At 41.1% G+C, this 267289-nt stretch overlaps 3 protein-coding genes across 17 annotated transcripts; 2 read left to right on the top strand and 1 right to left on the bottom strand.

Annotated features, from left to right (window-relative positions):
* The first annotated feature begins 41097 nt into the window (after positions 1 to 41097).
* mctp1a (multiple C2 domains, transmembrane 1a) lies at positions 41098 to 107369 on the top strand. 4 transcript variants are annotated; one of them, XM_026187636.1, is made up of 20 exons: positions 41098 to 41332; positions 41862 to 41941; positions 43117 to 43228; positions 44551 to 44589; positions 48898 to 49062; positions 49367 to 49497; positions 50230 to 50416; positions 56115 to 56208; positions 60882 to 60984; positions 61435 to 61537; positions 62115 to 62216; positions 62668 to 62742; positions 64995 to 65114; positions 72790 to 72906; positions 82859 to 82915; positions 88267 to 88365; positions 95702 to 95811; positions 96428 to 96537; positions 96727 to 96824; positions 104366 to 107369. In XM_026187636.1, exons 1-20 carry the CDS (start codon positions 41165 to 41167, stop codon positions 104435 to 104437), a joined length of 2142 nt encoding a protein of 713 aa, XP_026043421.1. In that variant the 5' UTR covers positions 41098 to 41164; the 3' UTR covers positions 104438 to 107369. The 4 variants fall into 4 exon arrangements, with proteins under 4 accessions (XP_026043421.1, XP_026043422.1, XP_026043426.1 ...); XM_026187637.1 differs by lacking the exon at positions 44551 to 44589; XM_026187641.1 differs by lacking the exon at positions 62115 to 62216.
* A 488-nt stretch (positions 107370 to 107857) lies between these two features.
* slf1 (SMC5/6 complex localization factor 1) lies at positions 107858 to 145010 on the bottom strand. 5 transcript variants are annotated; one of them, XM_026188797.1, is made up of 19 exons: positions 144482 to 144846; positions 143960 to 144117; positions 142317 to 142395; positions 141912 to 142137; positions 141658 to 141811; positions 141306 to 141449; positions 141152 to 141217; positions 140534 to 140680; positions 139769 to 139938; positions 139514 to 139648; positions 138060 to 138207; positions 137731 to 137899; positions 137297 to 137442; positions 136711 to 136820; positions 133467 to 133546; positions 123609 to 123701; positions 122031 to 122213; positions 121246 to 121321; positions 108617 to 108744 (listed from the first exon to the last, which is right to left on the bottom strand). In XM_026188797.1, the coding sequence occupies exons 2-19, from the start codon at positions 144068 to 144070 to the stop codon at positions 108684 to 108686; spliced, it is 2298 nt and encodes a 765-aa protein (XP_026044582.1). In that variant the 5' UTR covers positions 144071 to 144117; positions 144482 to 144846; the 3' UTR covers positions 108617 to 108683. The 5 variants fall into 5 exon arrangements, with proteins under 5 accessions (XP_026044578.1, XP_026044577.1, XP_026044579.1 ...); XM_026188793.1 differs by lacking the exons at positions 121246 to 121321; positions 144482 to 144846 and adding an exon at positions 144947 to 145010 and having other exon boundaries at positions 107858 to 108744; XM_026188792.1 differs by lacking the exon at positions 121246 to 121321 and having other exon boundaries at positions 107858 to 108744; positions 144482 to 144831.
* Positions 138319 to 264299, top strand: kiaa0825 (KIAA0825 ortholog). Of its 8 annotated transcripts, none has more exons than XM_026188789.1 (24): positions 138319 to 138565; positions 149817 to 149931; positions 151098 to 151234; positions 158617 to 158785; positions 159134 to 159328; positions 159441 to 159626; positions 159772 to 160096; positions 168756 to 168923; positions 171110 to 171183; positions 171358 to 171615; positions 175670 to 175947; positions 179089 to 179239; positions 181085 to 181275; positions 182424 to 182630; positions 182837 to 182947; positions 184664 to 184803; positions 187382 to 187561; positions 190213 to 190443; positions 190518 to 190822; positions 190970 to 191076; positions 193246 to 193390; positions 195479 to 195634; positions 197511 to 197605; positions 264074 to 264299. In XM_026188789.1, the coding sequence occupies exons 3-24, from the start codon at positions 151104 to 151106 to the stop codon at positions 264261 to 264263; spliced, it is 3993 nt and encodes a 1330-aa protein (XP_026044574.1). In that variant the 5' UTR covers positions 138319 to 138565; positions 149817 to 149931; positions 151098 to 151103; the 3' UTR covers positions 264264 to 264299. The 8 variants fall into 8 exon arrangements, with proteins under 8 accessions (XP_026044574.1, XP_026044573.1, XP_026044576.1 ...); XM_026188791.1 differs by lacking the exons at positions 138319 to 138565; positions 149817 to 149931 and adding an exon at positions 145038 to 145211 and having other exon boundaries at positions 159134 to 159172; positions 159293 to 159328; XM_026188790.1 differs by lacking the exons at positions 138319 to 138565; positions 149817 to 149931 and adding an exon at positions 145038 to 145211 and having other exon boundaries at positions 175670 to 175747; positions 175811 to 175947.
* Positions 264300 to 267289: the final 2990 nt, after the last annotated feature.

The following is a 267289-nucleotide window of genomic DNA, read 5'->3' as shown; positions in this document are numbered from 1 at the left end:
TATCTGCAGAAACTAGAAATCACCCAAAGGGAACAGAATGTTTCAGAGTGAAACATGAACAAAGAGTTCAGCAAGACATAAAATCTATTATTTGCCATGAAATTCCTTCATGGACTACCTCAATTAAATTTAGGATTCTTTTTGGAAATCTGTGAAAAATTTTTTTCCATTATTTCCATTTGTATTGTGAACTGGTACAGACAGTCCCTAAAGTCACAGACAGATTCAAAATTGCAGACAGCTCATCTGCTCGCACCATTTAACTTTTTTTAAAAGTTGTTTTTAAAGGTTCACTATGTAACGTTCAACAAAATGTTTGTTAGCGATGACACCGGAGGCCTTTATGTGAATTTTAGCATGTTGCCTCACGCTGCTGCCTGTGAAACATCAGGCAACTGCATAAAAACACATGGAAACAATGAGGGACAGTATTGCTGAGATAGTTTTGATAATATAGAGAAAGAAAATGCAAGATTACCTTTTGAGTTTGGGAGGAGACTTTGTTTTTCAAAGTCATTCTGTAGTTTGTATCATGTAATGCCAAGCCAACTTCACTGCTCTTTGTTCTGCCTTCTTTTGCTTCTAATGTCAGGGTTTATTTAATGTATCGGATTGTGTGTGTAATACTGCATGAGAGGAATATGCGACAGTGACTGAATGATGCAAGTATAGCTTAGATTTTTAGGAAGAGATGAAGAAAGGAATTGTAATTATAAGCTATTTTATATTACATGATAGAATCAATTGAGCTAAGTACAGTGTTAGGTTCTGTGTCCACAGGCAGTGTATGAAACCAAATTCATTTTCAGGTCTTCTTGAATACTGATCACATTTATTGACAGCCAGGAGCAGTTTCTTCTCAGCCATTGTTGACAATGCTGAGGATGGGCATCCCACCACTTCTTGATTTTGATTGTTGGACTGGTGCCCCCCATGACCCAAACCCAGATAAGTGGTAGAAGATTGATGGATGAAAGCTTTTCCTTAATGGAGTCTTTGCACCAAGGATTCTGAGCACGTCAGAGCTAAGCTTTACATGAATTGTACAAAACAAATGAAAACACATTGCCTGTTCAAACACATGATTTTAGCATTAAAACGGGCATCTCTAATCAAAATATGCTAAATTTGTAAGTTCAGAAAACATATCTATTTTATGGCAGTTTTATTTTAATGGTGAGAGAGACAGACTATCAACCAAACAAAAAAAAAGATATTACATATTTGTTATGAATTGATTTATGTGTCGTTGAGTGAAATAAGTATTTGATCCCCTACAGCTTTTTCCAGCACAGCAATGACGCTAAAAATACCAAAGAGGCAATAAAGGAATACTTAAAGAAGAAGCACGTCATGGAGTGGCCTAAACAGTCTCCAGACCTCAATCCTGTAGAAAGTCTGTGGAAGAAGCTGAAGCTTTGAGTTGCCAAGTGGCAACCAAGAAACCTAAACCATTTACTGAGTTTCTGTAAAGAGGAGTGGGCCAAAAGAGTACAAACCTGGCGATCAACCACAAGAAACATCTCACTGCTCTGCTTGCCAACACAGATTTCTCCAACAAGTACTAAGTCATGTTTTGCTTGGGGATCAAATACTATTCATAACATGTGTTTTTTTTATTCTGGATTTTTGAGATGATATTCTGTCTCTCTCCATTAAAATGAACTTACCATAAAAATTAGAGACTGTTCATTTATTTGCAAACTTACAAATTCAGCAGAGGATCAAATAATTATTTCCCCCACTGTACATAAGCTGAATTAATCAGACTATTTGAAAAATGCATTATAATGTTGACTAAATTAAACAATTTTGCCAAGAGCAAAGAGCTTTCATTATATTACACTGTATTTTTAATTGTAACTCTAACACTAATGTTTTAGTGCCTAAACATGTGACACAGTATTGTGTATTTATTGTGTGTATATAATCAGTAACACAATTTCAAATGATGTGATTTCATTAGAGTAGGAAATAAAGCGATTTAACCACTTATCCCTTGGGCGGGAATATATCGTGCCCGGCCAGGCTCCCAGTGTGATAACCTCCTTTGTTGGCAGCCTCAGGGGCTACTCAACTTAGCTTGCTAGACTATGCCCTTTGTAAGGTTACTGCCCTTCCTGTGTCGTGACTTAAATCTCTCTCTCTCTTTCTCCCAACCTGATTTTCATATGCTGGATTTCCCCCTTGGATTTAATTTTGTTTTGAAACCTTTGCCTTATGTCCTTGTACTGTTACCTTCATTTGCATTTTTTTTTTCTGCTTCTACCCTCAAGCAGCCTGTTTTATTATTTCTACTTTGTTTCTCTTTCTATCATCTTGCTCTGTGTTGGTACTGAAGATATTTTTGACTAATTAAATCTGTTTTTTAGCATCACTAATAATATCTGTCTCCTGGGCTTATGTCATCACATCTATTGCAAGCTAATTACTCCTCCTGGATGTAATGAACCCTAACCCAAGTTTATGATCTCATCATAAGTTCACTGTCGTGTTTTGCTACTTTCCTCTGTAGCAACATTTTTGATTCACCCATCAGTTGTTTGTTCTGTATATACATAAAAAAATGCTCATCATAGTTTCTTAATGTGATGTAATGACAGCTCAAAAAGTTATCAAGGCGCCGTTAAGGAAACCAGCTAGTGGGAGGGATATACCGTGCCATAAATCTATATTAGTTGTGATTATTTTAATTTTTTTAATTTGGAAACAGACCACCTTATATCCATCAATCCCAGGAAAAGGTACAGCTGTATGACTGACTGCATAGATTTACACTAGCACTGTGGAAATCAGTGTCAGGTGAGAAAAGTTGTTTTTTGTGTGCCATAGTTGAAATCTGTACAATTAAAAACAAATAAGTGTCATAGATAATAACTTTTGAAGGGACTTTGATGAAGATGTACACATGCAGCATGACAGCATGGTCTCAGCGGTCAGCACTCTGTTACCTCACAGAGAGGAGGTTCTGGTTCAAGCACTTCTGTTTGTAGTTTGTAGTTCTCACCATGCTTCCACATGCATGCCAAGTTGATGCTGCCTATGTGGTCCCAGGACACACTTGCACAAGAGGTTGTTGCTGTCAAAGATTTTCACTTTCTGATTTCACAGAGCCTGCTTTGATTCTAAAAGGTTAGCAAACACAGGGACAAATCTTGTATCTGAGAAATGATAGTACAAAATAAAGTAGACTGGAAAGGCAGAAAGAACTGATTAAAAGTGAGAACAATGAAAAGCAAAAGCTGGGAAAACAATTGTGTGTGTTATACTAAGCATCTGAGATATCGTAATCGTACACAGCGTGGCGGTGGTTAGTGTTGCTGCCTCACAGCAAGAAAGTGCTGGGTTTGAATCCAGTCTTTCTGTGTGGAGTTTGCGTGTTCTCCATGCGTCTGTGTGGGTTCTCTTCGGGGACTCTGATTTCCTCCCACAGTCTAGGAATGTACATGGGGTTAGGGTAATTGGTGATACTAAATTAACCATAGGTGTAAATGTGAGAGCGAATGGTTACTTGTCTCTCTGTGTTAGCCCTGTGGGCAGATTGGCGATCTATCCAGGGTGTACCTGCCTCTCACTCTATGACAGCTGGGATAGGCTCCAGCCCCTCCCGTGATCCTCAATTGGAAAAGCGGAAGAAAATGAATGCATGGATCTTATCTTATCTGGAGCTTCTGCTGGGACAGAGATGAGCTGATTCCTGCAGTTGCCTAGAGAGTCTACTTGTGGCTACTGCTTTAAGCTTGTTAAATTGATTATTGATCTGAACTCTAGAGAAAATGTCACAAGCTTTCTACGAGGCATAGCTTATAAAAATAATTGTCTCTTGTGAGCTTGTCTGACTATCTGTATGTTTTCCACTTCCCTTCCTGTCCATCTGCCTGCCTGCTAGTAGAAGCCACCGTGCCACTACTTGTTGAAAAACCTTCCTATTTTTTGCATTTAAGACACTACAGCAGACTCAAAGACTGTTTGAACAGCTTTTGTCATTTGTATATATTTGTCTTATCTTTTTAAATTCATGTTATGATACACGTGTGTGTGTGTGTGTGTGTGTGTGTGTGTGTGTGTGTGTGGACGCCTTCAGTGATTTGTGGTGAGTAATGAGCAGACAGATGGTTAACACTGCAGGGTTTGTTGATGCCAACATTGGAGATTAAAGCAAGGATAGATGGACAGCATGGGTGTGTTTGTTTATGCCATATACGTGCATGATTGTGTGGAGAAGACAAAAAGCCTCACATGTCGTATCAGGGCTCGTGTGTAAAATTGTTTATCAGCTAAAGAGCAGCAGGAAGAGCATAGCCTCAATTGTCACATACTCTCTAAATTGACATATATAAGCACAACTTTAAGTGCAGACTTACTCATATTGTTCTGTATGTGCAGCTATTTTTGTAAGGTCTGGGTTATGTCATTCCTAAACTTGCCAGATTTCCTTTGGCTTCAAGAAAATGTGCCTCATTATGGTGTGCAGCGAGGCATCATAAACTACTTTGTTGTAGCTTTTTTCTTAAGCGACCTCCATGAATTTTTTATCTGTTTCTTCGTCATGCTAATGCCTATGAGGGCGAGGTGTGTGTCTGTTTGTGTGTGCGTGTGTGTGTGCTGTGTTAGAATGAAATCAGCAACTAAAGTCATAAGAGCTGCTGACTGACACACTGCTGAACAAGGCTAATACAACAGCACTCATGAAAGGGACAGCTGTCTCGTCCTGGGGTCTGACTCTGTTGTAACATAAGAACGTGCAGTCTCTCTCTCTCTCTCTTTCTCTCTGTCTCTCACACACACACAATGCACAAGCACGTATGCACACAAACATGCACAAACTGGCCCGCCTTGTCAGAGTTTTGTTGTGACTCTGCAGAGCTGTCTGTGGCAGGAAGCACAGCGGCACCTCCCTGCTGCTGTGCCCCCTGTCTGGCGTGGCATTCACCCTGTATGTCTACAGAGAGATCAAAAAATGTATGCACTCTCTATTGTGCATGTCTCACAGCATTTCCTTCCTTTCATGTGCTATTGGGTGCTACAGTTTTATATTGCCATCTCTCCTTTACGGGATCATTTTAGTCTATTCTACAGTTAATGTCTGTCACAACTTTCCTCCTTTGTTGTGACCCTGAGTGCTGCTGGCAAATGTTTTCTGTGTAATATTTTCTATGTCTACAATCCAGCTCTCCTCTTTCACTGGTTCTGGTTCACCTTTCATCTGAATTGACGCACTTTTTCCACCCTCTTACAATTACATATTTCTTTGTTGCTGTTGTTGTTGTTTGTTTTTTTTAACTTTTTGACTGAAGTGAACCTTTCTGCAGTTTCTCCCATGAGCAGTCTCTATTTTTTGCTGTGGATTTATAGCTCACACTGAGAAGCATATGTGATATGAATAGCTAGCAGGCGGAAAATCATTGTGGATAGTACTGGAACAAAAAGACGGGGAAACTCGGCAAAGAGATTGGACTTCAGTATAGTATTTATAGCTTAAATATTGCAGCACATATATCCTGCATTCAACTGGATAGTGTTATCTGTAAGGCATTCTGGCATGGTTGCATCATAAAATGTACTGTGCTCACAATAGAACTGAATTGTATAAATAAAGTTCCTTCATCTTGTGTGAATATCTGTGTTGCTGAACTAAGCACAAATAAATAGTTTAATTAATGCAACTTTTCTAAAGGCCATTTTAATTGTTTCTGTTAACCTTGATTGGCTATCTGAGTGAAAGAAAAAAAAAACTAAATTACCTCAGCACCATGTCCTAAGGATAAGTCCCCAATCAGCAGAAAAGTTGCAGTTTTACAGAATTGGTGGTAATTGGTTTTTAGTCCTTTTGTTGCTTTTCAGAAAATAAATGCTTATTCAAATTTGCCATGACTTTCTTTTGATAGTCATATGACACTTTTCACACTTTTAAGAGACAGTTATGTGTCGTTAGAGAAATTGTTTGCGTCAGTCTAGTAACTGTTTCTAAATTGAACAGATTATGGGAAAGTCTGACGACTATTATAATATTTAACATTACTAAAAATCCATAATTCATAACTGAAAATTTAAATTCCTAAATTAAAAAGACAAAATGCACTGGTCGGCCATTTTATTAGGTACACATTGCTAGTAGCAGGATTAATCCTCTTTTGTGTTTTGCCTTCAGAGCTGCCTAAACTCTGCTTTTGGTCCATGTTGACATGTTGCCATCACACAGTTGCTGCAGATTTATTGGCTGCACATTCATTGGATTGAGATCTAGTGAGTGTGGGGAACTTGCAGTCAGGTTCATTAAACCAGTTTTATTTTTTTCTGCTTTGTGACATGGTGCGTTATCCTGCTGGAAGCGGCCATCAGAAGACAAGTACACCGTAGTCATACAGCGATGTACATGGTCAGCAGTAATACACAGATAGGCTGTGGCCAAGAGCATATCCCTCACATCATTACAGTCACCAGCAACCTGAACTGTTGATACAAGGATGTAGGATGGATCCATGCTTTCATGTTGTTTATGCCAAATTCTAACAGACCATCTGAATGTCAGCAGAAATCGAGACTCAGCAGATCAGGCAATGTTTTTTTTCCCATCTTCTGTTGTCCAGTTTTGGTCAGCCTCTTTGAAGCCTCAGTTTCCTGTTCTTAGCTGAGAGGAGTGACACCCGGTGTGGTCTTCTGCCTCTTTAGCCCATTTGCTTCAAGAGTGGATGTGTTGTGTGTTCAGAGATGTTGTTCTGCATAGTACGAACCAGACTCCTCTGACCTCTGGCATCAAAAGAACATTTTTGCCCAGAGAACTGCCACTCATTGGATAATTTCTCTTTTTTGGACCATTCTCTGTAAAGCCCACAGATGGCTGTGTGGGAAAATCCCAGTAGATCAGCAGTTTATGAAACAGTCATACCAGCCCATCTGGCGCTAACAACCATCCCATGTTCAAAGTCATTTAAATCACCTTTCTTCCTCATTCCTGGTAACAGGAATGAGGAAGAAAAGTGAACTTCATCAAGTGATCTTGACCATGTCTACATGACCAAATGCTTTGACTTGGCGCAACCTCACAGTGACTTGGTCCTTTCTTAATGCTTCATTTGACATTTTTACAGTAATGGAATAACTGTATTTCCTACCACTGGTGTTAATTATCATGAACAAATAAGCTGGGATTTCTATTGTTCTCCCCATACTGGTGATATATGTGAATGCAGTATTCTAGTTGTGTTTCTAGTAAAGCCCTGTTAATGCTGGGCTACACACTGATGAGAAAGAGTATTATTTAATAAACGAATGTAGTGGGTATTTAAGTGCTTTAATATTATACTGTATTGATACTGCAACAATACCAATAATATGAATGGGAGGGAGAATAAAATGAAATTCTAGGAAGAAAATCTGAAAAGTGTGTACATGTGGGCAGCTGTCTGCGGCGGGGCTTCTGGTTTTACCTTGAGCAAAACCCAATGAACGCCAATTAACCCAATTTGCCTTGGCTCACAGCTCCAAATTAGAGAGATTCTGTAAAGTAATTAATGTGAAATCCATAAATGCTGTCATCTCTACAGCTTAGATTCTCTGTCTGTCAGTGTCTCCATGTGGTAATTCAGAATAACACTACTGTGTAATCCTTACTAAAGTCCAGCTAAGGGGATTGGTGACTATAAAACGGGCTCTCTCACTGACTAAACATCTGTGGACAAGGAGACAGCAGCTGGTACCGTCTTCCTGGATGTGCCCCACGTTAACTTAATTTAGTATCGTTCCATCTCAGCAGTTTAGGCACTCTGCAGTGAGTATCTCTGCACGGTCTTGTGTCTGAGTGACAGCAATAGAGAAAGGCAGACAGAGCAGTATGATAAATTGTGAAGCTGAGTGAGGTATGCGAGAGCCTCACAGCTGGTTGCCCTTTGCTATTCGTGTGTTCATGAGCACGATACGCAGGGAGCCAGTGTTTGTGTGCGCGCCTCTCTCACAGAGGAGCGTAAGCCAGCAGCAGCAGCAGCAGCAGCAGTAGTACAGCGGAGCGTGTTCAGTGTCTGGATGTTAGCGCTGCCTCTCTCAGCTGTGGGACGAAGCCTTACTGTAGGTATTCACACACACACACACAGAGATGCATAAATACATGTGTACATATTGCTGTTTTGACACTCTCCATGCTGATTTTCTTGTGGGATACTTTTCCATATACTGATGCCTCTTGCTTCCCATGCATGCTCTTGTATTGTGCCAAGGTAAATAGTGGTTGTAAAGCACCATTCTTTAATTCCAGGAGTAATTCACATCCTGAGGATTTGACTGTGGTAATCATTGGATGTGGAAATGTGTTGTTCACCAACCAAATGTTTCTATCACTTCAGCACGTTTGTCCATTTGCATTCAGAACCCATTTTCATACAGAATTTCCATAAACCCGAGTAGCTGCTTTGTTTACGCGACAATGTGTGCTCAGCGTTACCAAAAGACAGCAGTGACCATCTTTGAACTATATGCTTTCGTGCATGTTTGTGCGCTTTATTTGTGGTAGGAAGTGGCACGGCGGAGGTGCAATGGGTGTGTCGTGTCCAGTTTCCAGTAGTGTGGAACCTGAGCTGGTGCTGCCGGTGTGACATGACACACGGTGTTGTTAGTCACTCACTGGAGAGAGAAGAGGAGATAACAGTTTTTTTTAAAAAAGGGATATCCTCCTGCTGGAGCTCTCTTCTTAACGTCAAAACACAGAAAGGTTCAAATGTTTCGGTATTTCCTTCCACCCCCTGCAGCTTTGCAGCTTTAGACTTGTTTCCTTAATTTTTATGGGCTTGGTAACGAACGTGCTCTGAATGAGAGAAAAACACAATTGATGGATGATGAGATGTGAGAGGGGGAAGTGAGGGGATCGAGGCAAGGCAACGGAGAACAAATGGGAAGAAAGGAGACTAGAGGAAAGCGAGAAATACAGAAGGTGAAAATAGTGGGGATAGCCTGAGGAGGGGGAAGAAAAATGCTCTAATGGGGAGTATCTTTGTGACTCTCTCTGCTGATGTCCCTCTTATCAGACCAATGCTGGATATGTTGCAGAGATTCTACAAGCAATCTTTGATTGTGAGCTTAGGTTTTTTATGAATTTACAAGACCAAGATCAGTTCATGACAAGGAAACATTTGATGTAAAAGAAAAAAGCCTCCAGGGGATTTTCACATTTCTGCATCACACCTCAAGCTGTCTGTTGTTCATATTCAGAAAAAAGAGAATAATTTCCTTCTAAGAGATGACTGCAGGTTCTGTTGCTTCACACATCCAGTAGTGCAGCTCATGCATAATGCATACTATGGAGTTCCAGTGGAAGTTTTAGGTGCTAAATGCAGAATTCATAAGACAGTTTTAGGTTTTGTTTTATAAACTTAATTTACTGCATTACTGCATGAACAATGCTGTCAATTTATATGAATCGAAGGGAGAATAAAATGGAAGCTGCAGGAAAAAAACAGAACCCCGGTTTGCCGTGGATCACAGCTGGATGGGCAGCATTAAATGGATGTAAAGCAAATAGTATAAAATCCAAAAATGCTATCATCTCCACATTTGCTTTCTACCTCGCTGTCTTAGTACTTTCCAGCACTGTTTCTATGTGGTAACTCTAAGTAACACTACCATGTAATCTTATCAAAAACCCAGCTGATGGTGCTGATCATGTTTTAGATGCTAAATTGAATTTTCACAATACAGTTTAATGTGGAATCCTGTTCATTTTTTAATATTATCATTTTATTTACTGCATTCATTGCATTTCTGTGTAATGATTACAGTATAGGCACATGTGATCCAGTTGAACATGCTCTTATAATTTTGTACATTTATTAATTCATGACACACTGATTAGATTCGATTTATAAGACATAGTTCTGGTTTCATTTCGATGGATTGCATGTTTTGTACCAGCGGCATCCTTAGAGTGTGAAGGATGCTCTGAAATCCATTAAAGGAAAAACTAGTACTGTGTCGACACCCTGTGTTTTTAACCAACCAGTCAAGCTGCTGCTGCAGGACCACATTCATCAGCAGCTTGTGCTATGTTCACTCCCACATCGAGTTTCATAATTTAAAAGAACTTCCAAACAATGACTGATTACCTGTCAATGCTCCCAGCAGAGTTCAGCAACCATGAACACTCGCAGCATATCCCTGGTGTAAACATCCCCCCCGGGGAGACTTTGAGAGGAGAAATCCTTCCTTTTCTTTAGCTACTACTGTTATTGTCGGGCAGTATATTTTTTGGGAATAAGTCAGTGCAAAAATAAATAGCCACACTGCTTCAGTGGTTAGCATACCTTTAAAGTCAAACACCCTGAACATAGCAAATTGCTAGTAAATTAAGCTTTGTAGCGAATTGTTTCTTTGTTGAAATAATTTGTGTGGAATGAAGTGTGTTGAAGAATAGCTAAAATTATTTCTCCGTGTATGCAAATAATAGCTGTGGGTGTGCTGCTCAGTTGATATTGCCTTTTGGAGCTTTTTGACACCTAGATATTTAAACAATTTTCACAGAAAGGAAAGGAAAAAAAACTCATTGCTTTTGTCATATGCTCACTCACTGCAGCAAAATTCATTGTCTAAACTGTTTCCCAGGCTTGTGTATCTCTATGAATCAGATAAATCCACCGCCTCCCCGTCTTCCCCTCTGCTGCTCTGCATCACAGTTTCTGTTGCTTTTCCGTCTCTTTTCATCACTTGGCATATTGCTTTATACACAGTCCATCACCTGCTCATTGCGGTGATGCCGTCTACACCTCGTCTCACATGTCAGTCTGAGGCTTTTGCAGCAAAGGTAATAAGGAGTATGTGACGTTTTTATTCTGCTTGCTGGTTTTCTTCCTAGTGTGGAGGTGGTACCACAGTCTTTAATCAGCGCTATCATCGTGGTGTGCAGGGATGACACTAGCTGGCAGAGAGACAAACTGATCTATTTTGGAAATTAAAGGTTCATTGGACTGGATGCTGTCTATAATTGTCACAAACATATTCCTCTAGTTCTGCTCTTCTTTGTATTTTAGGTTCATAACCCTATACAGACATTTTCTATGGAGACTCTGGTACATAAAAAGTGATGCAGATCCATCTGGTCAGTGTTCCTAAAATTTTACACAGCAGGTGGTGCTGGATGACATGCAGGAGGTGTAGCTTTAAACGCTAAATACTGTAGCTCTTATTGTTCAGATCATTTTTAAAAACAAACAGATGAGCTATATAAATGTTGCTCAGACCAGAACAATCTAGCATCACGATTCAGATGGAGAGATGGGAGTTTGTGCTGCCAGCAGTTCTGATGAGAGGCCATGCTTTATCAAACACTGTCACTTTATCATAGGGCTGCTCGATTATGGCAAAAATGATAATCACGATTATTTTCACTGAAATTGAGATCACGATTATTTGACGATATTTATTTAACCCTTTAAGACCTACTATAGAACCAAGTCCACCAGAGCTTTTTTTTTTTTTTTTACATGCTGTAGTGCCATTTGTGGGAGCATTTCAAGTTGCTATACATCAATACAACTGTTATAGCCCATATTTTAATAATATGTATGCATTAAGTCCATAGTAATTACATAAATTGCAAAAAAGTGCAATAAACTACAAAAAAAATTGAAAATCGCTTTTGTTTTGTTTACATATATTTCTACTTGGAGAAATTTAAGAGGCTTATCCCTCAAAACTTTAAATACAATAAAGTTGCAAAAAATAGTTTCCCACCACAGGAAATTTATTTTGAGTGTCTTCATAGTTTTATTTTGGAGATACAGCAATTTTTATATACTGCAGGAAAAACAAAAAACAATCCTATGATGCAGATTTGCAAAGAAAACAGCATGTGCATCATTTTACTGTGGGAAGTGTTACGAACAGCTGATAGGAACGGCAAAGCGTGTTTCTGGAATATTATGTTTTTGTTCCTGCAAGCGCTTTTTATGCAATTTTTGCAAAGCTATATGTGGAACGAAACCGTGACCGAGGACAAGCTGATGGCATCAGATGTAAGTACAACTCCTCCGGTTTCATATGCAAAACAAATTATTGCGCTAGCTTACACGGTTCAGGTTCTACAGGGATTTAAAAATAGTTACGCAAAACGGAGCGTGCAGCTCTGACCGGCTTTAAAGGGTTAACAATGACTTTAAAAAAATAATATAAAATAGTGTGCAACACCACTGAAGTTTTTTTTTTTTTAAACTCTCTTTTCAACCAACTCTCCAAATAACTTCTGCTTAGCTTTCCGAGCTTCCCTCGGGTCCTCTTAATCAGCGGTCTCCAACCTTTTTTGCGCCACGGACCGGTTTATGCCCGACAATATTTTCACGGACCGGCCTTTAAGGTGTCGCGGATAAATTAGGGAGGGGCTAATAATCGGCTCCGTCATTTTTAATGATCGTTGAAAGCCCAGATCGTAATCGTGATTAAAATTCGATTAATTGAGCAGCCCTACTTTATCATGTTGATGTCATTAAATGGATCCATGACAAATGGCTCATCCCGTCCCCTCCAAGGCCAATAGGGGTAATGGCAGATAGAAAGCTAAAGAGGAATAATCTAAATGAGTAGAGAAAAAGGTGGACAGAAGAAAGCGATTGGACCAGGACAAAAAAAAAAAAAAGCTAATCCCACAGCTGTCTCACTGGATAGATTTTACTTGTTCACTGAAGGAACTACAAAACACAGGAGTGCATTAAAGATTACAAGTGCATTTTTTCTGCACTCATTTGAATTCTTTTCTGAAAAATGTAACAATCCTTCCAAGATGATGATGTCAGAGAGGGTTGCTGATACTAGCAGGCTTTAGTAGTAGCAAGTTGCAAGTTAAAGAAAAAGACAGTGTAGGACCTGCATGTGCTGGTAATGTGCTTTTTAGGCTCATGAATACACAGTGAAGTCCAAAATAGCAGTGCCATTAAGGAGCATGAATACTTTTTTTTATTATTATTCATTAGTCGTTGTTACAAGATGTGCTGGTAATGATATACAACAAGCTGAATCTCAGGGTGTCCACAACAACAAGCACATCAGTGATTTAATGTAAAACAAAATTGAAGACCTGTTTGCATTTAATTAACAATACAAAAAGATTTTTGGATATTTTCCTCATTTATTCAAATACTCTATAAGCACTGAGTGATTTTCATAAAACCACAAAACCCTAGAATGCATTTCATTGGCGTCTCTTCAGTCAAATAAATGCCCATTAGTCTACACTTGAAACACTCGATCTGTGCTTTGTTTAGCTTGTTTAGTCGTTATGTCCCTTATAACCACGATACACAAGATAAGATTCGAGATATAACGGAATTAGAGTTCTCTGAACTTCACACAGAATGTATAATGTAAACAAGAGATAAATACTTTTTATGCTGACATGTATAAAAAGTATAAGAAGATCTAAGAAGTACATTTTTTTCTTTTTAGATTAGAGATGGCACGATACCACTTTTTAATGTCCGATACAGATTCCGATATCATAAATTTGGATATCTGCCGATACCGATATGAATCCGATATAGCGTATTTTGTAATCAATAAAACAGTTTTTTTTTTATAAATATCTTGCTGCATTTTGTATAAGTTCATACTCAAGTTTTAAAAAACAAGAGACTGAAGCTATTCTGTTATAGAGATGGCACGATACCACTTTTTTATGTCCGATACCGATACCGATATCATAAATTTGGATATCTGCCGATACCGATATGAATCCGATATAGTGTTTTTTAATCAACAAAACTGTTTTTTAAAATATCTTGCTGCATTTTGCAAGTCTGCAAGTTCATACTCAAGTTTAAAACAACAACTACACTAAAGCTATTCTGTTATACCTGTATACAAAAAAAATATTTCATAGTTCAGCAATACTGATCAATCTAATAAACTTAGACCTACACCATCCTCCCTATTCTGATATTTTAAAGAGTACTTAGCGTAAATATTAAGCAACCTAACTAATAGGGTTCCAACTCCCAGCAACAACAAAAAGAAATAAATAAAAAATAAGGAACCACCCCTCACGCGCCACCTCATGATGCTTAATCGACGTAATCAACCTTAATTTGATGCAGTGTGAAAAAAAATGCACAGAAATCAATTATTTTTCAAGAAATATTAAATAGATTCAACATCTTTCTTCAACAAAATTGCAAATCTATGTCATAAAAATAAACTTAAAACAGAACAGTTATCAGTCATGTGTTTCTACAATTAATGGTAACTGAGTTACATCAAAAAATATTTCCCCTTTAGCATTTGGCATTCTCCCAACAATATACTATAATCCCATAATCTAACCCCACCTAATAAAACAAAACAGAAATTTTCTCTGGTAAAAACAAATTGTTTGTCCACATTTATTCATCCTCACCTTCATCCGTCACACATTCACTCACAATGCAGTCACACCATGTATTTGCTGATAGTGGAGCCTCCCGCACGATCAGATACTCCACCCTCAGCAAAATGAGCTCCGTCATTTTTTATTTTCCATAGGAAAATATTTCTTTATACTTTTGGACTGGATTGACTCGCATAAAATCCTTTTTACAGGGACTTACGACCTGAATTGTCCCCAGGTAGCTCTCCTCAGCCAATTGTAATCTGGAAAGCCGCCTTATATTTGCTCTTCCCGAGAACTTTCAGCGCCGTACTGCACAGATGGTACCTTCCCAAAGTAAAAAGTACTATAGCTTACTAGGGTATATTAGACTTAATAGTCACTATATACAGTAATTGACTTCTATTCATTTTACATCAAATTAAAACTTTGGGTGTCAGATAATTATTTATTAAAAGCTCGACATTTTAAATGAGAATAAGAAAGAAAAGTATGTCTTTGTGCCCCCTTTTCCCTGTTCATGCCCTATCGGCCCCCCTGGCTAAACTTTGCTAGATCCGCCCCTGCACAGTTACCAGCCGTCAGCTACGTAGAAAAAGATCCTCGAGTAGAAAGTAATATTAAATAAATTCTAACAACAGCTTATCAAGCTTAAACGTGCTGCTGTTGTTCAGCCGCTGGTTTCCTCTTTCTGGTGCAAAGTGGGCCAAAAACAAACAAGAGACACGGACTCGCGACAGAAAAGCCGATCAGCTGATCATTTAAGCAGTTTCATGATTGAAGTAGCAGCCGGAGAGCGAGAGGCAGTCGCTTGTTAAGCTTAACGTGGGAATGCTTTACAAACATTCAGAGATGGACTTACACACTTGCTTTACTTCTCTCGGGGATAACTTTGTCGGAGATGAAATGCCAGGTTGCTAGCAAAACTCCACATGCTATCCAGACCACCACAGGTCCTGCATGCCACAGCTGCTCTATCACGTGATGCATACTGCTCCGACTGCTAACGTTCTGAGGTGAGTTACTGCGTGTTGCAAGTTTTGTGAGGTGCTTTCGTGATATTTAATGGATCGGATTACATTTTTTATTTTTCTCCGATATCCGATCCAGTAATTTAGGTCAGTATCGGACCGATACCGATACGTAATATCGGATCGGTCCATCTCTATTCTGTTACACCTGTGTGCAAAAAACACACTCCACCCAAAACATTTTATAGTTCAGCAACACTGATCAATAAATTTAAACCAACATCATCCTCCCTATTCTGGTATTTTAAAGAGTACTTACCTACCTAACTACTAGGGTTGCCAACTCCCAGCAAAAATATTAGGGAACCACCCCCCCTCCCTTAATCGATGTAATCAACTTTAATTTAATGCAAGTGTAAAACAAATGCACAATAATCAATTATTTTTCTACAATAGTTAAATAGATTCAACATCTTTCTTCAACAGAATTGCAGACTGCACAGATGGTACCTTCCCAAAGGAAAAAGGACTATAGCTTACTAGGGTGTATATTAGTGTATATTACTTTATACTATAATGGATAGTCAGGTGACCACTTTTGTTGTAAGATTCAGATAATTATTTATTCAAAGTTTTTAAATGACATAATAAAGAAAAATATTTCTTGGTGCCCCCCTTTTCCTGTTAATGCCCTACCCTGGCAAAACTTTGCTAGAGCCGCCCCTGCACAGTTACCAGCCGTCAGCTACGTAGAAAAGGATCCTGGTGTTATTTGTTTCTCAGAAACAGTTCGTAACTTCCCTTCAACTCATTCATGTCACCTAAAAGGTAAACCTGTTTCTCCATCACCTGTTCAGCTCTGATAATTCAGTAACGACATCTCCTGGTTTCATCTTCATGTTTCCCTCTCACATATCCAAACGGATATCATGACCAGCAGCTTTTACAGCCTTGGCTCCAGCAAACATCAACTGATACTAGAAAGTAATATTAAATAAATTTTAACAACAGCTTTTCACCCTTAAACGCGCTGCTGTTATTTATCCGCTGGTCTCCTGTTTCTAGCGCAAAGTGGGCAATAAACAAAGAAGAAAGACGAGACTTGTGGCAGAAAAGCCGATCAGCTGATCATTGATCAGTTTCATGTTTGAAGTAATAACAGGAGAGGGAGGGGGAGTGAATGAAAGAAGTAGATGCAACTGAGCAGCAAAGACGGAATAATTCCAGCTTTGTGTCTATTTTTTAATTCCAGCTGAAGTACGGGACAAATCGCTTCCTTTTCACCTCAATATGGAACTCTGATGGTCAGTCCAGCTGTGGCTCAACATATCAGTTGTTAAGCTTAACGTGGAAATACTATGCAAACATTCAAGGATGAACTTACACACTTGCTTTACTTCTCTAGGATAGTTTTCGCCGAGATGAAATGCTGCGGTTAGGAAGCATGTAGCGAGGCTCCAAATGCTCCAACAGACTGCTGACAGGTCTGGGAGACAACAGCCGCTCTATCACGTGACACATACTGCTCCGATGCGCCGAGCTGGGTTACGCCAAGTAGGGTGTTTTGTCAGGTCATTTTGTGATACTTCGGATCGGACTACATTTTTTATTTCTCTCCGATATCCGATCCAGTAATTTAGGTCAGTATCGGACCGATACGTAATATCGGATCGGTCCAGCTCTATTTTAGTATGAAAAAAGCGTGTCTAGTCATATTAAGGTTGAAAAATGTTGGTTTATGAGGAGACAACAATACAAAAAAATCTATAAGGCAGAAATTTAACTGGTTTACTGTGAACATTTTAATCAGAGCATCGATTTTAGGATTTTGCTGCTAAATTAAATGTTAAATATTGCTAATACATGCTGGGATGTTTATCGAATGATGAAGAAAAGCAATTGTCGGATATTTGGTACAGGGACCAATAGTGTATAGTATGATGTACAGTGTGTAGTTTGTGTGGTTTGTCAAAAAAGCACATCAGCGCTGTTTTTGGCTTGTTTATTTTTGCTGTAAAGTCGCTGAGCCAGCAAACGTAGCTCTGGATCAACGTGTTCTTGACGGTTGTGCTCCGCTCTGCTCTGTTCAGAGCTTTGCTTTGCCTTGTTTTGGAAGTCGTGTCAGCACAATCTCAGACTGGCACTGACTCGTCTCTGGTGGGTTGACAGGTTGGGTTGGCAGCAGGGCGACCAGCTTGTCTGTCTGCAATGTCAGCAGCACTTGACACTCGTGGCTCAGTTTGTCAATGCACCAAATTTACTGGTGATAAACACATGGGGGAAACCTGCTAATGTTCCGCATGCCGCCAATATTTGTGTGTTTTAGTTCCGTAACATGATATTTTGAAGCTTCAACATTATTCTGGAGGGAAAAGTGACCAGCTTGGTGTATCTGGTTGTCTCTATCTTCCTGTGTTTAACTTTTATGTAGTCTTTAGAGCTTTTCAGGTGTCTTCTATTTATCTTTAAATTTAAATTAAATCTTTGTTTTTGCATTTCAGGATACCACTATCCTTCACGCTCTTGAAGTCGCTCTACCTTTACTCAATCTGTGACTCCCTTTTACTCGATTCACGTCCTCAGCCCTCGTCTCCCTGTCAGACCTTTGTTCTTCATTATTTATGGAGAGTGGCTGTGTTGTGGAACTGTCAGTTGCAGCTGATAAGAAATCTGCTCCGCTTGCATTAATTTTGACTGAACAGTCACCAAATTTGTGTCTGTCTCCGTCAGTCTTCCGGTGAATGTAATTTGTCACACCATTTGCCTTGTGTTAGAAGTCATAGCAAGGATAGGTTAATACAGTTGCATCAGAATGTGGTGTTAACACATTTAACACTTTTTATCCACACCAATGAGAGTTTCCCTTGAGGTACAAGAAGATGTCTCCACAGTAACACTCTGGGATGTGTTAGCTACTGCTGCTGGTGATCTGGGGGTGATTGACTTTGTTTAGATCCTGTTGCCTGTGATGCCATAACTATGATCAGCAAACAGATCAACATTTAATAAACGTCAAGGCAGGGAGCATTGAAAATATCCATAATACGCAGCGGACTCTTATTTTTTAAGTTTCTCTTTAACCCTATGATCAAATAATACTGTAATATTCTCAGCTAGGCTTTCAAATGTTTGAAATGATAGGAATAGATTTTGGACCACATTTGTTAAACACAGACCTGTGCTGTATAAATGCACATCAATGCACACTCACGATCTGCAGTTTAATCTTGCTCGGCAAAGGATTGGAAAGAGACTGATTCCTTTATACTTCCTGATTCAATGTTGACCACCTATTCTACCATTACCCAAAGTAGGCCAAGCCATGCAGCTCAGCCCTGACATCTGGTACAACTGGGAGGGAGGATCATGACACAGCTGGCAGGAATAATGGAAACTGGGTTATTGTTCTGAGTATGGAAATGAGAGCTGTAGAGTTGCATACAGAGGACACTGAGGATGACATTAACAGTGATTATGGCAAGAAGCATATAATGACTCATAAGGGTACTTCTCCTTGATGGTGATTTTGTCAACAGGCTCTAACGGGAAAGAAGAGATGTTATCACTTTTTGATGTAAGATATTTATTGATAATTAACAAGGCTTTGAGCAGAGCCACTACTTTCCACTACTCCTGTTTTCTCCAGTTACTCAGTGCTGTAGCACTATCACTGAAGTTTAGGGCCACTGCGAGCATCAGCATAACTTTGTGCTGAACATTGGGGGGGGATCTAGACAGAGATCAGATTTATTTAGATCTTTGTCTAAATAAATGTGGGTAAGTTCCCGGATGATTGAACATGCAACTGTTTTGCTGGTAATAATTGAAATGGGTAAAGAAAATCAACAGCCTATTTATGCAAGATGATTCATAATTCTATGGGGTGGGGGGGGGGGTTGTCATAACCCCCCTGGAAAGTACGCCCCTGACTGTGAGTGTAATTTAAATTTATGTAGACAAGCCGATTGGATCAGTTGTTAAAGACAAGGAACAAGAATGGAATGGGATTTGCTCGAGTATTTCTTGCATTGTCAAACATCTATGATATTTTTGTTTAAGTCTTTTAAAATATTATTTGCATGTAGCTAATTTATTAACCTTATAATTTCATCCAAAAGAAAGAAAGACTGAGTGAAACAAGTAATATTTACTGTTCCAATTTTGGCAGGTACTAAAATTATGAATAATTAACCCTGTGTAGATTGAGAGACAGCAGGAAGTTTTAAGTAAGAGGCTAATTAAATTTCACACCCTTTTTTTTCAATCCACTTGCTCTAATTAACCAGACACTGTAAAGAAATGTTACGTCAAGGTGTCATGAAAGTCCCTTTAACTTGCTTTATTTCCAATGGCCAGCAGAGGGAGATTCCTCTTGATGCAAAACGAGGTCCAGTTGCTAAGAGGATGCTATCTCTTACTTGACCTATGACCTCAGTATATATTTTGTTAAAGAGTTTATGCTGTCAGTCACAAGCTTCAATACAGCTGCTTGATAAATATGTAAATATTTAACAATTATTTAAAATCAGTATTAGAGCAGTCTGTGCCTTAGTGTGTGGCTACTTTGTGATTGACAGGAAAGTCAAAGTGCCAGACTTGAGGCTTTTGTCACCTTGAACTCTCAGTAGAGCCCAAACAATTATTATTATTATTTTTTAAAGAGATCATCTTCTGAGAATTTGATGAGCAGCTATACTATGTCTGTTGTTGTTTAATTTAGATTTTTCACTACTGGACACTTTTTAATAAGACCCATATGCAGGCATATTGTTCTTCATGATCACTGAAGACATTGTATTTCTCTTTAGTTTTGTGTTGTTTACTTAAAAAATATATTTTCATTAGAACGTGCTAAGTCCTCCAAGGCAACTGCTTTCTTTTTCTCATCATCCATTATACTCTGAACAATAGCTTGGAGCTTACTTTTGCTAATATGTGTTTCTTGTAATGGCATCCATTGAATTTTAAAAGATTAATGCTGGGTTGCTGACAATTCCAGAAGGGCCATTACTTAATGAACGCCTCTTGGGTGTTCATTCATCTAGTTCCTTCATATCATAGCGTATAAAGAGTTATTGATTTCAGTCGTGGATCGAAGCATATCGATGACCGTAAGAGAATAATTCTCTGAAGTCAATCATCTGAACAACTGCTGAACTTAACAAGTGAAGAGTTTACTGCCTAGAGAATTTAACAATGGCTGTTTTGATTAAACTGAGCCAATCATTAATTACCAAAGCCTATCAGAGTGAATCTATTTCAAACAAGTGAGGTTAAGGTGTCACTGCTTGCAATGTAGCATTTATGTCATGAGGAGTAAGTGTTTAAACAAGCTTTACTTCAAAAACAGCTGCTGGCTTGTAGCTAACTGTAAGATCTGTATAGCGTTAGCTTTAGCCACTTTGCCTTTGTTAGCTTCTACGTTCAGCTGGGTGAGGCTGATTTAGGAATCTGATTGGGTTTGTTGTTACAAATAATCCTCCATGGTTTGCTTTGTGTCTTCACTCATAGTGAGGAGCAACAATGCTAGCAGGATGTTAGCATGTGGCTGTAATTGTCCCTGTGACTATTTGCCTGCTATGCACATGCTATGTGCATGCATGAAATGGACCAGCTCTAACTGTACAAATGGGGGGCCGACTGGTTGGTCACTATTCTGGTCCCCTGCCAGTCAGTCAGTGGATTTCTAGTGTTCATCTATTAATTTGACTGATGCATTTAACTAATACTGACACAGATCAAGCAAACCCATTCTCATTCACCTTTTTATTATGCTCTTAATCATTTGATTGCCTATTTATGTGACTATGGCTCTTCTGCACTGGGTTTTACATGCATAGCTGATAGACAGAATTATCTTTATCCCGGCTATTAAACCATTTTTGAGCCGCATGATAATACAATGGGAGGGGCAGGGGTTCATTTGGGCATATTAAAATCAAGTTCAATTGTAAACAAGTTTGGCATTGCTTCCATATGATATAATGAAGTTTTTTATTAATGCAAAGCGAATATTTTACACACCTGTAAATGTTTAAGCTATCATCAGGATCATCTGCATTATCTCTGTTCAATTAAGAGATTCATTATCCTAGTCAGAGGATAGAGAGTGAAGAAGCTTGCTCTTTGTGCAGTGGAGTTTTGAGCTCTTATTAAGAAAAGAAGCAGCAGAGACCTCATTATCTAGTTGAGTGGCTACTGGGTGTCTACCCACTTCACTGCACTGGCCCTGTGTTCTGTCACATTACATATTACCTGGCTGCACATACTCAGGAGAAGAGCGCCTCGGTAATGCCCCCGAGATAGTGGCATTTAATGGAATATCTTACTGGGCTGAGATAGTTTAATGAAGTACATTTTTCAAGGTTTTGTGACTACCATGGTGTGATGAGCAAGAGAAATATGTGTATATGTAATTTATCTACAATATTTTAATTAAAGTAATAATTAGTTTATTATATTTGAGGTGAAATGTGTTCTCGTGTAACTGATACTGAAATGCAATGTTAGACAGAAAGAATGCAGGATGAAAGAGAGCAGTGGAGAAAATTGTTTATTTTTATTTATTCAGTCACGAATTCTGTGAGCTGCTGACATTTGCAATCTTGACTAAAGCTGACTGAATGGAAATATGCCATATTTTTGCATACCTCCTGTGTACATTCAATAAGTAATGTAAAGCCTTTTATGATGCACAAATTTGTAATCACATTTTAAGGTGTCACAAGGATTGTTTCAACATCCCCTGAGTTTCTTTAACATGTTTCTGGCTGTGAATTATTTTTTTCATTAATGTTTCTTTATGCAAATTGTACCTTTTGCTTTGGGTCAAAATACACAAGACAAGGGCTGAAATAGTTGAAAGTGATTGTGATGCTTTCACGGTGTATATTGCAAATCATTTCAAATCACATTTGTGTCAGATCTTTCTTGCAGAAAAACAACTTGGCTTTGAAGATATGTACATACAGCTGGAAGCAACCTGTCTTCTTCTACACAATTTCCCTCCCCCATATCGACTATAATTAGATCAAGTACATAAAAGACAGATTTCTAGCAATTCATCAGCCTGCACTGGCAAACCAAGAGCCTTCCTGTCCTTATGTGTACATATTTACAAGTGTACACGTATGTGTTCACAGATTTATGGGGTAGAAAGTGCAAACCACTGTATTCAGTGTGTACAAATTATATATGTGATGGCATCAAAGCTAATTGTCCCTGGGGGAGTTGCTATATTATGTTTTTTGGTGCTGTAATACTTTTTGGGGAAAAGGCATGGCAGATGCAGAGCACAGACCTGAGAAGCAGTTTAAGAGTTTTATTATTGTCTCTGAGATGAATGTGATGTAAAAGAATGGATGTGTCACATCAAGGATGGATGAAAGCAGGTTGTTACTGAGGCAGACTGGTGGCCGTGCAGGTGGGAAGATTCGCAGGTAATGGCAGAGAATGAAGGTGATGGAGAATGAGCTGGCAGGAGAGTGAAGTAGGTGAATGAGATGAGATGGAAGACAGGTTGATATTAAAAGGGGGATGCTGGCTGGTACAAGGGGGATCTGGGCATAGTGAATGCACTGGCTAAAAGGTAGGGTGCAAACAGGGAAGGAAACAAGGAAACTAAAGTGGTCTGAGAGTGTCTGGTTGAGAGTGGATTGTTCGCTTTGGAAAACAAATTGCAAATTGTTCTCAAACATTAAACTAAGGTAGCTTTTTTTCACATGCCTGCATAAGGCTCAGATTCAAGCTCTTAGGGAAACAAATAGTAGACAAGAGTTACAGGCTTCAGTAATATTAGGCATGTTTTTAGAACAATATTTCCAAGTTAGTTACAAGTGTGTGCACAGAAATGTACATATTTCCAATCAAAGAACATGTTACCTTAACTGTATCAGTCTTTCCATGTGGCTTAGCACCATCATTTTGTGGTTAGCAAGAGTTTTTATTCACTCTGGCAACAAATACAGTTAAATCCCACTTATAAAACACTGGACGTCTAGGTGTCATATTGTATCGTTGAGTATGACAGCGGTCTACTCACCACCACCACTGAGATTCTGTGGCTGGAATTCTTCTGTGGTCTTGTCCAGTTAATTGTGTGTATAATTAAGTAATTCTTATTCTTGTTAACTCCTATGGCTCCTGAAACCTGACATTTGGGAATCTTTACTTCGTTTTTGTACGTCACATAAATGCAGGAAACAGGAAAAAGAGTGAATGTTAGAGTGATTATTGTCTGTGCTTTGCTTTGCCTGCCCCAAGAGACCCAGAACACAACCTGCTTCACCAAAATACATGTTTGAGTCTATTTGCATATTTGCTCAATAAATAGGTGACGAGGTTAACAGATGAGGTCCGGCAGGAGTTTCTGTAGGCTGTGATGTCCACAGACAACAATCTGTGGTGAGAGTAGGGAGCAGGTGGAACAGAGTCTGCAGAGGTGGAGGTATGCTGTCAAGGAAAAAACAGAATAAAACTCAGTAGAAGCAAAACACCATACATGCTTGTGAATGAGTGAGATAGGTGGAAAGGTGAAGATGCAAAAAAGTAGAGGTAGTGAAGGTGGATAATTTAAAAAACCTGGGGTCAACCTAACAACAGACAGAGCACTATAAAAGTAAAGAAGAGACTGCAGGCAGGGAGGAGAGGATGGAGGCGAGTGTCAGAGGTGATTTGTGACAGAAGGATAGCAGGAGGAATGAAAGGGAAGCTTGACAAGCCTTTAGCGAGACGGTGGCTTTGACAGAAAGAAAGAAAGAAAGACAGAAAGATGGGAGGCAGAGCTGGAGGTGGTAGAGTTGAAGATGTTAAGAGTTTTGTTGGGAGTGACCAGGAGGGACAAGATTAGAAATGAATACATCAAAGGGACAGCTCAGGTTGAACAGTTTGGGGACTTAGTTAGAGAAGCAAGGCTGAAATGATTTGGACATGTGCAGAGGAGGAATAGTGGATATACAGGACAAATGGAGTGAGATGATCCGATGTTGTGACTCCTAAAGGAAAAATCAGAAAAAGAAGTACTTCTGTAGCACAGTAACCATTCTGACTTCTCCTTGCTTACATTTTAAATAAGCCTCTATACTTAAGGACACAAATAAAATGAACTTTTTGCTCTTTTTACTATCTTTTGTGAGGTGCATAATGAGAAAAACATAAAAATAAATAAATGCCCCGCAACAGCTTAAGTTAAGTTTAAAGATGGATGGTTGGATGATCATTGCTCTGTTGTCAAAAAGAAGTGAGTGTGCAGACAGGACTTGGTGAAATAAAAATGGAAATATTTCAATGGACAGAAAGAAGTGGCATCTCTGCTAAGAGAAGATAAGCAAAACTTTTACCATAAATCTCTCTCTTTTTTCTGTTGCAGGCCTGCTTAAAACAGAAATGAAAAAAAAAATAGAGCTGATTGTTAGCTCATAAAAACAAAACAAAATCACCTGACAGGTTTTCTTTAAGTGCACTGTTACAAAATAATGGGCCCAATTTTAGACATGTCCATGTTTCCTAAAACTCCCTCTATTTAAAACAAAAACACCAACAACAACCTACCTGACAGAATCAACCCATCACCACAACAACCTTAAACACACAAATCTTGCCACCACATAATTTCACCTCCTCAATACACCAAAAGTCCCATTAAACCCACTCAATTTGCACACAAAAATCACCCCCTTATGCTCTATAACATACTTCAATTCAGCATAAACCCCCTTACAACAACATATCACTAAACTATAAATTTCCTACCCCAATCTGCACTTCTCGTCTCTGCTATGCTTCCTCTTCCTGAAAGTCACAGTCACACACACTCCAGCTAATTTGCATACTGAGTCATCTCTCAAGAAGCTGTAACAACAGAAACATATGTTTAAACATTCCCAACTCATTAAATCATTTTATTTCTTCCAACAGTGATCACTAGTGTTGATCACTCAGTACGAGAGCACTCCTAAGTCACTCTTTTTTAAAACTACTTTAATCCCTTTTTCGTTTTCATAACTCCCTTTGTCATATGGCTTCTTCTATTCCTCAATTACAAACTCAAATGTATTTTATTAAACATTCACACCATTGTATCATTCATACAAAATAGCAAGCTGTTCTTCATTGCCTATGTTTGTGTTCTTAGCCAGGTTTAATCAGTGTCTATGCATTAAACTCCATGAGCTTGTCTTGTCTTTATAAGTTTAATGCATTTCCTGTTTGTGTGTGTGAATTTGCATATGGTGCTTTTACAGTGTGTCAGACTCCTTCATAATTTTGCCTTTAAACAGTCAATTTTCTCCTCCCCAACTTTACTAACCCAAATTCTGATTTCCTACCTTAAATAGCAGCATTCCTTGTCCTCAGCCAGAAGGTAGGGCTCCACTTGCCACTTTCCACCTCCACCCTAGCCCAGCGGTCTTACCCGTCAGGTCCGAGAGTAATCGTGACTGTGCCTGCCTTAGGTTGTCCCAGGGTTTCGAGGTGGGATCTTACCCGTCATGGGCTATCCAGCCTTCCATACTCGCCTGATACGGGGCCCAAGTGGGCAGGGGAGGGAACACACTGGCTCTGGGAATTAAAGGAATGTAAGCTGCTTCCTTCATTGCATCTTATGTTAAACTATCTTACTTCTGACTCCTTCCTAGAATAATTTCTCATATGGCACTTTGTGTATGTGTGTTTTCTATTCATTAATGTAATTGTCAGTTATTTTCTCTCCCGGTCAGGGAACCACATTATTTTCTCTCTTCATTTTATTTTCTTTTGTTTGTTTGTGACGTTCTACTTTAGTTCTACTAAGCCTTGATGTAAAAACAATACTCCCTTATTTCACGCACACACTCTGCCTTTTGCCTACACACACACTTCTCTCTCAGACTTCCTCTGTTCACACATCACCTTATATGGGCATGCAAACTTCCTGTCACCCACACCATTTCCTGTTACACACACACCGCACGCAGCTGCTCAGAGCAGCTCAAACTGCTTTGCTGTTTCTCCAGGCTAATCAAACTTATTTTGTATTTACAATCTACAAACCCTCTGTAATTCTACTAACTTTTGACCTAAAATGTAGCATCATTCACACAATGATTTCATAATCCTCTCACACACACCTTTTAAATAAACTAAACTCTTATAACATCACTCATGCCTCTCTCAAATTAAAAACACTTTCAAAGTTTAAAACGTCCTACTTTACATCACCCAAGAAATACCTCTCACACCTTTATTCATCATGTCAAAGCTTCTAGTCACCGCATTCACACTTAAACTGTGACTAGAGTTAAGGAATATAACTCAACACACTTTCCTAAGAGTATTTTAGACATGCTTGTCATAATCAAAAAGAGCAAGTAAAAAACAAACAAACAAAAAATTGAAACCTCCATTAATTCTCACCGCACACACAAGAAATTGAAAAAATAAAACCCACCAGCAACTAATGCTGGAGAAAAGTTACTACTGAAAGTGATGTGTTAGTCTTAAGTATATACAGTGCACTCAATATATTTATATATCTACATCCAAACTCAGTCAATTACTATACATCCACTACGGCAACTCAAAACTTTATTTATAGTCCTCTAATAAACATAAATGGCATTTGAAACACACACTCAACAATGTTTGCAGCAGTATTTGTAAAACCAACTGTGGCTTAAACAGTTCACTGCTTACTCATTTGCATTTTCACTCACACACACCGTCTAAAAATAGCTCCAGCATTGCCTCAGACTCCTTTCACACAGAGATCTCTTATTACAAAGACGTCTTATATTTACAACTACTGTCAGATCTGTCAGCTTTAGCGCCTAACCAATTTAGACAAATTTAAAATAACCGCCCACCAATTAACCAGTATCAAGACTTTAACTGTTTCTGGCCTCATTTCTAAAATCCCTAACTCAATTTAAAAGCGTCAACCAACCCAAACTTTGCCTGAAGCTCTATTTTTGGCATTTCACAGCCAAGGCTTACCTCGAAGTGTTAAGTTAAAGTTACACGCCCGAAGACCAACTTCTCCTGTCCAAAAAAGCGCAGATACCGTTGCAAACGGTAAGGAGACTCTAACTCCTAGCTTAATTCCGGGATGCCCTGTACCCCACAGCTAAACCACACTGAACTAACCCTCTTCGCCGAGAGGTCAATGTCGCGCGTCCACGACAAGGAGGGAGCGTAACCTCCGGGCTCTGCGCTTCCTAGCAGACTCGAACTGCCGTTCTAGAATAATTTATAATACTTTGAAACAACAATCAACACCCGAAACAAGTGTATAACTGAAGTAGGTGCAACCTAGTGGTCAAATGGAGACTCCAACTCACAAAATGACCGCTCAGGTCCACTCTTATGACCAAATTTGGACTCTAACCAACACAATAACCAATTCCCTACCAAACTACTTGAGACTCTAACTCAATTTCTTTGGGACTTCAACCCAATATTTAAACTTTTTCCTGGCAGACTCAAACTGCTTTAGCAGACTTTACTGCTTTCATTTCTTCTTAGCAGAACTCTAACTGTTTCAACTCATGAAATTTTCATCAAAATCAAAACAGACATCCACCAGTAACTTCAGTGAGTAGACTTAAATTTTATCATGTCCAATTTGGCACACTTTGGAAATAATTCAACAGGTAGTGCCTTACCTTTTGGATAAGCCGGCTTATGCCCACTCACTTAGACCACTGGAATTCATGTCTGCCCGTCAGACCACCCAAGACCCCGGATTTCTCCGTCCAAACCTCCAACTCTCCCTCCTCAATAACCGGACAAAGCCCCCAAATGTTAAGATTCAATATTGAGGAAGGGTACAAGAGGTGATCGAAGAATAACCACACCGATCCGGCCGGGTGAAGTCAAACGATGATTTTAATGAATACACGCGTGGGAAGACACTCTGTACGCAGACAGCCAGTAGTCTTCAACTTAATCAAAGCATGAACAGATATTTTATAGCATCAGGGTTTGTTTACTGACGCCCCTTCATACGTCACAGACACATTTTATACATAGATCAGATCAACATCATCATGACTTTTCACCTAGAAAATCATCTATTTTCATGGCTAGCCCTTCCTGTCTACCTTTCAGTTCTTGTCTTGTTCCTCTTTCTTGCCGAGACACCAAGAAACGGTTCCTCTTTTACCAAGACAATTTTGCAGTTACAGCCAAACATAACTAACCTCTTCCTCTAAATAAATCTAATTTAAAGTGTGTGTGTGTGTGTGTGTGTGTGTGTTGACCTCACATGCTCTTTGTGTCACCTCTTCACCTACTGTCTGTGTCTCGTCCTCAAATGCTCTTTCTCAATTCACCTGTTGCACTTCTGACCTTTTACCAGACCAGAAGCTCACTGAGACTATGTGTATGTGTTCTACTAAATAAATGTTTTAACCAAGAACCTCTACTAAAACCTTAATACAAAATGATCTGATATATAAGTGTTTTGTAAGCATGTATTGCAATTCCATCTGTGGCTCCAAGTCACTTGCACAATAGATTGTCCGAACATCGCGCCGAACAAAGCTTCCGACCCCCAATTAATTGACCGAGCTCCAACTCTTTAATAAGCACAGATATGCATTGTGTATAAAATAGTCATAGCTGCTTAAGGCCTTCTTAAAGCTATCTGTTACATTGTTAAAGCCTCGTCTTAGCCTGCGGCTCAAAATAACTTCCTGCTTCTTTCTGCATACAACTTCCTGTCAGCCTGCAACTCAGTCTTTCTGAAAGAGACACTGTTTAAACCTTGGAATGCAATATCCATGCTGCAGATTATATTATTAATGCAATGACAATTATTTAACAATAGCAGTAAAATAATTTCCCTCCTCGACAAGACATACAGGCACACACAGACACAAACATCCATTCCCACCCTCATGCTCTCATATGCACTTACTCCACACTCAACCAACGTGGAGACAGACATAAAGAGACGCTGTACACACGATCACACTCCCCAAGCGTACTCTACGAACCAGGTCTAGGTACCCTTGCCCCTGAAGGGGGGAACTGCACCCAGACCCAGGTGGTGTTACCCTTTTCCCTGCGGTGGGGAGAGGCAGACCGCCCCGACTCCGCAGCAGCAGGGAGGCCCCACACTCCAGACGGCAGTCGGACGGCCAACTCCTCCTAGCCCCCCCGCTCCAGCAGGCCGCAGAGAACGGGGGTGAGGGTTAGGGTTATTGTTATTTCCCTACAAGTCGTACACACTCTCTATTAGGGCTGCCACAAACAATTATTTTGATAGTCGACTAGTCACCGATTATTTTTGAAATTAGTCGACTAATCAGATCATGCATCCATTGGACGTAAAACGTACAGCTTATTGCACCAGCAATAAAAAAAAGAAAAAGAAAGACAAGATGACAGTTTGTTAAATTTTAATGAAATCTGCAGGTTGTTTCAGTGAAGTTTAATAAACTCAGCCGTCTGCTCCTTGCTATCTAAAATATAACAGGACACCGGAGTATATTCTCGAGCATCTCACACTTCTGATAATCAGTTGTCTGCTTGACGTTTATTCAGCTGTGTAAAAACTATAACTTTAATCTCAGCCAAACCGATTTACTCAGGAACAAATAAAATACTAAAAAAGCCCAACAATAACATTTTTAACTTATCTAAGTGACTTATATTACATGTTTAACCTGAGTAGTGAAAGACCGCGGTGGGTTTGAAAACGATTTGCTGGGAGTCTGATGTTCTCACCGGCTCTAGTGAGCCTTGTACCCCGGCTAACTATCGAGCTAGTGGGTAACAGACGTCTCACGTTAGAGCGCTTTTGAAAATATGTGATGTCTTGATAAACTGAGCAGATATTTGAGGTTTACACAGCTACATTCAGCCTGAAAACACGTTAAACTTTTTTTTGTGACCCAAAAAGAATAATAAGAGTAATATTAAAACTAACTAGCTGCCGCCATTGTTGACTACTGCGCTGGGCCACGCTATGAATTCTGGGACACAGCTTCTTCTTCTTCTTCGGGGTTTAACGGCAGCTGGCATCCTTTTACATGCAGTGCTGCCATCTTCTGTTTCAGTCTGTTATTACACTCTTAAATACTACTACTTATTCCTGCATCTTTTTGGGATCTTACAAAGCTTCAAACGATGCGTCGACTATTAAATTAGTCGTCGACGATTTTAATAGTCGACGTAATCGTGATTAGTCGACTAATTGTGGCAGCCCTACTCTCTATTGTCGTTGTCATGCCATGCTCATTCACCTCGACTGTATCGGTCCGAAGCTCATACTGTTACGCTATCTTGCACTTAATATGCAGCCGTATGTTATGAAACCTAATTTTGGGTACATTTTGAAGTTATTATTTACATCTATGTGTTTCCTTCTAGAAAAATACTTGTCTCTTGTTTAGAAGTATTACTTTCAACACCAGCTCTCTGTTTGTAGAAATGTTTAACATAATCCAGGATTTCTTCCTGCTGATTGATTTATAGATGAGTTTAGCTTAGCTCAGAGGGTTAATAATTTACTATTTCATGCAACTACAGTGTAACTGAATATGCAAATGTTGTTTGTCCTTGTGTTTTTCTACATTTGGGAGGAGAGGAGCACAGGTGCTGCAAATATTTAATGCATCCTGTATTATTGCAAACTTGACTATTAAGTACACTTCTACTGCAGGAACAGACAAACAGCTGAGCACAAGCAGGCCTAAACACTATTACAGGGTGATTAACAGTGTTGTGGCTCTCTCTTTGTAGATAGCTGCAGATGAATTCATCTTGAGGCAGTATGCACTGTGATTGTGGCTTAGGTATTAGTGCGAAGGTTTACAGTGATTAGTTCTCAGTTTGCAAAGTACAGTGACTGTGACAGAGCTTGACACCACTGCCGACATGCTGTGTTTTGCTTTATTTTAAGTGTCCTTAATTACTTTCTCACCTCCCATGCTATTCTCCTACAAGCCGTGCACGCTCTTCTCTTTGTCTTTCTCTGCTAGTTCAGCTCAGCTGTATGAGTCGGATGCTCATGCTGCTATCTAACCTGTCACTTTGGGCTTTAGTATTAGTGAAGCTTAATATTGGGTAAATTTCAGGCCATGGAAGTAAGCTTAAAGCTTACATCAGAAGAGGCGCAGAGCGTGTGATTGTGTGCAGTTGCAATGAAGCAGGTTCTCAACCAATATTTCACTATCTCGAGATGAAGTACCTTATGTGGAGTCTCACCCAGTACAGCCTCTTTACCAGATTGCATTCTGCCTAATGGGAATCCCCAGAGCTGCAACCATCAGTCAGTCCTGACATTACACATAGACCAGGATACACACACAGTCATATTTGCAGCCACACACAGCTTCTACAACCTAAACGTGAACCCGTTCTGGGCGTGCAGCTCGAGCATGACTGAGGGCTTTATGGGAAGTTTTACTGCATTTTTCTCTCCTCCTGTCTCAGATCTCATGACACACATCAGTGAGCCTCCTCCAGTGTGGTTCTTAATAACAGAGGTTTTGACAGGTAACCTATTGGCTAACTCCGAATAAATCTTCTCACACTGTATTAGTGAGGTTAATAAAGCTGGGCCTTTCAAGGTTAGAACTTTGTACGGTCTCGTTTTCTGAGATTAATCACACTGAATTCCTAAATGCTACAAATTAGATGTTAGATTGACTTATTTCCAAAGGTAGTTTTTATATATATATTTATTATAGTGTCAAAATTATTGCATTAATATGTATTGTAGTCACATACACTGTGATTTTGGCTTATGTTTACCTAATTTTGTTGTATTTGATAATTAAAAAATACTATTAGTCTCATTGACTGAATAACAGAGCAGGTGTTTTATTATGACATAATGCATTATTGATGGACTTCTAATGCTGTCAGCAGGTGTTTTGTCATTTATATTCATTCTGCTTTACTCACTGAAAATGTTAGCGCAAAGGGCCAGGATCTACAAACCTGACATCAGATTGTTGGTAAATTTTTGCTCAGTGTATTTGCATACCTTTATTTTGGGAAAATAGTTGGCAGGTTTATTGTTGTATGTTTTTGGATTTTGTACTACACTAGTGTATAATCTGTAATATAACACATAGTTTGTATTGCCAGTGCATGGACTTTGGACTCCTTGTGGGTATTTGTGCCAAGCGTAGCATGAAGGAGAGGGGGGTTTCCTGATGTTGGGAGGAGTTCTTGCTTTTAAGCAGTTTGAGCTTCAGCCGTATGAGCTTAAAACAGAAATTGGCCTCTTTTTTTGGCAGCTTGTCCATCGATGTCAAGACAACGACCAAAACTTTTCTTTATGTGATCTCTCATTTATGCCTCCATTTCTTTCACGTGGGCTGATGCGAGCCACTTTACTCTGGTTTCACTCAGTGCTCTCTATGCCGTCTTCAGCTTGTTCATAATGCTGCCATAAGGCTCCTCACAGGCACCCAAAAAACAAGATCATATTACACCTATTTCAGCTTCTCGCCATTGCTTGGTTGTGAGGTTTAGAATTGATTTATATTTGTCTGTAAAGACCTTCATAGTTTGGCTCCTTATATCACTGACCTTTTGCACTCCTACACCATTTTTAGGTGCCTCAGCTCAGCTCATTAGATTTTTCTGGCTGTCCCACACTTTAGATTCACACTTAGAGGAAATCATGTGTTCTCCATGCGTGCCCCCAAACTATGGAACAGCATTCCCACACACTCTAAGGTGCTCCCTCCTTTCTCTTTTATTCACATTCATTGGCTTTTGAGTCTCTCTGATGTGTTCAGTGTGTTTCTGTGTTTTTGTCTGCCACATTTGTATTTGTTTAGCACCTATCAGCAAATCCAGCCCTCTCGGAACTTTCCTTTCTTTAAAAATCGATTCCCTTGTTTACTTTTGTATCAATTCGGCCTGCTGTGCAGCCGACTCAACTTTTGTGAAGTTAAAAGGAAATAAAAACAAGATTATACTGCTGAACTCGTTAAAGGCCCATTTATTTCCACCTCCACCCTTCAGCCACCCCTCACAGCGAAATTAAAACTCTTCTTATTGAGTGTTATACGTATTTTTAGAGCGTACTATTACACTCTCCTATGCTGACATGTGATTAACTGCTCATATATTATCATTTAATAATTCAGACCCGTTTGTCTGCCCTGTACTGACACATAAAGCTATTGATCATGAATGTATAATGAGCATCTAGTAATTGATGATGAAAATGAGGAAGAAGAATAACGAATTATTCTGCACAGCAGCGTAAATCAATGTGACAGACACCATTGTTGTCTTATTACACCTTATTACACCTTATTACACCTTTCACCCTGGAGTCAGAAACAAGCACCTTTCATTAAGTCATTAGAGAGCCTTCATTAAGATAGTGTCATGTGGAGCGGACTATACCAGTACTGGAATTGCGTGGTCTGTGCCTTTTGTGGATTGTTTAGGAAGTAAGAAAGAAAGATATGGACATGTCACCTGGTTTATATTGAACTATCAAGGGCAGGTCAAGCGATATATCAGTTTTATATCAGATATATCAGTGTTATAGTAGGCATGACATCACCATCTTTGGTTTCCAACATTAGTTTAAAACTGTTCCATTTTTTGCCCCTGGGTGAATAATAAACTAGAGGCGTGTTTGTCCTTAAATGTGTGGCTGTGTCTAACAGAAACACACATCAGCATGGAAATGAGGTAGTCACAAAAAAGCAAGAAGGGAATATTGTAGTGGGGTTTGAATGACTGCTTCACTGTGAGTGCATGAATGCCACAATCACAAACTTCATTTCCTTTGATGAGTTTTCTCCTAAGACATTAGTGATTGTTAAGGGGTTTGATTGGAGCATTGTTTGGGATACTTGCATCCACTTGAATTGATTTTAAAATGGAAGCATTAGACTTTGATGAACCTTGTCTATATTTTCACTCTGTCCCTGTAATGACTGTGTGGCAGCCTCATTTAACTGGAGCTGGAACTCATAGTTTTTGAAAGTGTCTCAAATTCACAACGAGTACTGCAAAGTCAAATGCAAATGATGAGAAACAAGCTTTTTTCACAAGGTCGGCAGTGTTCCCGTTCATCATTTTGGAAAATTATACGTACAAGTTATTGTCTATAATATTTTCTCATAATACCAGAAACAATGAGCTGAAAAAACAGTGAGATGCTGTACGCTTCATGATTTTTGTCACATTGAGACTGCAGATCCTGTTTGCATTGTCCCAGGAGGAAAAGCTGGGCTTTTCCACATGATGACATGAGAGGCTGCGTGAGGGATGGGAATAGGATTTTTGATAATGTGAGTGTATGTCAAAGCTGTGCATTAATACCAAAAGCAAGAAATCAACTTGAAACTATTTTGGGGAGTTTTAGTGAAGACATTTATTCAAGAGAGACAGAAGGGAGTGAAATAGAGAAGAAAAACACAGGAATGTTGCGGGAATGTTGTGCGATCTATGAAGGGGTAATAGACAGAGAGGAAACCGAAGAGGTCATAATGAGAGTGGTTGTCAACATTATACCAAATGTGGAAAATAGCTGCATCAACTGAGCTGCTGTTTTTCGATCACTCTGTCTCCTCAAACCTGTGTGCTGCATCGTCTCCACTGTGTCAAAATAGTAATCCTTCAGATTTCTTTGAATTATTTGGGAAATCAACAAAGTTGCAGGGATGAAAATCTGGTTAATGGCGCAGGTGGTGGTGAGTGAAGATTTAGTTGATGTGGCTCTCTGTGGTGTTTCTGGCACGCATCACATTTCAGGCCATTTGAGCTCATTGACCTCTCTCAGAACCTTCAGTTTACTTTACAATAGAGCCATACGCTGACAAATTCAACAGCTTTAATGGTGGAAAAAGAAAGGCCCTAAACTCCAACAAGCGTGGCGCTCCTCACCTGCAGTCGGGCTTTGAGCTGTGGGCTCTTCAACTGAAAACTGCTCAGACTGATACTTTGAACAGTGAGAAGCCACTCTTGATTTAATGTGCACTGTGAACATTCACGAGTACACAGTGGTGGAGTACACTTTAGTTTGTTTCAAGTACAGTCATAGATTTGCCCTCTAAACTTACTCTGCAGTTAATACAGCACTCCAGATAGTGAAATAAAGCATTAAAGGCCCATTTAGTAAAGGCCGACATTATTCTCTTAAGGTACGCTCTTGAACTTTAATTGAAGAGTGTGAGTAATACTAATAATGTTTTCTTGTTTTGGAGTGTTTGTTAATCCTTTTTCAAATGACCGTTTAAAGTGAAATTGAAGATTTTGTTGGAGTGGGTGTTTTTATTTATTTGTTTATTTATTTATTGGATAGTGGATAGCGTGCTCTTACTGCAGGCCCAGGTGTCCCACATGGCAGTTTGCCTTACTGGCAAAGTGACACAGAGAGCAGCGCTTTTATGGCCAGTGCTCATTAGTTGTTCTGAACAGATAAATGTCTGGTGGATTATGTTCTCAGCTGTCTTTCAAGAAGACAGAGAGCTGAGAGTGTATCATGGGCTTTTAGATGTGTTGATGTTCCACTCCCGGGGCAAATTTACCTGGTCTGTACTCCTCTGAGTCCTCTCTTAAATACATTTATTTCTACTCTCGGATACTGTTACACAGTTTTTGTGGTTGGTTTTAAAAGCATCATACAAAATTAATAGATTAACACTGCGAATGTGAAGCACGCATTAGCTGTTTGTGTTCTTGGTAATTTCTTGTCTCTCAGTCAGATCTCTTTGCTCACTTACCCACTGGTCTGTGGAGCCAAAGATTTGCTTTAGGAAGGAGGATTAGGAGGAAAACCAAATCTTTAATATCTCATTTCGGGGAAATCATGGATTTTCGATTACACCGGCGGCGCTCGAGAAAAGCCCTTGTTCCAAATACAGAGTTTAGTGCTTCCGACCTGTTCACTGAAATGAACTGAGACGCACAAACATAGCAACAGTGCTGACACAAGCATCATGTTAGTAGGTGAAGCTTCATGTGAGTCAGCCAATTTTATCATTACTGAATCTGGTCCCATAAGCCTCCTTTGCTGACTCTTCCACCCATTCAATTCAATGAATTAAACATCCAAACCAGTTCAGTTAAAATACGTTACATACATATAAGATGATTTCTTTTTATTTCATTGTTCAATCTTCACAGGTGTAGGCTATCTTAGGAGTATAACTATTAAAGCAAAAAGGCAAAACACACACTTCAGTAGCTGTTTTTTTTCTTTCTTTCTTTTTTAATGTCAAGCCAGTATCAACATTGCTCAGATAGCAAGATTTTCCTCGTTCCACTTGCCTAGTCAACCTGATTGTTTCCTGTCCAGGGAAGAGCTTTAAAAATCCCCTTGTGTAAAGCTGAAAGAGCAAATGTGACTCAGAAAGCTGGGTTTTGGATTTCCAGATGGTGTATTTAAAGACTTTAGAGTTTAAATTTGCTTGTGATCTTCTCAGTACCTCATATGTTTTGCTCAATATTTATTAGCATAAGTGCAACTTAATGGCAGAAAGACAGAGATTCGTAATCACTTTCCCATGGTAGCACTTCAGTACCCAGAGCACCCATTTTTGTGACCTTTGCATGTTTTTCCTTATACCCAGTGTCCCTCCTGTTCTGTAGCTTTCTGCTCATAAGGTGAACAAATGTCCTGGCAAACCAGTGTCCCAGTGTGCGGATGCAGACTGTGTGGAGTGAGGAGGTGGACCCAAGTGCAGATACTCGAAAACTAAACTCAAACTTAACAGAAGGCGAGCCATTTATTAAGGCTGGTAAAACATTACAAAACAAAAGTCAAAGGCGACACTAAACAATAACCTAAACTGGGAAGAACTAAGTCTAAACATAAACTCTGGAACGTGAACATAGAAATCTGGCATGGAAAACCGGAAACGTGAAGATTTGGCATGGATTCATAGATCTGGAAACATGGCATGACATAGCAGGATAGCAGACGATTGGACGAGGAATGAATGAAAACACACAGACTAAAGGCACACAGGAGGTGACCGGGGAAGTGGAAACACATGGGAAAACAGCTGATTAGAATGAGCATAATGACACTACAGGGTTAGTGAAAGTAAACACAGTGAACATGGGACACCAGACCTCTTCAAAATTAAATGGGAAATATAACGGGACGCAGACATGACAAGAGCTTGATAACATGGGACACGCATACTTGAAACACGCAGACTCAACATGACAAACCGACAAGCGAGACTTAAACACAGGGGGAGATGACACAAATGGATCTAAGAAACACTGAACTAAATGGCAATCAAGGCAAAATAGAATGAAATATAACCTAATAAACTTGAACATAAACCATAAACATCAAAATATATAAAAACTCAAAACGCTGGGTCAGCTGACCCAGGATCGTGACAACCAATCCATGACACCTCTTACAAAAACCTATAGCTTATTGATCTATCTACCCAACAGCCCACATTTGAGACATAAAACTCCTAATTTTTATGGGCTTTTCCCAAGTGTGCAGTCTTTTGAAAAATCAGATATGAATGTCATACATAATAGTCGGTTTCCAAGAAAGCATCTCTCTGCTCGCTCCTCTGTGCTGTACCCACTCTCACTCATATTCGGCCACCCACAGCAAAAGCCTTTTCTATTTCATACTTTTCAGCCTGCATGTGTTTATGGCCTCATAAAGCTGGCACTGTGGGATGCAGAAGGTCTGAATCAATGATGTGTGTCTAAGGAATATTGACCTGCTGGGATATAGAACGAGAGCGAGATAGAGAAAGAAAGTTGGAGCACTTTTAGAAAATAATGCCTTTAGCTGCACACTGTGGTTTGGGACAATTTCAGATAGTTCATAAATTATCAGCTCATATCAGTGATATAAGATGTTGCAGCGTTTTCTAGATTTTTTTCTTTTTGTTTCTCTGACGTGACTTGCTGTATATGGTTACCTCTCTTCTTCTTCTTATCCTGTCATTCGTGTCCTCCTGCCGCAGCTTCCTTGCAGTAACATGTCAAGAGCAACGGTGTGTAAAAAGCTACATGTGTGTGTCTCTAGTGGCTCTGCAAGTGAGCTTGAGGGTGTGTGAGTCATTTTAAATGTGAAGAAATAGACACCTTTTCCAGTGTCTTTGCAAAGACACTGGCCTGATGAAAGCAAAGCCTCCTAGCACTGAAAAAACACACCATTTAATATGTTGCATATGTTAAACTATTGAGTATATTATAAAATTATACTGACGATAATCATCAACATAATTACTCATGCTTCATTTTTATTATAGTGACAAAATAACCCAGTCGACAAGTCGTGTCATTACTGTTCTTTACTGCCTCTCATAAGCATCAGCAATGTCGTTATGTAGGAGTCAGATATTCGCTGGTATTGTCATGCTAATGATAGGGAAAGACTCTATCTTGAACTGATGAGACGTGCAAACACTGAGCAGAGAAGCTTTTATCCACTAGTTCCCGTGCTGTCAGTCAGCAGTTCAAGCTCTTTAAGAGAAAACAGAGCAAATTGTTGGATATAAAAGACATGCTCTGTGGCTGCTATTGATCTCTGTTGCTTGTCAATATTTAGCATATGTTAATGTACAACATATAGTCAACATTTTTCCTTTGACTTTGGAAAGTATCGTTAACGTGCAGTGCATCTGCACATCTCTGTTTGTAGATAAATCAGAATTGCTCGATATTACCATTCCCTCCCTTGGTGTTTTGGTCACAGTGGATGATAGCACAACAGTGATTCAAGTCACGTACTGTATAAACAGTCACATCAGGGTACTGTTTCATTGGAAGATATTACACATCATAATTATAGTTACCCAAGTCAAACAGATTTTGTTTAGATATAGTGCAATATCACTAAATTTGCCTCTAGGGTTTTTTCTTTTTAACAATCTGTATAGAGTACATTACCCTTTACTCTCAGAACATCATGTTAGATAAGCACAGACTCCCCAGCAGACTCATTAACAGAGGGGAAATAAGAAAACCTTGGGTAGATATAGAAAATGCTTGAAAACAGATATGCAGTAAATGAAGACAAAAAAAAATGACGAGGAACTTTTAAATGACAACAGATGATAACTTTGCAACAATAAAATTGTTTTCGTCTTCAAAAACTGCTGGCATTGGGACACATTCAAAATGCACTGTAACTTTGTACATTTGTGGTAAGTTAGGCAGCTGACAAACTAAAGCCACAAGTTAAGAGTCTTGGAGTTATTTTAAACCTTCTTTTTTCAAATCCCACATAATTTAGATTTCATTACCAAGATGTGCTTCTTTTCACTGTCTCCAAAGTGCAATCCTTAATGACTCTCCATGATTCAGAAAAACTTGTTCATACATTTAGTTACAGTAAACCGGATTATTTCTGTTCTCTTGGCTGGATTTTCTAAGAAAAGAAAAACATTAGCAGGCTGTAGCTAATTTAGAGGTTCCAAGGTTCACTAACACAAGTAACCAAGAGGAAGTCACTATAGTTTCTGCACTGGCCTCCAGTATTGTACAGAATCCACTTTAAAAGGCTCTTGTATATAAAGCCTTACACTGTCTTGGACCATCGAACATTTCTGACAATCTGTCATGTTATGTTCCAGTTCACTCCCTGAGATCCTTCACTGCCAAACTGTTAGGCAGAGAGACAAAATAGTTGAGGATGCAGTTTGGTTTTCATTCCCCAAACTTTGAAACAGCCTCGATTCAGGAAGCACATTTTACCAACAGTTTTAGGAAACTCCTAATGACACACTTCCTTGCTCTTGCATTTAAACTTTGTTTTGACTTAACAGGAATAGAGTCAGCATTGGTGCTTTTCATTGTACCACTGTACTACTCATTGTCAGGTACAGCCACATTAAGAGTGGCTTTACAGAGTAGTTTTTCTTCCTTAAATACTTATTTGAACAGGATTGTGTGTGTGGGTGTGTGTGTGTGTGTATATATAAATATTTTTTTTAATTTGTTTTTTTTCCCAGTGTTGTTGTGTATGTGAAGCCCTTAAACTATAATTGACTAATTGACTGAAGGGGAAGGGTTTACTGTCCTGAACAATATAGATGCTTGTTGAGGAATCGTAGAATCAGTGCTTAAGTAGCTCACATACATGTGGATACATACGAGAAGTTTAACAGCCAGTCATGTATAAATGTGCACATAACCTCTCAGAGTGCAGCTTGTGTTTTAAGTAATGGGATACAGCTGTAAAATAACATTTTATTGATTTGATCTAAAATTATTTCTGTATGGGTTAAAATTAGATTTATTTGCTTCCATGTAATATAAGACAACATAAGATAAGATAAGATAACCTTTATTCCCACACGTGGGAAATTTGTTAGGTTGGTTCGTTGATCCCATTAAAGTTAATTGTTTTTGTATTCATTGTAAGCATCGGTGCCTGTTTGCAGTTTGTGCTCCACAGAATAACACCAATACGAACCAATGCCGTCACCTAGTGGTCATATAAAGCCAGCGTTCATATTTGTATCACATGACCGTAACTTTGAGTCACGTGGCCGATTCTCTCCGAGCCTGCTTCACAGTAGCATATCAAGCTTTTCATATGTTTGTATTTAAAATTGATCTGAGGGGGTTTGGCATAAATAATACAAAATAAAAATAGTCTAAAATAATAAATCAAATTAAAAAATACAGTTTTCATGTTAAGAAATTGTGCAGAGGCAGTATTTATTTATTTTTATTTTGACAAAATCCTGTAAGTCCTGATTACTCTATTATCAGTGGGCAGAAGCAAATATTTTTTCACAAAAGAGTTGCTGCTCTTCAGTAAATTCCACAAAGTGAAGAAGGTAATGCCAGTTTGACCATTAAAATAATGGGAAAATGAAAAATTCCTTTGTCCAATCAATATTTAAATCGACAGCCTATGTCAGAATTGTATTTTAATCACATATGACTGTGTGTTTTTATGTGTTTGCTTTTCTTTTTCTTAGGGACCAGTGATCCATACGTGAAGTTTAAGATTGCAGGGAAGGAAGTGTTTAGAAGCAAGACCATCCATAAGAACCTCAACCCAGTGTGGGATGAGAGAGTTAGCCTTCTGGTGGAAACCCTGAGGGACCCACTGTATGTAAAGGTACAGAAGATAAGTCCATCCATCCATTCGCTTCCGCTTATCCTTTTCAGGGTCGCGGGGGGCGCTGGAGCCTATCCCAGCTGTCATAGGGCGAAAGGCAGGGTACACCCTGGACAGGTCGCCAGTCTGTCGCAGGGCCAACACACAGGGACAGACAACCATTCACACTCACATTCACACCTAGTGGCAATTTGGATTTTCCAATTAACCTATCCCCACAAACTGCATGTCTTTGGACGGTGGGAGGAAGCCGGAGTACCCGGAGAGAACCCACGCAAACACGGGGAGAACATGCAAACTCCACACAGAAAGACCCCGGCCTGATGGTGGAATTGAACTCAGGACCTTCTTGCTGTGCGGCAACAGTGCTAACCACCGTGCCACCGTGCTGCCTATATGTCACCTAGCTCTAAAATGTCTTTCTTTAAGTTAATGTTAAATATTTCTGTAGACGTTATAAAGGGTAAAAGGTCTTCATTTGTACCATTGCTGTACTTAAAGTAGCTGCTTTATATTTGTCCCTTTGTAGGTCTTTGACTATGACTTTGGACTTCAGGATGATTTTATGGGCTCAGCATACCTCTATCTGGAGTCACTGGAACATCAGAGGTCTCTTTCTCTTATTTGACTTATAATATTTTATTACCTGCCTTTTTTTTAACGCACTTTTACACCCTTAGTCTTTTTGATTCCCTATTAAGTAAGCAGTCTGATTGACTCTGTATCTATGGATTGCCTTCAAAGCCTGTACTAGCAAGTAGATATAGTCTTTGACTTCCCTCTAGTGGCAATCTTTGGTACTTCAGCTCATATTTTCATGAAGCTAAACGTTTGCCTGTGAAACCATAGACAGACATACACTGCAACAAATATCCCTGTTATTTAAAGTAATGTACAGACATATTTATTTTTACAGTTTGTTACTGTAAAATTAAATATAATATAGAACATAGAATATAGAACATGACCTTTATAATACAATGAGCTGATAGACTGGTATCATATGGTCATTTTCGTGTTTCCATTATAATCTATATTAAGAGTTTAATACAGTAAAATTTATCGAGTAACTGGCTTTATAAGTACTGTACATCTAAATCTAAGCTTACAAAAACAAAAGGAATAATGTAAGTTTGTAAAGTAGCTCAGATCCATCAATATTTTTGATAATCTAAGTGTACTGTGTTTTTACAGCCGTTTGTTACAGTATAAAGTATAGTATCTCAAGTGGAATTGATTATTTTGCATTATATAGTGTGAACATCTCAGGGAAAAGGCACATGAATATGACTTTGGTTACCTTGGCTTGTTTTATTTCTAGTCACATAGGGGCTGGGTGAATCTAAACTGGCAACAGCACACATTTACTCTTGCTATATGCAGGTGTTATTTCTGATAATAATGATGAGTCCAGTCTAATCGGTTGCCCTAGTAGGCAATCAGTGTGATGGGAAGTCAGCTTACACAATATACTGTTTTTACAGAGGAGAATATGACCTCATGTAAGAGGTCATAGAGCAAGTATAACTCAGCGCTTTTACACCTATGACAAGTTAAGACACCTGCCGTAAAAACTGTATAAAGACCTTGAAAGCGAATTAGTAAAAGGTTAAATTAGCTCGATAACTTGTTTATGTTGGCTGTGTTGATGTTAACATAAAATTCACTAATAACGTCACAGAGTGAATTTTTTTAATCAGATTTCCACAATGCATTTTACTGCTTGTACACTATATATGTACAGGAAACAACATGTGAATATGGCTTATTGTTTATCTCCAAAGGGCACTGGACGTGACACTGGACCTGAAGGACCCACAGTACCCTGAACATAACCTGGGCAGCCTGGAACTATCCGTTACTCTGACACCAAAGGAGGGAGACGTGAGGGATGCTGTAAGAAATCTGGAAATCTATAATAACTCTGATTTTTCATTCATCTCTGTCTTTTCATGCATACACCACAAATCCTCCTTTTTCGGGGGAATCACTCTTTTATTTTAAAATAAAGAGTATCGCATCCCTACAGTAGATCAACATGGATGAATCATATTCCTAATCCTTCACTTTAGCATCACTTTTCTGAAAGACACTAGAAAGGTCAATAGTTTTAGGACATAAATGAAGTTCAAGTTGTGCTAAAGAACAATGTGCTGGTTTCGTTCAGCCTCACTTAGTAGAAACTCAACTCAGCAAATACATATGCATAAACTAAAGTGTAATGAATATGTTGTGTGGAAAAGTTGCATGTTCAAAGAGCACTGGATCTTCTTTCCTAATTATGTTAGCTCGTGCCTCTGCGGACGTGCAATGGATTTCGGAGTTGCATTTATTTATGTTCAATTATTTGTTTGGTTAATTGGACCCCTGCATGCTCGATTCAGACCAAGGCAGAGTCATGGGGGAAATATTTTATTCCTTTTGATCTGATGTCTTAATTCTGCAGCTTATTTGCTACTGTAGTTCAGAGAGTCCACAATTGACAGAACAAATAAACTCTATTTAGGTTAAGCACCAGTTTGGATTTCTCCCACTGTGAAAAATTGAGTACAAGGTTATAGTAATAAATTCTCTCTGTTGCCATCTACTGGTACGAACCTGTAAGATGGAATATATAACTTTAATTCGCTTTTTGAGATCCCCGAGCAACCGATGACAACTCAGCATCAACAATGGGACTTTACTCAGTTATATTAAAGTTGATGAGCGTTTGTTTAACACGATGGGATTTATTTCTTCATTTTTTTCTCAAAAACAGAGAGGGCCAAAATCTGTGACATAGTGCGAGGCAGTGAAGAAGACTCGATGCATTTTAAGGAGATTTTTATATCTTGCCACCACAAAATCTATTTGTGTCCAGCAAAGTGAAATACTTAATTAGAATAATTCAAATATGTAAGCAGGTAAGAGCTTTAGGTGCTGCCTTTGCTTGGGTCTACGATGGAAAAGGGCAGGAAGAACAAGTGTATAGAAAATAATTATTAAAATGTGTGAAATTTATCAACAGGCACCAGTGTATATTATACAAATAAATAATTTCTGACTCCATAGAGTGCTTATACTGTACACTCACTTAACTTGCATGATTGTGGCTGCCCTACTCTCCCTGTCCCCCTCACACCCCTATCACTGACCTCCATGCCCTTTAACCTCTGGCCGTTCAGCCTTTAAAGGGAGATACTGGGGGGTTTTCTGTAACCGCTTTGTCTCATTTACAGACCATGCTTTTGAGAAGGAACTGGAAACGATCTAGTAAGGTAAACTAAAACAGCATGTAACTCATGAAACCTCTAACTGTACTGTAACCCCACTACCGACCGCACTGCACCTCACCTGTCCTTCTTCACTGGTGTTCTGGTACATGGATGGAGTCTCCGTGGCCCTTCCCCCCTCCCTTCCTCCGTTTCCTCCTTCCACAAATGTGGTATTGGCAGTTTTTTTTTTCTTTAATATTTCTCCAGTTCTCATTGTCACCAGCTTATTTTCCACAAGCTGCAATATACTTTGCATCTGCTGAGGTTATGTCAGCTCATTTTTGGAATGCAAGTGAGCTTAAAGGTGAACTATTCTTCGCACATGTGAAGGCAAGTCATACAGTCAGGTCCGTAAATATTTGGACAGAGACGACTTTATTCTGACTGTGATTGTGTACATTACCACAATGAATTTTGAACGAAACAACTCAGATGCAGTTGAAGTGCAGACTTTTAGCTTTAATTCAGCGTGTTGAACAAAAACATTGAATAAAAATGTGAGCAACGAAATCGTTTTAACACAATTCCATCAGTTCAAGGCCTCAAAAGTAATTGGACAAATTTAATAACTGAAAATAAAATGTTCATTTCTAATACTTTGCTGACAATGACAGCCTGAATGCTTGAACTCGTGGACATTACCAGATGCTGGGTTTCCTCCTTTTTAATGCTCTGCCAGTCCTTTGCTGCAGCAGCTTTCAGTTGCTGTTGTTTGTGGGCCTTTCTGTCCAAAGTTTAGTCTTTAACAAGTGAAATGCTCAACTGGGATAAGATCAGACGACAGACTTGGCCTGTAATAAACTTCTGGGTTGCTATGGTTGTGTGTTTCAGTATTATGAAATGCCGCTCAATCAATTTGACTGCATTTAGCTGGTTTTGAGCAGACAGTACGTATATGAACACCTCAGAATTCATTTGGCTGCTTCTGTCCTGTGACACATCATCAATAAACACTAGTGTCCCAGTGCCACTGGCAGCCAAGCACGCCCAAGCCACCACACTATCTCCGCCATGTTTTACAGATCATGTGGTATCTTTTGGATCATGAGCTGTTCCACACCTTCTTCATACTTTTTTCTTGCAATCATTCTGGTAGAGGTTGATCTTGGTTTAATCTGTCCAGACAATGTTTTTCCAGAACTGTTATATATATTCTTTTTTAGATGGTTCTTTTGGGGGGTTTTTTTTGGTTTTTTTGCAAGCCACTCATAAGCCACAGTCTTATGAGTGGCTTGCAAATTGCAGTGAACCCTCTGTACTTACTTTCATGGAGTCTTCTCTTCATGGTAGACTTGGATATCGATACGCCTTCCTCCTGGAGAGTATTGTTCACTTGGTAGGCTTTTGTGAAGGGGCTTCTCTTCTCCATGAAAATAACTCTGCGATCATCCACCACAGTTGTCTTCCATAGATGTCCAGGTCTTTTTGCGTTCCTGAGTTGACCAGTGCTTTCTTTTTTTTCTCAGGATGTGCCAAACTGTAGATTTTGCTACTCCTAATATTGTAGCAGTTTATCAGATGGTTTTTTTTTTCTTCTGTTTTCTCAGCTTAAGGGTGGCTTGTTTCAACTACATGGAGAGCTCCTTTGACCTCATGCTGTCTGTTCACAGCAAAATCTTCCAAATGCAAGCTGCACACCTCAAATCAACTCTAGGGCTTTTATCTGCTTGAATGATAATGACATAATAAAGAATTATCCACCATCTGCCCATGAAATAGCCTTTGAGTCACTTTAAAAAGAGGTTGGCAGGAGGAGCTGAAACTCCTAAACCCTTCATCCGATCTGACTGTGGACACCCTCAGATTAAAGCTTAGAGTCTGCACATTATGTCCATGTCCATTATAGAACTATAATTGAAATATGTTTCTGTGAACAGCTCTCCAACTATGTATGGACCTAACTATATGTGATATAAATATTAAGGGTGGAGGAAATACCTTACAGTCAGTAGCATTTTTTTTCAAGAGCACTTGCTGTACTAGTTGTAAAGATCAGCAATAATTGTTAGAACTTTTATTAAAAACTTGCTAACTTTGGTGCCATTTTTGTGAAATCAGTCAGTAATAATGCAGCTTCAGAATTTTCTTTTTTGTGATTCCACTGATTTTTACACTTTGAAGCAGTTCGAATCATTCATCAGTGAGATCTCTGTGCTTCTTCCACCCTTGATTTGCAGTGCATTGCAGCTATTATGTGGGAAAATAAGGCAGATTTCTATTCTGGGGTTTTTAAGAAGTCCTCTACAGCAAATACGCTGTGAGATATGAAGTATTGTTGACTTTTGACTTTTTTACTGACTACAGGACACTCCTAGACCCCTTTTCCATCCAGTGAAAAAACATTTTGACGTCATTATGAGTTCCCATCTTGCCGCACATAAGGGGCTGTTAACTTTTGATTTCATTTTTTGTGATTCTTGTTGGCTGTGAGGTTGAACAGAAAGCATGCTGTTTGATGTTCCGCTTCTTCTTACTGGCTCGTGCATGATGCACATACCTTGTCTGTTCTTTCAATTCAGCAATTTTAGTGACAGGAACAATTTTGAGCTCAAAATTGAGTTTATTCACACTTTTATTTTGTTTGTTTGTTTTTTTTACTCACATTTCACTTTTAGTGTTATTGAGATAGAAACTTTATGATATCCACCAAGAGACATTTGAAGTATGTTTGGTTGGAGATGGGCAGGCGTCCTGCTGTATCGTGCCTCCCCAAACCAAGCCTTTGAAGCCTTCAAACTGTGCCACCCTGCCTGTGACTCGGGAATTCACTGAAACACTAACTATTTGCTTTTGCTACCCCACCAAAAAAGCACTGCTTGCCTCTGTGTTGCATACAGTACATAGTTATTTTTACACCACCGCTTCTTCCTTAAAGAAGCATATATGACTATTGAACCCACTGTAGAAGATGCAAACTTTAAAATAATAATTAGGAGGCAGAGGCATGTTAATACAGGTCTCTCTAACTTTACCACAGGGCAAAATGCTGATTTTGGGAATATTTTTTATATGTTTTCTGCTTCGAGAGGGCTGGCAAAAGTTTAACCCTGTGCAACACAGTATTAGTTCTTAAACTGTATTAAAAGACTTTCAGCCTGTGAACATCTTTGTGTATGCGCTCCATCCTGCTGTGTTCTGGCAGTGAGATATGGATTCCTAATCCAAATAGCCCATGGTTTTCTATAACAACAAATATGTGGGAACAAAAAAGAAGGATGCAAGGGAAAAGGGATTGTGCTCTAATACAGTAGGACATAACAGCGACCTCTCATCATTAGCATATAGCGTGTTGGTAGCAGTGAACGGGAGCCATGGAGGATGTGGGAGTTGCTGTATGGGAGGTTGGATTTAATGCAGGGAGCTATTCCCAATGTTTAATGTCTGGAGAATGGAAATTAAGAAGCTCCATCTCTAGATCAAAGGCCTGCGCTTGCGAGGCAGGGTTTGTTCAGAGTTTAATGAAATTCACCCTCAAAACAAAAGCTATGCTAATATGTTCTTCCTAACAAGGAAGGAGGCGAGAGCAAGGCAGAGGGAGAAAGTGGAAGTGTATTTGTTTGACAAATAAATAACCCTGCTCTTTGTTTTAGTGAAGGATACTGACACGATTCAAAGAGAGGTTAAATAGGCCTGTAAGTGCTAAGAAAAGTGTTGAGGGTAAAAAAAGACTTAAAATATGGAGAATAATCAATCTGAATTACAGTAGTTTACAGTAGCCAGATGGAATAATAATGTACTGTACAGAGGAAAACTATAAGTAACTGCGAGGTTCCCCAAGTTTTGGAGTAAAAACTGACAAGTCTGTTCCCTTTTATTCCTTTTTCTAACATAATGTTTAGAATATGTACAATAAAAATGAATATTCACGCTGCTGTACCCTGTTTAAGAATAAAAGGAGGTTATGATACATATTGTGCATTTTTGCACAAATATGGATGAAATGTTGATACTCACAGTAATAACGCTTTTTAGCATTGCCAAGAAATTGTTCACAGTAAGTGGATAATGCAGTGCTGTAATTTATAGCGAGGCCCTGGCATGTCAGGTGAACTCATACATAGCAAATTACCTTGAATTACCACATTTTATGTTCAAGTATTATCTTGTTTCTTGTGCCTGCTCTTTATGTGTCGCCTCAATGCATTTGATATCGGTTATTTTCCAGTGAATGAAGTGCAAAGTGTATGCAAGCCTTGATAAATTGATGAATGCTGCAATTTCTTCTATTTTGTGGGTTTGTTTCTATGTGCATGCAAATGTATAAATGTGTACGTGTGTGTTTGTGTGTGTGTGTGTGTGTGATTGCTGCAGTATCAGAGTATGCGTCTGTCGGATGTACACCGAAAAGCCCAGTTATGGCGAGGTATAGTCAGCATCAGTCTCATAGAGGGCCATGGCCTGCAGCCAATGGATGCCAATGGTCTCAGTGACCCTTACGTCAAATTCAGGATGGGTCACCAAAAGTACAAGAGTAAGGTAAGCCACACGAATGAGATGATGTTAAGATTATAGAATTTTGATAAAACTTTATAATTTTCGAGTCACCAAATATCAGTATCAGTCTTTAAAATCAGCTCTAGTTGTGTGTTATCTTTCTGCAGGCATATTTACATTTTTTATGCTCTTTATTTTACTTGTTATTTCTTTATACTATTTATTTGACTCTCTTTATTTTGATAGCGGTTCCAGCTCATATATTATCTAACAAATTATAGCTCACATTAACAAATGGACACATGGGCAGAGTGAATGTCCTTGTTTGATTTTTTTTTTTTTTCAGACAATTTCAAAAACGCTGAACCCTCAGTGGAGAGAACAGTTTGATTTCCACTTGTACGATGAGCAGGGAGGCTTTGTGGACATTACAGTCTGGGACAAAGATGCTGGCAAGAAGGACGACTTCATGGGACGGTACGATGGTCTTTACCGGAGCGTCTGGATATTTTGTTTTGTTTGCTTTTTGTTTTTTTTAATTGTATGGTTGATTAAGGCTTACTGCTTATTCAGGCTGATAAAAGGTGCATTTTAGTAAGGGTTAGTTTTAGTACAAAGTTGTCTTATTTGCCTAATTCTCAGCATTGATTATTGCAGAGCATCTCAATCCTGTGCATATTGAAACACTGCCCTACAGTCTTTCATAGTGAGAATGATTTCTTTCATTTGTCTTTCATCAGAGTGGATGTACTTGAGCAAACCTTTGCTTTGAACTGTTTGGCCCAAGTAAAGCAATTACTGTTGGCCTGCCTCTGTTTTAGCTGTAGATATATTAAAGGCATGCTAAGAAATCAATTCAATCAAGAGAAGATGCTTTCAAGTGTCTTCTAAAAGGTATTAATGGTGTCAGCTTTGGCTGAATTTCCGTCTGTTGCTTTTATCTTACACAAGATGTTTGCTTATTAAGTGATGCTTAACTTCAGTTAGTGAGGTGATAAAAAATGAACAAAAGAAACCTGAGATTCTCTATATTCTTCTTTTATTTCACGGGCGCTCTGCAGTAATTTAGACACATTTCTTTCTGTAAACAAAAACCCCTACCATGACTTTGTCTCTTTTAGTATATAAGGCCTGCAGTATGTTTCATTGTCAGTTTCATCACAAAGTCTACAACTTTCTCATTTTGTGTCTGTTTATTCTTTTCTCTAGGTGTACCATTGACCTGTCGCTTCTTAGTAAAGAGCACACACACAAATTGGACCTGCCACTGGAAGAAGGTGAAGGTGTTCTGGTGCTGCTGGTTACACTTACTGCTTCTGCTGCTGTTTCCATCTCAGACCTGTCAGTCAACATGTTGGATGACCCGCACGAGCGGCACCAGATCAAGCAGAGATATGTGAGTTAGCATTTGAGCTTACGTTAAGCTGTGATTGCATTAATAATTTTGTGAGGAAAGTACACAATATGTTAGCGCTTAGGAAAAGAAATTACATCAGAGCTACTCTATATCCATATACTTATAGGTATTTGTATATAGACATATACCTGACAGTGTGGCAAAATGGCCAATCACATTTTGTGAAGAGTAATTTCTCTCATCAAGATGTCTTTTTTCACAAGCCAGTGTGCTTAGATTTGATTTATAATTAGATGATGTGAAAGGCAACAGAGTAGGAGATACAGAAACGGATACGGGGGTTGAGAGGTCAAGAAAGCAGTGCAAGCGGGTTCAGTCGTTTGACTGAAAATGTCCGAGCTCATAAGCCAGTTATCGTTAAGCTAGAGGGAGACAGACAGTGAGGGAGAAAGTGAAGGGCAACGAGCAAGCGGGAGAGAGCCCTAAGGCCCCATCTGCTTCAGAGGCCCTCCACTCAACACAATGGTTTTGTGTCTTTGTCTTAGTCTAGTTAACCCTTCACACCCTGTCATCTTTACATCTTGATGCAAAAAATACACACACACACACGCGCACACACTTAAATGGATTTGATTCAGTGACAGCTTCCACACAGGGGACATTTCTCTGTCCATCAACAGAATTATGTGTCATGCTATCTCTCAGTGCTGCAGCCAAATTTGTTTCACTGTAAAATTTCATTTTACCATATGTAGGATATTTGTTTGCCTAATTGGTTAATTTGAGTTTCACCCTGATTTATTTATTTATTTTTATGACCTATTGGATTTAATTGTCTGGGCGAGTTGTTGGAACGTATGTTGACTTAAACAGATCTGCTTGTGTACATGTGGGTGTATCATACGTGTCTGTGTGTTTTCACCCGGGCTGTCGGTACTTGTGAGATTAGACAATTTGTTTGGATTTCTACATCTGAACTGGTACCCAGTAGCACATCCTAGCTGGTGTGTGTATGCCTCTTTCAATGTGTGCCTAAGCTGCAGTTGCCGAACATCGGTGCCACGACCTACATAACCGTGGCGGTGCCTTATTGGCTAGCCACGGGAGGTCGACCGCTCTGCTACGCGTTGCAGAAACCACACAACATCAGAGGGGGGAGCTCGAGGACTGAGACACAAACACGCTGTGCCTCTCCTGACAGTCACAAAATGAGGGCTAGGAGAATGGGTGCGTGTATGTGTGTTTGCCTGAATGTGTGTAATAGGGGGCGAGGGGTAAAGGGTGAGGGTTGCGCCGAAAAGGGAAGGCGTGTAAAATGAAAAGAAAAAGCTATTTCACCTCTCTCACAACTCATGCAGACCCCGTTTTTCTGCTCGGTTGAAGGCGACACATTTTACTTTCCTCACCTACCTCTTTTCCTGCTTCCTTCTCTCTCCTACTCCTCTCTCTCTCCATTTCTCTCCTGCTCTCCCAGCAACCTCAGTTCTTTGTCTGTTGCCGCTATGGCTCCTGTTAGATGAAGGGATGGCGAGATAGAGGGTGAAGGAAGGTGGTGGGGGGTTGCAGATGGAGGGGCATGGTGAGGTCGGTTTGGAGACTTGAATGGTCTTTACCTATTAACATATTCCTTTTCCTCAGACTGGCAGTCTTTCAGTTGGAGAATTTAATAAAGATGTACCTTATCAAAGAGCACTGCTAAGACCAAGTACCACCAGTAATACATAACAGTGCTGCTCAAAGCCTACTAATCTGCCCAGTGTGTGCATGTGTGGATGTGTGCAGGCGTAGGTGTATGTGTAGGCACATTTTTACCGACTGGTATTATCTGCTTGAAAAATCAGCTGTCCAGCACAAGCCTGCACAAAGCATGCACTACTGCTAGCCATAAACAAGCTCACATGTATGGACATGTGCAAAAAAAAAAGCGTCTACCTGTGTGTAACTAATAAAATGGCAGGGAATCGCAGCTTTGAAAAGCAGATACCTTCATAAGAAAACTCAAAATCGTCCGCTTGTCGCACCCTTCGGCAGCGTAGACACTCTGCTCGTGATGAAAAGGCGCACAAAAGATAACTTTAAGGTTAGGTGTAGCAGTGGATTGCAAACACACCTACATGTAAATCTAGAGTTTTTAAGAAGATATTACTGTCTTCGTTTTAGAGAATCATTGTGTTCCAAACTGGAAATGTCCTTGTCACTTTGTTCCACACAAACGCTACGAGCGCACCTCAAATGGCTGCAATTTGTTTGGTTTTTTCCCCAATTCAATCTGTGGCCATTGATGAAATACGATAACAGACATCTGAGTGCGGGGACATTTTGATAGCACTGAGCTCATTAATATCTTCTGAATTGTAATAGATTTTTGTGTCTGTGTTTTTGCCAGGTCACTGTGTGCCTGCGTGCGCTTGCTTCTGCATGTGTGCGAGTAAATGAATACACAAGATTTTCTGTGCCAACTAATTTGAATGCATCTGACAATGGAGATATGCAACATGGTGCAATGCACTCACTCATAGGCAACTACCTTAGACGTTCTATTGCTCACTGTAACCTTTCCTTCATCCCTAATTACTGTTTCCCAGAAGTAGAAAGGGATGAAGGCAGAGAGGGAAAATGAGAGAAAGAGATTTATGCATTATGATGGCAAAGTAGCACACACACTAATGGCTCTTAATGGGCTTGAGTTGGCCACAAGATGGGTGGATGAGAGGAGGAGGACATGGTGACCTCCACTAAAGTGGTGGTACTTCACCATACACCCCCATGTGCTGTGTTGCACGCATGCATACACACGCACACGCATACACACACACGCACACCCCTCGACCCACTTTGGAGCACTGCTCTAAGGTGAAGCAAAAGGACACAACCTGGCCATGAAGTGAAATAAGGGGCTGCGCTAAGTTGTGAGATGAGCAAAGAGCAACTTTGGCAGAGACTCTTAAAATAAAGGAGGTTTTGGGGATGCAGACAGTTTACAGCAGCCTTCAGTTTGTGCAGGTTGTCACAGAAGCACACTTAGAGCTGCTAGAGGTGATGCCAGTTTGAAAAACTCTTGCTATAACCACGCCTCAGGTTGCGTGCAGGCTCGATTTGTTTTAAATAAGAGATGGCAGCCGATTAAAATCCTATGCAGGGAATCTTTGATTGTTCCATATCAATGAACATCACATAATTTTTACTGTGTCTGTTAACCAACTGACCTATAACTCTATAAATGCTTTAGTATAGTCAGGCAATAGCCTTCCCCTTTTTCAGATGCTTATCATCATCAGCCACACAAAATTCAGACAAATAAAGTGCATAATATATCATTCAGTTAGGCTCACATCTAAACCCGTTAGTGTTTAGATTATGTGAGAGCCAAATGTTTACCATTAAGCCCTGAGGATGTGAAGTTAGTGGACAGCTACTGGGGTGCTTGACTCCAAAACCTACAGCTGCCTTGCATGAAATCAGAGCGAATCAGAACCATGTATATATGTTTGCGTGTGAGTGTGAAATGTTATGCGGTGGTGATGAAAGGTGACATGCTGAAAAGATGACAGTGAGTCATAAGTCTATGCCGGCGCTGATTCACTTTGTGTGTTTATGTGTCTGCGGAGTGCGACAGAGACGGGAAGAAGACATCATAGTGACAGGATGTCAGTCAAAGACAGGGCGGGGGTTTGTCTTATGAAAGCCAACTCTGTGTCCTTTAATTTTCTTCTCCACCCTCCTTTTTCATTTCCTCCTTATCCCCATAATTCCACCTGCGAGCTGATGAGGGTGTGGATGGAGCCATAAGTGGGGCGCTAGGGGTAGGGGGGGGTCGGTCTTGGCCTCTTTTCTGTCTTTCCTTCTACCTGTCTATCCAAGCCATCTATTCCTGTCTGTCTTTCTGATGAGGATTTGAATCCTTGTGGAGGTCGGGTGTGTTCTTTCTACCAATCATGGATTGAGGCTGAACTCTAAAGGTCCCCTCAGGGAGTCCGTATGGTGGGAGGAGGGGCTGAATTACATAGGAACGTTTCGGGGGGGTCTCAGCATCAATACATTAAAGAAGTCATTTAGTCTTGTACCATTTTTGCATATCTGTGTATTGAGAGGAAAGCACACACGTATTTACAACATTTGCTTTTGATTGAAATCTGACTTTAACACAATTTTTAATCTGACCAATAACAAAGTCAAAACTGGATACATTACAGAGATTAATGTCCAGACCCCCGTGCCATTTCTTAATACTCCTCGCTATAGGCACACTTTGATCATTGCCAAAAAAGTATTGATCTTCGATCCCCAGCCCAACAGCTGGATCATTCCGATCGCGGCGTGTTTACTGTTTGAACTCTAGCACACAAACTGTTCAGCTATTAGTTTGCCCTTGCCTCTTCCTCTGCCGCCCCCCACATGCCCTCTTGCCGACTCTTTTCTCCCCTCTTTCTCCCCCGCCTTCTTTGCTGCTCACCAATAATCACAACAAGCAGCTGTATCTTCAGAGAAATCGTGCCTTAAAAATCGAGAGTTGTCCCCTCTCTCGCGCTCTCTTTCTGTATGTCTCTCTTTTGCGCACTCTGTTTCTCCCCCCTCTCTTTCTTTCGCACACTCTCCCCTCTCATCTCCTTTAGAGAGCGTTTGGACAATGATATCGCTGGAAACAGGCAGAGTCTGACAGAGTTGGTAATAATGAATTAAGTCTGTAGCCTGGCCCTGACTCTGAAATTTAAATTATAATTACTCCTTTGGGGATGGAAGGGGTTATTGCCAGAGAGAGAGAAATAAATTGAAGTGAAGTGCATTTCCACTCTGCTTTTAAGACACGCCGACATGCTACTCAATTTGGCCCGAGTGTAGGTTTTCTATGCATGTGTTTATACCTGAGAATCTGGGTGTGAACAAAAGCACAACTTTGCGGTTGCATGTGTGCGCGACTGGTCACGCCTCGTGGTCGCGCCGATGATCTCCACAGGTCTTCGTGAGATTTACAGACTCATTTTTACACAGTCATCCTCGTCCTGGTTATTGAAACGTTGTGCATACAGTGCATCCCTTCTCACTGTAGACTTCATGTGCTCTGTTTGCCTGCAAGTCATTCGTCACCTATTATGTTTCCTCAGCACATTATGTTTTATCATATTTTTCCCTATCTCTCTGTGTGAAGCAAACACAAAAGAGGCACATTAATATCAGTTAGATCTCAGTGTTGTTGTTGTTTCTTTTCACATTATCCATATAGAATAACTTCTTGCTCTGTAAAAAGCTAGTTTTCTTTAAAACAGAGTATAAATGTCTTTGCATTTGAGATAGCAAAAACTGTTGTGCAGTAACAATTGTAACAAACTTCCACAAATTTCCCTTTCAATGCTAAAGTCTGTACAACTTTGATGTTATTCTACTTAATAAGATGCTTCTGAAATCAAAGACTCCTATTATTTTTGTTTGCTGTTGTCATTTCAGCACTGCTCCTCTACTTTACCGAAAAATTCGGTAAAATCATAACATTTAAAGGTAAAAAATTAGGAAACACTTGAAATAGACATGCACAACTATTTCATTAAATTTAAATCCAGCCATTTCTCCACTAGACCCGACTCGATAAATGCCAGCTCTACATTTTCAAATAAAGGCTGGTAAAGGACATAATCTACCCTTTCCTCTCTTTATGAAATGTCAGGCTATTGACATGCCTTTCACTTCGGTGCTAATTTGCCATCCTCTTTGACCTTTCACCCCTGTTTCTGGGATGTTTCAGAGCCTCTGGAGGTCATTCCACAACCTGAAAGATGTCGGCGTGGTCCAAGTTAAGGTTATCAGGGCTGAGGGCTTAATGGCAGCAGATGTCACAGGTAAGACACTGACCTGTAGTCCAAACAACAGTGCTGTGCCCTCTGTAGTCCTCATTTGCTGTACATTTCCATAAATTAGTTTCTATATATAGATTTATTTTTAACTTAGATTCATGCTCATATATTTATACACTTAAAAAGTTTTGCTGATGTTTTGCAATTTCTGTTTCTGCTATCACTTTGAGCACTGCTAGAACATCTGATTGGTGACACTATCAAGACAAATATATATCTTTTGCTCTAAATAACTTTTGCATAATGTTCGCATCTAGACAGCAGTTTCCTCCACCAGCAATCTGCCATAAATCTCACCAAAGATAAAGTCAGGGCGTAATTTTTGTTTAAGGGATGATCTTTTACGAGACTCCTCAGAGAGAGTTAAAGTCGACTTTGTGCAGGACGCTAAATTTGTCTCTGCATTTTTAGAAAAGATGCAGGCTGCTCATTTGAATAATAGAGAAAAAGTACACATTTGAACCAACAAATCACTCTCATCCCTCCTCCCGCGCTCTCTCTGCTTGCTCTCTCTGAATCCTCCATTCTCCATTAATTCTTACTTTTAATTAGGTCTACAGTGGACAGGCCTAGTTTTTCACTCTGTATTATCTAGTAAAGGGAGAAAATATGTGTGTGTGTGTGTGTGTGTGTGTGTGTGTGTGTGTGTGTGTGTGATGGCGAGAGAGAGAAAGAGAGTCTGGAGTTTTATTCTATTTGAAACATCCATAGTCCCATTAGCAAACACAGAGCGGAGCTGGTTGATTTTGGGTTATTGCAGGGAGCGGCTGGAGCAGTCAGAGTGCAAGCCAAATGGTTCCCTGGTTCATGTATTTCACTTGGAGCATAAATTTGCTCTGCGACCATATTGGGGAGTTCATCGTTTGTTTGTCTAAGCTTCATGAATTCCTCTCGGAATATAAACGGAGGAAAACTGCGGATTGTTTATTAGCCGTTTGTCTTTCAATTTGTCTTTGCCGGTTTGATACAGTTATTGAAAACATGTTTTTTTTTTTTAGAAGTATCTCTATAGCCTGCGGAGGTTTGAAATTATTGCAACAGACTAACTTCACAGTAAAATATGACATGCCTTGGGAACTAGCGGTAATATTTTACTTAGCATGTGCTCAGGTTGGACTGGTATCTAACATTTGCAATAGTTTGGACGTTATAACATGGGATACATATTAATTAGATTAGCAAAGTAAAAAAAAGTTTAAAAGCAATTTAAATAAAAAAAAATTTGGTTTCACTGGAGAAATGTTTTTACACTCAACATTACAACTTTTTTTTTGTCATAGCCAGAGAGACTTAAAATTAAGACAGTTGAATGTAAAAATGCCTTTAAATTTGTATTGCTCTCGAACTTAAAAGCAAATCTTTTAATTTTGCTCCAGAAGCAGCCTAACCCCACAGTCAGTGGACTGATACTGATAACAGACAAGGCAAAGGGGTTGTTTTTAAATGGCTTGTGCCTGTTTTGAGTCTGATGCTGTGTGTGTGTGTGTGTGTGTGTGTGTGTGTGTGTGTGTGTGTGTGTGTGTGTGTGTGTGTGTGTGTGTGTGTGTGCTTGTGTGCGTGTCACTGGCAGAAACAATAGCTCTGTAAGAGCCACATAAGAGCCCTCACCACATGAACACCCCATTTTAACAACGCAGACCAAGAGAGGGTCAGGAGCAAGGTGAGAGAGAAACAGAAGGACAGACAAACAGACAGAGACAGGAGAGAGAGAGAGAGAGAGAGGAGGTCAGCGAGCGAGAAAGAGTTCACCATCTCTCTCCCATTCAGCCAGCCCGTCTCCTCTTCTCTCTTTTTTTTTTCTTTCTACTCCTCCCCTCTCTCTTTCGCTCTCTCTCTCTCTCTTTCTCTGGCCATCTCTCTCTCTCTAATTGGAGTGTTTTTGTGGAGTAGCTCCACTCTAGCCCAAGTAGGATAACTGAAAATAGTCTCTAAAACCAACAATCCCTTTTGTCTGCCAGCTCTTGTCCCTCTGAGTGGATGCTATACTCTTAGAACATTTCAATAGTGAGACACACACACACACACACACACACACGCATGCGCGTACCTACCGCAGCAGCATCACCAGAGACACAGAATGTGTACCCTGCCAGTGAAGTCTACATTTAACAACTTGAATGGTTGGTAAATATTGCAGCTCATATCGAGTGACCTGTTAAAATTAACATGGTAATGCACTGGTTTACATTTTAAAGCATGAATTATAATTAACTGTGATAATTCAGGGGCACGAGAGCGCCGTGCGTTGCCTCTACAACCTTAAACTCCTCACTGACTCCAAGCTTTCTCTGAGGCAATTACAGTATGCTTCCTCATTTTCTATACTGTATCCATTTGCCACTTATCTTAGAGCACTCTGAAATTAATTTGAGCCCACTTCTTGCTGCAAACCCTTCGCCACTGTCACAGAGATGGGACCCCGGTGGTGGTGGTAGTGGTGGTGGTGGTGGGGGAGCTTTACTCAGACATTACCTGGATGATCACTGAGTGGAGCTCAAACCCGAGCGTGTAATTGGTTAAGACAGCTGCCTCTGGTGCTGGTGGCCAGTAAGGTGAAAGTTCACCATCGGTAACAACTGGCTCTCTGCAGCAACACAGCCTGCCGTGTCATTAAAAAAAAGAATATTAGAGAGAAAATGGGGGGGAAGGGACGGACTTCTGCAGAAATAATTTCCATCTCCTAATTTGGGTGATTGCGTCTAGATTTAATCAGATTTGGTCTGTGGCAATGACATTATAATTGTGAATGATATGGACACTCTGGGATTATTAAGAAAGATTTTCTGCGAAAAAAGAAGTTTTTCACTGGTTTAATCATTTCAACCGTATTTAATTGTGGTTTAAAGAACAATTGCATTTAAAGAGAGACGGCGAGGTGTAAACAGAGAGGCACTGAGAAGCAGGTGCCCGAGCCTTTTTTCTTTTGTCTATTTTAACGTATCTTGTTTTCTGTAGAAGTCGTAGCTGTCAATATCCACTTGAAACACTCTACATCAATGGAGCGCCACAAACAGATATGAAAGGCAACGCCTCTGCCTCAGCATTGATCACAGTGACATTTACTTTGCACACCCACTAAATGTCCTGCCCTTGTCACAACATTTGGAGAAAATCACACTAATCGATGGCGCTCACACACACACACACACACACACACACACACACACACACACACACACACACACACACACACACACACACACACACACACACACACACACACACACACACACACACACAGATACACACACTCATTTCCTATGGCCTACAAACACAGGCGGGCACACACTTTTCAGGGGCTTTGAACTCAATCTCTTTTTTATCGAGTTTTATTATGCAACAATGCTGCTTTTCAGTGTTCAGTATTCCCAATACTTTCCCTGGAAATTTGCCAGGGAGATTTTTTTTTTCTCGTCTTTTTACTTAATGACCCAGCCTTTTCAAGTGATAGGTTTGAAAAAAACATTCGCAGCGGCTCCCGACAGTTTTTAATAAAACATAATGATCAAAGTCAAAATTAAGAGTTTTGTTGTTTTTTTAGTTCACTGAAGGTAGGTGGGCTGGCAAACATAGGGAGCCGGTCTCGCTGTTTTCTGTGTACAAAGAATTTGAAGTGAGAGATGTTAGTAAACAAATCGGGAATATATAGGACATTACTGGTTTTGATTATGATAGCACAGTGTGCTATTCTCAGGAGGAGGAAGCAGCTCCTTCTCTGTCTCTCTCACTTTCTCTCTACGCAGTTACATAACTGTAGTAAAGTTTTCTTGGAATTAATTAGCATTTATGAATATTCTTTATACTAAACCATATAACAATGATAAGTCTGTTTAAGTTTTAGTTTAGCAGCACTCCTTCATTTGTGATCCTTAATTTTCAGCGTGATTCAGTTCTTATAATAAATCCAAATTTGGATGTATGTTTTTACTTTTAATTACCATAAAATATTACTTGAAAACTAGTCCTCGAACTTAATCAATTTCGGTTTTTAATCATTTAAAAAAATCTTTTTAAAAGTGCTTTTATTCATCTCTCCATGTAAAAAATGCAGAAATGTTTTCTCTGTTGTTCATTCATCATATAGTTTTGACATTATGTGCTTGCGTTTACTCGTGCCATCGTGCCGCTGCTCCCCTCACTGCTGTCTTCGGAGGAGCTGCGTTTCTCACGCTCCGTGACTGGCTGCCTTTATGTTCAGCTCACAAATTCTCGGGCCTTCAGAGCACCTCGACCTCTGTGTTCTCCGCACCACCCATTTTCAAAGTCTTCTCTGGCTTTTCTCTCTCACCCTTTCCTCGCCACTGCCCAAGGCGCAGTCGTCCTGAAGCTTATCTTCTAGTTGTCCATGGAGTCGGGATGCTGATAGAAATGGCTTACAGCTTTTACACTGATATACTGTTGTATAATATTGGGGCTAAAAATGAAAGAATCATTTCATTACAGCTCTGATAAGTACAGGGTATTGGAACTGTCATGTGACATAAGGGAAGGATGCTACAGTATATGTCTTAACAGTATGAGGTATTTGAGATAAACAAAGCTGTTGGAATTACTTAAGATTCTCAATTTAATTTTATCTTTTCACTAAGAAGGATGTTCTTTCCTTCTTTTTGTTCTCGTTTTATTACATTTTATTTTTATTTCTTTTTGCTTGCCAGGTAAGAGCGACCCATTCTGTGTAGTGGAGCTGAGTAACGATCGGCTGCAGACGCACACCGTCTACAAAAACCTGAACCCAGAGTGGAACAAGGTCTTCACTTTGTGAGTGACTTTAAGAGTGCCCGTATGTCTGCACGTTCATGCATGCAGGCAAAAAAGTGACACGTATCCTTGAGTAAACAGTTTCATTAAAAAAGAAAGAAGTATATAGAAATTATTCAATTTTTCTTGTGACTTTCATCAGCTCATTTGCTACTTTAAAAATATGTCCTGGACCATTTTGAGCAGTGAAAAGATCTGATCGTCTCACTTCTATGTTTAGATTTATATTTTCATGAATTTTACCAGGAAATCTATTTATAGTTATTATTTTATTTAAGTCTGTTTATATTTTTTTGACAAGTAATGAGGAAATGTGAAGCATTTGCAATATCTTGTGTTTTATTATACAGTTTTTAGCCTGTTTTCTCTGTATTTAGTATTTTCAAAAGCCTATTTGTGATGCTCCTTCAGTATGTGTACCACTGGTGTTTGTCTTTGTGTATTGTCCAGTAATGTGAAGGACATCCACTCAGTACTTGAGGTCACCGTTTACGATGAGGACAGAGACAGAAGTGCAGACTTCCTGGGAAAAGTGGCTATTCCTTTACTAAATGTGAGTCAAAGGCTTGTTTCTGTGTTTCTTTATTTTTCCGCCTCCCTTGGGAAACAAAAACTAAAAATGAAAATGAGATATAAAGAGCAGAGGTTATTTTTTGCAGCTTTTACTTATGACACTGTTATTATTTCGCGAAAGAGAAAGAGATGACAGAAGTGAGAAAAAATGGAAGAGAGGCTGAGACGAAAGAAGAGATTGATAGATGTGAAGAACGGAAGTTAGGGGATGAGAGACGATATGAAAATGACACTGATGGAGACGCTGAACAGTGTCATTTGAAAAATAAATGTATATATAGACATAAGCATCTGTCTTATATTCATAAAAATAAAGCCTGTGAAGGAACTGTGTGTATAATATACCCGTGCTCTGCTGTACAGTACGATTCCCCAGGATAGTTAATTTCTGTTTGACAGAGCTGAGCTGCAGTGGGTAATGAACAGGTACTTGTCAGAGTTGCCACAGTTGTTTTGGGTTCCCTGTCAGCGCCAGCAGCTGGGGTTCAAAGGTGGCCCGGGGAGCCGATTCAGCCGGGTATTGCCAGACAGACGCCTGTCATGTCCCTCTCCCACAGATCCAAAATGGAGAACGCAAAGCCTACGCCTTGAAAAGCAAGGAGCTGACAGGGCCAACAAAAGGGGTCATCTTTCTCGAAATAGACGTGATTTTTAATGCTGTAAGTCTTTCTTTTGCTTTTTTGAGCCTCCTCCCCGATTTTCTTTTTCTATTTTGCCCCCCACCCCCTATTATCCTCTCTTGTTCTCACCAGCATCATCCCCCTCTTCTACGCTGCTGTTGTCTTTATTCTCTTTGCCACCCCCCTTCCCTCGCTTCCCGTCTCATCCCTCGTCCCTTGTCCCTCATCCTCGTTTTGGCTTTAATTATCGAAGACTCCCTCTCAGCAGCTTTTGTTCGCCCATTCACCATCGCTGTGTGTGTCCCTTTAGCGGCCATCTTGCAGCTTTCTCTCGCACTCTCTCTAGCCTCTGACATGGGGCACGCTCTATGCTTGTGCTGCCATGTTGTGCCAGTACACAGTCTGTTTAAAAAAAGATCTGAAACAATCAAGATATACTAATCTCTCTCTCACCATTTGCGGTTCACGCCGCCGCTTGTGTTTATTCCAGGTGAAAGCTGGTCTCAGGACGCTGATTCCTATTGAGCAAAAGTATATCGAGGAGGAGCCTCGAGTGTCCAAGCAGGTACATCATGAGCCAAACTGTGTCTTCTACCACTCCGCCTTATTTTTATCTGTGTCCACCGCCGCACCCCCTATTCTGCTTAACTGTCTGAAGCAAAACCAACAGCCCTGGTGAGTGGCATCTTGTAAAGCACAACAACTGTGTGGGCAAGATACAACAGGATGATTGAAGGAAAAACAGCATTTTGTTTCTCTTTTTTTCTCCTCCCTTTCCTCCTCTCCCTCTTCTCTCATCTCTACCCCCTCGCATCCACTCTGAGTGGTGAATAGAAATGTCAAGCTGTCAGCTCTGGGGTGCATAAGTAGATTGGCCATCCTTATAGTTGGCCCTCTTTGCCACTGCTGCTTTGCACTTCATTGTCACGCTGCTCAGTGTGGCGGCACCACAAAGAGATGAATAGTAGGGGCTGGCCCGCATCAGACGTGTCATATGAGTGACCGTTTGGGCTCAGCAGTCAGTGTTGCACCACGCACAGCCGAGCACAGCCCTGCCTAACATAGCACAACACAGACACCAGCTCCCACACCACCCTTTTGTCAGCCCTCCATCTATTCCCTTCTTTTCCTCACTGTTTCTGCCTTTGCTTTTTCTGATGATTCCCATCTTGGCCCACTCTGAGCTTTTTTATCTCCATTTCACCCCTGACACACAGAGATGACCTATGTCAGCGTCTCGCAATGATGATGTCACTCGCTGCTTTGGAGGGATTGCCCCATGAGGACTCTTTTGTGTGATAGCAGCTCCCCTGCTGTTGCTTGCTGCTCAATGAGTAGACACGAACTAAAAATAACATAAAATACACACACACACACACACACACACACACACACACACACACACACACACACACACACACACACACACACACACACACACACACACACACACACTGCCTGACATCAAAGGCGAGATTTAATTCTAATTATGGTTTTTAACATAACCAATGACTTATCCACTTTCATAAGTGATCGAAAAAAATAACTACAGACTGGGATTGACATAATAAAAAATGAATAATCTCTGTTGGTGTTATAGCAAAGAAAAGTATAACATGTACATGAAGTAAACATGCTGAAGAATGTGCAAGTGGATGATTTGAACTCTGAATGTGATCCTCTGATGTGGACACAAAGTAATCATAACCATAGTTTGGCAACAAATATTGACACAGAGTGGAAACGAGTTCAAATCAGCTAGCATCAATAAATTGAAGCCACCAAACACATGAAAATCCTTATTCTAGTGCTGTAGACACATATTATATAGGCACTTTACACACACATTAAAACACACACAATTTCCCAAGGAGTAAAAGAATGCCCTGGAATATTTTTAAGTGCAAACTGAAGCGACAGTTTTTTTCCTGTGGGAGCACTTTCCCCTGTTGGTGACCTGATTGGGTGGTTGGCGTTCTTGCTGTTATGCTATTCCCTGAATGGCTGGCAACCCAGGGGGAGACCGCAGTTAGCCAGTTCTATCTCATCTCTGGCCAAATGCCTGGAGAAACGCCCAGGGAGGAGAATCCAGGGACTGCTTTGGATTTTCTTTCTATTTTATTATTGTGCTAAACTTTATCACTAGGATAACAGAGTTAAACAAACACTGTGAGTTAGCAGTGGTGGCCGATCCATGCCAAAACGTATATCGCTGTTTAAGTAGAGACATCACATCGGCATCCTCAGGGTGCTCTTAAGTACTGTGATGTAATAGTGAATCCAAAGTGAGGTCAAAGATGCAACTGTCGAGCTGTATTACGACGGCTTCATTTAATTTTTACAAAGACAGTACAATGAGACACTTTAGGGCTAGAAGATTGCTTATTAAGACTTAATAAGAATATGTTGTGAATCAGCTATGGTGCTGATTAACATAACTTGAAAAAACTTTGGTGTTTTTTGCTAAATGGTGGTAATTTCTCACCTTAACTAAATGTGAACGAGAGAGAAAAGTGACCCCCTATAACAGTAGGTCACCTCAAGTGTCTTATCAGCGGGACTCTGACAGCTGTGCTTAGATGGATCGTTTTGCTCCCGTTTTATTTCCAACACATCTACCTGTCACACCGAGCCTCGTTCCCCCATCTGGTTGTTTACATACCGGATATACCATTTTCACAGTGAAGCAATAAATCACGCACAGCATGTTTACAACCCCATGATCCGTTCCTCGGTTTAGCACATTTTTGACCTTTAAACCCTCGCTTGCATAAACTTTTTTACTTTTTGTTGTTTCCCTTTTTGTTTTTCGCCCAGTTGCTTTTGCGCAACTTCACCCGAGTTAGACGCTGCATCATGGTCCTGATCAACGCGGGCTGCTACATAAACAGCTGCTTCGAATGGGACTCTCCGCAGAGGAGCATCTGTGCCTTTGTGGTATGTGCATGTCCCATCAAATACACAGTAAATGTGGCATACCACACATAAAGCTGCACATTTACAACCTGACAGGTAGATTTGTGTGTGTGCGCGTGCGTGTGTGTAATATATGTTTATTTCTTACGTGCAGTTGCTTGATTGCTGGATCGTGCTGTGTTGTTTCAGATGTAATGTAGGGAGAAATTTGTACCTAAATGTAATTGCTCCTTTCTTTTGGCACTGGAAAAATCACATAACCTGTGCCTATTGATCATTCTAAATGTATAACCATATATTTAACTGGTTGCACTTTGTGCGCGCGATAGAGACGTGCACACACCGCTCACCGAGAATGCAGGACCGTGTCTGTTAACAAAGCAAGTATCCTTCACTCATAATTTAACAGTCTAACGCAAGAGACTATTGATGTCTCAAGCACAGTCAAGCGCATCCCAGGCAGACTGTTACTCTCACTCTTAGATGTCACGCTGTGATACACTGGATTAAGTTTTTTTCTGTTCTTGTATTAATTGCACACATACACACACATGTCGTATACTTTATTTGGCACTATTGGCCTTGAGTCTCACTTACTAGGAGTAAGTGGAGGGTTGGTGTTGCAGCTTAAACACTATTTTATTAGACCCATCAGATGTCCAAATACTGAGAAAATGCAGCTACAATCTACTGAAGGGTGACAAGCTGTTCTTGCAGACAGTAGAAATTGCAGGCTCCTTCTCTCGTCGCCCACTGGCCTCGTCTTCATCCTCTCTCTCTCCCCCCCTGTCATCTGTGTCTGGTATTAAAAGGTGAAGTGTAATTGGACAGCAGAGCTATCAGTAAAACGACATTCTCCTGCAGGGCAGCGAGCGGCTGCATGGAGGTTTCTACCCCAAATATGACAGAGCAGACATTTAATCCTGTCTGGTTTAGTGTCCTGACTTAAGTAGCTACAGGACAGGTGGACCCAACTTGCCCCAGCCCTTTACCATTGGATCACAGAGCATCTTCAGCAGCAGACATTAGACATTAGCAGCATTTGGCTGGATGACATCAGTTTAATCTCTCCAGAGGGTACGTGTGCGCGCGTGTGTGTGTGTGTTTGCACAGCGGGTCACAGTGTCATCACAAGACACGGGTCAGAAGAGACACGGTATTGATCAGTTAACATTTTCCTCTTTGTGTGAGTGAGCACATTTGTGTGCAAGAGCTGGCTTGTGCATGTATTTTCTCTCATGTAAGACTGAGCTAGGCAGGAGTCCTTGGGTCTTATCTTTTTATAAATAAATGAATGTGTCAGACAAATAAAATGTCAAGGAATTCACCCAAAACAAGGTCACTTTAGAAATACCAATCTACATGGGGAGAGGAGAAAATATAGCCTTGGACAGCACAGCCTCTGTGTCAGCACATCCAAACAGATGTATGTGCCTTGTATAGATCCTCCCAAGTTTATTTTTTTTAACACAGTGTGTAGTATATCCATTTCTAACAGTTCCTACTATTCAAATTCTGATTGGATTCAGGAGACGAGGAACGATCTATCTGGGCCAAGGACACAGTGTTTTATAGTTTAGAGAAATTCAGAAATTTAGGTGTCATTGTAGTCCACCCACCTATCCCCGGCTCTTTTGGGAGTCTGTTAACGTAGGAGTGAGCACTTAGCTAAAAGCATCAGAGTATTTAGGGCCTCTCCTCTACACAGGTATTCCCTCCCTCCCCTCCATTTCTTCATCCCTGTCTCATTTCTCCCTTACTTTGAGGGGCCTCTTAATCACTTCACTCATCTCTTTAAGTGGGTTTTTATGGGGGGCCATCTGGCCAAGGTGGTGCGTTCATGAAGGTGTACTGCTGTGTGTGATTATGGGCATGTGTGTCTGCATACATGTGCACGTGTGTTTCTGTCTGGCTGTTTTTTTTTTTTTTAATCCAGATGTTAGACTTAACTTTCCAAACATGGCCATAGCTAGAGAGGTGAGAAACTTACCAACGTGCGCACTCCTTAACTGCTAAGTGAGCCCGGGGGGGAGCAAATTTAAGCGTGCTCGTATATATTTTGTGAACGCAAGAGTACATCATTGCAGTTGTCAGACTGTGTCACTGCTCGACACTTCTTCCACAAAAACGATCAAAATTTTCTTCATGGTCTCTTACTCTCCTTCTGCCCAATTCTGAAATACCAGCCGCATGTACACATCATCCATTAGTGCCAGCTGTGTTTAGTGTGTGCATGTGTATCGTGTGTCTAGTGTGTATGTGTGAGAAATAGAGATATTGCATAGTGTCACATGCAGCTTTTCACTCTTTTCTCTCTCACACCCACACTGTTGTCACCCACCCATCCCGACAGTGAATCAGCCACCGTGGCAGCTTTGCCTGAGGCGTTGGCACAATGGACGGGACTGGAGTTACCTCCTGTCCTGCATGATGGGTGGTGTCTGTGTATTTGTGTGTGCGTGTGTGTGTGTCTGTGGGTGGTGTCTCCATTCCCCGTCTCAGGGTTAAGCGTCTGCTTCCTCTCTCCACACCTGCAAGCTGAGTGTCTCTCCGTTCTATCCTTCCATGCATCCCTGTTCTTCTTTATCTCTCCCTCCCCTCGGCTTTTCCCTCCCGGAGAGTTGAGGCCATTGTCGGGCTGAGCGGTGTAGGGTTCTGTTCTCCTGCTGCTGCCAGCTCTCCCCACGGCCCCTGCAAGACAAGGCTGTTATTGCCCCAGGGACCGCAGGCCTCAGCAGCTCTTCCTCCAAACAAATTTGCTGTAACTTTATCTGCAATTGGGCCCTGAATTGGGAGCAAATAGAGGCAGCTTTGTGAAGCTCAGGGAAGGGCGAGGGCAGCGAGCTGGGGGTTGTTGGGGAGGCAGGGGAAATGATACCGGGCTCTTTTATGTCAGGCAAAGTAGGACTCTTATCAGGAAGAGAGCCCAGACAAGGGAGCTACTTCTAGAGGAAACTGGAGCACCTATCACCTGCTTTGCATTTAGATAAAAATTCACCCTGCTGAAATAAAAAAGGGGGGGAAGCAAAGGCAGGTACAGAAGCAACTATTGGAGTGTATATGTGTGTGTGTTTGCACATGTCTGGCTGGTGGTTTGATACACAGTGCGAAGACACTATAGTAGTCAGCAGTACACACCACTCCAGGTCTCTTTAAATTGCTCCTTTGACTCCCCTTCAAAGAACCTGTCTAACTTTTAAAAGTTTTAAAGTTAGGGAGTTCGTCTTTGCCCACAGCAAGGGACAGCTTTGAAAGATATGCTTTCACATTTCACTGTTCTCCTCATTTCCAAAATGAATGATAGTTGAAATGTAGTGGCACGACTAACAGAGAATACCAAGTCAGAGTTTAATCACCAGAGATGGAGACTCAACAGAAAATGTGAGGCCTTTTGATACGAAGTCGCGATACAGCACCCTTATTTCTAATTGGTACCCGTGGGAAGTTGTAGCATTGTGATCACAAATAGCACAGGCTTTATTGTATTGTTGTAACTGTGATGTTGCAAAATGACTGCCTTTGACACAACAGTTTTAGTGATTTTGAGCTTCCTTTTTTATTTCGATTGAACAGCATTAATTGTGCTGTGGATCAATGTTCTGCATGAGAACAGCAGGGGGCAGTCTAGCACCACCGAATGTTGTTGTGGGTCTGGTCAGAAACAGGACACAGTCTCCCTCCCTCTTGTTCCCTCGAACTTAACAGGACTTCTAGTTGCTATCTGGCAACACTTAGTGCCAGCATGGAAATTGATGTAAGAGAGATAAAGGGGAACTCTGAAATCCAAACTTCAGTTTCACTCCACTGAGACAGAGCAGGGGGAAGTTAGCCTGGTGTGTGGTTAATGTAAGCCAAAGCACTGAATATTACCCTCCCACAGTGCTGCGGCAAAGAGCCGCAAGGACGCGGGTTGTGTTTTGAAACAAATAAAGCAACTCTCAATGTGCCGCACTAAGTGCTTGAATAAATCATTTTGACTATCTCTTTTGTTAACATTTTTAATATAGCTTATCGTGCTTGAATATTTTAATATTAATAGAAAGCTTTAAACATTACAGCTGGAATGAAATCTTAACTACACAGATGTGTCAAAATAATTTAAGTTCTGTTTAGTGTTTTATTTTCATTTTAGCCAAAATGTTACAAATAATACTGGTGTGATTTTTGCTTTGTTAGTTTTGTAATTGTCTTTTTTAATTACGCATCTCATTTCAGTATCAGCTCATACTCAGACGTGAAGTTAGCCCATTTCAAATTTAGCCTTTAACTATATCTAAGCTGGTTTAGCAGATTTGACAGTGGAAGTCCTGATTTCACTTTGTTTTGTGACAGGTGAATAGTTTTGTTCCTGGAAATTTATCGCATTTCACTGAAGATCACTGAAGCACAAATAATGATTAGAAGAAGAGACGGACTTTTGTTTTGACTAAACGGATTTGTCGTCTAAAAGTAAATTCTTAATTTTGAATTGTTTTCAAGTTGTCACTGCCGACAGTAGTTTTGGTGGCACAATCAAATATCCATCACATAAGAAAAAAAAAAGATGTAATTATCAAAAGGTTTGATGATTACAGAAAATATTTGTTACAGGAGAAGTAAAAACAGGGTCCAAGTCACTTTTTATAACAAATAGCTGTAATGTATTTATTTACATACTCGCTAAACTAAATCAGAGAGCGTTCATAATATGAATAATACAGAAAAACATAAGCAAAGAAAGACTGTGTTCATATATTATAAAAAAAAAATTACATTACCATGAATGCAGCATTAATAAACAAAGCAAGAACGGGATGAGCATTCCTCGTGTGTAGTGTTCAGATATTCACTGTGAACCATCACCGGCCGCTACATAATGTATCTGTGGCCACAAAGGGTCATTTACAAATTATTCCCGTAGACCACATCTGGAGCTTCATCTAGCTTTTCCCCCCTTTCGATCCAACATGTTTTCGTCCTTTTTTTCCCTTTTTTTTTTTCTTTTCCCTCCTCTGCTATTTTCTGGTCACTGACATCCACAGCAGGCTTCTTCCCACTCCCTATTCTCCAGGCGAAAAGCAGCGAGCGACGGGGGGTGACTGTGATCGCCCGGTGGAAAGGTCCAGGCACTGTAGGGCCCCATTGCTGCCTGGCCGGTGGGCACATAGACGGTGCAGGGCCGGCCGCTGCTGAGCCGGGGTGTCCGGTTTCTCTAGCTGCCAGTCAAAACTTCACCCTCAGCCACCTTAACCACCTGGAAGAGGAATAAAGGCAGATGACAGGTTAAATAGCCTCTGACAAATAGAGAAAAGAGCAGGAATTTATTTATTTTTTTGAAAAAGAAGATTTCAATGTTTAAGAACAAACATTCGGACAGTAAAGTACAAGTTAATTTTCTGCTCTGTGATGAAAATGTGAGTGAAAAGACTACCACACAGCAAAGATTTTTAAAATGCATTGTTCTGTATTCCTACTGTAAGTGGTATTTATAGTAGAGTATAGAACAGAGCGTGTGAAGACGTTTATAAGTATGCAGTTATTAATAGCTTCTACTAGAATAGTTTCAAAGAAATGTGCTCCTCTGTTTGCTCAATTGAAGTCAACTTTCTGCACCTCTGTTGCACATTTTTGTAGTTAGAAATTGTCAGAGTGTTTATCTCCGTTGCAGATCATACAGATTTCTAAATTACAGTAATTTGGAGCAGATGGATAATTTTAGAATAGTTATATTTTGTAGGGAAAACGTGCGCAATGGTGTTATTGTGTTTGTCTGTACGCAAGTTTCTGCTGTCGAGCTTTTTCACGATCCTAACAGCGTTTTCTGATGAGTGAAGGGAAATTGTTGTGTTGCTTATTAGTATACAAATATGAATTATTAAAGAGTTTCTTTCCAGTTCTCCTACACAGCTGTATCAGAGAGAGACTCTGCGTATGTAACAAAGTAAGTTGAGCCTGAGAGAGACGGAGAAAGACTGCGATCCTTTGGGGAGATTTGCCTGTTTCACCAAGGCCATTCAGGTTTTATTTGAAGAAGAAATTTTGCTGTGAGCATTATGCAAATGTACTGGACATTTCTAATGTTTAATTTATGTCTTATATTTTTTTTCTTCCTTTTTTTTGCTTTGTGGATTCAGCGTCTGTTAGTTAATTTTACATGGAGTTATAATTCCGCTCTAAAGTTTGGATACGAGCCTTTCGAACTTTTCCATGAAGTTGGAAAAGTTGAGGATAAAAATTTAATTTGTAAACATGGTTTTATTGAGAGGGGCATGTGTTTTGTCCGTTGTGACGTAGCAGTCGAGTGTGTCTGTGTTTTTTAATGTTTGACTGGCTTTACTACAATAACAACAGCCTGGAATGCACTATGGTGCTGAGATCTTGAACCTCTCACTCACATTAACCCTGTATTACACACATACAAAGGCAGATATTAAGCAGTGTCGTTGTTGATAATTGAGCCTGCGCTCACTCTTGCCGGTGTTTGCACAACCAAACAGGATAAATCAGAATTGGTAGACAGACATTATATGAGCTTTATACAGTAATAATCTCAATTTCATCACTTTTAAAAGTTTGTCATCAACACTGATTGTTAAATAAGGTTGTCTTTCCATACACAGACTAATTAATTTCAAATCTTCTGTGCCCATATTTGAAATAATGGATTACTCGTACTTGAATTCACTGAATATGTTTCACAGCGAAAGATTAAGCATTAGGCATGGTTTGCATTTTCGGCATTTGTTATAATTGCTGCAGTTTTTTTTATTATCAGTCGCGACAAATCTCTGTGTACTTGAACATGATATTATTCGATAAGATAAATATGCTTTCGCTCTATTTATTTCTGACAGATTTTGTTTCCTGAAAAACGCCCCGTCTCAACCTTTCATTTACAATCGACAATGCTTTCTCACAATCTACACAATGCTGCCAGAAAACATCAGCCTTCCATGATTAGCAATTTTACTTTCCCACACGTATCTTCCCAACCACCGCAGTAATCTGTTGTCAGAGGCTAAAGAGTCCTGCCAAAACCAGAATACAAGGTTTTAGGAAAGGTTAATTTTCAGATGGTACTTTTCTTGTTTGGTGATGAGAGGGGAGGTATAGAGGTTATGGTTTTGGCAGATGGGTGCAGAGGAGGTTAGAGATGGGGCGAACGACTCTTTTGGGCCAAGAGAGAGGGTATTGGGTCTTGGAGTGACAGGGTTAGGGACTCGGGTTGTGGGGTGTGCGGGGGTCATCTTCTGGAGTTTGGGGTTGAGTATAGAAGGGTCAGCTTTGACGTGCTGCGGCTGAAACGGTACATGACCTCAGACTCTGAGATGATTGGCATGGACGATAGAGGCTCTGACGGCTCATACTTATCCTCCTCACCATCCTCCTCCTCCTCAGCTTTGAGACCCAGAAAAATGAATCCTTAAGGGGTCATGGCGGCTTCACCCTCAGCTCACTGACACCAGGCCTACTTCTTTGTTAAAGCAAAGACTCATTTAATAGTTTTTACTGCATGGAGTTTATGATTCTGCATATGAATGTGTGTTGTTTTTTGAGTCACACATATGGCACATGTGGCCAGCTTAGATTCTCAGGAGTTTGTCTCATGAACGCCCGTATGGCGTCTTGAATATATACATTTTTAGCCCGCGTTGATCTCTCGGATTTCTTTTTGCTTTTCTTTCACAAGCAGTTTTCACGTTGTGTCTTTCAACAGCTTTTTGTCGTTGTCGTTTGGAACTTTGAGCTCTACATGATTCCTCTGGCGTTGCTTCTGCCCTTGGCCTGGACCTACATGCTCATTGCGTCGGGGAAGGACACCAGGCAAGATGTGGTGAGTAACCCCATCGCTTCTTGATATCCCTCCGCCTTTCTTTCCTTTCACTGTAAAAGCCCATTTCCACATACAATGCAGGTTAAATTCAACCACAGCTGTTTTGTTGGGACATTGATTTACTGCATTAATCATGCGATGATACATTTCCAGACATATTAAAAGCATTAGATATTTGGGACGTAACATTTTGACTGCTGATGAGCATTGATGTACAGATAAGTGAGAAACAGAGGGTTGCAGTTTCCTGTAGAAATGTAGAATATACTCTCAGATTGAACTGCACGCCACAAACTTTGAACAGATTTTGAATTTCACATGTGAAAACTCTCTGCCGATTTTTTTTTTCTTTTTCTTAATAAAAATCTCCGTCTGCCACATGAGGTGCTGCATTCTCAGTGCAATCTCACATTTCTCACTTTGCCTTCTTTGAGGCAAAGAAAAGGGAGAAATAATAGGCTGTCACCTTGAGCAATGTTACGCCACTTACCTGGTAGTATATTTATTTAATTCATTTATTTTTTATCTCTTATACCAATTAAGTGATGTCAAAGCAATGTCATGGAGAAACAGACATGTTTTAATCATGGCCAGGCACATTTGGAGAGTAGAGAGTGAAAACGAGAGAGCGAGCTGGACTATGGCATGAGCGTGAACAATGAAGTGATTAATTTTAATAAGTGCCTTTTTCTCACTTGGAAATAACCAGTTAACAGACTTCCGATTTCCTTGCAGTCTTTTGCCTTCTATATGTGTATATTTATCTCTTCATAGGGATTCTATGGGTTAGATTGGATTGGATTTGGAAGAGGTATTAAATTCAGTCATCATAATGAACCAAATCTAATAGCTGTGTGTCATTGCAATATTACAGAATTAAATGTGAACTCTACATAGCATATAGCGCAGATTTATTGTTTCGTCTCAAGAGCTAATCTTCTCTATTCATAAGCTTCCATTTCCATATTTGTTCATTTAAAAACATGGCATTGAAATTAGCAAAATGATCCTTGTGTTTCTTGACAATAAACTGGCAGTTATACTCCAGTTTTTGGTTCATGTTTAAAAATCACATTTTCACTGCATGCGCTCAAGTGAAGAATTAAAGGTTTACTATTGTAGGTAAGTTCACAGACAACATAAATCATTTGCGAAGAACATAGACTTTAATTTTAGAGACACTTTTCTCACCTGTAGATGGCGACATTGCTTGCAAAAAAAAAAAAAAAGAATAGCCACACATGCCTTAAGACAAAACCTGGCATGATTATGTGTCTCTCTACCTGCTGCTTGTATTTATCCAGACCTAATGATATTTTTTTTCTGTGTACTTCCTAAGTAAAATGAGGCAACAATGGTTGCATATCCCCGTAATGTGGCACTCAATTCACATTCCAATAAGTGCATGTAACTCCCACTTCATGTGGAATTGCTTTTCTCTCTTGAAAGGGACTATTGTGTCTCAAGTACCTCAGGACTTGGTTGAAACCTTAAGACATGTTCATACTGTTGATTCTCATATGGCAAGCGCCTTTAAGTATGACAACAATGGTCTGCCCAGTTCTACTTAAAGGTCTTACGAGCAAAGACAAAAACTGTCAGATGTTAAAACTCGGTGTTTTAACATCTGGTGCTGTCTTACTATTTTATTATTATTGTTATTATATCCTATCCAAAAATCTCCTTTTGGAGATTTACCTGGTCAAGAAACCTGTCCAGCAGATACAATTTAGAATCTATCTGCTTCATTTTCAAAGTAGCATTTCCACACTTGATCGTGATCTTCTGTATTTACAGCATAAATGCAAACCACATAATTTGACTGACTTCAGCTGGGCTTGTTGGGATGAAAGCAGGGCGCCTTAAAATATTTCCCACCAACTAAGAACCATTTTCATTTGAGTTTAATGTCTTGAGGCTTGTCATGTAACTACTCTACTGGATTTATATGCCAAGGGTTAGACCAGACCAGGGAGTGGTTTTGCCTCTGAAGCTTGCTTTAATATCGCTGTCTTCAGAGTGTCGTTCAGACTGTCGTTCAGACTGGAGAGTGTTTGGTTGAATTCAAAGGATCATCAGGATCATCAAGAACGGGGTGTTTTAAGACACGAGAGCACCGCCTTTAACTTTGGTATCTGACCTTCTTCAGTTAAATGTCTTTACTGTCTAATATGAGCAGCATTTGGCAATAGCTTTAACTGAGTGTGTAGTGTAACTCTTACAGTTTGACAGTCTTGATATGTGTGGGTAGGAGTGTCGATGATGGCGCTGGCTTAAGGAGTTTTTGAGGAGGCTGGTGGTGAGATAGTTAGAGGCGCACTATAAGATCGTGGGATAGCACTAAAGTAAATGTGCTCTAGGTTTGTATGCAGGTGCATCCGTAATGCATGGATACTAAATATTGTTTGTGTATGTCTGATGTCAATTAGTATATTCCCTTTATTCCTAGGTTATAACAAATAAATATGAAGGACTGCAGTGTACACTCATATACATTTACACAATTCATTCCAGGTGTGTGTTTGCATGGTACGAACACGAGTGTAGAACGTTAATCTGTGTGTGCAGATACAGATAAAAGTCGTCTGTGTGTGTTTGAATCTGCTGTGCGAGTGAGTCTTTGCAGTGATGCATCTGATGAAAGTTGAAATTGTCAAAGATTGGCTCTATTAATGCCTCTTTCTTGCTGCTGTGGCAGCTGTGCACAGGTGACACAAAGAAAATTCTCTGGCGATCACTGCCCCGCTTTTGTCTCTGTTGCTGTCTCACTGCCTTCGGGTTAGTGCACGCGCAGGACCGTCTCTCCTTTCTTCATTATCAGCTCTGTGCCTCGTCCACTCCTGATATTAATATCTCGTCTCAAATAAGACTAAAAGCAAAAGTAAGGTACGATAGAAGCGTTTGTTATTTTGCTGAAATGCTGTACACGTAGACAAACGCACACATACACTCGAATACACACATTTAGACACAACTATCCCTCGAGTCCTGTCCCTGTTTGTTTTCAGACAGTTTTCCCCCGGTGCAGGGGGTGGGGGTGAGGAGGAGGGTGAGGGGGTCTCGTGGATTCCTCTTCCGAATCTTTATCAAGCTGAAGTCATGGACGACTCACTGTTTCCCTCTTGCACTTGGCAGAGACACTGAAAAGAATAGAAAAGAAAACAGGGGGAAAGGCTTTCTAATTACTTTAAACAACACACCAAATTAAAGCATTGTGCTGAGCTGAGCAAGGGTCAGCATCCGGAGCGCTGCGGTTTTCCAGCAGTCTGGGGTGAGGGTAATGCCAAAGGAATCTCTGCTGAACTCACTCTGAAGGTTGAGAGAGAGAAACAGAGATGGTGAGAGAGAATGAGAGAAAACAGGAAAAAAAAAAGCCCACACTTGAGTACAGACTTCCTAATGAACTGGCCTTGCTTCATCTGACGGGTTCAGCGTGCTTACCCTTCGACGCTTTTACACCACAACCACAACCCGTATCCCTGTCTATAGCGAATAAACAAACACAGTGTTCTTTACATGCTGTATTTCACCACTCAGGGTCACTGACTGTTGTGCGGTTACATGCTGCTTTGCAAACAGATCCCGGATCAGCTGCTTCTTAGCCTAGCCCCAACCTTGACCGGTACCTGCTAAGCAGTCAGAGCGTCCTTAAGAACAGCGATTAAAGGAGGCACAGCACCAGTAAGGTCCCCGACCTCCTTTCTTATCATGTAGCACTCTGACCCGTGAATGCTGACTCTCCAGCACCGTTGGCTGACCTGTATGTCATGGTGTAACGTGCTCCCTTGCTCTCTGAGCAAACAAGAGGACCCTTTTATGTTTTTGAATATTTGCTGAATATATGAGGATGATGCTCCTTTTATTTGTGCATTCAAATGTATTATTAAGAAAGACTCTTGCTATTTTTCTGCTTCTCCGTTTGCATCGCAATGAGATGACCTCTCCATCTCATGCTTGTTTGGATACCTGGGACAATTTGGAGGTTATATCTGTCCTCACACTGGGCTTTGGTCAAGCAGAGGACCGGCTGCTCTGCTGGATGAGAGAGATGGCTGCTAGATACATGTGCACGCATGTCATAGCAGCGAGTTGTATTCTTGCGTGTGCCTGCTTGCATGAATAGATGATGGGCACCGAGATTAACAAGCAGGAACACATCCCAAAAGAAATCTTTCCTTGCCGTTCTCTTGGCCCAGAAAAGCCCTTACCAGATGTTTTGAAGGTGTTAATTTCAGTGCTGGCTGTCGGAGAGGATACATATGGAACACGGTGATGTCTCTTTCTACCACAGGATGACGGGCAATTAGGCTTCGTCACACTGGAGCACCATCCTCTTTATCCCATGCTTCAGACCATTACATTGATTCACCCAATGGATCCACCAAACCATTACGGAAGAGAAGACCTTAATGGCCTGAAGATACTTCACACTTACATATACGCCTCCTGTGGCACGATAGCTGACTATGATAAGTCCGCTCTCGCCACATGGTGATTTGAATCATTCTCACAGAGCTTAGTTATTGAGGTCACAAGGATCTACTAATACTAGTTTAATATTTACTTTTCTCTGCTGTGTGTGACAGCAGCGTATTGTTCGTTAGTGTAAATAAAATCTGGTTTATTTCCAGTCAGAATTGTCACATGTTATTTGAACACTGTATCATTTTTAGAGCGAGTCTTCATTGCGATTTCTATCTGTTCTATTTTCTCCTTGATTTTGCATCTCAAAACAACTTTGCTCGCAACACTGTGCCTTGACATCTGCCCTCATTAAGAGCCACGCGCAACGCAGGTGGAGTAGAAGTAAATATTAGGAAAAGCTGGAAGGAAAAGAGAATGCGCTGCCTATTATACCTCAACTCCTCCAGGAAGTCACACCATTTTTTGCTCATAAAACTGTAACTCTGGAAAGACAAGGGGAATGAGAAAAGGAGATGGAGTGGGAGCAGGAGACAGAAAAAGACAGGGAGGCATTCAGAGAGATGGAGGCAGAGGAAAGCAGCGGTGGATGGCAGGCACTCCTCAGTGTGGAGTCAGACATGGCAGTTGGTGACAGGTGACAAAATCAAAAGGTCATGTCACTTTTAACTGGGAGCGCCTGTGCCCCGCTGATTTCCCCCGTGCCGCCCCAGCATCGCCGTGCTCATCTCTGCTGCTCTCGCTGCCTCTCTGTCTCTGCTAAACTGGCAGATAGGATGGCAGGCTGGCAGGCAGAAAGACAGGCAGCGGGCATAGTTTGAAGCGGGACGGGAGCATCGGGAGCAACAGGGATGCCACTGCAAAATCCTCCCATCCTTTTCATCATATTGCCACCCCCCTCTCCCATCCCACTCCATTTGTCTAACTCCCTTCATCACACTGAACCTTTGTAACTGTCTGTGCTCTTTGCTAACAACACCAGCAGTTCAGGGTGTCTGTCTCAGTGCCTGTTGGTGTTGTTGTTGTTATTTTGTCTTCATAGCATACCCGCCCATAGCTCTTTGTTAGTGTTTTTGGTTTAAACCTTGAGCTTAAGTCTACAGATGTATGTGTTTCTGCCATACAAGACATGTAGTATGTTACTTGCTCTAGAACTCGTTAGCACAATTGAATATGAAGAACAATGAGAAAAGCTAGACTTTTTAGATCTGAGAAAGACAAATAATGCTGGAGGAGCTGCTTAATCTCTGGCTGAACACTTGGTGATTTGTCAGTAGCTAAATAGGAAAGGAAGAAGTAGCTGGTGAGTTCGAAATGTCACAAAACAAGCCCAAAAACTCAATATCTTCTAGCGTTCACGAAATTTGGTGTTGCTTTCATGAATATGGAGCTGCCCTTCTCACCCCCACCACCAGCTCCGGTAGCACCCCAGCCTCACCCCTATCCAGCCCCCTGCTGGGTGAGCCCTGGCTTGGGCAGTGCAGATGGAAGGGCCCCCCTCTGAGGGCCACGGCTCTGACAGCTTGTGAAGGGCCCGCGTGGGTCAGCCAGGCTCAGCCTTATCAGCCGCGAAGCTCTTCCCCCAGTCTGCAGAAACTGTGGTGTAGGCAATATGTGCACACATACACATGCACTCATGGACAGTGCATACCAAGCAGGGCCTTGAGATCCCCCAGCCAGCCACTCAGCCAAACCTCAGCAGCTGGAGAGGTTAAAACCCCCTCACGTATCAAAGAGGAAAAGCAGCAGGAGGAAGGAGGGAGGGATAGAGGAATGGGAGAAAAAAAGACGGAAAAAGTATATCTTCATGTTCGCTGGCGATGTCTGCCTCGCCGTCAATTCCCCACGCGGCTGTCATTGGGAAGGTGAGGAGAGGAAATAGTGGAACTCCGTACGGCCAGCAGAGAGAAGGCCGAGTTGAGAGGCAGTTTTCAGGGGAAAGGTGAAAATGATGTAGCTGCTAGTTTAGTAGTAGAATTTTACTTTTCCCCTATGGAGTGTTTGTGTGCGCTTGTTTCATTGATTCAGACAGGTTCTGTCAATTTTTTTTTCCTGCAAAACCAGGAGGATGGTGGATCATTGACTTGTGAAGTAGTATTTGAAATACTTTGTGCGCAGTGCCTCAGTCGATATAAATATTTAGCTGATTAGTCTTGTATACATTTACCATGTTTCTGTCTTTCCAGTGACCTTAGGTAAATCCTTGATTTGGCCCTTTTCTTTTATGTGAACATACTCATGATTGTCTTATCTTCTCCTATGATTTAACTTATGATCATATTTACTATCAAATTCAGCGTAATGCCACAGAGCTGTGTATCCAGCAAGCAGAAGATCACAGTAATAATCCGTCTGACCCTGAGAATATGCTCTCTGTCCTTGAAAACACACTAGGGGTGCTGTTGCACCGCTGATGTTGTGCAAGAAGCTTCTCATAACTGTTCTTGAAAAACTTTTAGATATTTACCTGCACAGCTAATAGAAATAGTCCCCTCCAGCAAGAAATATCAGATCTTAATGCTCCTAATAACTCTTTCTTGTTTTTGTTTTTTTTTAAGTGCAGGCACCTAAACTGTGCATTTCGCAGGCAACCATATATGCACCAAGAATCGAAAGTTTGGTCTTGTGATGCTAAAGTTCCATGTTTTTAGCAATCATGTATCAATTACCAGTTATGTTAAAGTGATGGCACCACAGTTTTCTAGCCACTAAAATAAGGACATAATACACCACTTTTGTGATATGGATTGACTCAAAAATGACTTATCCCCATAATTGAAACCTCCACATAAACAGCAGTAGTGTACTTGTTTTCGGATTAAGTAGACGATGCACTGTTGGTTTTAACTCACAGCTGTTTTAATTTGCAGCTGGTATTTTTGCCTTGATGCAAAATACAGTAAAAGAGGCAAAAAATAATTCAGATAAAGCGCGTCGAGCATGCAGAGCATGTGTTGGAAAGGGAATGCACCAGCAAATTAATTCTTGCAAATTAGCTCTTCGCGTTTAGGCAAAGACCAAACAGATGCATTCACACATCCAAAGCCATTCGAACTCTCAATGTCATTGCGCTCGCTTGCATTCTTTGCGTGTATTTCATATTATCGCATCTATGTATGTATTTATGGGGCACAATGTAATCTGTAAGAGTAGCCTGCATCATCCCTGTATCATTTGAATGGGTCTGAATATGTTAATCCCCACCTCTGTAGATACTGAATTGACTGGAGCAGCTCTGCAGGCAATGTGAGCCCTGCGCGATCCTGTCGACAGCAAGGCTTTGATGCTGCCGTGCTGTAATGATAGTAATTCAAACAACATGATAATGGGGGGGATAAGCAGACAAATGATATCATACACCAAACAGGTCTTAGAAAGAGGAAAGAATGAGACAAATAGAGGGAGAGGTAGAGCGATGCAGAGAACGAAAGAGGGATGTTTGGAATTCATTGGCTGCACTGAGGTAATTTATATCCTCCCGTACTGAGACAGTAGCTTCAGTGCACGCATTTAGCCGTGGCAATCTTCAGGGCAGATGACATGTTCCGTGTCTTTTTATTTATTAATTTTACACTGTGTCTCATTGCAGGAAACATGACTTCTCTCTGTAACCAGCGGCAATAGAAGGGAGAGAGCAGAGCGGAGAGCAGAGGGAGACAAACGACTCTATCATTCTCTCTGTCTCTCTAGGTCATGCTTCTCCACCTAGCTCATGCTCATTTCTTTGTTTAAAGTTTGGAGCATGTGCCAGGCATGCCCTGCTAATGCCTCTGTGTGGAAGATTCCATTATATTTCTATTTTGGCATGGATGAAAGGATTTGGAGGGAACCATGATGTCTTTATAAACAGTTATAGTTCATTTGTTTAGAGATGCCAGAAGGCTTTCATTTTTACAGTATCTCATCTACATCTTTTCCCTTGACTGAGCACGAGAATTCCCTCTTCGGTATTTGTATAGTGTAGCGCTGGATGTGCTCAGTGTCAATAAAGAGACCGTCAAATGTGAACAGTCGAGCTTATTTGTCTAGACATGGCAGAGTTTCATTGAGCTGGGAATGGCCAGTTGTTACACAGTCAGACAGTTAAAATGAGGAGTTTCACACATACATGCACAGCACTTTGCCCTAGCGATTCACTTATATTGATAGAACAGGGACGCGCACGCACGCACACGCAGTACCCTCTCGACTCCGCTGTTCTGACTGAACTCGTCTTTGTTTGTGTGGGAAGCTGCATTTACATAAGAGGCTTATGTCAGCCGCCACATAGTTTCCCCCCGTATTCCAATGAAAAACAAAAAGGACAAAAGCTATTGTCTTGTTAAGTAATGATTTTTGGATTCCTCCAAACTAGTTTGCACTGTTCTGGATTTGCTGGGGGGGGGGGGGGTGCGGTAATGTCGGGGATGGGTGAAGGTTTTCGAGGGGGTAGGGGCTGGTAACGCTATCAAACAATGAGAGCAGATCAAATCCGAGGTTGACAGCTGTAGGGCTTATGATACGGCTGTTTGTTTATGTAAATCGTGGGCAACTATATGATTTGTCATATGATAAGCTGTGATGTGTCATTGATAGAGGGTGGATAAGATGCAGCTGTAATGGTTTTCACTTTGGTGGTATCAAGACACAGCCAAGTGTGAACCAAGGTGTTCAGGGATGAACTTCTATGGATACACGTGTGATTATTGCCTTGCTTTCACACATAGAGGTCTCTATGTGATTCCAGTGTGTCTTAAATAATTGTTTAAAATGTGCGCTACTTATTTTGTCCAGTACCCTTTATGTTTGCTGTCGTGAATTTAGACCGAGCGTGAGCAAGCGTCGTAAATCATGCCATTTTTCTTTGTGTTCTACAGTATGTCTTGTGGTTTCTCGGGGCTTCAGAGTCAGGTCGGCTCCAGTTTTCTCGGTTGTGGATCACTGAAGCAAATAGTTGCTGTTCTTTGTGACTCGGTCTCTGCACTTCAGGCTTTTCTTCTTTCTTCTCTTACGAAGCGTCTGCGAGGAAGAAGAAAAAAAAGCATAGAGAACTGAATGTATATAAACCAGTGGTAGAGGTGAGAGACTCATGCAGAGGTTAAGGAGGTCAGAAGAAGAGGAGTTCTGCTGTCTTCTCCCTTTGAACAGTATAAGTCTTACATGCTTTTGTGCAATGCCGTTTGACTGCTTGAATAGACTTTAATCCTCAGCCCGTGGAAATTCAAAGCCAGAGCATTTGCTTGCATTTCCAGAAGTGTCAACATATTTGAACAACAGAATGTTTCTAAAATTAAATTCTAATTGAGAACCATTCTGAAGCTTATGACATATTAGCACTCACAAATCCAATAGTTGTGCTTTCTGCATGTCTTCCATACTCATTAACAAACTCTTGCCAGACATAAGCAGAACCAATCAGCTTTAATATGCCTCTTTGGATGCTCTGATGATGTTAACCCTCTGTTATCTAATGTTTATCTGCACTATAGCTGTTGCATAAACATTTTATTTCTCCTTCTCGTTTTTCTCTTTGCTCTGTTGCAACTGTCAGGAAGCAGTGGAGGACCTGCTGGAGGATGAGGATGAGGATTTTGACAAAGATGACAAGGTAATTATGTCTCGTGTCAGAGATGCATTCACACACACACACACACACACACACACACACTCGCACACACACTGCCTCAGGAGGGGTTGACACTGCTTCAGAGACCGGAAACACAAACAGACTAACAAAATGACTCCATCTTCCCCTCCCATCTCTTTCCCCCTGTTCAGATATTCTCACTGCCTGAGGCACAAACACATGTTCACAGATTGTACAACCTTTTTAACCTTTTCAAAAGTTTTCTCTTTAGGTGTGTACATAACATATTCCTCACCTTTTCTGCTCGGGGTTTCGCTTTGTTTTTGATCTTTTCGACGCGCTTTGGTGCATTATCCCTAAATTTCCCTTCGTACAACAGTGCGCTAACTTTACAGACACTGTGCTTCAGTCTTTCTTCCTGTGAACATACACCCATATAAAGTGCTTAGTTAGCTATTTAGGTCCATTCACTGCTCCTTTATGTCGCAGTAAAACAGCATCTGGGCTTGTCCAGACACTATCAGGTAACAACAGGTGGCTGCTTTACTGCCTCCGCTCGTTTGCACTGTAGGAACAGCTACTGAAACAAATGCCACTGGACGGGATACAGAACCTTGTCAGTGCTCCACCTGGGAATGGTAATTGAAATAGCACAGCGCTTAATCTACCCACTGTGTTGTCTGCTTTTCTTGTGTGTCAGGTTTGAAATGAAAGTAATTTTCTCCTTCAGACTCTGGTGTGTTGAGGTTTCAAGCAGTGTGAAACAAGAGTGGCATTTTAGCATAGTTTGCACTTGGTTTTATTTAGTGTGAAAATGAAAATGATTTGACTTGATGCTTGATACTTTTCTGCCTCACACCAGATTGTGATGTGATAATATGGATGGTCTGGTTTGGTAATGTTTTTAAAAAAAAAACATTTCCAAGAAAGCTGATGTTGGACTTGTAGGCTACATTTACTTATCTAACGCCAACTTTACAACAGACAACAAAAAGGAATGGTTAAAGAAAAAAAACTTTAAAAAAAGAAGCAACATTTATTGTGTCATTGGTCAAACAGTCATCCCACTAGAAAGTCAGCAATCAATCAGCCAGGCAGCCAGTTGAGGGATGAACACACAGCAATATGTGAGCATTACATCCTCTCCCACAGTGCAGAGGCAGAAGGAAAGTTTCTTGGCTGTGAAGTTCCAAGGCTGAAATGTACAGGGGGGCACTGACTGAAGATATGCACCAGGCAACCTTGAACCTTTTTTTCCCCCCACTCCTTCCCTGTGTCTGTCCTCCTTATTGCATTTCTAACCTCCTCTCTGTGGGGTGGGGGAATAAAAAATACAAGCATTTGAAAAGCTGCAGATTATATAAAATACATTTTGGACTTTCATATTGAAATGAGGTGCGGAAGCAGTTTGTGCGGCCTCCGTCAGATTTGGTGGCGAACTGATTATTCCAAATAAGAAGGCCTTGCTCTGTGTTCACACAGGGCTGGGATGCTGGATAGCACAGCTGCCACAAAGGCTACAATTTACCAACTCTGGCTTCATACATTTTGATCTATTGCTCCCCTCAACTGTTAGCATTTCATTTGAGCTGTAGGGAAGTTGAAAGGGGGCATTTTTCTTTTTTCTTCGCCTACATCTCTCTCCCCTCCCACTCTCCTTCTTCCCCTTTCCACAATCATCCCCTTCCCTGACTTTTTCCCCCCCCTTTTGCTGTGACACACACTCTCTTCCCTTTGCTCTCCCTCCAACCTGGTTAAGTGCAGAACAAATGGACTTTCAGGGCTTAGCAAATTTGTCTTTCACATTGGATATGAGGTCTTTTACATTGGATATGAGCTGCAGCTTCAGATTGTATGAGTAAGTATGAAGGACGGGTCAAAGGAGGCCTCTTTAATGGCACAGGCCTATAGGGGAGAGTGGGAAGAAGAGAAAGAGAGCAACAGAGAGAGAGAGAGAGAGCAAAGGGAGAGGAAAAAAAGATTAATAAATGTGCCAAGGCCTCATTTTAATTGAACTTGAAGCATATGTTGCAAGTATGTACAATCCGTCCCAGATGTTTACTTGGGCCATGTGCACAGCTCTTCCCAGTGCACCACAAGGCAGCTATTAGCTGGATAACCTTTGCTCCAGAGGGTAAATGGGGTATTACATGGCCAAAAACTAGAGCACCTGTTTTTCATTGCATAGAGGACCCCTTGCAGGCTTTTTGCCTTGGATTACCACATGTGTTTTGACTTAACAGATTGTTGGGCAGACGTGAAAAGTGTCTTTCTTGTGAGCAAGCACTGATATTAGTCACTTAATCTCAATGAAAGTCCAGCATCTAGACTAATTGATGGGGACGGCTGAGTTGTTAAAGCCAAATAGGCAAGCACACGAAGGGTGAAAGAATGTTAGACATAAACTAATTCTTTTTGTCTTCTCCCTTCCGTCACATTGTGTGTGTGTGTGTGTGTGTGTGTGTGTGTGTGTGTGTGTGTGTGTGTGTGTGTGTGTGTGTGTGTGTGTGTGTGTGTGTGTGCACTCACCTTGATATGGAATTTTTTTCTTTTTATCCCGAAGTGCATTACTCATGTAACACATAAACGTAAGAGACACATTTATTGAAATTGCGTATCTAGATTTAACAGTTACGGTTATTATTATTTATACTACATATAAGGATGAGTGTTTGAGGGATAAAAAGGTCTACATTTTTTCATCGATTTGAGAGTCCTGTAGTCTAATTTATGATCGAAAAACCTTTAACTCAGCTTGTGCTGTTGATTATAAAATCACGTCTTTGATTTTCTTTTATGAAATGCCAAAAGGAATCTCTTAAATGATATGGACAGGTATCTGTGGCCTTTTACACAAAGCAAATCCATGGTTTTCTTTTAAACCTGTCTTACACTTTTAAAACTGCATCCTGCAGTATCTTTGTAGACCCCTTTCACCATCTTGAAATACAGCTTGAGCAGTGTGAGATAGCAAAAACACGCTGCACATTCCTGTATTTACAAGCATGTGGCTGCAGGGGCTTAAGTGTATAATGTAGCTTGTGATGTCTCCACTCACCTGTGGGCTCGCTGTCCAGAGCTGGCATGAGCCAGTAGCCTTTAGGCTCTGCACGGGTGCGAGTGTTTGTGTGCGTTAATGTGTTTGTGTGAACGTCTCACGTGGATGTGTGTGTGCAGCTCAGCTGCCTCCCAGAGGGGGGCTTACTGGAAAAATGGAAAGAGAGAGTGAATGGGAGAGAGACAGACTGAAGGAGTGAGGAGATTACCCTCACACGGTTGACTGGTCACTGAAGCGCTTGTGCTCCGCTCAGCTAGGCTCCACTAGCCTCAGGAGGACCTGACACAGATAAGATACACACTGCAATCATGTCCTGCTCACGGGCTTACTGCTCGGTGCACTCCCTCTCTCTTTCTCCCTCTATGCCTATCTATCAATATCTCGCTCACATACACACACACGTACACAGACATACCACATGTACCAAATCATCTTTTTGGTTTCTCGATTATTCCGACTCGTTTTTCTCCTCGTAGTAAATATAGAGCAGACGTTATTACTTAGTTTGAACATTGACCTGAAAAAATGTGAATGTTTTGTCGTCGTTTTTTTTTTTAATAGACCCAGTTCTTCAAGGCATCAGATTTGGGGGTCAAACAGTAACCCACCGGCTATTCTATAATTTAGTTTTTTTTTTTTTTAACCTATTGAGGCAGAGGCTTAATATAGTTCTAGTATTTAGGATATCCTCATGTAATGTGTGTACATCCAACCTGACACATCAGTAGTAGATTTTAAAGGTGCTATTGATGAGTTATATAGAATTCCCTGTTTCTTCATACCGCCACAGAGTTTCTCCTTATCCTACTCATCTGTAGTGCTGAGACAGCCATTTCACCCTCTGCTGCTGTCCCTGCAGGCATGACTCATGCAACATACAGAACATGTATGGGCGCACACAATCCTGCCCGTGTGTGTGTGTGTATGTGTTCATCGCTTCTTCTCCTGCAAGCGTATAACTGCTGATGGATGGCTAGTATCAGCACACATATCCAGTGCAGGCCTCACAGCCACTTTCAGCTGTTGATGTTAACACCCAGAATCTCTGTTTCTTTTCAAATGTGGCTGACTGTCGTCTTTCTCTCCACAACTTTTCTCCGTTTTTTTTTCTCCACTCAATACTATTAAGCGAGCGCTCCATGAAAAGTTAAATAGGGCACATGCAGCGCTGTTTCCACGACTTGTCTCCAGATAGCACATAGAGCTTCTGTAGCACCTCCCTAAGCCACCGCACTCCTCTCTTAGCCCCAGTCACGGCACTGTGCCGATCACTCAGATAACGGCATGGCATAATGTAATTGGACTAAAGAGCGCACTGGGAATTATATCAATGCTCTGGAAGAGGGGGAAAAAGTGTGACTGAAATGTTGTTCTGGGGAGGCTATTGAGCTTGAGATGCAGGTATCGGGGGGGTTCAGCTGCTGAGGAGAATGGGTGAAAGAGACAGAGCAGGAGAGAAGGGAAGAGAATAAAGTTTGAATGTCTGTCTTTTCTTCTTGCCGCCTGTGAAGGATGAAAAGCGTCACGCTGTAAAAGATGCTTTTGACTTTTCCGCTTCATTTTTCTTCCCATCTCACTGTCTTTTTTTTTTTCTCCCCCGTTGTTCAGCAGAGACGCTGGTAGGAACTGCATTTTAATCATGTTTTGCTAATAGAGGCAGGAATGAAAACAAAAAGGAGGGTGAAAGAGGCAGAGAGGAGTATTGTCTGTCTATGCAAAACACACTGCATTGTTTGTTTGTTTTCCCTCTTTGTCACACACATACATCAGGTGGATCATCTCTCACTATCTCTATTCCCCCCAGATGCATATCTCTTGCTTTGTCTTTCGCTTTCTATCATCACTCCTTCATTCTCAGTCTTTCTAGCCTGGTTCAAATGAAAATTGGTAATTTTTTGCACCATGGGTCTTTTTTTTTTTTTGTTGGTTTGTTTTTTTTTCTTTGCTTTCGGCACTATTCTTATGCGCTACAGTGCAGTGACCACGGTCTTTGTAGAGATTGCGGACACGGGCGCTCATCCTGATAGATATGCAATAGTCCAGTGGACTCAGGGAGATGCATATTTAGTTTGAATTTTACTACCCAATGCTGTTGTTTCAAAGTTTAAATAAAGATGAGCACTGAAAAAAAGAATATTTTCTGCATTGCAAGGCTGAAGCTGTTTTGATTGCAGTGCTTTTGCTGTTTTCTTTCCTGCACAGGGTGATATAAATGTATAAGACCACAGCTGCAAAACATCCACATTTTCTAAACCTTTTGACTTTAATTTCTGTGGGTTGTAAAGAGAACATCTCACTGTAATCTATCCACAAGGACCCTAAACCAGGCCCCTGGGAGGACAGCCGTGATAAAAACCATATCCTCGAGGATATGTTGGCTTCCTGGCACTTTGAATGGATACGAGCAATGGTGGTAAGTTGATCTGTGTGTGGTTCTGGCACCGACTCCCGATGGTGTTTGTTGCTGTCTCCCAGTTCCCTTTTTTAGCTCATCGTCTGTCCAGCGGCCTCTGTGTGCCGTCCTGTCAGGGTTTGTGTACAGTACCTGTCCCCCATGTCCGCGTCTCGATTAACACCCACACACACACTGCACGTTTGACCCTCAAATCCAAACCCACTGCAAGGGTTCTGCCTGTGCCTGCTTTTTAAGGTAATGGGGGAAGCTACTGAGCTCCAGCATGGAAAGCGGCCCCTGTCTTTGTCTTTGACTTCCCTGTGGCATTGTAGACTTGTTAAACATTGAGGTGAAATGTGTAGACTGAGGTGTGACAGTGTGTTTTGCTGGTGGGGCTTTTGGTTCTGGGGCAATAAAAGGTGACATGGGAGTCACTCGAGTGCTTTTGTGCTTATTTATTTTTGATACAGTTTGCACAGAAACAGGGAGCACAAGGGAATAAAATGTTCTTCTAGGTTGGTGTAGTGTTTTTTTGGGGGTTTTTTTTGGCATGCCAAAAAGTAAGCTTTTAGATTCAAGCTTCTTTGAAAGTACTAATTAGGACTCACTTACACATAAGGACTACTTTCACACCTTATGACCCCCTAAGTCACTGATAATAGACAGCTAACAAACTCATTTTCGAGTGAGTTTCAGTTCCCTGAGTGTGTGTGCATGGGTGTGCGGTGGCTGGTGCGGTGATTTAAATGTTTTTCTCAGCGCTTTTGCTTTAAAGTTGCTACAGGAACTGCAAAATTGTCACATATTGCTGAAGAAAATCCCAATGCTCATTATGCCTAATGCAACAATGACTATTCCCCCCAACTGTTATTGTTCTGAATCGCATACACACAAGTGGCTGAACCAACTGAACTTTTTGATTGATGAACTATGCATCAAAGGATTACAACGAGCAGCTCCTTGCACTGTAGGTGAGGAGTTCTTGCGTGTTCTTATCCACCCAAAGTAACTCTTATCGAGACTCTCGCCGAATAGGATGTTGGAGATGGCACACACTCAGCCCTCTCGGTCTCTCATTGGACAGAATGTGGAGCACAACACTTGACAGCAGTGTCGTCTGAATTTGAAAGTCAGACATGTAAGAAGGCAGCCGCCACCTTTTCTTTTAACAAGAGTCATAAATCTGTAATGAGCACAGAGAGGATGCATATTTTATTTACTTTTTTGAAGATGTGATCCCTTCACTTCATAGCAATGCACTCTCGTTCTGTTGTTTTTTTTTTTCCCCTTTCCAAAACAAAGTTTAAGACAGTAGATTTTACAGCTTTTTCTATCTCCTGTGTGTCTGAACATGAATGTATAATTAAAAACATGCCAAGGTTAGCAGGTTTTACAGATTGAGGTGCAATTTCACCCCAGCAAGATTAAAATATGATGTCATTAATGAGAGTAGTTAAAAATGTGACACGCGTGTCTTTGAGTTTTGTATGTTTCCCTGATTTTAAAAATATGAAAGCTGATATGTACTCTCATCTTTTAGGCATTTGACAGTACAGTGGGATGCTGTGTGTTTTAAGCCAACCCGGATAGAGAGACTTAGACAAACAGACGCACTTAGACAGACTGACAGACTGACGGACGAGGGGAGATGGGCTGGAGCAGCTAAACCAGGCCAACAGAGGACAAGACTAATGTCGTCCCATTCATCACACTCCGCCAGGCTGCTTCCTGGGAAGGACAGGGGAAGGAGAGTGCGGGAGCAGGGGGAGCAGAGGTGAGGTAGGATGGCGGTTCAGGGCGTGGCATGCAGCGGGAGGCCAGGAGAAGGTGATCAAGTGATCAAGAGCAGAAGTTGAGAGGTAGTAGTCATTTATGTTTTTGTGTGCACACCTGACCTTGAGCCTTGATAGAGTGGCTGGTGTGGTGGAGGTGATGAGAGGCCCCACGGGGATATGGGTAAAGATGATCAGTGGCAAACAACCTCCTGCCAACCAGACGCATTAGAGACACGCACACAAACTCACACTCATAACGCCAGAAACCTTTCTCTTTAGGACAGGAAGCAGAGGTCAAACTGAAAATATATTAGCGCCGCCTCCTTTAAAAACTCGCTACTCTCGTTCCCCCCTAACGCTCTCTTTTATATACAGTATGTGTAAACTTATCCCCGCAATGGGACTTGGCTGGGTGAAGAGACTAATTAGCGCTAGAGAGCATTGTGCGTGCGCGGGCCACCTTCAGCTGACAGACTTAACTGGAGCTTGTCTTTGACTGTGTTGAAGCAACCCTCGGCACACACAGGTTCTCTCAAACGAGCAATGCAGCACATCATGTGAACGCAGGAAAATACATATACAGTCTTTCTGCTCCGGCCTATAGGAGCAGGATTCAGGATGCCCCTTCTCATCTTTACTGGACGTGCTGTGCATCTCAACAGCACAGTAACACAAATATTTCTGTATTATGTTTAGAGAAAGAGAGGTCAAGATGGAAAAAAATGTATCCCCCCTCACCCATTTGCCCATGGATTAGCTGTTATATGGGATAAATTATTTATTAAAATGGTACCCACCGATTTAAAAAAAAAAAAAAAAAATCGAACATCTGCCCCTTTCATGTGGCGCTGGCGAGGTGCCAGGTTGCAGGGTGGTATCTGAGGCCATTCACAGGGTCTTTGTCTTGTCCTGTTGTCATTTCCTAACAGAAAAGAGATGGTATTCTAGGCCACTGGGTCCTTTTTTTTCTTCTTTTTTTATTCCCCAGGGGGCCTTTCTTAACTCCCAATTGGTAAAATCTGTGACTCATCTTGTCCCCAGTGGAGTTGGTATTACTTGGAATAGACCTCGGTAACACAATAGCTTTAGAGCAGCTGAACTATTTAAATGGCCAACATAAGAAAAATGGGTTCCATGCTTCATTTGATATTTTTATTACTCTTAAAATGCTAATGAACACATGAAAATGGGAAAAATAAACCACAAAAAATGCTTAGCTCACAAACAGATTTAATCTTAAAAACTAGAAACAAGGGGAAGGTGTTGATTAACAGAAATTCAGCAGTGAAAATTGGAGTTTTTATTTATATAAAATACAATTTTGGAAGCTTTTCTTTTCTATGTTCTCTATGTTTTCCTGCTTTTTCATTTTCGGGTAAGCTGTCTCTATAGTGCTCTGTTTCGACTTGTGGTTCATGTACAGTGCTCGACACATCGCCACTAGAGAGAACAGTATGCCATGGGTGAATGCAAATGAACCAATAAAGGCCTGCTCTCCTTCCAGTGACATGCACTTTCATCAATCATTTTCTTTATTTCCACTAATTAAAAAGAAAATGCACGCCCAAATAACATCTTTATCAACACAAAATCATTGTTTTCTTTTTTGTTCAGTAGCGACACACCTAATTTAAATATACAGTAGATGCTAATCATATGCACTATTTATTATCGTGTCATTGCTAGTTCTTTCGCAGGCTTTGGAAATTGAATTCGTGTCACCCTCTAGCATTCCTCAAGTTGTTCAACTTTTCAGTGGGTTTTTTTTTGTTGTTTTTTTTTTCCTGGGGTGGAAATGGGAGGGATGTCATCTCTCTCTGCAGTTACAAAATCAACAAGAACGCTTTCAGATGCCCTCTGGGAGCCACATATTAGCATCCTGTCACATTTTATATGACATTTCAATTTTTACTGTGCTGCCAGAGTGAGAGGGGCAAAAAAAAGGAAAAACAAAGAAAAACAGGTGCAATTTTAGCACAGCGGCAATGAGCTGCAGCCGCTTGTGGTTCAGACTCATTTTGCAGTTTGATGGGATATATGCCGCTACATTATAACGGTTAGGTTTATCATTTTTATGGCGTAAATCAGCAGGGAGAACAGTGTGATCAGAGGTTAAAATAGTCTCCAATGGCTCTCTCTTTTCCACCAAGTAGATATAGGACAGATATTTGAGTCCAACCTAATAGGCGAAGTCCTCAGTGACCTCTCTCTTGTTTAGCTCTAGGCCTTGGGTCAGTGAAGAACAAACTGTCTTTGTAAAGTTTACAACTGCTCACTTTGCACTTTTGCATATAGATGTACTTTGGTGTGATGGTGGTGTCTTTCTGAGAGAGAAATGGAACAGTCGAGTGCGCCCGGGCTTTGTGCATCTTCCCTTTGTTAAATATTTAAGTTAGTTTTCAAGGAGTTTACCACATTTGTTTACCACAATTTACCAGCAAGTGCAATGTGGTTAGCCTGACTTGGCTGTTTCTTTGACTGTGTGTGTGTGTGAGAGTGTCCCTGGGCTCTCTCTGGTATCACTGAGGGGTTATTTTTCCTTAACACATATAAACAACTCGCATCACTTTTAACGAGCCTTTATTGCTGTTCGGCTGCTGGGCAATAAAGGCTGAGATTTCATACCGCACTTCACACATCCAAACAATGATGCAAACCTTGGACATAGGGATGCATTTATTTTCTTTAAATGGCATCCATGCCATTAAAACATGCAACTCTCACCCAACAAAGGACACTAACTCACTAAATATTTCAGCTACCGACTTGATGACAGTTAATTGATGTCAAGTAATTCCTTCTGCACAAGGAAGCATCTCATTCACCAACTGTCTTTATGGAGCTTCTAATGCACAGTAGTAGAATATTCTGCTGACTTTTCTGTCTGTCTGTCTGTCTGTCTATCGATTGTGTATAGATGAAGCTGGAGTGTTTAAAACTAATGATGCTAAACACATTAGGCAAGTTCATGATGTTGCCTGGCTGATTCAAGCCAAGCGGCATCATCCATCACGACCGGGTTGCTGTAGGTGTTGGGATTTGTAGCATGCTTTGAGCATTAAAATGGCTTGCATCTGTGGCCAAGCTAAATCAGAGAGAGGCCTAGCCAGAGTCGATTTTACTAGCCTTGCCTTCACTTCTCCAAACAAACCCACTTAGTCTCCCTGACAGAAACAGGAAGACACAGATGGAAATACAGGTCCTAAGACTCCTGTAAAGCACTCGCTCCTCCTGAGTGAGACAAGAAGCTGGGCAAGAGTGGAAAAACCATGTTCTAATTACTTACCACATGTGAGCTAATTGAAACACACGGTTCTTGCAAACTACATGTGCTCAAAGCATGAAAAACAAGTCTTTTATTTAAAAAACTTGTAATGGATCTGCTCTTGAGAAGCGCAGATTTTATTTTGATATGAGTACTTTCTCTATTAGTCATGACACTGTAGTGCGAACATGCTCAGTAGAAAAAGAAACTGCCTTTTGAAATCAAGGACCCCTATCATCTAATCTCTGTTGGGATATTGTTTGTAGAGTCACGCAGCAAGACCAGGTGTGCAGATCAACCTTATCTAATAGCTGTAGGGTGTGTGTGTTTGTGTGCATATTAGGTTCCATTATAAGAACAGGTTGCCTGACTCCATATGTGCGCAGTGTGCAGGGAAGCTGGGAAAACAAGGTTCTCCGTGGCCCTCGGTGTTATTGCTACCTCCCACCTCCCCAAGCCGTGTTTGAAGACAGGAAATAGGAGTCAGACCGCAGTCCGAAGGGCATGTGGCAATGGTTTATACTCAAATGACCTCTGACTTATCCTCTCCACCCCCGCCCGGTCTCTCACACCACTCCTGTGGCCCTCAAACACTCTCCCCTGAGCCCAGGACCGAAAATAAAACGTCCTGACCCGGCCCAGCCTGGCTCGGCTCGGCCTCACCAAGCCCAGCACAATAGACCCTGCGTTCTGAGATTTGTTTGACTCAGCAATGAAAAACAGATGGACTTTGAGGAAAGGCCTTAGAAGAGGAGGACAGCGGGAGGAGGAAAGAAAGGGAGTCTTGTAAAATATTTGCGAAGAAAAATAACCCAGAGACGCTGTCTAATTATATCTATTTGTCTTGTGTGGTTTTGCTGGGGAGGCCATGTGGTCTCCCTGACTGCTCCATGGTTCATTTTTCACATTATCTGATCCTGGACGGAGAGCAAAAAGACGAGGGTGGGTTTGGGGGGCAGTTTGGGTCTCAGTGGGAGGGTTGTGGTGAGGTGGCTGGCCTCAAGATGGAAATGTGGTAAAGGCCTTTGAGGTCCTGAAGGTTTCAGGTCTTTGACTGCTTCACTGTCTTCTTTGGCGATGGTAGTTATAATTACTTAGAGCTTTACTTCTCTAATCTAGCAACGTCCATCAATCTTCATCAGTAACATAGTCTTTCCTACACACAGAGAGAAATACTAGGCATGTGTGGTTATATCATCATCTTTTGGTTTTGGGGAAACTTTTCTTGATTAAGATTTGAGGGGTTTTTTTTGTTTTACTGTGTAAAATATTTACTTTCTTCAGCTTATTCCATTCAAACCATTTCTTATCTCACTGTTTTTGGCATCTGTAATTTATTTTCTTCTATTACAGGTGTTTACACCATTGATGTGGTAGAGAACTTTCACATGATCATCCTGTAATTACAGCCTTCTCCTCCTTCACCAATTTGTTTAAAAATCACCTCCTCCTGCCACATTATTAACAGGTCACCCACGATAGTGCACATAATACTCGTACGACTTTCTCCTGGATAGTTCTTTTCTACCCTTTTGTCTTCTGAGCATGTCCACCATTCACATATTGCAACAACCAGTCTGCGTGTCGATGTCCTCACTCAGCCAATGGCGTTTAATTGCTCTCTGTCACCTCATTTTGTCCAGATCCGTCGTGCCCCTGCCTGTCAGTCAGCAGCTCGTTGACTGTTGCATGACTTTTTAAATTCTTCACTTTGTTTCGGTAAGAAGGGCAGGGGTTGTCGGCTTCAGATTGCCTGCCTATTTTGTGACTCCCCCTGACCCCTCCCACTCTGAAGTCTTGGTGGTGAGTGACAGTGTTAATAAGGATGATAATGATGTCACGGCTGGTGACATCATCACACTGTGCCAGCCAGGAGGACAAAAGAGAGCTCTGCCTGGTCTTCCAAGCTGTGTTGGCAGCAGCAGCAGAGAGAGAGAGCGAGCCCAAAGATTGATCTATCCATTCGGCTTTCAGTTTAATTCTGCTTCTCTCTCTGCCTATTCACATATTCAAATTTTGCCTGTGTGAGGATTCGTAAGGAGGAAAACATTTTGATTTGTTCTGCCAACTTTATATCTCTATTACTGCCTGGAATGAAAGCACTCTGTCACTTTATGCAGGATATCCGGTGATTTGGCTCCCCACTCCAAATCTTTGACGCTATTTAAAATGTATTGTTTTCACAAAGACGCCTGTGCCCAGCCTCTCTCTTCTCTCTCTCCTCCTGTCTCTTCTCTGTTTCCCTCCACGTCTTCCTCCCTCATCCTCTCTTTCTCTCTGTCTCTCGCCTACATCTCTATCTGTCCTCTTGCAGGACTCAGAAAGAAAGGGCTTCATGAACAAGCTTTATGCCATTCAGGACGTGTGCATCAGTGTGCAGAATGCGCTAGATGAAGTGGCCTCCTATGGCGAGAGGATAAAGAAGTGAGTCGTAAGCCTGCTCCTCGGCACCCGGCCCGCTCTGCTCTGCTCCGCACGTCCCTGTGTTGTTGTTTTGGTTGTGTTTTCTTTTTTTTCTGCCACTCTGGCCGGTTCCCTTTGCCAGCATAACTGAGTATAACTTAGTGCCGCTCTCAAGAATTAATGCCAGTGTGACACCCAACCCTGGGGAACAAATAGAAAGACTGCTTGTCTTTATGTCCACCATATCTTACTTGACCTTGCATTACCTTTTGTCATGCAGATATTAGATTAAATACACTGCATGCACTTACACAAAAGCATTTATTTATTCATTTTTTACATCCCTGTATGTACTGACAGCCTTTTTTTTTTAACATACGGTTCATACGCAGAAAGTTTTGTTTCATTAAAAGTTATAGTTGAAGATACAAGTGAAAGAACCGTTTCTAAAAAAGTGCTTTTCTACATCTAAGTGCTTTCTAACATTCACACTAATGAATTCAAAAAGGTGTAAAAATTTCTCCCTGCAACCTGTTAAACTTTGCTGACTCATTCCTACATTATTTCTCAGCATGTTTTTATTATATCTGGAGTAAGCATTGCTGCTTATATTACTCTCCATCTCCTCTCTTTGCAGCACATTTAACTGGACTGTGCCTTTCTTAAGTTGGTTAGCTATCGTGGCTCTCGGAGTGGCCACCATCATCCTCTATTTCATCCCTCTCCGATATATTTTGCTGGCCTGGGGTGAGCTAATGTTGTATTTTTTATTACATCATATAGTATATAAGAACATTCAGATACTCTAGCTAAATAAATCTGTGTGCCATGATATTTTTTGTGTGAGCACACAGAGACAGTACAACAAATATAAAGATGTCTCTGTCTTTCCTTCTTTCAATTCTTACCCGTCTGCCCCCACTTTTCTCTCTGCAGGAGTGAATAAATTTACAAAGAAGCTACGAGATCCCTACACCATTGATAACAACGAGCTGCTAGACTTTCTGTCCAGAGTGCCCTCAGATGTACAAGTGGTGGGTGAAATTTTATATGTTTCATTTTTTATATCTTTTTTGAGATGACTATCATCATCTGTCAGTTCCGGGCTTGGACAAGGGCTAGGGCTTCTTTTATTATCTCCTCTGTCTCCTCTGTTTTCTTTCCCCCTCTTCCTCGTGATCTCTGACTCCTCACTGTTGTGCTTTCATGTAGGCTGAACTGACTATTCATTGTTTTAGCCATACAGACATCTAATCTAATTGTTTCAAAGCTGTTTCTGTGTTTTCCTATTAAAAGCTTCCAAGTCTAATTCAATTTCCACATACATGGCTGGAGCTGTGTAGTAAGATAACAAGGTTAAGTGAGTTTAGTGGCCAGCATATAACTAGGTTGATTGACTCCATACACGTACACTCACACACAATTACAGTTAGATGCTGTCTCACAGCTTTGCTAGTAATTGAAACAGAGTGTAAACCAAGACTTAACCAGCCCCATGCGGTTTTGCTTCTACATTAACCGTGAGATCAGATTAACTTTGTGGCTGATGACTACAGATGCTTTCTCAGGTAAAATATAGGTGTGTGTGCGTGTGTGTGTGTGTCTATGCTAACAGTAACATGCTGTGCTGCCCAGGACCTAGTGCAGTTTAAACTGCAATTAAGCGGCAGCTTGTGAAAGTTGTTGTGTTATCCAGCACCAATGGTTTCCATTGTGGCTGTTAGGCCCCGCTGAGCTGAGTTCAGTACGCACACACAAACGCACACAGATGGAGGCTGAGACTGAACGACCTGGGGCCTCTGATATGACCAATTCCCTGCCATATCATTGCTGACACACTTCCTCTTTGATCGCTTGTTGCCCGCAACTTCTTTCATCTTTACGGGGTCATAATCCTTGCTCCCCTACGCACCCCTGCCAGCCCCCTGTACCCCACTCCCCCTCTCTGCCCCCGTGCAGTTTTACAGTTTTGTAGTTTACAGGGGCCTGCTGCAGCAGCAGGCACAGGGCAAGTAGCCATCGAGTTAAATGAGCCCAAGCTGTCCCCTCTGGTGAAGTGCAGCCACCTTACACACCTGGAGCCTGGAGGAGTTGAAGGGTGAAGGGGCCCTTGCCTGGCAGGTATGAGGCCTTTACAAGGCCCCTAATGAGGGCCTGCTGGCTAGGGAAAGAGGGGGTAGACACAGTGCTCTGGTCTGGTGCCCATGCTGCTGGAGTTGTGCCTACTGTATAAGTAATACTGTAAGTGCTACTGTAATGGTTATTGCTGCAGCTGTTGGAATGGTAATTGTTGCCAGGTTTCACTGAGAGTTTGGAGGCGCTGAGAGCAACGAGGGTGAATGAAGGGGTGAGAAGGGTAAAATTAGAGAAAAGATGAAGGCAAAAATAGAAAAGCATGAGGGGCGATGAGGGCAGAAAGCAAGAGTAAAACTTTGTTTTACGTGCCCGTTAAGCCAGTGCCAATGTTTATTTCTGCAAATAGGAACAGGTCAGTGAAATTCAGCTAGTCAAACCCGTGATGGTCACGGAAAAATTAGTTTTCTGAGAAGGCACCCTGCTCTGCGGTCATTGGCTAAAAACAGACCGGAACGTTCTGCTCTGCAGTGCGTCCGGTCGCTGCCTCCGGTGGTGGGTTCACCTCATTGCCTGCCCCCGTCTCGCTGGGTCAAAGACGTCTGTGGGGATTGAGCCCTTGAGGCTTTCAAATGATGCACAGAGGTGCTGGGGTCTAAATGGAGTGTCCCCTCACGGGCACGTGTCTATGGCACCCAGTAGTACTGGTGCAGGGGCCCACTATGCTTGACATCCTGGATGACTAATGAATACTATTTCTGGGCCTCAGTGTGACCTCACACACATATATAATCACACACACACACACACACACACACACACACACACACACTCTCACACACAGTTTTCCCAGCCGTTGTGCATGTTAGGTGGGTTGGGGTATTTCAGTGTACTGTTCCGCATCATTTGAAGGTGCTTCAGTGCCAGAACTGATGAGGTTCTAATGACTTTCTATACAAAGGGCAGCCACACTGGTCCACAGTTCATACACTGCATATACTGAGGCTATACAATAGAGCAAGGCAGAAGCTGTGGGACATAGCCTTAGTCTTCCCTAATTTTTAATTTTTCTTTATATTGTGCGTAGCACGGAAATGACTTTGCAGTAACATTTGTTTGTCAGCATTCGTACAGTGAATGGAAGGCACTTTACCAAAGGAAGCCTCTCAAAATACTGATACTAGGCCCCTAACAGCTTTGCCAGACACCCTGTAAAAGCTAAATCACCAGCGGAGCCTGGGAGCTGCAGTTTCTTTTTACCACTTCAACAGTTTACTTAAATCATTATCTCTCTCTGTGAGCACCCATGTTAAAGGCTGGCATGATGTTTAGCACACGTGTGTTTAAAGGAGCAACCGTCTCTCTTTGGATTACAGTTTCTTGTGTCTGGTTTGGATCTTTCGCTGGTGATAACGGATGATACCGGGGAATCCTTCATACCCTCTTAAACGAGGCCATGCTCAGGACCTTAATAGCGCCAAGTATTCCCTACCTGGTGTTTGGGAGGTGTCAGCGCACTAGTATGTTTTACGACACCATTAGCCATGCGAGCCAGGGAGTGCGTAAATGGGGGGCAAGGCAATTAGCATGCCAAGTGGCCCTTTATGATCGGTGTAAAGGAGCTGGATCAAATCCCCAATACAAAAATAAGCATGAATTCCAATTTAGCGGCTAATGAACAGCGGGCAGTCGGGTTAATATTTTTAGACAACATTTATGTTGGGGATGAAACCTCATCGGACGTGCAGGGGACAAAGGCAGGATAGTTAAAGGCTGAAACGGTGCCAAATGCCATCACTCACATCTACTAGAGGTCTCTCTCTCCTTCGCTGTGCCCTTCCCACTTTTGCAAGAGGTTTAAACATTTCATTGCAAGAGGGCAATTAGTCACTATTCAGTCTGTGTCTTGTCACAACAGCTAACAGGCAAAAGTTTTCCTTACTTTTTTTCCCCTCACTTACTGATTTACGTCACCTTGGAATGCCTTTTCTCCAACACAACAATAGACACGATTGCTGAATCTTCCAATCTGCAGATGTCTGAACTGTACACAGCAGTGCTTCCCTGGAAACATTTAATAACCCTTATGCTCGTTTAGGTGTCGCACGAGATGAAACCCGGCGAGTTTCGTGCTTTGCGCGAAAAAGGACTGAAAGGGAGAATGACATAGTGTCGTTAAAATATAGCTCGCTCAGGTTTTTTTGAATCAATTTATTTACTCGCCTATTTGCGTTTTTTCCCTCCCCACCTTTTTTTTTTGTTTTTTTTGCTCACTATCAGCCACCTTGGTTTCGCCTTGTCTGTCTGCCCACACTGGCAACATCAAAACACTGTCAAAGGTTCAGTGTGAAAGGGGGTGAGAGAACATGAGAGGCAGTGAGGGAAGAGCAGGTCCTGGGATGCTTTGTGGGTAACACGGTTAAACGAAGCACTATGCATGGTACACGCTCCCCTTCAGCGGAGCACACTTCAAAGCCTGTTTTGCACTTGTACTGTCAACATTTGGGAAAGGAGAGGAGCGAGGGTGGAGCAGCCTTTGAGCAGTGCTGGGTCTTTACCCGCCGCTTCTCTTGTCGATGTTCCCTTTAAGTTCCCCGCTCGTGTACCAAATTGCTTGTGTGCTTGCTGCATTACCTCACTTTTTACTTTCCCCCCAATTTTGGTTCATTTTATTTTACTAACGTCCCACTTTCTCCTCGCCTCCTCTGCGTTTTCTTTTTCTTCTTCCTTTTTGTTTTTTGTTTTTTTGTTGTTTTTTTTACTTTAACTAGCTCTTGCCTCCACTGGTTTTGGCGCCTGTGTGGGTGCTTTTGCGTGTGTGCTATTAGGTGAGGTGAGTGGGGAGCCAAGGGTGTAACATCAGGCGGGCCTGTCACCTGCGAGCTGGAATTGAACCTGTGATGCATGAGCCCCCATTTCTCCCGGCTGGCAGCTCTTCACAGTGAAAACTCTTGTTTTGATTGAAATGTTGTTGTTGGCACTATTTCTTTTTGTTGATCCCCTTCGCAACTCTTCATGAGAAACAAAACCTTACTTTCTACTGACAACCAAACTTTTCTTTGTTTGCATTCACTCACAAACAGGAATTGTTTGGACAGGAATGTCAACGCACGGAATTAAATTGCCGTGTATCTTCTTTGCTCCTGTAGGCGTTTGGCCATTCAGTGATCACGCACAATACCTGTCCTACTTTTTGGATTCATACTGACTTGTTTAAAACTAACAGCGAAAGATGCGAATGAGCTACATATGGAGAAACACTTTATTAAAGTTGGATCTTTTTAATTTGCTTTTAGTTATTCGATGATGAGTACAATAGATGTCCGCGCTGACGTGCTGTTATTCCTTTGCTCACGAGTGAATTCAATCATTCAGCAATTCACCCACTTGTTCTTCTACAGACGCACCACTGTCATTGATTGCAGTCAATGTGGGCACTCAGCCAGCACTGTCATGGTCCCCTAACAGAACTACCACTGCATAAACACACACACACACACACACACACACACACACACACACACACACAGACACACACAGGGCCATACAAACCATCTCTGTCCCCTGGGTTTTTGTTCTGTTGTCTGCTTTAGTTGGCATGGCTATAAAAGGATCCCCACCCACATATCTGTCATCACCCGAGCATCCACAGATATCCCTCTGTCTCACTGTCTCACCCAGTCTCTTCTTTCCTCTCATTGTTTTCTCTCCTTCTCCCTTTGTTGATTTGTTCCTTTTTTGTTGTCTATTTCTGTCCCTTCTTTATCTTGCTCCTCATCATTCTCCTTTCCTCTACCTGGATTGCCTTTCGGCGTGCAGTCTTACTTCTTTCCTGACTGTGTCCAACAAACAGACTGTATTTGTACAGCTGTATGTTACCTTGTATAAATACAAGTATGTTGTTAGCTTGCCTTGTGGACAGTGTGGAGTATCCAGATCGGAATCAGAGCAGTCTGGCTGCTTAGTGAGGCGTAGAGAGCAACACATGCTGGCCTAACCACTCTGTAAGCACCTTAACGGGACATTGGTGACCAGCACTGTGAGACAGAGGAAGCAAAATAACCCACAGTAGATGTGTGTGTGTGTGTGTGTGTGTGTGTGTGTTTTTTTGTTTGTTTTTTTATATGATTTGATAATGTTAAAAAAAAGTGCCTAGGTTTTCTTTATGTGGGCATCTGTGCATTCTTTGTCTTTGCTGGTGTTCATTTGTATATGAGTATCTGCATTTTGAAGCACATACACACATGTGGACATGTGTTTGGGCTTTGCAGGCACAGGACTGGAAGGCTTCATTGAAGCGACAGTGGGAACCAGTAAAAGATGGATGATAAAGGCTTGTTCCCAGTCGGTGCTGAAAGATGCTGCTGTTCCTGTCCACAGTAGACAGAACTACCATGAGACAGAACAGAGAAACCATATTGATGTCGGTTTGTTGTCTTCCTGGAGAATCAGAGAGAGTGTCAGTCAGTCAGCCAGGCAGAGTAGCCTATAGTACATCAACTTAGGAGGGAATCCTCAGACGATTCTGGCTCTTTGGTGCAGTCACTGTTAAGTCTATTTTTTTTTTCTATTAGTATTCAGTGGCTAGTGCTTGTCGCTTCCTTGAGTTTGTCTAGACTAGCAACTGCATTTGTGCGCGCATGCACGGATGTGCACATTTGAAAGCGAGTGTGACAGCCTCTGTTTGTTGATACTCAGCCACTGTGATGCCGTTTGCATCTGACTGTCCATCACTTCCACGTAAGAGCAGTTTCTAGGATCGGCTCACCATCTTTGGAAAGGATTCTGTCAAGAGTGAATCAATTCTTGTTGCTGAGACATACTGTGACACTCCCTGAGTGATGACGCTAAGCATCTTATGAAGTGATGAAGTGAGGCAATACGCAACTAAAATGTCTGTTTAAAGTGGTTTAGCGATGCAGTGCAGATACAAAAATAATGTCCTGGTAATTTATAGGATTAAGGAGTAGTTTAACATTTTAGAAAAGCTTTGTTTTTCCCTTTCTTGCTGTGAAAAAAAGTGACGAGACTGATACCATTCTCATATGTGTCCATTAACTGGCACGGACATATGATTTGCACAGCTCAGTTTGGTATAAAACAATAGGAACAGCTTAGAGCTTGCCAAAGGTAACAAGATGTGCCTGCCAGCACCTCCAAAGCACACAATGAAGACATTATATCTCGTTGACTTCATTTGTACAAAAAAACAAATTTTAAAACGGTGACAACAAGACTCCAGGAGGTCGCTGCTCCTGATCAAGAAATGATCCACAGCAAAACCAGCTGTAAAATCTCATCTGTTCACTACGTGGATTTTATTAGCTTTGGGCAGAACCGGACTAGCTGTTTCTCTCTTTCTCTCAGCTGAGCTAACCAGATGCTGGCTACAGCTCCTTATTTAGCTGACATATGTGACAGCCGTATCGCTCTTCTCGTGTAACTCTCAGCAAGAAAGCAAATAAATTTATATCCCAAAATATAAAACAGCTTCTTCCAGCTGTGGCCTAATAGGGTCATGATGTATACAGATGTGCAACAGATTGGGGCTTTACTTAAAGTAAAATCGTCCTTTTGCCTTCTTAGTCATGTTATTAGACGATGTCGCTGTTCTGCACTTAACAGCTGACGTGGGATAAGCGTAGGAAAGCCCATCCAGAAGCAGGAGCCTCATCAGGTAGATGTCATCCATACTGTCCACTCATTCCTGAGAAGGAGGAAAGCTCTCCATGTCAGATGTCTGGCTGTGACTGATACAGCTTTGATTATAGAGTGAAACATGGAGAAGAGATTGTATTTTGTCCCACGAAAATCTCCAGTGTGCTCATTTATCTCTCAGCCAAGAAAAGGATACAGCAAAGAGTCAAAATTTGGTCAGAGAATTTAGTTTGCTGATATTTTTAATTGGCTCCTTTTGATCAAAATGTAACTTTATCCCTAAATTAGTAGCAGGTCATATAATCCTTCTGATATAAAAGCAGTATGTATCAAGCTACATAGGATGAGGAGTGTATTAATATTGCTAACAGTTATTCAAACCTTGGTTCTGAACGGGTTATGGTGCATTTTTTCCTTCATTCTGTCTCGTTCCCATCTTCCTGCCCTTTCACTCCTCGCCATCTTGCTATACCAAAATGACTCTGTTGTCTCTCCAAGCTTTCCCATGAGCCCTTGCCCTGTTCTTTGTTTGTTTGTGTGATCCCTTCCCCTAGGCCACTGTAGCACATCTGTGAAAGTACGTGTGTATTTGTGTGCATCTGCGAGCGAGCACGCAGTCGGAGCTTTGAACAGCGCACACGTATCGTGTCAGTGTGTGCGCGTGTGAGCGTCCGCATCTGTGTGTGCGCGCGCTGTAATCAGTGTGTAATCTCTTCCCTGAGGCCACTGTTCCACACAGCTGGACTAGAGCCTCTGGAGGGTTTCTGTGCTATTCAAGCATCCTTTGCTCTTTCCACCTGACCGGGTGGTGTGTGTGCGTGCGTGTTTCTATGTGTTTTAACAGGTGCAGTACCGAGAGCTGAAATTGGATCCCAATCCCAGTCCAAATAAAAGGAAGAAAAACAACCCCGGGTAGATGACTGCGTCCGCCCACCAACTCCTCTCTTCTCCACTTTTCCTCACTCGGTCTATTACTGGACACCGAGGAACAAGAGGACGACTCCTCTGGAGCAGCTCGGCTCAGCTATCCTTTAACATTTTTGTTTTTATTTCCTGTTTAATTCTCTTCAACTCGTTTTTCCTATTTAATTACTCATGGTGTACAGTTGTTTCCCAAAATGTCCTTTTTTGTATGAAACAAAATGAGTGCGAGAAACCTCTTAAATTATTACCGTAACCATAATGCTTTAGATTTTTTTTTAAAGGCAAGTGGAAAGGATGGATGAAATGACCTTTACATCAGCCGTGTGAGCCACTCTCCTTGCTGCTTCTCTCCATCACTCTGACAGCTTCCCACAAGTGTCACACAATAAGTAAAATTAGTTTAACATTTATTCTCGCTGTTCCAAAAAAAGAAAATGACACTTGGTGTGTTTATCAAGGGAGAAGCCTTATACCGCATTCAATTTTCTTTCTTTCTTTCTTTAAGCTCCCGTTTAAGTTATTGAATGATTTTGTTAATATGTTTATATTTTGTAATTGTTTTTCTACTGAAGTGTGTTTTGTTTTCTCTCCTTTCCCTCTTGGATGTGGCAGTGTTACTTTCACTGGCAGTAATTTGGACTGTCTCCACTTAACTCAGCCAGCCAAGTTGATTAGCAATTACGGTGGTAGCCTCCAGATATCTCCTTTTACACAAACACAAACCTGGATCAACAGGCTGAAGGCTTGTTTGTGCTTTAATACAATGGCCAGATTAACTTCCTTTTTTTTTAGGTCTGAGTCTGTAGTAAACAATTAGTGTTACACCTGAAAACTTTATCAGTAGCTGTTGCCTTGTTTGACTCATTTGAACCATGTCAAAATCCTCTGTCATTCAATGAGTCGCCTCCTCTCTCTGTCAGGCGGCACGGCAGACTGGGCCCGCCGTCGTGGTGTTAATATAGATGTCACCCAGTTTATGCAGAGTGTCGTCAGGCAGCCGGGCCTTGAGGCAGCCGCAGCTCTAATCTTGTTTGAAAGGCTGGTCTCCTTCCCTCTCATCTCCCCCATGTGTTTTCCTCGGTGGCCACACGCGAGCGCGTTCACGGCCACACGCACACATGCTTCTGCGCTTAAGCATCTTGTGTTTCGGAGGCACAAACATCCTCCTCTCGCGTAAACGCGCAGTTCCTCTCAGAGATCTCGAACACGCACGCCTTACTGTACCTACACGCTGACAGATGAAAAACATTGTATTGGAACAGGAACATTCTCCCCGCTCTCAGGCACACGCGCACCAACAACTGACACACAAACGCAAACATGCTTTCTGTGATGCTGTGCCCCAGGCTGGCCGCCCTCTCCATCTGCCCCACCTCCTGTGCCCAAAGCTCAACTTTGATCAGTCTTTCCAGAGACAGAGGCTTGTATATGTGAACTGTGTATGTAAGAGTGTTTGCGTATACGCATTTATGCAATCAAAGACGAGTTGCTTTTCTTAGTGTCGGTGTGCGTTACAGTTGTATCTCCCCTCCAGCTGTAGACTGATGCCTAGATCCAGTCGCTGTGTGTGTGTGTATGTGTGCGTTGCAGCAGAAGTGCCAGCTGTTACTTGGTGTAGAGTTTGCTTAGATGCTAGATGAGCAGCAAGTCATTGTGTGACAAGGCTCCAAGGGGACTTAGGCCTGAGATGTCAGGGAAGGAGGAGTGTATGTGTGTATGTGTGTGTTTTATGCTATTTCAGATCCTTCTTCCCGTCATGCTTCCCTCCATTTGCTCTCTCTGCGGTTCCCTCATTCGTCAGTGAGCGGGGTTGCGACCCTGTCTTAAGGGATGGTCTCCTGGGCTTCTCGCTGAGCATCTCTTGAAAGATCACAGCACAGGCTACATTTGAGGAGGTCTGCTCTCATCCTATTGATCCCTGCCTCCATCTCTCAGCCTCTACTTCTTTAGCTTTGCTTGCCCCCCCACCCCCTGTGTCTGTCTGTGTCTCTGCCTTTATACTCTAAACTCTCTTCCCACCGCAACTAGCTCTCTTCTGCCATTTTGTCACCCTCTCACTTTGTCTGTCTACTCTCTCCGCTCCCTCCTTCCTTGCCCATCCATCTCCATGCTTAAATATCAACAGGCTCAGATCTGTCACTCCAAAGGACCACTGCTTTTCTTTTTCTTTTTTTTGTTAAGGGAATCCACTTGAAAGACAATAACAGACTATCCCCTAAGAGCGACGTTGCTAACTGATTACAGCCTCCTCAGCAAACCCACTCTGTGACTCGTGAGGGATGGCTTTGTATAATGCCTAAAGGGATTGTTAGAATACCTGATGTGTATGCGTCTACTACTATATGTAGTCATTTTCCAGCAAATTGTGGTGACTATTGTGCGGCATTGCATCCAAAAACTGTCTCTCACTCCTTTTCTCGTCATTATATTTCATTTGGGCTCTGTTTTAAAGCAAACCAAAGTGTTTTTATTTTGTATGATGTCAAGAAGATGAGTTCTAGAAAAGGAATGTATCAGACTGACAGTTTTAAAGAGAAAAAAAAAAGCACTTTTATTTGCACCAAGTTGAAATGAGACTATTTATTTTTTAAACCGTACTGTACATAGCTAATTACTTGTTAATTTATGGTTGTATTTTATACAGTATGCCTGTCAATGATCTGGTGATGATGCTGTAAAGTAGGTGTGTGCCTGCCTCATTTTCTAAGGTCTGTCTTTTTCCGCCTGCAATGTTGCCTGCCTGTGACATCATCTTTATGTGCCCAGTTCTGACCAATAAGAGTTTCAGACAGCAACGCTGTAGAAGCCAAGACAGGGTTGGGTCAAATGAAAATGTGGTATATATTTCTGATATGAGTAATGGAATGCATCTGATGTATTTTACTCATTTAAAAAAACTAATGAAATTAAAATATTTTTTATCATCTTGTTTTTCCTGATTTATTGCAACCCCTTTTTCTGTACTGACGAGCTTTGTTTCGAAGGTGCTTGTAGAAAGAAATGAATGAAATGTGGACTGTTGCTCTCAGTTTTAGCTTGAAGTCTCCTCCTTTGCACCGCTCACTCACCAACACATGGGCCCCTCTGCTCGGTTCAGCTTTGCGAAGCTCCTCATTCTTCACTGGTGCCTGCATGGCTGAAACCCAGAGCGTACATCACTGAGACCATTTGAGAGCACAACTGCTGGATAACAGTTTTTTGTGTAGCCAACATATAAACACCTCCATCTCCAGAGCACCTTTCAGCTGACTTGCTCTTTACAAAGAAAAAAAGACATATCTATATATTGTTAAGACATCTGATATATTGCTGCCAGAATTGTTATATGAAGTAATGAAATAATCAAAGAATATATTTTACTTTTATTTATAAACATGCAAAAAAAAAAAGAAAAAAGAAAACATGAGGTAGCAACACTCGACACTGAAATAAAACATTAGTGGTGTCATACAAAAACATCTTGAAATATTAAAAATAAATAACATTTAAATTCAAGAAATATTTGCAAAACACAGAACTTGTAAAACTCCAGAAAATATACAATATAAACAGACCAAGCCAATGAACATTAGGTATTAGTAGGTATAAAATTGTAGCACTTAAGAAATGAACAGCTTTGAACTTGCATGCTTGCTTTAGAGGCAGATATCCACAGGAAGACTTATTTTTTGCCCTGTGGACCTATTTTAAGGCCCTGGCAAATTTTAGGACCATGTAATAAAAAGTTACCTTTTTGTTCACTTTCACTCACAGGTTATGCATTTAAGTCAGCTTCAGTGAGGTGTAAAGTGATCCTTTAACCTTACAGATCACCTACTAGTGCTTCTCCTCGCGACCTAAGATCCTCTAATACCCTCATCAGGAACTGTGTGTTCTCTCCTTTGCACTCTATTACACCCTGAGACACCTGTCCCTGGTACTTCCCTTGGCTGAGCTCCCACAATGTCTCTACATCTTCTACCAGCCTCACTGCCCGCTGGTCTGCCCAGCCCTGAGTCACTTTTTGGAAGGAGTGCCTCTCCAGTGCCCTGACCAGCCGGTAGCCTAGGCTGTGGTGCTTGTCGCTGGTTGGTGTGTGGTGAGGAATGCCCGTTTCCCTGAGGTAGGAGAAAATGAGTAGGGACAGCAGAGATGATCCAGCCTCCAAGAGGGGAAGGTTAACTTCAGTTGCTTTATTTCTCAAAAACTTTGTGTCTCCAAGCTGTGCACTATGGAGGAGCTCTTCCCTCTGACTTGGCTCAGAGACTAGATCCAGTGGGACCCGACCGTGGCCATTCGTCTGGCGTAGAAGGACAGATCCTAAGATGGGACAGAGATGTACAGGATCAGATCACACAAACTTTTTTATTTTTAAAACACAAATTAAAACTATTTGTTCTGATACGACAAAACATTACTCCATAGTCTTCAAAGCGACAATGACAACAGTTAGGGAGGCACTACTGTCATAAGTCTCCATATGTGAAAGTGCTTTTGTAAAAATTAAGGCAGAACATTAGAAACACAGGTTAACATGTACTTGAAGCTACGGTGCAGTAGAAAAAAAATCCGATTTTAAATATTTTTAAGTGGCAGTTTGGTCTGAGACTTTGGTGTTAATGAGTGTAATGTAAACAGAAGCATCAGTGACAACAGTAGCACAGATAAAACTGACATGCAGTCAAAGCTACCTTCGACTGCAGCGTCATTATCAAATAAGGCAGAAGAGACAACACGGGTCAACGGCAGGACGCCGCAACCGATCTAAATTGTGCATTCCTGTGTGTGCGCACTAACAGTACACAGATACAGTGACGGAGAGTCCCCAACCCCAAACAAAAAACAGTGTGTGAAGCAGAGAGTTTAAATGAACAGCTGTTGTCCCAGTGGCACTCACTGCCAGCTGAGGCTTTTAGCTCACTTCAGCAGTAACATCAGCTGACACCTTGTCTCAACTCTCTGACTGGCGGGTCACTTTGTGTTTGTGTAAGGGTTAGTGACCTGATGAAGGGTCTGCTTTTCCTTCCTTTTATGTGCTCCTGTGAGTGAGCTCATCAGAGAACAGGGTGCTACTGGGGGGGATGACTAACTAGTGACTGTGACATCAGCAAATTGATCTGTTAAGCTTGTGATACAAAAAATAAAAAAAGTGGCTTGTAACAATAACGCCACTCAAGTTACGCATTAATCCATAACATCTGTTATTGTGCTGCAAACACTCCATATAGACTCGTAGCTTCCGGGAATTTCTATACATTCAAAAACACCTCCAATAACCCTGACATGGCCCTTTCAGACATGCTTCACTACATTCAAACTGAAGATGACAGTCTCTGCTTGAATGTAACACTTTTTCCGTCTCCTTTTAGAAAGCCAGCAAAGTTATAATGGTGACATTCACCCCCCTCCCTCCACCTTCCTCTACGCTCTACTCTTCTGCTTCTCTGTTCAGGCTGAAAGCCATTTTCCAGTGTCAGACAAGCCCCTGTGCATTTAGCCTACGTGGAGCGGGTCGAGTCAAGTGTGAGCCCTTTGTTTGCTTTCACACAGACCCATTTCTGTGGCAAACTGCTTTTGATGGCACTTGACTGTTCAACCTCGGCAATGCTGGTGCCACTTGTGAGCAAGTTTACGGCTCTGTGGAGGCTCGGAATGACACACAGACAGCTGAAAGACTGCTCGATACCACTGCTGGCAGTTGTTTCTGTTTGACAGACACTGTGGGGCTGCAGGAAGCATGATGTTTTAAAGGAGGGACGATCATGTGCGTGTGTTGCATTGTGACATAAACCGCACTTACTAAGCCTCCCAGATTCCATTTTTATAAAAAGCCATCCTTTTTTCTCTCTCCTCTAAGCGACACTTAAAAAAAAGTTTAAAAATGAAACATTATGAAATTTGAAATTGCTCTTCATCCCTCTGTCTGCTACACTGTTTGTAGCAGTTATGAGATAATCGATGAGAGCTCACGTAGCCGTTAGTGGGGAAGGTCAACGCTCATCTACCTTTTAGTGCTTCAAGTCTGAGTGGCAAAAACTCAATCTGCATAAATTGTGGCATTAATCTACATAAACTTTTACATAAGCGAGCAAATTTCGAATGCTGGGGTCAGGCGTCGGGGGCAGCAGTCAAGGACGTAAGAGCGCAGATTTGATCAAAGTGGCCACAGGAGAAAGGTGGAGGGTGGGGGGAGGCGAGCGGGGAGAAGAAGCAGAGCGGTGTATGTGAAACAGAGTGAGATTGTTCACAGCAGGTCATAATCACCAGGTTTCTATAACAAGCTGTCTTCGCCATTACACTCATCCACTGTAATGTGTGAAATCAACCCTGGCCTGACACATTGTAGAAAGTTTCAGGTCGACGTTCAAGTGTTAGCTGAAGAAGGGGTGGGGATCTTTTGTCTTTTCTGTATTTTCTATATTATCTCTTAAAAAATAAAATAAAATAAAATGAAAAATAAGGGATGGCTTTCTAAGTAGTGCTTTTTTCCTTTTTCACAATATACCCTGTTGTGTGTTCCTTTGAGAAACTCAGTGCTTAATAGAGCTCCACAAGTGGGCTGTAAGTTTGTGCCATGAACCCAAGCACTTTGTAGAGTGTTTTCAACTTAAAGTGGAAATAAGTAAAGAGGAAATACAAGGTTCAATTCAATCACTCCTACTTAATTCTTCTCTTTTCATCGACTATGAAAGCAGCAGTCCTCTTTAGCTGCAATGCAATGACCTTTAAGCTGCTATTGAGCAAAGAAAACATAAAAACGAACAAGAGAGGGCAAAAATCATATTAGAAATAGTGCAAGAAATGCACACTGGATGAAAAAGGACATGTGGGGACAATAACCATACAAAGCATCACTTGCATTATAAGACAATACATTTGTAATTTACAATCAGACAAAAGAAATCTTGCACTAGAATGAAAACAAAAAACAAAAAAAATAAAGTGATAACGTGTGTGCTTTCCCCCCCAGTATTCTCCACCATCATCACATTAAACCCCACTGACAGACAGGTTTCAACCAAAGTGATGACACTGGTGATGGGGAGGAAGGGGCCACCCTAGCACGGGCTTGGGCTCGGCTTGCCAGAAAGCCCGCGAGGCTGACTGTTTGAAGGCTGCATGTTTGTTTGTAGAACACACAACTGACTGTGTGACAGTGTCTGCAGTTTGTCACATTTGCATGATAACCTGTCTTATTTCCATTAAGCGTCAGCTCCTGTCTTTCACCTTTTCATATTTGTTTTTACTCGTTCCATCGACTGAACAGAAGAATCAGTCGCTCCTTATTATCCATCATAGGACATAAGACACCCTCTAATGTTCCACCACACAACTCTACTGCACTCGATACAGATGTCAATGGTCATATCCAATGCTAAATTACATATTTCAACATAACAGAAGACACGGAAATAGCATCACGTGCTGCTTATAATGTAATACATGTATACAACACAGTGTTATGAGACTACCGCCTGAGGAATGGTTTTGGTGCAGGGACTGTGACTGAAGTGAATCCAGGTATTGGCGCTGGGTGTCAGATATGCTGCAGTGGAGATAAATACTGCACCTGGGGGATTACATGAGAGCATAGGGTAATTACACCAACCTCTGTGTGTGTGTGTTTGTGCGTGTGTGTTTGATGCAAAAATACCCCACTATAACCTAAGCTCTGAAGCTACTAGCGGAGGGAGGAAATTCACATGCTGAGTGAATGCACCAGCCAGATGCAGTCTGGCTGTTTCACACCACACAGGCATTTACATACAGAGCGCAAAGCCCTTTGGCCTTTAGAGGGCAGGCGAAGACAAGAAATATAAAAGCAAGAGTGGAGGAAGGGAAAATCGGCGCTAAAAGAGGGAGGGAGGGAGGATAGGAGGGAAGGAAAGAAAGATGCCGTGCTCCCTCCCCCTATGTCTCTCCCTCTCTCTGTCTCTGGTCTGAGGCTGGGGCTCAGGCAGACAAGCTGGGAAGCAGGCAGCTCCACAGCATGGTAAACATCCTCTCGCCCTCTCTCTCTCTCTCCCGCCCCCCACCCCCCTCTTGCTGCCTGAAAAAGAGAGGCAGGGTGAGTGTGTGAACTGCAGCCAGGGGCACGGCATCACTTATCCACAGGGAGCTGCTAGCTAGCAACTAGAAACCACAGCGAAAACAACAAGGCCAACCAAGTGACGCACCAAAGCAGCCAGCGGAGAGGCATCAGATGTGGAACAACCAGACAGACGAGTATGCTAAAATCCCCGTCTGTAACAGCAGTGTCTGAACACTCAGTGATATTTCGTTTACCGATATTAATGGAGGAGTAACTGCACTGGTTTGGATATATTATTGTTACCTTGTTAATTCACATTAAAATATTGCTGGCATTGTAAACAGTTGCTATGCTTTGTGTAATCCAACACCACTACAGTCACTTCTAGTTATAATGGGCATCAAATATGCTTCGACTTACTGGATGCTGGCCTTTAGCACCTTAACTCTTTCCCACCTACTAGGTATCTTTTCTGAACTGAGCAGTTTCTGTCACATTTCAAGGCTGCTTCCAGAATAATAATAATAATAACAACAACGACTGGGTGTACATCAGAGGTTATTAAGGATGAACTTTGCCTATGCCGCTTACTGCCCTTGCTATTCTTCAAAAAACCTGGAACCTGTTCAAATGGTCATCAAACCACATTTTTATTGCGATATACTCATAAAACTCATCATCATCATCATTATGGGTGCTGGGGAGACTGTCAGACTGGAGCTCTAAATGAATCCTTAACTGGTCCTGAATCTATCTATTAATCTAATTAATTGTGTCTTATTTCCCAGTCAGTAAATCCTCCAAAAAGTTCAATTTGATGACATCACTTAGACGAATCAACTCTTCATTTCTGTTTTTGTTTTCTGGGACAGGCTGGAATAGGACACCAGCAAAGACGAATCGCTTTCACTTCCACCTCATATACAGTCCTAAAACAAGGACTTTTCAGTTTTTTTATTGTGTGGGAAAAGTTTGAGTTGAGAAACTTCAAATCACTTTACATCCCAATTGTTTAAAGACTTTATTGACTTCCACTACATACAATATTTTCTCTTCTCCAAAAACAGCTTCAGAGGTGAGCTGGAGGTGTCCTTAAGTACTTTAATTACAACACTCCATTCACGCTGCTGTATTCAGCTCGTCATTGAAAGAACGGTTTAAGAAAACACACTAAACTGCTGTTGAATGCATGAGCTTTCACTACGACCCATTCCTCCCAAGTTCAAACCAGTGGCGTGTCTAGAAAATTTTTGTTGGGGGGGCCAGGTAGGGGCACAGATTTGGAGAAGGGTGGCAGATTTAATTGGCAGATAATGTTTAAAAAAAAAAATTCTACCAACCCTTAACCATAATTCAATAATCCTATAAACCTAATAACCAAATGCACTTTTAACTCTTATTAGAATGAGATTTTAACCACTACGGTGCAAAGTTTTTAGATACTGCGTTGATAAAGTACAAGAGATACAATCAGTGCTTTGTCAGTGCTTACTCAGCATTCAAGGACAGCAATATTTGCATAGTATTTTTACATATAGTGCACATATGTTTTGGGCAAAAACATTTTTGAAAATTAAAATACGAACATTTGTAACAAACAATTGACAAATTAGCCAATGCCAATGCAAAACTTTATCTGCCTGTTAAAAAAAGAAGATAATCTTCTCACAAACTGGTGTTTGATTTTGAAACAGGAAAAAAGTGGGGAAACAAATGAAAAGACTAACATTTGAATAAAACCTGAAAGCAAGTAAATACTTTCTATGCTGCCTTATCGTAAACTTTGGTAATATTGATAAAGAACAACACTGGCTGATGATGAAATACAGTCAGCTGGCATGGTGACACTGCCAGTATTAACCTGCAGGGCTGGACTGGGACAAAAAAATTGGGCATTTTTACTACAGACCGGCCCACCAGGTATTAAAGCCATAAAGCCTTTGAATGAAAACAAATGCTGTTGTGACAGTGATGTACAGTCTTGTTGGTATATGTATGATTTCTATACATTTTACGTCAGATAAAAACTTTGGTTGTAAGATTTAGATAATTATTTAATAAAAACTAGGTATTTTAAATGAGAATAAGAAAGAAAAGTATTTCTTTGTGCCCACCTTTCCCTGTTAATGCCCTACCTGGCCCCCTGGCAAAACTTTGCTAGACCCGCCCCTGCACAGTTACCAGCTGTCAGCTACATAAAAAAGGATCCTGGTGTTATTTATCTCTCAGAAACAGTTCATAACTTCAACTCATTCATGTCACCTAAAAGGTAAACCTGTTTCTCCATCACCTGTTCAGCTCTGATGATTCAGTAAGGACATCTCCTGGTTTCATCTTCATGTTTCCCTCTCACCACATATCTAAACAGACATCATGACCAGCAGCTTTACAGCTGTGGCTCCAGCAAACATCAGCTGATACTAGAAATTAATATTAAATACATTCTAACAACAGCTGATCAAGCTTAAACGTGCTGCTGTTGTTTAGCGCAATATCCGCTGGTTTCCTCTTTCTGGCGCAAAGTGGGCGATAAACAAACAAGAGAGAAAAGCCGATCAGCTGATCATTGATCAGTTTCATGATTGAAGTAGCAACAGGAGAGGGAGGGGAGAGAATGAGAGAAGAAGAGCCAGCTGTGCAGCGTAAGGACAGAATAAATCCAGCTTTGTGTCTTTTTTCCATTCTAGCTAAAGTCCGGGACAAACTGCGTCTCTTCTCAGCTCAATATGAAACGCGTAATATTTTCTCTGAATGAGGGACCATTCCATTTTTTAAGGAGCCGTTGGCAACTCTACTAACCTTATGAATAAAATAAAGTTCACTATCAGTAACATCATAGCACCCACCCAGCTGTATAAAAACTCCATCAAACTGGCTAGAACGCAGTATGAGTTATTGCAACTGACAGTAAAAAGTCAGCAACATGAAAATAAACTCCACCTAAACTTGGTTTATATCTGACCCAGAGAGACTGCAGGTCATAACTTCTTACCTGAAGTTCAGTTCACCTGACACTCGGACTGGCGGCTGCTTCGGGTCTCTCCTCCTGCCTCCCCTTCCCTCATCCACCTGTTGCCTCTGCGGAAGCCCCGTCATAGCCACCACCAAACAACGGAGTTATTTCTACACATCGACCTGCATCTGGCCAATCCACCACCTCTCATTGTTCATGCCATTACAAAAAAAATAAAAAATAAGTCACTGGGGATATGCCCGGTATGCCCGATGGCCAGTCCAGCTATGTTAACCTGCAACCAAATCTGCAGCTCCATACAGCAATGTTACGACTTAGATTATATCTTATAACTCATAACTCTTATGTTAGCTGCCCGCAGTAGCATACTGTCTGAAATATTCGACGGCTGCAATAATTCTTTAAGTGTTATTTTTTTCCTTGGTATTCTAATTTCACCGAAGTTTACTAAACTCAACAAACTTGATATTACTTACCGGGACATTTATTCTGTCCTCATTTTCTTTCACCGAAAAATTGTTTCCTGCAGTGCCGTCTTTCGCGCTTGGCTCTCCTACCTTTGCTAACGTGATGCGCATAGCGCAGAAGCGATGCTGCATTCACTTACACTCGGATATCTGAGCGTCACCGTGAAAACATAATCGGACATTTGATATTTGATTGAATTTTATTGTTTTGCCTTTGGGGTGGCACCTGGGGTGGCCAGTCTGGTTTGGGGGGTGGCCTGTGCCCCCCCAGGCCACCCCGCTGGACACGCCATTGGTTCAAACATCAGCCATTGTTGCCTTCTTGTTAATGAATTTCAAATATGTTAAAAAAAAAAAAAAAGTCTCTTGCATGTACTTTTTATTACCATAATTTTTAATATACCATTGAATTCCTCGCAGAGAAGTCACTCAACGTTTTAATTTAAGCTTCAGAAGAAAAAAAACGTTCTAACATTTTCATTCTTGTCGACCATGTGATGATTTAAGTTCACAGTTGGAACACAGGGACAGACAGCAATCTTCATGGCCAATAATAAATAAATAAAGATCTCCTAGTCCTGTGACCATGCCGTTTTCTTTACCCCCCCTTTTCAGTCAACCTGGAAACAAAAGAAATGAACTAAACCTTGAATCTCAGCCTTGTTTGCGGTTGAGAAAAGCACGCTTTCAACACCTACAAATTCATCGTCCATCCCTTCATGTAGTCCTTTTAAATAAACCCTGAACCTTGTAGGTGAAAGAGGACAGCAAAGTAAATAAAAAAACAGAAAGTTTAATATTCCTTGACCTCTGCCCTCTCTTTTTACAGAAGGTAGCTCTCAGTGGCCTTCATGCCCACTGAATACTACAGCTGTTTAAAAGGGAAACAGAAAGGGCAAAACGTGCCTTTGTATATTATAAGTGGTGCTGGGCATAAATAACAAGCAAGAAGCACTTGCTAGCAAATCTCAAAATCACCACATTCATTTTTGGAACATCTTTGGCCCTCATCTACATAAAAACATACAGATTTTCTCTGAAAAGGGGTCACACCTTTATCTTGGAGAACAGCGAAGAGTAATCAGGAACACCACTGGAAAGAGGCCCCAGATTTAATCCACGGCAACTGCCCCCCCCCCTAAAAAACAAACAAAAAAACCCCCACCCCAAAAACCCCACAGAAATACAGGTATGTGGTGAGTCTGCGTATATTTCAGGGGTAATAAGAGACAGGCAGGAAGAGAGAAAGAAGACTAGTCAGAATTCCCAGCGAGGAAAGTCCTTGAACTACAGCCTGGAGAAACCTGCAGCTGAAACATCCAACACTCCGGAGTGAAGCCGAGGGCTCCAAACACAGCTTCACCTCTAATAGTACAAGAGCTCAGCTCCTCACCGTTGCCAGTTCAGGACCCACGGGGAAATAAGTGCTGAGCAGAATGAACTTTATTTATTTCTTTACCATGCTGACAGTGAAAAGGCCCAAGTGTGTCTAAACAACTACCTGTGTGTAGTGTGTGTGCGCGCAGATCTATGACAGAGAAAGACAGAGACGAACCACGTTGACTACAGCTGTCCAAGGGGACCGTGTGTTTCTTGTGCCACTGAGCAAATGACATCTTTCTGCTCCACAACCACTAGTTTGCGTTAATATCTGCCGGGATCACAGAATCTGGCGTGCGTGTTTGTGTGTGCGTGCATCCAAGACATGCACAAATGCACAAAAACTGAAAGAGGAATTGAAGAAGTAGTCATGCAGCAACTTCTCTGGGGTCTCTGAACCCAACTTAAGGCAAATAATTGAAGTAGAAACATCTTAAAACACTTAAACCTGAACAGTTATTTCCAACTTTTATATTCTTTCCTCTTCGAGCATCTTTAATCTCTTCGTGAGAATCCCTTCGTGTTTACAAGTTGAGGTGGACTAGCCGCGCTTACTAACGTGGTGGGGAGTATTTAGAGGACGGCATCAGTGATTACGGTCACGGGGCTGTGTGGTGACAGCTTAAAAGCTCTTTTCTTTATTTTTCTCCACCCTCTTTGCTGACTGACACGCCTCCTCGATGCGCGTGCCAGGTCTGAACTGCACAACTAAAGGCTCCGGGTCATTTTCCATTCCAATCAGGAGTACCGGCTGCCATGGCCACCCTGCAAAACGTATAACATTTCTACCAGCTGAGAAAGGAAGGGACACGAGGAGCAACAGCGAACATACACTCATTAAAGCATTTGAGACTCATGAAAACGATTTTGCGTATGTAGACACATACGCGAAAATATATAGCCAAGGACACTTCAATACTGTGTTAAAAACAAGCCAAACACACGCAAGCAGGGTCATGTGGGGCGGCCTTGGGCAACGGGAGGAGGAGGGGGAGAAAGCAGTGTCAGCCTTGCCCTCAGCCATGGCATCCTTTCATTGCCAGCTCCATAAGCCTGGAGGGACTGAGGTAGAGTGGGTAGGGGTGGGATCTAGCCCTTCCTCCCCCATACAATTCATCCTTTAAAACACACACACACACACACACACACACACACACACACACACACACACACACACACACACACACACACAGGCCTCCAAGCAGACAGGCTTACAAAGGGGTGAGATCACTCCCAAGTAAAGGCTTTGTTGGTGTGCCAGTGTCAGTATTGCCCTCTCTGGCCTACCAAAACCTTGGCAGCTAGGTTCAGCTTGTCTGCTGGAAACAACTAGGACAACAGGGTGAATGGCTCGATAAAAAAAAAAAAAAAAAAAGTTTCGGGAAATGCAGCATGCGCTCAGAAGAATAAAACCCACAGGAATATAATAAATAGAGATGCATCTGGCCCACTAGCCTGTTTCCCTATCATGGGACGGTGAAACAAGTGTACCTGGCCAAAATTTTAAAAGCAGTCTGATGTATGGGTGTTAGAAATGCAGCCACAAGCACAAAAGTCCTGCTTGAGTTTAGAGTGAAAAATTGGAATGAAGAACAATATAAAGATGGTTATGGTAACTAAGCAGGATGCAGGCCCCAAAGCCAAAACTTTCCACGTTTATCAGCCTGGACGTAAGAATCTAAAAAAGAAGAGCAAGAGAAAAAAAAAGAAAAAGAAAAAGAAAAAAAGCCTAGGCCTACTGATGGTGTCCATGGCAACAAGATGGAGATCATGGAAAAGAGACCCTGAAAGACAGTACAGCCTGAAGTCAAGAGGACCACCTCCTCACCAACTCCCCGCTGTAGCCTTTAGACAACCCGCCATCAAGGTGTGAGGAAATAGCAAACAGTCGGGAGGGACTGAGTGAGGAAAGAAGTATAATGTAGGAGCCTCCAGGTGTTTCAAATTGAGAGAATTTTCATTCTTGTTGTTCTGTTTGGTCCCTGCAAAAAGACCTGGCCTAGACAGTGAAGCCAGACGTCTGCTACACACACACACGCACGCACAGACACACACACGCACGCACGCAGACACCCGCTTCCAATTTTATAGATACAGATAGCTGCTTCGTCTGACCTCTTTTAATTTGCTCTCTCTGCTGTTACTGAGGAAGGAAGGGAAAAAAGAAAAAGAAAAAAAAGAACGGGGGGAGCGCTCTCTTGTTTCCTCTCCGGGACTAAACAATCCCAGTCTAATTTATTTTTTGAGGACAGAATATGTACATGTGTTAATGGGAAAGTCGAATCAAATTAACTATAATTAGTCAAACTGAGAAGTGAGTTGAAGCAGAGGTATGTTACATGGGGGACTGGTTCAATGCTGGCAAATATCACTCCTCCCCCCAAAAAACACACACACAGTAACACACACACAGACATTTTCCCAAGTCACCTGCTGCCATACCACCAGCAATGCCACCCTCTCCTGAACTCCGACACGCGTCATACTCACCTCAACCCTACTGAGCTCCGACTGCATGTGGCACGCAAACACGCAGACACACAAACTACTTTTGTTGTGACACATTTCCGCAAAAACCCGCATGTGAATTTTCCAAGCGGCGCACCCTGACTCCTCTAATCTTGTCAAAAAGACGTTAACAGACATCTTACGAGGCGGTGCTGTAATCTCTTTGGACAGACACTGCAGCGCCGGATTGCATGTGAATTATGAAGGTTAGCAGTGGGGGCAGAGAGAGGGAGATGGTATATATGATCTAGAATTCATACAGTGAAGAAGCAGACAACTGCTACAGCTTCTGGGTCGCAATGTCAATCCTGTTTCTGTACCAAACAAGATTCGCCATTTGCAGCATATTAGAAAACATCAAAATTCGTGCCGCGTTTTTATCGAATGGCTTAAACTATGACCAGTGTAAACATATGTAGGGTGGTCCAAATTAATAGCACCTTTTGGTTTGTCCCTCCATGATGGGTAAATATCTTTTGTTGTCTTTAAACACCCACTTCCTAGTCTGCGGCAGATACTTTCTGCCATAAAATGCCCAAATGGGCCGGCCCATCATGAGGTCAGTTTTCCCCCCCAAAACTTTTCAAACTGGAGAATAAATAGCATCACATGTGATGGACAAACTCAAATCGATGTGGAACATTGGTGGAGTGCCGCTTTAAAAGCGTTCTCATCAACAAGGTCCTTATTCTTCCAGCAGGGTAATTAAGATAAAACTGTGGCCTTGTAAATAAGGTCAAACACGACATTCAATTGCTTGATACGCTTGACTACATTTGTTTGCTTTGTTGGACTCAAAGTTTATCTTGGCTACAGCAGCAGCGACACTGTGTATAAATTATACAAGTTTATTCACATGAAATGCTAGAGTAAAAAAGTACTAAGGCTAATCCTGTGACGTTAACAATAAAAAAACAATAATCCACTAATACTAATAAAAATAACACCAATAATGTGGTCTTGTGCTGATTAGCAGTCTGTTTCAAAGCATTGGCCATACCTAACATATATTCACCTGTTTACATAAATAAGTTCATCATTGCTTAAATATATTTATACATTATTTAATATGTGAGCTGCTAAAAGGCCAAATGCATTTCCATTTATTGCTTTATCCATCCATCTACAGTGGTCCTATATACTTTGGCCTTTACGCTGCTGCTGTCAGTGTAATATTTATAGAATAATTATGAACTTCAATTAAACAAGTTCAGAACTTATACATATGCACAAGAATATTGTCATTTTTTAATTAAAAGAATGTGTGAAACTTTCTTGTTATGTTTTACTCTATAGACACAGGAAATCACTCAAACATGTTAGAATTCAATCACCTACCCACCATTTCAATATTTGTGATGTAACTGCAATATTTTAGATAAAATAATCTCAAATTTCAACACAAAATGTTGTCAATTTAAAAAAAATACAATAAACATTCTGCTACAGTAGATGCTTACATATCAGACTTGGAAAGCAGACTTTTCTGTTCCTGCAGAGTGTCGTCTGCAGCCTTTTGTCCAAATCTGCAAATCTCTATATAGGGAAGGATGTTATATTTACAAAGCTCTGCAATATCAACTGTCAAGAGTCAAGAAATATATGATAATGACTTAGTTGTTGTAGAACACGTTGCACAGCTAAGTCTTCTTAAGATTGAAGACTTGGATGAGTGATGAAATGTTTCTCCCACTGATCTTTCTCTGGTCATTTCTATATGTTGACACACTTGTAAGAATCATAGTTTGAAGTCAAGTTATGAGGCTCTTTGTCAGTTTCCGACCAATGGATCACTAAGTGGACTTTGAAGACGTGGATGTAGGGCGAATTGTAATGGATTGTTAACATGATCCCATTCTACAGCCATACGGGATTTTATCAGAATTCACGCAAAAGCTTTCGAGCTATTGTGGCTACATAGAGAAAGACATAGACACGCCAACTCTATGCAAAGCATGAGCTCTTCGGGGGGGGGGTAAGTATTGTTTGTTCAACCCTGCATCAAATGGTAGTCATTTGAGTTGGTTTAACTTCGTCTTTTCAATTTGTTGTTTGTGCCACAGAGTTTGAGAACCATTCACCAAACTATCAATGTGTGACCAACCTTACTTCGAGAACATTTGAGTATTGTTTAATTATTATAAAGCCAACATTTGTTATATTGCATAAGTTCCCGCCAACAGAATGTTAACAGCTTATACGCTGAAGCAGTCAGTCTGTGCATCTACTGCAAGAGTTTACTTGCCTGCATGTTCCAGCAGCATTTTGGCAATGTCCATGTGTCCATTTAGCAGGGCATCGTGCAGTGGACTCACTCCATCCACCTGATTATTAAGCACAGGGGAAGGGTGGTGGTGCAGCAAAGCTTCCACACACTCGGTGCTGCCGTGGTTGCATGCCTCGTGCAGAGGTGTCCAGCCTGCATGGTCTATGTGATCAACAAACCGGAAACAGAGGCACAAACAATGCTGACTCAAAATGAAAGTCAAATGAAATGGGGAAGCAATGTCAATCACAGTTTAGAATATCCACCTGTTGTTCACCTCACCAAACAACCTGTGAAACACTCTCTGGGCTCTGGGCTCAAATGAATCTATACTCCATAATTCCAAAATTTTAATTTCTTTTCTTTGTTTGTTTGTGTATGTTTATTTGTTTTGCATGTGGTAAAATACTTTTATATTGCTATTATGCATGCCAAGATCAAGTTTAAGGCATGCACCATTATGATTTCAACTTTCATTCACCTGTTGCTTATACACACAAGTTTCTGTTTTGGTCTAGTAATGCTTCTGTTGTCTAGTTATTGGTTGCAAGACGTATTGTCACTCGACGTGTCAATCAATCAGCACATGCTAGGACAATACTATCTAATAACTTTTGTACAATGGGCCAAACTAATAGGAAGTGAAATGGCTCTGGTAGATCAGCTCTGCACATACACATCATCTACACATAATGGCAGGATACATGCAATATGCCTGAAACACAAATGACAAGTGTAAATATAAAGCAATGCAATGGAAGCAGAGCATTCAAACATCATAAATGCTCACAACGCATAGGCTATGATAATACACAGCTACAAATCAAGAGTAAAAAAAAGAATGTTTTAAAGAAACATTAAAATCGTTGCAGCATCTTTTCATGTTTTAATCCAGGATTAAAACACAGAAAGACAGACACATTCTAAAGACTGATAATAAAAAAGTAAAAATAAAAAAATGACAGACAGATAATCTGCTGTAGTTGAGAAAAGAAAATCCTCTGAAAACCAAACATGCTCTGACTCAATTAGCATCAGGCCTTTTTTGGAGAAATCCGTAATGTGGCAGCAGTTATTTTACCATTTTGCCCCGTAGTTCTACTTGATCGCATTTTAGACTTAAGAATCCCCCATAACCCCCACCAAGATGCAAGTCAATTTAGTCTACTATTAAGGGGTGATTACAAAATCAGAGAAACCTTTGAAAACGGCACATTTCCATAAAAGGAGGGCAAGTCATTATATTTGACCTAAAGGGACTAAAGAAAGTCACTCTGAAATATCAAAAGGGATTCAATTCACTTAGCAAAGTGGCCATAAATCTATAAATCTGACACTCCAAACCCATCCTGCTCTTACTAGACACACCCTTTACATTTTAGCTAAAGGTTAAAGGCAATGATGATGACGCGCACACACTCCTATTTCTTCTCTCCCCCTTTTTTTTTTCCTCCAGTGTTAATCGCTCTCCAAAACCCCAGAGCAAACAGTGGGAGTGAAGTGAGACGACAGTGAGATAGAGGTTATGGAAAAAAGGGAAAGCGAGAGAAGTCTTACCTTTAACATTGATGTCTATGCCAGGAAGCACCAAGATCTGAAGCACCGTTTCCACTTGGTTCCTCTTGCAAGCTCTGTGGAGGAGGGTCTCTCCTTCGACCAGGACGAACACAACGGACAAACACACCCAAAAGAAAGAAGAGGCGGAAGAGAGAAATCAAAAATCAGGGAGTGCCTGATGTCCTTCCCATTGTCCCCGTCCATATGGTGAATACGCCAATTAAATACCACAGAAATGTCACCAAACAAACACACGAAAAAAAAAATCCCTGACCTAAAAAGAGTACGACCCACCAATGAGGTTGCGATTAAAGAGGAGTGATGAGAAAAAAGGGGGGAGATCTTTCAAGGGAGAGAAAAAAAAAAAAAAAAAAAAAAAAAAAAAAACACGGAAGGGAAAAAAAAAAAAATTAAAAATGGAGAGTTGGGCTAATTCGCCTCGCTCTTTCCCTCTTTTATAGAGGGAGATTTTCCACTTACACCCCGTGCCCAACAAAGTTAATATCAGAGCAGTTGGTGAGTAAATGAATGTAGTGGTGAAAAAGTAGTCCCGCTTCCTGTTCACTCATCCCTATATTGTTACTTAAGAGGAAGTTATGGTAGACAGCCCTCGCACAAAGCCTCGAAAACGATTCTTCACAGATCCTAGGTTCAAAAGCTCTGCTGGGCATTGCCAGTGTCACCACGTGATATTTAATCAGCAAACTACTAGCGGGGGAGGAAGAAAAAAAAAAAAAAAAAAACCCCTCTCAAAAGACTCCATTTACATTTTTGTACACAATTTTATTCCACCCATTTCTTTTTTCCTCATTTATACTGCATTCCTCACTTTTTCAAATACAATATTAAATCAGGAATAAATTAGTGGGCCAGAGCCCCCTCTTTTCATGTATGGCTGAACTTCAGAGAGAAGTTAAAGGCCAAGCATGAGTGGCTCTGTGCTTGCCAGTATAACACAGAACTGCAAAGGCTGTAATAAATGCTTTACTAGCTCTCCCCAGGACGCCATCCCTGTACAGGGGCTCCACTCCAACGCACACAGAGCAAAGAGTGGGGCAAAAAGAAAAAAATAATAAAATAGGTGGAGATGGGGGAGAGGGAGGGAGAAGAAGCGGTGAAGGGGACAGCAAAACGCATGCAGGCAAAATATTGAGAATGCTGGTTCGTATTCATTCTGAAGAATTCCTTTGCTCCAGTAAATGTCTTTGAGGCTGCAAAGATGTATTAAATGCCATCCACAATAGTTGAAAGGTTGAAAAATGGAATGGAGGAGATAAAAAAAAAAGAAAGAAAAAAGACGTAGGGATTCCAGTTCAGTTCAAATCCAGCTCAGACCACCATGGTTGGCACAGACAAATATTGCACATTTTCTTCATAAAGGTCCACAAGTATTTGGACAATCACTCATCCTTTGTACCAGCACAGATAATTTTGAGTCAATTGGCCATGATGTGACTCAAATGCAGACTTCCAGCTTTAATTCAAGAGCTTTAACATATTTTATTTGCATTAAGTATTTTGGAATCAAATTAATTTCTTTCTTTCTTTCTTTCTTTCTTTCTTTCTTTTAAAAAAAAAAAAAAAACACACATTGGTACAAAATAACATTTTTAATATGTTATCTTTAATACTTGAATTCAGTGAATACCTGAAGTCTACAATCCATGGACATCACCAAATACTGCATTCCATTCCTTGAGATGCTCTACCAGGTATTTTCCTGCAGCCACCTTCACTTGGTGCTCATTTGTGGGTCTCACTGCCTTCAGTTATATCCGCAGTAATTGAAAAGGATGCTCTATTGGGTTGAGATCCGCTGATAGACCTGGCCATTGAAGAATATCTCATTCCTTTGGTTTTAGAAACTCTTGGGTTACTGTTCCAATATGCTTTGGGTCATTATTCATATGCACTGTGAAGCACTATTCAAACAGTTTTGCAGCATCTGGCTTAATCGGAGCAAAGTGCGACCTTGATGACTTCATGATTCATCCTGCTACATCGATCAGCTGTCATGTCAACAATAAACAGTAGTGACCATGTTCTACTGGCAGCCACACAAGCCCGTGCCATAACACTGGGTCCACCATGTTTGACAGATGTGCTATGCGTCAAATCATGAGATGTTTTTCTTTTTCTCTATACTTTTTTTCTCATCATCATTCTAATACAAGTTCTTCTTGATTTCATCTTTCCTAAGTAATTTTCCAGAGCAGTGCAGCGAGCCCTTTAGATCTTTTCTGGTATAGCCTAATTTGGCCTTCATGTTCTTGAGTATAACCATTGTTTTGGACCTTGGTGTAAACCCTCTGTATTTCCATTCATGAAGGGTTCTCTTGATTGTAGACTAACTATTTTTTGCCTTTCTCGCTAGGTGAAAATGTCCTCCTTTACTTGCATCAACATCTCTTTGGACTTCGTGTTAAGCGTTCCAGTGGGTAGCTGCCTAATGCTAGCTCAACACTTGGAATCAACTCCAGGTATGTTATCTTCTTAATTTGTAGTGAAATAACAAGGGAACAGGCATCACCTGGCCATGAAACAGCTTCCATAAGAGTAGCTGTAATTATTAAACAGTTAATGCATTACTTTTATTAAATTCCTTGAATTACTGCTGGAAATCTGCACCTTCACTCGCATATTTGTTTGAAATAAAACCCACACTGGTGGGGTACAGAGGAAAATTACAAAAATTGTGTGGCTATCCAAACACTTATGGACCTAACTGTAGATTATTTGAGAAGTAGTGAAGGAAATAGAGGATGGAGTGATCACATGGCAGTAACTCAATGCATTTAGGCATGTAGACATGGTTAAGATGAACTGCAGAAGTTCAAACCAAGTATCAGAAGGGGGAAGAAAGTTGATTTAAGTGAATATGAAGACAGTTTGGTTTGATCCGGTGACAGATGGGCTGGGATTTTCCCCCAAGAAAATGTCCTGTGAGCAGCAGTTGATGTCAGTGTTGTTGAGTGTTGATGTCAGAGGTCAGGAGTGCCAGGTGTCATGCCTGTCAACTAAGAACAGGAAACTGAGGATGGAATTCACACAGGCTCACCGAAATTGGACTATAGAAGAGTGAAAAAACTTTGCCCGCTGTAATGACTCTCAGTTTTTGGTCCAACTTTTAGACAGAATTTGTCATGAACAACATGAAAGCACAGATCCATTCTGATGGCTGCTTCCAGTAAGATAACACACAGTATCATACCGTTCAAATCATCTCAAAGTGGTTTCCTGAATATAACAAAGATCTCAACATAATAGAGCACCTTTAGGATTTGGTGGGACAAGAGATTAACCTCATAGATGTGCAGCTGGCAAATATGCAGTAACTGTGTGATGTTGTCATCTCAATGTGGACAAAAAAAAAGAAAAAGAAAGAAAGAAAAAAAAACACACAAAAAAACCCAACAACCTATGAGCAATGTTTCCAACACCTTCTTGAATTTATGCAACCCAGAACTATTAAGGTGTACCTAATAAGCTGCTTAATTTGTTTTTATGTTTGTTTTTTCTAAAGATGCGCCATAAAGTTTAATACAATAATTATGTGTCAGTGGTCATTTACAGTGCATAGTTGGGCATTAAAGACAGTGACATAATTGTTCGAAATTTTCTCTATTTGTTTCTGGCACGATGGAAGAGGCTTTTGGTAATGAGCAAAAGTACCCAGGTCACTAATTAATGTCGACGATGGAGATGAAATCAGAAATGCATAGAAAGCCATTCTGCCTTATATGTCAGACGTCATTAGCGCATTTCAAAGCTTCAAATCTTCAGCGCCACTTCAGCTCACGCCATGCTAACATCGACCAGGAATTTCCAAAAGGGACTGAACTTCGCAAGCACGAGTTGGCCACTTTGAAAAGTCAGGCAGAAAAGCAGATACAGTTTTTCCAAAAATTTACGAAGCGGTCAGAGACCATAACGCTCGCATCCTATCAGCTGGCTTGGAACATTGCACGGGCTAAAAAGCCATACAATGAAGGGGAGTTCGTTAAAAAATGCCTCAGTGATGTTGTTGAAATCTTGTCTCCTGAAAACGACAAATTAAAACGCATGGTATCAGACGTCCAACTGTCCCGCCACACTGTTGAACACAGAATATCGGACATTAACACGGCTATTGAATCACAGTTGCACTCTGACCTTCAAGCATGTGAGTATTTTAGTGTCGCATTGGATGAGAGTTGTGATATACAAGACAAGCCTCAGTTGGCAATATTTGCACGGTCTGTTTCAAACGATTGTGTGATCAAAGAAGAACTCCTGGATATTGTGCCATTAAAAGACAGAACCCGTGGCATAGATGTGAAAGAAACCATGATGGCTGCATTTGAAAAAGCAAATCTGCCCATAACGAAATTAACTGCAATAGCCACGGATGGAGCACCAGCCATGATGGGATCTGTGAACGGGCTTGTGGGGCTGTGCAAAGCTGACCAAACTATTCCTGACTTTTGGAATTTCCACTGCATCATCCACATGGAGCAACTCGTGTCTAAATCATTGAATTTAGATAACGTCATGAAGCCTGTGATGGAAATTGGCAACTATATCCGCACACATGCGCTTAACCACAGGCAATTCAAGAATCTCATCGCTGAGCTGGACCAAGGGCTTCCAGGTGACCTGCCGCTGCACTGCACTGTGAGGTGGCTGTCAAAAGGCCAGGTACTCTCTCGCTTCTTTGAGCTTTTGGATGCCGTGAAACTGTTTATGGAAAAGAAGGACAAGGACTATCCCGAGCTCTCGGACCTCAAGTGGATTATGGATCTGGCCTTTTTGGTCGACATGCTGTGTCACTTGGACAGACTGAACCTGACCCTGCAGGGTAAGTTAAAAATGCTCCCTGACCTAGTGCAAAGTGTGTTTGCGTTTGTCAACAAACTGAAGCTGTTCAAGACACATATTCAAAAGGGAGATTTAACGCATTTTCCCACTCTGCTAAAAGCCAGCGGGCAAGTCGCCAGTGCTGCCCTGAGTAAGCAAAGAGCCAGATATGCAACGCTGATTGAAAACTTGCACGAAAGCTTCGTGACCCGGTTCCATGATCTACAATTGAAAAGGCCACAGATTACGTTCCTCGTCGACCCATTTAATGCAGAGACCGGCTGTTTGAAAGTCCCGCTAGTCACAGATGAAGCTGCGGCTGAGTTGGAGATGATCGATCTTTGAGAGGAGGACCAATTGAAACCTGCTTTAAGGGAAGGGACCATTGAGTTCTGGAAAAGTGTGCCAATGGAAAAATACCCCAATGTCAAACGGGCTGCGCTTAAGATACTGTCAATGTTTGGGTCAACATACGTCTGCGAGTCTGTGTTTTCTACCCTAAAACATGTGAAATCAAAGCATCGATCTGTTCTGACTGACACACATGTGAAAGAATTGCTTCGAGTGACAACAACGGAATACAAGCCAGATTTAAAGAGGATTGTTCAAGGCAAGGAATGCCAGAAGTCCCACTAAACAACATGCATTATAAAAGTAAATGTGCTATTGTAGATTATTATATTTTTGTTTGTGGACTTGGTTGAACTGAGAGTTTGTGTGTGTGAGACAGTGCACACAATGTTCATTGTTGAAAATGACTGGCCTGTGGTTTTAGTACTGTAGGAGTCCATTTCTGTCATTATCATGTTGGTGTGTGACATTTACAATAAATCTGGCTGAGCAGAGATGTGTGTGTGTGTGTGTGTGTGTGTGTGTGTGTGTGTGTGTAAAGAGAGAGAGAAACAAAAATAATAAGAGTGGCTCTTTGCGGATAACAAGTAAATAAAGTTCTTGTGCTGACCCCTGGCATAGATGAAAACAAACAAATAAATAAATAAATAAATACATTTTTGGAGGAGGCAGAAGTCTGGCAGAGCACCCAAGGTGAGGAAACACAGTAACTGGTGAGATTCATGGGTTCTGGACCTGAAGCAGTCATTAACTACAAGGGATTTACAACCAAGTACTTGCAACCCGCCTTCCCCCACATTACTTTTGATTCTGTGAAAATATCAGGACTATTTAGTAAAATGTCTCAGAATTGCTCAGAATTTTTAATTCAACTACAAATCCACTGAAATGAAATGAAAGATCTACGCTATTTCCACCTCTTACCTGCTTCATACACCTCTGTGGAGGTGTTCAGAGAGAATTACACAGTCTGCTTTTGGACTTGAATGCAGCTCAAAAATCATTGCAATCATGAGATAAATCAGTTCATTAAGAACGGCATCAGAAAACAGAGCAGGTAATAAACTATTCAGACAAGTCAGATTAGAGTGTGCTATGATTTGCTGCAATAATTTGCAATAATCTTTATTTTGCACTGCATATTAAACCTCAGTTATTTGATGGCATGACATCATAAAGAAGGTAGTCTGGTTGTTACAGTTTCAGCATCAGTAACGAGACCAATCAGTCAAGCAAACCAATATTTCCAAGCTAAAAATCAAAAACACCCAAACTACAGGACCTAATGAGTAAGCTATACTTTGTGGCACGTCAGTGTTCTACATGGGCTGCTCTGCTATTACCGAGCACTAAAACGCAGTGATTAAACACCCATTCCACTACACCCCATGTGTACACATCCTAGCAAATGCCAGGGCCAATCCACGCACTGTTAAATCACTTTAATGGTTCCAATTTGGACACAACGCCTCTATTATAGGGGTAATTGCATGCTCAGCATTTACAAGCACGGAAAGGATAAATCCGCCTGTCCTTTTCTATAAATCCCCTGTTTCACACTTTAATAGAAAAGTTAAATGTATGTGTTGCTCTTTATATCCCTCAGTCTGCTTGCTACACTCCTGTAAAGCACTGCTTGGCCTGCTGATCCCTGGACCAAAAAGCCGCTCAAAGCCTGTAACAATGCTATTTGTAAGGAATGTGTTTGAAGTGTATTCTGTGCCAGTTACTGGATATATTTAAAACTATTTGAAGACATCTACTATTGCTACCTCTGAAAGCAACGGCAGGAAAATAATTCCCCAAGTGAACATTACTGCTTCTTAAACTGTGCCTCAGATGCATTTACTGGCAATAAACATTTCAAAATTCCAATGGTGAATGATAACTCCATTAAAATCAGTCAAAAACAACACTGGTCAGCAACATCTATGTCACCCTCTCTGCCAACAGGAAACATTCAGACAGAAATACAGTGTCTCCAATAAGAGCAAGCAAAGATCTATATACTTGCATATTATGCAACATAATATTCCTAAAATAAAACTCTATAGGTGGTAGGAATGATCCCTGTAAATGGCTGTAAGCAGTGATGAACTTTCATCAAACTGCTGCTGAATAAACGTTAAGTAGCAACTCTTAAGCCAACACACAGGTCATTAAAGCACTGATAACATTACCGTATGACCGCTCAATAAACTGCACTTGTGTGTGATAAAATCGAAAGCTACAAAATGAGTAATAAAAACTTGTGTAACTCTTTAAGCCGATAAATGTCTTTGTGTTTGAATGAATGTTTTTATGTTTCCATGTTAAAATGCCCACCATAAACATGTTTACAATGTGGAGCAAAAAACAGTTCAGGTATAACGCAAATCAGAGTTTATACAATATTAACCAACTCGAAAGTCAATATTTGGCATTACCAACTTTATTCTTTTGAGCCGAGCTGTAAGTAGACTTCAGAAATAGTTCTCCTTGGTTCCTGAAGCACATCAAGATCAGCTTATGTAGTTATAATAATACTGAGGTCCGAGCTCTGACCGATTCTGTTTCATCGTGTACTTTTCTATCCAGGCTTTAACTAGATTGGTAGATTGATTCAACTCATGTCCTCAGTCAGGTCTTTCCTGAATTTGTTTCTATTTCTTAAAGACAAGACTTTCAGACAGTGTTTATCTGCTGTACATGGTTCTTAGGCCTGTCAGTTCTAAATAGTCCACTTGTCCAGTTCTTCCATTTTATTAAGGATGCACACAGGATGGCTGGGTTTTTGGCTAAAAACTCTTCGGGAATCACTTTGTTAGTGCAAACATACAATTTGATGCCTTTCAGATTGTGTTCCATTTGGTTGTTGTTGTTTGTTGGGTTTTTAAATAAATGGGATCAAATTCTGTGATTTTACCATGACCTGCTAGTATCAAAGTACCTAAAGACACCATTTAAAACAGATTCTTTGCACAGTTCTTTGTTATGTGTATACACAATAACTGGTTAGTCTACTGAATTAGGTATCCCTTGATGCCTGAATGATTCATAGGCCAGTGTTAAGTGGCTTAACAAACAAAAAAACCCCAAAAACAATTCAACTGAAAATGATCATTTACAAAGACCAGAATGAAATAGAGTGAAAAAGCAGGGAGTGTCCAGAGAAAAACTTTGAAAGACCTTCAGAAAGTCTGGAGAACTATTGCTCAAGAGCAATTTAAAAAGCTACAATAAAGTCTGGATCTCCTTGGAAGCCAAATATAATAAAATGAAGGGTGGTGCATGATGTTTGCACAGTAAGTAACTTGGCAACCGCTATAGTTGTCTAATACCTCCCCATGCTATGGGGTATATGTTTTTTTTTTAACCAATGGCAATCTTCGTCCCTTTTCAATACTTATTTCTGGTGGGTAAAGCTGTGTAGCATTGCTTTACAAGTTAAAGAATACCGAACGCAGCTTTTGAACTACGCTCTGTAAATGTTGACCTTAATGGTTTGTTTCAGAAATGATGTGCCGCTAAACGCCAACAGATTTTAAACAATGAAAACTCAGCAGTTCTTGTTTGACAGTCTACATACAGTACATTAGGGCTGATTAAAATGGAAATCTCTACTGAGCTTCCACAAGCAAAAGCGGGACTACAAAAGAGAAGTTCATCCCAAATCCCTCAACCCCTCTCAGCTACTGTGACAAAGATACAGAGGTTCCAGAAGGCGAGACAGATGCTCCAAAGCAAAGATGTGCAGAATATAAGAAAGCAAGTTTACATATGTGGGTGAAAAGCCTGTAACGGAAAGAGAGGAAGGAAGGGAGGGAGGGAGAGAATGGGATGAGTCGAGAAGGGATGAGAGGGCGAGAGGGAAGTATGCTGTGCCGATGGTTCATCAAAAATTAATGCCAACCACATCGGTATAGAGATCACGTAGTGGAAAAACAACACATGCCAACAGCCTTGAGTCTCCTGCCTCAGCCTTCACCCCCCCTAACCCCACACCCACTCCCTTTCCTTTACCCTCCACCCCTCCTTTGCACCAGCACAGGGCCTTTCTGATCAGGTGGAGGGGGGAGATATGAGCTTTGACACCTTCGAGAGTTCACACAGAGTGCCATGCCTCTAATTGCAGGAAGTTCCACCAGTGCAGCCGCTGTATATTTAAAAGTGCTACCCTAATTGCTGCATTTAATGTCTCCAAAATGGAGATCTGAGCCACACTGTGCGTACTAATATCTGTTATTGTTTTGTGTGTTTGCCCCCCATTATTTCTGTCCCTGCGATTTATCCATTTATCTGTTAGGGTTTTGGTTTTTTTGTTCAGTTTTTTAAGGTGAAAAAGACATGACGAAAAAGCAAAACAAAACAAAAAGCGCAGTCTAGAATTTCAACGCAGATATAACAAGTAGAGAAGGCACAGCACTGAGGCGTTATTATGGTCCAAAGTCTGCCACAAACATACATGGCAGGCCCGCTTATGCAGTCAAGCTGCTCATAAAGCTGACTAGAAGGAAGTGTGGTTCGATGCAAATCAATCACTTTTGCCATGCATTATGTGCTCTTCATTAAACCGAAAGTGATGACAGCGCTATCATGTTCCTGATGACCTACTGTAGTGCATCAGTCCATTAAAAGTCCACTCCTTGCAAATGTGAAGCTATGCTCTTGAACAATGGGTGCATGCTGTACCTACTGCGTTGACTCTGTTCAAACCTCTGGGGATGTTCTCTTTCTCCGAGCAGGTTTCATTCTCCAAAGAGTTTTGAGGTCTGTATGGAGACAAAGAATGTGGCCCAGAAGGGTTAATGAGAAAATACACACATGCTCTATTTATAAATTTCTTCAAATTTAAAAAAAAAAAAGTGATTACCCATGATTCATGTAAACAAGAGCAATTGACCATTTGAGCATGACTGCAGGGAGACCCAGTGGTGGAGAAAGTGGAACCAGCATCACTGTACTGTGAAAATTGCCATTAGCAAATGAATCCCTCATGGCACGATATCATCTTATATGAAATCTGACAATATCTGTCAAACCCCTACTGTGTTGGCCACACACACACTTCACACAACTAATCCTCTATTCCTGTCTCCAAAACACTTTTCCTCCCACTTAACGCCTCAAACGCAGAGACGAAGAATTCAATGTGAGCAAGCACATTAGGAGGAATAACTAGTAAAAGAAAGTGAAGCCTCTTCAAAGTAGTGGCGTGCTAATAGCTGTGGGCTGTCACTAGTCCTGTGTGTAGGTATGGAAGATCTGCCTGCGTGAAGCCTGACAGGTGTCTTGTGTGTATATGTATGTGCACATGCGCATGCGTTGCATTGAAGTGGAGTGCCATCCGTATTACAGGGAAGAGGCTTGTTCCCTGGTAATTGGGTTGTTCAGAAGCCAGGAAGGAGCTCCCAGCAGTGAGGAGGAAACACACGTCCTGTCACGTTGCTTGTTATTAGCAAGGACAAGGCTGAGAAGAGATGAGACAAGCTCTGTGTGCATGTGTGAGAGAGTGCGCGCGAGAAAGTGACTCCATAACAGTGTCTATGTTGAGGGTGGCTCACATTTAACCACTTCACCCAAGTGTCCCCTGCCCATACAGGCAGTGGAAGTTGACAGTACTTGGCTTGTATACACCCCGGTCTCTTCTTTCCTCATGGTCTACTTTAGGAGGCCAGTCTGCTGACAGCAGCCCAGCTATCAATCAAGAGCCTGCAGCAGCGTGTGCCCTTGGAGGCTATCACTAAAGAAACGTATGAGCAGTCATTGAAATAATGCAGAAATGCTGGTCAAGTGCTGAAAGAAAGCAATTTATGGGATTTTTCTTACTAATCATAGCAAAAGAAATCCTTCCCCCCTACTTTTTATCTGTCTTCACTATAAAAATCTTATTGAATCTAGCTGATCCTTTTATAGGCTTTTCTTAAAACCCTAGCTGATATTTGGAAGTTGGGACTCGTAGAGAGGTCTGGTCAGAGAAAGAAAGAAAACACTATAGTCAAGTGGGCTGAAACGATTACAGCAACGGAAAGAGTATGACTAAGCCAGCACAAAGAAAACCACAGTTTAATTACAGCTTCCCTTCTGCTAACAGCACTCCATGCCATGCAACCAGCCACCTGGCAAATCAAATGGCCCTCTAAGCAGTCGGTCAATCAGCCACCCTGTCAGCTTGGTGTAACTTGGACACATGCCCTGTTGCTGGCCTGTCTGTTGATGCGGAAGAAACACGCTCACAATATCTCAAATAGAACTACAACATCTTTGAGTCAATCAAAAACAGCCTAATGCATTCTGAAAGTGAGAGGTGACTGATAGCAGGGAGGAGAGCTGGCAACTCACCCGGTCGACCACGAACCAACCAGTCCTTCCTGTCTTACGACTGAGCACTCACAACAAACATAGCTGATTTTTTATATCATCTATAATGTGTTTTTCCTCTTGTTTTGTTTTTTACTTCTTAGCAGTTTTTCATCATGTAGGCTATTGTATAGAATATGCAGTGTGTCATATGCATAAACGCTTTAACATAAAATGTGTTAATTGATTAAGATTGTCAAGATCACTGCAGCTATGTACAATATCATGAATTTAACCATGAAAACCAGAAAACAAGCTTCCCGTCTTGGTTTCTGTTCTCAGCTCATCACAGGCTTTGTCATTTTGATTTCATTCTTTCTTTTAGGGTCAAATGATTTTACATGCCCTTTGGCATTTCTTTATCTCATCCACACAGATTCCTTTCCTTGTTTCATTTATTTCTTCACATGCCTATGTCAAAATAAAGTAAACCACTTGCAAATACAGGGAAAGCAGAAAGTAGAAACAGAGTAGGGATGGAGGGGAAGAGAAGATCTGGTCTGTGCATGAACCAGTAGCCTTCACATGAACCTGCTCCCTGGTGACTCCTGCCCTTTTCCAGGCCAACTACCTGCTGGTGAAACAGCAGATGTCTGATATGGGGTATGGATAAAGTGGGTGCGTTTGCAGTTAGAGAGGGATTTAATATGCAGGAGTAGACCAAGAGAGATGGGGGGGCTTGAGAGCTGGTGGTCGTATGGGAAGACACAAAGGCCTGATGGGATACCCAAGTCTATCTGCGGCTCCCTCTCCATATCAGTGTGTGTGTGTGTTTAACTTCCCCGTGCACCCCTCCTGTCAGCCAGCACACACTGATAGGATCAGACCTGGGCACGACCCATCACATGCCAACTCCGTCTGACCTCTATTTGTCTGTCTCCAGCTTTCCCTTAGTCCATTCATGCATCTCTGCTCCTCACCTCCACACACTTCTCCTTTCACCAGGTGTTCCTTTGTTCCTTTTCGCTCACATTTCTCAAAGGATCTGTTCATTTTCACTTGTTTGGCCTAATGCTATGCTGTCTACCGTGAACTATGTGAGAAGAATCCAGACAATGGAGGCACAGAAAACTGCTGGTCGACTACATCAGCTATTTTAGACACAGACAAGCCAACAAACATGGTACAATAACCAACTTTACAGGGTGACAGCTTTTCATGTGTATTTTTTGCTAAAAGATTACTAGCAACATGCTTTCTGCTATATCTTTAGTAGATATGCAGCCTCTAAACAAGGTTAGACAACTAGACATTGATATGATTGATAGTCACAATTTTCTGAAGTCAAAAAAATGAAAAAGGTAACTAAACACACTGCCACTGGGAATCTCTAAGCTCATCTTCAAAAATTAATACATTTCAAGAAGTTTGGAAAATGTAAATCTAATACAAGACATTGAAGTGCTATAGCTTATGCAAAGTTAAACATTTGAACATCATCCTGGAATTTTAAACCAGACATTTGTGCAGCCTCCACCTCTGTGTGTAAGCCCCTCCATGTTTTGCTCCAGGCTCTTGTGAGAATGCACAATGTGGACTTAACGGTAGCACAGACAGACAGCTGCGTGTAACTGACCTGCAGTCGGTCCCCTGACTAGTGCAGCTGTGTGAGCTGGGCTCAGTCCTGAGGCGAGTACCACTGGGACTCAGAGCCAAACTTCCCAGAGCAGGCAGGTAGAAAAGCACCTGTCAGAAGTCACACAGATATACACAAGGTCAGACAGTGCCTTTACACTGCAAGTTGATATGTGCGTCCTTGGGGAATTGAGGAAGCACAAAGCCACCAATGGAGAGTGAGAAAGCCAGATGTTCTAGTGCAATATAATATTCTGGTTAGACGACATCAGAAATCATTTCATGGCACATAAGGGCAAATGTAATCTATAATGTAATCTATACCAGTTTATTAAAACTGTCATTAACTAATGCAGACCAACTGTGTGTTTTGCTTCTAACACTAACTTAAAGTGGGGGAAAAGAGAGAGAAAAGCATTTTTTTTTTTCGTGTACAATTATATCAGACGCTCAAGAAACCACTGTGAATTCCAGAGTTTCCGGTAAAAATGGAAGATGATCACAAATGTACCAGAAGTAGAAATGACAAAATCTGCCAAACGGAACAAGGAATAAAGGACAGGGAAACATGGGAACAAGAAACGCACCATTTTCTTGAGTGACAGAGGTTCATCTCCCATAGTGCATCCATTTCTGCAGCAGAGATTCCTGAATATGGCATCAGCCACCATCAACTTAAGCCTGGTAGAGCGAACCCTGATAACCAGTTCTACCAAAATATTCGGAGATAAATCTATGGGGAAAAACCACAGAGGAAAATCAGAAGATAAGAGAGCATCTTTTTAGAAGAGATTTTTGTTTTAGAATAAAGAAAACCTCGTGTCAAACCGTACGAATAAACAAAAGAGACAATTCTGCTAAATAAAGTTTTTAAACTGCTTAAACTACTTCTACCACTTTTTAAGTAAAAGAAAATGAAATTCAGAAACCAAACTTTGAACTTAGGACAGAATTTACATAACAGAAGTTTTGTTTTTCTGAATATGCTTCCTGTTCTCAAATTTCAGTTTTTATCACTTACCCTGGCTAATGACAGCAAGATATTCTGACAAGTCTTTCAGGCCTTTATCCACTAGTGTCTGGTTTAATTTGAAATGCTGCTGACACCAAAACTCCACCAACACAGACAGGAAATCCAGTAGGGTGTCTGCCAAGTGCAACTTCTGCTTCTCATCCCTCTCGGCGTACTCCTTTAGAAAAGATAAACAACATTTTGAACCTAGCGAGCTCCATGAGCAATAGTAACTTTAGTCATGAGGTCAGACTACAATCTGCTGTCAATTATGGATCAAAATAAAACATTCTGAATGACTGAGCACATTATCCAATAAGAATATCAAAGTAAATTACAGTCATGGCAGCCTGTATCAAAAGCTGCATTAGTTGTTTTACAGCACTGGACAAGAGGGTGGAGCGCTCCCACACAGTCCAGAAGGTTCTATAGAGCAAAGATCCTGATGCTGATGCTGGAGGGGCTCCCTGGAGCTGCACAAACTCTCTAAGGAAGAATAAGAAATTATTAAAATAGAGACTTTCAGCTTTTATTCATGGGGGTACAACCAAAGTACTTAATTATCTGAATAAGAACTACAATAAATTTTATACATAGCCCCCTGGTATTAAAAGTAACTGGACGACTGAGTGGCAAGCAGTTTCAAGGTCACATGGCACCTGTTGCCCGTTCCCTCGTTATTCAATGACCTAACCCTTCTGTCACCTAACCCCAGCAGGTGATAGAAGTCTACATTAAGCAGGAAAAAAAATCTTAGAGGGAGCAAAAACATTACGTGTAGTACATTTTTAAAAACAAGCTCAGAAGCACCAAAGGTCCTAAAAGACCACAGAAGACAGCTAAGGTAGATGATTGCATAATCCTTTCCTTGGTTAAGAAAAACAGTAAAGACCTGGCAGAACATGTCATGGGAGGAAACAACATTTGGTGAAGTTCATGGGTTCAAGACTTCAGGTGGTCGTTGTTTACATAGGATTTTCATCCAAGTATTAAAAAAACCCAATAATTAATAAAAACAACATCAATTTGAAATTAAGCTAGTTTGTTCAATTTCTTTTCAGCCTCTGGAGGAAAAAAATTAACAACTAAAAAAACAAAAGGAAACTATGAATATAAAAAAAAAAAAAAAAAAAGGAAAAAGGCTGTAATTCCTAAACAGCTAATAGAATTCAATTGCTGAACACCTTGAATTAAATCTGAAAGTCTGGACTTCAATCACATGTAGATTCATTTGTGGCAGCATGAAGCAAAATTATGTGTAATTTTCCAAATACTTAAAAACCTTACTGTATCAACTCCAGCTAAACTACAGTGATTGTTAAGAATTTCTACACGTATGTCCTTGCAATACAGATTATGAGCTTTGTGGACTAACAGAATAGAAGAAATCAACTCTAAAGCTGTTTTCACACATGCACTGCAACCCTGAACTTTACTAGACATTACCCATAGGAGCTGCGTGTGAGAACACAAATGTCCTAATCATTTGTATCAGACATTAAACAGACTTTACCCTGCCAGCTATCTAGCACAAAGTCTTTATAGTGTTCGACAGAGTCCTTGTAAGAGTAAGGCAGCTCTGCCTCCTGCATGATGTGTGAGTGCCCAACCAATCATTTAAATTCTAATTATATTGAGATATAATAATGAGAACACGGTCGAAGTGGACATGTCAGAAAGGGCAACTTCAAGCAATGATTCTCCCGACATGTGTGATGATTTAAACTGATTGATTTAAAATAAATAAATAAAAAATGGTTCTTTCTCCAACTGAGTTTATTTAAACTGTTACCCGGCAGTGACTGAGTGGAGCTCCCCTTGGAAGATCTTCAGGATGAGAGTCAGGATGTAACAGTGGAAGTGTAACAATGTTGGAAGGCCAGGTCCAGGAAGTGCGTGACAGGTCTCTTCACTAGACATAGAATATCTGGAAGATAAAATATTTGTAAAATTACCACAACTGCTACCTACTAGAGTGTTTGTTCACTACACATCACATGGTTACTCTTCATTTTTGCAGTATAAAATTATTAGCAGGAATAATTACCTGATGGCTGTCTCTAGAAAAGACCACAAGCCCTTCTTACACCGAGGACACTGCAGCACTTGAGTAAAATACTGTTTCACTGACTTGGGAGCCATCCAGGGAGGGTTGGTAATAAGCAGTTTATCAAGGACCTGCTGGAAATTTCTCATGAAGACAGATGTGGCGTTACCCTGTGACATAATCAGCACACAGCAACTGAGTTCCAGTTGGTTTGAATGCGGGGATGTACATACAGACTTAAAATTCAGTGAAGCTACAATTTATTTATTTTCTTAAATAATGGATGTGACGATGCCAAGAATGTAATTAGAGCCAAACAATAATTTAAGTTTTTGTTTTGTTCTTTTTAAATAAGTAAATAAGTAAAAGTTAAGTAAAGTAATTAGTAAAACTTATTTCCAGCTGGTCCAGGATGATGCAGAGTAAATACAGTATGTTTGTTTGTTTGCTATCACTGTGCACGCTCTTGTTCTGATTTTGAACTGTTGGTCACATAAAGTTAAATATTTGATGGAAATGTGAGGATGTGATGAGATCTGATATTTCACTGACAAAATTACTTATCAAAAAAAAGGTACAATAACTAAATTAATTATGTTACATCTCTAAATTACAGTTTAATCAAAAGACAGTAAAACCAATAAAAAGACCTCTCAAAGCCAGCTATCCACACTCAAAAATGTAGAGCAAGTTCTACTTTTGTGCAGCCCCTGAGGATATTACACTAGCAGTAGGTGGGAGTTTCTGCAGTATGGTAATGCCTACCTGCTGAGCGTATTCTAAGAGGGAGATCAGGTGCGGCGCCGGTGGCAGGAGGCCTGGGTACACACCACTTCTGATTGAGTCCAAGGCTTCAGTGAAGAGGCCACACTCTATCATGCAGCCAACATTGCTGAAGTCCATTTTTGTTGCCTGGAGAAATACAAGAACAATGATAAAATTCAAGAGGTATATGGAAAGCAGAAGGAAACACAGCACTCAGAGAGATGGATGGCAGAAAGAGTTGAGGGCAGAAGGGTAATGGAAATAGGAAGTGAATGGGCTTTAAAAGTTCTTGGGGGTCATTTCTGACTGTCTGTTATGGGTAAATGGCATATGGAAAAACATGAGCACTTCTATTAGCAATATCCACTTGGGTAAGGTATGGACAGGACAGTGGAGAGTATTGTTAATAGGCCTGCCAATCAAAACTCTCAGATCAGCTGACAGTGGTGGTTAAATTGTGACCTGGGTATGATGCGCCCTTGCTCTAGATGTCACTTTCCATTGAAATGCATGACATAAAGGAAATTAAATGACCTGAGCCTCTTGATGAAACACATAGTTATTGTAGAGATGTACAGTAGTGATCAAGGGTGGGGGTTGATATGTCTGCACATCTACCTGAGCCAGGGGACGATAGGGGTCATGGTAGCCCAAATATTCAAGGAAGCACAGTCTTGGCTGGCCCTAGAAGCAACAAAAAGAAAGAAAAGAAAATGATGTCAAGAAAACACAAAACCACTCATAAAAAAAATAAAAAAACCCAAATACACACCACTTGTTTGATATATGTCTTAAGCTCCGCCTCCAGAGTAGAGAAATTCTCCTTCACATCTGCTGGATGAGCCTCTTGCTCTTCTGTTATGTTGAAATTCATATCCACATGATTGCTTTGGCCCCCAAACAATAGGCTTTCAGTCTACAAGATAATTTTTTTAACATGAACTGTTTAATAGTAGTATGTGCACATATAAATGAAGACCATATAAAATATTTAAATCACCACCCCCCCCAAAAGAAAATTAAAAAAAAAAAAAAATTTTAATAATAATAATCAGTTTTAAATATGTTGCTTAAATTATTATTATTTTTTATATGTTTTTAAAACATGCATTCTTATGACTTACCCCAAAGAGGTGCTGGACTATGTGGCTCACAGGGTAACAAGGAGCACTGTGGGATTTTGAGGATTCTGTAACAGGTTTCGCCATGACATGAGTGATAGAGGCATAAGAGGGGGGAGGGCAGTGATATACCTCAGCCCTGCCTGCTTTTAGGAGTCTGTGAATGAATTAAAAAAAAAAACAACCCAAAAATGTATTAATTAACCAGACACTCGTTTTATTTGAACATGGGTTAAAAGAGAACAAGGGTTTGTAACCGTTTGAACATTGCTCTGCGTGTGGACCCTTGGACCATAAGGAGCACCCTCCAGCCCTGAAAGGCCCCTTTCAGTCTCCCACTGGCCACTTTCTCTCTCCACTGTTTGACAGGGTAGAAGGCAGCGGAGGAACCTGTGGAAATGGCCACCTCATAGATTTCCTCTGCGAGCCAGGAGCCATTCTTAACACTGTCCAGCACGTAGTCGGGAGTTACAACCCACTTTCCTAGCAAGAGACGAGCAGCAAGAGGGAAGAAATTCAATAAAATGTGTTATGTTACCTCTAGGACTTAAAAAACTTAAGAAACAATGAAGCATTTTATGGCTACGTTAAATGTATGTAGGCTAAAATAGCAACGAAAACAAAGATCCACTGACATGAAATTCACAGCCATCATGACTCACCTGCAGCACAAGCTGCCAAAAACTTCTCGCTGGACAACACCTGAGGGATTATGAGATGGGTGCAAGCGTGCTGATATACCTATAAGAAGGCAGTTTAAGGTGGTTATATGTAATCATCACAAGACAGTTTTGTAAGTGGAGCTTGTCAATAACGCAACAGTTGCAGTTTGAAATCAACAACAGATGTTCAGTGCAACTAACAGTGTTCCACTTTTAGGTGGATCCCCAGTTCATTTATTCACATTTATCATGTAAGTTAATAGATGAGGATGCTAGGCTGTACCATCTGATTTAGCTGCAAATCAGGGCAAAGTAATCAGCTCCCCTTTGACATTTATAGTTTTTGTCTGAAATTTCCCTAGTGCTTCTTTGACAGCATTTCTACACTAGCTTTGCTCAAAATTTGTAAAATCATGTGAAAACCGAGAGCTACCTTCCAACTTACACACAGTATAAAAACTTCAGCAAGAGTTTGAGCTTCATGACAAAAACAGAAAGAAAACAGTTTAGACTTGAGAAAAAGAATTGTTGATGCACAAAGTAGGAGATGGATACAAAGTTATCACAGTGTTTCCATGTTTCTAAAGACCCCAGAACAACTTCCAAGAGACTAGTGAATGACTTAGCCAAGTTGTAAATTGTATACTCAAAGAAGGCAATCATTAGACACCTGCACAAGAATGGACTGCGAGGTTGCAGATTAAGGAAAAACTCCACTTTTGCAGAAAGACTGCACATGCTGAAAGCACATCTTTTGGTCAGATGAGACAAAACCAGGGCTCTTTGGCCAGAGAGACCCTGCTTATCCTTGGAGAAAGAAGGGTGAGACATACAACCCAAAGAACACTATCCCCAAAGTGAAACACGGTGGTGGGAGTATTATGCTGTGTGCTTCAGTGCGTCCTGAAGTGGGAATCTCATCTCCATGAAAGGAATCATGAAAAAAAGGATATGAAGATTTTGAAAGAAAACCTTAAGCAGTCAGCAGCAGAACTGGGTCTGGTTTGCTGCTTCGTCTTTCAACACAACGACGACGCAAACCAAAGGTCAAAGTTAGCGCTATTGACTGACCTGCACAAAGGTCTAATAATTTTAACCCTGATAGTTTTGGGGTTTTGTGCAATAATTTTGGTTCTGTGTGTGAAATAAGATCCAAAATAAAACTAGGACGCTTGGAAAAGCTGTATTAAAAAAGATCCTTGCTGTTTAACAACACTTGAATTGAAATTCTACATATACACTAATAGTTTTGTTCTCATTTGTGTAGAGGGATAATCAAAGCAATATATAAATATAAAAATACAATTGAAAACTTTACTTGGACTGTCAAGATAAAGACACAGAACACAGACTTCCACAGAACTAATTAATGATTGACAGCAAGCACAGCAAGTAATTCATTCAGTCAGCTACTTTAGGAACAAGTGCATTTCCTTTTTGATTGGTGTCTAAACACTGTCATCATTACTTTAGTTTATGATTAGTCTCTAACTATTATGTTTTCTTACATCGCATAGACTGAATAAAGACTAAAAGCATCAGGAAGAAAAATGAAATCATTCACAAGCTGCAACCCTTCAGCTTGGGCACAAGTGCACGTGGCATTTCCCTAAAATCTACTGAGGGATCTCAATCTTACTCACTGAGCCACCAATGTATTTCCCACCCAGCTGCTGAATTCCCTGGATCAGAACTCTCTTCTCCTCGCGTATTTTGATCCCAGAAATCTGGAAGACGTGTGTGCAGGTCTCCATCTTCGCGAAGAAATTGAAGAAGAGCCAAAATGAAGTACTTCGTTAAACTGTAGGAGACAATAAGTTAAGATAGATCGCATCATTCATTGGCCAATCTAATGTTGCAGTTCTTGTTTGACTAGATGACTTAGATCGTTTTCACGATAAGCTTTCACTCTTGGTACATCAGGAAGAACAATGTACTGTTCAAACTGCACATCAAGGATATTAGCGTTTACAAAATTCATCAAACAAAGTCAATACTTACACAGATCGTGACAAAATTTTATTTAGTTGATAATTAACTAAGGCTTGCTGGCATATCATTTGCTTTGCAGCGTCAGAGTAGACTAACTAACAAGAAAAAAATATTGGTTCTTTTCTATTCAATAAGCAATGTCAACTGTTTTAATGGCACAGCTGATCAAGTACCTCGGTCATACCACCAGTGGTAACTTCCAATTACACCCGGGCGCGCCAAACTCTTGTCACTGACAAAAACATCCAACAACGTGAATAAACTTCGACCAGTGTGTGGCTACTTTATCCGAAGCTACATTAACCGTCCCAAACAAAAATCCATGGCGCATTCGCGCTTTAGTGTGGATAAATGTTCAAAATAACGGCCAAACGATAAGTTTAATGAGAAAAATTACACGCGAGTACACCACCCAAATTGCAAGTTTGAGCAGCTTTATGGAATCCAATTGTTTTGGAAAGACAGGGGGGGATCTCTCATATCTTAACATTTTTAACATGCATTCTCAATAACAAACGGCTATATACTTGATTTAAAAAAGACGTCAGAATATATTAAATATATGTTTTAAATAAAATATCATCTTTGATATGTAAAAATTATGCTATTAATTCCCGAAGGCGAAAGCGTTTGCCTACCATTTGATTCCTCAGTTGGAATTTTCCACCGAGCGGAAGTTTTCATAGAGCTACTTCCGGGTTGTTGTCACGGACGCTTTCAGTCCCCGGAAATCACCAAAAAATAACTAGATGTTGTGCAGCAGTGGTTGAGTAACGGGGATATTTTATCGATAGATAACCAATAAAAGTGACATGCGACTTCTGCCATATCGGCTGCCCGGGAAACGGTGTACATAAAATGCTCAGTGCAACATTTGGTGACAGCGGTGGATATCCTGTCATAGTAATGCAATATTATATTTTTATTGGCTGTTGAATTGTCTCGGTTTTTGTTATTAGCTACAAATAGTTGTCGCAGACAGATATCAGCATGAAGTGACTACAAATGATGTCGGTCACATTTTCCCCGCCGGTAATGGATTAACACCGGATGGATTAAGTAAGAGCTTTCGTAAGGTACGCATAACATGCAACGCTGAGTAAGTCGAGTGGCTTCATTCGGGTTTCTTTTGTTTTATACGACACACGAGACGGCTTTTTAAAGATACAGATGAACTGTCAAAATAAGCAAACGCAGTACCACTTCCTTGCATGCTGTGAGCTTAGAGGTCTGTGTGTGGCTGTATGGCAGGAACTACGACAAGCAGGTAAAAGTCAAGAGTCTCAGCAGGGCCTGTCTGTATTCTTTGTGGTTTTCTTTCATTATCAAAACAACAATATGGCTAAGTCTTTGCTTTGTAATCATAAAATTATCATTAATAGCGAGGGGAAGAATCATTAATTGATAAATGTCTTGGCACAGTTTGGTTTTAGTGTGTTAACTGGTTACAGGTGCTTATTTTGCTTTTAGATGAGGTTTTATAGATATGATAGGCGGTGTTTCTCCTTTTCTTTTGTTGTATGGATGAAATTATTAGGATGTAAAAAAAAAGAAAAAAAGTCTGATCTGGAAGGTCAGAATGTGTCAGTGCTTGGCCAAACACCCCCCATAAAGAGCAAGTGACAGTAACCAGCTCAACTCTTTTATCTGTTGAATCCCGGAAATGAGTCTTGTAACATTTATAAACCCAAACTGAACAATCGGAAAACTGTGTGAAATGTCAATAAAAAACAGAATGGAAAGATTTGTAAATCACATAAACCCACATTTTTGTTTTATGAAAGAGCATAGAAAACATATCAAATGTGAAACTGAGAAATGTATCATTTAAAGAAGAACGAAAAGGTCAGTTTGAATTTGATGACATCAACACATTTCAGACAAATTTGGTACATGGTCATGTTCATGTGTAGCATCCCCTCTTCTTTTAACAACAGTCCATAAATGTTTGGGAAATGATGAGAGATGCTGGACTTTTGGGAGCGGAATGTTGTCCCATTCTTATCTGACAGAGAATTCTGGCTCAACAGTCTTCTTTCTTGTATTTTTTTTATTTCATTATATGCCAAATGTTTTCAGTTGCTGAAAGGCCTGGTCCGCAGGCAGTTCGGCACCCAGATTCTTCTATTATGAAGTCATGTTGTTGATGTCATATCTGCAGTATGTGGTTTTCTTGGGGTTAGGGTTTGGGACATATGTTGGTCTAAAATGTGTATTTACCTTTCAGAATTAATGGTGCCTTTCTAGATGTGTAAGCTGCCAATTCTATAGGTACTAATGCACCTCATAACAGCAGACATACCTTTGCAGTTAACATTGTTCTTTTTTGGGCATTAAAAAAAGTATTGGGTTGTGGAGTAGTGAAGATAAACAGGAAAGTAGAGAGAGAGAGAGGGTTAGGACACGGTGCACAGGTTGGACTCAAACTTGGACCTGTGCCCAGCACTCCAGTGAGTTGGCATGTGGTCACCTGCTCACCCACTGAGCTAAAGTGGCATCCGAGGAACAGTTCTCTAAAACTTCACAATTTGTACACAGAGTTCTTTGCAGATTGGTGAATTTCTGCTCATCTTCTGAGAGACACTGCTTCTCTCCGATGTTCATTTTATACCCATTCATGTTACTGAACTGTCACCAGTTAACCAAGCTGGTTGCAAATTTTCTTTTTTCCTTTTAATATCATTTACTTTGGTAGCCTTTTGTTGCCCCCATCCCAACTTTTTTTTTTTTAAAGAGATTTTTGCCATCTAATTCAAAATTAACTTGTAAATTGTACATTAGACCAGTTTAAACACGTGTTATTTCCTGTTTTCTACTGGGAATAAAATATGCTTTATATGATTTATAATGCACTGAATAGTGTTTTTGTTGGGATCCAGAACAGCAGTTATTATCATTATTGTTATTATTATTATTATCAGAGGTCAAATGTGACATGATATTGAATGCAAACTATAATGTGATATTCAGTATCATTTCCTAAATGCTGCCAATACCCACAAAGAGAGCAGAATTTTAAGCATGATTATAGAGATAAAAGACATTGAAAGTTTGACCTTATTTGATGTTGAAGAAGAGGTCAGAGGTCCAAAGTAACTTGATATTTAGAATCCCCGTATATCATTCCCTAATTTTTTTTTTTTTATATTATGTTGTCAATTCAATCAATGGCACTAAGAAACCATTTTAAATAGCTCTGTATAGCAATATAATGTTTACCTTCAGATCAGTCTATTGACCTTGAAGGAGAGGTCAGCAGTCAAATATAACGTGATATTTTAAATCTTTATGTTGTAATTTCTATAGATTTACGATACACACAACACTTGTAAGGATTATAATTTATATAAAGCCTTATATAAGTTATAAGGCTTTTTGTCAATTTTCAACCAGTGAATCATTAAGTTGACCTTGAGGACCTTGGTGAATGTAAGCCAAATTTTAATAGATTGTTAACATGACTCAACTCTACAACACTACAAAGTTTAATCAGGATTCATACAAAACTTTTCAAACTGCCGTGTTTACAGACAGAATGACCTGGGCTTGCAAATGCTACCAAAAAAAAAAAAACCTCTTTAGGGGAGGTAATAGTAATCATCATCATCATCATCATCATCATCATCATCATCATCATTTTTTTCAGTTCATTTTCTCCATCTGAAGATTGTCATTACATGCCTTTTTTTCTTAAGTCTGACAGCCACTTTTCTGAGTCGCTTCCAGACCTTTTAAAGGAGGAAGCTGGCCCAGTGGGTTTCATCTTTTATTACACTTCTCTCAGCTTCTGAGGTGGGACCCAGTTTATTAGGGATTTACAGATGTGCGACCCTGGGTATGTTTAAGGGAGTAAACCATGATGATCCAGCTTCTATCAGTTAGAACCAGGTTTTATTGGAGCCCAAGTTGACAAACTGACATTGGAAAACGTAATCAACAATAATTCTGATAAATGATCATTTATCTATGAGTTAAAAGTGGTGTAAAAGCAAAAGCAATTTCTAGTACTAACCTCTCAAAGGAAATGATTTTCCATGTTTGTTTGTTTTTTTACTGCAACATATATCAACCAGTTTTAATCATTTGCATTCATCCAGTTTAAATCATATTAATTTATTTACTTTTGTCTCATTTTTATCCTCTGTACAGTAATCATTTTCCAACATTCAGTCTTTTTGTGCATGTGCACTAAATGCATCTTTAGGATCGGAGTATTTAAGTTTGCTGAACTCATGGCATTTGCAATAAGCTAAGATATATGATCTGCTCCAGTGTCACAATATTGTCTTTTTTTTTTTTTTAAAGGGTTGTAATTGACTCATTGCTCAGGGTACTTTAATACTGCTGAATGATGGTAACTACTCAACAAAACAACAACAAAAACAAGTAATATTTGGTTGTCAAGGAGATTGGGAAGTCATGTATTATTCATTCCCTCTGTGTAGGCTAATCACATAGGCATTTTTTAGGTTGAGGAAAAAGTTGTTGCGTTCTGAAATCTGGATGGTTTAACACAGCATATTTTAGGAAGATATTATATCCACATATTTCCCAAAGCAAAGACAAAAGTGACCGATACATTTTTACAAGAGTTGTGCCTCTTACAAAGCCAGTGATAAAGTAGCCAGTCAAGATCATGAGTCAAAATCCAAGTAATGTAGAGGGCCACTTGGTTGCACTGTAACAGTGAAGCAGTGGCCTCCTCTGGGTATTAATGAGATAGTTCTCAGCACCATTGTGATCTTAGATTATGCACCTGTTTAATTTATTATGTTTCCTTTAAAGCAGACTGTTAGGTACCCTCTTTAAAATAATGTTGACTTTAACTTGACATGCTCTAAGTGGTTTTAAAGCGTCAGCCTGGGGATACGCTGCTAAATATTTCAGGACAAACTCATTACTGTAAATGGGCCTGTGTGTTAGCCTAGCTGGGTTAGACAAGCAGCAACAAGAGAGATTGGACAGTGATGTGTGTGTGAGAGAGAGAGAGAGAGAGAGAGAGGGAGAGTGCGTTTCCTATCCTGGTCTAATAGCTGTGGATTTGATGTCTCGAGCAGGCAGCATTTCATTGCTTGGCCCTGTTGTCCCTGTTGCAATGCTGTGAAACACACAGGGGCTCCTCCAACATCTGCTTTCTAAAGAGCTAATGACAAGACAATGGAGACTGGATGATTTAAAGTATAGTACTAATGAGGCCCTGTGTGATGCCTGGTGAATCCTAACACACACACACACCTACATGTACACACTCACGCTTAAGATAACAGATGATATTATGGCAGAACAGGAGGTAGACACCCAGCAGACATAAAGTGAGGACATTCAGACCCTCTGTCCATCTGTCTGTCTATCCTTTTAGCACCTGAAAGGAAGCACGGTAGTGTAGAAAGCGCAAACACACAAAGAAACTATTCAAATTCACTCACATACACACACTATCTTGCTCAGTCTATATAATTACAATGTTGAGTTCCTAATCCGTGGATTGAAAATCCTTTTCTCTTTTAGCAGTGACTGGGCATAGACCCCCCTCTCAGTCAGTGGCGCAGAGGGAGCGTGATGATGAGGGGAAGCAGTAAGAGAGAAGAAGAGAGGGAGAAATAATAAAGGACAAGCTTAACTGGTGAGGCTGTCAGCAGAGGAAAATAATATTTGTCCAGCTGGACAGGCCTCCCTTTGTGCAGGCTAAATGAATGTTGAGCTTCCTGTCTACTCTGTCAGGGAGAGTGGCATAGACTGTACGCAGCAGCAAAGACGCAGAGCGGAGTGCAGGGAGCTGTTTGGAGTTTGACAGGGATTATTAAAATCAGAGCAGATGACGAGGACGGGGCGAGAGGCGGAGTGTGAGAAAGCCAAATTGACACAGACACTCTCCATTACCTTCCACTTGACTCGTGCTGATGACAATGTTGATATGAGACCCAGCAGTGCGGCACTACCGTGGGATTGGCTGTTAGCATGAGCATTAAGCACCACAGGGTGGAGGTGGGGGGGGGGAGGGTGGCACCGCAGTTCTAGGAGAGACCATAGGAGATGAGTTGTTTATTTAAAGCCTTGACTGAAGAGCATCTCACCTCATTGTTTATTTATTTGTTCTTTTTTTCCTCTGCTAACTTACTGTAGTGTCAGTAGGTGGAAATGGTTAGAGGCTCAGGCAATGCATTTTGATCAGGAGCCCTCCAACTGCAAATGATTTTTCTGAGAAAAAAGGGAGGGGGGGCTGTTTCTTGTTGATAACAGACTTCCCCTTGTTTCAGGTGTTTCAGGTGAAATTGATTTGAGCCTCTTAATAAGACTTCTGTTTGAGGAAATTTCAAATTAGATCACATGAAAGTCTGCGCTGGGTGTACAGAATGTGTGCGCCGCTTCTCGAACATCTGCATTGATACAACACTCTAGATCATGCGGTTGATTGATGTCAATCTACACTGCTGATTCAATCCTGACACCAGTGAAGCCTTGTGCCTTATTTTGTTTTATAACCTGGTGCAGATCTTTTTCTTTTTTTACATAACCTGTCCTATGGGACAGTTTATCAAGCAGAATCATAGTCTGAATGTTTTGTCGACTCCCTATAGGCCCTTTTGTTAGTCTTTTAAAATTTTATTTATTTATCTATTTATTAAAATTATTCTCCGAGTGAGTATGATGCCGGGTAAAGGCCAGGTTGCTGAAAGACCGGAGAAGAAGGCAGAGGAATAGAAAGAGAAAAGGGACAGAAAGAAAGTGGGGTGTGTACACTGGTAAACATATGATGTGGTGATAAAGAACGCTTTCCCTATCTCACAGAGCACTATGGAGTGGCCAGAGGACTTTGCTGAAGATCATGCCTTTGTGGAGCTGCTGGTTCCAGGTGTTTCCAGTGATCTGGACTTTGAACAGCTTATGAAAGACACAGAGGAGAAGCTCAATCTCAATGCCAACAGGTGAGTCAGAGTCGCAGAGGGCTCGACTTGATATAGTTTCCTGATCTTTATCGCCGCAAACATATGTTGTGAATTTCACATCACCCAGACACTTTACACCCCTTTTTGTCACCCCAGATAATAATAACAGTGACATTTTAAGTTGGTTTATTTGTGATGGATTATTTTCTGTGAAGCGTTCCTTTTCTTTCTGTGGATGGCAGGTGAAGTGCAGGAAACCCAGTGCTATATAGTGGTCAGATTAGTATTACAATAAAAAAGCACCGCAGTAAAGTATTTTTTGTGAAGTTTTGATTGATAACAGTACTTCAGATATTGGATGTTTTTCACATATATTCATGTGAAAAACAACGTTTTCACAAGGCTCTATATAGTTCTGTGACAAAATGCTAAAACAGTATGAATTAAGTAAGTAGCGGCAGGTGCCTCTAGTTAAGGGTGTTCGATAATTTTATAAAAGCTGAGGTCTTGTAAGGTGTGTATTAAAACAATGCCAAAGTCTTCCCAGAACTTAGTGTCCCCGCAAATTGCCGTGTTCAGATGATGCAATGCTCAGAAGAAGCTATATCTCAGACTCTACAGTCCTCAGTTAGCATGTTTAATGTTAAAGTCCATGATACTACAATTTAAAAAAAAAAAAAAAAAAAAAAGACCTAACAAGCATGGCTCGTTTGGAAAGATCACCAAGAGAAAGACTCTTCTCTCTAAAGAGAACATGCTAGCACACCTTAGGTTGCAAAGTTGCATCTGAACAAACTGCTAGACTTCTGGAGCAATGGCCTTTGATATAACACAGTGCCACGTTTGGAAAAAAACACCAACAGAGCATGTCAGTACAAACACAACATACCAACTGGTTTGTTTTGTAGTCATGTCTGGGCACCTTGCAGTCATTGAGTCATCAGTGAATTTCCCTGTATACCAAAATATTATTGAGTCACATTTGAGGCCATCTGTCTGACAGCTAAGGCTTGGCCCAAATTGGGTCATGCAGCAGGACAATGGTCACAAGCACACCAGCAAGTCTACTACAGAATGGCTGAAAAACAGAAGAATCAACGTGTTGCAATGGCCCAAGCCCAGACCTCAACCTGACTCGAACACTGTTATGAACAAAAGCAACGCTGTAAAGGAATGCAGGCCTAATGACTGAAAATGACACAAAAGGATTACTTGACGTTAACGCTGCTCAAGTTGGTTTTATAAGCTACTGAACTATAAGGTGTACTTACTTTTCATAGGATTATATGCAGAAGTTGATCTCTCAAATCTCTAATGTTCAGTTATTAATGACTGCCTTATACTTAAGGTGGGATTGTTTTTTTCTGATTGCATGCATGTTGGCTGCACAGATAAGAAAGCAGTAGTGGAGACTCAAACTGGTTATGGGCACAACTCAACATCACATGGTTTATAACAGTGTTTCCTGTGATGGCGTTTTTTTCTTCATCTTATTACACTCTAACCTGTCTGTTTCATATTTTTACTAGACATTTTACACCGTTTAATACTTGAAGGGGGGGATGGTAAAAGGATTCAGTGGCTGCGTGCTAATGCAGAAATCTCTGCCTCTAAAATACCTCCCATTAAAAGATCACAGTTGTGTGCGTGTTTGTGTCTGTGCTTGTCTGTGTGTATGTTTTAGCTGGTTGCAACAAAATCAGATTTTGTGGTTATATACACAGATGTATAACGCAGCATCTGTTGCAAGATTGGTAAACAGTGGCAGCCGTGTGGAGGAGTTAAATGACAGATTATCAGTGTGGCTGCGTGTTCTCGAATCTTAAATACAGTAATTAAATCCACACTCTGATTACAACTGTGAAACTAAAGTAAATAATTCACACAACAGAACAGGAAAAAAACGAGAGCTGATAATGATTGTCTTATTACTTTGTAGTCGGGAATTAAATCTGACCAAGATGCACCACTGTATTGTAACTTGCTTTCTGATTCAGTTTTAATTAGATACTCTAATAACACATGTAAATGTGGTTTGTGACTACTGGATGCGATGTCTTTGTCAAATTAAATGATATAGTTTCTAACATTTTAATTCTGTCTCTGTTCATTATTGAGGGGATCATTCTATTAAGGGACACCTTTCAAAGTTTATATCTTCTCCAAAAATTCAGGTTTGTTTTATAAATTCTTCTTAATTATACAGTAAGAGCAGTCTGGTCATCATATATGGCAGAAATGCATTCCCAGGTTGTTTTTTTCTTTTATGCACTGAGGAGTGAAATATAGGTATCAGTCATTTATTACAGATCCGTATAGTTAGGGAGTACAAGTAGATTGTTAAAAAGTGAGACACGGGGAAGAGAAAAATAAGAGAAATCTATATTTCAGGTCTTTTATCGTTTGTAGTGTTGTGAGGCTGAGGGCAGATGATGAAGGACAGGCTAAATGTAGCAAGTGAACAAAGCCTCACTCTGGCACCATTAGTGTCTGGGACTCATCCCTTCTTCACTCTCTCTCGCTGCCTCCCTCCCCTTTTCTCTTTTTCTTTCCTTCCTCCTTCTAAATGGGAACATAATAATTGAAGATTCCACATCTTGAAACGAAAACCCTTGGGTAGGTAATTCAAGGCTTATTACAGAAGGCCGGGCCATTTTTCTGCTTTCTAAGCATTAAAGGGTTATTTTGTGTTCCTGCAGATGGGAGAGGGATAACCATTATGAGAACAAAGCGTCCAGATAATGGAGAATGGGGCTAAAAATAAGGCAATCCTCCTCTCGCCGTGGGGGACCACTGGTCAGTATCTCTGCAAGACTGCAGCCAACTTCCTCCGAGACTACTCGTTTTCTGTCGGGACGCATCCAGGCAAATAAAATCTCGCAAGGCCTCTCGTTTGCCTTTAACCTGGGTGGGCTGCAGACGTATACACACCTACACATACATCCAAAGCTCACTCACCTGCTGCCTAATTGATTTATCAGTGTCTGAGACAAATTGCGGAAGTGGAGGAAAGGAAAGGAAAATTGGGAGGCAGAGGAAACAGAGCTGCCTTCACCCTTGAAGGACTTCAGCCCATGTATGGGTCAGAATGACTGGCTTGTTCCCAGTTCTCAGATGTCAGAGATTTGCCTAAGAGCTGCTGTTTAATTGAAGGAGAGTAAGATAGGCTGACAACAGAGCTGGCTCCCCCAAATTGAAATGCTGTAATCCATTAGTTTTCATCAGATGGGACAGTGAAGGGGTGGGTGTGTGTTGCCGGATGGAGCAGGCCACCAGGAAAAGACCTCTAATGAAGTGTCAGCACAAGCACTGAGACTCCAGACAGGCCTCTAGTTTCACACGGGCAAGGCAAATGACTCTCACTAATCGCTTGCCAATCTTGATCAGGGTAGAGTATCAATACTTTTACATTTAATTCTTGGTGTGTGTGTGATTTTCAATGCGTGTGCATACCAAAGAAACTGAAAACGTGCCACAGTAGAATATCGTGCAACGTTCCTTTTCAGTGAACAAAAATACTAGTCCTCAATGTATGTCGTTGATTTTGTGTTAAGCTCTGTGTGACACGTGTGTTAAGTTAGTATATCACCTATATCAGTTCTCCGGTATCATGGGTAGGCTGTGTGTCTTGGGGGATGACGGCTGAAAACACTAAGTGGGCAACAGACTGGGCCAAGACGGGATTCGTTTTCAGCCTGTTCATTCAAGCTCATTCACTCCTTTTCCCCTTACAGAATAGGCTCCTTTGATGGGGGAGATATTTAGTTCTCAGGCGGCTGGTTTGGCACTGACTGGAGCTGGGGCTTATTTGAAAGGGATCTTCCTGCCCCCGTTGTCTCCATCCCCCACCTCCTGTAGGCAAATGGAGGGGAGCGGAGCACGACAGACAGACGGCCCCACAGCAGCCCACCCACACTAAATTAATTCTGACAAGAAACTTAAGATAACGTCAAAGCGCTGACTAATCGCGGGATTGGGTTTCTGTAAGTCACGGAGCTGTGAAATGTGCCATCATATCTAATAAAAGACCTCCAGTTGCTCCCTTTCTCTCTCAGCGGTGGTGAAGGTTGGCGGGTGTTGATCTCCCTGAACTAGACTGAAAAACAATTAAATTTCACTTCAGCAGTAACGGTGTGTGTGTGTGTGTGTGTGTGTGTGTGTGTGTGTGTGTGTGTGTGTGTGTGTGTGTGTGTGTGTGTGTGTGTGTGTGTGTGTGTGTGTGTGTGTGTGTGTCTGTCAGTTAGGGTAAGATGATTGACATATTTGTCAAGAGGCCTAAAGAATTCTTTCCTCCTAGTTTCCTCTGCCTCCTTTCTCATTCTCAGGGTCTTTTGTTGAGTTCTGCTCTGGCGTTTTTGCCATTAAGGGTTCGTCCATTGTTGTCTTTACACAGATGGTTGAGTGGTTTTATTTTCTGTGACTTCTCTGTTTTCTACCCATTTCTGCCTTCCTCTTCTCTCATACTCTTTCTGTCTCTTTCCTCACCGTCCAAGCTGCCGGCAGTGGAAGTCATCAGGTTTGGAGCTAATCCTGCCAAGTTGATTAGGCTGCAGGTAGCATTCACACCAGCGGCCAAAAGGTCATCACATTGTAGAAAGCTGGATGGACTTCTTGACACAGACCATCCACATTGACTTTATGACTTAGAGCACAAGGCCTTAAGGAGGGGTAATTGAAAGGCGAAAGTAAAGAAAAAAAATTAGGAAAGTAAGAGTGTTGAGGGGAGAGAAAAGAAAAAGTAGAAATGGAGAGAGAAAAAGGCTATGGAGTCAAGCCTTGAAAATGTACCCGGAGAGCAGGTGTATTTGCTGTAGCTATTAGAGCATGCTTTTCTTGGGTGAAGGCAAGAGTGAGGTGATGAAGAGTGGAACTGGGGAAAACTTGAAGCCTTAGAGCAATTCCCCCCCTGTCTCAGTCTATGGCCTTATATTGGTCAAACATGTCTGTCAATCGCACTGATATATACTGCATGTGTATAGCAAGAACGAGTCCAAGGCTATCTAAGTAGAAAGTTCAGTCTACTTACATTTTTGTGTTACATGAACTGGAGAGTTGGTGAGCAGTGAGCCACAGATGGACAGCCATTTGAAACCTTCTGTCTATGTTGAAGTCCTGATGGGGAGCCCTGAATGAACATCCATGTTTATGACTTACCATAAACACACATACAATGCTCTCTGAAGCCATTTAATCTACAGCAACTGTTCCGAGAGTTATTTAAAACAGAGAAAAGTAAAGGGTTGTTCTTTGGAGTCCACTGTATCCAGAACTGCTGCTTATCAGGAACTCACTGCTATATTTTCCCTTGAGAAAGAAAAGCCAGAGGTCTCGCACAAACAAACCAGCATTTCAGCACTCCATTGTGTTGTTTAAAGTGATGTATACTAATTTTACACACAGCGCCATGGGCAGTTCGGAGTTTTGCTTGGACCTTGCTGAAGCTGTGTTTTACAACCAGTGAGCTTTGGGCAAATGTAGTGAAGAATTGCAGCACTCACAATCTGTCACAAGGCAATGTTTTTCCTATGGAGTAAGCGTACCTAGAAAGGCAGAAATAGAAAATCACACATACAGACACATGGTAAGGTGAAAGACTTGCTACACATATGTAGAACTGACAGTTCTACATATGTGTAGCAAGTATTTTCTGGTATCAAATCTCTATAAACATACAAAAACGGCACTTTATAATCAGGGTTTCTGTCAGTGGGCACATTGGTGTCAAGAGAATAAAGTGAGATGCATCATCTGGCCTGCCTAAAGACGAAAAGAATGCGAGAGGAAGGTAGTTAACGAGAGCGAGAACAGTATCATCAGGCAGCTTTCAATCTACAGGATGGCAGTTTGTAACAGTCTATAACATTTTATCCCCTTGCGTTTTTCCCCTCTGAAACGAAAATGTGTCAGATTGAACGGTTATTTAATGTGTTGCCATTGTAAGACATCTGGATGTGTTCGTGGCCCAGGAGCGGGCAGGAGGCACTTTATAGTCCCCGATAGGGGATGAGCTGAGCTGTCTGATGGGGAAATTGCACTTTGGCTTTGTGTCATGTATACTAACACACATACAAGCATATGTGCACATGTCTGAGAGACAGAAGTATAGGTGTGCAAAAAATATATTTATTTTTTTACTTGTTTCACTATTTGAATATTTATCTTTTATGGCACGGGAAGTACTAGATCACATTGTCATGCATTTCAAATTTACCTCTCAAAAGTCCCAAAGTAATTACATTGACACCAAGATATGCCATTATTTAATCATCAACCCTGTGATTCATACTTTTTTTTCTTTATATGAATTTCTTACTTGATTTTTTTTTTTCGTCAGCTAGTGGACTTCCAGATGATTTGTTCAAGCTCTACTATCACTATATGCACTACTACATACATTCACAAAGCCTTGAGCACAAGCTCAACTATGAATACACAATCAAAAATGAACACAATAGTGGCATTCACAACAGCATACATGCTTAATTATGCAGGTATGTAGTTGTACGCACACACATGCACACACATGCATGCACCGTCTTACATACCCAGATATATATGCATTGATTTGCATGGAAATGACTAAACATGTCGAGCCCAAAGATGTCATTTCTAATCCGTCACATTAAAGAGGAAACTGAATAGCTGATGCCGTCTGTTAAAATCAAAAGAGCGATGTGTGTGTGTGTGTTTGTCTGTGTGTGTGTGTGTGTGTGTGTGTGTGTGTGTGTGTGTGTGTGTGTGTGTGTGTGTGTGTGTGTGTGTTTGTGTATGTGTGTGTGTGTCAAGGGAACAAGTAAGACATGAGATTGCAAGAACTGTGTGCCTCAGATGCCTGCCAATGTCTGTAATGCCACTTCACACCAGATGCTTAGCACACACTTGCACACTGATATATCGATGTCTGTGTTCATTACTGTTGATGCTTCTGTATGTGTCTTCTCACAGCAGAGACACTGAATAGGAGTGAGGGAGAGCCAAATGTGACGTGCTGTGTAGGTCCGTGTGTATTTTTATCACCGAGTCTTTTTGTTTGTATCACTGCTGCGTTGACATATTTTATGCATTGTTCCTGTGTGCTTATGGTGTAGCACCAGCTTTTGAGTATGGTTCAATGATTGTTTTTGTTTAAATGTCTCAAAAGTCACCTGTGAAATTGAAGGCTCCTTCCCAGATGATCTTGACTGTAACATTTTGTCCAGTCACAAATTTGAGACAAAATTGAATTTATGAGGTTGCGTTTTTAAAAATCTATTTCATTTCTTTCTGTTTTGCTGGTTAAAATCTACTTTCCATCCAATGTCTTAAATTTACTAAGGTTAAGGTTACTTTGGTATGTGTTTTATTCTTGTACTTGGAACCTCTGTATGGTTTTATAGTCCTTAGCTCTCTGATTTCTGTAATATATCTTTTTTTGTGCTCAGCATTGAACAGCAGCTGAAGGAACTCCAGGCTAAAATAGGAGACTCCCGCACAGCAGAGCGTCCACTGAGTCCCACAGAGTGGCTGCAGTGGTTCTCCCTCAAAACACAACAGAGTGTGAGGCCTGTTACCCAAGGACATCAAGAGCTTATGGACTTCTTCAGAGCTCTGGTAATGCATCAAAATCCTAATGACTCGTTATTATCGTCATCATCGTCTCTAGCTATTCTTTGTAAACATTTCACCAACAATCTGTAACACATAATTTCTCTCTAAAATGAGAAAGCTGGATGTCTGATAACTTATCGTGATCATAATCATTTCATCGTTTGTGATCTCAAATCCCACTTAACTCCGGTGTTTTTCTGTTATGAAATATCCAGCTATCTGGTAAGCAGCAGCTTTGTTTATGAATAAGCGGTTAAGATTAGAAGACGCTCATACTGCACTGCCCTGTCTTCAGGTATTTTTCCTCTTTCTCTTGTGAAATTAAAATCTTAAATGACCTTCTCCTTTCAGCAACAGTACCTGAGATCTGAAGAAGAGTCGAAAGAAGAGGTGACGCTTCAGCTACTGCTGAATCTGTCGTCCCAGTGCGGTATTTGCTTCCCCTGTAACCACTCTTCTTCATCCCCACTTACGTCTCTTCATTCTCAACTGACTGCCTCCTCCATCCAGCTGGTACATACAGTCAGAGAAGACGCTTCATTAGAGGTAATGCACCATTTATTATCCATTTCGCTGTTTCCGTACAGACTAATTTAATGTCTTATGGGCTGACTTGTACTTACTGTTTTTTTCTTTTAATCTTTAATCTTTACTAAAGATCCAGGAGGTGTGGGACGATGTGCGACTCCGACTCAGACGCTACCTGATGGACCAACTGTTTCCCCGTAGTCCAGAGCTTCCTGGACCTCGACAAACAACCGCTCTGTCCATCCTTGAACGGGTTCAGTGTCTGCAGCAGATGTTCTTTCTTTATCCCGAGTCAGAGGTGCTGCAATTTTACCAGGTACACTAAAATAAGAAACGATTTCCATTTTTCAGTTCATATAAATTCCAGATGAGTAGAGGGAATAGAGGGTGTTCACTTCACATGCATGTCAAAGGCACTGCTAATCTCACACAGACATAATATTTTGTTTTTGTGTATCCAGGGCCTAACACGGCAATACGTGCTGGGTATTGTGCACTCCACCCTGTCCACCAGTCAAATTGGTGAGACTGGTTTTGACAGGCTGGCTATGGGTTTCTGCAGCATGGTGCCGATACTGACTCAAGCCCTCAAAGAGGAGCTCCACGTCCTTTCAGGACTAGCAGAACCACACACGATCCTTGGTTTTATTAATGAAGCCTACCTCAATACAGTGGCCACAGAGTTTGCCTCCCTGATGGAGAGAGAATGTGAGACAGCTCACAGAGACAACACTGCCCCGAGCGTCAAGACAAAAAAGTATTCAGTCAAATCCCGGGCAACTGTAGGTAAGCATAATTTTTTTTCTAAATGTTTTTACATTCATTTATTCTTTGTCCTCTTTCTGTCGGTAGCAGAGTACATTTAGTTTATTTAGCCTCGTTGCTGTTTCTTTCGCATCTGCCTTCTTTCCACCTGCTTCTCATTGTAACCCAGCAGAGGTGATTCTCTCTCTTGCTCCTCTCCGTCTTTGCTCTCCAGTGGTAGTGATCTGAGCTAGAACCAAGGCCTCTGTAAGTGGCTGTCAATAACTGCTGTTCCCATTATAAATGCTTTCTTTTTGCTGCACTGTTTTCTGTGTTTGCGTTCGTTGCTGCCTGCCAACAGGATAAAGAGGTTTACTTTCAGGACAAATATACTTTTAAACACTATTTACTCATACTGCATTTATGACAGCAATAAGCCCTGATCTCGGAATAGTTAAGGCTTGGTCAAGGTGTGTTTAACCACTTTAATCTTTTGAACCTAAGAGAATATATGCAGTGTAACATTTGCAAAGCGCTTGATGACAGTTAAGATAAGAGCAGAGTTTAACATTCTCTCGATCTTTTTACACATGCCATGGTATTTTAGAGAGAAAATAAACCTCAAGAAGTATCTTTTAATATTTGCCACTAATATAAAATGTGTCACTTTGTTGGACGAAGAAGTAGTATTATACACAAAGACCAGAAAAGGGCAAACCTTCGCTCCCTGTGTCACCCTCTGATACTTTTCCCCTCCTTCAGCGTTCTCGTTGTTTTCCTCATCTTGGCCTATTTACAGCTCGCTGATGGCAAACATTCACAATAAAAACAAGTGTGCGAGCCATTGTTTACTTTTCACAAAAAATGGTGCACATGTCAGCTTCCCTGTGGAACAGGGGGAGAAGTACTTTTGCATCTGCGATTCTTCGACAAACACACCACCAGCTTTGCTCCCCCCCATCTCTCTCTTTCCATCTCCCTCTTTGGTTTTTACTTTCCCTCTCCTTAAACGTGAGATGAGAGGAGGGAGCCAGGATAATTGGCCATGCGTCAGTTGGGCTGTTTGATCACGTAACGCTGTGGAGGCTACACACCTACGTGCCGCTCAACAAACCGTCAAATGTAGCACCGGAGGCAGAACATGGCTCCAAAGGGAGCGAGGGACCCGTGCTGTGTAATGATGGTAAAATGGAGCAGTTTTGCCTGTGCTGGCTTTACTTATGCGTTTGTGTGTGTGTTCAACTATCAGCTGCAAGAGAGCTTTGAGGGCTACAACTGGGATTACATTTTCCTGTTGTTCATTTTTTAAGTCGTCCCCCCACTACAAAAAAAAAAAAAAAAAAAGCTCAGGAAACCACATATCCTCTATCCAAATGCCCATGGCTTAAACATTAACACATAATCTGCTTTCACACTTTACTGTCTATACTGTATGCTACACCCATAATTGTCAAGACAATTATGACAGCAGTAAAAAAAAAAAAGGCATTCTATTTTCATAGGCATCCAATGACTCCTTAGATCTTTCCCTCTTCCCCTGCTGTGTTATTGTTTATTTCTGAAGAAGAGGCAGGCGGTAGGTATATTTTGATAAGAGCCATGCCTGGGAGAATCTGCGGACTCCCAGGGGAGTAGCGCTGTCTGTAGCATCAGCCACTGTCAAACCACTGAACCATTTAACAACGTTCACAGCGAGATCTGCCTCCTCTTTTAACCCCACCGACTCAAAGGCAGACTTTGACATTGTACCTAGACAGATTTAAAGGGTCTGAGCACCTCCACCTCACTGCTTTTCCTTTACTTCGTCTCTTCCATGTCCATTTTCTCACCCTTTTTCTTCTCCCATTTTCCTCCTAGTTTTCCAGGTGTAATGGGGTGAACAGTGGGACTGGGGCAAGTGCGAGACAGGTTGGTTGGTCAGGAACAATACGGGCTTTAGACCTTACTAACACACCTCACTGAGTCGGTAGGGAAGTGGGTGGGCCAAGTTTAGGTGTGGTGTGCGTGTGTGTGCGCGCGCGCGTGTGTGTGTGTGTGTGTAATTTTGCCAAAACAAGGCAAGTAATATTTTTTACATTTGGGAACCATTATCTACAGTTTTGATACTTTAAAAGCATTTTTCTGGGCCCTTAATGATATGATTTCCGAAAGTATAAGTTGGATTGCAAATACAGACATTTACAGTTATACAGTTGCCACACTGTATTAGCTAAAAATTGCAACTGAAAAACTGGCAGTGTTACCAAAAGTGTTTTTGTGCAATATATTTACACCTGTTGATTTTCGTTTTAAGGTGTATGCGTGACTTTGTAAGTCAACATGTGTTCGTACAAACTCTGTTTTCAGTGACCTTTCTGGGTTGTTTCTGATGTGTGTGTGTGAGCATACTAATTTCAGGCCTACTTTAAAAAAACATTATCAAGAGTCATTTAATACCTCCTTTTTAAAAATGCATCATTAAATTTCCATATATGGCATCAGTAATTTACATATGTATGCATAGGAGATTCGTGTTTTTGTAGGACATCAAAAGCATTCATTCTAACTTCGCTGCACGTGCACTCACAATTTTCTTCCCTAACAATCGACCACAGGGGTGAAGTCGAGGTTGTGAATTTCTGTTCAAACACTCTGCAACCCCATTCCGATAACACTGATTTAAATTCCACTTCCACTAATTTCCCCATATGACTACGTTGGCAGCTCCCTATAGATAAAAAAGGATTGAGTTAGAACATGTATAGCAAGCACATTCACCATCACTGCAACTCCCCCCTCGTCACCCTTTCTGGCTCTTTGAACTCTTTCTTAGAGAAAGCACAGCAGCCTATTCAGCAGGGAGAGAGGTTCTGTAGTGACTCGAGATAGCTAGGCTGAGGCTAAGACTGGCATTGGAGGTGCTTGTGGGGATTGAGGCTACTTGGGAATGGCGTTTGTTAATATTTAATAAAAGCAGCTCCTCACTAGATCATATCTCTGCCTGAGTTTATATACACTGTCAGCCTGGGACGTGCACACGCATGCCTCCATGTAATTATGGGCTAGGTAGAGGGGTTTGTGTGTGTCACTGAGTACACGTATGCACATGTCTTTGTGTGATGCTTGGAGTTTATGGATGCTGTTGTTTTTTTCTTCTTTTTTTTGTCGCTTTGTGTGTTTTTGTTTTTTTTATTTAATGCTCTCTTCCTTGCACATGATGAGAAGCCCTTGGTTAAGAAAGTTACCAAACAGTGCAAGTGGTTGTTTACTAATCTTAATGAGAAGATCAGGGTCTTTACTCTGCGGTTGTGTTTATGTGTGTGTCTGTCATCTTCTTCATCTTCTCTAAATCATGGCTCCAGTGAAATGGCAGAAAAGAATATGTTTCATGGCCCTTGAGAATGTGTCATATGCGTGCCATTTATTTATTTTTTTCCCCATTTCCTCAGAGTGGCCACAATGGCTTTTGTGTATCACTCTTGAACAGCTCAAGGATATGAACATTTTCCTGGCACCTTCTATTGAGGAAGCACAGACAAAAATGGCTGGCTTATTGAGAGCAGCCAGCGCTTCGTGATGAAGAGTCAGTGTGATTCGCTGAGGGCTTGAAAACAATGATGCGAACAAGGGCACTAAACAAGTGGGATTTAATGAAATGCTCCCATCAGGACAATACATTCTTTCGTGTTCTTCATCCAGCCCTCTCGGTTCAAGTATGCAGAGGGAGCCAGAGAAATCTTAACCTCTATCTCACTGTCACTGCAGTGCTCATCACAAAGAGAGCCAGAAACAAAATAAGACGCAGGAAAAGGACACAAAAATACATTCAAATCGAAAGAAAAAGTTTGCGTCTTTGTAACCACAAAAAACACCACCTCCATCGTCACAACTACACATTCTTCCTTGCAGAGCAACTTAATTGAGATATCAAACATTGCTACTTTCTCTTTATGTGAAGTGCTCGGTGGCCCCTGCTGTGCCCTGGTTGGACAGCACCCATGGAAAGGGCCACAAGAGATCACAGTGTGTGTGTGTGTGTGTGTGTTCATGCTCGTGCTTGTGTCAGAGTATATATTGGTAAATCACGGCAGGAGGCCTCCCATAATAAGGCTGTCTGGGTGAGCAGTGGGCCGCAACTGACGAAGAGGACCCCAGCTGTCACAGGGCCTAGCAGCCGGTCCACAGTGACTTCATACTCTCCTTCTACCCAAATACACACTGAAAGGTGCACAGACGTACCCCAAGGCACCCATATGACCCTGCTTGACACCCTGAGAGATGAGCACACTAGGAGGCACGGGTACACAGAAAACACAAGCAGGAAGAGAAAGTATAGCATGGCAATAGCTCCATGTTAACAGTGAAGTGGAGCACTAACAGACTCATGCAGCTATACACCTATGACCACTGCAGGAAAAACTAACAAGGGAGTGTGCCAAGTCAGGTGTAGTCAGTGCTTTACTTGTACTGTTTGTTCTGCATTTAGAAGTACAATATGTGTTAACTGTGTGTTCAGGAACTGTAAACTGGGAAATGTTAACGGGTTACCACAAAGGTCAATACAGGTATATAAAGGATTTTGTTGCTACAAAGAACAGTGCTACAAAAACAAATCAAGAGTCATCATTAGACTCATGATTTTCATGGAACAAAAGAAAATGTTTGCATTTTGCTTAATTCATTGCCTTTGAATGCATTGAATGTGGAGTGAAATGTTGATCTGTTCTGATAACAGCGGTTAAAATACCTGTCCTTCAAAATTAGAGTTAGAGGATTCACGTAAACAAGGCTCTAGAATTATATCCCTGTTTTTATTTAGGTGACTTTCAGGATATTAATAAAAACAAATAAAAAAAGCCTCATTGAACAAGAGGACATCTGTCTAATTTAGTATTATTCATTTTATGAACTATGTAAAGCACTTTGATTTTCCAATATGTAAGATGTACTAAAATTGCCTTGTCTTCTAAAATTACTTTTTCCTTATCTGGTGAGATTTAATGAAACCACATGTTTACATCACCTGTAGAGGGTATTGTAGGACACAGGCATCTGCACAAACATGGAAAAGTTGCCTTCACATATTGCAATGACATGATAAGAGCCTATAGTCCAGCGTGGCATCGCATAGGCAGACCACCCTCAGACGGTCGGATTTACTACAGAGAGACAGAGCAAAAGAAAGAAGAGGAATAGAGGGACAGGAGGATGAAAAAGGAAGGGAATGCTGTGCTGGAGAGAAATTAAATCAGTGGCTAAATTATTGCATGATTGCCCATTCCCCAAAGACTTGGGCATCATTTGGTAGAAAGTGTCTAATAATTGGTTTTCGGCCATGTCAGACACATGCAATTCCCCCTGCTAATGGCTCTGTTAGGAAGAACTGGGCCTCCTGGGTTAGAGAAGGACAGAAAATAGCCAGGCGGCAAAAAAGCCACCTACACCCTCATCCTTTTTTTTTTCTTCTTTTCCCTCAGATAAACGAGGGAATGAGAGAGAAAGAGAAAGATGCAGAGAAGGCGCGAGATGACAAGAAGGAGAGAATGTGTATGTGAGCAAAGAGGAAATGAAGTGGCAATAAGTGCAGCCAAAGGGGAAATGCTCTTCACCGTGAGTTTAATACATCAGACTGGGGATTTGGCAGCCCGCCACACAGCAATTGTTTACCTTTTTGCTCACTGGCTGCATCTGTTCTGTTTTGTAAACGGCACTAAACTATTCGCCCGTAAACACCGGAATCAATAACAACTGCTAAGGGAATTCCCTTATCCCGCCCCTCCCTCTCTTTCCCTCCCTCTCTTCCCCATGTTTTCATCCCTAACCACCACCCCTTTTCCTTCCCCTAGATCTCCTCCTCTCTCCCTTCTCTCTCTGTTCTCTGCCAGTCATGAGCAGTGTTTGTGTGCACACGTGTGTGCGTATGTGAGAGAGAGGACTGTGGAGATGGTGGAACCCACAGAGAAAAGTAGAAGAATGATGGCTTGCCAAAAATACCTGCTCTGTTTTTTTTTTCCTCCCACTTTTGTGTTACATTGTTGTCATTATTAAAAGATACAAACTAAAAACTGGCCACTGTAGACCTGCGGTGTTTGATTTTTCCTGGACATTTTTTCAACAATGGCACTGTTTTCGCATGAAACATAAAGATGAATAACGCGCTACTTGCCTTGAGGGCTTTTTGATAAGATGCCAACTGCTTTAATGGTTATCACAGAATATGGCTTAACATTTGTCTTTTTGTTTATAGGAGCATCCTCACTCATAAGCTCCGTCCATAATGTTATATGGAAGGAGCTGTTATACTGTATAAACATATCATTTTTGCCCTGCTTTCACCACTGGCTCCTCCTTTATTGATTCTCACTACATTGACCTTTGGTTGAACTCTTCTGGCTGCTAGTGCCCTTCCTCATTCTGCTCTATAAGACATGCCATGTACTATGCTATATGACACACCTGGGTGCTTTTAAGCACACCCTCTCCATCAAGTGGCTATGGGAGCCTTCATTTGGCCTCACTGTTGTGACAAAGGTATAATGAGGTTTAGATGGCTATGTACTAGACTGCTATGGCTATAGGGCTATTTGGCTAGGGAGACGACTATAAATACCTATATAAGCTGCGCTGCAGACCCCAATGAAAGGCTGAGGCACAGCATTGCTGAACATCAAGGTCATGCGTGCGACTATTTAGGGTGTGACTTAGTGAGCAAGTGGAGCTGTCAAAGGGTCACAGGTTGAGGGAATGAACAGAATGAATGGTAAAGAGGAGAAAGAAGCTCTGGAAAAGGTGATACTTAGACTGAGGTGGGGGTTAATGGTTGCTGTATGCCACAGAGAAGGTTAAAATGGGGCAACAGGGTGGGGATATAGTGGCAGCTTTTTAGTAGAGATGCACCGACTGGGAATTGAATTGGCCAAATTAACCAGTGTTACTGTTACTCTTAATTATACTATCGATTCTATTTATTTTGTTTTTGAGGTTGTTGATCCCTGTGCAAGCAAAACAGAGAACTCAGTATAGATATAGATAAATAGTATAGATAGTATATAGCTATTTCATGCCGAGCATAAATTCATACATGGATCGTAGATTTATGTACCACAAAATAAACCCTTTAAAAATGGATACAGTTTTGAGAGTATTCAGACAGACAGACACACGGATAATGCACAGATATAGATATTCAATAATTAAGAAGACACGCTAATGGCAATGTGACTATCAGCCACAGCCGATGTTTGGCTGATAACTTAATGCATCCCTACTTTTTAGATAATCCGGTGCAGTAACTGTGTGGTTATATCAACAACATTTCCTGGCTTGTCCGGTTGATTGTTTACTCTTGAGTTGTTGACAGCTTTAGCTCTTGATTTGCTGGTGACTTCAGAAATAGACAAGATTGGTGGTGCGTGCGTGAATGTGCAAGCTGGAGAACGAGACAGGCACATGGGTGTCAGCCAGGTCACGCGTGTACACATGCAGCATGATGTAGTCTCTCTAGCACAGACTCCCACTGGACCCCATTACAGAGGAGCTGCTAAGCTGCAGACCCATGCAGCTTAATTACACACACATGCACGCGCTCACACATATACATGAACGTAAGCAAACACACCAAATTACACATCTGTTCACTTGTGATTTCACACAGCCGCGCGCACACACACACACGCACGCACATAAATATATGTATAGACGTAGACTTGGAAAAACAAAAAAATTTGAGGTCAGAATTTTTATTCCATGAAGGCCATAGAAATCCGGTTGGTGTGTGACAATTGTCTTGCACGACTGACATGTGCAAATGTGCATTCGAGCACCTCCTGCAAATCAAGTTATTCATAATGGCCTGCGTTACATGCTCGTAAACAAGTGTGCGCACACCCAACAGATACGAAAACACACAAAAACTCATCGACTCTCATTTATTAACACTCATATAAACATACACAAGTGCCCACACACAGCACACTGAGTCAAACCTCATGCATGATTAAACCAGGCATCCTTGGGGACAATGTGTTTTCATATTGTCAGATTTTGTTTAACAATATGGCAAAATTTCATTAGGATTCAGAGGCAATAATGTTACAATTATTGGAAAAGGACCCCCCTCTTCTTCCCGTCTCAACGCTCAATCATCTCCGAGCTTTCAGAGTCAAGGCTAATACCGAGCTCTTCCATTCCCAAATGCCTTTGCAGTGGAGGAGCTCATTTAAGCGGACACACAAAAGTATTTGTGCATGTGTCTGGGAGTATGGCAACGCATCTCCTAGCCGCCCATTCTCCAGCTTAATGCGGAACATCCCCTGGGTGATGGCTTTGGCAGCCTCCAAAATGGGAAATCCATATTTGCCAAGGGGGTCATCGGCGGGTTATGGGGAGAAAAGTTTTGTGCTGAGAGAGAGGGATGTGCATGTGTGACTTCTCTGGGAGCAAAGTTTTGCATATTTTTTTCGCTGTCTCTTTGTTTGTGCCGTGTTTTGGGAAAACATGAATGGGTCGATATTTATAAGAGGTGTTGTGCGAGGCAAGACTTGTGGAGGGTGGTGTTTTCCGATGAGTGCATGTAGGCGGGGAGGTTGGGTTGAAAACCCATTTTCATGAAAATGTTTATTCCTTTACTGAACTATAAACTGTAGTGCATCTCTTTGCTAGTCATGCATTCCTAAGCATGCACACTGTTTATTTGATCTCTTCTCTTTTCCCCCCTTGACAGCACCACTGGAGCTTCCCACGAAAAGTCGGAGCTTTAGTTTGACCTCCCACCAGTTGAGGGCATTAACCCAGCTGGCTTGCACCCTGCTGGGATTTGAGAGCGATGTGAAGGAGCTGGTCACTAACACGATCTTCATTGACTGTACAGGAGACACTCCTCCTATAAAAGGTAATCAGTTACTCAAAAATGCACACATGTATCTATCTATAAATGACAGACAAAAGTAAAAAAAAAAAAGAACTCTTGACCTGAACTATGAGGAGATTTGGTGGCTCTTTCATGCCAAGGGCAACATTTTGCTAGAACGATTTATGTCTACATGTCTCCACAGTATGGAGGGTCACAGCAAATCAAAACAATGATCACAGTTGGCCTCTCCCAAGATAACAGTGCTCCAATTCATAGGGCATGAGGTTTCAGTCAGGGGCTTACTAAGTATTAAAGCATGATGTAAAAATGACTGAACACCTACAGTATGGGGGATTTTGATCGGACTTTTTAGACAGTGTCTCCTTCACCATCATCAAACCTAATATCATGCAATATAAAGTGCTTTGATACAACAGAACTGATATATAAATGCCAATCCATTTCCATTTTCAATAAACTCTTCATATACTTTGACTAAGACGCTTGGTAAGTTTTTGTTGATTTGTTGTTTTTTATCTTTGAAAATTATTATTGGTCTTGTGTGTTCTTGTTAAAACAAATATCAGCCAATCACTAGACAGCAGTGCATATAAGGAATGTGACCTCCTGAAATTCATAATGAGCTCCAGAATGGTGGAAAAAAGGCGATTTAAGTGACTTGGAATGGTTGTTGGAGCCAGGCAGGATGGTCCAAGTACTTCAGAAACTGCCGTTTATACTATCTAAACAGCCTACCTGAGTATTGTTGCTGACCATGTCCATCCATTTATCTTCTGACCGCTACTTCCAGAAGAATAATGCACCAAGTGATGTTTTGACAAAGCTCAATTAATCTCAAACATTTTTCTTGAATACAATAATGAGTTGACTATGGTCAAATGGCCTCCACAGTCACCTGTGGGATATCGTGGAATAGGAGATTTGTATCATGAATTTTCAGCCAAGAAGCCTGCAACAGCCATGTGATGCTGTCAGTCAATGTGGACCGAAGGAGGAGGAATGTTTCCAGCACACTGTGAAATCTGTGCAACGTAGAATTAAGCCACAATTAAGGCAAAAAAAAAAAGGGCTAGGCATCTGGTACTAGCAAGGTGTACCTAATTAAGTGTAAGTGTCTGGTGAGTGTACAAGATTATGTATCTAAAAATAAAATCCTCTCTTTAAATCAGTGGTCAAACAAGGACAACATAATTCCTTTTAATACCTTTAAATTCATAGAATTCACAGAAAATTGAAATAAATGCACACACACACACACACACACACACACACACACACACACACACACACACACACACACACACTGTTACTTACTTGTTCTTTCCAAAAGTCTCGAGTTGTGTCTGAAGAAATGTGTTATTTTAGTTGGGAATTATCTGGGGTGTTATATAAGCCTTTAGTATCCCTTTCCTCTCTCCCCTTTGAACTGCTGCTGCGGAAATGTTAAATGAAAGCTTTTGGTGCATGGAGTAATTTCCATAAAGGTTACATTTACAAAAACAAGACTTGCAGAAAGGCTCAATTTACAGGGAGGTAAACAGCCTTTAAAGGGCAGTTATCCAAATCATTAATTCCAGGCAATCAAACAGCTTAATTACCAGAAATTCATCAGATGGGCTTAAAGGTCAAAGAGTGATGCGCTTGCTGCTTCCTTCTTCTTCCATTGCATGCGGTCTTGTTCAGCTAAATTGCCTCGCCTGGGGTCTTACTCTTCGCCTTCTGATTAGGAAACTGTGGCCTTGATGTTCAGGCTTTTTAATTGCAACCCTAACCCAACATCCTGTACGCTTGTCTTCATGTCAGCCCCTCCTACACTCCCCCTTCTTCCCACACAGGCTCCCTTCATGGAATTACCCCATTTAAGGCTCATACTATCTGGGTTCAAATCAAATTTAAACCCCAAATTTAGACTTTTAAAGCAAATGCCAGTGGCAATTTTTTTCTACTCCATTTGAGGCATGTGCATTTATACTTCTCATGTTGGCCAATAGGGAAATAACAGTATACTTAATATAGACGTAGTCATTCTAAATAATCCATAGACTTGAAAGATATTACAGATTATCGCGATTCATTTTCAAACCAGGATTTTTCTGAAGTTTCATTGTCATTGTTGATAACTTGTAAGTTTGACTGAGCTGTTTCCTAGTCACACTGTAAAATAAATCTCTTTAAATTGATCAAAAACGTTATCGTGCTTTTAGGCATCTTGAAAAAAAGCAAAAAGGATTCAGACAACACAACTGAGAGCAAGAAATCCACCACAGAAACAACAAAGGTACAACTTTTACATGTTTCTTTATCATTACAACTATTTCATATCATGCGGGCATATTAACTTTTTTTTAGGATTGCAAACAAGCAGTGTTTTATAGCAGTGAAATGAACAGGTAAAGTATTCCCTTCACCATTCAGACATTAATTGGCTGTTGGCTCATTTCCTGTTTGCCAGGCAAAGGTTCTGGAGTTCAACTGGAGGTCAGCATTCAAGGGACTAGTCCCTCACATGGAGCATTGCGTAAAGGTGGTGCTGGATAATGTCTGTGCTAAGAATCTACAACAAGAAGACGAACTGCATTCTTCTGGACATCTCTCTGTCTCCCTGAGCCTGATTACTAGACCCACCTTCACCACTGCCAGCAACACACATCTCAGAGAAGACACATTCTCCTCCTACTCAGAGGCAGAGACTCCCAGAATGATAGCCAAGGTACTCTTGCACATAGTGTCGAGTAAACCGATGTTTAATTGTAATTTGATTTAAGTACATTTGCTTCAGGGCAGTCCTTAAGTAGCTCTAGTTATTAGTATGTAGTTATCCAATGATTCTTGTCACACAAGCCGTGCTGGAGGAATGTTTGGTTTTACTGTAGATCAAATTAGCCCACTAATACAGTGCAGGGCCTTAATCAAGCAAAAGTAGAATTTCTCCTGTGGTTACTCCTGTTGTCTTTAAGAATAATTTAAAAAAGAAAATAAAGGTGCAGACAGGCTGGAATTTAACTTCTGAATTCTCCTATTGTTAAATACCCCCATTGCTCTCATTATAGAGATAGATTCCTCTTATTAACCTTTCCTTATATCAAGTCCTTTCTATCATTCAGTACCAAATAGCACTAATTCAGAACCTTATTCTCTCTCCTTTAGTCAATTATTTTGTGTACTAAATGTGTAAAACTCAGCTGTTGTCAAACGTGCAAAAAAGGAAGACATACATGAGTCTAATGCGTAGGTTTATTCTATGAGCAATATCTGTACAAGGCCCTCATTGTCGTGCAGTCTTGTGTGCTAGTTCCTTTTGCCATACACAGTGGACTCACTGTCCTCTTCACCCAGAACAATGCAAGTCTCCAAACAATACCTAGACCCAGGGAGAATAATGTTTTTTGTTACCCTAGCAGAAAGGTCTCTGTGCAAAAGAGGGCCCGAATGATTTGGGCATGACACCTTGAAAAGTTTCCTCGAAAAAAGTCATCAGTATTACCAGAGTTCTCTAAAGACAAAAAATAAACAAACAAAAAAAAACATTTAACCACTATGTAGGTTAGATGGGATGTAGAGAAAGGTGTTGAAAGTGGAAAGTGGAGGGTATATGGTGCACTAATGATCTAGGGATGTATTATGAAGGCAAAGAGGCTTGGTTAGTGAACAGAATAAAGCAGGATAAGCAGAAGGGGTGAGAGAGGGCCTGAGAAATGGCAGGGAGAGGTGAAGCAGAAACCAGAGATTGACTTTTCTCCAAAGGTAAGGCTGGTGTCTAATGTGAGACAAGGTTTAGAATTTAACTCTCTACAAAAGGATCTCCAGTGTGGCCAGCCACATACACACTGTCACTATGCTGTTTTTTTCCTCTTTTTTTTCCACTTTCGCTTTTCTTCATTTTCTCTGCATTTTTAAATTTTTCCGAACAACTTTTCAGGGAGTTCTACCTGAAACTTTCCCCAACTCACATTCATCTTCCTCTCAACTACCCACCACTCTCCCCTACACTGAGCACTATTCAGACTCTTATCATTACTGCCTCACCTTTCTTCCCTCCTCCCACTCTCTCCTCCCCTAACCCTTTTACACTGACAGTATTTGTGGCTCTCACTGCTAACGAGTGTCAGAATTTGTCTGTACTCAGGACCTGTACAGCGTAGTTATGTGTAGGTCAACGTTTCAAAGATGAGTCTTTCAGCCCAAAGGTTATACATGCATGCATTTGAATTCAATAACACTGAGCTAAAAAGATATTCAAGACAAATACATATATGTGTGTATGTGTGTGTGTGTGTGTGTGTGGGAGGGGTGGTATATGTGTTTATACACACATACTCTATGTGTTTGCTCGAATATGCTTGAACATGCTCTAGTGTCTGAGAAGAGCAAATTTACTTTTTACAAGACAAAACCTTGAAAATTGCCGGTAGAAAGATATTATGATAGATCAATATTTCTCACATTTATATTCATTTGTTCATACCTCAGTCCTCACTTTTTTATCTGAACCCACTTTCCTCTGTCTATATTACCATAAATATGCAGGTTGCAATGATACTGTTCATCCATCACAGTACTTGATGATGTACTTTTATTATTGGCAGATAGATGAATTACAAACAGTCTGCTTTCAACAGCTGTAACTCACCCTCCTGTCAGAACCTGGGATTGAACTCTCCTTGTTTTACTAGACCCTTCTAACCTTCATGCCAGCTTTCTATTATAGCAGCAGAAGTGCCTTTTCTGTATTCAGACTTTAGCGAAGCCCTCACCTGCGTGTTCATTTCTTCACTTGTCTGTCTACTCCACATTCTGCACACACATAAACAGGGCTTGCTAGCACTTTATAAAATCTCTTTCACCTTGCTGCAATAGTCCTGGTGGGATCACACGCTTTGATCTTAGCTAGTTAAGGTTTCAGACTGACTTCAACTGGCTTCAGTGTGTGAGTGTTTATATGTGTGCGAATACTGTATTTGTATGCTTCTTCAGGATCTTTCCATTATGCTCCTTTTTTCTCCCATCAAAGATAAGCTCCTAATGACAACATTCAGTCCTGTATTGACTTAATTGTCCAAGCGGTCATTGTTTGCCGGCCCCACAGAAAGCTTTTATCGAGAAAATTGTTTGAAGAGATTGTTAGATTGTCAGCTGCAGACACACTGTTAGCTGTAACAGAAATAGAAATGCTGAACTTCTCAGTCCTCTCCGACAGCTAGTCAAGTAATCCCGTGACTGTAGAAGCAGGTGATTCACACTATGACTGACTGATTGATTAAACTGCAACTGAGTGTTATTTTCTTTCTTCAGTGTGACCTAGATAAATAGATCCAGCAGATATGGGCCTTGTGCTATGTTTTAAGGCTTCTACTGATCCACCTGGCTCATAACTTAAGCATATGCATATTTTAGGTCTATACATTTGGATTCACAAATACAGCTGTGTAAGAAGTTTTCACAGTAATGTAAAAAAATTGACATTTGATTAATTTATCAACAGCATAAAAGCAGAAGTTTTGCTGGTTTGATTCGTACAATGCCAAGAAGGAAAGATATCGACAATGACCTTAGAGAAGCAGTTCTTTCTGCCCATCAATCTGGGAAGGGTTATAAGGTCATTTCCAGACAATTTGAAGCCAATCATTCTGCAGTGAGAAAAACTATTCACAAGTGGAAAACATTCAAGACAGTTGCCAGGATCTTTCCAGGTGTGGAACTCCCAGCAAATTCACCCCAAGGTCAGACTGTGCAATGCTCAGAGAAACTGCAAAAAAATCCCAAGAGCTACATCTCATGTTAAATGTTAAAGTTCAAGAAAGTACACTAAGAAGAAAACTGAGTTTTTCTTGTTTGGAAGCGCTACCGGGAGAAAGAATCTTTTCTCTGAAAAGAAGTGGCGCCACATCTTAAGTCAAATGCAAAGTTGCATTTGAACAAACCTCAGCACTCCTGGAACAATGATAGACAAGACCAAGATGATTGACCATAATGCACAGTACCACATTTAGTATAAACTATGTACAGAATATGAGCACAAACTTCTTGTACCATGTGTCATACATAATGGTGGAGGTGTAATACCTTGGGCTTGTTTTGCAGCCACAGGACCTGGACACAATGTAATCATTGGTATACATAGGACTTCATGGTCAACTCAAAATTTTCTAGAGTCAAATGTGAGGCCATCTGTCCAACCAATAAAGCTTGGCCGAATTTGGGTCATGCATCAGGACAATGATCCTAAGCCCAGCCGCAAATCTCCAACAGAAAAAGAAACTATCAGTGCGTTGCAATGGCCCCAATGAAAGATCAGAACTCAACCTGATTGAAATGCTGTGGTGCGTCTTTATTGGGCCAAGCTTCTTTCCTGTCTGACTTCCACCACCTCCAGTGTGTTGTAAAATTTGTATTAGATTGTGACTACGGTGATTAACAATGTTATAAAATATGACTGATGTTTTTTTGTTTGACCTAATGCTGTGAATTTTTAACAGCAAAGTTGATGCCGAGTGCATGTCCTCAGATATTTGTATTCATCGTTTGCACTTGTCACTGTTTTCAGTAGTAGGCAAACACAAGATAAATGCCTGTGTAATACTCAGCTCAGTCTTGAATCCTTGTCATTCTGATCACTTCTCACAAATGTTCCATTATTTACATTTAATGAGGTCTCTTTTTACAGTTTTTTTTTTGTTTGTTTTTTTGTTTCCTCTTACTGACAGATTTTCCCTCTGTTACTGAAATCATCTTGCCTCATGTTTGCGATCTCTCTCCCCCCTCAGTTTTGCGGAGCAGTCATGTCTGAAATGGATGCCTTACTACCACTGGCAGCAGCCTGCAACGAGAGCTCTCTTCTGCAGGTGCGATCAAGCTTTATAGAGTCATGTGGCAGAGCAGCATTTGCCATGTTGGGTCGTTTGCAGGAGAGGGCCCTGGAGGTACCATCCTCTGCTCCCCTGAAGAACTTGCATGCTCTACTGGCCACTTGCATTTATGTGCACCAGCGACTAGAGCACTACAGTGCCAGGCTGAAGGATTCCAGTACTGCTGCAGCTAAAATGTAAGTAGTGTGTTTCCAGATGTTTATGGACATTTACAGTTATTTTGTTTAAACTTCACGCAGCTGAATTATTTATTTGCCTTGCTCCCATGCTTTGTCTTTTTCCCAACTTTTTTAGACTGCCACGGCCAGTGACATTATGTCTCCTGGTTTCCATTTAATTCCTGTTCTCATGAATGCTATATCTGTGGAATGCTTTGAGGGCTTTTATTTTAATTTGGCACAGACAATTACTTGGGCTAAAGGAAGAGCTGATAAGAGTTTGTTGGTCAAAGGTCGCTTGCAACTTCAAATCTGTACCATTTTTATGATTTCTAGACCTTTAGGAAATTTGACAATATCTGGCACAAACACTCACTTGGACTCAAGGCTGAACTCATTAGAATATGTTGGTCAAAGGTCAAGAGTCAAGGTCACTGTAAACTCACAAAACATGCTAATTATGACTTTCACATGAAATTTCACACATTGGTCTAACAGGATAAACTGATGAAATGATGGCCTTTTGCATTTAAAAGGTCAAATGTCAGCTTAACTGTGGCACCGTAATGTTCCACAAAAAGACTTTACTAGTCATTATTCAACTGCATAACTCAGGAACACATGGGGAGAATGTGATTATATTTTACTTCTGATTTGATCCTAAACTTGTCACAGTTATCTTTGGTGATTCCTTAGTGGATTGCTTAAAAACTAAACAAACGGAAACTTCACTTATAGACACAGGCAATGCTTTACTGTGGCAAAGTAATTCTAAAACGACTCTCAAAATATCCAGTGTTGATTCTAGAAACCTATGGGCCCTAGGCCCACCCAACCAAGTGTTCATCACCATTATATCAAAGGAAGTATATTTATACACTAACACATTAATAATGTCATTTTCATAGCTTTCATGTTACAAAATTAGCATTACTCAAATTCAACTTTTGAATGTTGTTCTTGGACGTACACATTACATTTGATAGCCTTGACTGTCTACTCAAGTTTTTACATAATGAAAATATGTCTTTTTCATTTTCAGAAAACCATTAAACCTACATAACAGATTTGGAAACTACAACAAAATGCACACACCACACTGCACATACATTCAATTATATTGGTGTAATTATTGTGCTATAGACTGATCTACCGAGGGAAATAAATATCACCTGCATGACCCATCTTAAGTATTCGGGCTGAGGTGCTTGTGTGAGATTTAATGGTACATGGCCCTGTCCATTGGCCTCTCAATGCGGTGAAGTCGTCCTGTACCATTAGCAGGAAAAACAGCCCCAAATAGTAATGTTTCCACGTCTCTCCTTAACTGTGGGGATGGTGTTCTTTGGGTCATGCTCAGCATTTCTTTTCTTCCAAACATGGCAGGTTGAGTTGATGCAAAAGAGCTTCAATTTGGTTTTTCTCCCAAGCCTTCTCTAAATCAGTTTATAACTTTTATGTAATGCATTTTTTTCTGGATTTTTGGTTGATATTCTTGTCTTTCTCCATTAAAATGAAACTAGCGTAACAATTACACACTGTTCATTCCTTTGTAATCGAGCAAAGTTACAAATTCAGCAGGGGATTAAATAATAATTTCCCTCAGTGTATAGCACAATAATTACACTAATATAATGTAGTAATTTAGAGTACACTTGGCTCTAAATTTCATAACTTATCATCCATAGCTCAGGTGGAGACAGCGTTTAACAAAGAAAAGTGGCAGAGACCATGTTTATTTCAATAACAATGTCTAAAGCAAAGCTGAATGGTGATAAAGTATCTATTCTGTAACTGCTAGATTCTAATATCTGGTTGCTATGCTAATAAGACAATCCTGACCCCTGGCCATGCGCAATCTGCCCCGCTCTGCTAGCTAAATAAACCAATATTAAAACAAAGTAAACAAAGAAATAATCTGCATTTAGCTCTTTAGCATTGTATTTGATGACTATCTGCTCCACTTACCACTGCCTTGTTTTTTCTTTTCTTTCTCCTTTTTCTTCTTTCTGTTTTCCACTCTTAGAAGTATAAAATCATATCATTGATCGTAATAGCTCTTCTTCATTTTCCTTGTGATTACATTTGTTCAAGCAGAATCGTGCATGCCACTTGCAACAGGAGTGGAGTTAGGTGGGGCTCCCTTTAGAGAGGTCAGGTTTCTCCTATACTGCCATTCCCAACTTTGCACATTGCTATCGTTGTAGTTAACTGTCTGTCAGCCCTGAGGGGCCCCCCACCGGTCTGGGGCCTGCCTTACCTAGCAGTTGCCTGTCTTGCCTAGTTGCAAGCAGCATCTCTTAAAGTATCAGCAGTAACCATTAGCAGCTGACAGGCAGCTTTGCAGATCTATATTACAAGGATTTGCACCAGAAACATAAATCACATAGCACTACTTGCTCCAGCTACCTTATGTAAAATACATTTTCATTTTTTTTTTACCCTAATTTGAAATAAAAGATAAATATTTAGTATGTTAATCAACTGAAGCAGTGGATGAAGAAGATTTCTTCCAAATTTAGAAACTAGGAAATTTAAAATGATTCTTGAAAGTCAAAGAAATTCTAGATGAACAGGGGGTTACCAGAGATAACGACAGAGGGTAACAACACCCACAGTATCTGCACCTGCTAAGTTTTTCCATCCATTTTCTTCAACATTTTCATGCCCCTTATCACCCCCTTAAACTGCTCTCCACAGATCTCCTTTAAAAACATCCTTGGTGCTGTTTGTGCTCCTGTTTTCCCACCCTTGGCCCTTTACCCCTGCACTCCACCTGCACTTGCATGGTACCCCATTTGGTCATAAACCGCCTTCCTCTCTTTACACCATTAACTCCCCCCTGGTTTTAAGTCCCCTCTCTGGAAAGTATAAAGGCAGGTGGATTTAAAGGGTATGAAATGTCACACTGAACTTTTATAATAAATCATCTATTCTTTCATCTAATCATTTCACCCGTGCCATTGATAGCTCCCAGTACATAAAAGACAGCTCTTAATTATCCATATGCATTACAGGATTCTGCACTGTTGAACTTGTTTACCCTAGTAAACCTGTTTTGTTTTTTGTTTTTTTGTTTTTTTCATTTAATATGCTGTGTGTATTATATTATGTGTTTTCTAACATTACCTTTAAAGATGTTTCTTCATCTGTGCCTAGAACCCTGACCCCACTACCTGTGCAGAAATACAAAGATACAGTCGAGGCCATGAGAGAGCAGTTGACCAGCTACTGTATCCAGGCTTGTTATACATGCATTCTTCAGGATGCAGAGAGCCACCACTGGGCTGACCCTAAACCTTTCTATGAGGTAAAATCGCTATATGATTAAAAACAAACAACTAAACAAAACAAATGTGTTGTGACACACTTCTGTGAGTTTTATTTAAGTGTAAAACAGCTCTAGTGTTGTTGTGTGTTGATTTGATTTCTTTTATTGCAAAAATTTCAATGCCAGTGTCTTAGGAGGCTTGTTGGATAGATTTTGAGAAACTCTAGGAATTACACCCTAGAGCTTTCTTGTTTCTTCTTTTCATTCCCACAATACACCTTTACCTCCCACTCTCCCACTTCTAACTCAGTCTTCTACTCTGAGCTCCCTGAGAACATCTGTGGCTTCCATGCTGCCCTGGGGGCTCCAGGGATTCAGTTGTCTGAAGTCTGCAGTCTACACTGGGACTGTCTGGAAACAGCAGAGGGCCCCTGGAACTCCCCTACCTTTATGCCCTTAAACAAATCTAAACCTCCCCTCTCTCTTTTTGCTTTTGACTTTTTTTCCCTTTGTTCCTCCCTCCCTCCCTGGGTCACTGGTGTCAGACAGGCCTGCTGTGTGCAGGTGTGTGCTTTTGTTCAGCCATCACTTTGTGCATCCGTACCAGTAAATATATGTGTAGGTGTACAGCAGCATCTCAGGATGTAAGTGTCATTTGGTATGTCTATGTATGTACCTATATTTTTGATGTTTTATATTTTTGATTTGGATCCAGCTCCTGTCTGTGTAACCTTGAGTGAGTCTATAGGCAGAAGATGGCAACTCCGTTCAGGACATAAAGCTTGGACTTATTTCCTGTTTGTGACCAATACATACAGGGGAAAAGAAGGAAGAAGAAGGGAAGTAAACAAGAGATTGGGTGAAGTGGGAGAAAATGGATTGAAGAGTTTGGTAGTGTTAATGTGTATGCGTTGTGCAAAATGACCTTATAATAGGATAAATTTGAAGATTTAGGACGTGTATAGCAAAGTTAAAATGGTTAATGAAAACTAAACCAAAAATTTAGAAAAAAATTAAAACTAATTGGAATTATTTAATAAACCTCGAAAACCAATTAAAATAAGATAAAAATGTATAGAAGCTTCAAGTATTTGTAAGTTTGGTTAAAAAAAAACAAAACATTTTTATTACATCTATTAAGACTCTGGATGTCTACAACACCGTGAGCCAGCTGCTTTCAAAAAGTTATCTGTTTTTATTGAAGTTTTTTTTCTTTCACAAATCTTGCCTTTGATATCTGTCTGGCCTCTATACAATAAAAAAGATAAAAAAAATAATTAAAAACACTAAAGCGAAAAATTGAAAATAATTAAAACTAAACTGAAACTAAACTGATTTTTTTAAGTCAAAATGAGACAAAAAGCAAAACTAGTTAGAAATGACATACAACTATAGTAACTCTGGTGTACAGGTGAAGGAAAGAATGCATCCTCCTATATATTTTACAAGAGAGCTGCAAGATGCCAGGATAGTAATTCTTTTTAATCTGTCCTGTTTTTCCCCCTCTTCTCACTTTCTTGTGAAACATTCTTGATTTTTGCTCTTCCTTCTTTCACTCTTTTTATGTGTGAGAGTGGATGTGGAAGTGTGTGCTGGTTGTGATGTGTTTGCCAGTCCAGGACTTTAAAGCAGTCTAAAATCCCAGTGGGAAAAGAAACCCAGGTGCAGAGTGCAGGTGGCATGGCCACTGAGACATCCTGGTGTTGACAGACCTGCCTGCGTCTCTGCCTCTCTCTTTCTTCTCCTTCAGGGTTTCTCTCTCACTCTCTCTTTTTTCCCTTTTTTAACTCCTCTCTCTGTTTTTACTTCACTGTCAGTTTCCATATGATAACATGTCTTCATCTACAATCCCCCCTCCCTCAAATCTATCACTTTCTTCCACAGGGCGAGAGGTGTTCCTTCTCAGTGCAGATGTGGTTCTACTTCCTGTGCGGGCTTCGCAGCGACCTGTGGGCGGTCCTTCCAGCGGAGCTGGCCAGGGATGTCCTTGGCCAGGTTCTAACAGACACTTTACAACTGCTAGTGCGAAGATATGCCAGAGCGCGGGCTTCATATAAGAGGCACCTGCAAATCAGGTATTTTATCATGCATATTACTGATAATATATACATATAAATATAACAATGGACTCTAAAACAGTAATACACCAAGCAAAGACCTACACTCCATTTTGTTTTGTTTTTTAACATTTAAATAAATATGTCGCAATCGTTTTCATTTGTCTAATTGTGGATGGACTAACTGCTGAGAAATGCTGTGATGGAAGTTAGTCAAAGTTGATAAACAACTGACTTTTAATAAGTTGAGCACGTCAAAAAAATTGCAAGACGCTTATACAGTCGGAATTTTGTGCATGTCTATCCTTTAATGCAAATGTAAAAGGCAGAATCTGAGTTTGAGGAGTGGAGGCACCATCCACACATTCTAGCCCCATGCAGCACACACAGACTTTTTCCATCACGGGAACTTTTATCCAAAGGCTAGGAGCTATCGGAGGAACTCAGTTTGCTTCCACTCCAGAGTCTCTGCTCTGGGAGTCTGAAACTTTGACAGTAAGGCTTTTCTTTGGCCATCATTTCAAGAAACCTTTAGTATTTGTTTGTTCAATACATCAGTTGGAGTTACAGGATAAACCATGCTTCAAAAATGCCACATAAAGTGAACTCTGTATTAACAAAGATTGAGTGCAATATACATGAGATGTCAACGGGAAACCTGGTTTATGATTCTGGGAGATTTGTGTGTTTCTGGAAGGACAGTTATAAAGTGTGAGCATAGGCTAAACAGATGCCTTTCCAAAGCTTTTCCAGGTCTCCCTCTTGCTATAGTGTTCACATGGGTACTCCTATGCTCCATCATCTCTATTTTATCAGTCCTTTCCCTTTTGTTGTGAGAATTTAGATCAAAGGGAAGCAAAAAAGAGGTGATGATAGATGATGAGCAGCATTCCATAACCATTTAAGAAAGCAGATTTACTGGCATATAAGTAAAAGCAGTGGGTTGATGTAACATAGCACTAAGTTTTAGGGTGATCGCAAATCTTGCGAAATCCAAAGCCGGGACGCTTCAGATCTCAACGGTAAAATCAGAAGAAGTTCCTATTATCTAGCTGGCTGTGAAATGAGACTCGCAGTAGATAATCTTTAGGTGTTCTCAGCTTTTCAATCACATCCATTTTGTTTTTCTCTTTAAATTCACTCTTTCTGTTTCCCTCGTCCTGGAGATGTGACATTACAGCAATGTTGCTGTATGTGGAGCACCTTATGTGGAGTCTGTGTGAAGGTCCTGAGGCCTTGGTGTGCTACAACCCTTCTTCAGTGATTACCATAATAGCAGGTGGTTCAGACTGGCCATACCAAATCCACAACCTGTGTGACCAGCTCCTGACAGTCCTCGTCATTGTCACAGCACCTCTATCTTTGCTACATAGGTTGGTACAGTATGGTCATTTTTGTTATTTAATTTAAAATTTGGTAAGATGATAAAAAGATACTGCAATGTTTTCATACTTTCCATCTTACACTGTTTGAACAGAGTGAGTCAGATGGCTGTCACCACTGATTCTGGAAACATTTGTGTGGTGTGGTGTTTATTTTATTTTTTTTGTAAATGTAAACATGCTGCCATATGCAACAGGACATTTATGATAGATGCTGCGAAGGAGACCTCACCAGACCCACCGACCATTCCTGTCATACGCTGGCTAAATGCTATTAACCCCGAGGTCTTCACAGAGCAAGCTATAAGGTATACAAAATAGACCCATCTAACCATCTATCACCCATCATACAGCAGGCACACGGACAATATACATGTTCACTCTCAAATGCACATACACACTCTGGTATGCCAAGCAATCACAATCCCTTCCATCCTCCTCGTGTGTAGAGAAACATATGTGATTGTGTTTGGAGTTACAGCTGCATACTGTATGTGTGGATATATAACGTGCCACTCAAGTGTCAAGCTGCAGTTGTTGTGGTAATATAACACAGATGCAAGGTAAGAAAGAAAAACCAAATGAATGAACTACCGTTGACGCTGACAGTGAGTTTGTTGATGCTCATGGTTGCTAAGAGCTTTACACATGATGCATTGATAGCATACACACCTGAATGTGCACAATTATATACATGTGTGTACATTTGTGTCCAGTTACTGTTGTGACCTCCACTGTGCAGTCAATCATGCTTTCCCCTCACCCTTGTCTCCACCTTACTCCCCTCTCATCTGCTTCACAGCCAGAGGTGATGTCATTGTGCGCTGACGGAGCACAAATCAAACTAACCCCTGCTCCCCTGCTCCTAAGTATCAGAGAACTGAAATTAGTTTATTTTTATGACCTCTTTATTTCTTTGCTCCCACCTCCTGCCTTCATTCGAAGGCGCCAGCAGCCTGCCAGTGGCTCGTGGCCAGAACCACAGGTCCTCAACCTTTCTGGCCAAATCTCTCCCCAGTCCATTAAAATAAAGCCCATTGTTATGGTTATTCAATAAAGCAATGATAAAATCACAAAAGATCTCAATAAATCATCCAGCTGTACAGGCTAAAAAATATTTTCTGTATGTGCACATTTATACCCTGCGCTATTTATCTTGCCTGTGTGTGTGTGTGTGTGTGTGTGTGTGTGTGTGTGTGTGTGTGTGTGTGTATACACATCTATATCTGTGTGTCTTGGTTTAGTAAGATGACCCGGTGCTGTAGCTGGATAGATTCATCAGAGCAGTTAAAAGAGGATTTCTCCTGGATTTGCGGTCTCAGTGACATCATAAATTGTGCTGTCAGACCGAGGCATAGTTTTCCTCAGTCAAGCAGCAGGGTGCACCCTGCTCTAGCCGTTTGGCTCAAATAGAATGGTTAATTTCTGGGCAGACACCCCCTGTGCTGCCTCCCGCCTCCTTGCTCTTCAGACAAACTCTGTCCATTCCTTCCATTAGATTTTATTGAGATGTATAAAGTAACATGGAGGCACACACATGTCAGCATGCTCCCACACTCGCACACATACATAACGACAAGCATAGGCTCTGAAGAGTGCACACGCACACACGCATTCACACACACCAAGGATACGGCTCATTACCCACAGCTGGCTGCAGCCTCTTGGTTATACAAAAGATGAAGGGGTGGGTACTGCTGTATATTCATGTATTTGGCTGTCTCCCAAATGTTAATTTGCTTTTAGCTGGCCAAGATTAGAGCTAATTCCTTCCCGGTGCACACTATAAGTAAGCGAGAATGAAGGCATTTGGAGACTTGGCTTGTATATGGAGTGAGTGACACTGAAGGAAGTTACCAGTGTTACCAAATATTCCCTCCAAAGCGTCATCAAAGACTTCTTTATCTTTCACTTGTGAAGCTTTTTCCTTCTTTGTTGTCTCTCACTAAGCAGACTTCTACCTCACCTGACACTGCAGAACTGTCAACTTTGTTTTCCTTCCTTCTCTCCTCCATCTCTCCCAGAGATGGCCTTATGGGCCAGGCATCTTTGGCATGTCAACTGAGGCTACTGACATCTGACCCCGGATGCAATCCCAAGTTGCTCCTTCAAATGCTGCTTTACAGAGACTGTCACCTGCCCAGAATACTCCTGGAAAATTCTTGTAAGTCTGTCGTTTTTGCATGCATACGTGGATTGTTACATGTTACTGGATAAGGGCTATAGTGTGTGTGTGTCGTGGACATACCTGGCTGTCTGTCTTTTCGGGGACAATTAAAGCCACGTTCTTTCATTCTTTAAAATTACATTTTTTTAATAACTCTCTGATCCCAAAGAGAACATGACAGGGAAGTGTTTACCTCTGTTTTAATTGCAGCGCTCTAATATCTATCTAAGCTCTATCCATTTTATGAAGTTATAATCAGCATCTTTGCCTTCATCATCATTTTCACCTTGGTCATCATCATCACTAAATCAATAGAGTGCAGTAATAAACACTCAACAGGCACAGGCGAAACACACGGCCTGACCTTTAAAGATTTTCCCTTCCTTCCTTTCTCCACAGTCTTCTCAACAGTCTAACCTTTAAAGACTGTTGTGCACTCGCACATTAATTCACATTATAGCGACCTCATTAATAACAACTCTCACTGTCTTGTTCTCTTGCTCGGTCTGAGTCTGACTCAGAGGCTCCGCAATGCTTCTTTCTGCATGCTGCCGTAAATCAACGCTAGGAGCGCTGACTCTCATGTGTTATCACGGTGACGTGGTAATTAACCAGGAAGCAGACAGACAGAAGGAACAGCCTGACTGAATGCCTACACTACTGTGTTGCCTCTGCACTTCCACATACATGTACATATTAGCGTGTGTTTTGAAGCACTGTTGATGAAAAAATTCTAGTGTGACTAATAGATGGTTTGGTGAATCCACGCTGTTTCAGTTAGACTTTATTATAGCTAATTCAAGGCTCTTTTTTTGTTGATGGTTCATTTTCTAACTCTTTGTACCTGCCTTATCAAAGCACACTAACTTATGAGAAAACTGGCCAGCCAACTAACAGACCTTCGCACTGTGTAATAATTTCAAAACATACCTTCTCTACATCTACAGTATCACTTTTCACATTTGTACAGCTTACCCTAAATTAGAGGTGTACAGATGCACACACACACGCTCACAAACACACACGCACACACACATGGCCTTTTTATTATCTTCAGCGTGTCTGCTTCCAATTACAGAGGTCTACAGAGAGGGCCCTTGTGACTGGTTGACTGGCTGTCCGGAAGATAAACAGGTGTATGCATTGGCTTCGTATCAAGGTTGGATAAGCTTAGAGACAGAGAGGAAGGGGGGAAAAAGCATTTGAGAAATCAGCATAGAAACAAAAACACATTGGAATTATTGTGTGCTGCAGGAGTAGTGGAAACTCCACAGAGATGTGCCAGCACACTGACATGTTTTTCTGAAGTCATCTGCTGCTCCATAATGGGATCATTATTATAAGGCACCTAGTTAACCTGCCATGTTATCCAGCACCCCAAGTGGAAATTAATGTTAGTCACCCCTGTTTCCTGGACCACTGCAGCCACAGCAGTGAGATCCAGAACACTCTCTCCTCAAGGACCAATTACTAGACAGGCAGTGAATAAGATGATGGTGTAATCCACACAATGCCACCTAATGGACTGATTGGAGGTCAGGCTGTTTGACCACTTTGGAGTCTACGTGTTAGATTTGTTATTGTGAATGAAAATAGCCATGAGGGATGCAAAGGGAGTCTTGGCTAGAGGGACAGAAGAAATCAGCTTCCATGAACAGTTTGAGCACTTCCTACCTGCATGTTATTAAGGTGGCTAATGTTACTGTCACTGGGATGCTGCAGCTAATTTAGCCCTGCCATTTTAAAATAGTTCAGCATTAGTCAGAAGGAAGCCATGCTGCCCTTCATCACAGCGCCCCCTCATTGACTGCTGCGTTACATACTCTCTCCTATTCAAATGGCTGTCATCTCCCACACAGCTGACTGACAGACTGCTGGATGTCTGCCACCTCTGGAGCAATGGGCTTTTCCTCAGCAACCCCTGTCAACTTAACACACACACACACTTACGTGTAAGCACATAGAACACATATATAGACATCCATATGGGTTACACACACACACACACACACACATATACACACCTCGATCCTCAGCCCTATTCTCAGACAGCAACCCCCACAAGGACACCCTGTCAAAACCCCTTCCTTTTCACTTCCTGTCTCCGTGTACTGTGGATACCACAGCCAGGGGCTTTGAAATCTGTTTCTTTTTCTGTTTTTTTATTGTCTCTTTTCCTCCATCTAACACAGATGTGGATTTTTCTTCCCCTTCTACTCCACAGTGCCTTTTGTTCACCCGTTCTGTTAACATGTGTCAGGTTGGGAAGCCTTGACATTTTCCAATGTGCTTTTGTTCATGGAAATCAAAATGCTGCTTCACAGAATTGGGTTTTGTATCTTTCTAAACCTACATCCATAAGAGTGATATTTTCTGGACTATAGTTTGTAAAAAAAAAAAAAACGCTGTACACTCGCCTACACACCCTTGGATGTATGTGTGTGCACGAGTGTTAATCTTTTGTGCATCCAGTTTTTTGTGCCAAGTGGTCCAGAATATCAAGATTTCATTAATCTGCACATTAATTTGTACTGTTCACAGATGTGTGTCACCAAAATGACGCTTAATTTTTCAGATTTTTGCCAGGAGAACAGCTCAGAAATGTCTACAGAGAGCTGCAAGGCGGGAGATGATTTCATGATGTCATTGTTCAACCTTTTCTCTTGCCTGAATAATGTTCCTAAGGCCTTGACTCAGGCCCTTCAACCATACCTGGAACGTGCACACATATGGGAACATCTCTACACTCTGGCAGGTAAAGTAACAACCTTGCTGCTGTGTCCTAATATTTAGCAATTGCTGCCACAATTTGGCATTGCACTGATTTCGGAATGAGCAGTTGTACAATCTCTAGTTTGTGTGCTCTAGTACTGTAACCCTGGATTCCTTTTACTTTGGAAATCAGGTGTCAGAGCTGGGAGTGACTTCATTCCAGAGTTGTGTTCTAGTAGTAGCAGTTGGAAAAGAACAAAAATGGCTGCAGATGTTCATATGTAGAACCTGGTCAGTGCTCTATGTACGGCCTATTTAGTCAGTCACAAATACACAAAAGTGGTAGCACAGAGTACATGCTTTACAGTTTTACAACTTTAGATGCACTACTGTTTTAAAGTTGGGGTTTGTAGGGCTTCTCTGACTTTCTGAGTGGGAAATCTGATTTGAGGGGGCGCTACAGTTGAAAATTTCAACTAGGAACTCCTAGGATTTTCTACTTCCTACTTCAGAAGTGTGTCAAACACACTGTGCCTAAAGTATGTGTTAAAATACAGCACTTTAAATCAGGTTAGTTTTAAAATGAACAGTTCGTGATAAACTGGAGAACATGACAAATAATCATTACATGAATTTCCGAGTAGTGAATTGAAGTAAATAAATTAAAATTGCATATATTTCATATTGTGTTGGCTGCCCTCCTCCTGGTCTCTTCTGGTGTCTGGCAGTGGCTCTTTTGGGTCCTGTTTGTTGTAGGGTACTGACACTGGATCACGGTTTGTTCCAGCAGGTCCTCCAGATGTTCAATCGTTTTGGGATCTGGAGAGTTTAAAGGCCGAACGAACACCTTGGGCTGTTATTGTTCCTTACGCCTCCGTAAACAGTTTGTGCCGTTTGGCAGGGTGCCTTTGTCCTGCTGCCGTGGGGTTGTGTGCTTGGCCTGGAGCAACATTTTAGGCAGGTGCTACAGGTCAAAGTGAGAGCTACAAAACCTGATGTCTCTCAGAATATTGCATTGTAATGCGATTCAATGTTATTCAGTGCACCTTGCCAGATTTTATGTTGAGTCTAATTGGTGAATTTTTAAATACTATGGTAAATCTTCCCTCAAAGAATATCTCAATTTTATTTTCTCTAAAGGCCAGTGTTGACACTGCATGAACATGAGCTAAAGCACAAGTATACTTTTACACAGACTATAGTTATTCCCCAACTCTCTCTGCCTCTTTCTAGTGCAAGTTTTAATACAGAGCTTAATCTGAGCTCCTGTGGAGTGTGAAGCTCTTTTTAGTGGTGATTCTTATATCCTGGGTAAGTGGTAATTATTGTAGCATAAATTAGGGTGATTGGAGAAGAGTATTTAGATGGATACTGAGCAAGGGAGGGGTCGACAGAGTGAATGAAGGGGAAGAGAGCTAGAGTGTGCCGCAGAAAAATTCTCAATGTCATCCAATCAACATTTATCCTCACAGGGTAATTAGTTTAATTATTGGACCGTTCCAAATCTTTGTATTATAATTTTGGTTACAGGATACCCCCAGTGCCCCCATTTCTATTTAAACTGTACTCTGAGTTAACTCATAGATTACATTGAGAGCTTCACTATTTCTCCGCTTTCATTGACGTTTCATCACACTGTACCAGGTTGCTTGAGATCAATACACAAGTCAATACAGTTGCAGGTGGTATAGAGTCTGAGAATCAAGTGACTTTGAAAAATAGGTCTAGGTCTCACCTGCAACAGAGCGCTTGTCCTTCGAAAAGCTATATCATTTTCTGTTCCGTTCTCCTCTTTTTCTGCGGCTAAGGTTACTTATTTTGTTAGGCGTCCTTTGAGATTTCAGTGCACTTTTAGTGCCGCTTCAGTACTGTTTCTCCCGATTGTAGCCTTTGGTTTTACAGCCGGGGCTGTAGGAAGTTTATGAGTGCCATACAACTTCATACTGTAGTTAGTCTGCCAACAATATGAGCGAGATATAAAAGGGCAAACCGATGACAAACGGTAAACCTGGAGAACGTAGCAAGATTCGTGCTATCAGGCCACCTGGATTTGATCGAGAGCATCTGATTTTAGTTTGAACTTGAGTACTCACATTTGGTGCAGATATTTTAAGAGAATACCATAACACTATATGGATTCATATAAATTATTTATGGCTCTGTTTTTTGTCATTCTTTGAAAAGTAGAGTTATTTCTTGACTTTTGATTTGTTGCTTTAAAAATAAACCCCAAAGCACAATAACTATAACATGAAATGTCAACTGATCTAATGTGTAAGCATCCACTCTCCATTTTTTTATCAGTATACAGAAACATGTTCATATTCCTAGTGCAGGGATAATTAGAACAGTATAAGGAGGTTTTCTCTAAAGAAACTTATCATTCGTATCATTTTGAAAGGTTTTGACAACATATCCGCCTTTTTCTGACATAGCTAAAAAATTCAGATTAAACACAAAGTATTGATTTCAAATTTAACATTTTTAGTGCAAAGTATGTGAATTCAGTAACCTAACAAACCTAACAGTTTGTTGCTGTAACACTAACCTTGTACTTTATCTCATGCAGTTTACCAATATTTTTTTCCCCAAGTCTTAAAACTAAATAATAATTACGGTCTGGAGTCATTCATCTGATCTTCTTTAGCTGACCCTTGTTTTAAAAAATCTGCTTCCTTTGTTTATTATTGTCAGACACCACACGGACAGTACCTATAGTTGTCAGCTGTGTCCGGGACATAGTCACAAAATCCACCAATAGCCTTCTGCAACACCTCGTCTCCATGGTTTTGGGTTGGCAGGCCACAGAGGAGCCTGGTGCAGCCTTGTTCAAGCGTACTGTGCCAGAGAATGTCCTGGCTAAGATACCCAAGGACTGGAACTACACACCATTGGATGTAAAGGGAAAGGACACTGTTGCTAAAAGTATGCACAGACTGAGTTTTGCACATTCAAGATAAAATTCAAGGAATTTTACTAACATTTCTTTCTTCTTCTAGCTATCATATCCTTAGCAATTCAAGCATTGTCCTTCATTTTCACCAACCTGCCAATGGCTGTAGCATCCTTGCCACTCCCGATCCGCTTTCTATTCCAAGTGGCAGAGAAGCACCTTTCCCAGCATGCCCGGCAGCTGCGGTTAGTGGGCCTGTTGATCTGGGCCTTGCTGGGCTGCCTGATCCAGGGCCTAGAAGACCCAGACACACTAGAACAGATCAGTGGTCTGGCTCTGGACCGCTCAGCAAAAGACCGCCTGTCCCTGCTGGCAGAGTGCGTACAGGCGGCCATAGGCATTCAGCAAAAGGTAATGGCTGAAATTGATGTGGTAGCCACAACAGGTAGAGGGTTTAGTTAGAAATTACAAATAGTAGTGGGTTGTACCAGACCTATAATTTCTGTATATGATGACTGGCTTAATGTCTGTCATATTTTTATTCATTTGCCTTGTTAGGGTGTTCCCAAACCTTCAGTGCACAAAGTTATACAGGCCTTGGAGGAAAAACGACCAAAGTGGACACAACTGCAGCTGCAGAAGGCCCGCAAACTCTGCTCAGACAGGTAGGAGGATATGGAAAGAGGTCAACATTAGAATGGTGCCAACAGTAGCTTAAGTGCTATTTTTTTCTTAGTCCATCTTCCCTCTCATTTAGTATAGGCTACTGATGTCAGCCTCAAAATCTTTTCATAAAATTTATTTCCCCGAATGTAATTTTGTGATCGTCAAAAATAAGGGCTGACTGTCTGCTGAAGGAGGAGGTTCAAATGCATCAAACTGACTGATGGTATGTTTCGCTACTTGCCATAAGAATTACCTAGAAAAATACTAAACAAATGCAACTTAGACATGCATTTCTAATTGAGCATTCAAATTTTGATGTATCATGTAACCAAGATAATTTTTTACTGACAATCTGTATGAGTAAAATCAATGAATCTCAGATTTGTTTGTTGTGCTAAATGATGCACATGCTTGACTGAATGAACTGCAGTGTGGACTGATGGGAAAACAGCTTTCGTTTTTGGCTGATCTGTGACCTTTGGCGTTGCATTTTGCTGCTTGTTCCCAGAAATGTTGTCTTCTGGTCGCTCACTTAATCATAGCAAACTCCGGACACATTCATCCTCATATAAAGTTGATTCAGTAGCGTAACCATTAAAAAAAAAAAATGAAATAAATAAGGACACTGAATAGATTATGACCAGTTCTAGGAAATGCTGTCTGTTACAGTGACAGGAAGAGGGGGTAAGTGCAGAGAAAAAAAGGCAAGAGACGAGGCGGCTGAGGGGTGGTGAGGGGGTGGAAAAGTGAAAGAAGAGTGATTATGTATCACCTGTCGGAGGCATTCAGTGGGATCATTACTATTCATTAAACTAACCTTCACAGGGAAGTGACGCCTGGCTTGTAAACAATCAGAATACAGTGTCAGAGAGAGAGCGAGGAAGAGAGAGAGGAAGGTTGTAATAACTCCAAAAACAACTGGCACTTCTCTTACTGGCATCCCGTGCGCACACACATTCAGAGTAAACGCCTTCACAAAAAACATTTGGCCCTACACGATCCCTCTTCAGTTCCTTCATCTTTACCTTCCTCTTTTCCTTTCCTAACTGTAAACCACTACCACCACCCCCTCCCCAACAGCACCCACCTTGTCTTTGCAAAGTAATTTGTAGAGGGGAAGATTATTGTTCTCCATCATGGTGACCCTGGCTGGGCTGACGGGATGCATACACAGATGAAGATGAATGCAGTTATTCCTTGGCGGAGGTCTGCCTCTTTCAGGGCACATTGGCCCTAATGACATGATTGATAGGCTGTCCCAAATCCAGAGGGGCCCTCATTAATCACCCTGCTGACTGAATCCAATCATCTGCTTCACCTGCACAGTGATGGACAGGAAAGGATACAGCGCAGGTGCTGACACGGATGCACAGCCACCATCACCGACAACACCACCGCCAGGGCGCCGGGCAAAAGAATGAGGCGATGTATATGGACGAGACGGGACTCCTCTTCTTTTGCAACTCTCAATGTCAAACAGCCAATGGCTGGCTGACAGGCGACACCGTTTCTGCCACTTTATAATTACAAACGTGAGGAGAGAGAGAACAATGACAGGGAGTGTATGTGAAAGAGAAGATTTGATGGACGGTAGTGTGATACCCATCCATACAGGAAGGGCAGGAAAACGGTGCCGGCATTCACCTGGGTTGGGAAAATACAAGCCTACGGACCTTGACATACAATTACATACAAGCTTCATACACACACGCACTCCAGTCCAGTGCAACGGCATCCTTTGGTTAAAATGTCTCATGTATCTCATGAATTATAATGAAAATAGTGAAAATAATTTTGGTATTTCTTGGTCATTTTCACCACAGAAGATTTGACTGGTCTGATTGGTTTTCAGATACTAGAGCAAAATGTAATTTTTTTTCTTTGCCAAGACTTACATTTTGAAGTTCTTTTGCCTTGTGAAGTAACTGAATAAAAAAAACAAACTTTAATTTTAATACAGTTAATTTTCCAGTCATAGCAATTTCTAAATTGTAGCCCAAATTCCTCTCCAAACTCGAAGATACTTCCTTAGCCAGAGGTGGTATTCAAATATAAGCCGACACCCTGCCTCCTTCTGCTCCTCTCATCTTCTATGTTCTTCACTCTGGGTTTTTTCTTTGTGTTGTCTTTACTAAGTTCTCCTCTTCCCATCTCTGTTTCACTCACAGTGTATTTGAACAAGGAAGCGAGAGAGGAGTTGCTGCAGCTGAACTGACTGAGCAGAAAATAGGCCTGATGCTGCTGGAGGTCTGCCACAAAGCAGGTGGCAGCAGCTACCTGAGGCAGATCTATCACATCATCCAAGGCAATGAGGTAGGGAAGTACTTGCTCTCCCCAGCAATTAGGTGGCTGCTGGCCTGAGGCCGCAGGCTGTTCAGGAGGGGGAGACAGAGGGAAGAGGGCTGCTGCTTGTGTGCAGTCTGCTTGTTCTGATCGTCTTTTGTTCAAGTGACCTCAAGGGTGCAAACCTACAGTGATTTCCAGTGTAATACACTCACCTCACATAGAGCAGAGGAAGCCTCGTGGAGTTACTAGACTCTGTGGAAAGCTTTTTGGAAGAGATTTCAATGAGGAAGAACATCCCTTTAAAACTCAAGTGGAAGTTATTTTATGAAATTTACTTCAAAAACCATTCTTCTAAAAGTCCCCAAATTGATTAGATTTTATTAGCCTATTGTAGCTAAAGTTTTCTGATGTCTAAAGAAGATCTTTGGTGGTTGTTGAAAAGCTAAAAATCATATTAAGTTGTTTTAACTGGTCTAGTAACACTTTTTTGGAATGTTGCCGTTTCCTGTCCAATGAAAATCAAGTTGAAAAAGCAAAACATTAAAGGTACAGTAAATATTTTTTTGAGATGACTTAATAGAAAAAGAGAATACTGTACTCATAAATAGTTAGTGTTAGTCCAACAAATTGATGCATTCTCACACACTTACGCCATGTTGCCATGCCATCTTGAAAACTTGGACGTCCTTCCACCTAATTGTGTTTTATGGATGCTGCTAACTGAAGTTGGGGCTCTATAATGCACAACAGCAGTTGTTGATGTTTACACATCAACAACTGCTGGTTATGAGTTAACATTATGCCAGCTTGGCTCAAGTGTCCTGAAATGTACATACAGTTTGATTGGATTCTCACATTATATGTGAATTTTGTGTCTGATTCCATTCATTTTTAAATGAATACTGGACAGTATTCAAAAGTTTGCAATGGTTATTAACAAGCCTATCACAAGACACAAATGCTATTTTTGTGGGTTTTTTCCATCTTTTTTTTTTCTTTCGGTCTCTGAAGTCGCTTGTGTATTTCTGTAATGAGCACACCATCCCAGAGAGTTCGTAGTGCTGCTGGGAAGACTGTTAACCCTATCCATTCTTCTGAATGCAAACATGTTAGTTTTTCTAGCATGAAACAAGGACATGACATACTACAACTAAATCTTAAAAACTTTATTCTTCATGCTAAATGAAAAGGATATTAATTTCTTTAGTTTTAATTTATTTTTAATGCAACACTTCTTTGACATTTAGTCTTAAGACTAATATAATTAATATAACTACCTAAATGAGCCTGGTTATTTATTTTTTACATTTAGATAATTTAGATAAATTGCATTACCAGATCTCTTTACCTTTCTCTGTCTAGTTGGAGTTCATAATCTGTATCTAATAGGATCCAGCATGGACATGTAGAGTATGTGTTTTTGATGTTTTTGAAGTGTTAACACATATAACTCTGCTCGGCAATTTGAGAGAATGTGAATGGGAACCGCAAGAATCAAGAGTTGTCCTTCTGGCAGCTCCAGCGTCTCTACCCAGCCAAGGTCGAGGCAAGAACATGCAGGTCAGGGACAGACTGGGTTGGTGGTGAGGTGAGGGAAGAGGAGGTCCAGAGGCCATGTCAAGCTGACGGATGGGAATATACCGAATTCACACCAGGATGCCTATGTGTGCATGAACACACACATAGAGTCATAGTGTACAAAGACTCATTGCTATATGCTGGACCTATTGTGAGACACATGCATTACAACTACAGCAAAGGTTACAGAAACAGCACCAGAAAGTGCACTAGTGTAAAAAACCTGTTTCTCTTTCGTTCCATCTGTACATATTTTGTTTTGATATATGTTTTTCATTGCTTTATTCATTCACTGAAATATGGCTCAGGGTGGAGCCATACACGTAAGTAGACGCTAAAACTCCACTAGACTCTTTATTTGTTTGGTCTGTTCGATCTTCTTTGAGTTTAGTTATTTTACTTATACAAAACCTTTTGGCCTCACTCTAGTTGTCAGACTTTTTCTTTACAGCTTATTTATTATCAGTCTTATCAATCACATTGCATCCGTCTCCTGTGTTTCTCTTCTTCCATCCCACCCTCATAACCTGCTTACAGGAACTGCTGATGTCTAAACTGAGTGGAAGCTCAGACTTGCCAAATGATCCTCCTCTTTTTGTGAAGTTTGATCTTGGCCCCGAGAGTCATGTTGGAGGTGCCCGTTTCAATCCTCTCCACCAGTTTGACCACATTGGCAAGAAGAAGCTGGATCAGGTGTGTTACGCCTTTTAAGGTTAACATTGTATTATATTCTGGTAGCAAATAAGTGTTTAAAACTTGTTTTAGTTGTGTGAAACATCTTTGATATTCATGTGAACTTTTTCCAGTTTTCAGACTTTGTACTGTGTGGGTGTACTTGTGACATACAGCGTGGTGTCATTATAACTTTCACCGAGGCCGGAAGCTTAATGTTGAAGGTTAGAAGCTCTTTGAGTCTCTAGTGAACTGGATACTGTGGTAGTCTCTGAAGTTGTCAGGTCTTTCTGGGGCTTGGCTTTCCTATTCCCCTTAGGTTGCTGTCTTTTTCCGAGCAGGAGTTAGGCTGGCAGGAAGAAAAGAACGCCGAAGAGGTGAAAAGATGAGAGAAGTTTTTTTTTTTTCTTTTGTAAAGAAGTGAGTAATGTTAAAGGAGAGTGCAGTCTTAAAGTGCACTTCTTTGGGGCTTTGAACCATGTAGCCTCTTATCCTGAACCTATCCCCAGGAGTGTCACCATGATGTTCATTTAATTGTTAGGTTTTTTGTTCTCCATATCAGGGTTGAGTCTACCTACAGGTAACTCACTGTAAGAGTTGCTCGCTTTCCCCCTCATTTCCCCTCTATTACTATGATATCCCCCACTGTTAGGAGAGATACAATGGTACTTATAACACTTACAGCAGTAAGTATTTTCTCAAGATAGGCCTGTGTGTTTCTGCTTTCTTTTTTTAAGGATTAGAATTATAACTTTAATATTTATATTATTAGAGTTGAATACAATTCAGTTTTATTTGTACAGAACCTATTCAGTCAACAGTCACATCAAGGTATTTCATATTGAAAGGGAAAGACCCTACAATATTAGAAACCTCCAGTAATCAGACAATCTGCTATGGGTAACCACTCGGCAACAGTGGGAAAGAAAAACTCCTTTTTAACAGGAAGAGCCCTGCAACAGAGTCGGGATCAGGGAGGACCAGCTATCTGCTAAGATCAGTTGAGGGTGATTAGAAAGAGAAGAAACAAAAAGGGAAACATAGAGTGATAAATACAGAACATAAGCTATGAAAAAGATTTGTATTTGTGACTCTTATATTTGTGCCTTATAGCAGCTTCAGTTCTTGCTGTGGCTTTTCAAGAACATTAGTCCCATTTAATTTCTAAGACTTGGCCTGTTTTCGGCTTATCACAGGAGGCTGCATAGCTTTGCATAGAAACACCCTATTAAGAGAATGATTAAAATGCCTTCTCCGCTTCAGGTGCCTGTGTTGTTTGTCAAATAAAATGGAGGGAGGAGGAAAAAGTTACACCCATCAATCACAGATGAGGAAGAAGCAGAGGGGGGATCGGATGGATGGATGGAACGAGTAGAGTTCTCCTCCTTTTGTCAATAAAACTCAGCCTGGAGTTAAGAGTGACATTTTACAATCAAAGCAATCTGATTTTTATTTGCTTTCCCAATATGGTGATGGTGCCAGGTGTGTGTGTTCCCTGTTCACATCCACACGCGCGCGTGTGTGTATTTTTAAAAAAGAGTGAGAGTTAGCAATAGAGGGAAAGAAAAGGAGAAGGGAAGGTGGGGGGTTGGCAGAGTGCCATTGAAGATGGAAAGAGGGAAAAAAAAGGCATAGCAAGAAGAGTAACGACTCCCTCCAAAAATTGATTTATCTTTCTATAAATGATGGCTACATCCCCCAAATGGATTTATAAATTAATTGCTGTCTTATTGGAATAAAAACCTTCTTGTGCGGACATGATTGATCGCCTGATGTCGGTGGCCTGCGCTGGAGACCCCCCTCCTCTTTTGTTAGTGGGTCCCAGCTGGAGCGGTAATGCACTGATGGTATTAACCCTGATTAATAACTAACAAACGCTATCCTCATACATCAACAGAGTGCTGTGGTCGACTGGGCATGGGACTGGGCAAGGCTGCTCCCAGCCTATCAGGGCATGAGTCGGGTCACCTTCAGAGCTCTGCTGGCCAACAGGTAAAACATTTCTGTTGCAATATATGTATTTTTATGTGTCTTTTTGTGTTTCATTTGTGCAGTCATTTTGTGAATTACTCGCCTTAGTACAGACCTTAGATGGTTTTTATCAGCATATAAAGTTTCATTTTCCCGATTGTGTCTTCTATAATGCGGGCTGTGCTGTGGAAAGAAATCTTTGGAAAGAGGATATTGGAGTGCTATCATATACCGTGTGTGCTGAATGGAGTGGATCAATGAAATCCTCTCTGTGAATGCATGTGTCACTGACTGCACAGACACAATTTTTGGTAATTGAGTAATGCCTGCTTATTAGGTACTTTTGAGACCTTGGGGTTGGTACATAAAGATGGATAAAAAAAACAGGCTGGTTCGGATTTTTGTGTCATCTGATTGAAGTTTTTCGCCCAAGTCCACCACTCCTGTCCCATCCTCTCCTCCCCCTCCCCTCCTGTTTTACGCTGCAACAGGCATAAATATTTATGCAGGTATGTGACACATATTAGATTGCAATACTTCAGGCTGTTCCCTGTTCTCCATTCACAGCTGTCACGCTGCCAGCTATCAGGGAGCTATGGGGCTACTGCACCTTGTCTCCACACCTACGCCCAATCCATTCTAAATCACTGCCATTGTAACACACACACACACCTTTCTAACAAAGGGCAAGCTCTGCATCTGCCAAGGACACGGGCCTAATAAGGGTGAAGTACTCAGCTCTGTGCTACGCTGTGACGAGCTTTGTCGCCTCCATGCCTCTACCCCCTCTTCCCACACCCACATACACATATTCTATTCTTCCGCCCCTTATACGCTGCTTTGTTGCATGCTAAAACAGATACTGTCATTGCTTGACTGAGCCAAATTAGTGTTTCAGCATTCATGAATAGAAACTGAAAGAAGAGGATATGAAGTCCGATAGCAAGAGACATAGAAAAAGAGGGTCTGGACTTGAAGTTTGAGATTGTGAGCGACACGGAGAAAAAGCATATCACTTCTGACAAGGATTCAAAAAGTGTGAAGATGGGAGTGGGAGGGGTTAAAGGTTATATAATTCACCCTAATCTCATAGTATCAAAGTGTCTGAGATTCTGTCATCTGCCTCATTAGCCTGTCTTTGTTGGGCCAGAGGAACAGATTTCATGGAGGATTTGGAGAATGGCTTTGGTTCAGCACAAGTTGCTCGCACAGAGCAGGAAGTTAGTTTCATGGACTGGCGACATGTAAGCTGTCAAAGTTTTTCTCAGATCAATCTGTGACTCAGAAATATCCCTCAAGCTATAGAAGGCCGTTCATGGGATAAGCACACTGATGTCTCATCCACTGATCCATTTGTTAGTGTAGATAAGGAACACTTTCTGCGTAACCACAGGCCGAAGCGCCTTCGGCTGTTTTCACTTCACAACAATTACTCTTTCACTGCTTCCAGTTGCTGAAAAAGCCACAGCATATCTCACCCTCTTGATGATTTTAATAGTAATGTTTCTACCCCGTACAGTATAAAAAGTCCTCTTATTGTGACCTTGTTGTGAATTTCTACCTTCTAACTTTTAGTCTCCTTGAATGACTTTCTCTTCCTGTACACAGTCAATATTTTTTTCTGCTCCCGGGCTGTGTGACTTAGCAGTGTGGCCCATTGGCCTCCTATATATTGTGATAGTGGCAGGACAGTTATTGTGCCTAGGGTTTATATCACATTCTAATGGAGCAAGGCTATGAGTTAAGGGGCGGTAGGCTTTTAAACCAGGGCTGTTAAATCACTGTTCAGATGACTTCATTAGCAGAGCGGGACACATGCTGAGACACTATGTCGGCACACACACGTACACACACATGCGTATACATACACTTTCACCCTGCTACCTTGACGGTGTAACGCTCGGGCCAGACAGGAGGGAGAGTGGATTTATACAGATATGTGTGTCCTTCTTTGTCACCTGTCACTTCAGTTCCCTTGGCATGATAGCTCATCCATCATCTACAGATTGAGCTTTTCAGCAGAAACCAGACTGATTAATACTACTGAAGGACCTCCAGGGTTGACTATATGACCTGGCTTCCTGGCAGACTTGATACATTAATGGGCAGATGGATTACTTATGTAAAAAAACACTAGTTTTCTGACTAAATGGTGGGTTGGCTTTGTTAAATACGTTGTTACTGTTAAAAACAATGTAAGAAGCAGTGATTAGTGGATGTGTTTGATGGAGTACTGCCTGGCAGGGTCAAATTTTGATTGTTTGTCTGGGAAACTGACCAACCTGTTGGTTCTTGGCCAGCTGTGATAAATGATAGGCCTCAAAAACCTATTAAGGAAGGCTAACTGCTTTGCTAAATAGATATTTTTTTTACTTTACTTGCCTTATTTTCCCCCTTATTATATGGATGGATGGGTGGCTCTGAATTCTACTTTTGCAAAATCAAAAGATCCCTGTTTTAGCTCCAGGAGGAGACACAAATCCCTTGTTGGATGCATCAGGAAGGACATCAGACATAAAAATCAAACATGAAGAGCTACCTGCTGTGGCAACCCTTTGTTAGCAGCTGAAAGTACCTCTATTACATGGATGGACATCTTTATAGACACTGATGTGCAGCTGACTTATGATAGGCTTATACCAGAGAAACAACACATGCTCTGTTTGTGAATCAAGGTCTAACAGCAGAACTAACTAGTAAAATTCAGCCACCCTAAAGTTTTCAGTGTCTTCCTTTATCTCTAACAGATTTAAAGTTTTTGCATATGGAAAAAAAAAGTATCTTCCTTACATGCTCATATATACTTAACATTTCACCTTGAACAAACTGTACTGAATGCATTTATATTAATTTCCATGCATTACGAATTGAAATTTGTCTAGGTTGTCTCATTCCTTGACTTCAAGTTATGAACCGCTCTTTGTTACAGAAGCGTTGAGTCAAAGCACTAAGTGCTTCAACTGATGCTGAAGTTTCTCTTCAGCGAATAGATTGCAAATGGATAAGTCAACTGCTTTGTCCTTGGTCGCACTTTCAAATCCCCTTTTCTTTAGTGAACACTTGTAACTCTGTCTGAGCGTACTTTTATACAAAACAATTAAAAAAAAAACACAGCTCAGGCCCTTTGTAGGTTGGAAATAATGCCAGGAGTGCTGACCCTTCTCTTTCTTCTGTGACTCTGATTGCGTCCCAAGGCCTTCGAGTGCTACGGTCTTTTATGTCATTTTTCTGTTCCATCCGTGGAAAAATGAAACAAGTCTGAAAAAGTGTCATGTGTTGCAACAGACAAAAGTCACATTTTAGCTGTCATCTGCTAAGGTGACTTTTTGAAACAGTTTCCTTGCACCTATATGTCAGAGAAGGTCCCCTGACCTGGTTGTTAAGGGGTAGCCAAGTATGAGAGATGAAGCCTCATGTGTCACTTGGCACTCTTCCACTCCATCATAAGGATCTAATATCGTCCAAGGACATTCATGCTTAGATCTGCTAGTTCTACTGCTCCGGGTACACGGTCTTAAAATCAGCGTGGAGCAACAGAAAGACGTCATGGGTTGGCCCGCAGTAAATTCAGAGTTAGATATACTGTAGCTGTGCTATATTTAGACCTTATTTTCTGAGTAAGCACTGCTCGGTACGATTTTATTACACACGCATTGACAGTAAAAGGGTACTAGTAGTATTGACCTCTAGATTTGCTGGCTTAATATAGTTGGCTACAGTATAACTACTGAACACTAAACCATTTTCTCTGAATTGTCTCATTGTTTCTGTTACCCCTCTGGTCTATAACAATAGCAGTTTGTGGAAAAATGCCAGTCTGTGGCATTCTCTTGCTTGAGCGGCTCCTTAAATTGCGGCGATAGACGCTTGTGCTTTCAGGAAGTGGGCAATCGCCATCTGTTCCTTGGCGCTGCCATATGGCGGGCCTTTTTCTCAGGGAATAAAATAAAAACAAATATGTCAGAACGTTCGTCTTTCTCCACGGACGCTGATCAACCTGGGGAGAAGCTGGATCTCAGTGTGTCTGGATTAATGGTCTTACTTTACGCTTCAGGGAATGAGTGAGTGTACGCTCGTCTTTGTGCATTTGTGTGAGCACGTGTGCATCTTTTTGTGAGGGCATGCACGCACTAATGCACATTTGTGTACCTGGAAGTATTTCTCAAAGCATTTATCTGACTTTAAGGGTGATGGTACCGTACCGTTTTGAGCAGTTGGTTGCCCTAGTCTTGGAAGCATTAAACAACGCAGGAGAAAAGAGCTTCAAGGTTAGCCAGAGTGACATTTCACGGCTGCCGCTGCCAAAGAAACAAGAAGAAATGCTCTCAAGCCATCATCAGACTCTCCATCTTGCGAGGCCACGAATTCAAAAGACTTGTCACTTTTGAAAATCAGGAGAGTGTGAGGTGTCATTGAGGAAGGGCTTCTTTCTTCTCTCGTAGATCTCCTTGGGTGTCCTCTCTACTGACTGACAGCTTGGGATGGGAGTTTGTGTTGGTGGAGACAGAATACATCTTTTGTCTGCTTGGTTATACATGGCGTGTTTTGTCTTCGCTACCCCTGGACAGCACTGACACATTGAGGTTTTCATTAGCCGTAAGCAGGTGGTGAAGAAGAGGGACGAGCTTATGCGCATCACTCTGTTCCCATCCCTGCTTGTGTGCATCTGCACTGCACCAGCTTGTATACTGTAAGCATATCACAGAGGGCGTACATGTGTCGGGCCGCGTGTGTTTGAATGTTCAACATTACATTTTTAGCGTGTGTGATACTTGGAGGTTTGCTCCAAAGGCGAATAAATCAGTGATGCCTGGGATAAGGCCGTGGCCCCTCCTCAAACTGCACAGACAGGCTGAGAGGCTCATTAATCAAACGGCCAGTCACAGATGTGATGGCTTCCACACAAACCGCCAGCAGACTGTGAAAGTCACATCCAACAGAGTCAACTGTCAGCCAGGCAGGCAGGCTGCACTTTTCTGCTCTCTCTCTCTCTCTTTCCCCCTCTGTTGTATTAATCTCTCACTCTCCCTTTACCTCCTCTCACCTCCAGCATGATGCCTCAGTGTGATACATCTGAAATATTTGTCTTGTCCCTCTAAAAACCATCTCGAGGGTCGAGAAAAATCCATGTTCTCAGAGAGTGGTCATGATCAAACCATTTTGGGGAGACAAGACATCAGTCATTACTGCACAATGCTCTGTTCTCTGAATTTACTTACAGCATAGGTAAACACTGACCACACCACTTCAGATTATCTCCTAAATTACATGAATCCTTGTTCATTCCCTGAATAAAAGTTGATAATCTGGTAGAATATTATGGAATATGGTGCAATTTGTTAGGTGAGTCAGTGTATTCCTTTTAGTATTTTGTCAGTATCTGGAAATTCCAGGTACACTCAGGACTATCATGTGTACCCTCTTCATGGAAATGCTGGCATGTGCAAAATATGTTTTCCCATTTCTTTTGGGTTATTATGTCACAAAACTTTTCTGCAATCCCAACTCCGAATGGGTTTAAATTAGTTACAGTTATTACCAGTAATTTCTATAATATTGCTGCTCATCATCATAACCCTCGCTTCACGTTGGTTATTCCACACAGCAAGCTGAACTAGATTATCCTGTTATCCTTTGTCAACTTACTGTACCTGACGTTGCTTTAAAAAAATGCATTTTTTATGTAATTTAATTGTATAAATAGCAATCTCTGTGACTGTTCCAGCTTCAGACTTTGGATGGATAAATAGTTGGAGTGACTCTAACACCAGAGCTAAATGAAAATGCTGCTTAATCTACTGAAAAGCCCTCCCAGCACAGATAGAAATGCTGGATGGAACAAGGACAAGACAAAGCCACCCTCTCCTGATTAAAAATGGCAACTCCCAAGGCTCCTCAAACACACTGGGGTATTTGATGCTGCAAATAAAGACTGTATTCCACATGCTTTTGCTGTCAGAATGGGAAATGGTGCAGAAGGGAAGGAAATTCTCTTGTTATGATGCCAGGTTTTTGGAGAATGACACCATCATAGTTGGAGCCCTGCAAGATTTAACTACATCTGACTACACAAGGTCTATGGGCAGCTTTTTAAACAAAGTTTGACTGAACAGAGAAACAGCCATTTTTCAGCGATGTGGCTTCTTTTTTTATCAAGTTTTCCAATTTTACTTTTTTCCAGTGTAAAAAAATAAAAGAGAAATGTTTAAGCATGTGAAAGCAGGCTTATAGTAGCGTTACTAAAATGAGATATGTACGATATCTCATGTCATCTCAATGCCAGCTGAGCTTTTTCACATTGCATTGAGATCAAATGTCCTCAGACATTGTGAGCTTTGCACAGCTGTAAAGAATGCTGTCATTAACTGAAAAATAAATACTTCTACAATACCAAAACAAAAGTAGTAACATGCTGCAGTTGTCACTGGATACTTTATCACACTTGCAGCCACCATGCATTTTGTTACTGCACCTGACTTTGCCAGCTTTGGATCAAGTTTGTCTTTGGATTTCTAGCATGTCCACTGGGTATTTGTTTTGGTGAGCTCTGTCAGCGAAATAACTCCATGTTTTGCCCTTGGAACCAGTTTTGTCAACCAGTTTAGATGAACTGGGACTCGGTTCAAGACGTGGTGGACTGTTTGACACTGTTGCCATGTTTCCTGCTGATTTACTGAAATGACTTTTTAGCTGACTGTAGCAGTCCATTGTCAAGAGCCAGTTTGTGACCGTCTGTTCCAGTCCATCATTGTATGCGTTTCCATCCTTTTTACTATTCCATGTGCCATCTTTATTCAAATCCTCTGGAATTGATACCGAGTTAGCCTCTAAGCTTGCAGAATGTGTTTGGTTGTGTGGTTAGTGTATTGGAGGATACATGGTGAAATTAAAGTTGAAATGAAAAATGTTTGGCATTTTGTCTTTTATGCACAAGTATGTCAACTAAGAAAGTATATCCACTAGTGGTGGTCTTGTACTTGTTAATGATTAAAAAACTAACTGTAAGGCACAACATAAACATGCAGTGTATACACATTTCTAGATCTGGATTTTTTTTTTTTCATTATGTATGTGCCCAGAGACCATTTACTTAGAAAAATGTAAGAGAAGACCCCGGACCTCTATAAAGCCAGTGCAAGATAGTAAATAAAAGAGCATCATCTAAATGCTTGAACAGGTTTGTGCAAGTTTGTGTTCCCTCCTGTGTGAGGCTATGTAGTGAGGCGGTGAGAGGTTTTTTCCATTTTTTTGGGAGGGTGCATCACGAGGTTGTATCCTGTCGCCAGGCTCATTAGTCCATCAGAGGCGCCCAACCAGCCCCAGCCAATCGTTGCTCTCGACTTGGCTCTGCCATTTGCATGTGGTCTAGGAAGAGATAATTAGAGGGATCTCTGCCTGTCACTGTTAATCTGGGACTTAGTGAAGGGCTGTGACGCCGACACGCTGATGGACTGACACACACACACACACACGGTGTCATATGAATTTGCACACACACTCAGATTCACAGAAATTCTACGTGGAAACACAGTGCCTACCTCCACACGCTAACATGATTTGCACAGGTAAACACTGTTAAGCTGTGGATAGGACTGTTAGTTTTTTTTAATGCTCTCTTTTTGATTTGTGACTAGAAGAGTGGTCTTTTTGTTGTATTTCTTATCTCTATTAATGCTGCGCATTACACTAAAGTACATCAGAGTTCCTTCCCCATTGGTGTGATATGATAGCATGTTGACTCAGTGACTGTTTACACCAGTTGTACTATGCTGTTGACACAGGGTTTAGATCCCTGTTCAGATAGACTGTGCTTGTTGCTTCCCAAACAGACAGAATGCTCAGTAAGTCTTTTGAACAAGCCCAGCTGTCAGCCCTATATACAGTACGTTCACACACACACACACACACACACACACACACACACACACACACACACACACACACACACACACACACACACACACACACACATACATCAATACACCCACATCCTAACAAACATGCACATGCGCTCATGCACTGGCAGGTCCCCAGCTACACACACACTGAGAACACACACACGTCGCTGATTGGCAGGCCTCCTGTTTCCCCATAATTCCGACTGATTTATCCAATCAATCTCACTCGGAGAGCTGCTAAAGCGTTGACTAATATTAAGAGTAGAACATGCGACAATTAAAACATCCTTCAGGTAATTACAGAGCTGGTTTAGCAGCAAACAACTGAAGCATTTTATACATTCAGCATGTTGCCTGTGTGTTTTATTTGTACCTGTTTGATAGTTAATCGGGGGAAATGAGGTACATCTGTGAATGTTACCGCTTTTTAATGCACGTGCCGCATAACATCGCATCGTTAGCTGAACGAGTCTATGCAAATATTGACGCTCTTCACCTAATTAAGTGCTATTTTATCCTGCACAAGAAAATCTTGCGTAAAAAAGACTGGATAGATGTGCTTATTACCGCAAAGCCTTTTTCCAAACCAAGTGACAGCAAGTTCTTTTCGAGCACTGGGGGACTGCTAAGCTAAATGGTGGATGTTGAGGAAGTGCGTGAGTACCATTGCTGACCTCATCCGTCCTGCTCTGTGACCTTTTGTCACCACTGATGGCACATAATAGTTGACACTTGACTTTAGGGGCTCTTTAAGTGCCAAGAGTGGCCTGGGCCCTGGGTACATATTCTAATGCCATCATCTCTGTACTCTGTGAGAATACCCTTTGTACAGGAGTCCTCGCTACACATGTTTTCACTTTTTCTTTCTGAGCTTTCTGAGCTTTCTTCGCCATTCTCCCTCCCTCCCTCCTTCCCTCTTTTTTCTCTTGTTTCCAAAAAAAGACACATGCGGTCACACACACAGCAACACTCAGACCCACTCAGACATGCTTTCGCTGAATTGAAATGGTCTGTCCCGCCCTTCTGCCCCTCTGCCATTTAAGGCAAGCACAGAGGTGCACTTGTCTTGACACTTGTCTCAACAAATCTATAGACAGCCAAAAGGACTATTCCAGCTGTTATCAAACCACTCTCTTCATGCCTCTCCTTTCCTCTTTTCTACTCTGTGTCATATTTAGATACAGCACCATTTTCCCACCTTCACCACCTGGACTCTATACAGTACGTATGGAAAATTACAGTGACGGGTGGGTATTATGTATATTAATATCACTGACTCGGAGGTTATTTATTGAATCCTTCTGCTCCATTCTAATTTGGGAATGTAGTATATTATATAGGTCACCTGAAAACTGTAACTGTACTTAAACTAACACTTGCTTTCAGGAGATTTGGGCAACCATTTCACAGCTATTGTAGATTTAGACTTTTGACAGCATACGCATATGACAAAGGTTATAAAAGCCTTTGCATTCTTACAGCTTTCTGCAATAAATACCTTTTTATATCAAACATAATTTCCTATCTTAGAAGATATTTTTTTTTACATTTTGTGTAAATTTTGCATAAAATGTCAAATGTCTGTGCTGTCTACTGCAAAGAATAGCCACTCATCTTAACTAGTACGTTGATAAACATTAAAATATACAAATATATTTATGTATTTGTCTCCTGCGATGTATATCGGTGTACAGAAGGTCCAAGCACCCTAATCAATAAGAGGAATCAAATAGCAAATAAGCAGTTATTATAGATTTAAAATCCCTTCCAGCTCAGAACAAGGTGTTGATATCCACTGCTTGTTATGGGTCAGTCTGCACTGTAAATATGGCATGCTGTGGCAAATGGCAAATATGATTGCACTCTCCCACTCGGTGTTTCCCCACCTTTGCAGCTTTTTACTTTGTGTTTCTTTCAACTCTTTCTCCTTTTACCTGTTTTGGCTCCCTCTCTCTGCAATCTTCTCAGAGAAACCATCATGGGTCATGTTTTTCTGAGTCTTTGATCACTGAGTAGTCTTTCAGCATGTTGACTACAAGGCCTCTCACCTCCCCAGTGGTTGTTGCAAAAGAGGGGGCACACTTATCTAGCTTCTATGATGTTGATGGTTGAAAGCATTTGCTGATGTTGAAAGTGCGTGTGCACCTTTGTGCGTTTGTGTGTGTCCATTCAGACATGATGAAAGACTCTGTTATAGCACTGGGGTTGTGATCGGTTGCAACTACACTGTAGCTATGGTTGATAAGCATGGCATTCGTATCTGACAGATAATGATCATGTGACAATGCAGTCATTTAGGAGAATAATACCCTCGGCACAAATTCTTACATTTTTTTTCTTCTTAAATAGCCTAAAAGGTTGGAGTTTACATCCCTGAGCTTTTCATCCATGCCTATTTGTTCTGTTATTCCATGGAAAACTTCCTTCACTGTTTCATAATGGGTTTCTCCTGAGGGCACAAACTCTGGCTGAAATAGAAAAAGCTTTATTCCCCCCTTAGTCTTTACACCTCCTGCGAGTAAACGATGGCTCGGTGTCTGAGAGGTTTGCGGCTCCATCCAGCTGCAGAATTCTCTCTTTTGTAAGATGCAGGGGATGGCCTTGATGTGACAGCTTCTGATGTTAGCCCAAGTTGTTTTTGACAGAAGACAAAGAAAAAGGAAAGAAGGCAAAGAAAAAAAAGGAAATATAAAGGCAAACCGATGGAATTTATCTTCTGAGGTGAATTGCTTGTGCAGGAATCAATTCTTTCTCTGCGTCATTTTCTTTTAAAAACATCTTTGTTTTCCTCCCCATGTTTGCTTTGTCATGACTGTTAAGAACAGTCGGTTTGATTGAATTTGCCACTGGAGACATTTAGTGATCTTGATGCATTCTTTGGATGCAGGGCTTAGGCTTGCTGGAAGCATCTTTTTTAGATGTCCCCCTCCCGCCCATGACATTACGGAAACAGGTCTACCCTTTACAGCAGACTGAATGGTGAGTGGTATTATTTGATATATTGTGCTGATACATGCCAGTCTATAAGAATGCCAATGACAATCATAGGAAAGGACATTTAGATTACTGTCGAGGCTCCCTGTCCTGTCTCTTCCTATCTGGCCTGCTATCACTCCATCTGTTTTGTAATCTGTCTTCTCTTCATCTTGAGTTTGACTTGTAATGATGAAGAGCTGGTCAGAGGGGTATAGAGCATTTTGTGTGTGAGGTGTGTGTGTGCGCATGTGTGTGTGAACTTTGAAGTTGCTGTTTTTTATGTGAATGAGTGGGAGCCTTGTATGTGTGTCCAGCCTGTGTCTGCCTTTACTAAGAGTGAGCGTGACCCTTGGGCTGTACCCCACAATCAGTCAGCCTGCCTAGCCCCTTCTGACTGAGTGTTCCTCTCTTAGTCCTCTGAAAGAGTCTTTCTTGTCACAGTGTGCCAGACCTTCCCTCTGCCCCTCACTGTTGTCAAGGTTAGCCCGTCTGCACCTTTTCCATTTTGACTATCCTTCAGAAACAACCTTCTTCATATGTGTCTCTGAAAAGAGTAAAAAGTTTGAAGTTTTCCACTCTTTTCTAGGTCTTCCACTCAAGGTTAGACTTCCCCAGTGCTCTTCATATAGCCTTCATATAGCCTTCATATAGCCTTCTAGCAGCACTCTATCCAGTACTTACGTGCATCTGAGAGAGGAGGAGGAAGTTTAAAGGAGGTTAAATTCTCTCTTCCTGTTCATTCTCACTTTCTCTGAAGGTGAGTCTCTTGTTAATCTCTGATTTCATGTTTCACTTCTGTCTTGTTCGCACACACAAGGAAAAATATGGTACTGTGGCACAACATATATATATATATATATATATATATATATATATATATATATATATATATATATATATATATACACACGCTGGATAGCGTAGTGGTTAAACTACACGCCTTTGGAACAGAGGATCGCAAGTTCGATTCCTGCCTGGGGCGTCTGTATCCAGTAAGGGTCCTAAGGCTAGACCCCCTATGCTAAGCAAGCCTACCGCAGACATGAGCGAGACAGCAGCACTACGGGCAATACCTACAACCACGATTACCGACACTAACAAGCTGATCTACAATACGGCAGCAGTGATCAGTGAGATGCTTGGCTACAAGTTGAACAGCCACAAGGGGCAGTACCCTCCATGGAGAAGGAGGCTAGAGGGCAAGATCAAAGTAGCACGGAGGGAGGTTAGCCAACTAACAGAGTTGCAGAAAGGTGCGACAAATAAGGTGCCTAAGAAATACAGCAAGCTGTCCATACCTGAGGCCTTGGAAACTGCCAAGCAAAGACTCACAGCCTTGGCCAGCCGCTTGAGGAGGTACACCAGAGAGATAGAAGGCAGGAGAATAAACCAGCTGTTCTCCACAGAACCAGCAAAGGTGTACTCTCAGTGGCAAGGGAACAATAAGAGAACAGCACCACCAAGGCTGGAGACGGAGCAATACTGGAAGAGCATATGGGAGAAGGATGCAACCCATAACGGCAATGCTCAGTGGCTAGTGGATCTGAGGGCAGACCACAGCGACCTCCCTGAACAGGGTCCAGTAACCATCACAGTGGCAGATATCCAAGAAAGGGTCTCCAGTATGAAGAGTTGGACAGCACCAGGGCCCGACATGGTTCACGCCTACTGGCTGAAGAAGCTGACTGCACTCCACGAGCGTCTGGCAGCACAAATGAACCAGCTGCTAGTTAACGAGAGACACCCGGAATGGCTAACTGAAGGCCGGACGGTCCTGATCCCCAAGGACCCCAAGAAGGGACCGGTCCCCTCCAACTACCGACCAATAACCTGCCTCAGTACTACATGGAAGCTCCTGTCAGGCATCATATCGGCTAAGATGAACAGGCACATGGGTCAATACATGAGTGGGACACAGAAAGGAATTGGCAAGAATACCAGAGGTGCAAAACACCAGCTACTGGTAGACAGAACAATCAGCCGAGACTGCAAGACCAGACTGACCAACCTGTGCACTGCCTGGATTGATTACAAGAAGGCCTATGACTCAATGCCCCACAGCTGGATACTGGAATGCCTAGAATTGTACAAGATCAATGGGACCCTAAGAGCCTTCATCAGGAACTCAATGGGGATGTGGCGTACAACACTAGAGGCCAACTCCAAGCCCATAGCACAAGTTACCATCAAGTGCGGGATCTACCAAGGAGATGCTCTGTCCCCACTGCTGTTCTGCATAGGCCTGAACCCCCTCAGTGAGATCATTAACAAGACTGGCTACGGATACCGACTACGGAACGGAGCAGTTGTCAGCCACCTCCTGTACATGGATGACATCAAGCTGTATGCCAAGAGTGAACGAGACATCGATTCACTGATCCACACTACCAGGCTATACAGCAATGACATTGGAATGTCGTTCGGACTGGAGAAGTGTAGTCGGATGGTAACAAAGAGAGGGAAGGTAGTCAGAACTGAGGGGATTGAACTACCAGAAGGCAACATTGCAGACATAGAGGACAGTTACAAGTACCTGGGGATCCCGCAGGCAAATGGGAACCATGAAGAGGCCGCTAGAAAGGCTGCAACCACCAAGTACCTGCAGAGGGTCAGGCAAGTCCTGAGGAGTCAGCTGAATGGTAAGAACAAGATCCGGGCCATCAACACATACGCCCTGCCCGTGATCAGGTACCCTGCTGGGGTAATAGGCTGGCCAAAGGAGGAGATAGAAGCCACTGACATAAAGACAAGAAAGCTCCTGACCATGCATGGAGGGTTTCACCCCAAGTCCAGCACCCTGAGGCTGTACGCTAAGCGGAAGGAAGGGGGCCGGGGACTGGTGAGTGTCAGCACCACAGTCCAGGATGAGACAAGGAACATCCAAGAATACATTGGGAAGATGGCCCCAACTGACCGAGTGCTCAGTGAATACCTCAGGCAGCAGAAACCCAAGAAAGAGGAGGGAGACGAGGAACCATCATGGAAGGACAGGCCCCTGCACGGTATGTACCACCGGCAGATAGAGGAGGTGGCTGATATCCAGAAATCCTACCAGTGGCTGGACAAAGCTGGACTGAAAGACAGCACAGAGGCACTAATCATGGCAGCACAAGAACAAGCTCTGAGTACAAGATCCATAGAGGCTGGGGTCTATCACACCAGGCAAGACCCCAGGTGCAGGCTGTGTAAAGATGCCCCAGAGACAATCCAGCACATAACAGCAGGGTGCAAGATGCTAGCAGGCAAGGCATACATGGAACGCCATAACCAAGTGGCCGGCATAGTGTACAGGAACATCTGTGCCGAGTATAACCTAGAAGTCCCGAGGTCAAAATGGGAGATGCCCCCAAGGGTGGTGGAGAATGACCGAGCTAAGATCCTGTGGGACTTCCAGATACAGACGGACAAAATGGTGGTGGCTAACCAACCGGACATAGTGGTGGTAGACAAACAGAAGAAGACGGCCGTAGTGATCGATGTAGCGGTTCCGAATGACAGCAATATCAGGAAGAAGGAACACGAGAAGCTGGAGAAATACCAAGGGCTCAGAGAAGAGCTCGAGAGGATGTGGAGGGTGAAGGTAACGGTGGTCCCCGTGGTAATCGGAGCACTAGGTGCGGTGACTCCCAAGCTAGGCGAGTGGCTCCAGCAGATCCCGGGAATAACATCGGAGATCTCTGTCCAGAAGAGCGCAGTCCTGGGAACAGCTAAGATACTGCGCAGGACCCTCAAGCTCCCAGGCCTCTGGTAGAGGACCCGAGCTTGAAGGATAAACCGCCCGCAGGGGCGTGCTGGGTGTTTTTTTTTATATATATATATATATATATATATATATATATATATATATATATATATATATATATATGTATATGTGTATATATATATATATATATATATATATATATATATATGTATATGTATATATATGTATATATGTATATATATATATATATATATATATACGGAAGGACAGGCCCTTGCACGGTATGTACCACCGGCAGATAGAGGAGGTGGCTGATATCCAGAAATCCTACCAGTGGCTGGACAAAGCTGGACTGAAAGACAGCACAGAGGCACTAATCATGGCAGCACAAGAACAAGCTCTGAGCACAAGATCCATAGAGGCTGGGGTCTATCACACCAGGCAAGACCCCAGGTGCAGGCTGTGTAAAGATGCCCCAGAGACAATCCAGCACATAACAGCAGGGTGCAAGATGCTAGCAGGCAAGGCATACATGGAACGCCATAACCAAGTGGCCGGCATAGTGTACAGGAACATCTGTGCCGAGTATAACCTGGAAGTCCCGAGGTCAAAATGGGAGATGCCCCCAAGGGTGATGGAGAATGACCGAGCTAAGATCCTGTGGGACTTCCAGATACAGACGGACAAAATGGTGGTGGCTAACCAACCGGACATAGTGGTGGTAGACAAACAGAAGAAGACGGCCGTAGTGATCGATGTAGCAGTTCCAAATGACAGCAATATCAGGAAGAAGGAACACGAGAAGCTGGAGAAATACCAAGGGCTCAGAGAAGAGCTCGAGAGGATGTGGAGGGTGAAGGTAACGGTGGTCCCCGTGGTAATCTGAGCACTAGGTGCGGTGACTCCCAAGCTAGGCGAGTGGCTCCAGCAGATCCCGGGAACAACATCGGAGATCTCTGTCCAGAAGAGCGCAGTCCTGGGAACAGCTAAGATACTGCGCAGGACCCTCAAGCTCCCAGGCCTCTGGTAGAGGACCCGAGCTTGAAGGATAAAACCGCCCGCATGGGCGTGCTGGGTGTTTTTTTTTGTATGTATATATATATATATATATATATGTGTGTGTGTGTGTGTGTGTGTGTGTGTGTGAATAGCTGTTTGATTAGAACTTCCTCCTCTTTCTCTTTCTATGGATTTGTCTTAGATGCTTAGATTATATATTCAGGCCATTACTAAGACAAAACACGTTTTAATAGGTGTCAAAGAAAACTACAGTAAATGGACTGAAGTATTTCTTCTTGTTTTACGAATTTATGGTGATTGGTTGATTGAAAGTTAGTCTTGCTTCACTGTGTTGTTGTTGTTATTTTGGCTATGATGCATTTGTGAAAACAAATCTGAGTAGTTTTGAAAAACTGAGATGATATAAAATGATTTTCGCTCAACTCAAGTACAAATACAGAACAGCAGGGCTTTTTAGACAGTTAAAAATATCCTGCTACAGCAGAGAGGCAGAATTCATACGACTGCAACAGGACAAATTGGGCTCATGTCTTCCACCTCAGAAAAGCAACGTATCACTGAGCCAAGGGGATAGTCAGTCATCAGAGTCTGCGCTGGTCTGCTCTTTCACATTTCTGGTTGCATTCGTTTTCAACCCTGCATGTCTCCTCAAAATCACGTTTATGCCCCACTCTTTTGTTTTTGCTGCAGTCTTTAAAGTCTTAACTGCACTTCTTCACTGAATTACTTTAAAAGCTTAATCATGTCAAGGTGCTACTAGAGGATACAGCAAGGATGGGTAATGTAAAGGAAAATAAAATGAAATAAAAGATCAATCCATCAATCCATTTTCCGCTTATCCAGCTTAGGTCACGGGGGGTTGGAGCCTATCCCAACTTTCACAGAGTCCAAGTTGGGCACAGGTCAGCATTCATTCACAGGGCTTACAAGTTAAGATGTCAGTGAAGGTTTACAGATGAATTTAATATCAACTTTAAAGTAGTAGTATCAGTAGCATTAGTAGTGGGGTTTCTCCTTGCGTTACTAATATAATTGTAAATATTGCAGCTAACATAAGACAGCTGCACCCACATGTCACGTGTAATTGCAAGAGTTGGGTCACTGGCAACTAAATACATAATACATAACCATAAATGTGCTTTAAAGGAATATTATTGATCAGTGTAGCACATCAGTCTTTTAAAATTTTGCAGTTGAGTAACTGCTTTTTATATTATAACTAATTTAGTTGCTTGTTACCCTTATATACAGTATATGCACACAGTATCACCCCAAAAAGCAGATTTACCCATTATTTTGCAAACATTTTTAAAATTTAGTTCATGATGTGGGGGGAAAAACAGCACAGCAATGTTGACGAGCTGACAACACACACCATAAGAAAACCATTAAATGAGATAACTTGTATCTTGATAAAATCATTGTGTTACACGTACACGAAACATGTCATTTGATACACACTGTACCGGATGCTGTTGGCGCATCATTTCTTCTTGAGGAGGTGGCGTCCACGTAGTGGGAGGCCAATGTGGGTTGATATATGTCTCTCTGTATCTTTATCACTGAGAACAGATATGGCTGATATCTCTGTCATCTCAGCATCTTAGACCTGACAGCACCGATCATAATCATTCCCCCTTCGGCTCTCCCTCTCGCTATTTCTTTTTTTTTTTTTTTGTTATCACAACCTAACTCGTGTATTGGCATATCTGTATTTGTCTTTCTCTTGTTTCGTGTTGCGCCTTACTCTTCATATCTTAACAACAACTCTCTTTCTTACTCTTTTCCATGCAGTAATGGTGCACTTTGGGAATACACTTTATATGCAAAAGGAGTTAGTGTTGGGAGTGATTCTGCCGTTATTTCCGTACAGGGTTGTGTTTGCGTGTGTGTGTGTGTGTGTGTGTGTGTGTGTGTGTGTGTGTGTGCGCGCGCATGTTACCGTGTGTTTGTTTGTGTGTGTGTGTATGTGGGTAGGTGGGTTTGCGTCAGAGATCATTTACAAAGGGATCAGCCCTGGGGGTGTAGAGGCATCGCTGCAGTGGAGGGAGAGCAAAGGGGGTGGAGGCAAAGTAGTTCACAGTAAATGTAGCGAAGAGACAACTGGCTTGAAAACCTTTCCGCACTTGACTTTGCACTGCACAGTTAACTACTTATTTATTTATTTGGGTTGGAGGGCCAAATATATGTTCAATGGCATTGGATATCAGTGACAGGAAGGATCTAAGAGTGACACCACAAATGAAGCTGTCAGAGTGGCCCGACAGCCGGGTCCCGAGGCGAACATCCCTCTCCTGCACATTTTATTATGATCGCAGCGAAACCTCACAGCAAGAAGGAAAGTGAGTAAAAAGGGGGGGAAAAGAAAACCATCATCTTCCCAACCGGAGAGAAGGAAAAGAAACAAAACGAGCGCTGCTGTATCATTGCCGCCCATGATAGAATGAATTATAAATGTGCGAAGGGGATTAGGGAACAATGGTTGAAGTCACTAGGATCCTCGCCTAGTTTCCTCACCCTCAACCCGGCAACTAATTAGCACTTTCAACACTAGTGTATGATCTCATTAATGTGATTTCTGCTTATGTAACGTGCATACGCTTGCTCACATGCACGCATAGAGATTGCAGAGTTATTACATAAAGCAAATAAACATGGAAAATTTATTGTTTATTGCCAACTGTGATAAAATACACAAATAATAAGCCCATACAGTTAAGGTGATGGATCAAATGTTGCAGTAAAGGTTTAGTCAACAGTGCCATTCAGTGTTTGGGGCATTTAGAGTGGGCTTTCCCCTTATGTCTGGCAATTATCTGCGCAATTTGATAATGTGTGATGAATGTCATCAGTCATAGTATCATCGTTTTGACTGGTGCACCAAAATGACAGTTGCTGCTGGGGGGGGGTTCTGTACTGCCTCAACAGATGAAAGAAACATTTAAGGATCACAAGGGTTGTACAGATATGTAATGTTTTTAAAAAGGCAGGACTATATTTATATTTTTTCACATAATTGTGCACGCTATTTGTATAGTAGATGCATTTCACGTCAGCTAATTAGTATCCACACACTGAGATATAGGGAGAGGGAGAAAAAAGAGGGGGAGGAAGCTGGGAGAGGGTAAGGGTAGATAATTAGACAGAATTAAGCCATCGCTTTTAATCTAGCTACTGAAAGGAAGAGAGAGAGAGAGAAAAGGGATGTGGGTGAAAGGGTGGGGGATCTAGGGGTGAGGCCTACATATTTACCCCTCTGCTCTCTCGCTCTTTCCCTCTTTCACCATCTGACACAGGGTGTGAATGTGTGGGAAAAGAGGGGCCTGGAGCCTTAGCTCAGCAGAATGGATCAGCTTGTGTTTCGAGGCCCTAGAAGTGTCCCATTGTCATGATGTCACTGCAACTCAAGAAGCCTGACCTCTGACCCTGATGGATTCATAGCAAACCCCCCCCCAGCACCAGCACCACCACACACAAACCCAAAACGCCCCAATTGCCACCAGGCGCCCACTAGGGGGTACCCAAGCCTTTTTGCTGTGGAGTTTTGAGGTGTTTGTGGCTCTACAGCTCACGAGGGATTTGCCAATGGATCCGTCCGTCTATGTCCCCCTGATTCCCTCACTCTACCCTGCTCTTTTTTTCCCCTTTTCTTTCCCTCTGTTGCTTTGCCATCACAGGCAGCCATAGCTTTTTCTCTCTCTCTAGCACTCTCCCTCTCTCTCCCTCCTACAAGCGTTGTATCGCAGTGCCCATGAATATAGCGAGTGCCGCCAGATGTCGCAAATACATCATCTGAGGGATACGGCGGTGATGGAAAAAAGTCAAGGCACGTACAAGTGGGGGATGTGAGCTGACTTGAGCTCTCTGAGCGTTTGTGTGTGTGCGTGTCACTGTATGCCAGCATCTGTGTGTGTGTGTGTCTCTGTTTTCCAGAGTGTGTGTGTGTTTGCGCGTCTGTGTGCAAATGGGTGGGTGTGTTGCTTTTGTGCGTGTGTGTATGTGTGGAGGTCAAAGCAGGTCAGCATATTGTCCCTCAGATGTTTGATATTTTATGTATAAGAGGGTGGCTAGAGCGAAAGGATAAGCACGTTCCTGACAGAGGCATCTCTCTGCCACAATCCGCCACCTCAGCAATGTAGATCCCAGAGTCAGATCAACAATGGAGAGTAGCTGCCTTATACCCAGAGAGGACTGATGGGAAAAAGCAAAGGGTGTGTGTGCATGTGTTTTTGGGGGGGCTGCTGCGGCTGTTGGGGGCCAAAGACTGCAGTGTGACCTGATTGCAATAAAACAACTGTGATTATGCACAATATTGTGTTTACATATGCAGTGTGCTGCACTGCAAGTCACCTTAACAATACATTAAGGTCCCCTTGCTTATTCATCTGGAGTAAATAATATAAGCTGACACGTAACCACACCAAACCCACGCAGACCTTCGTACTGCTGCAGGTGTGTCCATGTTTGAAGGCTTGGTGAGGGCAGAGGAGGGCTAGTGTGACCCTTAGATCAGCCCATGTTGGGTAAGAGATTCCCTCAGAGTAGAGCTATCCCAAACAGCACTTCTCTCTTTCTCCTTCGGGGGGAAAAGTTTACTACCAGCTTGCTTTTGTAGTCTGCCTCAAAAGATTTGCGGCAGTCAGCATTAAAAGGCACAGATCTGAGGAGACACCTCCAACTGAAATACGTACAGACGAAGGAGGAGGAGGAGAATGAGAGCGGGGCAAACTGATAAAAACATTAAAGACAGACGCTAAACGTTCCTCTTTATGCTGCCTTTGTACCCCAACAACAACGAAAATAACAACAAAACTACCAAACATCATCTCAGGGTGCTTTTCTTTTTTCCCGGTAATGCTTTGATTCATTGGTCTTTTTGTTTGTTTGTTTTTCGGGGAGTTTACCCTTTTTTATATCCTCCTGTTTGTGCTCTGTTGTTCTTTATTCCCTTCCGCATGTAGGCTGGTTACCAGGGTGATGATATAGCACATGACATCATGCCCTGGCTGTATTGTATAGTGGGTCGCATTCTGGCAGAGTTCAAGGAATGGTGGCGTGGGCTGGTGCCGCACTCCTTACAGTGCTCCCTCCATCTTTGCTTCTGTTTCTCTCCCTCTCCCTCTGTGTCTCTCTAGGCTCTAAGCATTGGCTTGTCCAGTGTGCCTTGTGTTCCCTGGGAAAAGGATTAATTATTCAACACATAGCCTCAATTAAATTTGAATTCGGCAGTTCAAGTAACCTTTTAGCATGGCACATTTATTATTAAGGCAGATGCTTTGGCCCTGTTTAGATTTGCAGCTTATCGGATTCTTTCAGCTCCTTATCACATGGAGATTTTACTTTTGATGGCTATAAGGCTTGGCCTTGCCCTGGCTGCAATGCATTGGGATGTATTTTCTCAAAGAATTTCTTGTAAACATTTCTAGCTATACATTTCAGCTACTGAATGTTTTACCTTGTAATTGGACCAAGCAGTAAAAGTTTTTCATGCGTCTCACGCGGAGGATGTGTGAGGGGTAGTTCATTTCCAGTTCCACCGTTTCAGTTAGGACAGGACAGGATGTCTTTCTGATATGTATTTTCTGGTATAATAAGTATTTGGAAACTTGAGTCTTCATCACTTGGAAATGCTTTCTTCTATTTTTCCCCTTTATGTTTCTCTTCCCATTTCCTCCACTGAATAGAATGAGGTGCCGGGACAAAATGAGGACTAATAGTAACAGGGATGTCCAGCATTAGACATTCACAGAAAAAAAAAAAGAATCAGTTTTCATTTTTAGAACACGTCGTCTCATAAGACATGTACTCGCTGCTGTTACGTATTTAACAAAAGCTCAGTGAGGGCTGTATGACTACAAATGTTTTATATCGCCAAAGACTGATCCAGGAAAACATAAATGCTTACATTTACGCCGGCACACAACAGCAACACGGAGCGCAACATAACAAGAAATGAGAAGAAACAGCCTTGACGGCCCCTTTCAATGATCCCCCTCCCCCAGTTCCTGTCTCCCCATTTCTCTCTTCCTCCATCAGAGGAGGTGGTGCCTTTGTCAAGCAGGAGCACAGAGACCTCACAAAGCGAGGGAGGATGTCACAACAAACAAAAACAGCATAGTAACCCCCCAAAATCTAATCAGGAGCCATTGATTCATTCGCTGAATGGAGACTGAGTACCTTGAGAGTGGCTCATCCAATAAGGCCATAGACAGCATGACGGGAGCCTTCACAATTCGGCTGTACAGTTCCGTATCATTCTGTTCTCACCTTTAGACTCGACTCTATCAACTCAAAGATGATACAATCATCACTCCACTACAGCATTTTGTGCCCTTTTTTTCTAGGTCCACTAATTCATCTGTCCTCTATATCCCTAAATCAATGACTCTCTCCCCACCCTGATTTTATGTGTTGACTATTCTTTGAGTACTAATAGGTTTACTTTGTGGATGCAAGGAGAAAGAGTCTTTGGTGCCTTGGTTAGTCTCATTGTGCTTTCAAATGATACTCCAACCGAACAATTACAGTAACTATAAGGTAAACCTTTACACAACAGTTTTGTTAAAACTTAAATTGGAATAAAAGTGTTTGGCTAATGGCAGCAGTGTATAAAGGCAAAGAGTAGGTACTTATTATATTTGTATTCATTGCGTTATCATTAATATTGTGTTGCTTTTTCTTTCTGTGTCATAGAACCAAAAGAGAGAAAAAGTGCATTAACACTGTAACTCCATTAACACTTATGGTGGGAATCTGTGACATTTCAAATGAAATTATTTAATCTATATTACGTGCATGCCCTTCTGAGTTTTTTTTAAATGCTCAATATAATGCAACAACTTTGCTCTTATTACTTGTAATGATACTTTGGCATTATAGGATAGAGATATTGATTTTGGAACCCAAAGCATTTATTGTGGAGGTAAATGTTATTATTTTAATATTGGAGTCATGCTAATTTAATAGAGCGTAACATACACACCAAGTGTGAGCCGCAGGGGTCTCTCTGTCTTTCCCACTTGTGCTCACTCGCTCTTCCACTGAGATTTATACAATACACAGGCATTTCATGTAATATCAACGACCAGCCACGGCTACTCCCAAGTTTTCATTTGGCGGGCCTTGCTTCAGCAAACACAGGTGACATGTTTGGAAACATACTTTTGAATGATCTTGCTTATTAGTTGGTAAAGTTATTAGTATGCATTAATAATGCCATGTGAGCATTTATGTGAATTATCTTCAGTCTGTAAAGTGTCAAAATTATTACACTGTCAGGGATCAACAAATATACCCAGCGTATTCACAATCTTGGTTTGCGTCCCTCCTAAAGCCCATCTGACAGAGCTTCCCTTCATTACTTGCTCACTTCAGCCTCATCCCTTACTTCCTCTTCTCGTAATCCCAGTATAATATATGAATATTTTATTGGTGTTTGAAATATTAAAGGAATTGCACCATAAACGAGGGTGCCTCTGCAGCACAGTAGAGCATAGTGGTCAGGTGCCCGGTAGTCTGCTGAGGAGGTCAAGTCACAATCTTTGGAGTTGTAAAAAGAAACTTTTCCAAAAACTTGCTTAGAAAAATTGTAAATGTTATCATCATTAAGCAAATATGTCCAATGTATCTTGAGAACTGACACCTTATTTTCCTATTTTTAAAGAAGATGTAGAGTAGGCCAGCAAGTGACCTGGATTGTAAAAGACATTTGTAACTGTCACAGTTTTGTAAAAGTAATACTAAAGGACTTGGTCTAAATTTGTGGGGTTTTAAGTTGTTGTTTTTTTTAAAGGTGTTTAGGGACAAACAAGTAATGAATTCTACACCTACCCCAATCAATGAAATAAATAAAATTGAGCTTCTTTCTACAGCAGGCCCTTCCCCACATTAAAAACTAACAAAACTAACATTAATGAAATAAAAGACAGAGAGCCCAAGTATTGAGCCATCTCTAACCTGCTGGTCCCGATGTGATCAAGCATCCACAAGGTCAACAAAAAAGGCCTTACTCACAGAGGCCTCTCCAGGGCCAAAAGGATTAACTGTAAAAGCTTGATTGCCTCACGCTGCCGGACACCACCAGAGGATCAATGTCCAGCCACATAGGCAGGTGATTTCCATGAGGTTACAGAACCATTTGTACATAGATGTATATGTCATGAGGTAACTCAACTAAGGCCCAGTCCCACAAGCTTAGCCAATTTGGTCAATTTTTTTATATTTGTCTACTGTTTGGCTAGTAGTTGGAGAATGTTTGCAGACAACTCAGTTTGTTCCATGCAAACTATGAGGAACAGCATAAATCTGATGGGAATCAATTACAAGGATGTTTCTAGTACAGCACCCTGTTTGTGAATACCAGTGGTAGCAAAAGTACACAAATTCTTCACCTAAACAGAAGTACAGATAAAAATACAGATAAAGCCACCTAGAGTCACATGAGGTGTATGCCTGATTTCTAAACCCTACTGTAGCATTAATTAGAAGTACAATTTTGTCTCAAGAATACACTTAAATAATGCACAGATACCTGAAAATTCTACTTAAGTACTTGTACTTAAGGAACACACATTTTTCCGTATAGACCAGAGGTTGCCAGAGGATCCTCAGCCAACGTCTGTGGTCTGTGTGACTAAAGCCTGACACACTTCACTGCATTGTTCAGCTTGATGAGCATACATATGTGTGTTTTGGGGGACATCTTTGCCACTTTTCTTAATAGACTTGAAGATCCCTGGCCCTGTGCTTGTTACAGTACCAGCTGACTCATTTGTCTGGCGAAGGTTAGGGCAGAGGACTTTAAAGGTAAGTGTAGGTCACACAGATGGGCAGATAGACAGGTGTAGTTGTAAAAATTCAGGAAAGTCCTTTTACACTGCTTGCTGCTCTTCGTCACTATCTCCATTACTGCCTTGCTCTCTGTCACTCTCACTCTTTCGTCCTGTGTCTCTTTCAGCCATGTGATCAGCTGTATTAACACAGGGACGCTTGCTGAGTAGGGTTAAAAAGGGCATCTATTCACTCAGCTCAGACACCCTTCACCGCTCTCTCAGTGCATTTGTCCGTGTGTGAGTTTGTGAGTGTGTGTGAATGTGTGCCCTTGCATGTTATTGAGTGGGTGTGTAAAAACTTATTAGAGCGGGATCTAGGTGTGTATGCATGTCTATATGTGTGCGTGTGTGTGTGCGCGCCTAACCATGCTTGGACAAAGAGGCGGGGCCTTTTTTTTTTTTTTTTAGCACCCTGTCAAAGGCGTTACCAGTAGAAAGAAGGATTTTGGGGTGGCCTCCCCCAACTCACAGATATGAAGCTGTCATGGGAAGAATAGCTGCATTCATTGAGTGACACTTATTTTCTCCCACTTTACACAAGTGCAGCGAACAAAACAGGCAGGAGAGCAGCTGAGGAAGACATTTTCTTCGCCTTCGCTGGCAATGACAGACATGCAGCAATTACTTTAAGCCTAAGCAGACACCAAGAAAACTGCCATTACTGCTTAGCTTTGTTACTGCATTCTTGCAAGCTGCCTTAGGCTTCTTTTTTTTTTTTAATTTACTGTTGATGTGACTTGGGTTTGTGTGTGCTCAGGTTTGTTTGAGGGTGTATGTGCAGTTGGATTACTAACTTTGTGAGGACGTGAATCTGTTCACACGTTCATATTATGGGGACCTGCTTTATTTTTTGAGACAAAAAGCAAGTGTTCATAAAATAAAAGGATAAAGGAATGAATCATAAGAATATAATATCAGTTTAATGTTTTGTGGACAATATATTCTGTGCTGGCTTTGATAGTAAAGACTGTGCCAGCTGGATGTAATAAACTAATGTCTTTAATGCACAAATAGATTTTTTTTCTGCTTCCTACGAGCTTGCATGTATGTGTTCAACCAGTATATCTATTTGTGTGATGTCACATTTGCCTACTCTGTGTTATCTAATAGCTTGGCACCAATATGTCCCCATATCCATGCCATGTGGCATAGGTGGTCTAATCTGACCGTGACTAAATTAAAAATCCTTTTGGCGCGGAAGTGGATAATAGTGTTTCCCTGTTGCTCACCTTGCCTCCCTTCTGCCTCCCCCGTCTTTCTTTCTTTGCCTACCCTCTTGCCCTTGTGGCCCACGGCCCATTTTCCCACTAAGACCAGGTGTCCCATCCCACTAGAGAAGAGTGTGTCTTAATCAGTCCCACAGACGTGCACATGCAAGAATACACACAAACATTCACACACACACTCAGGTTAATACAGAGCCGTGCGTTCATTCATGCAAAGATAAATTGAACACACACATACACACACGCACAAATGCACACAATCACAAACGCCCTGCAAGCGACGCCCCACTGTCAACCTGCCTTATGTCTAGGAGTGACACTTGGATGACACCAGCAGCAGGATTATAAGTGTATATTTATTAGCCTTAGCACCGGCCGTGTGTAATGCAGGGGCAGGAGTGTGCACACAGGTACTAAAGTACATTGACTAAGGGAAGCCAGGGACAGAAACTAAAAGATGAGAGTTAATCTCTATTAATTATGCAATGGGTAGATGTAGACAGTGGCAAATTTTCAGGTGCAGGTCAAATGCTTAAAAATCTGCACAGATATTGCGCTATCAGCGTATGTAATTTTAACAGAGGAAAAGTTAAATAACAATTAAACTATTAACTAGAAGAACACTATCACTCATAACCTACATGTACAATGCCTTAAAATCCTGAGGTGGTAAACACAATGCACATAATATTAAAAGGAATGACGGTGAGTCATGGTTTAAATTGAAATACTTTCTCAATTTTATTTTCCTTATCTGCACTACATTGTGCTAGTAGACAGGTTTGCCCTGCATGAACCTTGACACTGGAACATATTAAATAGTGTCTTATTCTAAAACTTAGTGACAAGAAGGAGATAGGGATGAAAGGACTTTGGTATTTTAAAGGGGACGATTGTTAAAGAGAAGCAAAAACAAAGATATGACTTGCTTTTACCATTTTCCTCTTCCTCCTGTCTTATTATCCTGTTTTGATGCTTTAGGGAGACAAATGAACTTCAGGTGCCTTTAAATCCCTTAATGAACTCTCTCTCACCCCTCAGCCTGTCCTGCCTGCACCACAATGAAACAACATAGTGTGAAAGTGGCTACATAGACTCAAGGTTCAGACTTACCCACTTAAACAGCAGCAACTCCATGAGCGGGCTTCTTTCATCAGGCACACTAACTTGCACATCTGAATGTGTATACTGGTGCACACCCAAGTGAAACACATGCACATCCCACCTGTCTGCCGCCATAACCAAACCGTATGCACATTCTGGTTTAATAAACATACAATGCATCACTTAATGTGAAGGTGAAAAAAAAAAAGCTGCGCTGTTGCTTTCCATGTGTTGACATCATTACAGACAGGCGCCATATGAGCCTCTGTGCTCTCTTGCATTAAATAATCACTCTGATTATCTCACTCAATAGAAAGACAAGCATGAAACAAATAGCATGAGGTTTCTCCTCCACAAATAATCCAACAGTTTCCTATTTAGTCTTTTCAAGGACCATTTTTTGCCCGTCTTTGTGTCCGTTTTCATATGCGTATAGCTTCAAAACTAACTCAAATGAATTGCGCGTATGTTATAATGATATTCTTTCTCCTCCTTTTCCTAATTAATTAATGTTGCTTCCTTGTTCTGTCAATGCGAAATGCAAAAATAAGACTGGACAAAAGTGGCTGTTCAGATTAAATGTTAATGTCGTGTAAGAGCCAGTTTAACGCTGCCAAGTCATAGAGAGAAGAGAGAGAGAAAGAGGCTATATCATTACAACAAATGCAGACACAAGAATGTGGGGAATGAGGGAGTCACCGAGATCAAGGAAGAGGAACAGGCAAATGAGGAGTGACATGGATTGGAATAGAACATATGTTGGGCTCAGGCTGCATGGCTAGCTTTCTTGCTTCCTTAAGCTCTTTTCACAGCTATGGATGTATATGGAGTTGGCTGGCTGGCTAGCTGGCTGTCACTGTTGGCTGCTCAGTGGTCTTGAACCAGCCTATTTGAAAAGCCTGATGTGTTTTATTTGGGGCTGCTTCACACTGTCATATGCGTTTGGAGAAAGACTGTAATTGACAGTCAACTCTAATCTGCATAGAGACAGGCTGAGGAAAGCCTGGTAGGTAAAGAAAAAAAAAAGACTTTCCCGAATCTCTGAATGTAAATCTGATGCAGTGGTGTTTTACAAGAACCTGAAAATTATTGATCAGCTAATTAAAATGTTTTCTTCTTGTGCTTACCCCCGTATCATCCACGGGGCTGTAACACATGCATTCATTTCACTGCAACTTTACCTCAATGGAGAAGGCTGTACTCAAGGTCGGCATTGATGGTTACCTGTTTCACCCCTCCCCATCTCTGTTTCTATCCCTCTTTTTCTCCTCTCCTTTCCTTTCACACAGGTATGATCTCTATCTTTGGTGTCCTTGTATTTAAGCAGCACAACTCCTTTTTGTGTCTAACAAAACTAAATGGACAGTATGAGCACTAATACTGTATGTGTGTGTCTGTGTGAACATGCTCACACGTTATTAAATGTTTTCTGGTGAAAAAGCCCTATCCACATGAACCTTGGGAAGCCAGTAATAGCTCAGAGGAACACTGTGCTTGGAAGGCCGGCCCCCAGCCTCTAATGGTACCATCTGAGATGATTCAGACGTATCAAAGAAGAGCTCTGTGTGGGTGTGCGTTAGTGTGTGCAAGTGTGGGGGTGAATCCACTGCGATGTGTATGTATTTTAAGTTAGTTGTGGGAGTGGTAGTTTGTATGAGTGTGTATCTGTATGACCGTATGCATATGACATGTAGAAGGTTACACTTTGTGGTGTGTGTATGAGAAGAAGAGGGAGAGCAGGGGAAACTCACACTACCAGACAGCTACTGAGGGTATGGAGATGCAGCATGGCTCTGGGGTTAGGTAGGGAGCTGTACAGTATGTGTGGGGGCAGGAAGCGGCTCAGCAAGGCAAAGCCCTTCTGTCTCCTTGTCTTCTCCTAGTGCCACTGGGGGTTGAAAGTGCCAGTGTGTGTATGTGTGTGAGTGATGCAGTGATGCGGGTGGGCACAAAGCCGAACGGGCACTTGACTGGCGCTGTGGCACTTAGCTAGCAAGTAGCTGCTGGCTTGGCGATGCTCCAGGTTAACTCGGCGTGCTGTGAGGTTTTTTGTATCCATGTGCGTTGGGTGATGTGGCACCAGATGCCACTCCATGTGCCCAAATCCTGTTGACATTTGGAGCGTGGGCAAGCGGGCACACAGGAAGGAAGCAGAAATTAGGAGGGAAATTTAATTACGTTGAAACGGCAACCCCGGTCGTTGTTGCCTTGAGTGTTGTAGTTCACATTGTCAAACATTCAGACACAGACAACAGAGTCTGGAAAGTTGGCAGAGAGCAAATGGAACAAGGTTAAGCAACAGAGAAGACGAGGGGTCAGAACGCGAGCGTAGAGAGGGAAGCTGATTGAGAAATGGGATTCTGTGTGCATACGTGAGGGGGGGTTATTTGATTAAGCGGGCTAGCAGAAGGAGGAAGTAGGGATGATAGGGTGACAGGTTGATGCCAACTTTTCCTGGCATGGCCTTCACCCTTCTTCCCGACTGTGAGGAGAAAATGTTGGAGCAGGAAGGGAAGGGCAATCACGGTAAAGGAGTATGAAAATGATCATATTCAGATAGAGGAGATAGAGGGTGACAGTAGGTGCCAAGGAGCTGAGGAAAAAGGAGTAAGAAGGAGAATGATATAGGGATTCAAAGAAACAGAGGTGAGATGGAAATGTGATTATTTGAGAAGATGGCATGGGGGGGGAAGAGTAGGAGGCGTGAGGGGCAAATTACAGAGCAGAACCCCTCTGTAAGTTTTAATCCAACTTTCACACAGTCAGTTTCAAAATATATATATATATTTTTTTAAACTTGGGAAAATAAAACTTCTTAACCAATATATTGTGCTGATGGAATTCTGAAAAAGTCATGTTTAATCAGCAGCTCTGTCACACACTAGGTTAACATTATCATCAACAGGGCATTGTCAATCACTATGCAGAATTGATAGCGCATTTTTCTTGTATTCACCCACTCCTTGATATATATATACATATTTTTTTTTATTTTTGTTGTACGTTTTATTCACCTTCCACACCCCATTTAAAGGTGATCTACCTGTCAAAGAAACTCATAAGTTGTGACGAGCCTGTGAATTTTGGATGAATGCCCACTGATTTGCAGTGTCATTATCATGATGAGCACACGTACATATAAAACAGTGAGACAAATATGTGATATTGTACTTCGGCTTAAATTTATTGTTTTGACGGTTGATGTCACCACTCCACGAGACATCACTGTAATTTTTGTAAAACTGCAGTGTTTCTGCTGTCAAGCTAGTATTTCCAGTTTTTAAGGCCATTGTAGTGGAAATATCAGAGTTTTGAATGGTGTTAAGCATAACAACAACTGAGGATCAGGAGGATTTGGAGGGCAGTTTGTTCTGTTCCCATCAAGTAACACTAAAATGCAGGCGAGTACACCTGCACACAGCCTCATTTTAATGCAGAAGGCTAGGGCTGAAGTCTAGCGTCAGGTCTCATAATAATTATTTTAAATTGCTAAAAGGAACGCCGGTCCTGGTGGGATATATTACCTGTACTCTAACAGAGATGAATTTCAGCCTGTACCAACATATGTACAACCTTCTAGCTTTCTATATACTTCCTCCACTAAGGTGGAAGGATACGGTGTGCTTTTCCTACTGCCATTTGTCTGTTTGTCTTTCTGTCAGTGAGATTATGTAGAAACTGAGGAACTGCATGAAACTTGATGGAAAGGTGCAGCACGGGCGAAGAAAGAAACCATTAAAATTTTGTGCGGCTCCGGATCACTGTCGTTAAAATTTAGAGACGGAGCTTTGTGGAGGGCTGCACTCTTTGAGAGCCCTGCCTGTCTTTTGAAATGTATTGGTGAGCGTGTGTGTGTGTGTGTGTGTGTGTGTGTGTGTGTGTGCTTTCATATGAATTCATAAACACACATGCATGTGTATTTAAGCCTACACGCTTGTGGCTGTTCTTCTTCTGTCTCCTCGTGTAGTGCATATATTTCAGCGGTGTCCGGCATTAATGTTGAGACAAGGTCATACGGCTGCATCTTTATGCTTATTTATGTATATATGTACGAGTGTGGGTGTGCTGTGACTGCTCATCTATGTAAGTGGTTATTTTGATCAGGTGTCTTGAGTGTGGATCACCCTTATTCCATGCAGACCTGAGCATCTACAACTATATGAAGTACAGACATATGCACACATATACACACAAAATCATTGCTTGACAGAAAGTAGATTCTCTGTTTTTGCGGCATTGAATCCTTGTACCTGTATCCTTAGACTACACCCTATTTGATTAGGTTAAATGGTATAAGCATCTTTGTTTGCACTTTTTGCACGTCTTTCAGAATCAGCGTTAAAACACGCAGTACAAAGATATTTTGCGGGCAGCGATTCTGCTTAACAAGTGACGGGTCACTCCCCGTGTTTTTATTTTTAAAGAAAAAGCATACGTTAATTTGCTGATCTACTCCAATGTGAACTACTTCCTGTTACTGAAACAGAAAATAAATCTGAATATGTGGAGTTTTAATGCCTAGAAATCCATTCTCTTCATGTTTTTTAATATCTTTTTTTTATTATCTGTAACTTAAACTCAGGATTCTCATTTAGTATGCAAGTGACATCCTTATGATAAAGGTGGCATACTGCCGTGGTTAGAGCCTGCTGGAGCTAATGGTGTGAGGTATATACAGATTTAACAGTCATGTGCCATATGAGAGAGAAGGCAGAGGTTCATAAACTCAGCTCAACAGGAAGAGAGCAGGAATTACAGACCAAGGAGCTCAGGTGCACTCCTTCCCTATCTGTGCATTTTCCCATCCTTTCCTCCATCCCTCTCTTTTTCTCCCTACTTTAACCCACACCTGAACCTGTCAGCTCTGTATTGCAGAGAATTTTCCAGCAGCTCTTCGACATCTCACTCTCGCCCTGCCTGTCAAAGATCGCTGAGGGCAGAGAGAGATAGTGAAAGAGGGAGACAGACCGAGAGAGTGAGAGTGAGAGCAAGAGCGAGAGGATGTACTGATGAATCCTCTCATAGCAGAGAGTTCACCTCTCAGGTAATCCTATAAAAAGCCAAGGTGAGATGCTCCTCTGCCTCCCGCTCATTATAGCATCTTTACCCTGCACCATAGCCACTGCTTTCCTCCTAGAAGTATATTGGGATTGTGGTGCACGAGGGGTGGGGAGCTGGGCAGGTAGGGGCAAGGAGAAAAGGGAGAGGGAGACCTTCTCACTATGCACACAGCGCTTGCACGTTGCACCCACATGCGCCACATCTGTTAGACTTTTTGTACCTCTCCTCGTCTTCCTCTTCTCCTTCTCTCTCTCTCCCCCCCTCTCTCTCTCCCCTTCTCTTTCTTTTGCTCTTGCTCTGTCCCTCCCTTCCCTCCACTCCCCTCTCAGTTCCTTTTTTAATCTTTTATTCATAGCTTAGCAGGTGATGAAAAATTTATGCCCTGAGTCTGGCATTGAAATAAATGCAAAACGAAAACAGAAGCAGTTTATACTGACAGTCTGAATATCTCTATCTAGAACAAGGCTGCTCGCTGCAAATCAGGAAGCCTGGTGCTCTCCTGTTAACTCCGCTGTGTAAATGATGCTTTGTGGCTTCCTGTGAAGCCAGAAGATTAGTGTGTTTTGTTTTTCCCTCTACTCTCCTCTTGTCATCTTACCAGAGGGGAGGGAAGTGGGCAATTTTATTTATTTTTTTGTGGCGGGAAGTGGGGGGGCTACCATATCTTGAATCTGTCCTGTAGTTCTCTGCCCATATCCACCCCCCACCCTAGCACTCCAGGCCCACCTTTCAACCCCCCCCAGCTGACTTGTTTTCAGGTAGCCGATCAAAGTGGGCAATGTGTTTGATTTGTTGTTTTAGTAGATGGTTGTGTGTATTCACAGGGGTGTGTGTGTGTGTGTGTGCACATATAGTTCACTTTAGCTGAAGCTTTAAAGTTCCTAGCCTGGCTTTAAAGAAACACATCCACCCACACAGGCATACACACATACTAGTTGCCCCTTACGGCTTATAAGAGGGGACTATTCCTCTCCTTGGAAGTATTATACAGAGGCTAACTCCTCCCACCAGCACTGGTAATATTGCTGCTGTTGGTTTTGGAAGTGGCATCCCCCACCTCCCACTTCTCCACACTTCATTTTAAATCGCAGTTTTATGAAACCTTTCTAAGCAATCTATATAAAAAATAAAAAACTCAATAAAAAAAACAGCTGTGTTAGTGAATGCATCATGCAGAAAAGTTGTACAGTCTTTACAGCGCGACTGTGATCAAACGTGTGGAGAAGTCACACTTTGTAACAGTAGGTTTGTGTTTGTGTGAGACCAACAGGGCGAAGAAGAACACGCACATAAACGTAACCAGGCGTGTGTGTGTGTGTGTGTGTGTGTGTGTGTGTGTGTGTGTGTGTGCGTGTGTGTGTATCAACACTTTCATGTGTGTGTGTGCATATTCGGTGCATTGTGAAGTCCTGCTGTCAGCTGTAATGATGTGTTGTGGTAGAGTGCTGAGAGCGAAGAGGCCAGCTTGGCCTCAGCAATGGATCTAACTACCGATCTGATATTCTCTGACAGCCAGGGAGTGGGAGAGAGGGCGAGAGAGAGGGAGACAGGGAGTGAGGGAGACTAGGAAGGGAGAGAGAAGAGAGAGACCTGATTTTGGCCAGAGAGGAGAGGAGAGATGGCAAGACGTTAGGCCCTAAAGAGAGGAAAGAGGCAGCAAACGAGGAGAGAGGGATGAAGGACAAGACAGGGCTGGCATTTCCCTGCAAATCTCTTCATCTTTGTATCGCACAGTTTGTTACACTGTACATGTTTTCACTTTGGCCACTGATATCAAAGCAGGAGAATGTTGCTTCTTATTAAGTTAAAATAGTTCATTTACTGGAAGACATTTTCCTCTGGGAAATATCAGGGAATTTTTGCAGTAGTGTACATATGTATCTACAAAGAGTGTGCTCATGAGCATATGCGTGTGTGTGTGTTTGTGTGCGCATGTGTGTTGTGTGTGTGTGTGTGTGTGTGTGTGTGTGTGTGTGTGTGTGTGTGTGTGTGTGTGTGTGTGTGTGTGTGTCCTTGGCCTTGCCCCAGTGCTACAGCGCTAGTCTTTGGCAGAGTGTGGCGGTGTGTAGCAAGGACGAGTCGCCCAGCAATTAAATAAAGATATCTAATTGGCTGCTTCATATTAGGGTCAGCAGCTGGAAAGAGAAGAGAGGTTTGCAGCACGCACATTAACACTGTCATGACACGCACCTGTGTATACATGTGTCACGCGCCTGTGCTCACACTCATATACTCTCGTACACAAACGCGCACGACTCCCGAACAAAATTCAATTATTAATGGACTGATTGCTCAAGTGGAGCTTCTCTGGGAATCTGAACCTGCCACACTGAATAAAATAAAACCACTGCTTTACATTTTCATTATACCAAATCGTGTTTTAAATTGCAAATGCATCTCGGAAACCCACCATCGCCCCTCCCTCCTCTGCTCCCTCACTCTCCCCCCTTCCTTGCTGTCTCACTACAGCAACCCTCTCCACTTTTCACACTCCTCCTCTTTGTCCCCTTCCTTGCCAGTTACATGTATCCATGGATGTGCGCACACACACACACACCAACCATAAATATGTTGGCACACGTGTGGACACGCAGACACACATGCACATGTTTTACTGTTTTGGTGTGTGAGTGTATGTGTGTGTGTTTGTACAACCACCATTAAGCAGTCTTATTAAAGGGAAAGGGTGTGTGTGTTCGTGAGAAAGACGAGTTGTGTGCATGAGGAAGTGCTTCTGGGGCACGGCGGAGCTCCTTGCTTATTTGCAATCAGGTCAGACAGACAGCACAGCCACATACACCACTGTCACCTCCCTCTAGACTTCCCTCTCTCTTCTTTTCTCTTCTTTCACCATCCCTCACTTCTATCTCTTCTTCCCCACACACACCCCACTATCCCCTCCTCCCCGCCCTTCTTCTGTGTTTTCCCCAGCACCAGTGAAATAGCACATTTTGTCAGGAGTTGGATATCTCAATTATCTCCCTCGTAATACTGAGTACATTCCTCTTTGCTTCGCCAGCTCACTCAGTCTTTCTTTCTCCTGTGCTCCCTTTTTTTTCTGCCTCTGTTCACCTGCTTCTTACATTTCCATTTTTAATTTACCTCTGAATATATCGTCCTCACCTCAGTTGCCCTCATTCTTGAACGTGTTGACTTACAGCCAAAATACTGATTCCACAATTCTCACACGTGTGCTCAGATGACAGTATTTTGTAGTTTTTGCATCTGCTTTTTTATGCGAGTGTGTCCTTGTGCGATTATTTTTAACCCACAAAGCGCTAGTTTTACTTCCCAGTGCAGTTATTTTTGGTCGGTAATTTTTTGTCTGTCTTACAGCCGTGCTGTTAATTCTAACGTCCATTTCCTATTTAGTCCAAAGAAACTGATGGAAATGTAATTTTCATGTCCTCCTCTGCACAAAACTGATTTTTTTATACCACAAAGTGCACACCTGGGACCAGATGTTTACAAAAGCACAAGTGAAACAAGTGTGGCCAATGTGATGTGGTCCTAAACATCTTTATTATGCTGTTACGTCAGACTGCAAATTAATAAAAAAAAAAAAGAAACAATTTAATTAATTGGTGAAGGGCATTTACTTACTTGTGCTGGGTGCATCTCAGTTTTGTCTCAATGATATAAGTCAGCACTTGCTGTACAATCACACCGGTGTAATCTTTGAGTACATGTACAGCAGGTATCCTCTGATATCGAGAGGGAATCTCACCAAGGGACCCCACACAGCTGCTTCTCTTATGTTCCTGAATGTTGTTTGTGCCTGTGTGTGTTTATTTATATGTTTGTGTGCACTCAGTACCCACCTATCTTTGCGCTTGTTTGTCAGTGAACATGAATGTGTGTGTCTGTGTGTGTATGCATGCTACATTTTTATGCATGTGTCCCTCGCTCCTTCTCATTATATTCTCATATATTCTTACTGTTCGTGTGTGTGGTTGTGTGTGTGTGTGTGTGTGTGTGTGTGTGTGTGTGGAGGAGAGTGTGTAAGTGAAAGTGAAAGAGAGAGAGTGATAGAGAGAGGCTTGTGGTGGTTATGGAGGGGGCAGAGAGGCTCATGGGAGTTGTGCTAAGGGCCATAGTATCACTCCACTGTCTCTCAGGGCACATTGTTTATGCATGGGGCCACATATGCAGCAGGCTCAGGCGCTCGCTGCATACTCCCAGAGACACTGTGAGGCTGTGTGTGTGAGCACGCACTCATGCCTGTGTGCATATAACAGTGTGTAGAGTTTGTGTGTACGGAGGCATGCATTCTTGCCTATATATATTTTCAACTGCATGCACAAGTTTGTGTGTGTGTGCATGTATACAAGAAAGGTTCTGCCACAATTACAGCCCACAAGCGGGACAGTGATGTCATCTTCTGGTCTCCGTCTCTAATGTGTCAGCACCCTGCCAGCCATGTTGTTTGCACTAACACGCTTTCCCTCAGCTCTCTAGGAACCTGTTTCCACAAAAACAGTGCATGTTTGCATATGTATGCGGTTGTTCTGTAGTGCATGTGCACATGTTTGTTAGACTTTTGTTCCTGTGCATTTGGGTTTGTGCAGTCAGACAAGTGGAAGGTCAAGCACTTATGCCCGCTATCTCCTCCTTCCTCCTGCCTTCTCCCAGAGAGAAACAAGCTTGTGTCAGATGTCCTGTTAACAATCACCCCTCAGTCCTTCCTGACTTCTCCTCCATTTGTCTGTCTTTTCATCCTCCATTTGCTCATTTAATTAACTTCTTCATCCAGTAAAAAAAGTGACTGAGGCAGGAACTGTTGCCTGTATTCTGGTTTCTCACACATTAGCAAAGACGTTGTCGGCCCAGCGCGCAGTTACACTACATTCTCACTTGTTCCTTGTTGCAGGAAGAAGGTTTTGCAATGCACATGTGCACACGTATGCACTCCTGTTTCATTTGTGCAGCAATCCTTTAGATAATGTTACACTGATGACTCCGTGTGACCATATCATTTTCTTAATTAACTCTTGGAATGTAAACTGAAGTTATAGCTAGCTGTTTCAAAATTCTGTCTTTTACATAATTACCATATTGTTATTAGAATCAAAGATCCTCATTTCGTGGTACTTACATCTCATTTATTTTGTCAGTCATTGTGTTTAAAAATCGACAAGCACAACCAGAAGTCTTAGGTCAGATCAAAAATTATCTGGCGTTGACACTGACAACTGCATTCAACATTTTCTGAAAAAGTCAAGCCATTTCGAGCTTAAAGAAATAAACAACATCTAAAACGTAATGGCTAAAGCATGGGTAATGAGGTGTACAACAGCCAATGCATGCGTTTTTATGTATGCATTCTTTAAAATATTAGCCTGATTCGTCAGAACAGGATCCTAAGTCATGAAAGCCACAGATGTCACAAATGATGTAAAAGTAATTCATGTCTAAACTACTATACACCTGTCATAACGTGTCCAATCCACATCCTGCCTTTTTATTCCAATAGGGGTTGTAGAAATTATCTATGGATGTGCTGTACTGATGTTACAATGTATTGTGAAATGACATTTCCTTACTGTGCGTATCTGTCAGGAATGGCTTTGAAAGAAATGTGTCATTGCAGTCTTGACAACAAGGTGGCACTCTGCACTAAGACAAACCCCCTGAGGCTTTTCTATCCCCCAGAGGACACCTTTACCCAGTGTTCTTCTGTGTCAGTGTACATTGTTTGAATGTGATGCTACAAAGAGGCTCTCTTTTCAGACTCTTTACGGTTGTGAATTGGCTTCATGACTTTGAGGCTCTGCCCCTAACCTGTGCGATGCACGTTTGCTGGTGTTCATGTATTTTTGCATCAAATTTATCATAAAATGAAATGCATACAATTCCAGTGAATATTATCTGTGTAGGGAAAGTCGGAATTAGCAGCTTTTTTTTTTTTAGCAGCTTTGCAGATCAAAGACATGCCAGGTAGAAATTTGCTTTTTTTTTAGGGGGGCTTGAAAAAGGTTTAAAGCTCAGGCCGAGTGAAGCATCTTTTTGTCTCAGTGTGGTTTGAAACAGAAAGGAAACAATTAAATCTGACCTTTTTATAGCACACACCTCCTGAATTGCAGAAGTTTGGGAAATGCTTTTAGGTCAAGTTTAAAGATGTGTTTTATGAAGAAGTGGAAAAAGTATGACGTTTGTGTGCTGTGTGTTTTATTTTGTGTGTTTGTGGTGTTATGTGTGAGTTCCCCTGGTGGTTGGTTGGCGTTTTGCTAAATGTCTTAGACTGCTGAGCAATGTCACCTAAAATCAATATCATGACACATATTTTAATTCACTTGTCCAGCAAATTAATTTTAGAAAATCTACAAATGTTTACATATTTTAACTGCACATTAAATATGAAAATCATGAATTTGGACCCAAGTAAATTTGTTTACATTCAATAGTAAGAGCACTTCAAAACACCCCCTGCTCCCATCTCTACCTTATCCCATGTCAGTGGTACCAAACTTTGAGACCAGTGGTTTTGTTCTGGCAGTGATACTGCAACCATTTACTGGAAAGGTGGGACCAAAGTAGCATTTTAAATAATTTTCTTATCCCTTGTTGCTTTAGGAAATCTGAAATCAAATGGTGTAAAAATTGCTCCCACTTCTGCTTTTGCATTTTCAAACAAAAATTCTTACAAAATGTTCACAATTTTAGCCTATGGATTCATGTTTGCAAATATTACGTAACGGCATGCTGGTTATCCACCGGCTACGGATGTGGTTTTGTGAAATGAGCTTTTTCTCCATCATGCTCTTGGAATATTTTTTGACATGGTTGTTCAAAACAACAAACGAATTAGTCATATTTTCCTTGGAAATGTTGCAGTATTTGCACATAGCAATCATTTCTGCATCATGTTTACTGAAACTCACACAACTAACACAGCTTTTTTCTGCTTTCCCACGTTGGCAGACATGACTGCTTCTGCTTCTCAAGCATTAGTCTGATTTAACTTGTTCTTGTTTTCCCTAATAGTTGAGTTAGATCGCTTATATCTGCCAGCTGCTGAGACGTCGAGCACATGCTAGCTGACAGCAGGTATTTATCAGTAAGAGAAACTTTGCTTCCTTGTTGTTATTCTTATCGGGTCAATTAGAAAGTCGTAATCAATTTATTAGCCATATATCTGTGTGTGTGTGTGTGTGTGTGTGTGTGTGTGTGTGTGTGTGTGTGTGTGTGTGTGTGTGTGTGTGTGTGTGCACAGCATGTCATTTCATATCCTCTAAGCAGAGCCCAGGTAGCAATGTGTGAGGGTGCTGTTCTTACTGGAAGGATATCACTGGCAAATGTGCCCAGAGCCATCTGCACCAGACCTCAGACTGCAACATCTGTGATTCTCGCACGCACACGCACACACGCACACACGCACACACACACTGCCCCTCACAATCCCTAGAGGAGTATACACTTCTGTGTTGTCACACTGCTGTTATGTAGCTGTCATAAACTGAGCATATGGTGCTAACCCTTCCCCCCAAACCTTAAGGCCCAGCGTCAGATGTGACAAGCTATGTAGAATTAGTCTCAATTCTTCTTCGTAATAAAGGGTAGTTATTCACATTATGTTGAGGTCACTCTCATAGCAACTGTCAAATTAGGACGCATTTTGATTTGATTGCTCGTAGTACGTGCAAGGAGAGGCAATGGTGAGTGATTTTCAGCCTGCACTTCAATAAAGGCTGATTCGTAATGGCTATGTTGAGTTTATTCGATGGCTGAGGTCATCTAAAACTTGCTCTCCCACACATACACACTGTGTGATGATTGTGTATTAGAGCATGCAGTTGATAACAGATGTGTACAGTCATTTCTATCTTATTTAAAACACAGTCACTTACACATCATACAGTAAATACGGTTCAAGTAACTCAGTTGTGTATCACTGACTGATGTGAGACATGAATTAGGTAATGCGCATGTGTTCTTTGCTTTTAGTACAAAGTTTGTATTTCAGTGCTTGTTTTATGAGCAAGTCATGATAAGAATGGGACCTAAACTATACACAAGCCTCCTCTAACGCATTCAGTTTCCCTTTGACTGTTTATTTTTTGAGCCTTTAGAATTGGAGCTCTGTTGAAAAGTTACGCTAAAATAACGGTGTTGTACACGATTTTCATAACACTGGGAAATTTATTTTTCTTATTGTCAGGTTGTTGGCATAAGAAACCTGGATTGCCCCCTGAAATATCAAAAGCCTTCTTTCTGTTCCACTTGTAAATATTATATATATTTCAGTCAGCATTAATAGTATTTGTTTGTGCGGCTGTGAGGTGGCTGAGGGCACGCGGTAGATTGTCAAACACAAATCACTTTGCTGTTGTGGTGATTACATATTTGAGGGTTAACTTCTGTGTTGATTTAAAGAGAAGCTAACTCTTGTCTATAAACAATACCCAGTTAGATTGTTTCCACTATTATAAGATATTTATTAATATTGAATCAAGCTTAGCGATAGCTGTAGGAATTGTTGCCACTGGTCTACTTTAAAGCTTTAATTTCACCGTACTAGAGCTTGCTTTCCCTGTTTTACTTTTAGTTTCCTGGCTGATTTAAGTGGTTGTGAGAATTTAATAACTCTTCCTTATCCCTCTATTGCATACTCACCAGCAATCTTTCATTATCAGTCCTTTTATCAGGGGGAAAAAGTCTCTACTGAGCATGTTTAAATCTTTTTTTCTCCTACCGATCTCTTTCCCAGTCATTTTATATTGAGAATCTATTAAGTCCCAATATGATATACTTCCCTATATAAAAAAGGCATCACACTGCAAAGTTAAACTCATAGACGATATAAAAGATGGATGTGATGTCACCCATTGGTTTCTGAATTCCCGTTCTGAAGCCTGCAGATTAGCGTTTCCGCTGTCGCCATCTTGGTTCCTAAAAAAAACGGATGTGACAAGGAGGGACGAGTGCATACTGATTGGCTAATGACTTGTGATCAACAAGCTGTTACACAATAATCGTGCAGTTTCATACTACAGATAATCCTCCATTTGGAAACATAGTGCGATCAAGATTTACAGTATATAATTTTACAAAACATATTTTATTCTGTATGAGCCAAAATGAACAACAGAGCCCATAAACTCAGCAGGAAAGCCTTCGCAGTTTTTCCATGAACTACTTTTGGACCAGAAGAATATGATATGTTTAGTGACTATGTGGTCATTTAGTCACTACAGCTTCCATCGCAGCTCAGGTTGCTTCGTGTGTTTTTGATTAAAAGTGGAACGTTCAGTAGGATGGTGGTATAATGAACATCATGGTTGGCTCGTGGCAAAAAAATTCTGGTTAATATTACAGCACAAAATCTCTGCCTTAACTTGAGTAGGTGATAATTGAAAGAACTGAGAGATAATGTGAAGTACTGTCAAAAACCCTTGAGCCACCCCTCATTTCTTAATGTTTTGCTTCCAGGGATCCAGATTTTCTTGTAACTATGAAAGGTGACCTTGAGCAGTATTTCTCCAGGCTTTCTGAAGGTCTTTTACAGTTTTTTTTTCTGAAATATTTAGATATTGGCTTTTCTTGCTTGTCTACATGTAATGGACAACTTAGCAAAGAACAAATTTTAGGCTCAAGTAATTTGTTCCCAGTCATCCTAGTTACAAAGCATCTAACTGGGAACAGCTTAATTATTTAACATCACAATGTTTCAAAATACACTGTCAATGCAGTAAAAGCATAGCAGGATAGAAAAGCACACAGTGAAACACTATCAGTCATGGATTGGTCTCCCCAGAGTCTGGACCTCAACATTACTGAAGTAGCGTGGGGTCGTCTTGACAAAGAATGGAGCAAATTTGATTGAGAAAGCTAGATCTCCACAAAGTTCAGCTTCCGAGTTACTTTGCTAACTGCATGTTGATCATGGAAGGCTATGTTTCAGTTGTTTCCACACTCATCTAAAAGCATTCTGAATCAAAGCAGGGTATACAGAGAATATGCTACCTGTTATTTCATTTTAAATTGTTCGTGCTCGATTATAGAGTCAAAAAAAAGAGCAAAAATAGAAATACATTTATTAATAGATCAATTTAATAAATATCCACCGTGCTTCTTACTGATTTTTCCCGCCATCTGCACGTTTGATAAGAATCCAATCCTGACTCAGTGTTTACCTCTTTACACCCCCACCCCAATCCCTCCTTTTCCTCCCTCTCCCCTCGCTCCTTACACCCCCTTCTTCAACCCCAACCCACTCTAAAAGTAAAACTGCTGATTGCTTTAAAAGACCATACAGACATGTTGGCAGCCATTATCTATGGTTAGAGAGGACTAAGTAGAGAGCCAGGCTTTTTATCCCTACGACTCTGCTCCCTCGTACCCTCCCCCCCTGCTGGTTTGTGTATGTCAGAGCTGCGTAATTTGGCCCAACGTATGGCCCAGCGTGCCACAGTTAATGAGGGGCTGTTTGAGAGTTAAATGCACATGAATAATCATTGGGGAGCTGGAGAAAGATTTGAATATCAACACATGCAGAGTGGGTTGGGGGACTGAGTGATCAGAGAAAGACAGCATATAGACATATGTAACAGGCCAGATATCAGTATTAAAGGCCTAGTAAGGGTGTTTTGTGCAACCACCCCAGCACATACATGTTTCTTCATGCTTGTAAAATTTCTCTAATAAATATATGAATACATGCCTCAAGTAATTATTAACGTTCAAGTTCAGTAAACAGAACTAAATTGCCAATGCTGTTTATGCTTAACAAGGGAAGGTATTCATGTGCTTTTCCTCTGAGGATGAGCACTTGGGTTTAAAATGGACTTTGAGGGAAAAATCTGTTCATCAGTGATGCCCTTGGATATTAGAATCTATATATATATATATATATATAGCTATTTGTAGCAATACATGTTAAAATCAGCTTTAGGTTTAGTTGTATTCCAATTGCAACAAGCTGCATTAAATAGAACTAAAGAATCTAAAGATTCAGGGGCTGTGTGTTGAATCCAGATATTATCCAAGCGCTGATTTAACACACTAATTAGACCATAGTGCAAGGGTGTTTAAACACGCATGGAACCCTGTGCTCCAACAAAGACCCACTCTGCCCAGCACCAGCTATCAGGGAGAAGGAGTGTAATGGTAGAAGTCAAAACAGGGCCATTCATTTGCTCTTGTTGAGCTAAGTGCATTCTTGGCTCACAGTCGGGGGGCATCACACCAGACTGTGCGGCTAAAGCCAGAGAGCCCATTTGCAGAGGCAAATGTCACCATGTCACACCGCCCTGCATCTCTGCATCTTTCTCTCTCTGGCTGGTACCCTGCCGTGCCCTTCAGCTGTAACTCTTTCACTGTATGTTTACATCTGTTTCTGATTTCTCCAGTTCCAGCCCCGTGTCTCACTCTGAGCCCCTTCATCATGTCCATCTTTCTGTCTTTCAAATCAGATACTACTTACACAGAAGCTTTCTTTTTCCACATTGCATCCACTCGAACAGAGCTCCAAATGTTTACAGCTTAGCTTGTTTTGTCTATGTCTTTCCATTTTTCTTCCCATGCCACAGTACTTTTTTTGCCAGTCATCATTCAGCCTGAGCTGAACTCTTGAAGTGGGTAGCTTGTTCATAATGTTGCACTCTCTGTCACCCTCAGTGTATTCATCCATTTTGTCTCCTTTGTTTACCTCCCGCCTCCCCCAACGGTGTCACCTATATTGGGCATTCCTGGTGTGTTCAGAAGGCAGAAACTGAAGCTTAACTGAAGACAAAGATGGAGCGTGATCTCCTTTATCATTTCCATTCTCCCATTCCTTTTCTCCTCCCTCACACACTCTTGTGCCATAGAGACTGTTTCATCTTTTTGGTGTCAGTCTGCACTGCAACCAGAGCGTGCCACATGGTTTGTACGTTGCCACTCTCTCAGAACCAAACAGTGGTGCATGTGCTCTCAGCCCAGCAAAATGTATAAGGTAGTAACCGCATGTGTGGAGCTGCCAAGATAATGAATAGGCGACGCAGCTCATGCATGCTAATGTTATGTTGTAAGCAGTTTTGTTGACAAGTGCTAATACTTCTTTCATACTATCATCAAAAGCAGCTAATACAACAGCCATTACTCCACAACACCCCATGCAAGACATGATGGATTGTGACCTTAATATAGGTTAGCTGAGTTTTGAAAGTTAAACAACCTGCAATAAATCACAGAATTATTACAATGCGCTTTAATTGGTTAAGGACTGTTTATTTCCTAAAGAGGTAGGAAAAATTGGGTTTCTGCACTTTTTAATTTGCAAAGTGCATTTTCATTACAAATGGCAGTTTAATATTACCCTCCTTTGTCATGCAAAATATGCAACACACTGGCAATCTATTAATTGGACAAAAAATGCGGTGCCAGCGTAAATCCTCCTCCTCTCTCACTCTGTCTCTTTGTCTCTCTCCACTCTCTCTCTCTCCACACCTCTTTGGTGGTAAGAGGTGGTAACATCGATCAGAAATGAGAGACTAGGGAGACCAAGTTTAAACGGCCTCTCCACACTCCATGCCAGTCCTTATCTGCTGATGAAAATACAACAGCTAAACAGAGTAAAAATACACACAAAATAAAGCTGACAGACCATTGTCTGCTCTATGTCAGCAGCTTATTAAGAGATAGTAAATACAAGGGACACGCTGGTAATTATGCCTGCCCCCTGTTGGTTTTGGATTTCAGTTCTTCCTTTTAGAAGTGCATATGATTCATAAAGTCAAGGATGAAGCTGCTGCAGCTTCTCTTTTTTTTACATTCAAAAACAAAGCATAAAACACTAATTCAGTGTAGTGTAGGGTGGTTATTATGATATTATATACAATCTATAATACCTCATTGCTAAATTATTATGTACAATTAATTCATTATTTTTCTTAGCTTAATTTGTTAATGTTCTTTTTTAGTCTCTCACATGAATGTGAGCAAGATTGTGTTCACTGATGCAAAATTTAAATGAAGAAGTCAAACGTCACCATCTAAAACATGACTGGTTACATTTTGCTGTCATTATGAATTAAAGGGCAAATGCATCTTTATATACAGTTACGAGAAATCTTCCCATGTAAACATAAGATTTTGCTTTTCTGATGGCTTTTTTCCAGAACAAACACATGCGCACACATAGTCTCATAATCTCGTACATACAGGGGTAACCCCATCTAAAAGTCAGATATATAGTACCTATTTCTACAGTAATGGCTGGTTTTCTGGGCAGAAAAATTGAAGCCAATACTGAAAGGCCAAAAAAATCAGATGCCTCAAATGGCACTTGAAGCTGTGTCCAAAAGCAATGCATTCCCAGTAGACTGTCTATAGCTAATTTCCCCAATCATGACTTCTGTATTGGGATTTTAATTACTTACCTCATTTACAGGAAGGTGACAAGCAGGTTGGTAGCTGTCTGCTAAGCATTACCTTAGCTAATTTGAGTCATTTTACTAGACTACTTATGATGGAGGTGCACTTTGAAGCATATGTGTGACAAATAATATGGCCATCTTCTCTCCAGTTTTTATTGATAAAATTCTAATGTTTTAAGTATTACTTATCAGTAATTAACAGGCATCTGTGTCTGTTCAGACAATAATACAGATCATGGATGCTAACCTAGCTTGCTAGTATTAGCTGATAAGCTAACTCTCTACCCTGTCAGCCACATAAGACGAAACCCTCAATGATAAAACAACAGTCACCTCAATTTGTATTGTAAAGGCCCTACAATAATAGAGAGAAAACCCTAGCAATTAGATGACCCCGTGTGAGCAAGCGCTTGGCAATAGTGGAAAGGAAAAACTCCCTTTTAACAGGAAGAAACATCTGGCAGAACCAGGCTTAGGGAAGGGCAGCCATATGCCCCTACCAGTTGGAGGTGAAGGGAGGGAGACAGGATAAAAGACACACAAACTTGTAAATCATATCTGAGGTACAGTAAAAGAAGATAGAAAACAAATAAATATAAATAATGAACATGACAAAGTAATGATTGTTAAGTTAATGGAATACGTTTCTTTTTAGTCTAGTGTAATCTTTAGTACTTTCTTTGTATGCATGTGTTACATGCATATCATTTTAATATCTTTGGCCTCACCAATCACAATATAAACAATCAATGGTGGGTTTTAAATCAGATTTTTTTTCTCTTTATTGGAATGAAAATCACACATGGGAAAACAAAGTGAATCTTAAAAACTGAGACTAGAGTGCAGTACGACTCCCTGATGGCAGCATTACGACATGTTGCCAGCTGGCTATGACAGGGTGCCACCCAGACATGTCACAGTGCTGTCCTGTGTCTCTAACCCCAGCCAAGACACACACGCAACACTTAACACAAGACACACACACACACACACACACACACACACACACACACGCACTATATCCCCTCGAGGCCATCACTCACCCGTCATTCTTTGATGCCTTGTAGACCAATCAGGCACTGTCTCATGAGACGCAGTGTCACACATTTAAGGATGCATGACAAAGTGCTCCTTGATTTCCCAGTGGCCACAGTCTGCAGCCTGCTCACGGTTCTGAACACGCACGAACATGCGCGCACAACCGCAGTGTGCTCGCACACCGCAACATGCTTTCATATGTGATAGAGGATATATGTCAAAGGGCATTACGTCAGCAGTAGGTGGCATGCTTGGAGTTTGGACTCGAAGGCAGTGTCTTGAATCCATTCAAAGCTGTTAAAGATGGAGGGAGACAAGCAGACTTGTCAATACGTGAAGCCAGATGACAGGATGCTTGTCATTTAAATACTGATTTAAATCAAGTTACCTAAGAAAGTAATTTCTTATGCAAACTTCTGGGCCAGTTGGAAACTGAAGTGCTTTTCTCATGTGCTGTACATCCTAGCTTTAATGTAGCAAACAAAGATATTCTCTCATCCAGCTGTTTTGGATTGGACCCCAATTCATCTGGCAGCAGGGGAACAGCCACAGGCCACCAGCACAACCATGTAATGTAGTGAAGCCTTCTTTTATTTTGGCATTTGAAATAAGGAAAAACTCTGTTGTTGACCTGTGTTCTCTCCCCTTCTCCTTTGTGTTTTTCTCTGTCTTCCTCTTACTTTAGTCTCCTGTGTATATTGCATTGAGCCAGACTAAATGATGGGGCCTGTGAGGTATCGCTGAATGGTTTCCCTATTAGAATATAGACAGAGAAAGAAATTAGTAATAGCAGTAGTCTGTTTGAGCTGTGTGGGTCTCAAAGTTCTCTCCGCATGACCCATAAAAAACAGTGATTTTGTTCAGGGAAAAAAGCATTTTGGACCCATTACTCAAGCCATTGTGGTTGTGCACTCATATGAAACAAGACATAGAGGGTGGGGGTAAAGGCACGGAAAGGTATAGCACCAAAGCTCAATTGCAAACATAGCTTTTATGCTGGATGAAAGCCGAACTTCAATTGGTGAGAGCTTTCAGGGCCCTGCGTATGGGTTGCATTGAAGGAAGGCATACAGTAATGTTACAAAGCCATTTGTGCCACACTTTTGCACAATTACAGCCTTTTCTCTAAAAATGTGTTGTTTATAATAGGTGACCGTGGCAACAATTGCATCGGAGTAGCTTTGAAGCTGGGAGCACCGTAGAGAGTCAAGGCACAATGTGACGCACGCGACAGCGAAGAAGAGCTTAATCCTTATAAACCCAAATCAACATTTAACCTGCACTGTGTCGTGTTCATGAAAATACTAAAAAATGCATGTTAATGGCTTTTGTTTTTCAGTCGTGAAATGTGTATGTGCATGTGTGTTTGAGGGAGGCTATCACATGGTCTGGCCATTTTAAAACGAGCGTAAAGCGCAGATAAGCAAAGCCCTCTATTAATCACAACCAATTACCGTGTTCTTACGCTGACGGGGGCCACAATAGTCTGACGTTTTGACGTTATCTGCTGTCAATTTACCTCTCTTTTTGGGGCAGCTCTATAAAATAAGAATTGTTTGTAAGGACATAAATCACTTTATCAAACTGTATGTTTTGGGATTGGTTTGGAAAACCAGGTGTATTTTGGTATCCTTTTTAATCAAAAATACACACATCCACGATTTTCCTTTTTGAGTTTGATGGATTAGCTTTTCTGCCGAATTCCATGGATGACATCCTGGAGTAGAAATCCAGGTGTGCGGATCCTTTTATATGGGTCCCCCCCCTATTTTCTCTGGAATCTGGTGGTGACTCGGTGGGTAATATCCCATGAAAATGGTGTGTATAAGAAAGAAGGAGAGAGGGAGAGGAGAGGGAACAGTGGTGTATGATTGTTTTTAAACAACAGTGGTTCAAATAGGGCTTTGCTGGTATTTGGGATATTGCATAAACTGAATATTTGTCTCCTCAACTTTATGTTGCTTTTTTCAGAAGGTTTTGATAGTTATTTCTGTACAATAGCTATTGTAACCCCTTTTATTATATTTAATAGACTACTCTTAGTCACCTAGTAGCTAAAATAAAATATTCTGCCACTCTTAACATGATGACTTCTGCTACCAATTTGCCAGGGAGGTGAAAAGTTCAAGTGGCATCGATTGGCCTAAAGCCACGGGGCCATATGTCCACCAAGTATTTGTAGGTCTCCAACTGGCTGTTATATATGTCTAATGATGACCTTAATGAAGGCACATACGGACAGCAATAAAATTGTTTTAAATACTAAAAGTGCTTTTAGAATTTTGACCTTTTTAAGTTGAAATGGTTGACAGCATCTTCCTCCAAATACAGGATTCATCACCTCCTGGCTATCCATCCTTCAGTCACCTCATCTTTCTCTCTCTGCTTTGATTTCTTTTTACCATCTCATCCTCTCTTTAATGGGTTTCCATCCACAGGTGCAGTGCTCAGGTGCACTGCAGACAAAGCCGAAGGGAGAGTGAGCGGAAATGCTATGACTACATCTATTTATCTGCTGTCTGTGGGCATTCAGCAAACTCTGTGCTTTTTTTTTCTTACATGCAAGGCATGACCACTGAAAGTGAAAGTACCTGCAGCCGTGTTCCGCCTGACCTCAGGTGTGATGGCCTGTCAGGAAGCGGCATGGAACACCTGGATAGGAGCCCCAGGCAGCCAAAACTACTATCTCTCCCATGTCTTACTGCTGTCTGAATCAGCTATTTGTTGTTTTGTCTTTTCACTCTGGATTAGAGCCAGCAGAGAACACACGAATGGTTTGAACTCCATTTCTGAGTTCGTCTCTTTGTGTGGCACCTCCTGCATTCTGGGACTGACTTACAACTCGCTTGTGTCCTCCAGTACATTATCAGTAGATATATTTGAAAGCGCGCACATACATATACATCATAAATATGTAGGAATCTCTGCTGACTTAACTTCTGTTTCTAACACAGCTGCCCACAAATATACCTTTTCATACTCTTTACACCTAGAGAAGATCACTATCCTGAGGATTTATAGATAGCAATAGACATTTCTTGCATTGCCCTGGATGAGATGTCAGAATTGATGGCATGCAGACTTTTATTACCTGGTATGGTGTATGTAATTAGTTTAAATATATGGGGTTGGACACGCATGGTAAAGGCTACATTTCTCACCCCGGCTGGATTTATTGGCCACACTCCGCTCTCTAAGGTCTCCTCTAATGCACTCATTTGCATGGGGGCATATGTAGCTGATGGGTGGGTTACTGTTACATCAACTGCTAAGCACAATGACTTGGGCCAGCTCATGAATAGCTTGGTTCAGTGGCTGGCAGCGGCCTGGCTCACCAACTGCCTATTAGCTATGATATGAAAGCTGCCTGGCAAGTGTGAGATTGATACTTGACACTTCGAACAAAGCTCATTGTCATTGTAATTACTATATGTTGAGTCTTAATTTCATGGTCGTCCATATTGCCAGCATGATAGGGCTGTCTGTTACTTACATCTTCAGTAACAGCTGTCTATTCAGCTAGTGTATCCATCCGCCTTTCATATGTTCAACAGTCTCAGAAACAACGACTTCATAATGACTATAATCACTTCAGATGTAATTATAATGCATTGCCATTTGTTCAATTAAACAGTATTTTTTTTTTTGAAGAAACATACCACTTTTTTTCCTCCTCCAGATGTCCAATCAAGTGTAAATCACAGATAAACTAATACCAGGGGACTATATGTGTTATGACCCGTTCACTGAATAGTCTTTAAAAGGAATCACTTTATACCAGTTACTCTGTCATTTGCTGGAGGGTCCATCCCATCTGTCTGTTAAGGACAAGCTGATAATGAAGTGCACTTGATGAAGTAAGTTGATAACGAGAGTGAGGCGGCCAGCAGTAATGACAGTGTAGAAGTTGAGACAGTGGCAGTAGCCTGCAGTGTTGGATGTTACTGTTCAGACTTTACTGACCTTCACAGATTCCAGTTTCCCATCCGACGCCCATAATCAGATTGAATTACTGAGGAGGTGTGCGTGCTTGTGCATTTTGTGTAAGTGCGTGTGCTTGCAAATATGGCAGGATGATCTCATTCACCAAGGTCTCCCCCTTCCTCCTTTAGGGGGGAACAAAAATAATCTTGCAAAGAGGGCTGTTCACTTTCACATGCATTCACGCACGCATACCCGCCTCCGACTCCGAGGCCAGGCAATTGGCTTGGAGCAGCCGAACCATGTTACTCTGCACACACGGAAACACATAAAACCTCACACTCCCATTTACTTGAACCTGGCTACTTGCCTGTGCATCGGGACAAATGCTGTAAAGCCTCCACTGGGATGTGGGATGAATAGCAAAGCTATTTGTCTAGTATCTACTCATCCTCTCTCTCTCTCTCTCTCTCTCTCTCTCTCTCTCTCTCTCTCTCTCTCTCTCTCTCTCCCCCTTTCTCTCTTTCCATCTGCCTGTCTTTTTTCTTTCTCTTTTAAACACGTGCAGTTTGTTCTTCCCCTCGTAATCTTTTTTTTTTTCACCTACCATCGTCATACCCAACTACTACATGCTCACCAACCGCCTGTTCCACCCTTCTTCCACCCCCTCCAGGCTAGGACACACCATAGAAGGGTCTGCTGAAGACAGGGCCCATTGACAGGCTAGAGTGGCAGTAACTTATTGTCTATTGATGGAGTGTGACAAATCATGTGGGAACGCAGGGGTGCATGGCAGTGAGAGCCGGGGTGTTGAGTACGTGAGCGTGCCTGCATGTGTACTTCATTTCAGATGTGTGTGTGTACCCGCATGTGCTTAGGCGTTTTTGTGTCTATGGCTCCGTGTGTGTTTGTGCGTAACGTCTTAGTGTGGGGCAGGCGGGCATAGCCGGGACCCTTCACAGCTCATTTAGCCCAAATGGGGCCACCTGGGTGGTGAGGGAGCTCAGCAGGGCGGCCCTGGCTTCTGGAGCCCCGCTGACAGCCCCCAAATATAGGGGCTTCGTCGGCCTATTAATCAACACAGCCACTCTGACAAATCACCACAACTGTGACCTAATGAGAGGGGAGACTGGAATGAGGAAAAGTAAAGAGGTTGAGACATGATGGAGGAGGTGGAGGGGGCACCACCAGGAATACATGCACAAAGGTAGAGAGGCTCTGAGCATGGAGGCTAAAATGTGACAGAGAAAGTGGAGAGTTAATGAAAAGGAAATGAAAGAAGGAGTAGGTTGATATTACGACTCTATGCACAGGCCATGGGGTAAGTTATGAGGTAATAAGGGTAGAATACTAACACAGTTGTCATCCGTGGCTGATCTTCAGCTTCAGCTCTCCAGCCATACCCACAAGAAACCAGCTGATTCGTTATGAAAGCCCAAATCATGCACTTCAAAATGTAGCAGAGTGGATTAGCAAGCACCCCCTCAGCTCCACCAATTCTCTGTCGCTGGAAAACAAATTAGGCCTCGAATGCTTCCTAGACACTTTTTTCCTTTGCAGATGCTTCAGAGCAAATTAGAGGTGAGAAGAAGACGTTTGATTTTGAAAGCAAACAACATTGATGTATGTCTTCTTCTCCGGTTCCCACCCTGAGGTGAGCTAGCATCTAATCTCTCCACTACCAATCTCAGGTCCAAATCACATTAGCCGGGATCAGAGGTGAAACTGGAGCTTTTCAACAGCAGCCTGTTCTCACTAATGAACCCCCATGGCCATCCACTGCATATTACAGCCACACTGAGTGAGGGGGAGAAAGTTTTGCAATAATCATTATGTAATTGCACAATGCCTCGGTTTCCATTGCCCTGACATTTCGAAAGCTCGATAGCAATATCTTTATGCTTTTCTGTAGGGAATATGTTTGAAATGGCTGAAGTGTATATGATTGATGGTTTTCTGAGGCTAAACAATCTACTTATTGTAATTATATAGTGCAGTGTCTGTCTGTAGTTTATACTATACAATATTACTTTATTTGCAATGAATTTTTGTGCCGTGGTCCCAGAATGACTCGGCTGACATTGGTTGCATTGCTTCAAGTGACCCAGCAGTTAAATCACTCAATGGAGGAAATAGAAAGAGAGAAACACCGCTCACCTACAGGCAACACCAACATCACTGTGCACACACACACACACACACACACACACACACACACACACACACACACACACACCATACTTCTTCTTCCTTTCTCTCACATTGTAGAAAATCCATGTCAAACCTACATTAAGGACTAAGCTTAACCTTTTTCCTTTTTTTCTGTTCATTAATATGCTGCCTGACACTGAACACTTAAGTGAATATTCAAAAGCAGCACCCTCTTATTGACTTGTATCTGTCTGTTGTGCTGTCCAGCTATGGGATCTATGTGATATACTAAGCCTCAACCTGTCTGATCCATTGACTGGCCCAGGATGGAAGGGCTGTAGAAAGAATGCACAACTGCATGCTCCTCCCATCCATTACCTAGGTTTGTTGTGTTACTGCTACTACTGTTAAGTCTGTAGAACAGATAGAGCCATCTTGTTAGGTATGGACATACCATTTGCTCTCAGTTCACCTCTTTTAAGGTGTTATAAATTGTGTGTAAATACTTTTTTTCTGCTAGAGGTGACTAGATAAGGAACTTTTCCAATTGATAAGGTCCATTAGTTGTGTATTGTATGTGTTTTTTTCTTTTCTAAAGAAATAACAAGATTAGATGCCACTTAAGTGTGTCGCTTAATTATAGATGTTTAAATTTAATTGTATAGAAACCAATGTATGCAGTTTATAACAGCATTTCTAGTCTGTGCTAGCTTGCACGGGCTGTTTCTAGGTGGATCTAAACACATTAAATGCCACAATGAAAAACTGGAGATTTGCTTTCTGCTTTTAAATCAGTAATAGCTGGAGCTTGTACTTGTTTTCATAACTGGCGGATGGTGTTTCAGATGTTTCCTTTGTTTGCTTTTTTAAATTACTGCTTTATTTGTTATACTTAGTTGAAAGATAAATATGCTTATGAATCAAAATCCACTGATTATAAGGATTACATCTGTTTTCTGATCGAGAGTGCTGCTGGACAATCACTGTACCACCACCCTCAGCAGCTGCAGCTATGTAATGCACAATGCTCATTGAATGCAAATGTATGAATGTATGGTGAAATGTGTACTCTCGCACTAACTTCTTAACTTTATTTACTGCCTGTCTGGTATTTTTACTTGTCTCTTGTTTGACTCTATATTAATATTGCCCTAAATAACATTATCTAATGTTAGCTAATGTTATCTTTGATCAAAACATTCATAACAAAAACAAGTATAACTGCAAGTAGCAATTTGGGGTCCAAGCAGTTAATTCACCATAATAACTCGCTGGGATCATGTTTGCACTGATAGGAAACACATAGTTTTTGGTTATTACTTCGAATGTAAGTGGTTAATAATATATTGGTCAACCTTAGAAAGTGCTGCTGAGTCCGTATGCTGTTGCCAGAAAAACAGGAAGTTGCAATATGATTTCCCTTGCTAACCAGGTCTTTAAAAAGATAAAATTGATAAAAATCCAACATGGCAGTTGTGTGAATTATATAGTCAGTGGGCCGACATGAAAAGCTTGCATTGGAAAAGCCCATGTTACCAGACATGAGAATTATTTGTTTAAGACAAACAAATCATCAGCCAAGACACATTTTATACTCTCTAGCTGTCAAAGACACAACATTTTGTTCCAAATGAAGTCATAGTACTAACTTGGCTTGTGAACCCATTGACAAATATAAGTAAAATGCACAGTAAACAAATAAAAAATTGTGCATGTTGCTGAAAATTACTACAAATTGGCTTGAAAGGTTCTGACCCACTGCCCTAATAGCCTTAATCTAACAAAGAGCCTCATATAAGAATATTTCAGAAATAGGTAAATCCTTTTTTTTTTTTTCAAAAGTAGCATACAACAAATGATTCTTAGGGTCAGTTGTGTTCACAATCAGTTTTATTTTGAAAGGGAAATCTGGACATTCACTGGACAGTTATCTTTTATCAATTGGGCTCAATTGGACCTTGCATAGACTTTGTTATAAGGGGCTGGCAAGGTTCAAGGTCTGATCTGACTGATTCAAACATTTGTGTTTTCATCCACAGGGCTCAGTGCTGCAGAGCGCATGTGAATACGGCTTAAATTGTGGGGAACATTGCTGGAGACAGAACTTTTATCTGCATTTATGACAAAAGAGAAACAGCAGCTGATGTTGTTAACATATGGTGTTATTGAAGGCCACTTTCATAAAGTAACATGCATATCAGTGCCTTTCCACCTCCCTTTATGACACTTACTGTGGCACTGATGTGCTTAGTGTTTTTTTTTTAGTGCACATTAGATCTTTAAATAACATTGGACTGTGTAATACGTGTCAATAACATAAACTTCTAAATATGATACAGGAAAAGGGTTTTTTAAAAAGTACTAATCAACATGTCATGCTTGTGTTCTACCTTTTTTGTTGGATGTGTGCCTTCAACCAGATCATGAGCGATGATGTTACCCTGCTCTTTTCATAGAATTTGACAATGTTTGTATTTTGTTTGTAAGAAAAGCAACACTGCCAGAGGGCTGTGTGTATGTATGCTCTCCTGAGCTGACAATAGACCTTTACAGCATCAAATCCCTACAAGGTGAGGAACAACTTAAAAACGTCTTTATCTCTTTCACACTGCTGTTGGCAGCAAGAAAGAGAAAGAAAAAACCGAGAGAGGGAGCATTATAATTTTATTATAAGGATAGACGGGGTAAAATAGAGCACATGCGATAAGGATCTGGAGATTAGGATGGAACCGAACAATAAATTATGCAAAGTGTTTGAAAAACATACAGCTGTAATTAAGTGGCATTTGATTTTAAATGAGGTGACAGCGAGGATTTATTTATCTCTTTAACCCCCTAAAACTGCCATTAGCATGGTGGAAAATGAACTGTTTGAAATGGTAAGAGAACAAGGCCCTGATCTGATAGGCAATGGCAGAGCACCCCCAGCCAAAGACTAATACGTACACACACACACACACACACACACACACACACACACACACACACACACACACACACACACACACACCATAGGAAAGTGAGATCAGTGTTTGCCTGGACTAATCGGTTCATTGCAGGCCCAGTGAAACCACAGGAGTCCATATCTAATAATGTCATTATGAATGCAGCCTGGATACCTGTATTTACAGTATGGCCTTTAGTGAGAATTTACACCTACACCTAATTTCCCCACACTTAAAAGCAAAGGTATCATATTTGCTGACACAAGGACGTGGGATGATTTATTTTGTGCTTTTTCAGTTGTTTCTCAGAATAACCTGTTCCCTGGTAAAAATTCACTAAATCTTACACTTAGACTGTTTATACAGTCAAAAAAAGGAAAGTACACTTTTACTACTTAAAATTAAGATTAAAATTAAGAGTGTAAGTAGCAGATAAGTGTTGGTGCACTTGATTAATTGATCATCAATAAGTGTGACCACTTCTATAAAAGCAGAGGTTTTGGCAGTTTGCAGGTATGTGCTAACACAATGGCATATTCTTCCCAGGAATGGATGTCCCAGGAAATTTCCCAGTAAAGGTCAGACCTTGTAGTGCCCAGAGAAATTGCAAAAAAAACCAAACCCCAAGCACTACTTATCAGACATACATCTAAGGTCATGACAGTGCACATAGAAAAAAAAAACTGAACAAGTGTGGCAAGTTTGGAAGCCTCTTCTCTCTAAAAAGAACATGGCAGCACAGTTTAGCTTTGCAAAGGTGCATCTAAACAAACCAAAAGACTTCTGGGACAACATGCTTTGGACAGACGAGACCAGAGTGGAGATGTTTGATGGAGAATATCAGCACAAATACCTCATATCAACTGTCATGCGAGGTGACGGAGGGGTGATGAGTTTGTTTGCAGCCAAAGAACCTGGGCATCTTATAAGCATAGGGCTGACCATGAACTCCTCTGTATATTAGCATATTTCAGAATCAGTGTGATTCAGCTTGGCTGAAACTTGGTTGTGCAACAGCAACAATGAACCCAAGAAAGAGCACCAGAAAATCTACAACAGAATGGGTATAAAAAAAAAGCTGCAATGGTCCAGTTAAAGTCCAGACCTAAACCGGATTGAAAGGTAGCAGAAGCTTAAGAGTGTTGCGCATAAATGGATGCCTCCAAACTTGAATGAACTGAAGCAACATTGTAAACAGAACCGGGCCAAAATTCCTCCACAACAGTGTGAGAGACTGATAAAGTCATACAAAAAACAACTACTGCATAGAGTCCTGTGAAAAGGTTCTTTTTCACATTAAGCAGAGGGTGGCTCCTGCTGTTTCAAAAAGAAGCTCAATTATGGAAGTCTACATTATCTATGATCTCAGTGGTTTCACTAGTTTATGTCTTACTGATTTTATAAATGATCGTCCCTATTTAATCAAAAGACGATAAACCTATTTTTAAAGTCTACTTTAGGGTGTTACAATATGAGTATGCGATGACTTCTGGTCTCTGGTCACATCCACCCTTCACTCATCTTGTCTAGTTTCAAAACACAAAGACATTTTTATTTAACCTTCATTTATACAGGTAGTCCCATTGAGACGCAATGACTCCATGAAATATTGATCTCTCTATATAGAAATGATATATCATTGCATGAAAAAAAATAAATGTGAAGTAACACTGACGGGTTTTGGTGTTCTTCAGTACATTTTTAAAAGGCTCAGTTAGAGGCTCGACTATGAATAGGTAACATTTTTAGGTACCTTTGTTATATTGTATCTCCTTTATTATCCTTGAAGTTGTACTTGATTCTAATGTGCTTCCAGAAACTTTTGTTTTATTCCAGTGTTTCTTCCTTTTGTGTGACTCGGTGTCTCACCATTAAATCACTTATACTAACAACTCAACAGCCATGACACAGTCTTTCAACAGTAGAATATGCTGAAATGTGCAATTCACATATGGCTGTAAAAATTATGTATGTATGTATGTATGTATTGCTGGGTTTGAACAGAAGTTTTGCCACATCAGTGTTTGAGAACGAGGCCTTTATATGTAAGCAAGCTGCAGTTTCACAACCCTCAACGCTCCTTTGTAGATTTTGCAGTTCATATATGCAAAAGTGACAGCGTATTGAATAAGTAATATAGTGTTTCCTGGTAACACACTGGGGTGAAAAAACAACAGACAACATTTTCTTTTCTTTCCTCTGTAGACTGTTCAGTGGGGGCTTCAGTGTGACTGAATGCTTGATTTCTGTGTTTGTGCCTGCGTGTGAAGAGGGTAAAAACTACTGACTTTTTATCTGAATCATCTTCTGTTCATTAATTTATGGGTCATATTTTATGCATTTGGTGATGAGGTTTAACGGAGCAGACCCAAATCCAGACTCGTGACACTGAAGCAGATTGCGTGCTTTGATAATTACTCTTGAACGGAATCAAAGAGTGTGCAGATTTTGTTGTGACAGAGAAGTTTGGACTGGAGCACCAAAGGTTCAAGTGGACTGTAGAGAAAGACTGATGGTGCCAGTAAGAGTGGCGTGTTTGTTGTGGTGGGCTGCATGGCAAGGCAGAGAATGGAGGACATTGTGATTCTTTGTATGCAACAGGTGCACTAAGACTGAAACGAATGAACTTGTTACATGATTTTCCAGGGGAATAGACACTGAATGTAACTATTAAGAACTTTAAAAGACAATAATCATGGAAAGCAGCTAAGAGGAGTCTGGAGCTGACATCTGCACAGGCATGTGCTAGAACTTTTGCATGGTGTTTTACCATTATCGTAATCCACATTTTCTTTTTGGATTTCTTTTTGACTGTTGTTGTTGTCACATTAGTTAAGTGTGCATTGATTTGTGTGTGCTGTGTGTTATCAAATGCCTATCTTTGTCTATCATCCTTCTACTTGTCATTTTTTTTAATCTCCCTGATCATGTTTACATCATGTCTCGCTTTGCCTCATTAAAGCAGACACATTTTTGATCCAAGAGACACATTGACACCATGGAGCTGTTAACAGGTACCTGCATATCTGTCACGCTGAATGGATGCCTCACTGACCTACCATATGACTTTGTCTCCCTTTGTTTCGGCAGTGACATGCAAGAGGATAGGATGTGGCCATGAGGTGTATGAGGCAGATATGCATAGGCTGTCTTTAATCCATTTACTCACAACTCTTAACAATGTGAAATTACGATCAAGTAAAAAGGGAGCGCTGTATTTGGAGTCAGTTTTCAGTTCATCGTTGAAATAATACCCCATGTGGTGGGAAGTTTGTGAAGCTGTGTCAGAAAGTCAGACACATGACATCGGCGAAAGGAGCCCAGGTGGTTGGCTTCCCTAATGAAGGGCCTTGCTGTAATGATTTACTGTGGCAAGTATGAGAGGACACACACACACACACACACAAAGGCATATACACATGCTCACACTTCTCAGTGTTACAACTTCCTCTGGGGTGCTGTTTAAGTGAAAGGTGCCAGCCTGCTCAGCCAAGCTCCTAACAAGAGCCAAACAGTTGGGAGACTAAGGAGGAAGAAAAGGAGTTAGAGGCAAGGTACTGTTAAAAAAAGGAAAAGGTGTGGGTCAGAATGGAAGATAAGAGGAGCAAAGAGCTGTCAACCTTCTGGGACACATGCAGAGCTCAGTGTCTGTGTGAAGCAGTCAGCTAGTGGTTGCACTGACCAGCAGACACTTGTGTAGACTTGGCTGGTGCTTGCTTATTTGCTTATTTGCTGTTGTCCTTGCTGTATATAATAATGCATTTGCAAGGAGCAAGAATTCTAACTTGGACATCACTCCGCAGAGCACAAACAAGGTCCCTCACCTTTTGTCTCCTGGAGCAAAATAGATCTTACCCACAGAGGCACAGTGAGCCTGTTTGAGGAAGGTACCAAACTGTACATTTAGACTAGCACTCACAGTCACAGTGTGGTGGACAAGCAGCCTAATGATGTCTGAAATACCAGAACAACTGCTATGATATGCTGTGATAATTGCTACCATCCTGTCCGCAGTACAAATAACTGTGGAATCGGTAGGCAAACACATTAATATGGAAATGTCTACATTAATTTGGAGCATGGTCTAAATTATTCAGTAATTAAGCCACTGCAAATTTACTCAAACTTTCCCCTGGATAACTGGAGAGAACAGAGCTTGAAACTGCCATGCAGTGGGGATTTGAAATATGTGGTCACATGATGTATAGTCTTATTTCTCCAAATAATAAAGTGCTGTCTTGCAGGAACACAAAATAGGCCATTAAACACACACGCGGTGATGTATACACAACCCAAACCATAAGAATTATTTTACTAAACAAATATCGTTGGTCATTACTATACATTGTTCTTATAGCAAATACAGACGCCTCTGCCGCCACAATAATCGCCACCAGCACTGCACGTTTGAACTAAGTAACTTTCCTGTAATAGACACTTTTTTTTACAACTCAGCAGCACACAAAAGCAGTTTAAAAAACATTTTCTTAATCATTGAACTGATATTGGGGAAATATGGAGGCCGCTCTGTTCAATCTGTTCGTTGAGTGTGAAACTGGAGCAGTTAGTTCAGTCTAACACAAACACCGAACACAGTAGGCAGTAGCTACCCTGAGTTTGTGCAAAGATAACAAAATCTGCCTGGAAGCAGCTCGAAAACTCATTAATAATCATTTCATATCTAATTTGTTTAACACAGAACTTAGATTTAAAAATAGAAAATTGTTGGGAAGATTTGTGTGGCTCGTCCCCCGAGGGCGAGTGAGATTCACCCCGAGTTCTTTCGGGCTCTGGAAGTTTTAAGGCTGATCTGGTTGATACGGCTTTGCTTTTTACAAATGGTCCTGTTACCTTCATCAACTTCAAGCTCACTTTAGGTTTCCAGGTGAATCTGAAGAGGTGGGGATGAGAATTAGCACCTCCCAATCTTAGGCTGTGGTTCTCAACAAAGTTTGATTGCCAACTCTAGGTTGGGGAATAGTGGCTTCCTCAAGTGGCAGAGTTCAAGTAACTTGTAGATACAAGTGAAAGATATGAGCTCTGGAAAGCTGTTTGGGTTGAACTCTAGAGATAGGGTCGCCCAGGTCATTTTGGAGAGGTATTATGTCTCTTGACTGTGTAAAAACACATCAAGGTCTCAGCAGAAGAAGTGGAGGAGATGGTTAGTGAAGGAGATCTGCGCAACCATGGATGGATGGATGCATGTATGCAAGCAGAACTCGTCAGAAAATATCATAAAATAAAAGTACTTGATCTCTTCTGCTCTATATTTAGAAACTTCAATTTGAGAAAAATACTTTTTTATGCTGATCTTATTTGTGTTTTGATTTGGAGCTGTAGACGATCGTGTGTTTGAAATGTCATATATGTGTGTTCCTGTATGTGTGTATCCATGCCCTTGAGTCTGGGTGTGTGTCTGTGCTTGTCATCTTGTGTGTGGATGAGGGCCTTCACAGATTTGCCCAAAGCCCTGTTGTCTGTGACCATCAAATGCAAGGTGTGTAGAGGGTGAAAGACACGGTTTGACATGCCGTGACTGTGTTTGAACTACATGTTCATATAGTCATACACGTATAAACACACACATTTAAAAATGTAAAAAAGTCTAAACATTAAAAAAAAGAAAGTTATTCAAATTTGAGTCATTCTCTCTTTTACTTTTAAATGTCTGAACTCAAAATTGTCCTCACAAGGCTAGAAAGTACACTAACTAAATTAAGTTGAGTTTTGAGTTAGATGAGATTTACAGGCCATCTTCCAAAGTATTATAATGTAAAGACTGTTTATATTTTTGGTCTGTATTATGTAGAGTGTCTGAAAAGTACAGTCTGCTATTTCGTGTTTACTTGGAAATGGATTCGTTTTGATATTTTTATTCTTTGGTATTTTTGTCCTTGTTGCATTAGTGAGCATCTTGTAGCTTTTGAATGGACATCACTTTGTATTGAGATGGATCTCAGGTAGGGTCTAATACTGAGTGGCATCACCGCACCATGCGGACATACTGTAGATCTGACACTAAGTTGATCTGACAATAGAATGGATCAGTGTAGTGGCTAGTAAGTCAGATGGTAGAGCATAATCCTTTCTGTCAAGTCTCTGTCTCGTCAATATTCAAATGCCGCCAGCTGTCCAATGGCTGTCAGTTACAATCTCCCTCTGGCTTATGGCCTAGCTAAGGCACATATCTAAATTGAATTGGATGTTTGCTTCTCAATGGAAATCGAGTCAAAGAAACGACCCCCCTGGCCTGTATTGTGAACTTGCCAGTTACACCCGCTGATCTAGTTTTCTTATGTACAACGTCCATTACCAACTACTAACATGTCTTTGTTGTTATACCTCTATGGCCTTGCTCTTAGTTTCCATACAGTGGCTGTTTGTCTTCTCTCAGGTTGTGTGTCCAGGAACAGTTTCATTGAATGTGATCTAAGGGAATAAAACACTCTAACACTTCTTGTCACCCCTTAGAAGTACTTTGTGTTCTCTTCCATAATGATGTGTTCCCATCCACTCTACTTCCCAAACACTGTCTTTGGAGCTACAAAAATGAAACCAGGTTCAAGAGAATAACATGAGATGACATGGACTTTACTTGGCTGCACTGGATCCAAATAAGTCGCACACTCTGTTGTATACATCCTTATGTGCTGTACATTTCATCCACTGACCTCACCTCTACCCCTAACCTTTGAAAACCTCGCCTTAAGTTCTGACATCAACAAGAAGTAGCAACTTAAATTTCGAAATCCTGTTCTGGTCAGGTAGATAGAAAGGTTCATCCATCTTTGCTGACTTCAGCTTACACTTGGCAGACGATTCACTCGCAGCTGCCTGGGAGCTTGATTTTTAGTTCTTTCTCAGGTTTTGAAACATCATTATTTCTAATTTTTCAAGAGACATTAGGTGAAGCTGAATCTTTTGTTGTGACTGCCAGAGTGTAGCTCATAACCTGACTACAAAGATCCAAAGAGAAGATATAACAGGTCAGCAGGATATTACAAGGATGGTACAAGTTTTCTGAAATGTTATGTTTACATATGCAAATCAGGTATTATCTATCTAACTTTGCACTCTGTCTGTTTTTTTAGAATAGAAATTAGAATATTAGATGAAAGTAGATTCAAAAGTCTTTTTCTGTTTTGTGGCTACATTAAAGGTTTTTACAGAGAGGATTTTGGATGTCTGTTTTTATCACTCCAGCATGCCAACAGCCAAAAAAAAGTCATTTTTTGCCATGTTTTTCACAATTAAACAATTCTATTAATGAGGCTTTGAATAATGTAGAAATAAACCCCTCAGAATACAGAAATAAATAAAAATAAAGAAACTGATATTTGTAAATTCTACTGGTTGTAGGGATTTGGGGTTCAGACGATGAGAGATTATAAAAAAAAAAAAAAGTATTTTTTTGACAAATAAAATTCACAAGTAACTAAAACAACAAACTAGATATTAGCATTAAAATGTGTAAGTTGGTTACTTACATTAAGAAATTTTTTTGGTATTGCAAATTTTCATATTTGTTATGCTTAAATGTACAAATTGGTTCTCGTCTCGATAAAGATGCTCTAATTTCTATAAATTTATAAAATAATTACCTAAATGAGTCCTAAATTCTGCATAGTTTCTTTCCACCAGTCTGCACGAAACCAAAATCTCAACATTAACCAAGGCTTCAAAACAGAACGAAAAAATAAAAGTGGTGTTTGCCTCTGATTTCTTCCCTAAAATGAATGCAGAGTTCACAAGAATAAAAATAAAAGAGGGAGAGAAATGAAGGACATTAACCATAGCCTCTCTCCCCATGTCTTTGTGTCTCTCTCTTGTTCAGTGCCTCTCTTCCTACTTCTGACACATGTCGCCCTGGCATGCATGGAAAGGCCTGACCTTTGGAAAGTTTAGCACTTTAAATATTTAGGCTTGGGTTATGATGGATCCTCCAGGCCCTGCAGCAATGTGCAAAGCCTCTGATTAGGGCTGCTGTCAGAGTCATTTAGCTGAGTGTCTGGCTCTCGGTGGCGCTCTCTGTTTGACAGGCAAGCCTTTTAAACAAACAGAGGTCCCAGTGGCAAAGCAGACAGGGCACCCTGTGCAGCACAAACACCCAACGCTCTGAGAGAAACCACTCAGCCCGCTGACAGCTGCAAAAGAAACCACTGCCCACTGTCTGTTGTGATCTTTAAGGCACGCTGTCTTTTTGCTCACTCACTTTCTTTCAAATAGTCTGTACTTGTAGCCCTGCCTCTATTATCCTGTTGCTGATCATTTCTTCTTCCTTGCTTTTTTCCCCTCTGCTCTTTCCTCCACAGCGATATTTTTTTCCTGACAGTTTACATCTGTTTTTTGTTATCCGCTCTAGAAGGCAGAGCCTTGCTGGAGTCGAACATCAAAGTTTCATCTGCGTTATGTTTTGAGTAAGATTTATTAAGTTGATCGCCTGATGATCTCTGGGAAAGGCTTATGCTCTTAATTTGTTGAACATCACTACTCATTATCAGCTGAAATTTAGAATAGATGCTTTCTGTCTTGTGCCTGCATCATCCCGTGATTAGGACAGCTTACATCGATGTTCACATTGAAATATATCTGAGCCAGCCTTTTCATCTCACTCTGAGACAATCTCCCGTGGCATCAATCCTGTAAATATATGAGTCTTAATATGTGTGTCCTATTCTGTATTCAGAGGAAGAGCCAAGTCAGCAGCTCCAGTATTAATACATGAGAAATGAGCAGAGCCCATAAGAATTAAAGGGTAAGACTCCCCTTATTAAGATGTAAATTCCGGGGGAAAACTTGCCGAAATGAGGATACAGAGAAGTTACTGTCAACTTTAGCCTACTTATGCATTTCTAAGAGGAATTGTTGTGTTGTAGTTGAAATTAGATACACACAGCAAAGCACCTTGTGCGTTTTTTTTCACTCATTTTCAGCACAAGATCAACCCGCCTCAACTAATATCCAACCAATACTTTATGGAACAATTTACACTTTTGGCAACATTATCTAGTGACAGTTTACATGGCAACTAACACGGTAATGCCGTGCATGTGTGTTTATGTGCATGCGGGTGTACGTGTGTTTTTCTTTCTTTTTTTTTATACCTCTCTCTACCTCTGCTTCTCTCTCATTTCAAATTTGCACTTAACACCTTGCTGGGGAAAGGCTTCTCATTCATCAACAGTGTTTGTCCCAGTGACAAGCAGGGCGCCTCCTGCATATCAATATCAGCTAAGACAATGCTGAGCCTGTAACCTTCAGCTAAATGTCATTCTGCTTAATCCTATTTGAAAATTAAACATTGAAAAACCTTTAGCGTACCTTCCTGTCTTCCTTCCTCCCTCGCTCCCTCCTTTATTGGCTGCCATTCCTCCAGCTTTCCGTTTCCCCCCTCTCACTCCCGTGCTGCTTTTGTTTTGCACACTATGTGACATTTGCATTGTTTTGTTTGTGCGTTTGTATCTTATGAACGTTATTCGGTGGAGCTGATTTTAATTTGATGTCAGCGAAAAAAGAAAAAAAAAATGCAGGGATAACTTACCCATTTGTTCTGTTTTCATATACGTTCCACTAGCCCTGCGAAGGCTGCAAAGAGAGATTGAGGGAAAAATTACATGGGAACAGAGGAATCCGTGACCAAAGTTGTACATGGAGGGACTACGCCGCTGTTGAGCGGAAATGTTTCTGCCAAAGCATATTTGCATAAACAGATCGTCTCCTTACAGACGGTAAATATTACGCTGACAGCGGCTGCAGCGTCTGAATTGTCCAGTCTGTACAACAGAGTCTGAAGCTTCATCATAGTGCACCCAGAGACTCATCTTTTGCTATCTATGTAATGAACATAGTATGTTTTACCCCCTCTTCTTCTTCACACGCATGCGCAGAGCACAGCTTTATATAGCATATGATATAGTTCACGTTTGATGATATCGTGAGAAATCGAAAAGACGGGAAGGATGAAAGGAGACTCTGAGATTGCAATGAAAATGCAATCATTTGCAGTTAGACAGATATTCTTGTTTGGATGGAGTGTGATGCGGCAGCTCAAAGGCAGCCCTTCAGCCAGCTCTCCATATGGATTTGATTGACCACAGTCACTCGTCAAGGGATTCAATTGAAATACTGCGAGTGAATTACAAAGTGACTGCCCTTGATGTCTTCATATTGAAGCGCTCCACTCTGTAGCTTGAAGAATGCAATGAGGAGACATACTGTATAAGCAATAAAACAAAATCGAGAATAAACATGATACATCAAATAATCTCTCCCGCTAAAAATTAGTCACCCAAACAAGGAAGGTTTGGCAGATGTAATGCTAGCGCTTAGCCACAGTAAGAATCCAACTGACAGAAAGGGAATATATATGTATACTTGAGTATTTCTTACAGTGTCCTCTGAGTTTTCATTCTCTTTGTGTGGATACCCAAGAGTGTATGTTTACACGAGTGCAAAAGTGTATGTCTAACAGCGTGTCACAGTAGCAGAAAGTGCCGTGATACAGACCCACACAGCATGAAAAAAGAATGAGAAGAAGGCTCCCATGTGAGAAGCTAAAGCATGAAAGTGTGGTTTGTAGATCCTCGGTGGTGTGCAGCATGCACGCGAAATCAGCCGATTTGCAGCCATTGTCCAGACTTGCATAAAAATAAACAATTCAACAAACACTTGTTGAAAAGATGCTGAAGATGACTTTGTCAGATGTCTACACAAAGGTTGTTTTGCTTGAAATATACAAAAGGCACACTTTTATATCTAAATTTAGTTCAAGGGTGAAACTTTTAACACCACTGGAAACTCCATAGACGACCAACAGATTTGAAGCCATCAGACCTCATTCAGCAAAGTGAAACGATTCTCATGGAAAGCAATATTTGCATGCAGATATATGTAAATCATGTAAACATTTTTACAAATATAAGAAGAAAAAATCTAAACTTTAGCATTTCAAGCAAGCTTAACATCAGCTTAACATTTGTATCTCTAAATTGCTCAGTAGGTAAACCTAAATCGATCAATTGTTTATATTGGGTTGAATTCAAGCCTTTGTTACAGCCCCAAAACACCTCTCATTTTTCAATTTAGACTCAAAAGGGTGTTTAGTTTTGTTTTTTAAAGGCCATCATCAGTCAGCCAGGTTGAGCTCAGAAAACAGTGTTCATGGTCCTCGGAGAGCACATTCAGCAGGTTTTAATGTTTGTTTGTTTTAACTTTGACAAGTATTAAAATGGCTGATGTTGTGCGCTTTGGTGCTCTTCAGGTGGGAGATGCAGGAGGGTGCACAGCTGGAAGATGGAGAGAAAGCGATGGTGGAGGAACTTGAGAAAGCTTTTTTGGGTTGCTGCTGCACCCCAGGACCACAGAACCCCCCTGAAGCTGATGAGACACCCGGAAAGCAGGCCCAGGGGAAAACACAACCATCTGCATCTGATGAAGGTTCTACCCCGTAACAGCCCACGCCGATGGATTTTTATTATTGTTTTTTTTTTTTTTTTTTTTATCACGTTGTAAAATATTTTTCTTGTAATATGCACTTGGAGCTCTCAAGGTATTACAGTGTGTATATATGTGGGGATGTGTGTTTGCACATTTGTAGGTGTAATTGGGTTTGCACATGTACTGAATTCTGCAAATTTGCATATGTGTGTGCATGAGAAAATGAGAGAGAGAGAGGGCAAGAAACAAAAAAGTGTGTGAGAGATGGTGCCTCCCTCTTTATACACATACCTCAGACAAACTCTCTGTGCTTTTCTGTGCTGCATCAGATGCATTTCATCTTTTTAGAGCACGCCGACAGAAATCAGTTCTGGGGAAATGGAGAGCCTGGATTTGTTTGCCTGGGACAAGATGGGACTGTGTGATCATTGTAGGTAGTTGAAGATTTTTTTTTTCCTTCCTTTTTTTTGAGACAGTGAGTGTAAAGACACTGATGTCAGCATACTTTCTCCTGGTTCCTGAAAGAAAACATCAATTTATTATGGTTGGGAAGCGAGATGAAGTATGTTTTGATAACAATGTGTCCTCCAAATCTGTCTATCTATGAAATATCTGTCAGTATTTTCCCCATAAACTGCGTAACACAATTGTTCACTGTTTTTTTCCCATATATGTCCATATTTTGTTACTTATGAGATGGAGACTGATTTTTTTAGAATTAAAAATGAAAACAAAGGCATAATCCTACCTCACCTGTGAATATTCTCCTTCTTTACATACAACCTGTATATAATATGTGATCTCTTTGAATCAGTGATTTATAATCTTTGTGATTATGATATTAGTATTATGTTTTGGAGTACATATGTGTCCCCAATTATACCTGATGTTCAAAAAAAGAGATTTATCAACTCAAATTCTGTTCTTTTTATCTATAAGAGTGCAATTTCAGCTCACAAAGACTGCTACACACCCCAGTGTCTTTGAAACAGGAGGAAACCATTTCCTGTTGCAAAAAAACATGTTTCTTTTTACCCTTAACTAGATTATTGATGCAAATGTAGCAGGGTTACAATCATCAAACCACTTAGAGAATACAAAAGACAACAAAATCTTCAGCAATTTATTTCTGCTTTTGTCACACACAAAAAAGGGCTAAACAAGAAGAAAACAACATTCTTCTTTCCTTTTTTTTTTAATTTACTGTATTTAATGCACCAACAAAACAGTTTTATTATTGTTTTGCAGAAAAAAATATATATATTTAGCTAGCCAAATACATATTTTTTTTTGATAACTGCTTTCTGCTCTCTGTTTTTCGAGTGCCTGTTCACTTATTAAATATGTATTTCCACTAGATTCAAGTGATAGACTCAGAAGACAAGTCTCAATGAAAGTGACAGTTAATTCACAACAAAGTATTATGAAAAAACAAAACAAAACATGTTTTATAATGCATATTTAGTTGGGGATTACCACACCTACATAATCCTTTTAGAATCCCTGATGTCTTGATTGCATGTGTAGAAAGAATGAGCCGTTGCAGCATTTTTAGTTTTGAATTGATTACTCTCAGTCTCGTGCATTTTCCACTGTAAATGCTCACCATAGAATCTTTGTTTGCATGCTCATCCGTGTGTTTTCATCAACATGTGGTGAGCAACATGAAGAATATCTTTGAGCTAGAGCCGTACTATATATGTTTGTTCCTTATGTCAACTCCCAGCTCCTCTTTGGCTTTCAATTTCTAAACTGATGATGCATTTGTTAGACATTTCCGTCCCTCATGCCCATACGTGTGGTCTACTGCAAGCACAGACTGTCCATCTCCCTTGTCCTGTCACACTGAGTGATTATCCGTGCCACTTTTAGTTGTCATTTAGATCTCTCTGCGGTACTGCCATTGCTCTACTTGAGAAAAAAGATGAACTGCGACTCCCCAGAGAGACTGTTTCAATTCAAAGCCAATAAAAAGTAGGACACCAGTAGGACATCTGCAGCAAAAAGTGTGAAGTAAAGCTGCAGGCACCTGATTCAGGTGAGCAGTATGTGGCAGATATAGTAGTTTTTTAGTAAATCACCTGTGACATAGTATCAGTATCAGTCTGGCAAGTCTAGTTTCAATCAAGTTACCCTCCTTTCCCTTTGGATATACTGTAACAGGCTCTAAACAATGTCACTTTCTCATGTTTTGTAGGAACAGTCCTGTGTCCGAGTGCACCAAGGAGTCAGACTAAACTAGAAAAATGCTTGAGAACTGCCAGTCCATTTGATATTACACATTTCCAACAGCTTTTTCCTACAGGACACCGATGCCTATGGGTACGAGGTGAAGAATCAAAAAAGGGTTAGTTCATTATGTTAAACAGGACAAAAGGTGAGATGTAACACATTAGCAAAACAATTGTGTCATTCTGAGAGCTGCTGACCACTGCTGCCCTGAGCCTTTATTGTTATTATTATTATTATTATTATTATTAGTAGTAGTAGTAGTAGTAGTAGTAGTAATATTTTATTTTATTCTTTTTACTTTTTGTTGTTAAAATGTTTCTAATCACACTTTACATCAATTTTAAGTAAAGTAAAGGTTAAGTTATCCTGATACAATGGCCCAACATTCACCATAAACTAACATCTCTTAGAGTATTATCCTCCTGCTTCTATAATTATATACACTACTGTGCAAAAGTCTTGAGCTACTTGATTGTTTGTTTTTTATTGAAAAAAAATCTTCCTCCAGATTTAAGAATGAATATCTTCTTATGGACTCAAACAAGTTTTGCTGAAAAACTGAATATGGAACAAGCAAAGCTTAATACTAAACAATATATATATAATCGGTATATAACAGTTGGCCAGCTCTAATAATAATTTTGTATGGCTTTGCGGGCCAAATTAAATTAGGCTGCGGGCCAAATTTGGCAAGTTTGACACCTATGCTTTATATGATTAAATGATTCATAGGTCAGTGTTAAGTGGCTTAAAGAAACCCATTCCTCTGAAAATAGTCAGGTACAAAGACTAGAATGACAATGACTGG

This window comes from Astatotilapia calliptera, chromosome 12, assembly GCF_900246225.1.
Source record: "Astatotilapia calliptera chromosome 12, fAstCal1.2, whole genome shotgun sequence".
In the NCBI taxonomy this organism is placed as follows: domain Eukaryota; kingdom Metazoa; phylum Chordata; class Actinopteri; order Cichliformes; family Cichlidae; genus Astatotilapia; species Astatotilapia calliptera.
The sequence above is the reverse complement of the archived record's forward strand: the minus strand, read 5'-3'. Positions and strand labels throughout refer to the sequence as shown.

Bases quoted from the DNA above. Each gene is read 5' to 3' on its own strand.
- mctp1a (XM_026187636.1), top strand. From the start codon at position 41,165: ATGTGTTTGCTTTTCTTTTTCTTAGGGACCAGTGATCCATACGTGAAG. The intron at 65,115-72,789 runs GTATGTGCATGT...GTCTTTCAACAG, and splicing joins GGAGCATCTGTGCCTTTGTG to CTTTTTGTCGTTGTCGTTTG. The intron at 88,366-95,701 runs GTAAGTTGATCT...GTCCTCTTGCAG, and splicing joins AATGGATACGAGCAATGGTG to GACTCAGAAAGAAAGGGCTT.
- slf1 (XM_026188793.1), bottom strand. From the start codon at position 144,070: ATGGAGACCTGCACACACGTCTTCCAGATTTCTGGGATCAAAATACGC. The intron at 137,900-138,059 runs GTAATTTACTTT...TCTTTTCTAAAG, and splicing joins TGATACAGGCTGCCATGACT to GAGTACGCCGAGAGGGATGA. The intron at 108,745-122,030 runs GCAAGTAAACTC...GTCCCATCTTAG, and splicing joins AATGCTGCTGGAACATGCAG to GATCTGTCCTTCTACGCCAG.
- kiaa0825 (XM_026188784.1), top strand. From the start codon at position 145,167: ATGCTCAGTGCAACATTTGGTGACAGCGGTGGATATCCTGTCATA. The intron at 190,823-190,969 runs GTAATGGCTGAA...TTGCCTTGTTAG, and splicing joins CCATAGGCATTCAGCAAAAG to GGTGTTCCCAAACCTTCAGT. The intron at 197,606-264,073 runs GTAAAACATTTC...GGTGCTCTTCAG, and splicing joins AGAGCTCTGCTGGCCAACAG to GTGGGAGATGCAGGAGGGTG.